Source organism: Gymnoscopelus braueri (genome assembly GCF_963280865.1).
Source record: "Gymnoscopelus braueri genome assembly, chromosome: 23".
Taxonomy (NCBI): domain Eukaryota; kingdom Metazoa; phylum Chordata; class Actinopteri; order Myctophiformes; family Myctophidae; genus Gymnoscopelus; species Gymnoscopelus braueri.
This window is the reverse complement of record NC_137625.1, coordinates 40,798,485-41,057,616: the sequence shown is the minus strand read 5'-3', so window position 1 is coordinate 41,057,616 and position 259,132 is coordinate 40,798,485. Positions and strand designations below refer to the sequence as shown.

Sequence of the window (259,132 nt, the reverse complement as noted above, 5' to 3'; positions counted from 1 at the left end):
GATGTGTTTTTCTGCAGGAAAACACCCCAGCATAAATATATAGTGGCTGATAGAGAGAAAACATGTTATATATATGTTTGTCAAGAATTTCCCAACAGCGAAAATAGCCGATCTACAAGCTCACAACGCGTCACGATGATCGTGACGCGTTGTGAGCTTGTAGATTGTTGTGAGCTTGTAGATTGGCAATTTTCGCTGTTAGTATTTAGGGGCTTCAGTGCATTGACAGTCCAGAGACTGTTACGGAGCCACAGGACTGATGTGGTCATCCACAGGCAACAGCAGCTCTCTCTCACTGAAAGCTGTGGTCATCAGCCTCTGTTTAGTGTGTTGATAAAACACAGAGGGAACAGTGTAGCACAATGACAAAACATTGAAGCAAAGAGATGGACAATGGAGGGGGAAAAGCACAGAATAAATGATAGAACCATTGGGATGGATATTCAATTCTATCTGTATCCATCCATCGCCCATTAGCACTGTAGCAGCCCATAGACATCCAGTCTTTCACAATCGTTGAGACGTAGAACCGAGGCGTATTGTCACGGCAATGTCAGCTGGCAATCCTTCCTATAATGACGGCTGAACAAAAACATAGTAGGAATTTCACACTCTACATTTCACTGCATCGCAGGCCGCGCAGCGGATACTAGCACAATATCCGACGGCGAAGGGAATAGATTCTATGGGGATCAAGAATAAAGAAGGCTTCATTTGTCACTTGCTTGTAACAAGTACAAGCAGCGAAATGTTGGTGGGACTTCTTCCGTAGAACTGTGCTAACATAATGATACACTACAACAGCAAGGTAACGGTAAGGGAAAAACTAAAAACAATTAGAAGTAAGCATAAAAATATTGGATGCAGTATTCTTGTCCTTGACACAAACACTAGCTTATCCCTTAGCAGAAGTGTCAAAAATGTGCAGGTACAATGTGCACAACATCTTATTATCCTATAACAGCAGTGACAAAAAGTGCACAAGCAAAGGCATAAAATATACTGTGTATGAAATGGGTCTTCAACAGGGGGTTCCGGGACCCCAATGGGATGCTCAGAGTTACAACAGGGGGTCCGCCAAATGTTTGTGTGATAGTAAAAAAAAAATCCCTTTTTTTTTTTTTACCACTTGAACCTTAACATCCCTATTCTTGGGGTGGGGGGGGGGGCACAATCGCCTAAAATAGCAGATAGCGCAAGCTTGTATATCGGCTATTTTCGGCAAAGAGGTTTGGTGTAGAGGGAAAAAAAGAGTAGACAAAGTACAGATCCAAAGGTTCAAAGTTCACTAATTGAGGGTTTAAGTGGTTAAATATCTGAAAATACACATGAATCCAACATATTGATTGAAAAGATAATGTAAACAAACAAACAAACCAAAAAACAATTATTCACACAACACCGATGAATAGTGCGGTCAAACAGGTCTATGAAGCTATTTAATGAAATATATGAAAAAGCTCTGCAACACTATTTTATACAAGATGTAGCGGGGGTACCCTGCTTCATCTCTCTCTCACCTAAGGGGTCCGTGGCCTGAAAAACACTGAAGACCCTGTGTGCAATTGTCTGACACATTGACAGCTGTCACACCAGATCCCCACCACTGTAATCCCCTTCTGTAAGCACGTCTGAACTGTATATCATTTTACATGATTCTAAGACCGGTCAGATGGACGTGAATTATTAATTGGTTATGATTAGTAATCGGGTGGGGGGGGTTAATGAAAATGTGTCTGTTTAATGAGCTGTCGAATGTCGATCGAGGGTGGATTATTTCAGTATCGGCCGCTGACAGAGGGAGCAGTGGTTTGTAAAGGGGTGAGAACCAGCGTTGCCAGATTTTGCTTGAGCAATAAGCAACCAGGTCTATGGAAACAAGTCCAAACAATGCGATTAATACATGAGCACTAAACTAAACCTATATTCATTGGCTATTTGAAAATAGCCGATCTACAGCTCACAACGCGTTGCATCGGGGTACAAAATGTTTTCAGATAGGGATGGCGCAGACGATTATTTATTAATTTGGGAGTCCTGCACATGAAAATGTTTGAGAACCACCTGCTTAAACAACATTAGACAGCAAACCCAAATAAGCAACTACACTTTAGAAACGAGCCCAAAAAAAACGCAACTACCAATATTTACAAGCGACTTTACAGAAGTCGCTTATAATAAGCAGACATGGCAACGCTGGTGAGAACTGTGTTTGGGGGGGCCGGTGGGGGGGGGGGGGGTTGCCTACCAAGCAACCAACCCATCTGCTGATAGAGAGGAATTCCATGTATGCAGGCTAGCCTCATTCCCAGCCTTTTCTCATCTCCGAGGAGAAAAGCCCGGTCACGACCTACTGTAATGCAGAGAGTGTCTACAGGGGCGGAGGGACTTCCGTCGTATGCATTTCCCTCCGAAACGATCTTTTTCCACCAATCACAACACTCGTTTCATTCACGGAGAATGTAAACATATTTGTTAAGCCTCTACATCATATCCTTGGGCGGTACTTCCGTTTAGACACTCGACCGGCTAGGTCCTTATTTTTAACTCTATGGCTAGGTCTTGCCCAGCGTGTATGCAGGCATACTTCACAGAACAGCGCCCCCCTGAGGATACTGCCCCCATTGGCAAAACTACGATTTTAATGATAATATAACATAAAAAACGTTTATGTGAAAAACTAAATCTTGCCAAAAATGGATTTTCATTGTGATACCGATAAATAGGAACTTAAAGTTTATGCTACGTTGGTTCCATGGATCCAATCCGGAACACAGATCGATTGATTGATCATTAAAAATAAACATGCTCTGAAAATGCCCGCGGCCCACTCATCTGATGGGTGGGCTAGGAACCACCACCATGGAAGAATGACCATTGTAGCATATCCAATGCAGTTGTGCACGCAGTCATTCTTCCAATACTTTCCGGCAAAGCCATTCTGATGAGAGCTTTAACTATTGATTATGTGTGTGTGTGATTATTCAAAAACATTTTTGTTTTAATTATCAAATCATCAGGAAGCATATTGTTTGATAAAATACCTTTTCTGTTCTATATAAAGAATCAATGCAAAACCAAAAGATGATTAAGATCGATTAGATTAATTAATCTGATTAGCAGTTGTACTTTATTAGCATTTAAAGACATTTACAAACAACATACAGTAAGATGCCTTTTATGTCCGTATGTTATAAGCTTTTCACACACCATATGCACTCCTGAAACACTCCTGAATCGATATATTAAAATTGATTAGTTCAATTAAGTGTTGCAACCCTAATTTTGATACTGGTACTGGCCATTCAACATTCTGTCTTTCACCAATTGACTTCTCTCTCTCTCTCTCTCTCTCTCTCTCTCTCTCTGTCTCTCTCATTTCTAGGGGAGAACTTTGAAGAGAGCCCCCTCAAGAGGACCTTTAAATCCAAAGTCCTTGCCCACTACCCAGAGACTGTCGAGTGGAACCCATTCGATCAGGATGCGGTCAACATGGTAGGTGTCCCACATGAATAGTGGAAATAGCAGATCTACAAGCTTAAAATTTCCACTATTTTTCAACATGCAAAGAATGCTAGCGATTATCTCAAATAATAATCGGCATTTTGACTGGCCGAAAGAGAGACGTTACTCTTTCCTCATTGCACTGAAATACGTGAGGAGGGCCGAACCAGAAGCACTGAACGGTGAACAAATCATTAGAACTAATCTTTTTTAGTGAACTGGAACGAAATTACTTTGAGTCGCGGAAATGAACGATAGTTCCCAATCCCATACGTATTCTGGGAAAAGATTGTCCCATCATGGGGTGAAATGGGAAGGGAAGCAGCTGGGGACAAGTGGAGGTTTTAAGTCCAAACAAAACCCCCAGGAGGGCAGGCCAACAGCCTCGGAGATCATTTACAGGGGAAAGGAAGGGGTTTGAGGGCACAGAGGCACACAGGCAAATGTGTGCTGTAAACACTCTCTCTCAGGCACACACACACGCGCGCTTGCATGCAAGCTCTTTTTCTCTCCCACACACAGAAACAGAGAGGGAGAGAGAGATTTTAGGAAACATCTACACACAATTTCAGCCGAGAGGCACCAGGATTAAGACACTTTGTTCCGTCCCATGTGGGACCCTGGCTAAGAGAGCGTTTTTCTATGCATTTTACCATAGCAGGGAGCTCAGCACGAAGGCCTGGTCAGACAATGTTCCTCTCTGCTTGGCATGTGTGTTTTTTTCAACTGAGTCAACTGAAAAACAGTAAATTGAGATGCATCCAAAGGCGGAAGGAGAAAAAAGAAGGCTCGTCTTCAGACAAGAACATGCTTGAAAATGTCATAAATCACAACAGTGTATTGATTGATTTATTTGATTTGCACAACAGAATACATTATGCATAATATACTAGTTCTCTCCTGGGGAAAGATAACGAATAGTTGTTGTGCCGGTGAGGTAAGAAACCCTAGGAGGGCTTATAAGAGAACCTCACCGTTTATAATGCATACAATTTGAATGTATTAATATTAAGAACAAAAAGACAAACAAAGAAATACAGTGTGTGTGTGTGTGTGTGTGTGTGTGTGTGTGTGTGTGTGCGCGCACACACTGAGGATTCGGAGACTGACACTATTCACTCTCGACAAGATGATAAAAGAAAAAATAATGGTCGTAGGTTAAGTTACCGTTCACGCTTGCATTCCAGTCCGGTTAGAGGAAGTGTGTGTCAGTGTTGTGCTGAAGGTGCTGACCTATCAGTACACTGATAGGTCAGTTTACTGACCTTGAATATCACTCTCTTAGTGATAGCGCTTTTCCTCTCGTGGTTTTTTGGATAGCTGTGGTTTAGTATTACCTTTGACAGTCTGTGTGCACGAGTGCATCCTTGTGCGTATTTCAATGCGTGCACAATGACGACATGTCTGCGAACATTTGTGTTTATGTTTTTGTTGGGCAGGCACATATCTGTTTAAGTATGCCTAAGTTATGTGTACTCTATGTGTATTGTTCCCTGTTCGTGTGTGTGTGTGTGGATAATGCACAAGTATGTGTATATTTGTGTCGATATCGTTACTGTCGGGCAGAAACCTCTTATCTCCATATTTTTCATATTTTGTTGTAAATGAATGTCCTACTCCATCAAACAAGAGTGCCGCACAAAAGTAAAAAATAGCCTAGTTGGGTGCTGGGTGTCCCTGGCTCGTGTGACGATCCAAGGTCAGCCCTTCATTTTTTCCATCTACTCTGGCGTCAGCAGCCGCTTAATAATTCAAGCCGCGCTTCTCGACTTACGTCGGCATGGAAACTGGCCATTGTTGCGGCGTGGTTGCCCGGTTTGAAATTGAACACCGGCTTGGTCGACAAGAAGCGAGGGAGGTGTCTGATGGGAGAGAGACATTGGAATACCATCTCTCTCTCTCTCTCTCTCTCTCTCTGGCACTATCAATGCAGTCTCTACTGATTTTTCCCACCCCCCCCATTTTCAGTCTCATCCTCCCATTACCTCATCCACCTCCCATCCAGCCTCCCCCTCATCTTCTTCCACATTCTTGCTTTGCGCACACACATACTACCACAGTGGTTCTCAAACTTTTTTTGGGCTGCAGTACCCCATTACACTGTCTGAGACTTCCACACCTTTCATTGCCACCTCCTCCTCCTCCTCTCCTCCTCCTCGTCCTCCTCCTGCTGGGAGTGGGAGAGAGATGACATTGTGGGGGAGGGTCGCTCGCGGGTGTTGGTGGGAGGAGAGAGCAGGCAGGAGCCTAAAACACAATCACACCTCTCCTTCCTTCCTTCCTTCCTTCCTGTATGCCCAGCCGGCAGCAAAGCGGCTGTAATGATCACCTTTCATGCTGCATCTCAATCCCTTCTCGTCTTGTGGAGCATCCATCCATCCACACAGCTCTGTGTTCCCTAGCTGCTCCCCTGTTGTTTTCTCTCTGTCTTTTATGTTGTTACTTCTTTACCTTTGAGCCTGACTCTGTGTCCCGGTAGTCATTTTGTGGGCTGTGCTAAAAGATTACAGAGGCTTCTGTTTCGATACAACAGGATTTTTTTTCTCATTTGTTCTCAAGCTTAGGGTCGGGACCCTCAGGGAGGTCCCCACAGGATTTTTTTTTGGGGGGGGGGCCCTAGATTACGGTGAGGTAACAATTTAAAGACTTTTAAGACCTTTTAAATAACCAAAAAGAAAGCAAGAAAGAAAAGTAATAGACCATTACTGCATCAAGTACCGTAATTTTCGCACTATAAGCCGCACCTGACTATAAGCCGCAGCAGCTAAATTGAATGTTTGGAACATATATAAGCCGCACTGGACTATAAGCCGCGGGTGTAAAATCCATAGATTTAGGAGGTCCCCTAGTGGCCGTTAGCTGTAAAAATCCATAGATAAGCCGCACCGTTATATAAGCCGCAGGGTCGAAAAATGGGGAAAAAGTCGCGGCTTATAGTCCGAAATTTACGGTAATCAACAAACTATACTATAACAACTGGTCAAACATTGGCCAAATTGTCAAATAATATAAGAACCTGGCAAACATTGTGAAAATAGCCGATCTACAAGCTTACAACGCCTCACAAAGCGAGGCATTGTGAACTAGATCTGCTATTTTCACAATATGTATCTGTGGAACAGAAAATGTAATGTCTCAACTCCTACATTGCAAGTGCTTATCAGGGTGGGGGGTCCAAAATTCAATGATAATTATTTTGGGGGCGGTCACCATGTTAACACAAACAGCTCATGTCTGAGCAACAAGGTTGTTTGCAACAAAAGACTAGAAATACCAAACACAACAGAAAAGGCCATTTGAAGAATAAAAAGGAAAAGAGTATTTTAATGCCATGTATTAATAAGTACTCTGGGATTAGTAACATTTTATTTTACTTCAAAGATCTCAGTGGGACTGAAATGTAAGTGTATTAATTTGTGCAAAACGTAACAAAAACAAAACAGCCTTTGCAGAATACTAAAGAAGAGCTGTTATAGTAAATATTTTAAGACATGGTCATTATTCAAAATCAACGGCTATCGTGATGGGTATCGTATCGTGGCCTCTGTATCGTGATACTTTCTATAGCATGAGGTTGTAGGCAATACCCAGCCCTAACAGGGCGGTGTCTGCGATGACAGAAAATGTGCAGTTATGGAAATATAGGTGGAGTGTGCACCTGCGCTGTGAGGCACATTGCTGTTTGCAGTCGTTTTATGTATGGAGAGACTGTGTGAGAGAGGAAGTCCTTCCTTCTGCGTTAATGCCAGCCTGACCCTGCTGGAGCAAAAGTGGGATAACGGCATGGAGATGAGCCAGCCGGCACAAACAGGATCATTCCACTGGATTATCCGGGATGCCGCCAACGCGTGCCGCCAACGCCCCCCCGCCCTCTATTTAGTCAGGCCACGGTTGTATTTGCAACCTCGCGTTCACCTCTAGCAATAGCGATAGCATAACCCATTAAAACAGAACGGATCTGTGTAACCACTTTAACCATTATTTTATACTTTGGCTATTCAAAAAGAGCCGTGCAAATATACAAGCCGTGCTATGAGCTTGTAGATCTGCTATTTTTGAAAAATCGTGAAAATGTGTGCAAATCTTTGAATTATATATATTTTTAAAGCGAACATTTGTAACTCAAATCTTTGCTTCTGGGAGGTCCCTGGGACAACATATTTTGAGATGGGGGTTCGCGGCCAAATACTTATGATTTTAATGGGTCCTTGATATGAAAAAGTTTGAGAACCACTGATTATAGCAACATACGTTTTTTGTCTATTTTTGAATAGCCAAAGTAAAAGTCGTAAAGTTAAAGTGGTCAAACTCTAAAATGACGGATGCTTTCCCGGTCTTAATGGGTTAATAGTAACTGAAGTAAACAATGTAACCCCCCCCCCCAGTTATGATAGCTCGCTTCATATTAGTGGATAAGATCTTCAACAGCGTTCCTGTACCGTAAACAACAAACTATATGCTGCCCTCTGTTCCTCCTGGCTTCCTTTTGTTTTGATATGTACAGGAAAAGAGTAAGAGACACTTCAATGGAACTAGATCACTCTGTACTGAGATTGTCAAGTAAACTGGATGTAATGGCCGCGCAGTCAGACACGCAGTCAGCCCCTTTTCTTATGAGCATCTTATGTGGCGTGTGTACCTATATTACTATACTTGTGAGGACCAAATGTCCCTACAAGTATAGTAGAATTTCAGAAATTGACATTGTGAGGACAATTTTCTTAGTCCCCGCAAAATTAGGATTAGAGCTATGGTCTGATTTATACAGCACTTGGTTGCGCGCTGGTATTGTGCACCAAAAGAATAGCTGATCTACATGCTCACAACGCGTCGCGAACTTGTAGATCTGCTATTTTTCGGCTATAATGTTGATGTCCTCACAAGTATAGTTGTGTTGTGTGTGTGTGTGTGTGTGTTGTAGTATAGTGTCCCATTGCTGCGCAGTACTGTTCAAAGGCACCAATTGTGAACGTCCCACAGCTTTGCAGGACGCTTGCCAGATTTCATCGGTGTTTTCTGTGGGATGAAGATTTCCTTTTTTTCTCACCACACTTTTCATTACTCTCTTTTGCTTGTAAACCTGTAATGGGATTTCTTTTTGTCGGGGGGGGGGGGGTACTTGTCATAAATGATAAGTGGAAATCGTGATTCGCTTTCCCCTCGCTTAATCCAATCAGAGCCCTGCAGCCCGCTGGGCAAGAGTGAGCGTGTGCATGTTTCCCGGAAAAGGAAACCTCATATGTCCAAAACTGTTACTATTCATGATTCAAATTCAAAAACAGCAAAAATAGCAGATGTACAAGCTCACAACGTGTCGCATCGCGACACGTTGTGGGCTTGTACATCAGCTATTTTTGCTACTTTTGTGTGACACTGTACTGTAGTATGACAAAGTAGGGTATTAAATTACCCCCAAAAATATGGAAATATAAGGTTTCTGCCTGACAGCAACGAATTATGTGTAAGTGTGTACATACATACAGTGCTATGCATGTGCCTGTGCAGGTGTAGTTGCATGTGGGATTACATGCACGGCGTGCATGTTAATATGTACTCCGAAAGACCACGCGTCCAGCTGTTAGTTTACGCGTGTTATCAGCCACAGTGCCATGCTTGTCTTCAGCCCAGAGCACCATATAAAACATAATGGCCATAATAAACCATATTTATTCCAGGCTGCAGTAACTGCAGTTTACATAAACTTATTATGGCTGTTTGGACACAGGAAGAGAAAAAGTCACATGCTTTGCAAAAATACACACGTGCCAGCCACACATACATAAACTGGCAACGGGCCAGTGGAGGGAAGTAACTTAATACATTTACTCAGGTACTGTACTTAAGTACAATTTCAAGGTTCTTTTAAGGTATTTTAAATGTTTTAAGGTAAAAAAAAATTATGTTGTACTTTTTTTCTACACTACAGTTATTTGAAAACTTTAGTTGCTAGTTACTTTGCAGATTCAGATTATTGTTACAAAACGCACATTAACCAATTAAGCCCTATTTCATACTTTGTCTATTCGAAAATAGTTGATCTACATCAGCTCTAACTCAGCTATTTTCAAAAGATTTTGTAACATTTTTAACACTGGAAAAAAACGGGTGAAATGAGACTGCGCATAAATGGGTATTGATTGCAATATCTTTGTACATTATTAGCACAAGTACCTTAGCTGAAACAACGGTAAACAAGGACTTCTCATGGTCAAAAGAGGAGCGCTCCTTTCCAAAAGTGTTTCCAGCTGGAATTGCCCAGAGCATTACTATAGAAATGCATAACAGACTAGCTCTGCCAACTCAAAAGGCGCTCTCTGTGGACACGGTCCCTAAAACGTCTCCTGTCTCTCCCTCTGGTCCAGCTGTGTATGCCCAAAGGCCTGTCTTTCCGGACCCAAGCGGACCAGCGGCAGCCCCAGTTCCACTCCTTCATCATCACCAGGGAGGACGGCTCGCGGACCTACGGCTTCGTGCACACCTTCTACGAGGAGGTGACAAGCCCCCAGATCTGCTCCGCCATGCAGACCCTCTACCAGATGCACAACGCAGAACACCCCTCCTCCTCCGTCAACCCTTCCTCCTCGTCCTCATCCTCCTCCAGGTTATTTTAGTTTTGCATTTTTCATTCGTTTTTTTTTATTTGATTTATTTATTTTATTAATGTTTTAACCACTTAAACCTAGATGTAGTAAACTGGACCTGAGTTGCGACGCATTGTGAGTTTGTAGATCTGCTTTTTTCTCTACAACAAAAAAAAGGAAATTCTTTTATACATTTTTTAATTTATGCAATTATTTTGGGAAAAAAATGTGAATTTAGTTTTAATTTATGAAAAATATTTTTTTTAAACCAAAAAGCAGATATTTATACCCATAAAAATGGATCCCGACCCACTGTTTGGGAAACACTGAACTACAATATAATGACCCCGGTCCTCCTCCTCTTCCTCCTCCAGCATGGACTCCTTGGCCAGCAGCTTGGACGAGGCCGAGACCCCTTCCTCCTCCTCCTCGTCCTCCTTGCCCCCCGCCCGGGCGGGCGGGCTCGGCGGCTACGACTCGTCGCGGGACACCCTGTACGTGTCCAAGGCCCTGTGTCTGATCACGCCCATGCCCTTCATGCACGCCTCCCGGCGCTTCCTTTCGCAGCTGCACCGGGCCGTGACGGGCGCCACCGCGCCGCCGCTGCCCCTGGAGAGCTACGTGCACAACATCCTGTACGAGGTGCCCCTGCCCCCGCCCGGACGCTCCCTCAAGTTCCACGGGGTGTGTAATGGCAAAATATGAAATGTACTCAAATGGGTTAATACTATGAATGTGTATACGGTAATCTTCCACATTATTAAGTCCTAAACGCGCAGGAATCAATTGAGTAATCCCTCCATTCGAATCCCCGAAGCTCAGTTTAGGGAGCACTTGACTTGCATTTCAGTGGAGCGTTCGGTAACCGGAACGCTCGCCCCAAAACACACTCGCCCCCATTTTGTATACCTGTGGCGACCGTTCCGAGGTCGCCGGATTTGACCTGGGCCGGGGCGAGCATGTTTTGGGGTCAGCGTTCTATTCTTGTTTTCTAGAGTTATATGCGCACCGCGAAGCGCACATTAAAATTTTCAATAATCGGACGATCATGTTAATTTAATCGTGGGAAGCCAAAATCGTGATCCAGATTAAAATTTGATTAATTGTGCAGCCCTACGCTTGTAGTATGATCAAGTAGGGCGTTAATAAAAAAAAATCACACCCTGTGTGAAGTGGGCGGTGTCTTCCTAGCTAACCACAATACTGAATGGAGTCAACCAATATATATGCTTTGATCTGAAAGAGCCACTTAGTGTCAGCATGTGTCTTGCTAGCTAATCACAATACTGAATGGAGTCGATCAATCATGTACAAAAACACACTTTATGATGGACAAAACCATAACTTAAAAAAAACCATAATTTGGTTTTTTTTAAGTTATGGTTGCTTATATAGGGCTATGCACATGTGTCATGTGACACTGGCCAATCACAGTCCTGAATAGATTGTGATTGGCCAATCACAGCGCAGGATAATTCTACAAATTTCCTGGGCCCAGATCACAGCGCAGGAAAATGTACATTTTTCCAAATCTCACTTATAGGGGCGGTTTCACCGCCCAAAAACGCATAAAGTTAGAATATGGAGATAGGAGGTTTCTGCCCGACAGCAACGATATACACTGTACAGTGTTACCTATAATCTTTCCCCAACAGGTGTATGAGCCCATCGTGTGCCAGCGGCCCGGCCCAGGGGAGCTTCCCCTGGCCGACTTCCCCCTGGGAGAGGCCTTCAGCCTGCTGGGAGTGGAGAACCTGGTGCAGCTGTTCACCTGCACCCTGCTGGAGATGCAGATCCTGCTCTACTCAGAGGGTAAGAATGACGCTGCGCTTTCTTTATGCAAGTAAACAACACACTCAGGCAAACTCCCCCGACTTTACTCAGCACGTTGCTCTACTTTGTGGGCTGACTTCACCTTTTGACCTACATTACATTTCTGCGTCCTACTCCTTTTCTCTGCAGCGCTCGGTCCCTCCTACATGTTCTAGTCGGTGTGACTTGGTCGTTTAACTTTCAGTTAAGTTCAAGTTTCGGCTCTTTGTTTTCAATTTCGGTTTAGTTTTGATTGCTAGTTTAGTTTTTAAAAGGTTTTCTTTCTTTTTTTTTAATATGGATTAGTCGGGGGCAAGATTCAACGATGTCAGAAAAATATCCAAAATATCAGATTTACAAGCTCTTCTCTAACTGAAATAACCTTGCTGTGAACGTGGGCTGATTATAAGGTGGACAGGTGGCACAGGAGTGGCAGAGCAGCAGGGAAATACGAAGGAGGAGGGGGGTAGTTTATACCAGTAGTTCTCAAGCTTTTTCATGTCATTGATATATATTTGGCTGTGGACCCCCATCTGAAAATGTTTTGTGCCAGGGACCCCCCAGAAGAGAAGATTTGTGTTCAATAATGCAAAATTATTCAACATTTTTAAAACACTTCTCAAAAATGTTCAAAAATTGCAGATGTTCAAGCTCGCAGTGCCGCACGAAGTGACACGCTGTGAGCTTGTATATCTGCTATTTTTAAATAGGTGTCAAATTTAGCTGGTGACCCCACTTTGAGAACCACTGGTTTATACTCCATCATCCATTCACACTTCAGCCATCCAAGCCCTGCCTTTCCGCACACACCCGCCCTTCATCATCACACGTCCTGGTGCGTAATCTGTGATGTTAAGATTTGCCGTGTCCTGTCCTGGTCTGGCCCCCGTCAGCAGCTGGCTCTGACGCCAAACGCCGTTGGGATTAGAGACAGTAATCAGTGATGACTGTGGGAGAGCACAGGTTGACTCTAGTGCACTGTACTGAATCCCTGCTGAGAGGGAGTGAGCTGCTTAGACAAGCCAGTGGGCCACAAGTGTGAGATTGGAATTTGTCAGCCAAGGGTCAGGCAGTATTTTTGGCCGAGCAGGATGTAGGCTAGAGCTTGATGCAAAACAATATTGAGCAATGCTCCTGATCTAGCTGAAATTGGGGAATACTGATTTTAACCTCATTTATTTGCAGAAATACATGTATTTGTCTGGGGTTATAGTGAAAATTATTAAACTAGAAACTAGAAAGGTGCACTCAGTGGAGCGCAAATCTCTGCCAGAATGCTTATCCTATAGACTGGAGGGACGATTGCACTGTGAAAAAATTAGCGTTGTTGACCAACATAAAATATTTGGGATTTGAGTCCCTTGGCCTGCTAAAAGAAACATGACAATCGGCATAGCAGCTTGCACACACGTGTGATGGCAATATCTCCGCCTTTTGGAGAAAATTAAAAGACTACGTATATAAGACTCTGCCATGTCATTTGGATAGTAGACCCCCCTCCAGAAAAAGACCTCCTTCCATCCAGACACCCTGCCCCCCCGCACAGCTCTCACCCCGCCATCCTTTGATGAAACATGGGCCTCTATGTTTTATTCATCATCCTCGTCGTTAGAAGCAATCGCTTTCTGAATTGGAATAATTAAAAACCACTCATTCGGGCGGAAAAACATCCTTGTCTTGTTTTAGCACTCGTCATTTTTCATAGAGGAAGCAACCATCAGCATTCAATCTTGTGTCCCCGACTGCGCGGCAGGCAGCCCCGTGTGAGAGGAGCCATCTTTGTAATGAGAACAGGGAGCTTTCGTTCGGCCTGCGCCGTCCTGGATGATGGACGGGTTCACTTTGGGTCGAACCGTCCATAGAAATTAATGAGACAAGACCCATCATATGTTATCTTAATCAACAACCAATTAAACCATGACAGATGGAGGCTTCCCCCTCCATCCACCAACCCGCCACACACGAACACACTGGTTTGTAGTAATGTACTTGTGAGGACATTAGAATTTTAGGACGGCATTGAAAACAGCCCAAAAATAAGCTCGCAACTTGATCAGCAATTTTTCGGTGTGTGACATCACAAGTATAAAATAGGGAAAACTCTAACCCTAACCCCTAAATCTAACCTCTAAATACAGTACCTCATCTTAACCCTAACCTGAATCTTTTTCTAATTGCAAACCTTTCTTTAAAAATCTTTTTTAACGATGAAACGAAATATTTCCTTGTTAGGACCAGGATAAAAATGGTCCTCACAACATCTATTTCTCAAATTCTACTGTACTTGTGGGGACATTTTGGTCCTCACAAGTATAGTAATACACACACTCACACTCGCACACGCACAGTCACACACACCATCAAATCACATCACACCCCCCAGCCGGTCCTACTCACTCACTCACTCTCATTGGCTGTGATAGTTAGGCGGAGAAAGTGACAAGCGCATGTCTTACCCAATCATATGGCTCAGTGGGGGGGTGATGGCGGTCCCTGAATTTAATTACAACACAACCAACCCACCGTTGATTTATATTCCAGGCAGGTTTCCCTGTGTGGCTGGATGCCTGTCAATACAACAGGGACCCATAGGGAACGATGCAATAGGGACCAAATATCCATGTAACATCACTAGCTATCAGTAGTGGGAAGGTTATGGTGAAATCTGTGCACTTTTTCTTGAACGTTAACCACACTATACTGGGCATGTAGGCCAGTGGTTCTCACCCTTGGGCCGGGAGGATATTGTAGTGGGCCCCCAAATAATTGGCAAAACACTAAGATTTGAATGATAATATAGCATTAATATTTAAAACAAATTATGTGAAAAAAAACTAGTGTAATGATATTTTTTCTTCAAAACCCTGAAAAGTGAGTTCATTGTGATACTGCTAAATAGTATACAAGTACCAATAGTTGTGGCTAATACAACTATTGGTAAACAAAACTTTAACAAGGCAGGTTTTTTCCCCTGTAGTCTGTTAAAAGTAACTATGCACTGTACCTGTTTATCAAACCTAGCACTGACGCTAAATGTTATGAAAACTATTAATTCCATTTCTAAAATCTATGTAGCGTTTTCAATGTGACAAGAAATGACAAGCTATAGTTCTACTGAAACAAACCCCTCTTTGCAGAAGTTATTGTAATATTTAAAGTCCTGCTTATTATTGTAGGCCTATATAAGCAGTGTCATGAAGCATCAGGGCATTCATTCATGTGTTGTGATGCATTGTGAGCTTGGAGATCCATTGTCAGCTGTTCTTATCAATGATGGACAAAACCTAACTCCACTTGAGCTGGATTTGTGTAAAGTGGTGATAATATAATGACACATGCAAGTATCTGACAATATATAAAGTCACAATACCAACTTTGATGAGGCAGTATTGCTTTTTTTTCATTTCCTGAAAAATGAACAGAGTTAGCTGGTTTCTGCCCAACAGCAGATATGTCAAATATAATATCCCCATCTGAAAAAGCACCCAATTTCAGTTCCTTTTCCTTTCTGAGACTGAGAGTGCTTTTCTCCGCTGTTTTTCGTTCCCCGGTGCACTGTAACACTTTCACACTGACTCATGGTCTCATGCTCTGCATTGCTTTGGCTCATGGAGGACGTGCACTCCCTGCATGCATCTTTTTTTTTCTTCTTTCAGTCAGCTGTTTCTCCTTGAGACACAGCTGGCTACAATGTGGCCTTTGTTTAGTTTTTTACAAATGATCACAGGGGATTTCATGACTTATCTAAAGCGCTTTGTAGTTTCCATATTTCGAAGCAGTGTATCTTGTGCACAGTGCTCTGCAAAGATACAGTAAACATCCCGTTAAGTAGGAGTGAAATGCTCCCATGTAGTAACTAAATAATTACAGCCCCATCAATAAGGGTATATTTGGTACCCGTCCGTCTGTTTGTGTGCGCACGGGTGTGCGTGTGAATACTGTATTTGTGTGTGTGTGTGTGTGTGGGGGGATTCACCTATTGCAGATATCACTTTTGGAGCTGCAATGGAAATAGAGACTCTCTGTGTGGGTTGTGCACCGATACGACTGGAACAGTATTCAGAAGCCTGCTTTCTCAGAGGGAAACTTTGCTGATTTTAAACGTAAATAAATCCCATTGTTTTGATTTGAGGAGACCACGTACATACAGTATAGTGTGGCCCAAACATGCTAACATGGACACAATATATCCACCTTCAAATATAATATCTCTCTTAATCTTTCATCATTCCATGCGGTGTGACCACTGTGAGAGAATTACAAGACAATTTAAAGCAGTGGATCTCAAAGTGGGGTCCTCGAGGAGGTTCCAAGGGGTCCCCAGCTAAATGAGTTATAGCTTTAGCATGATAATCAGTCACAACACAGGTTGTAGAATCTTTTTTTATTTATCTACAATGTAGATAAATAAAAAAAGCAAAAACTTGGAATATTTATGAAACATTTTAACAACATAAATGTTGTTTGTAGGTCCCTGGCTACTAAATCTTTTCAAATTGGGGTCTACGGTCAACTATATATAAATTTAGGGTCCAAAAAAGTTTGAGAACCACTGATAGAGATGCCAAAATACGAAGAGCCTAAAATTGTGTGAGCGAGCGAGTGAGTGAGAACCGGAGCAGGTGGGAGTTGCAGTAACATGAACAAAGTAACAGGAATGTCTTGGTGCGTGTGGGAGTCATCTCTGCCTATCTTTGATTCCCACACAGTCAACCTTGATCATGTTCAGACTTGAGAGATGTGGCGAACACCGTTTTTTATATTCTCACCACCGTAAACACACACAGCCACACACAGGTGACTGGATTATCCTGTTTCCATTTAACCACTTGAAACTCGACGCCCCCATTCTGGGGGGGGGGGGGGGGACATTCGCCAGAAATAGGCGATCTACAAGCACACAACGTGTCGCACCGCGACACGTTGTGAGCTTGTAGATCGCCTATTTCTGGTAAAGAGATTCGTGTGTTGAAGGAAACAAGAGCAGACCAAGTGCAGTTGCAACTCAGGTCCGTTGCATTAAGAGGGTTAAACCTTGGACAGAGAGTGGAGTGCTCATGGCCAAGTGGTTAAGGCGCGTACCACATAGGCTTTGATGCCCGTCAGCGTGTACCGGGTTCGATTCCCGATGCCAGTGGATCTTTCGCTGTTTTCCTGTCTCTCTCCGCTGTACTATCGAAATAAAGGCAGATAAAGCAAAGCTCAAAAGACCATGAGTGACTTAAGAAGCTCATCGGACACACCAGGCTACACAAGTTGCGTTTGTAAAGTGATATATTTTGCCCTTAGCTGAGTGTTGAGTCGCGGAGCCTTACTTCTAAAGTTTCATCCATTATTCACATTTGCAGTGAGGCTGTTCACAGTGTGTCATGATGGTTCTGCTTGAGAGAGAGAGAGTGTGTGTGTGTGTGTGTGTGTGTGTGTGTGTGTGTGTGAGGGCGTGTGTGCACAGTCTGCACACTACTCCACAGCTTTGCTATCGACTTTACTCAGCATTTTGTGTGCTCTATCTGGGTTAACTTGAGCTTTCGTCCTACATTTCTCCCTGCTGTGTTCTCTGATCCGCTTCTCTCTCTCCCGCCTGCTCTGTTCTCGCCTCTGCTCTCGGTTAGCAGCGCGTGTGTTCTCTGTGACCCGCTCGCTTTACATACGCCAATAGAGACAATCACCATGACATTAGATCAGTGGTTCTCAAACTGTGGGTATTGCAAGTGGCCCCCCAAATAATTGGTAAAACACTAAGATTTTATTGATAACATTAATGTAAAAAAAAAGTATGTAAAGGTAGTTTTATTTCTAATAATGCACTTATAAGACATTATAACACTTGTCTTTCTTTAACTGCCAGAGTATATACAACTAAATAAGGCCCAGACTGACAGCGATTTTTTGATTTTCTTACCTTTTCAAGTAGTCACAGAATATTTACCTCCAGTATGATCGATCCCCTGATGGTTGCTAATCACGGAGGGTTTCACTGTGCTTCTGCAATAAAAAGAAAATGTCATCGCGACCTCCCGTTCGCTTGTTATACGAAAAATGATTATAGCATGTTTCGGCAAAAATACATCACACACAAAAAAAAACACACAGGAGCCGAGATACAGGATTTTTAATTAATAAGTTAACTAGGAATGAATGGAGCAGTAAATCTTTGTATCACGTTATCTCCTGGTTCTGTGTGAAAAATAATAATATATATATATATAGTTTTTTTAAAATGTTTTAACTCGTCCAAACTCGTCGTTGGCAGTGTGAGCCCTGGCAGAATTCGACGAGTTAACTCGTCCATGGCAGTCAATGAGTTAAAAATGTTTATAATCATGTATGACAACTTATAACAGGGTTTATGATGTATTATAAGTGCTGGTCATAATGCATTATAAGCTCAGTGGACCTGGCCATTTAACCACTAAAGCTGGACTGGAGATTACAGGACTTTTACAATCTTTAAACGATTTGGAAATCTGGTTGCATCAAATGTTACAGGATCATCTTATGAGATTCTTTTTATCAGATTATCTTGTACATGCACACACAACAAGATTTTAAAAACAATGGGGCATCACACACTACAGGATTCTATTAAGATTATTGGGCTTGCCCGATCGCAGCACCTCGCGTCATTTCATCTCACGACGAGCAGCAGATGTAAACTGTATTATTTAACTCTATGATGTTACTGTAAACAACGAACGGAGCCGGTTAAACTTACAGTGGTGACAAACGGTTGTATTATGTCTGGGAAGTGTTCTTGCCACATATCAACAATGGCTTCTGATCTAAACTGGGGTAGGGAACGTCCCCCCCCCGGTTGTCGGGAGGGCTGTTCTCTGCTCCAAATACCCTTGATTATCTTTTAGCGTGCGTATAACTTTAACCACTTAAACCCCATATGGTTGAGTGTAGTCCCTCAGGGCTGTATGCTAGTGTATTTTCAGTTTTCTGTTTATGTGGGGAAAGCTTTTGCTGAAAATAGCCGATCAACAAGCTCACAACACATCGCGTTGTGAGCTTGTCGATCTGCTATTTCCCGGGTAAAGCTTTCCCCACAATACGGATGCTGGGGTTTAAGTGGTTAAACCACATTTAAAAACAACCAGAGGTGACCAAAGTGTTGTGCAGCATGTGAAAAGCAGCATGAAATATAACACACAACACAATAACAGAATTTAAAATAGCACAAAAAAACTGAAGATACAGTAAAGGCAAAAGGGAGAGGAGATGTGGTCAGATGGGTGCGCCGCGAATGCTTTTTTAGAGATTTTCAAGTTGACCCTGACTGATCCAGAACAGGTTGAGAACCACTGATTTACTGTGTTTTGTGGTTGTCTTTTTTTATCCTGGCTTTGTTCTTGATGCATGATGTCCTATCGTACCCACCCAGCACTCCTCTGTGTCTCATTTGTTTCCCTGAGAATCTCACCAGAGAAACAACAGGCACTTCATCAAACAGACGAACAGTCATTTAGTGATTAGTTCAAGAGGATGTCTACGAAATAAATGGCTGCTGTGGAAGCATGCAAAAAGACGTGGAGTGATTATCCACTTTCAACCAGCCGTCCCTATTTTGGGCATGTATTCCATGTAGCTATCGGCGAATATAACTGATCTACGAGCTCACAGCGTGTGGCGATGCAGCGCATTGTGAGCTTGGAGATCTGCCATTTTCGCTATTTGTCACACGACAATGTACTGTATTAGTTCACTTACTTTTAAGTGGTTGAGTGTGCTTGCTCTAAATGCATGCGCTCAGCCTCTTGCTGTCACAGCTGGCCTGTCCGCCCTTCATCATCCCTGACAGCCTCCATTAGGGTCCAAACGGCGGATGAAATAAATGATCCCCTCCCCTGTCTAACACATATTGGGATCATTAATTTCACTGCTATGAAGTATATGTTTAATGACTTGTTTGTACCTCGGCTTCAAAATCACAAACACCGCTAGTCACTAATGGATAATGGCATACAGACATTTTAATTTCTGTATTTGGAATTTTCAGTTCAAGACATAAATCATGTCAAAATCCAAATATATCCTATCCCATCCTACTACTTTAATTGAAATGACCTCAAAAATATGTCCGGGGTTGCTCAACACACGATCACTCCATTTGCCCCGAAACTTGCCACAGACTGTTGATCAGAGCTCTGGCTATAATATAGGCTTCTTTCCCCGCCTTCAATGTACTTACATATTGTACGGTTAATATAAAACTACATTTCCTACTACATCTTAACATTTTAGCCACAGCATCTTTCCTTCTTTCTGGTCGCAGTATCCTTTTATTCAATTAGTCGATTACCATGATCAGTCGTAACCATAAGGACTTTAGTCACCTCTAGTCAGAGTAAAAAAAACATGCAATGCAGGATCATGATCAGTTGTCTATATATTCGCTAGACACAAGCAGACTATCATACAGTTATGGGTGTAGGTGACAGCGTCTTTTCCTTTAATGGATAAGGACCCGACCCCACACACACACACACACACACACACACACACAGATGCTTAATGGACACACAGATTTGTGCGCTCTTTCCTCCTGCACGTGCAGAAGGCAGAGTGTTTGATTGCCATTCTTGCCTTAATTATTAAACTCTTATGTCTCATGATGAAGGCATACAGAGAAGATGTGTTAATGTTCTCTTAATCAACATCCGATAATTAGATTTACTACTTTTAGATTGTATTGAGTAAGCAACCTACCGCCGTATGAATGGAGTGTGAGTCAGCTACAGAGAGATACAATTTGTACGCACACAGACATTTATACACGTGCACGAGCATGCATTCACACACACACACACACACACACACACACACACACACACACACACACACACACACACACACACACACACACACACACACACACACACACACACACACACACACACAGGGTGAAGCTACTGAAACTATCCACGTTTCTATTGTGTAATATAAATCAGTTGGGGCAGTTGCAGTTAGTGCGATGAGGGCCTTGAAAAGCCTAATGCATTTTGAATGAATGTGCACCATAGCACTGTGTCTGCCTGAGCAGGCCGGGGAGATTGAACTCGAAGGTATGGATGTGGAGGACAAGAGAGGCAGAAGGGAATGGAAAGAGAGAGTGAGAGAGACTTGATCGTATAAATTGGTAACTGATTTTCTTTTCTTCTTCTGTCTTCCTGGAGGACACACTGGCTTGTTCTCTCATGCCATTATAATCATACAGTATGTCTGATGAAACTGCTGCTGAACTCAATACCAAAGCCACTGGCCTTAATCTGTTTTAGGGAAGAGGAGCGGCAGTACACACACACACACACACACACACACACACACACACACACACACACACACACACACACACACTCACACTCACACTCACACTCACACACACTCTCAATGCAATTCATCTGGCTTTCTCACCCCCCATGTTATTCTCATATTCAATGTGGATCAGTTGATTAGAGTCCTCCTCGCACACATATGTTCTAGAGTCCGACAGATGCCAGACGTTTTGAGTCCGATAGCGATTTTGGAGAGCCTTAGACCAACAATGACCAATTTTGACCAATATTTTGTCAAAAAACTTTCTAATCAATTTGAGAAAAAAAAACACAGATTTCAGTAGTTTCTATTTGAGAACATTTAACTGGAACGTATTTCATTTAAACACTTAAGCCCTATTCAAACATGTTAAAGAATTGCCGATATACAAGCTCACAATCCGTCGTTGTGAGCTTGTAGACGTGTTGTTTTTGACATTTTTGGAAAAACCTTTAAACATTTTCTCCAAGAATGGCATGCCCAAAATATAGGGATGGAAATGTTGAAAGTGGTAAAAAAAAAATCGTCTCATTGGCTACCGTCATAAAAGTTAAATACTGAGCGATATATCGACCAGACCGACATATCAGTCGGTCTCTAATCTGTTCTCCTTTCTGGTGTTGTTCTCAGACTACCAGCGGCTGATGACGGTAGCAGAGGGCGTCACCACGCTGCTGTTCCCCTTCCAGTGGCAGCACGTCTACGTTCCCATCCTGCCAGCCTCCCTGCTCCACTTCCTGGACGCCCCGGTTCCCTACCTGATGGGCCTGCAGTGCAAGGAGGGCACGGACCGCTCCAAGCTGGAGCTCCCTCAAGAGGTATGGAGTAAGACACGAGTACAGTTACACTACAGTACAGTTACACTTCAGTTACTTTCAAAGGACCCCCATTTGACACAATTCTTTATCTGGGACGCCGATCTACACTGTAAAATCATTGGTGTTAATTTAACTCTGAGAGCGTACAAATGGAGGCAAATTGACCTAGCTCACCAAATGGACCTGGCGATCATTCAACCGGGGACACCCTGGAAGCCCTTCAAGGGCCCCTGGGGGACCCCACGTTAGAGCCAGTGCACCCGCAGACAGCGAAGCTCCTATTCAGAAAGCCACCATACTCTATTTACATTCTATCTCTCACTCACTCACACACACACACACACACACACCCATTCTGACACTCTGTCACCCAGACTCGACTCAATCCGACCCAAACAATCATACATAGATAGATAGATACTGTAGACCTTTATCCCTCCTGTGGGGAAAATTCAGCTGTCAGAGGCAATCATGTCCTCCAACACTGTGTGTGTGTGTGTGTGTGTGTGTGTGTGTGTGTGTGTGTGTGCGTGCGTGGAAATTCCACTGCATGCTTCCCTTTCTACTCCCTCCTGTTGTGACTGAGTCTTAATCTAGTCTTCTTTGTTTTGTCCTATGTTTTTCTCTTCTCCCTAATTTCTTTCTTTCTTCGGACTGTGCACACTGTACAAATCCCGAATCAATGAACCCATAGTATTATTTTAATGAACACGGGTGAGATGAATCAATAACAAGGAACACACTTATCACTCTTGGTTTCATTCAATGTGTGCAAGCACTGGAGAGCACGTCTTAAAACCTGAAAGGAGCCTCAGTGTCTCCCACTACATTGGTTAGTTGCTACTATTATAGAACAAAGACATTGTTGTCTTTTATCGCAGATATGGCATATTTTTTACCCGTATTTTGGGCATGTCATATGTTAACATTTTCAAAATTGTTTGAAAATAGCTGATCTATAAGCTCGCAACGCGTCACATCGCATTGTGACCATGTAGATCAGCTATTTTCAAATCGGCTGTTTAAGCGCTTCATACTGTATAAGGCTTGTACCAGTCTTGACCTTGCTGCACAGTATCATCAACAGAACTATGCTCTTCCTCCATCCACACACAGATAAAGACAGAACACTACACAAAGGCTTCTATTATATTTGCAACATTTCACATGGGAAAAAACAGAGTATACAGTAGTCATTTTCAGAGAAAATGGCTTCAAGAATTTGCACGTGTGTGCCAAGGTTAGAATAGTTTTTCATTTTTCATTCGTTTTATTTTAATATTTTTTTCGTTTTGACTTCATGTTTATCAATCTCAGTTTGGTCTTGATTCGTTTTTGAAGCGGGTTTGCTAGTTTAGTTGATTTTTTATTTGATGAAACTGAGTTTAGTTTTTATAAATTTTAGTGTCGGTTTCTTTTTTTTGTAATTTGGAGGGGGGAGGGGGGGGGATTCAAAAAGCTCAGAATAATAGAAATAACAGATCTACAAGCTCTCAACGCGTTGTGAGCTTTTAGATCGGCCATTTTCGCTACTTTTTAAAGAAACCTTGTCTACTGACGAAGACCGAAACTAACTATTCAGTTCAGTTCAGTTCAGTTCAGTTTTATTTTCAGTTCCTTTGGACAAGTATACAAAATACAAAAAAAATAAAATATATATATATATATATATATATATATATATATATATATATATATATATATATATATATATATATATATATATATATATATATATATATATATATATATATATATATAATATAAAAATATATATGTACATACAGTTAATTCATTTGGTTAATATATTTACACTAGTATTCATAATAATCATAGTATCAATCATAACAGTTGTCCATGTCCCTGAAAAAGGGTTTGGGAGAAGCCTTAAGCTTGTCGAGCCCAACCCTTATAAACTATGATTTTAGTTAGTTTCAGTTAGTTTTGTAAACACACAATACAGTTTCAGTTAGTTAACGTTGTTTCGTAAAGCCTAATTAATATTTTCATTAAAAATATTTTATGTTTATATATATATTTTTTTTGTTTGTTATTTCATTAGTCGTAGTTTAACACTTAAACCCCAGCATCCATATTCTGGGGAAAACCTTTGCAGAAAATAGCCTATCGACTCTTTTCAGCGAAGATATTTAATGTAGAGCGACAACAGAAAATACACTAGTATAAAGCCCTGAGGGACTCCGGGCAACCATATAGGCAGGGTTTAAATGGTTTACTTTAATAACCCTAACATAGCAGAAGGCTGCCACAAGCTTCCAGCTTCGCTCGTATCCCCCGGGTTCTCTGGCGCCTGTTAATCCGGCTGCATCCTAATCTGTACCCATTCTAATTATACAAGCCGGGACTGGACATCGCGGCTCTCCCAGGAGCCCCTCCCGCTGCCTCTCCTCCGATTCAGCCCCCTGGCAGTGTTGCCAGAGACAAACAAGCGGTCAGTCCAAGAGAAGCAACTAGGCCATATCTACATCAGCTACTTGAAAATAGCCGGGGGAAAAAAAGAAAATGAAAAAAATGTGGAATGTTTTTGAAACATTTTAACAACACAAATCTTGTATGGGGGTCCCACTCCCTGGCACTAAACATTTTCAGATGAGGGTCCGCAGCCAAATACGTATTAATTTGGGGGTCCTTGACATGAAAATGTTTGAGAACCACTGGTTTAAACAACAGTAGGAAGCAAGCCCAAATAAGCAACAACACTTTATAGAAACAAGCCCAAAGAAAACGCGACCCGAAACTACCAATATTTACAAGCGACTTTACAGAAAAACAACCCCAAAGTCGCTTATAATAAGCAGACATGGCAACACTGGTCCCTCGCTCCATAGCTAATATTTCTGCGCATCTCTGTTCCTTTGAAGTGACCTTGAATTTGAGTCAATGGTGAAAGATTATCTGGGAGCAAATAAGGAGAGAGGAGACGAGAGGAGGAGGATCAGAGGAAGGAAGAGTTGCATTTAATTGAGTTAGTGCCAGACCGAGTATGTTTTGTGTTTGTTAGTGTCTGTCTTCCCTGCTCAGAACACAACAGATATGCATTAAACAATAACATGATAAAATGTTTGCAAAGCAAACATAGGCATATATGAGGATTTATCATCAATTTACAATTTAGCAGAAGCTCTTATCCAGAGCGACTTACAATAAGCAAGGTAATCACAGACATCAAATGCAGAGAGACAGTGTAGTGCCTCAGTAAACTAGGATCACGAGTAAACCAAGAACCTAGCATCAGTACAAACTATCGAAATTATAATCTGTACATTGAACCTATAGGATACCAGGTAAACAATGAACAGCATCTGTCTAAATAACCTGCTTACTACATTTTTAAAGACTTTTATCATCCCTTTCAGCAAACGTGTCTGGAAACAAATATGCTCACTTTTGCACTTATTATCCTGTGGAATGGCCCAGTCTCGCCCTGTGGGCAGCTTCATGCTCCAGTTTTTCCGCCGTCACCTAAATCCACGGATTGGCCTCCTGTACCGCTCCCCTGCACTGGCTAAACAAGCTGCATTTAGACCTGACCTGACCTACTCTCTGTCTCTCAGACATTAACACACACAAACCAAACCCAGGCCCTGAGAAACCCAAGCAGACAGCCTTGTCAAGCGCAACGGGTTCAGGTGTATTGAAGCCGGTGCTGACCGGGTGCATCCCAACCTTTTTCCCTTGTATCGGAGCACCACCTTCTTACATATGACAAAAGTTGAGCCCACCCACCCCCACGCACGCATGCACTTGTGTTTTTCAGACATGTTAACCTCTTCAGCCCTATATACTTCTCGAACGACGAATAGCGAAAATAGCAGGCCTACAAGCTACTGTAGATCTGCTATTTTTGATAGCGATAACATGTTTTCTGTATGAAAATTTGGACTGATATCACATTGAGTGGATGAAAGGAAAGCATGATTTTGTGAAGCATGTTTGAAATTCTGGACCACCTCCAAACAGACAAGGCCTCATGTCGTTGTCGTCCCCTCCCCCCCCATCCCAAAGGGGGTCCGGATCCCAGGTTGGGAAGCACTGTGTTAAATTATCTGCGTCCTTGGACTCAGATGGAAGGAGGGACCTTAGCAGAGCAGTCATGTTGATAGATTACTCTGGGGGCTTAGGGAAGAGAAGGCAGAAAGGCCCCTTTACAATTTTGAACCGTCATTATGGTGGCTGTGTGTGTGTGTGTGTGTGTACACGATCACGCCTGAGTGGTCCTCGACCCTGTGCTGCAAAAAAAATTAAAATATGAGTTAGAAAATCTCTGCGGCAAGCAAGTTGAGAGTTGAGTGCTTCAACCCTTTTTTGGAGTGCTCTGTTCACATAATAACCTCTCTGTTGAGGTGCGGTAAAGCTTGAGTGGAAGTAATGGGATCTTGTGACGGAAAAGGTGGCAGGGAAGTCCCTGCTGGTTCTCACGTATCCCAAGGACTACATGTAGACCAATGGTTCTCAAACATTTTCATGTCAAGGACCTCCAAATTTTATATGTACTCACAGAGCTTGTAGATCACGCACAACGTGTCGCGTTTGCGACGCGAACGCGAGGCGTTGTGAGCGATCTACAAGCTTCTTTTGGTCGTGATGATCTGGTTGCTTATTTCTCTTGCAAAATCTGGAAACACTGGTTTCAGGTTTATGCAAGGTTCTGAGTTCCCCTTCATAGTTGAAATTAATTGATTTCTTAGTATCAAAATGCCGGTATCATGAATGTCGTCTTTCTCCTCCTACCAGGCCAACCTGTGTTTCGTAGACATAGACAACCACTGCATCGAGCTTCCCGAAGACTTCCCACAGCTACCCAACAAGCCCGAGTTCATCCAGGAGATCAGCGAGGTGCTGCTGCGCTTCGGCCTTGCTCCCGACGCGGGGGCAGCTCCTCCGCGGACCACCACCACCACCGGCGGCCCAGGCAGCGCCCCTTGCACGCCAGGCAGGGTGCGCAAGGCCGCGGTGGCCCTGCGACAGCTGGAGGACGACGGCCGCAACGGCAACCTGGCTGGGGAGGAGCTGGCCGTGCTGGAGCTCCTGCAGGTAAGCCTGTCACAGTCATTACATGATCGCCTAATCGCAATTATTTGAGATAATCACTTTTTTATTCTTTTTGCATAATCGTCATGATTATATATAATATATATTATTTAGAAAAGTTTTCATACCCCTGGGGGTCCCCGGAACCCACTTTGAGAACCAATGTACTAAATAACTGTATACAGTTATTTCCACACGCACATGCATGGACACACACCATATCCGCTGTTTCTCTCTAATGCACCCGGAAGTGCATCTTGGCAAAAGTGAATCCATCCTATTTCAGTCAGACACTTTCGTCAAGATTAACCATTTATTGCATTCAGTTTGGCGGTGTGACTCTGCTCCTGTGATACTACAGACAATCTGCGCAAGCATGACACAGAATCCGAGATCAGCCCCCTTTAGCAGAGAATAAGATGCAGAGTAATTGCAGGAACATTGAACCCTTCCAAGGGCATAATTTTGGATACACAGATATAATAATCCATAGAAACATACCATATTAAGCCCTTCAAGGGCATAAGTTAAGATACACAGAGATACAGTAACATACAATCCACAGAATCATACATTTAACTGGCGCAGGAGGAGGCTGGGGAGGTGGAGGGTGTTTGATCATACTAGGCCTGACCTCGACTAAGTCGACTAGTCGACTGGTTAGTCGCGGGGGGTCCGAGTCGACTAAGTGTCTCTTAGTCGACTCTAGTCGAAAAAAAAAAAGAAGTTTTTTTTTTTTTTTTTTTTAAGGGCCAAAAATGTTTTAAATTGTTTTTTGGCCAAGTCTACACCTGCAACCACACGTAACTTCCACTTTATTCTTCTTATTCCTCGTCTTTGTATTGGTATTGTTTGTGTTGGAGCGCCTCAGTGCGGCTGCAGAGTTCATGTGCAACCTCTTCCAGAGAGAGATAGAGACACTAGAAACTCTGCTGGAGACAAAACAAACTGTGTAGACTTGGCCCTTTGAAATAAAATGTATTTTGGCCCAAAAAAAATATGTTTTTTTTAAAAATTGTTTTAATTTTTTTATTAGTCGACTGCCAGTCGACTATTGGCAATTAGTCGCCAATTAGAGTCGACTAAACAAATCCTTAGTCGGGGACAGGCCTAGATCACAGGCACAGGCACCACAATAGAAACGAGTCCCCAGGACTTTTTTGTGTTATCCTTTTAGCCTTAATGTCTGACTGTACCACATGCTGTTGACATTTCTGACTGACAAAGCTGCAGGAGCAGGGCTGTGACCAATGCTGAGCATCAAGTATGAACAGTGTGTTGTGTGTTGGCTTGTTAGCGAATGAGAATGAAGGGAGTTGAGTGAGGTGAGCGTGGAGACCCCGATTGCCGTGCACTATTGCCTGAACTCTCGCGATGGTAGATCGTAATTGTATGATGGAGGATATTGACACTTTCACCATAATTTGGATTCTCTATGATACGATTACTGTGGCCGTGTTTTAATTGAGATAAACGATAATAAACGGTAATTGTACCCATCCCTACCTGCAGGGCAACGCCACCCTGGAGAGACTGCAGGCGTTGGCCAAGCGCACCGGCGTGACGGTGGCACGCGTGGACGAGCTGCGGGCCGGGGTCAAAGGTCAGGGGAGCACCGAGGGCCAGGCGGGAGGAGTCCGCACGGCCGCCGAGGAGGAGGAGCTGAGGAGCGCCAAGCTCAACGTACAGCTGCGCGAGGTGTTCGCCAGCCGCTTCGCCACCATGTTCGCCGACTACGAGGCCTTCGTCATCCAGGGTTCGCCGGATCTGGAGTCCTGGCTCACCAACCGAGAGCAGATGCACAACTTTGACAAGGTCACTGATCCCCGGGAACATGTACATTTATATAACCCTGTATTCTCGCTACATTATATATTATAATCAAACGTTTTCTTGTGAAGCACCCAAAAATGTATACGTCTTAGACCCCCATTTTAAAGGATTTTATTTTCATAAGAGAAGATTTTTCAAGATCTTTCAATAGCTTAAAAAATAGCCGATCTGCAAGCTCACGACAGTCAAAATATAAAATAGGGCTTAAGTGTTTAAACTGTTCCTTATTTTGCTGGCGAGTGCGACCCCCTGGAACCCCCTCAAGGTCCCCTGGGGGTCCCTGGACGCCACTTTGAGAACCATTGTTATAACCAACCACTGAGATTTGTACCTGATTTGTACCATTGTTGTATGGAAGTCTGAAGACATTGCATTATGTGGCCCCCAATGCCGAAAAACCATTTAAATGTGAAATGCAATTTGTCTACGAAGCAAATAAGTGTGACCCGCTTTCAGAACAGGGGAGAGAGATTGTAAATGACATTGTTTGCAAACTGCACTGTGCTTTATTTCCCCTGTGAGTCAATGCACAATACCATTTACTGTACCATATGCAGCATTGTTTTTGCTCTGTTGTATCGTGGGTAGGTGAATATTTGTAATACAAATATTTGTGTCTCTGTTTTCCCATTACACAGCAGGGGGAGGTCTGCTCCGCTGGGTGCATGGTTATACAGTATCAATACATGTGTCATAAAGTTCGGGCAGGGCAATATGAACACAATCTAATCTGACCATATTTTTTATACCCTACAGTAAATGCTTCGATATTGATATTGTGACCATGATATAATATTGTGATGACAATATACAGTATACATATTACACATATTTTAATTTTTCCCAAAAACCCACAAGCTCACAAATGCGTGTTTTGAGCTTGTAGATTGGCAATTTTTGCAATGTTCTAAAATGTTTTTGAAAATTATAAAATAGGGCTCAAGTGATTAAAGGAATTGACACCACCTATGCATATCATAATATTACGATATCCAACATCCCAGATGATGTCCAGCCTCATATCATGACGTCGATATATCGATGTACTGCCCGGCCTTACGTCCAGTTCGTACCAATAACTCCAGACCCCCCCCCCCCCCACCACTATTCCAGGCCTCGTTCCTGTCGGACCAGCCGGAGCCCTACCTGCCCTTCCTCTCTCACTTCATCGAGACGCAGATGTTCGCCACCTTCGTCGACAACAAGATCATGTCCCAGTGGGAGGAGAAGGAGCCGCTGCTGCGCGTGTTCGACGGCCGCATCGACAAGGCGCGGCTCTACAACGTGCGCGCACCCAGCCTGCGCTCCACCAACTACCAGAGGTGCACCGTGCTCAAGGAAGCTGGTGAGTTCAGCGGAGAGGGTGCGGAGGTGGGGGGGGGCGGGGGGTTGGGATCCGGAACCGGATCAGGAACCGGAATCGGTTCCATCACATTTGGAACTGTTTCCGGAACTGGTTTTATCACACTGTCAGAGCTGGTGCATGTATGTGGACTTCCTTGCAATACCGGTGGTTCTCACATTTTTCATTTTCAAGCACCACCATAAAATGGAACTAAATGGACCGTTAAGGGTCCATTTGCACACTCTCAGTGTTAGACCTGAGAGTGTAGAGACCCTCAAGTAACCCAGAGGGTCCCTGGACCCCACTTTGAGAACCGCTACGGTAATATGTATGCAATACTGTATGTATTGAAAGTGTGCTTATCAAACATTTGAATGAAGGCCACACTTATATAGATTGTTTTAAATATAGGAGCTTTCAAAAGGGCCTACCTTTACCTTTTAAGCATTTAAATAGTTCTGAATCTGCATCTGATTCTGCACCCACAATCACAGTTACTGTATCACAGGTGTAAGGTAAACCTTCCTGGAAACTGGAAACTTGCAACGTCGGTATCGCCATCGATCCATTTGACCATGCAATTAATCGGTTATCCGATATCAGCTAAAATTGTGGGTGTCTAGACCACAGATTCATTTCAAGGACCTCCAGTTTGATGTGTATTAGATCCCTAATTGACGCCAAAAAAAAAAAAAAAACTCTCTCGGACACCAATTTACACTGTCAAATTAATCAAATTTAATACATTTAACACTCGAGTCGAGTTACAGATCTGTAAGGGTCCTTTTTGGTTCTTAACTGTCAACCATTTAGCTTGGGACCCCACCTCAAGGGCCCCTGGTTGAGAGCCAGTGGTCTAGTATTATGATTGACGGGGTGAATAGACGTCGCCTGAGGGTCTGACAGGCAGGGTGGGTGGGCTGAGTTTAATTGGCCACTCGGAATGCGGGCAGGATCCAGAGCCCGGCAACATAAATTGCATCTGTGTGTGTGTGTGTGTGTGTCCGTCTGTCTGTCTGTCTGTCTGTCTGTCATATACCGAACATCCATTAGCCAGAGGTTGGACGGCGCTCCACTCTGTGCCTTTTAGATATCGCCGCTGTCGGGTGGAAACCTTGTATGTCCAAAACGTTTACTTTTCAGGACATGGGAAAGAAGAACCTGTGTTCAAATTGATCCAATGTAGTTATTATTTAGTCACACGCTCATGTTGGTACGTTTCATTGGTTCTTTTTTTTTCAAAAAGTAGAAAAAATGGAGATATGAGGTTTCTGCCCGACAGCGTCGATGGTTGAACAACAGACGCAGACAACAAGCACCGCGTCGTTCATCTCCCTTTGTCTGTCTCCTGTTTTATCTCTCTGCCTCGTCTCCTCCTTCCTTTCCTAAACCCCCCTCCCCAGTCCTTCGCTGATCCCTGGGAAGCAGCTGAGCTCCGCTCTGTCTGCGGAAAATCCACAATTCCCATTTATCTTCATTTTAACCCGGCATGCACTTTATTGCCCTGTCCTCCTCCTCCTCCTCCTCTGTCTCTCACTCGCTCTCTTCCACACAACATCGGTTGTGTGCTTAGACACACACACACACACACACACACACACACACACACACACACACACACACACACACACACACACACACACACACACACACACTTCCTCTCATCACAGCGCTGCTCAAAGCAACCTTGCTTGTACTGATGTTAAGCAGTGGCTTAATCCATTATGACCGGGGAGGAACGCATCTCTGTCATTTTAGATTTCTTTGGCTATTCAAAAATAGCAGATATACAAGCTCATAGCGTGATATGAGCTTGTAGATCTGCTTTTTTTTTTTTTCGTGAAAATGTGTGCACATCTTTGAATATATATATTTTTTAAAGTGAACATTTGTCAAATATTTTGTTCCAGGGCCCCCCAGAAGCAAAGATTTGAGTTACAAATGTTCGCTTTAAAAAATATATATATTCAAAGATTTGCACACATTTTCACGATTTTTCAAAAATAGCAGATCTACAAGCTACAAGCTTGTATATCCGCTATTTTTGAATAACCAAAGAAATCTAAAGTGACCCAGATGCATTCCCGGATTTAGTGGGTTAACCACACAAATGCTGATGTCCCTTTTTTGGGGCAAATTTTTGAAAATGGCCCATCTACAAGCTGTGCCGAGTGTGTTGCCACTGGCAGCGCCGGGTGGGATATGGGGGTGGGGGTAAGTAAGGGGCTATTACGTGGTAGAAAAGGCAGCCTTTTGTCTGAGTAATTGGGTACCTGCAAGCACCATCACCCCTCAATGAGCTCACACTCTGCAATTAAGGTTTTACATGGCTTGGCCCGTTAAGACCAACCAGCACAGGGCGCAGGCGGTTCGACAGGACGGGGCAGCCTTTCACGCACGAGCGCACACACACGTGTTTGTTTTACTATACTTGTGAGGACGTTGACATTTATTTATTTTTCTAACTTTTTTTTATTGATAGCATAGGAGACTGACAGGAAATGGGGAGAGAGAGATGGGGAGTGACACGCGGCAAAGGTCGTCGGGATCGGGAATCGAACTTGCGACACGCTGTCAGGCTGCATTGGCAGCCTAGGTGCCCGGACCGCTACCCTAGCCGTCCGGTCCAGGACATTGACACTTTAGGATGCCGATTTTATAAATGTCAAAAAAAGAAGCCATTTTAAAAGCCTAAAGCCGAAACGCGTTGTGAGCTTGTAGATCTGCTATTTTCGGTGCACGACACCAGTGCACAATGGATGAATCTAGTATAACTCTAAACCCCAACCCCTAAATCCTAAACCTTAATGTCTAATCCTAAACCTAAATATCTAATCCCCAACCTGAATCTTTTCCTAATTGTAAACCTAACTCCCCATTTATTTATTTATTTATTTATTTATAGCATAAAACAACCATTTATCTTGAGGACTAGGAAAATTATCCTCACAATGTCTGTTGTCTCAAATTCTTCTATGCTTGTGGGGACATTTGGACCTCACAGATATAGTAATACAAATACACACACACTCACACTTGGGTTCCCTCCGTTGTAAATACACAAAGGGCAGACAAGTGAGCAGCCATTAGCTCCCCTTTATAATTCCATTTTGTGACGGGTCTGGTCATAGATTTTCTAATGGCCTCTGACCCTCTCTCAGTCAATCTGTGTGCTTTGCTTCTCCCTGCTGCACAATCAGCAGCAATTAACCACACTTAACGAAGTGGAGCCTTAAATGAGCACTAATTAAGGAAAAGAAAAAGACCTTAGCAAACAGAATGGAGGGAGATGGTGTCTGGGTACGCGCACACGCTTGTGTGTGCACGTGCGTGTGTGTGTGCGTCAAGGTAAAATAAAAGAGTTGAAGGACAAACCACCATGATACGGTCCAACAGGGAAGATAGATGGAGAGAAATGCGAGAAGAAAAGACATAAATACATACAGTAACTAACAGCAGTACCAACAAGCTGCTTTGGAACGGCCATAATCGCATGTTTCTGGTTTGAGCAGATGATGGTGAACAGCGACCGTGTCCTGCTCGCCTCATTAGGCTAGGACACATCCTTGGAGATGTGTTTGCTTGCTTCCCAGTCCTTATAATAATACTTGTCTTTTGATACTTGTATATTGTAGCTGTCGGGCAGAAACCTAGTATCTCAATTTTTTCAGAATCAGAATAATGTTTTATCAATTTTATGTCGTTTTTTTTTCTTCCGTCAATTCATGTTGTACTTTGTTAATATAATGATTACCGGTGCTATTTCTGAAACTTTTTTAAAGTGAAAGTGTTTAAGTGTGTCTGTGGGCATTAACACATTCCATGCCAGAGTTTAATCTCATAATGTACTCACCAGTGCCAGCGTTTTATTGTTGTTTTTTAGTTTTTTTCATGTCGCCACAGACCTCGCTAAATAAGTTAAAAGTGCGCGTTCATTTGGTTCTAAACACACAGCGGATCTGTGAGAAACGGCCAGCGAAAACAGTTTCCAAATGCGAGCCGCCATCTTGAAGATACAGCCGATCAACGCTAAACAGTGATCAGCGAGGAGAAAAACAACAACCGAGAAAATAGAGTTTTAAACAGGATCACAGACAGGAAGCGGATACGATCGAAAAAACCGGAACCCGAATAATTCTGTTTCCGACCGGAAACCGGAAACGGAAATGGATCAAAAAAAATCGGAAAGTGCACCTGGGGCAATTTCAATGGGAATCGGCGGTTCGCGTAGATCTACGCGACTGGCACGCTGCGGCTTTAAATAGGTTCGCGTAGATCTACGCGACTGGCATGCAATGTGTTAACAAGAGCTTGTGACTAAATAATAACTACACTGGAGGATCCATTGAAACTTACTTACTTAATCCTCTTCGTTCCCTGTGGGACATAAGGCTGCGACTATTCTGCTTCCATCTGGTCCTATCCTGTGCAGCATGTTGTGCCTCGCCCCATGTTAGGTTTGCCATCTTCAGTTCTGAGATCACAGTTCTTCGCCAGGTTGTTTTTGGCCACCGTTGTACTGCTTAGATTTGATCCATTGAAACGCAGGTTTTTTCTTTTTAATTTCCTTAAAAGTAACAGTTTTGCACCTGACATCGATGATACATGTAGTATATCTGCCCTGCATGCATGCATGCCATGTATGCTAACCCCCCCTGTTTGCATGTTGTGTCCTTGCAGCCCAGGCCATAGAACAGCGCCTGATGAAGATGGACCACACAGCCATCCACCCCCACCTGCTGGACATGAAGATAGGCCAGGGCAAATACGAGCAGGGCTTCTTCCCCAAGCTGCAGGCCCACGTGCTCAACGCCGGACCCACCAATAACAAGTTAGTCAACTATCCCATGCACTCGTCAATAGCAAGAGAGACTTTTACTCCAGAGAGTAAACATTTTCATGTCAAGGACCCCCAAATTGATATGTATGTGGCCGTGGATAGGTGAGGGAACAATAGCTACCACAGTGTGGCATTATTCTTCACACCGTTGCATTTTCTTTTACACTTTTATGGTTTTGCACTTCTACACATAAGATTGTGCAGTAGAAATGGACCAATAATGGTCCATTTCTACCCGTTTAGAGTTTAATGAACACTGAATCATATACATAGAATGCAGCGAGACAGCGCGGTGCCTCAAGAACCTAGGATCCCAGTTAAACAATGAACCTAGCATCTGTTTAATTTACATGCTATCTAAATTACATTACTTAATATTGTGGTCAAGAAAACGAATCTAAGTAACAAAAACATGAGAACAAATGATCAGGATATGTCTGCACGGTAGCTAAGGGAGAGTAAAGTGGAGCAGACTGAGGTGGAGTCTGAAGAGGTGAGTCTGAAGAGGTGAGTCTTAAGACTACGGCGGAAAATTGGGAGTGAGTCTGCAGTTCTGACTGCAATGGGGAATTAGTTCCACAGTTTGGGAGCCAGGAGGGAGAAGGGTGTGGGACGTGTGGAGCGTAGGGCATTCACCGAATAGTCGAATATTCGAATATTCGAATATCAAACCGACTATTCGACTATCAAACCACTATTCGATTATTCTATTTTTTTTTTTAAACAAAAAAAAACGTTTTTTTCTTTTCTTTTATTATTATTTTTTTTTTAGTGTCTTTTCTACAGCAGACATGCAGCTGTGAGCTCTGGTGTGACGTCAACTCGCATTCCTTGAGTCGAGTCATCAATGCCATTAAAAAAATAATAATAATAATAATGTTTAGTTTTTTTATTATTTTATTTTTTATAATCAAATCGAATATTCGAATACTTATAGGTCGAATAATTCGAATGCTAAAAATCACTATTCGTGAATGCCTTGGAGCGTTGTCCCGGGTGTTTTAGGGAAGGTTCACACAGCTTCCCTGTGTTAGTTGGGCTGAGTGAGCGGGAGGGGTTGGATGATTGGATCAGGCTTTGACGGTATTGGGCGTTCCATACTTTTGGTCAATGGGGGGTCCGAGACCCCTAGAGGGTCCTCAGAGTTACAACATTGTTTTACATTAACCACTTAACCGTAGCACCCCTATTCTGGGGGGAACATTTGCTGAAAATAGCCGATCTACAAGCTCACAACGACGCGCTGTGAGCTTGTAGATGGGCTATTTTCGCCTAAGTGGTTTGGTGTAGAAAAAAGAGCAGACCAAGTGCAGAGCCATAGGTCAGGTTTACAAAGTATTGAGAGTATAAGTGGTTAAAATTAATGTCTGAAAATACACATGAATCCAACATAGAAAATATATTGTGTAAACATACAAACAAAAAACGTTAATTTACACAATACTGATGATAGCGCTGTCAAACAAGTCTATGAAGGTACTTGTATCTATGAAGTTTAATCTGCAACACAATTTTATACATTATGTAGTGTGGGTCCCTGCTTCATCTCTCTCAGCTAAGGGGTCCTTGGCCTAAATTTTTTTTTGAAGGCCAACAAAACATCAGTGTCAGTTCTTCATAAAAGTGGTGTGTGTTAGCAGATGGTCCCATCGGACGGCCACAGCTCAGCGCAGGAAAGACCGCCACAGGCAGCAAACTGAGCATCTGACCTTGGACAACGACCTCAAAGAGGTACAGTAGACCACCTGCTCAACCAAGCCCGCTTTCCAACATAATATTCTTCTTCTCCGTGCTTTAGAAGCATGCCTTTACTGTATGTCTTTTTCTGTTTACCGTGTTCATCTTTTGTGCTCGTGTTTTCCGTTCAGTTTGTCATTCGCTGTAACCACATCCGTCTCTTGTCATGTGCATGCTGCTCTCTTTTCTCCCTCTTTCTTTCTCCCCCCCAATCTTCGTTTTGTTCCTCTCTTGTTTCTTTTCTTCTCGTGTCCTATCTGTGCTGGTCGGTTGGGTGGTTTTGGGCCGTGCCACTTCCTTGCAGCAGGCAGAGGGGTGTCTGGTTCTGCAGAACTCCATGGCATTTTGGGAGTGGGACAAAGCGTCCCCCCCGCCCCTCAAACCGCCCAAAAAATCGGCCTCAACGTCCTGCCTGGTACGTGGTGGAGTTTGATGGTTGTCACATGGATCCGTTCCCTCTCTCACAAAACCCCCGCTGCAGTTCCAAAAGTACCTCCAACAGTTCCTCCCACCACCCCCCTCCGTCCCACCCTCCTCTGTCCAAGACCCGCTCTAGTGTACACTGACCATCGTGCACCAGAGTTATTAACCACATAAACCTCATATGGGTGACCAGAGTCCCTCAGGGCTCTATACTAGTGTCTTTTCTGTTTCTGTTATTGTGGGGAAAGCTTTCCTTGAAAATATTTTCTGTGAAAGCCTTTCACACAATAAGGATGCTGGGGTTTAAGTGGTTAACCCGTTCAATCCGGGAACGAATCTCTGTCATTTTAGATGTCTTTGGCGATTAAAAAATAGCAGATATACAAGCTCATAGCGCGGCACCGAGTGCCTCGCTATGAGCTTGTAGATTTGCTATTTTTGAAAAATCTTGAAAATGTGGGCAAATCTTTGAATATATACCGTATATATATTTTTAAAGCAAATTTGTAACTCAAATCTTTGCTTCTGGGGGTCCCTAGAACGAAATATTTTGAGATGGAGGTCCGTGGCCAAATACATTTTTTTGGGTGGTCCTTGACATGAGAAAGTTTCAGAATCACTGATATTATCCCCAGAAGCAAATATCTGAGTTACAAAATGTTCGCTGATATACAGTATATTCAAAGATTTGCACACATTTTCATGATTTCAAAAAAATAGCAGATCTACAAGCTCATAGCGCGGCACCGAGCTTGTAGATCTGCTATTTTTGAATAGCCAAAGACACACAGATGCGTTCCCGGTCTTAATGGGTTAAGGGCTTTTTCACAAGGGAAGCGACTGACCCGTCTAGTAATTAATTTTCAGTGAGAGGCGAGCGGGCAGGTAAGGGAGGCGCAATCTGACAGGCGGAGCTCCCGTGAAATTGTCCCGTTCGCTTTTTGTTCAATTGAGTTTACTTTCAAGATGTTTTAAGATTTAAAAGTACAAGTATTATAATACGCAACACTTTGTGAATGCAATCCCCACTCTAAGTAAACATTAAGTTATATAAAAAGTTAGTTTTAGTTAACCACTTAATTTCATTCATTTGATTTCAACAATATCGAGTTAACTGCAATATCCTTTGCCGCACTCGCACTGCCCCGAAGTGATCCTGCCGCTTTCACCCCTCTCCTGCATCACACACACCTTCACCTGCTTTGTTCACAAGAGTCCCGTAACTGTCTGTGTTGTCTGTTGAGACCTTGCCACAGCATCATTGTCAAGTGCAAATAACACTGCCACTGAATGCACCGTTATGCTTCACCACTTAAACCCCGTACGTTGTTGAGCGGAGTCCCAGCTCAACATTCTACCGATGCTGGGGTTTAAAGGTAGGGTAAGGTGGGATAATATATTTTGCTGAAACCAGAAAAAAAAAAAGGTTAAAGATTGTTCAATAACGGAGGTCTCCCCGTCTCTCCAGGTCTTTAATTAACCGAAAATACATTTTCAGCTGGGTTGCCAATTTCATCCAACCAGGACGAGAGTAGCCATTTATCAAATTTTTATAGTGTTCCAGTTCAAAATGTTGTCTCACTCATTTACATATTTGTGTCATCACTTCCAATTTCACTTGTTCATCCTGTATCCTGTTCTCTCTCTTGATTGGATGAAATTAGCATCCCGACCCTGAAAATTAATTTCATAAAGAGCTGGGAAGACAGGGAGACCCCTGTTACTGAACAAACACTCTATAGCAATGAGTACTATACAGTGTATAGGGCTGTTTAACGCAACAAACAAATATCACTTACACTACCTTTAAGTGGTTAAAACGATGTTTTCCACTGTATTAACTTCACTGCGTGGAACTCAGCAGGGTAGACAATAAAAGTGGAATAGTGTAATGGTAGCTCATCGTGATTCGTGACCAAATTGAACGGGTGTATGTTTTACCTGTGAGTTTAGCACTGTGTAGCAGCAGGGTGTAGCCATTGGAGTGTGAAAGAAAGTCGTAAAATCCCTGAGTGTTAATTTAACTCTGTGGGTGTACAAATGAAGGTAAATGGACCCATCATGGTCTATTTATAAATTCAAACTGAGGATTTTACTGTGTGGGGAGACCCGCGGAGGCGACTTTATTTTTCTCATTTTCGCGCTGTCATTCAACATGCTTGTCTCCGGCGATCATGTGGGAATTGACCGACAGCGGAGCAAATATGAAATTATTTTTTTTGATTCCTGACACACACACACACACACACACACACACATACACACGAACAGACACCAGAATGAAGAGCAGAGCTAATAATGTTTTGCGTCTGCTCTCCATCAGAGGTTCATGCAGGAGGCGCGTAGCCTTGGAAAGAACCTGCGCCAGCCCAAGCTGTCCGACCTGTCCCCCGCGGTCATCGCACAGACCAACTGGAAGTTTGTGGAAGGCCTGCTGAAGGAATGTCGCATGAAGGTGAGAAACCTCACTACAGACCACAATCGATTGATTGATCGTTAAAATAAACATGCTCTTAGCGTGGCAGCCAATTTAAGCTGTGTGCCGTGTTAAGTGGTCAGATGGGTGGGCCACGAACACTTATAAGATTTTCAAGTGGGCCCTGATCCAGAAAAGGTGTAGAACCACTGTACTATATTATACTTTAAAATCCGGAGCCTCAATTTAACTCTTGAGAATGTCAAAATGGCCCCACACTCTCTGCACACAAACCATATTGAAGGGGGGTCCATGATGTCCTCAAAAGTATAGTAATACATGTGTGTGTGTGTGTGTGTGTGTGTCTGTGTGTGTACGCGCGCAGACCAAGCGTATGCTGGTAGAGAAGATGGGTAAGGAGGCCGTGGAGCTGGGCCATGGGGAGGCCAACATCACAGGTCTGGAGGAGAACACGCTCATCGCCTCTCTCTGTGACCTGCTGGAGAGGATTTGGAGCCACGGCCTGCAGGTCAAACAGGTCAGCTCACACACATGTGCACGTACGCACACACTCACACAATTAAAGAGGAGAGAAAGAGAACTCTCAGAAAAAGTATCTGTTTACTTATTTTTAATCAGAGAATGTTTTCAGTCATCCAGCCTTTATCAGTGTGTGTGTGTGTGTGTGTGTGTGTGTGTGTGTGTGTGCCCTTTTGACCACTTAAACCCTCTACCGGTATACTGAACTGGATATGAGTTGCCTTGGTGCTCTTGGTGCACTCTTTTTCCCTCTACACCAGATCTCCTGGTCAAAACTAGCCGATCCACAAGCTCACAATACGTTGTAGACCAGCAATGTTTTAGCAGATGTTCCCCCCAGAATATGGATGCTGGGGTTCAAATAATCACATGTTAATAGTGATGACATTTACACCTGAGAAGATGTTCTGAGGTACAGAACCTACTGTAAAGACGTCTAGATTGAGGTGATTAAAAACAAGTAAATGGGTCCTTTTTTCTGAATGTGACCCTCTTTCTTTCCTCTTTAATGTTAACTAGGACGACGCACCAGACAGTCAGAGTGCGGTGGAATACAAACAAATTGATTATCTACACACACACAAACACGCATCCTCGAAGCTAACGTACATGCATAGCTAGACGCTAAGAGGTCATTGCCTGATGAATGGTCTCCTGGTAGCTGAGTGCGTGGGCAGAGGCTGTTTCCCCTGCTGTGTGCACCAGTAAATACTCCCTGCATCTCTCTGTAATTGGCAGTGAGTGTATTGGAGGTGTTGTAACCTTTGACCTTTAATCCTGTAGGGGAAGTCTGCCCTGTGGTCCCACCTACTGCACTACCAGGTCAGAGAGGAGAAATTACAGCAGCAACAAGCAGAGTCTCCAGGTAACACACACACACGCACGCACGCACACACGCACGCACGCACATGCTCACACACACACACACACACATATGCATTCATGCACATGCTGTCACTCCCTCACTCACAGACAGACGAGCTCACAACCCGATGCGAGTGAGCTTGTAGATCTGCTATTTCCGTAATTGTTTAATACAAAATAAATACATGTAAAGAAATCAACAATTTTGGGTTAATGTGGTTAACAATTTGTTTTAATTAAATAGTTAAATTGATATAACATATAAATATATATATAAATAAACATACATATCAAACATATTAGAGAGATGTATGTAATTCAGTGTAATTCAATGTAAATTACACCACTGCTGAAAAACGTCCCAGCCCAACAGTAACTTAACTAATAATTGGGCCGCGCGACCCGGAAATTACCGTAATAATCCTAAAACGGGAGCTAAAAAAAGTTTTATAAACATTAAAAAAAAAAAAAAAAAAAAAAAAAACTTTTTTGGGTGGCCCACCGGCCGTCTGGTGGCCCGTAAATGGCGCGGCCGTTCTGGAATTTTCCCGAATTTCCCAGTGGCCAGCACGTCCCTGGATAAAACATATCCTCACCGGCCATAAAAATGAATGATTAGAGGGAGGGTATCAAAAGCAGAGGCATGGATCCTCCCATGAACACACAAGAACACTCAAGGCTTCTCATTTCCTCCATGCAGTATCAAGCGGCCCGGAGAGAAGGAAGTCAGAACCAACAATAGGAATGCCGTGTCTGCGCATATCTGTTATACAGGATATGAGGTAGGTCTGCTACCCGCTGTCGTATTATGCTGAATGGACCTTTCTCCCTCTCTCTCCATCTCACACGCACGTACGTGCGTGTACACAAATATCGGCTCTGTCTCATTTCGAAGCATGCAGCCTATCTCATTGGTACCTAGTTCCTTATTATCTGCTATTATTAGTCTATACCTCCTTTCCCCCCCTGTACACCAAATCTCGTTGTCGAAAATAGCCGGTCTGCAAGCTCACACCGCGATGCGTTGTGAGCTTGTAGATTGGCTCTTCTCGCCGAATTTTTCGCCTGTTTTTTGTCAAAATTAATGTTTGCTTATTTTTGCCCAGTAATAGGGATGCTAGTATAGGGTTCATGTTTTTAAATTGCCACCCTTTCTTGCAAATGAGACAGAGCCATCCTTTAGTCTGTCTCACATACATGTACTTTTTTCTTTCTTTAATTCTCTCTGTGTTTTGCACATGCACTCTTAACCATCTGTGTCTTTCAATATTGTCTTCCGTTTCTCCATCACACAAACTGTCTGGCTTACTAACCTCTCTCTCTCTCTGTGTCTCTCTCTCTCTCTCTCTCTCCCTCACACACACACAGACATATCCAGAACATGTCGGAGATTAAAACAGAGGTGGGGAGGGCCAGAGCGTGGATTCGTCTGTCACTGGAGAAGAAGCTGCTCTCTCAGCACCTCAAAGCGCTGCTGTCTCGACAAGCCTTAACCAAGTGAGTGCACACACACACACACACACACACACACACACACACACACACACACACAGACAGAGACACAGACACAGACACAGACACAGACACAGACACACACACACACACACACACACACACACACACAGACATAGTAACACAACAGACACTGCATATGCGTACACTCACACAAATACATACAACCCTGCACATTAAAATCCTCAGTGTTGATTTAACTCTCAGTGCGTAAACAAATCATAAACAAATGTGAACCTTAACATGCGCTGTGTCTGTGTGTGTGTGATCCTGCAGGAAGCTGTATAAGCGCTACGCCTTCCTGCGCTGTGAGGAGGAGAAGGAGCAGTTCCTCTTCCACCTCCTCTCCCTCAACGCCGTGGACTACTTCTGCTTCACCAGTGTCTTCACCACCATCAGTGAGTTTTCCGCACCACCCAACCCCACTTACTTACTCACTTGCTTTTAATGTTTAACTGCATTAACCCTGGCATCCCAATCTTCATGCCTACTCTCATCTATGGTAGTGGAAAAAAAACGAAAGAATGACAAATTCTAAAACTATGATAACCTTGGAGTGCTGTGCACCAACCTCTGATAACTGCAGCAGAAGCCACAGCTAAAGCTCTGAAGACGGCTCCATGCTGACGGGGAAAGGCCTCTTCCCGCTCTTGTTTCTGCGTCAGTTGGTTTAATCTCAGCTGTAGATGCATGTGGATATACAGTAATAGGGATCAATGGCTGCCTCAGCTATTAGTATGAATAAACCATGAAGATACATGTACAGTTTAATTAAAGATTTAAAGCATGATGCATTATTCATTGAGCCACCCTCCTCTTGAGCTTGCTTCTATATTATAATACATGAGTAGCATGTACAACACAGTGTACACACACACACACACACACACACACACACACACACACACACACACACACACACACACACACACACACATGCGTACAGTATCTGCACACATGCTGTACCATGTAAAATAATGTAGTCACTATTATGTTATGCTCTTCTTCCTTCTATCTTCAGCCACACATTGTCTAATTTTCTCTTATAGTACACTGAGAATCATCGTCTCCAGCTTGACGTACCAAGTTCAATTTGGTTACTGTGCGCAAACAGATTAATATGAAAAAGGTAGCACTTCAACTTCAAGTCTGAGTCGATTTATCCACGCTAAATCCCATAGACTCCCATCACGTCATAAGAACTGCGTTCCAATTTTTTTTATATAAAAACGTTTGTCCGGTGATTTTGTCAGGTAGGTGACTCTGGGTCGTTTATGATATTTAGTTATATTTGATAATGTCTGTATTTGGAGAAAATGTATTTATTTTATCTAAATGATTTCATGTACAACATTATTTTCTCGCTCAACAGTAAACAGACTAACATACTTTATAAGTGTATACAGGGTGTCTGCACATTTCTAAAGTGACAATTTCAGGACTTTTAAGACCTTTTTAATACAACTAAAATAGAAAAATAAAATACAAATAAGACCATTACTGCATCAAAAGTAATCAACAAACTATACAAATGCAAACATTTTGAAAATAGCCGATCTACATGCGCGCAATGCGCATATTTGATTTGATTATGAATACTGGATTTTGGGTTTAACACTCAGACACTGAGAAAGCCCACTGTCTAAGCACGTCCTCTTTTCTAACTTAATTTGTGTTCATATAATTGCATTTCTCTGGTACACTAACATTGTTGTGTTTGTCCCTGCAGTGATCCCATACCGCGCAGTCATCATTCCCATCAAGAAGCTGAGTAACACCATGACGACGTCCAACCCATGGGTGTGTGTGTCCGGCGAGCTGGGAGACTCTGGTGTCATGCAGATCCCCAAGAATGTCCTAGAGATGGCCTTTGACGTGAGTGTGACCTCTCAACCTTTGGCCTAAAGCCTGATTTATACTTATTTGCGCACCAACGTCACTGAAAATAGCCGATCTACAAGATCTGTAGATCGGCTATCTTTGCGCTCGCTGCTGGCGCACTACATAAGTATAAATCCGGGTTAACACATCCCATGGTCTCTAGCAGGCAGGAGCACTGCACCAACATTGACCCCTGGGGTGTTATTAAATGTTGGGTGCCAACAGGGGTGAGGTGTGTGGTTTGTGTGTGGGGAAAGAGTTTGTCAGGATCTTCACTTCGCTTCCTCATCTCTGTTCATCTCATCTCTCTGTTGTTTCATTCACTCCATCCATTGCTGTAAACAATTAACTACAGCGTGGCGCCGTCAGGAAACATCATAAGCATTGATTAAGGCAATTTGACATGTAGGAGTATCACTTATTTGTTTTTTATTTGTTTATTTGAGAGGGACAATATATATATTTTTATATATATATATAAACATATACTCATGAATAGTGCATTCAAATACAGCACAATACGGTGCGGTTAAGAAAGCAGTGTGAAATATACAAGGAGTTAGCAAGAATGCTAAAAACAGAACACAATTATCACTTATTCATAGCATTAATTCACATTTAAATACGTTTCACAATCACTCACTTTTGTTTTTGCATTTACAAGCCAGTAACTATTGAGTGAAACGTTACAGTGGGTCTGTGAAACACTAATGTAAGTCAAATGTGAGTTGGCTGCAGTTTAGTAAAGACACAGCTGCTATAAAGCTCTACCTCCCTCCTGAACTCACATTTCTTTCTGTACATCTTTCTAATGCATAATTTGTTCCCCGTCATACAACGGTGTCACGCTCCAAAAATAGCAGACCTACAAGCTCTGTAGATCTGCTATTTTCGTGCGTGTGACACTGTCTTAGGGCGAAGTATAAATTAGGCTGTTCTGGTGTTTTGTGTCCTGTCACTCGCACTACAGCGGCACTACACTCCACGTCTGGTGAATGAGCTCATCAAAACACTTGTTTGTGTGTGTGCCGCAATAATGGTGGCGGTGGGTGCCTCTCAATGTGACTAATGACCAGGCCTTCTCTACTTGTGGTCACACAATATGATTAGATACAGTATGTACCATTCTAGCATGCGTGTTGCTTTTAATGTCTCACCAAAATCCGGCACACGGCCGCAAAACCCACGTTTCATGTTGTCTACCCATCATGCACCATGTCCTAACAAGTGTCTCCATCTCCCTCAGTCTGCTTTCAGGCCTCACACGCACATCTCCGCCACATTTAAGGTTAGAGTCTCCCTCCATCTCTCTCTCTCTCTCTCTTTCCCTCTCTCCATATCTCAAACGGATCCCACCCCCATCTGTTCTAAATCGCTCTCTCTCTCTCTGGCCCTGGAACTGGGCTGGTTCTGGTCCGACACTGTCTAGTGTTCTTGTAGACATTGTTTTACATTATTATTAGTTTTTGCTGCAGGTTGTTCTAGTCAGGGGCTGGACAACCATGTCTCGAAGATCTACCTTGTGCCCGGAAATGTTGCCCACCCCGAAAGAGTTTTTTTAATTTGTAATTACATTTTTTACAGAATAGTTTTTTTGTTATTTATTCTGTGGTGTCATATTGTCATCATTCTTTGTCATCATTATTTGCTAGGTTTTTATTATTAAATTATTGACTTATTCTATGCTTATATTATTCATTTTAAAAAGACCTAAAAGCATCTGGCACTGGGTGATCTCGCCGGCCTTGGAAAACGGCTAAGTGATATTGTGCCCCAAAAGGTTGCCCACTACCCCTCTAATAGTTGATCTACTGTAGAACCCTGGAACAATCAGTTGGGCATTCTAGGTGTGTGTGTGTGTGTGTGTGTGTGTGTGTGTGTGTGTGTGTGTGTGTGTGTGTGTGTGTGTGTGTGTCATATGAGCCACCACATTTGGTTCCATCATATGCAACGCCATATCATGATATGCTGTGCAGTGATATTCATTGAGTCGATTATCATTTTTGCATTCAACGACACGTCAGTGTCGATGGTGGCATTTTTTGGGGTCATTGGGAATGCTATAGCAACTGTATTGTTTTGTTGTGTGTGTAGTGCCACATTATTAAGCACTAAAGTCCTCAGTGTTCATTTATCTTTATTTGTAACCCGCAAGGGTCCATTTGGTTACATTTGTACACTATCAGCTGATAGTTAAATTAACACTCAGGATTGTTAGGTGATGGACGTGTAGCTGATGGATTGAATTAGTGAAGAATCACCAGTATTTTCTGGGGGGTTAGGATCTCCTTGAGTCTCATTCTTATGTTGCGCCCTCCATCTGTGTGTTTGTGTAGTGTCAGAACCTGGGGAAGCTGACCACAGTCCAGCTGGGTCATGACAACTCGGGTCTCCTGGCTAAATGGCTCGTCGACTGTGTCATGGTGCGCAACGAGATCTCAGGACACACCTACAGGTGAGCGGATTCAGGTCTTTTTAAGCGGTGCTAGCCCCTTCTACAAGTAACTTTGTGTGTTTGTATTATCTATATTTGTACAGTATGTCTGCATCTCCATGTGAGCAAACACGTGCATGAACACATAAATGCAAGCCACTTATAAACGCACACACACACAGGAAGGCAAACACGCAAGCACGCACTCAAGACGCACACTACTGTAGCAGCAGCCTGCTGTTTTTTTAATTGGCAGTATTTCCAGCACCTGGGTGTGGTTTGCTTCAAGTGGGGCTGGTGAGAAGTCTATTGAAATGAATGGACAGGGATTTAACATTGTTCCTCTGGTTCTCAAAGTGGGGTCCAGCTGACTTCAGGGTTCCTTGAGGGGGTTCCAAATGTACCCTTACAGGTCTGTAACTCTGAGAGTGTACAAACATGTCCATTTGTACACTCAGAGTTATTTGGGTCCTTGAAATTAAAAGGTTTGAGAACCACTAGTACATGTAAAGCTCAATGAAATAAGCTCATCAAAGGCACCGCTTACTTCACACTGGGTGTGAGTTTTTTTTAACATTTGAATTCAACCTTATATATGTTGAAAGAGTAGAGCCCACTGACATCAATTCCCAGTGAGGGCAATACCACACAGATGGAACCCACACCATAAAGGCTTTCTTAATATTCTCTGCTGGAGCTTCCGTCTGCCACAGGGAGTTTTTACAACCTTAGGCTATGAAGACGTGTTAGACAGCATTTTTTATTAAATCTGAGATGACCAAGATTGCCTTCGGCCGTGGTGTGAGGAGACACTTATATGAAAAATGTTGAAAAGAAAATTTGGACAGAATAGCCTACGCTGCACTCTACGCACTACCACCAGTTTTTGTCAGTTTCCTTTTAATTTTTTTGGTCTGGAGACAGTGTTTCTGTATGCAGGGGCAGTGATTGCCTTTCCAACATAATGAGTGCAAGCTACTGAAATCCAACCACAATATAATCTAGGTAACATTGTACCATGCCAACATTACAGTACAAAATATGGACTATTGTGCAACAGAAAAATGTATACATGTAAAGACAGGAACAATAATAACATGTGTTCTGCACACTTCAAGGTGCTTCTCAGATATTTGGCTTGACTGATATCTTTTGTTAAGTTCAACAATTTTCTACTCGAGGTGCCCAGAGCGCTCCGCCCAGAAATGCTGGACGCCTAGAGCCCTGAAACACGATGTAAGACTTGGGGGGGGGGCACGGTGGCGCAGTCGGTAGTGCTGTCGCCTCACAGCTAGAAGTGGGATCGATTCCCGCCGGGGACGCTGTGGGCGCTGGGGGCGTGTCTTCTCCTCCGCGTCATCAGCGCCCGTACCCTAGGTGGGGTTGGCGAAAGGGCCTACTCTGTGTGGAGTTTGCATGTTCTCCCCGTGTCTCCTTGGGTAGGGGGGTAGTTAATACCCTCACAAAAACATGTAGTAATCCTGGTCGCTATACCGCCTCCCCCATGACAGCCGGGGCGCCTGATTGAGGGGAAGGGAACTGGTTGGAATAACGTGTTCCTTCCACGCGCTACGTCCTACCAGGGAAACTCCCCCCTGTCAGGTGACAAGAAGGTCAGTTGGCTCTCATGCATTGAAGGAAGCATGAGCTCGGCCCTGGCCTCCCTAGGCTGTGGGGGACTGGTGTAGGGCTGTAGTGCCCAGGATCACTTCGTAATCGATCAATCGTAATTGTTCATAATGTATTTATTCAACGTATCATTATATGCTGTTATACAAACTTGTATAGGGATCATCTCTACACTACGGCACCCTTTGAAACTCTACTTAATGGTGGTATGGTATTAACTTAAATCAACCCATTTGTTGATTCTGAGGAAGGCCAAAACGTCAATCAAATAAATCACTGCATACAGAATGGAGCCAGAGTGTGCGACTTTTTTCCTCCTTTTTAAAGACTGTTCCCAAAGGACAGCACCTCACCAAACCCTTGGTGTGCCTTACCGTTCCTAACCACCATTCACCTGTCCTCTTCAGGTTCCCGTGCGGGCGGTGGCTGGGTAAAGGGGTGGACGACGGCAGTCTGGAGCGAGTTCTGATTGGTGAGCTGGTGTTGCCCAGTACAGAGGAGGATTCTGGGAGGGGTTGCCGCACCCCGGAGCTCCAGCGTTCACCGTCCCAGACGCGACGCATCAGCATCACCTCGATGTCCAACCGCGGATACAGTCAGTGTTTTCTGCTATAAACAAAACAGTTCAGATTAAAGAAGCACTATTTAACCTTCCTCTTCTACCCCGGATTTGAACACGGTTTACTGCTGAAGTGCTGACATTTTTATATATAAATTGAATATTGACCATCAGGTCAAATTTGTGTCAGATCCACTGTCTAGGTGATACATGAGCTTTGACACGATCTAAATGTCTCAATAGAACAGCAGGGAGACAAAATACAAACACCCCAATTGTATAAGTTATATTGTATTAGCCTGAGGCTGATTCTACAAATGCCTTCTAAATCAGTAGTTCTCAAACTTCTTCGTAATTCAAAATTATTCAAAAATTCAAGCTCGCTTGTACATCTGCTATTTTTGGATAGCCAAGGCTAAAATTTAAAGTGACACAGATACTTTCCCGGTTTTAATGGGTTAACATACTCTGCCATACAGAGATTGGACAAATTTACATTTTATTAATTAAAAGTGAGTGAGTGTGGTTTTAAAATCTAAAACAGTAGTAATGCCATCTTATTAACAGTTTTATCTTTCTGTTTTATACTGAAATGGGTAGTCTCTCTCATTCTACCCATGTAGAAATGTAGTGCACTATAGAGAAATGAATGTAGAAAAACATGAAATTAATCTGTGGTTACGTGGTGGTTTGCCTGATTTCAGAGCCCACATCAGCCCAGATCCAGGAAGCCATCGGGGAGGCAGTGAACAACATCATCAAACACTTCCACAAACCTGAGAAAGAGGTGTGTGTGTGTGTGTGTGTGTGTGTGTGTGTGTGTGTGTGTGTGTGTGTGTGTGTGTGTGTGTGTGTGTGTGTGTGTGTGTGTGTGTGTGTGTGTGTGTGTGTGTGTGTGTGTGTGTGTGTGTGTGTGTGTGTGTGGTTTACATGTATATTGAAGCAAGTGGCTGAGTTAGAGTGCTGCAGGGTTATGAGAATAGTCTTCATGTCTTGTTAAACACATTTCTACAACCAGTGTTAGTAGCTGCAGGAGAAAAACAGTCTCTATGCTGCTGCTTACTTTGTCTGGTAGAATCATGAAGAGACAGGATATATGTATTGACCGCCCAGGCCAACCTCCATCCAGCATGGTTTTAATGCCTAACTGTCAGAGAGCTATAGGGAGAAAGGGAACGTTGAAAGAGACAGATGTGAAAGGAGAAGAGAGACAAAAAAACAGAGAGAGTGGGTGAGAGAGAGCTACGGAGCCCTGGAAGAGTCCATTAAGTCCACTGACACAATGGAGTTGATCCAGTCTCCAAATCTAATGCACTTTGCTCTGGAGGGGAGATGTCTCTTTGCTCATTGCCATGATGAACGCTTCACTCAGTGACTGACCTTCAGGAATGTTGTGTAACACTGATACAGAGAGCGTCCATTCTAAGCGGTGTACGGTTTTCATTAGCGCCAACTCAGCAGCCTTTAAAGGTTTCGTGTTTCAACCATCGTAACCCCCCTCCCCACCCCATCCCCTCCCCTTTCTCGTAACAGAGGGGCAGTCTGACCATCCTGCTGTGTGGAGAGAGCGGCCTGGTCGGAGCTCTGGAGCAGTTCTTCCACCATGGCTTCAAGTCCGCCCGGCTGTTCCAGAAGACCGTCTTTGTCTGGGACTTCGTGGGTGAGTGTGTGGAGCTACATTGCCCTCTGCTGGCCTAAATTGGAAACAGCTTATCGGTAGACTCGCAAAGTCAGTCTTTAACACCTTTACCGCCGGGCCCGTAGTTCTACGGGCCGTTAAATCCAACGGTTAAGCGCCGAGCCCGTAGTCCTACGGGCTGCGGTCTTTTCGCGCATGCGCGGTCCGGGTGCACTTTCGGAATTTTTTTGATCCACTTCCGTTTCCGGTTTGATGACAGGAAATAGAATTATTTGGGATCCGGTTTCGACGATCACGCCCGCTCCCATTCTACAGACGAAACTGAAACTCAATTCTCTTCCTGTAGTTTTTTCTCCTCGCATTTCACTGTTTAACGTAATCCGCTCTAACTACAGTCATGGAAGTCCGTTTGACATGCGGTCTTCACTGGGAGATACAGGGAGATCTCGCGGATGTAAACAGACCGTTCACGGCTCAATCTTAAGGATTTTAACAAGATCTATGGCGACATGAAAAAACAAAAAAACAACAAAAACACCTTGGCACTGGTGAGTACATTATGAGATTAACCTCTGGCGGTGGATGTGTTAAATGCTTTGCTCAACTAGAGACTGCAATCACCTAGATTTTCGTTGTTACACCTGTGTGGAAACTATTAGAGAGTTAAGAAATATATATAGAGAAAAAACTAAGTACGAAAAAAGACCTGCATTGCAGAACCGATCTAAACTCTTTATGGCAGCCCTTCATATTGTGGTGGTGACGGGAACCTACGTCAAAGCAGTAGGCATAGGTTTGGTAGCAGCTGTTCTCACCGCCATTCTAGCAAGGTTCCTCGCATTTAGAAGTAACCAAGTATTGGTAGGCGATCTTAGTATTAAGCCATTTATTTGGGGGCCCACTTGCTTATGTCAGCACCTCTCCTATGTTAGTAAAAAAAACTCAACTTGTGTCCTTCCCTCTCTCTACAGAGAAGGCCGTGGCCTACATGGAGACAGCAGACCAGATGGGAGACCTTCAGGAGACCTCGGAGCCCCTGGGTATGACCTGCCAATCACTCTGCCGCTATGTCAACGCCATTAACTCCACCCCCAGGAACATTGGCAAGGACGGAAAGTTCCAGCTGTTGGTTTGCATGGGCGCGAGGTAGGCTCTGCTTTGAATCAAGGGTCAATAACAGTAAAAAGACAGTAAACAATTTAGTTGAGATTTATATATATTTTTTAATCTAAGAAATGGGGAAAAAAGGAGATACATAAAAATTGATCAGCGACGCAAAGATGGGTCCTGACCCACTGTTTGGGAAACAGTGGCGTACAGTACAGTATGACTGATCTTTTTCTATCCACCTCTTTTTCTGCAGGGACCGTCTGCTGCCCCAGTGGCTCCCCTTACTGGTCGAGTGCCCCGTGATCCAGAGGATGTACGAAGAGTCCGCTCTGCTACGAGACCGGACCACCGTCAACGCCCTCATCAGCGTCCTGGAGACTCTCCACGACTTCACCGTCACACTGGAATCCTCGCTGGTCAAAGGCGTCGACCTCTAACCTCTGCTGGACTACCAGCCCAGGACTACATTTCCCCCACAATCCCCCCCCCCTCCCCCACCTACTCACCCATCAGCACACTGACTCCCAGGATTTTTGACACGTCACGAGGGAATGAAATGGCAAAGACAAGAGGGTGTTCTTTCTCTTAAACACGTTCAACCTGGTGTTCCTATTTTTTGGGGCAGATCGTTATAGATCGTTAAAGATTTTTTCACAAATGTCTTCAATACTTTTCAACATTCTCAAAAATAAAGAAGATGGGTCATGGGGCTGTAGTTTGGCTATTTTCGCTGTCTGTCGTACGACAAAGTACATTTATCAAGCACCTTGATGACCAAAGCACACAAGTTCTTCACACAAGAGGCTTGAGCTTTGGATTCATAATGAGTTTGGATGCAGTATTATCACCCTGCCTGTGGTTTTAAAAGACCCTTTTTAACTTTTACTAAGGACCTTTTATACAAAATAACAATGAAAGGAATGTCACTGGTTCTCAAAGTGGGGTTAGGGGGACCGCCAGAGTTCCTTGGGGCTGTTCTAAGTGGACCCTTACGGGTCTGTAACTCTGAGAGTGTACAAATGGAACCAAATGGCCCTGTAAGGGGCCATTTGGTTCCATTTGTACACTCTCAGAGTTTTGGGGGTCCTTGAAATTAAATACGTTTCAGAACCACTATGTGATGTGTGTGTATAGCCTAGCCTTCTTTAGGTACAGTACAGTAGGTTCTCTCAAGTAGAGACTCTTTCTCACCTGCGTTCTGTCTGCGACTGCTGGCTATAATGCCGGCGTCTCCCGGTTAGTGGTAGTATTAGCAAGCATGCTCGTGGACCTGTACTACTGGGCCATAGAAACCAGAATCTACCACAGAATAAGACTGTTTTGACACTGCTGACTCTCTGTAGTCGCCACACTGGAAGGACTAAAGATGTGGAGTGGACTACGCCGAACGCATAGTGATGGACAATGGTGATCAGGAGGCCCGCAGATAGATTCTGCAAGAAGCTGAGCCATGTACGGTGCGGTGTGGCGATGAACTAACGGCTCTGTTTTCCCCCGCCATGTTGGGCTGGCATTGGACCCCTCCCCCCCCCCCCCCCCCTCTGCATTACGATTGGCTTGCCGATGTTGATGGACCAGACACGGGGACAAGATGCGGCCTGGCGGCGGGAGCTTATCTGAAGCTGCATGGACCATTCCTACCAAAATGTCAGGTGTAGACCTGGCTGTTGAAAACTGTATGCGTGTATGTATGTGTGTGTGTGTGGGGGGGGCGGGGGGGTGACAAAAGTAATTTCACAGATGGGTGTATAGGTATGTGAGCATTTATGCTTCTACTTTTATTTTTATATGTTCCAACTTTTTAGTATTTGGAATGATCCACTGGTTTCTGAAGAAGGACAACAGCACAAAATAGTACATTACTGGAATGTGTGTGTGTGTGTGTGTGCGTGTTTACTTGAACCTGTGTATGCCTCATACATTCAGCACTGGTACAACTGCATGGCTGTTCAACAATAAGAGATTCTGGACCACTTTGCCAATGCTATCCTGGGTCTAATAGTAACTATCAATTTTTTTTTCTTTTCTTTCACTGATGGATTTAAACGAATAACTGTTAAAGCTGCAAAGTACATTGTCATTTTTCACCCTGGCAATAGTAACTAGAGAGTGATTCAGTCCCCCTCAAACTCTAATCCTTCTTTGTCAAAGTGAATTGATTCTTGGTGAAAAACAAAAGGTGTGTGTTTTGGCTTTGGTTTGAAATATAATCCTTTATTCTAGGAGTTTTTTTGCCACGTTTGCCATTTTCCAGTTAGTGAAGTAATTCCTAATGCAATCCCCTGTAAATATTTGGATTATTAGTGCATGTCGATGAAAGATGACCCGATTTTGACCGAAATGTATTTATTTTCACATTCTCCTCTGATGACGTTGAGGCGAAAGGTAAAAAAGGAGGAAAAAGGAGCAACCGGACTCATCTGTATTTCGTTGCTGTCGGGCAGAAACCTCTTATCTCCAGTTTTTTACTTTTTGTGTAGTAAAGTAGCAGATCCACAAGCTCGAAACGCAGTGCGAAGCGACGCATTTTGAGCTTGTAGATCTGCTACTTTTGCTATTTTTGAATTTGAATCCTAAAAAGTAACAGTTTTGGTTTTTGGACATACACCCGACAGAGACGATTTCCTTCTTTCCCTCTGTTTTAACCACTTGAACCCTAGCATCCATATTCTGCGGAGAACATTTTTGCCAAACATTAGCAGATCTACAAGCTCATATCAAGCCGTGTTGCGACGCGTTATAAGCTTGTAGATCGGCTATTTTCGGTAAAGAGATTTGATGTAGATTGGAGGAAAAAAAGCACACCAAGAACAGAGCAACTCAGATCCGTTTTACGTATAGAGGGTCTAAGTGGTTAATCTGCAGTATTGAAGAGGTTCTTTCCCCCCAGTATTTAGTCTGTAGAAGACAAACGGCCCACCAGGGATGGTTGTTAACAGCATGATTTTATGTATCTAATATTTTCATTTCTATCTGTGGTAGGCAGAGAGCCTTAAATGCGGTTGTTTGTGCTGGTATATCACTGGCATTCCGGGTTTACAAAAATAAACCTGTAGAATAAACAGGGAAACATGTCTTCTACCTGATGACCACTCTGTCTCCCCTTTACATCATCACATTGTACCACTTTGGTCCTGCTGCTATGCTCTTGAAGACTTAAGCATCATTTATACTTAAAGGACCACTTCTTCTTTTTTGTATAGCATAGAAACCGAAGACATTGCTCTTGTATTAATCAAAAAAAGGTTGAAATCTTGTTTGAAATGACCAAACCTGCCTACCGCTTATGTCACTGGTAGGCAGGTTTCTGAATCTGAACTGTCCACAGCCCTCCTCTGAGACATGGACAGAAATGGTGCCATTTTATAACATTAGTGTTCTAAAGCATTATGAGCATTAGTGAGGACCAATTATATGAAGATAGGTTGAAAAATGGGTGAAGTGGTCCTTTAATCGTACACGGTACAATCCTCAGTGTTGATTTAACTCTGAGAGTTTTCTGTGAGAGTTGTAGTATGAATTCGGCTTAATTTTTTTTAGAATTGTGTCTAGAATTCATCAATACTTGTCTGGGGTTAAAGTATGAAGGAGGCGAGCTGTGTAGGTTCTGCCAAACTGCTACCTGCATGCTTTCTTACTCCCCTTTTCTGCTGTATAGTCTCTTTAAATATAGCGCTACTGAAGTTCCACCATATCAAATGGGCGAGACCTCCATTAACAGCTTGCATCTAAATAGACGAGACCCGTCCTCATCACACTTCCAGCTCTTTAGGACATATTGTGGAAATCAAAGTGTCTCTGGGCCCCTTGTTTTACACTGTGCTCAACTGGTTCCTTGTTACATAGTTTTTTTGTGTGACAAATTTAAAACTGGCAGATCTGGAAGCAGAAGATCTGCCACAAAATCTGGGGAAAAGTAAGTGCTACAGAAGGCCTTTCCATATTAAGTCCTACCTATAAGACATAAGCTACCAAACAAATTGACATGTGTATGTAGACTTGTCTATTGTTCTGTTCTGATATTTATTATGCATATTTCATTAAAAACACCCAATACATAGAAATGTTTTTTTTTGTTGTGTGTTTTTAGTGTGTGTGTGTGTGTGTGCACGTGCGCTCGTGTGCATGCAGTCATGCATGTATGTCATATTAACACATTCTTTGTGATCCTGTGAACTTGACCCCTGTTAGACCCTGGGGGTCTAACACAAAATTGTGTACTTTTGAATACATGTGTTTTTTTAAAGCAAATACTCCAGTACTTGCTTGAGTACAAATTTGACTGACCAACTTTCTCTAGTTGAGTAATATTTGACCAGGAGTATCTATACTTTAAATTAAGTACTTTGTAGAGTGCTTTGTTCAAGCTACTGCTGAAGATGATCAGTAGCTTTGCTTTTTGACAGAATAGCAGCAACATTTTCAAGTTTTACAACTTTGGTCAAACAGCGCTACCGTGTGGTCGTTTGCGTGTCCTGCAAACTCTCCACGGCAACAAGACCCCCCCACTCCCCACCCCATTTCCCGCGTAATTTCCGTGCTTATATGGACATTGGGATGCGGTGACTTAGACATACGTCACACGTGTATGCAAATTCCTCTGATTGAAGGAAAAAAAACAGAAAATGGTGGAGTGGTGGGCCGCACTCCGCGCATGCGCATACGTTTCTACTACGGACAGTGTGGTGAACTAAAGTGGTGCTGGAGGCTTTACTTCAATGAGAGTCACTCAAAAAAAGACGTCTTTTTGACTGTATACAGGACGAAGGTTTTATTTTGAAAAAGCAAAGACAAAAAAAAAGGTAAGTTTCTATTTGGTGTTCAAAGAAAATGTGCGTGTCACTCACACACAAAGTGTGTTTCGGCGTGCGTAACGTTTTAACCGCTGACTGAAGTTGTTAGTCTGAGGAGGAAGATGTCTGGTCTGGTTTTCACTAATCGCAACAAATGTAAGCGATGCAACAACAACCTCAAAACAAACCCTCCAAGCGGTTCGACTTCGAGCGACAGTTTTAGGATGCGTTCGTAGCTCCAAAGTTTGATGACATGTCGTGTTCATTAGATGGGACCATAGGATGGGACCGTTGTTGTTGGTGGTGGAACCGTTTAGTTTCAGCGTGGCGATGTGGGGAGGATTGTTGTCGAAAGTCTGTCAGCCCTCATTCTTTACGTTTACGTCCGTTTTACTGTAAAACGGACGTAAAGAATGAGGGCTGAAAAAAAAAACTAGAACACAACACTTTTACACAACAAACTTAATGTTCGGATGTTTTTGTCAAACCTGGCGGTTTGCAAATACAGTGTTGCTTGCTCACTTCGCGTTTTGTTTGGGAGGTTTTTGGTGTATTAGTGTATGTGTGTGTGTGTGTGTTCAGCGTCCAAAACCCACTGAAACAATTATCTGAAAGAGGAGTTTGACAATGGTTTGGGGTTCCTAGTTCCTACCACCTTTTTAGATGTGATTTTTAACCTTGAAATAAATGATCCGTCGTCGCACCAGAACTCGGGAATAGTTAAGGAGTGGAGTGGAGACAGCGTGCTGACTGTTTACAATTCAACCCCCTGAGTGACGACGCACTCAGTCATTCTGAACACAAAGACTTCATGCAAACAATGGATGTGTGTTGTTAACTAATATCACTGTAGGGTGGATGGATGGGGCAGTGTTTACTGTCTGCAAGGTGTATGCGTTCTATTAGTGGAACAGCAAGCTCTTGTCCCGGTGTAGGCTGTTAATGGGAGGACCGATCGGTCTTTAACCGATGGCTGGTGCCTTGTCCAGCTAGATTGACAACAACAACCCATAAAATAACGTGTAGCTAATTTATAGTGTTTATGCGTTTTTAGGAACTTAATTGGAGTTGTGTTTGAACCCATACATATCTTTTGTCCAGCCTCGTTAAGGCCTACCGAATGATGATGAGCATCAGTCGTTTCACTTCTGATGTAACCAATACTAAAACGCTCGCCCCAAAACACAGTCGCCCCGGGGCAAATCCGGCGGTATTCACCTGGTATTCCTGAACGTAACCTCAGTAAATTATGCCTTAACGGTTTAACCTAACCTTATGCCTAAACATAACCTCAGTAAAACTATGCATAGCCTAACCCTAAACTTATTTCTAACGTTATCCTCACCTCAGTGAAACGAATACAAGAGTACAATGGGGGCGAGCGTGTTTTGGGGCGAGTCTTTCGGTCACCCATGTGCTTCAGTATGGCCATCGTTATGCAATAGTGTCGATTGTAGCTTCAACGCAGCATCATTTACCCCTTCAAAGTGAATTATTTGAGGCAATGGTGGTTACAAATGTCCACAATACAACGACAAGATCGAGATGTGTTCATATGTGTAGTTGTATACAGCAATAGGCTACAAATAGTTTTTCTTTCTCTTTTTTTGCATCAATGACATCAATTGTCTACTAAAACCAATATTTTTTTATTGCGTTGTTGATTTTTTTGATTAATACTTAAAAAATGTGACAGTAAAGGCTAACCGTCAGGCGGTGTTTGTGGCTGTATAATATCATATAATATCGAGCATCACTTCACTTGGATGCCGCATCTCTCTCGGCCATGGTGAGCACATGGCGCTCCGCCACTTGCATCAGCACCACGGTTGCATAAGAGTGTCGCACAGTGACAGCCGGGGCCGTGCTGTTCTGTTCCCGTCTGTCTGACAGTGGTGGAAAAAGTACTCAAATGTTTTACTTAAGTAAAAGTATCCATACTGTTTAATGTAGAAATACTCTTGTTACAAGTAAAAGTCCGGAATTCAAAAGTACAAAAGTATTGGTATCAAAATGTTCTTACTAGTAAGTACCAAAAGTAGAAAGTACTCATTAGGCAGAAGGTCCCATTTCATATTTTCAAATGTATAAAATGTATGAAAATCTTTTGAAAATAGCAGATCCGCATGCATTGTGAGGGCTGAAGTGGTTACTGCATTGTTTTGTAATAATAATCATAATCTACAAAGTAACTAGTAACTAAAGTTTTCAAATAATTGTAGACTGTGGCGTAAAAGTACAATATTTGCCTCTAAGATGTAACTTGAGTAAATGTACTTAGTTACTTTACACCACTGCTGTCTGATGATGGCTGCTAATTAACCTGTCTGGCTGGCCTCAGCCGCCAGGCAGGCAGCTAGTTGGGGGGGGGGGCGTATATATGATCGTATATATGATCATTTGCGTATACGACGCAAATGATCGAGTCACACACTCACCCAGCTCATAACGAAATTCCATGATCCATTTGTGCCACTTGAACAACAGAAGAAAACATTAGAAATGTGTAGGGTAGATGGATGCCTATGCTATGTCTGCAGATGTGATGTTTAATTTATTGCAATCTGCGTTTCGTTGGCGTCGGGTGGAAACCACCTTGTATGTCCAAAACCGTTGCTTTTTTATTATTTCTTTTTAATTAAAGTAGCGAAAATATGTGAGCTTGTAGATCTTCTATTTTCACTACTTTTGTGTGGAACACTTTTAAGTAGGGTATTAATAAAATAAATCATGAAAAGATGAATTATGCAGATATGAGGGTTTCTGCCCGACAGTGGTGTTTTGCTCTTGACTTTCTTATAGGAGATACCTGTGCATAATGACGTTTTAAGAACTGTATCTACTTTGCAATTTTACATTAAAGAAATGTTTATTTCCATGTCATGTTGCAGATGTTTGGCTTCCACAAGCCGAAGATGTACCGGAGCGTAGATGGCTGCTGTATCTGCAGGGCCAAGTCTTCCAGCTCCCGGTTTACTGATAGCACCCGCTATGAGAAGGACTTCAAAAGCTGCTTTGGGTGAGACATTGATTGGCCCCACACTCAAATAGCGAAAACTGGAATGAACAAAACATTTTAGTTAACAAACGATACAGTTTCAGTTTTTTTGTAAAGCCTCATTTGTATTTGTATCTGTATTTGTTAACACAACTAACTAAAACTATATTATTAACAAATTATAGAGAAAGTGTCCTTAGTTTTAGTCTTTGTCAATATCCAATATTTTTCATCAAAAATAGTGAAAATAGCAGAGTTGCAGATCTGCTAAAAACAAATTAAAACTATAATGACCTCGAGCTCCGTCATGCTCTCCAGCCTGAAATGGGAGCAGTAATGTTTTTTCCTCCTTTTTCTTAGGCTCAGTTTTTTAATTTAGGTTTCCCATTTGGCTGTTGGGGCAATGAAACAAACGTCAGTGTTGTCCAGTTCATCAGTCATCACTCTGACTCAGCTCTATATCATCTTTATTCACATATAACTCTTCACTTCATAGACTATAAAAAGTTGGTGTCAGTCTCCTCGTTATTCTACTTTACCCCTGCAACTGACTCAGCTTGGTTGCCAAGATTCATTGCTATGGTTACATGCGAAATGGTGAAATAAAAAAATACCCTGGGATGAAGCTATTATTAAACACACACACACGCACAAGTTAATCAGTCACACACAATGCTTGTCAGTGGTTTGGCACTAGGGCTTGCCAATTAACTGAAAATATATCAACACCTATATTTAGAATCAATAACCGACTTCATCTTGTTCATGTAGGTTAATCGAATTATTGAGAGGAATCTTTTTTTTCTCCTTTTATATATGAAGGAATCTACACGAAACAATTCTAATAGAATTCTAATAGATTTTTATAATCTACTAAATCGATTAGTCTGATTAACCACTTGACCCCGTATTATACTTTGTTGTACAACGGTGGTGTACAAAAATAGTGAAAATAGCCGCTCTACAAGCTCACAACTCGTCGTATCACGATGCATTCTGAGCTTGTAGATCGGCTATTTTTACTATTCTTATTCTTTTTTATAATGGTTCATTAATCATAATCGAGGCAAAAGTCATATTGCCCAGCCCTATCAGACGCCCTCCTCCAGAACAGAACCACAAGTACCCTTGCTGGTCTGTGAGTAGTTGACCTTTGCTGTCAAAGTGGAGTAGACTGGCTATTCTCCTGTTAGGAAAATGTTTGTGGAATTTTATGGCCATTTTTGTGTCAAACAAGATGGGGGCTCATAACTCACTTTTAAATGCTCCAATTGTTTTTAACGGCAAACAGTAGCAGATACAGCATTTCGACCCTTGCAGTCTTTTTCAAGTAATTTTTAATCATGTGCCAGATTAAGTCTACATCTTTTCAATTGATTGGAATTGTGCTCCTCCGTTGTTGCTGCAGGCTGGCTGAAGTGCGCTGTGGGGAGATCTGTAACGCCTGCGTGCTCCTGGTCAAGAGATGGAAAAAACTTCCGGCAGGATCCAAGAAGAACTGGAATCATGTAAGGAATACTTTCACTCCTTTCAAATATTCACGTACGTGTGTGTGTGCATGCGTGCGTGCGTGCGAACCACTGGTTTTGTAATTGTATAGCAGACTTCAAGTCCACATACCAGCTCTGACAGTATGATAAACCGGTGCCAGAAATGGTTCCAAATGTGATGGAACCGATTCCGGTTCCTCAATCTTGGATCCGGTTCTGGATCCCAAACCTAGTGTGTGTGAGGGAGGGGGGAGGGGTCGAATTGGGACATCACTGACCTTTTTTTCTGCATTGTTCTCCAAGGTGGTGGATGCAAAAGGCAGTTCAAGCCTGAAGACAAAGATCAAGAAGAAGAAGAAGAGTGGGGTGCAGAAGGGACTGACGAGGAGTAGTAAGGAAACTATTCACTTATTTTATTTGCGAGAAGGTTTGACTCGAGGCTGGAATTTGCTTCACCCACATGTGCCCTTAAAACCAATCATGTGAAGTCTAAAAAAAACATATTGTTGCTTTCGGGTGGAAACCTCATACTCAGTATGTCTAAAACTGTTACTTTTCAGGATTCAAATTTAGAAATGGCAGATCTACAAGCTCAAAAGCCAAAACTGCTATTTTTTATACTTTTGTGTGACACTGTAGTATGGTCAAGTAGGGCTTTCATTGACGAAAAAAACATAAAAAGTTAAAATATGGAGATAAGAGGTTTCTGCCCAACAGCAACGATATAATATTAATAATGCTTAGGGATACTGGCTGATATGTTATGGTCTGTGTAGGGTCTCGCTACACAGACCATACTCCACACTGCGTTAGTACTTTTAAAAAAGCCATTATCTGATGTTCTCTTGTTTGGATATCAAGAAACCAATGACTATCCTAGTGGGCAGGAGTTCCGTATGCGTCCATGTAGCTAGGAGCATGTTGGAAATGGGGGCAGGGATCTGTCAGAATCAGCTTTAATTGTCACATCACAGATTTCTTTTGTGTGAGCAGAAGGGAAAGAGCTTGTCGGGTTAAATAAAACAAATAAAGATATTTACATACAGTAAATATTACAGATAGTGCATGTGATAGCAGGTATGATGTTTAGAAAATTAGAATCATATGCAGGTGTGTACATGTTCTTTTAGAAACATTTGGGATCATAATCAGGTGTGTGCATGCCATGAGGCTGGGTTAAAAAAAAGTAGCACTAAATTTGGTTGTGAGGCAATCGGGGCACAATGCTAGTGTGTCCTATCCTCTAGGCTAGACCAGGTGCATCCTGATGGTCAGTTTTAATGGCAGTCTGTAATTCTATTGTGGACATGTCACTTCCACAGACTCGGACGCCCACAGCACCACCTCAAGTGCCTCCCCTGCACAGTCACTCACCTACAGCTACCAGTCAGATGAGGGGTCGGACAGCGAGCTCCCGCCCGGCATGGACCATTCCCCGGCCTTCTCCTTCCTGGACCTCACCTACTGGAAAAGGTAACGTCCTAGGCCTCGTACACACAGTTAAAACACTCGACGCATGCTTGCATGGCTTCATGGCTTCACCCCTCCTCCCCTGCGACAAGTCAGCTCATCAAAACCACGTGACTTCCATAGGGAATGAATCGAAACGGCTCCCCCCCCCTCCATTAAGCATGCGTCGAGTGTTTTAACTGTGTGTACGAGGCCTCAGACCAATGGTCAAGCGCCAAGCCTCAGGTCTAAATGGGTTACAAATTGTGGGTTTATTTTGTAGTACAACTTGCAAGTTAGTACCTCTCAGAAGCATCACAAGTCCAAAATCCAAGCTCATGTTCAATGCCATCTGTTTCCAAGCCATATTGTAGGAGGCTAATAGGGCATAGCAGTGGCGGCCATTTTCTGGTTCCACTTCAAAATAGTCAATGCATTTTTCCCATTTGACATTTCCAAAAATATTTATATCAATTCATTTAAGCCTAGAATCAAGCCATCCAGGGTCCTGGTGAATCATGACCATTAAACATTTTTTTCTGTGATTTATTTATTTTATATTTAATTATATGATATACTATATTTAATAAATACCCTTTGTTCTGCCGTTATCAAAAAATAATAATCACAGAATCAAACGTTTTATGGTCATGATTCACCAGGACCCTGGATGGCTTGATTCTAGGCTTAAAATAATTGATATAAATATTTTTGGAAATGTCAATGGGAAAAATGCATTGACTATTTTGAAGTGGAACCAGAAAATGGCCGGCCGCCACTGCTATGCCCTATAGGCTGCTTATAAATCTGCAATGAAATGATCAACGGATCATCCTCTGCGCTTGTCGTTCCGCTGTTTTTGATCCACAGCGCGTCCTTTAGTCTTTTGAGTTTAATGCTGTGGCTTTTCCAACAGTCAAAAACTAAAGCCACTGTTCTTGGTCAGCGGGTGTAGGCCATAGGCTATTACTTGTGTCTCTCTTTGTTTACAAATAATCGCAGAGCTTGCATCGATCAGTCATATTTATTTTTCAGTGTCACATAGGCATTTAAAACAAAGAGGCTGCAGTCAAAAGAAACGCTTTCCCGTCTCACCCAAGGTAGATTAAGGAAGAGCCGTGCTGGACGCCGGGCATGCACCATGACACTCATGGGTGGCAAACTCGCACCGGAAGTTCGATGAAATACCTTGCAGTGAATGAGAGCCGACTGGACAGCTTGTGAACAAACACTATTTCTGAACGATTGCGACCGTTGTTGGTTCAGGAATATAAAAGAAGACATATCACAGGTTGTTTTGTGACCACTGGTTTTTCGATGTGCAGAGTAGGTAGTTTATTGAGGCATCTAAACAGTAGCAGGCATCGTCAGACTGGCAATGGACAGTCTCTCAATACTTTGGCACGTTCATAAACTTACTTTCTGCTCTTGAAGTTGAGGCATAATTAGGAAACGGGAGCGAACGGAACCATATATTCAGCACCAGGCAGGTTCGGTTTAGCTCAGGGTATAGACAATTAGTATTTTTCCTGTCCTTTTTAATTGTGTAGGCTACATGAGAGAACATTAAACGTTACAGTGAGTGGCCTACTATTACATTAGCATTACAAGGGACATTCAAATATAAAGTTGACATGCAGCAGGGATATCATTAGAGGCAGCTGTGCATAATTGATCAATTAAGCAACACATTGAACACAAGCTTGGCCTCAATCACAGAACCCATCTAACCCCTGCTCATTTTGCTAGGATTGGATGGCTTAGGGTTGAGGACAGAGTACAGCAACTTGCTATGGGCCTGGTCTTCAAGATACACCACAACATTGGGATCCCCCTGTATTTGTCAAAATACTTCCAAAATGTTAATGAAGTCCATGATCATAACACCAGAGGCAGCTCCACTGATCATGTTCAACCCAGATTTGGCTCAACTAAGGGTATGAACTCGTTCTCATGCTATTCAGCAAAAATGTGGAATGCCCTACCAAAAGGAGTAAAGGAGTGTAAAACCCTACTCACTTTCAAAACTGCCCTAAAGATACACCTTTCAGGAGGCTGCAATTCGAAAATGGCCCCTGTCTAAGTCTTAACCTACCCCCCCCTACCCCCCCCCCCCTCCTTCTTCATTTTCCTCTTTTGTATATATTTATATATTTTTTTCTCTCGTCATACCAGTAACCTGAAAGCTGATTGTATGACATTCTGTATAGTAGTGTGTATATCTGCCTGCCTCTTATATTTCATCATGATTTGTGTGCATGGGGTTCTCATCTTAAACAAGCGTTATGCTTAATGAGGGTTTCCAGTTTAGTAGACCTTGTATTGTGAATTTGTACTTCCATGTACTGTTATGTACTGTCATGTACTATTCTCATGTCTTTCTAAATAAACTACATCAATCAATCAATCAATCAATCAAGCTCAGATGATTCCAGGAGGAGAGAGATGGGAGAGAGGTAGAGACAAAATTGGAGAGGGAGAAGGTACTGGAATGCTTTTTCTTTCGTGTGTTGACCCGCCCGCGATAATTGCGTCTGAAACCTTGACCCGTCCGCCCGACAACCCCGCAGGACCTGTGTGCAACGGGCCGGCCCGCACATCACTACTACCTAACTACCTACCTAACTATCTACCTGAACAGGCCCCAAATTCTGCCAACGTTTTCCAAACTTTGCATGGTGTTTGCCACATGCATACATACTGAGTGTCTGCTTTGCTGTTTTTCAGGCAGAAGGTGTGCTGTGGGATCATCTACAAGGGACGGTACGGAGAAGTGATCATTGACCCCCACCTGTACAAACCCTGCTGTCAGAGGAAGCAACAGCAAGGAGAGGAGGAGGAGGAGGAGGAGGAGATGGGGGAGCACCAGCAGGCCAATGGAGGGAATACGACAAGCCCTCCAATGCTGAGTTGCTCCCAGTCCCCCAAGGTGATACCAGAAGACATTCAGCAGCAGCAGGAGGAGAAAGCAGGCGATATGGAAGCAAAAGAAGAAAAGCCTAGCAGAGAGGAATGGTGTTGACTCTACTGAGTTTTGTATTGTCTTCCATGGGTGGACGGACATACTGACTAGACACTATAAAACATGGCACTTTAATGGAAAATGGACAGCTATTAATGTCACCCAGCCTCACCCCGGATTGCCCTCTCCTCAACACGCTGCTGGAACTCCTTTTCTCATCATGTTGGGGTACTACCCCCCCATCCCATCCCTTTGAAGAGATGAGTGTTTCTTTGTTTTGTTATTTATCTGTGTTATCATCCGGGCTACAGTGCTATCCTTGGCTTTGTTCTTGTCACCGTGTAATGAGATTCTATGCTTTTGAAGATACTTTTGTTCTGCTCTTTGTTTATTGTCTAAAATGCTGGATTGAAAAAAAAGCTGCATGGAAACCAGGAGACCTCTCATAATGACCCTTTACTGCTGGGATAGAGCCATAACCTCGAGCTGCATAATGAAAACAGCCTTCCATTTTTGTTCTACTCTTTCACCGTACTACGTCATTCTACTTATGTCTCTGATGCATGGTATGAGGTCATTTTTGTTTTGTTTTTGTTTGACAATCCATGGCTAGCGTACATTTTCGGAGTGGTGAGGTGGTTGTGTCTCACATAGCTACTGTGATTATTTTAAAGGCACAATGGCCACCAACTTAGTTAGATGTCAAGTTTCCACTTTGTCTCTTGTGCTCAAAAAAAATTATGAGACGAGATAAAACACAATAAATAAAAATCACAGTGCACATAGGAAGCACAATTAACGATTCAGGGAGATTGCTGACTTTGAGCACTGGTCTAGATGCAGCTGTTAACTCACATGGACCAATATATAAGCTAAAATGAATAAATCCTCAGAAGGTGGCGTCAACATTACGACGTGCATTTCCTATAGCAATGGGGATACCGTAGTGGAGGCACCTTGTATTGTTTATTCCTCCACTACTTAAAGGCTTTTAGTTGTGTTGGAAAAGGCTTGGTACTATTTATACTCAAATGATGTCATGAGAAGCCTTACCTTTCCCCCCCAACCAAAAAGCCTGCACAGGTTTGTCCTTTCATTGATTTTATAATGTGCTTTAGTTCTTCTGACTGAGGCCTTCGAAGGAATGTCAACTCCAGTTCTGTGCCTGTTTGCAGAACTCGCTCATAAAAACTAAACAGTGGAGGTACTTTGCATGGGAATTGCATGTTCTTTTGACAAAATGCTATTTTATGTCTATGGAAGTGATGTACCACCCGGAAATATATTTTTGTATATAAATAAAGGAGAAAAACTAAGTTAGTTGTTCAAAGAAGAACAAAGGTAATGGGTTTAAGTCACATGATGGATATACCATTTGTACCATGACATGACCTTATTGATTCTAGCAAATGTGCAAAATGTCAGGAGTGACCCCAGCCACCTGCCGGGTAGATGGTACTTAATTTGTATTTCTTCTTTTTTGAACGGTTTTGATGTGTTTCAGTTTATGCCTCTCTGTATTTCCAAGTTGTGTGCTAAAATATGTTTGTCATAACTGAATGAATATTCAATAGACAATAACCAGGAAAACTACAAAACAGCTCAGTGCAATTTTATTTTATTTATTTATTATTCCCCACCAGAAGGTGGCACTGCAGAGTTCTGTAAGAAATTGCCAGGCAGTAAGTGAAGTGTCTTGTCCAAAAAGGTAATTAATAATAGTTATTTATTATGATGCTGCCATTTATAACGATTTCTGAGCAGGGGTCCAACATAGATGTAGATTGTGTTAATCTTGGCTCCATTTGCTTTGGTAGTTTGCCCCTTTTTATTTATTGTAGATTTGCACTTTTATTTATCTCTCTACAAAAGAAGCATCTTAGTTGTCCAGTTTATGATGGTCCCTTGAGCTGTTTTTGTTTTGTCTTTTCCAGAGAGGTACACTATTGTTTATTTCTAGGAAAGAAGTTTGTATTTTTATACACACCTGTAATTTGTAATTGTTCAATAAATGTCATTTGTCATGTATCTTGTCTTTTACTGTTTGGAGGTAGGCCCAAGATTTAACATGATCTTCATTTCTGTTTGTAAGTCATGTTATAATATATTTTAAGTCCACACTAATATCGTACAGTGTGTAGGGGTCTTTAAGAGGCCTGTGTCTCTTGATCTTAATCAGACTAAATGGAGATTTAATTTGGCACGTCGCACTCCTTTTCATTGCACACATTCATATAAAGGATCTATTTAATCAAATTTAAGGATAATTTAAGCATGCTCTTTTGATTGAGTCAGGGAAATAAAATGTATATTAATGCACTGCACTTAGGAAATATAGCCTTGCCCTAATATCAGTTGTGGTTGTGGAAAGTAATCTACAAGCTCACAATGCATCAGATGTGCATTGTGTTGTGAGCTTGTAGATACTATTTTCAAAAGAAATCCTGCACATTTTTTAGAAAATGAAGTGTTTTTTTAACAACATAAATCTTGTATGGGGGGGCGGTCTGTAACACTTTTAAAAAATCCACATTCAATTGGGGGTCCTTAACATGAAAGAGTTTGAGAAGCACAAGCACTGTTAGTGGCTTACTGACCCAGATGATGTGCATGCGCACTGTGACAGGTGCCGGAACAAGATGACGTCAGGGCGGAGCCGGAGCGTCTTTGTGGTCTTCTTCACTTGTTCCCAAACTTTTACCACGAGACCTAAAAGAGAAATGTGTAATGTCTCCTCAGGACCCAAACTAGTGATTATAGCAGATCTACAAGCTCACAAAGCCTCGCGGTGCAACACCTTGTAAGCTTGTAGATCGGCTATTTTCACTACTTCTTAAACATTTGTTTTCTAATTTATGGCATTTCTTTGACTCGTTCTTTTTTATTTATTTATTTATGAAATTATTTTGAAAAATCATCGAATTTGTTTCTAATTAAAAAAACAAATAAAGTGTCTTTATTATCTATTTATACTCGTGGCCCATAAAGACGTGTCCGCGACCCACAAATGGGTCCCGACCCACTGTTTGGACAGTGCTTTAGACGGTATATAAAGGTATGAGTTGGCACCGGGCTGGCCTCGGTGGTAGTCTAAAAAACACCACCACTTAGGTCGGGTTGGAAGGAAGGAAAGAACGAAAGGGGTCAGTGGGTTGTTTAATGGATGTCGAGCACCTCCTGTGAGCAGCATTTTGCAGCAGAACCCCCTTTGAACGCACAGACACGAGGTTAGTCAGCTGTTTTCCTTGGTGGTGTGTGTGTGTGGCGTTTGTTATTATCACACACAATGCTGACGTGCATCATCATGACGAAGTAGCCTCGGATCAAGACAATCATAGATGTATTTAATCGAGTCAAATGACAAAATTGATAACAATATATCTATGATGGTCCTGATGCAAGGCTAATAACGAAGCATCCTGCAAATACAAAGTATTATGGAGTCGCACAACTGTTCTCCTCGCGCATGTGCTTTGCTTATCTTGTGATGTATGTGTTAGTTATTTTTAGTTTGCGTGCACCGAGTAGTGATGCTAGATTTCGTGGTCGCCTGCTTGGGAGGCAATAAAGCGTTTGATGACTATCATTGATGTATTTTTTTTATCGATTTTGACATTTTAATATACGAAAGTAAAAGTCAGACTCAATCAAATACATCTATGATAGTCTTGATCCAAGGCTACTTTGATTGGTTAGTCGTGGTAACTATGATGCAAATCGAATCGACACAATTAAGCCAACTATATTAGAATATGAAGTCAGATTTACGCACAACAAGACCAACCACGTAAATAAATGCGCACAGATACAGAATAATTTATTTTAGCGGCTGGTTTAACTTGTGTTGCCCCCCCCCCCCCGCACCAAATCGCATCTTGCGTTTTGTTTGATCGTGTTATTATGAACGCTTTCTGTCTGTGCCTGTTTTGGTTTGGTGATTCATTAGCCCTGAAACATGACTGTCATATATTATATGACAGTCATGGATTAACTTAAACCTGGTGTTTGCACCTTCACCCCTTTTGGCCTGTACATCTACATAAAAGTTCAGATTTCAAATATAAAGTGCTTACCCCATGGCCAAGGATGTTACACTTCTGTACGGGCCCTCAGAAGTACCGGTATCTTCTTAATAATTCAATAAAAAGCATTTTAATCCGATCGGTGGCCATTTTCTCCGTATTTCCTCCATGTGCTTTTAACTACGCGATCCTATCGGTTGGAACGTATATTGCACTCTGATACGATATAACTATGAGAAAATGGCCGCCGATCGGATTAAAATTATTTTTATTGAACAATACGGAAGATACGGGTACTTCTGAGGGCCAGAACATTATTACAACATCCGTGGCCATGGGGTAAGCACTTTATATTTGAAATCTGAACGTTTATGTAGATGTACGGGCCGTAAGTGGAGAAAGTGCAAACACCAGATTGAAGTGCAACCATGACCGTCGTGACAGACGACCGTCGTGTGATCCATGGCTCGCTGTTCAGTGGCTCGATAGAAATGCAGTGTCACGCGGTTGGCCACAACCCAAGTTGGGTGAGTCCACAGGCTCCACAGCAGCGCTATTGAAGCACTTGCTTGGTTCAGTAGCGATGGAACCAGCCGTGCCTTTCTCTGTTGCATGTGTCATGACAAAGAACGCGGTGGCTCACTTTGGTTTGTTGACATAAATGATGATGTGAAGTTGAACGCGTCCCTTCTTCCAGAAAGGGTCTCATCATCAACATGGTGCAGCTGTCTCCTTCCCCTGTCCTGGATGATGTCTCACCCCCATCTGAGCTCACCGAGGAGGGGAAAAAGCTGCAGAGTAGCCCGAAGATGGGCTCCCCCGGTGGGCTAAGTGCTCTCCAGCTCGCCCTGGATGATGCCTCGGCCAGCACCACCTACCAGGGCTATGATGGCTACATAGAGGACGGCCTCATCTGCCTCAAACACAAGGTCCGCAACTTGGAGAAAAAGAAGGTAGGGTTTTTCTCACAGAGTGCAATGATGGGTTTGAAAGCTGGATAGTGTCTTAAAACCTTGTTGTGGGGGGTTGTGAAAGTGACTGAGAAACATCTTGGATAGATTTGCAGAATGTAACATGTTTAACCATTGTGAGTTGCCGATTTCCTCCTGAAGATTTACAACCTCAAGCCTTTCAAAAAAATAAATCAAGCTTATGCAGGGAACGGGGAACATGAGTCTTTCTATGTACCGTTCTGCATGTGTGTGCCTGAGTCAGGGGTTTGCAGGAATGTGTTAATTTTGTGGTCGTGAGCTGAAAACGCCAGGACCACTGATACAGAGTGCACACAGATGTCATGCCTGACATCCTCCTCCTGGGTGATGGATTTTGTTTTCTGTCCACAGCTTAAACTGGAAGACTACACAAAGAGGCTGAACCAGGGCGAGGCTTTAAACAAGGATCAGATGGTAAGTAGCAGGGGTCATCAATATGTCCGTACATGGATATCCTTGTCTGTGGCAAATTTTAGATTTTGTATTTACATGACATTATAATGTTATTTTGATCATAAGACCAAAATACTGAATGTCAGTCTCCAGGTTTTCTTCAGAATACTGATTTACTATGGCACATTAGGGGTCCACCAGTACAGTGGTGCCCAAACCTTTTATTTTCAAGGACCCCCATAACTCTGAGAGTGTACAAACATTTGTACACTCAGCGTTACAGACCTGTAATGGTCCATTTGGACCACATTCAAGGAACCCAGAAACCCACTTTGAGGACCACAGCACTAGTAGTATACATTTAGGGCTAGCTCTGTTTCTGGTAATATTAGTATGTCCATGGCAAAAATAGAATGTTGACAAATGTCCACCAAAAGCTGGCATGGCGATGAACCCTGGTTAGTAAGCCTGTCACAATTATCACATAATCGCCTAAACACTATTATTTGAGATGATCACAATTATTTTGCGTAATCGTCATAATCATGTCCATGTTGAAAAACATTGTTACATTTCTAGATCTTTTTTTAAAAATAGCGGAAATGGCAGATCTGCAAGCTCCAACGTGTCTCAGTTGTGAGCTTGTAGATCGGCTGTTCCCACTGTATTTCCCACTATATTGTGAAAGTATAATGTTATTAAATATGTCAGTCATATCTTGTGGAAGTATAAAATCATTAAATATGTCAGTCATAAATATGTCCGTCATTTCTTTAAATTATGTTATTTGTCATATCTCTAAGACTTTAGAGGCAAACAAACATATACATTTTATTCATAATTATGTTGTTTAACCCATTTAGACCTGGAACCCCTATCTGTAACTACACCTTTCAATCCGGGAACCCCTTTTGGGGTTGTTGTTGCTATGTGCAGTATATAGAGACATTAATATTTTTTTTGTCATTTTTGAATAGATATTAGATTTTTTTTCTGAAAACTTAGGTCAGGATTTCGTTTTTAGAATCCGCCTCAGGTCTAAATGGGTTAATGACAAAAACAACAATTATTTGTGTGACAATTAATCGTCAAGTACAATTTCATGATCGTGCCCATATGGTAAGGATGGTGACATACTACTGTACGTACAGTATGGCTATACATGCATCATTGGTGACTTGGTGATTTGGCATCAGGTTTCACCTTCTCCATGTGGTTTCCCTGTCTGTGTTTTCTCCCCAGGGTGCTGTGGAGAAGTACGACGAGGTGATCCATAACCTGGCGTTTGCACAAGACCTGCACAAAACCTTGGCCGATTTGACCCAGAATGTAAGGGCCCATTTTGAGGATTTATTTATTTGCCTTTTTGGACACGAACCTACTTCACTACCCCTTGCTTAGATCGATCAGTGGCCCAATTCCAATCCGCTCCCTTCAGACTCACTGACTTTAAACACGTGTTCACGTGAAGTCTGCGAGGGCTTGAGGGCTGTCCCATTTGAAATGGGTAAGTCAGTTAGGGCTCTGGCAGAGCCCTTTATGCACCTTTTCTGTAAGTCAGCATCGATGCAGACTTTGGCTAAGGGAATTACCCACAGTTCATAGCGTTTCCAGGGGAACGAGGGGAATCCTCCAAACATCAATCATTTTAAGTAAGCAAATTAGTCCTGCATCGCGGTTATAATGTCAACAAACGGTAGTGCTTTATCACCGTTCTCAAAGGAGACGGAATGGAAGATTTATATTTAGTAAAAATAAGGTACAAAAGATAAGAAATTAGTAAAAATAAGGGACACAAGATAAGAAATGAAAAGTAAATACAGAATATGGAAATACAATTTATAATGAATATAATATTACAAACCCTAATCTAAACTCAAATTAAAACGAACAGAATAATGTAAATATTATAATAATAATCAACAATCGCAGCCTTTTTAAAGCAATGACTGTAAATAAGAGTTTTGAACGTGATGTAAAGTGTCATGAATGAAGAATTGATCTAAAGTGCTGTCCCATTCATTTCATACCATTTGGAGGCCTTGCAGCCTCTCACCCTCGAGCACTTACCAGCTGACGTCACTTAAGTCAGTGAGGGTGCAGGGCTTGAGGGCTTAGGGCGGACGTTGGAATTGGGCCAGTGATTCTCGACCTTTTCTGGATCAGGGCCCACTTGGAAAATCTCAAAAGCGTTGGCGCTCCACCCATCTGGCCACTTAACATGGCAGCCGTTAAGTGGCCAGATGGGTGGGCCGTGTGCATTTTCATAGCGTGTTTATTTTAATGATCAATCAATCGGTTGTGTTCCGGCTTGGATCAGTGGAACTAACACAGTATTCCTATTTATCGGTAAGGTTTCAAAGAAAAAAATACCATGTCATTTCTTTTTTTACGTATCATTTTTTTAATGTTATATTATCATTAAAATTGTTATTTGTGGGCCCGCCACAGGTTGAGAATCACTTGCTTAGATTGTTTTGCCCTGCCATCCATGTCCTCTCTGGTTGAGAAAGGGTGTGTGCATTGTGCAGCAATGCTGGCAGGCTGGATGAGTTGCGAGTTCCCCTCTGCACAGTGTCTTCGCCTTGGTTCCAACTTCCAAGTCATTTCACATTGTCGAGTGAAGGTCACAGAACAACGGCATTTATATTCCTCATTGTATTGACAGCCCACCACCGTTTGATCGATGCACCGCCTTGCTATGTAGCACACTGTTGCCTAGCTATCTCTTTGTTTAGAGTTCACAAAGCACTGTTGCATTGAAGACGGGAAGCACGACCGGAAATGTCGATGGGTACGCATTCATACCAAACAACATTGCACCTATCTTGCATCAAAATATCAGGAACCTGAATCTAACACTCTGAATGTATGATACGTTTGTTTTCTACTTCATGTGGCCAGTCTGAATATAACAGTGGTTCTCAAAGTGGGGCCCAGGAACCCTCAGGGTTCCTTGAAGGTTTCCTCTTAAAGGTTTGTAATTCTAAGAGTGTACACATTTTACACTTTCAGCGTTCTAGGGGTCTTGAAAGGAAGAAGTTTGAGAAGCATTGATCTGTGACATAGAACTCCATATTTGGGCAAGGTTTCAGCCTGATTTGACTCTATTTAAAAATGTAATATAAACAAGACCAGGAGACCTGGTTCTGCCAGACCCAAAATGAAGTCCTAGTATGTAACACACCTACAAACCACTTTATAACTGAAGTTCATGATGTCATGAATAGTTCGTGACGAAAGGGGACGTCACAAACTTTTTTTTGGCTGGGGCCGGAGGACAAATGACCCCTGCCCATGTATGACGAAAGGGGACGTCACAAACTTTTTTTTGGCTGGGGCCGGAGGACAAATGACCCCTGCCCATGTATGGACGAAACCGATACAAAGCCTCATGTAAGCCCGACCCCCTTGGGTCTGGCAACAAATATGGAGGAAAAAAAGGCATGGCCTAAAAAGGCATGGCCTACTAGCAGATTAGCCCTGATATTGGGCTCACGATATCGATACAATATTATTATTCATCAACATTGGCCATCATCTTCAGTTTGAAAGTACTTTATCATCATATTCTTGTCATCTGGACTTTACCAACGAAGTCTAGACTAGTTATTAACAACAGCTTGAAAAAAATATAAGCCAGAGAGGGTTGCTTGTACAAAATCTTTTTTTAGATAAGACAGTAGGCCTATTTGACAGTGCAGAAACATAATTGCCTTGATGCATATAACATTAACGAGCGTCAATTAGCATCAGCTGGAGTTCTCTTGAATATGATGGAATATGATTAAGGATTACTGTGATTATGGTAAACTCACAATTCATATCACACGCACCATACAATAAGAACTCCTGTAACTTTTACTGGCCCCCAAATAAAGAATAATGTTTGAAAAAAATATTCAAAATATCGTGATACGGTATGACGTCAAGTTAAATATTGCGATATATCGCGGGAAGATGTATCGTGACACCCCTAGTAAATATACCTTTATTGATCCCGTGGGGGAAATTCAGGGGCCAGAGGCAGCATAATAGTTGCGGTGCAGATACAGAGTGAAAGGTACTGTGAGATACAGTCATGGGAAGAATAAATATAACAAATTACAGAATGCCAAGGGCATGTGCTCAATGGTGTGCTGTAATCTTTGGCAAATTGATTATCCAGCCTTGTGTCTAAACCTCTAGGTGTAGTTTTCTTGGTATACCAGAGCAGATCTTTTTTTAAGTGGTCCATCAACCATCATCCCCTTTTTGCAGCTGCTGAGGGACCAGAAGAAGGCGGTGAAGAAGGAGCAAGTGGCTAAGATAGAGTTGGAGCAGAGGCGACTCGGTAGCGTGCTCCAGATCCAGCACCTCCTGCACTGCCTGCAGGAGGAGCACATCAGGAGGGACCTGCTGGCCGGACAGAACCAGGCCCCTCACATCCCTGCCCCGCAGCTGCACAGCCTCACCCAGCTCGCCGCCCTGCTGGGCGTCAAGAGAGATAACAACCTGAGGTACGGCTGGCCAATAGGCTCTGTGCATGACTGTTGTTCCCTTTTCCAGAAGGTGGCATTCCCGTTTTCTGTTGTTCCGGGTCAGTAGTATCTTATAGCTTTGTTTGATTGGCTCATGGTGCGGTCACACATATGTGTTTGGTGGTCGGAAGTTCGATCCACTCCCATTACATGGGGAAAAAACTGAAATACCGCCCCGATGTGTTGAGTTGACGGAGCTGAAGCGCGTTAAGTCTGACGCATCGGGTTCAACATTGATGAACTATGACCCGATAGCCGATCTACAGAGATCACAGCGCATGGTCACTTCTACAAATAGCACTAGTCAAAGAATTACACATCCGGGAAAAAACGGCACTTAGTTGGCACTGCCCACCATCTGCTCAAAGCCCCGGAAGATGACAAAGGAATGGGCGGAAGTGCCACATGGGCTTGCTATCTTTTGCGGCTACTTGCCGTCACTGTGTGACCGCACCATCAGCAGGAAATTTAAACCGCAAACGCATATGAAGGTAAACTGGAAATGTATCAAAACTGACATTTAGAATCTCTAACTGACTTAATCTTGCTCATGTAGGTTAATGATCAAGTAAGTTGATTAGTCTGATTAACCACTTATGCATTGTATTATACTTGGTTGAATGGTGCCGTGCGGAAATAGCCGATCGACAAGCTCACAACGCATCACGTTCATTAATCGTAATCCAAGTTTGAAATAATCGTGCGATTTATTTGAAGCCATATCGATCATCCCTAGCCTGAGTTCTTTGTTCCTTATGTGCCTTTGACTCTGTCACCTTCTTGTCTCTGTCTGCCTCTTGTCTTTCTCAAAGAGTCTAAATAGAGCAGTGTACAGGCTGCCATGATATTCCGCCATTCAGTTTTTATTCTGCAGGGTTTTAGCGACATCTGTTGTGTTTGCTAGTTTGCAGGAGCAGATGGAGCAGTCTGCACTGGCATACTTGGACCTCCTGGAGGGAAAAGACAAGCCGGTGGCTGGCTCCACATGTGAGGATGAATGTTTTCTGTAGACATTTAAATGGGTAGTTCACCTCAAATGACTTTTTTTCTATCAATTACTGATGAAGCCTTGAATCCATGGAGATTTTCTTTTCTTTTTTTGGCACATTCCTGATCCAATATTTGATTGAAGTAAATAGGAGGCCAAAGTAAAGCTATATAAACCCCCCAGGTTATAAGCAATCTGGGAACCCATTTGGTAATATTTTTTTCGTTTTTGCCCCTGGGGGCACCACCACCTTTTTTTGTAGAAACAGGAACTCTGTTTGCCCTCCCCTTTCTAAGGCCACTTCCTCCCGGGTGCTTCTGTGTTTACTCCTATTAACAACAACACTACATGTTTAGGGCAGTGGTGCTGACAGATTCAGCTGTTAGCAGAATCTGTCTTGAGAGATTAGGTTATAACTAGCGAATGTTTTAAATGTAGTTTTGCTCTTGTTAAGTCTGGTAGAGAGAAAAAAAGGTCATTGAGGGGGTGAACTACCTCTTTAAAGTTTGTGACTTGGCATGGTGTAGTTGACTTGCATTCGTGTTTGCAGTTAAACTCATGAAGCAAGAGCTCGATAGGCTGTTGGATTGCAAGTACTTCCGTTGTCTTCCTCCTCCACCAAGCAAGACCACAGAGGTGTTCCTGAGCTCACCCAGCCTCACTAGTAGGAATAAATACTCAACTTATACCCTTCATCTGATAAATACAGAAGAGCATTGTTGTGGTACTACCATTACCAGTGGAGTATATTAGTTTATAGGATTGCTTGCGTCAAACTGCATTTAGAAACCGATTAATATTTATCTTGTTTATGATCAGATGCCTGCTGTAGGTCCGTTTTTGGACAGTTTGATCTTTCCTTTAAAGCTACAATCTGTGACTTATTTTAATAATTGTATGCTAGAGTATTTTAATAAAATATAATAGACAAATCTGCAGTCTTATTATGAGCCTAGTGGTTGACAAGTAGTTCTTAAGCCCAGTATCTCCCCTGGCCAAGGCAGGCTGAGCGGTATTTGTTTGGGTTTGGTTTCCCATGCGGGAGACCGGGTTTGAGTACCGGGTGTTAGATTCGCAATTGCCTTTCTCCGTTGGGAGAGGACACAAAACTTAACGGATTGTAGCTTTAAGTAAGGTGGGGAAATGCTTGCAGTAAAATGTTTATATACTTTTTCTAATTTCAATGTTGTATATTGCATGTTCTTATAGTTTTCAATTTCTGTTGTCAGATATATCAAAACCAAAAGACATTTCTAAAAAGGAGGTAAGAACAAGCATCTGTTTACTGCTACATGTGTTGCTGTGTTGTGAGCAGGTCTTGTAGATTTCGCTGATATGCTCTATGGGTGATATGGCAGTTTCTTAACAGACTCTACCTGAGGGACACGGAAACGACTCCTCCTCAGAACTGGAAGGAGGAGTTTGAGGCCATCAAGGATCGGGAACCACCTGACTCCTGGGAATTGGAGTTTGCAGACGCGTCAGCCTCTCCTCAAGCCTATGGCCACAAGCCATGGAGAGGAGCGGCCACCTTCGTCCCCAAAATCCCTGTCACCATTAAGAAACACGATGGCAAACAGGTGAGTTGAGAAGCCGTAGCGGAATCAGTTTTATTCTCACATCACAGGTTTACAGAAGAAAAAAAAATGGGTGAAATTCGTTTTTGTGCAATGTTCTATAGTTTTTGTTATTTCCATAGGAAAAAAGATAAGAAGGGGGGGGGGGCAAGGGGGAACAGAGATCAATAGACCTTCATGCAGTACCACTTGTCAACCATTTGGCCGCCGACAGCCATCTCAAAATATTTTGTTCCAAGGACCCTCAGAAGCAAAGATTTGAGTCCAAAATGTTCACTTTAAATTATGTATCTATTCAAAGATTTGCAAAGATTTTTCAAAAATAGCAGATTTACAAGCTCACAGCGCGGCACGAAATGTCGTGCTATGAGCTTGTATATCTGCTTTTTTTGAATGGCAAAGTATAAAATGATGCTTTTTAGCTCAAATCTAAAATGACACAGATGCTTTCCCGGTTTTAATGTGTTAATGCGGCCAGAGTAGCTGGAATTGGGAGACAATAAGGCAGCGGTTGGCAACCGTTTGCGGCCCACCCATCTGACCTGTGGTCAATCACTGTTTTACGAATCAACGGAACTAATGCAGTACAATTGAAGTTCATATTTATCTATGAAACTCAAAACATCTTTCAAGGGTTGAAAGAAAAAATACCATAACAGTTTTGTTTTTTCATTGTTATTTTTTTTTATATTAATGTTATATTATCAATAACATCTTTTGCCATATATTTGGGGGCCCACTTGCAATATCCTCAGGGTCCACAGGTATGGGATTTCTGGAATAAGGATTAGTGCTGAGACTTATTATTGAGTCTGTATTGATAAAAAGAAAGTCAAGATGTCCACACTATTGCAAACTGATCTTTAAATATTCTTTGAAGTATTTTCTTTATTTGATGCTTAGTTTTGTGGGAGTGCCCCCCTGGTTAAGTATGTGGGCTTGGGTCCTGTAGTCCTAGTTTGCGTGGTTAGAATTCCCATAACTTATACAATCATTACTCAATTTTAATATGGATTTCCTAGATTTTTAGGTTGGAGTCCCCTGGTGTCGTGGGCTCATACCCATCTCGGTTAATGTCTAATTTGTTGTACAACCAACTTTGTGGGTCTTGACTCCACCTGGTGGTGTCTGTGTCAGTCCAAGATTATAATATTGTGGGTTCAAGTCTCATTGAAATGCATGAAATGTGAATGGAAAGTGCTATACAAATAAACTTGAGGCCCCCCTCAAACAAGATGCTGCATATCAAGGGGCTTATCCTCTAGTTAATTTCAAAATAAAGCTTGCTTTGCCTAATCTGTAATCTAAAAATGTAGTAATTTTTGTAACGGCAGCTGACTACTCTGACTGTTGCAAAGACTGTTGATGAAAGTGTGGGGGACAGCAAAGGGCACACGTCTTTGCAGTGGGATAAACGGGTGAGAATATCTGGATCACGAGGTCTTGACTGTTTAAATAATTGATATCCTCACTTTCCCACAGAGAAGCACGAAGAAGGCTAAAGGAGAACATAATGCCAAAACTGTGAGTAGAGAACATCATCATCCACACTACCTTCAACAGGTGATGTTTGAACTTGCTGGTCAATATAATTATCCTCTGATTCCATTTCTGGCAGACAATGCACATAGGCACCCCTGTGGAGGTGTTCAACTCCCCATCTGCCTTGCCGAAAGACCCCATCCAGAGGAAACGGCAACTTGAGGACCTCATGACAAAGATACGAACTGGCTCCTTCAGTTTTATGCAGGTACACCGTAAAAGCGAGTTCTATACCAGAATATAATGTAATTTTATTTGCTTGACGTTGCTAGATAAGACATTACATTACAGTCATTTAGCAGACACTTTTATCCAAAGCGACTTACAATAAGTGCATTCAACATAGGTAGGCAAGGGAACTACCGTACTAACAGTCAGGGGATATTAAAAAAATCTTGGAATAAATTCCTTACCAAAACAATTCTTCACCAATGTGTTTGTAAAGGTGTCTAGTAACACATCTCACAAAGACTGAAATGCAGTCCCCCTAGGAGAATTTTTGACAGCTCCTTAAAGTTGGGGTACCCACCATAACCTTGTTAAAAAAAAATCTAAAAAAAAAAAATCGAAATTTAATTCTGTTTTAAGTAGCATGTGAGGTGTCAAACTAGGGTGTTTTTATGATTCTGAATCCATTGCAAGCATTTGTTTTGCACCAAAACCACTCCTTGGGCTAAAAACGGCCCAATCTCAATGGACTTTTTACACAAAAAGTATACCTGGAAAAGGATGGCTATGGCCGTTTTTAGCCCAAGGAGTGGTTTTGGTGCAAAACAAATGCTTGCAATGGATTCAGAATCATAAAAACACCCTAGTTTGACCCCTCACATGCTACTTAAAACACAATTAAATTTTGATTTCTTTTTTTGATTTTTTAAAACCAAGGTTATGGTGGGTACCCCAACTTTAAGGAGCTGTCAAAAATTCTCCTAGGGGGACTGCATTTCAGTCTTTGTGAGATGTGTTACTAGACACCTTTACAAACACATTGGCGAAGATTTTTTTTGGTAAGGAATTTATTCCAAGATTGGAAAATATTCTGCTAATATCCCCTGACTATAAACACCAGAAGTATTAACACATTGACTGCCAGAGTTTATTCATAATGTACTCACCCCTGTGCCAGCAATTTGCGTGTTTTTTAATTTTTTTGTTTTGTAATTTTTCATTCAAATACATTCTCTGATTGTGTTGTCAAGCACCTACGATTGTTCCACCAGTAGAGAGCAGCACATCCAAACATTGATCACCTCGCTCACCCCCTCCCAAACAGGCCCACGTCATATCCGGTCATTCAAAGGATGTGACGTTTTCGACAATTCCCGGCCCGCTGATCGGCCTGAAAACGATGTGATACACTACGACGATGACTGTTAGTCACCCGGACCAAAGAAAATAGAAGTTGAGCTGTCCGTTTGTCTTTTTATACCGTGTGAAAAACCGTGTTTTTCCTTATTCTGGCCGAAAATCACCGGAGAAAAACAACGTGACCCGGAAATGCATTTTTTTTTTACATCCGGCTCCGGGTGAGTGTGACGTAAGTGGAAAACGAAAGTGTTGATGAGAAATAAACACAGCTGTGCGATCACAGATTAAACAATCAAAATAACGCATCAATGCGTTCTTTGGAATCCTGGCACTCAAGCGATGGATTTGAAAGAACGCATCGATGCGATCTTGGCACTGTATGTGTTAAGTGCATTCTCTTTTTTTTTTTTTTTTTTATCCCGTGATTTTTGTAACCCATTTTTTTCACCCGGTGCCAATTTCCTAAGTGATCCTGGGCGCTACACCAGCACTACACCAGCGCTACACCAGTCCCCCACAGCCTAGGGAGGCCAGGGCCGAGCTCATGCTTCCTTCAATGCATGAGAGCCAACTGACCACCTTGTCACCTGACAGGGGGGAGTTTCCCTGGTAGGACGTAGCGCGTGGAAGGAACACGTTATTCAAACCAGTTCCCTTCCCCTCCATCAGGCGCCCCGGCTGTCATGGGGGAGGCGGTATAGCGACCAGGATTACTACATGTTTTTGTGAGGGTATTAACTACCCTCGGAGACACGGGGAGAACATGCAAACTCCACACAGAGTAGGCCCTTTCGCCAACCCCACCTAGGGTATGGGCGCTGATGACGCGGAGGAGAAGACACGCCCACAGCGTCCCCGGCGGGAATCAAACCCAGGACCTTCTAGCTGTGAGGTGACAGCGCTACCGACTGCGCCACCGTGCCCCTTAGTGCATTCTCTTTTAAAACAAACTAAGAGTATACCTAGCGCTAAGGTAAAAGTGCAATAGTGCGTGCCAACGTGTCGTCACCACGGGGGGGGCGTGGCATTGTAGCTGCAGACATACTTGTGGGGGGCAATGTTAAGTCAACCTGTTTATACCCCACAACAATGTCCGCGCTACCAAAGGACACTTGTTGAAGCCTTTTTCAGGATTTCTTGGTACGCACTATATATCAGCTACATACTTTCTTAAACGGATAAGACAAATGGGAAATTCAAATGAGCAAGAGCTAAAACAAATGAGTGTATCGAATAAACAAGATCCAACAAGACAAGAGCTCGTACAACTAATTGACAACAGTAAGACTGGCACGGTTCTCATAGCCTGGCATGGCCAGACTGATAATCACTGCGTAGATATTAGTCTGGAATCTCTATGTGGAACATGCATTTCCCTGCCAGTTGACAGTTTTTTTTGCACTGGCAGATTCGTCTGGTTTCCAGGCTACGGTTTTCAGTCATTTTGGTATGTGATGTAGACTGTTGAACGTACAGTACTGTTTTATATCTCATTCAGGAGTCTCTTTTGGATGGCGATGGGTCTCCTACGAACGGCCATCCCAGACTGGGTCGACGGGCATCTGGATCCCCCTCTCCAAATGGTACCGCACTGCACACAAAATTGTATTTATTCAATTTGTATTGCACTGTCATTCTTGTACGGGGAATTATCTTTCATTATTTATTTATTCATTCATTTGCCATGGGTGAGGGGGGGTGATTACAGTACCAAGAGGCTGATAATTTATTTAAAAAATAATAATACTCAAGTAAAGTACAGATACTCAAAACATATACTTGAGTACAGTACTGAAGTAAGTTTACTTAGTTACTGTCCACCACTGCACATTACAAATTTAGTTTCTTTTGTAGAAGATTGCCAAAAAGAATAAGCTGATTATTTAGGCTCAGATGGTTTTGGGACCCCCGCCCTTTATTAATAAAACATTTGAAATGAAACATTGGCAGACACAAGTGTACTGTAGTTCTAATGAAACAAATGGAGGTCAATTGCTGGAAGCAGGCCTGGCTAGTAAAAATGTAGTGCAGTTGTTTAGCCTACATTTACAGACAATGATTTTATTTTATTTCACCTTATTTTACCAGGAATAGTCCCTTTGAGGTTCAAGTTCTCTTTGCAAGGGAGTCCTGGCCAAGACGGCAGCGCAAACCAGTTCACATAAAAATGACAAAACGGCAACATAAAACCCATTATTAAAAAAACGAATAGATTAGTAGCAGTGTTGCCAAGTCTGCTTATTATAAGCGACTTTGGTCTTGTTTTTCTGTAAAGTCGCTTGTAAATATTGGTGGTTGCAGGGTTCTTTCTTTTGGGTGGGGGGATAGTTTCTAAAGTATAGTTGATTGTTTGGACCCCCATCTCAAAATAATGTGTTCCAGGGACCCCTAGAAGCAAAGATTTGAGTTAGAAATGTTCGCTTTAAAAAACTATTTATTAAAAAATAGCAGATCTACAAACTCGCAGCGTGGCACGAATTGACGCACTGTGAGCTTGTATATCTGCTATTTTTGAATAGCTAAAGTCTAGAATAATGGTTAAAGTTTAACGGATTAATAATGTTTTTACCTATATGCTGATAAGAAGCCCAGTTTGTGACTCTGTAGCTGTACCATGATGAAGCTGCAAAGGCATAAAAAAGCAGTTTCACCAGAGACGTACGAGTTCGAGATCTCAAGTTAAAAGCACTAGTGGGCCTAGGGTAGCCTGGTAAACACCCCCTCCCTCCGGAAATCTCATGCATTGCATTGCATTTGGTTTCAGGAAGGAGGGTCTGGGATTGCTCACAGAGTAAAGCTGCCCGAACCGCTGCGCATACGAACCAATCAGCGGCTGCTAGGGGCGGGATCATCCAATCACCTGCCTAGTATCTTGAAAAAATGAAACTCCGTCTGTCATCGATTCTGCGCCCGAAGTCTCAGATGCAAGTACGCTGTGAAACAAAATGTGTGTCGCAAGCTTCTTCCATTTGACGGAGTGAGGTTAGGCCTAGGGGTCAATACCTAAGAAAGAAAAATATACCAATGCACCATTCAGCGATTTTGCAAGAAAGACCAACCAACCAAAACCTGAGTGGGATAAATCGTCGTGCCGCATGGTCAACGGACTCGGCTGTCGTAGTTTTCCGTAACAACTTGACATAAGTGCATTTAAGTGCTCTATCCAACCATAAATGCAAGATCATGAAGCCTCGCTAGTCCAATTTCTGCAACTAATAACACCTCCTGCTCGACCAGTGGACTTCAGTGTGGTAAGATAGGCCATGTCCAATGTTACTAACTGGACAGAATGGTGTAACATTGTCAATGGTCGATTCCTTAGGCTCTAATAGCGTGCCGAGTGGTGGGTGATTATGCACAAGTGGGTGGTTAACTACAGGCAATTTTATTTCTAACACGCTTCTGGCGTATGTTGTAGAGTAAAATATTGTTTTGCCGTTTTCCACCACTGAACAGCTCAGAGGGAATCTATGAGAAGTCCAGTTGATATCCTTCCCACATCGATGAGAAGTCCAGTCGATATCCTTCCCACATCGATGAGAAGTCCAGTCAATATCCTTCCCACATCGATAAGAAGTCCAGTCGATATCCTTCCCACATCGATGAGAAGTCCAGTCGATATCCTTCCCACATCGATGAGAAGTCCAGTCGATATCCTTCCCACATCAATGAGAAGTCCAGTCGATATCCTTCCCACATCGATGAGAAGTGCAGTCGATATCCTTCCCACATCGATGAGAAGTGCAGTCGATATCCTTCCCACATCGATGAGAAGTGCAGTCGATATCCTTCCCACATCGATGAGAAGTCCAGTCGATATCCTTCCCACACCGATGAGAAGTCCAGTTGATATCCTTCCCACAGCAATGCATGTAAGATCTGCTTCTCTTTTATACATGCATCCAGTTCATTTGGTTGGGAATTCAAGAGATGGACTCAACATTGTCATGATTATTATTATATATTTTTTCCCGTTTCCCTCCTGTTTAGTCCACACCGCGGGCCGCCTGTCTTGTGGATCAAAATGCCAGTCTGACCAATGGGGAGGCGTCCCCTGTGACATGTGACCTTGATCTTGACCTCACGACAGACGAACTACCTGATGTAATGACTACCACACTGTCATTAGGGCTGTCTCGAACATGACATTTTACTTGATGATTAATTGTCATTCAGATGCATACAATTCTGTTTTTGGCATTGACCATTGGAACATAACAAATATATATTTCTGTTTGGCTTGTAGATTTGCTATTTCCGCTGTCTGTGTGTCTCTGTCTGTCTATCACAACCTAATTTAAAAAAAGGTTTGGTGAAAATACATTCTTAAAGTGTGTGTGTGTGTGTGTGTGTGTGTGTGTGTGTGTGTGTGTGTGTGTGTGTGTGTGTGTGTGTGTGTGTGTGTGTGTGTGTGTGTGTGTGTGTGTGTGTGTGTGTGTAGATTATGCCAAATCATTGAGACTCAGCGATTATGTAATAATTGTTACAGGCCTGTTAAATGTATCAGATTGGATGTTAATGCATACATTTCATGTCCAGTAATGCATGGTCATTCTGTTTCATGTCCAGTAACATCTCTTATCTCTTTAGGAAGCGCTGCAGTTGCCTGATGCTGAGCCTGCGTTTTCCACGCCTCCTTTGTACCGCAGGGAGTCCACCATCTCTGTCAGCCTGGAGGAGAAGAGCCGACCTCGGGTAAGGGAGCATAGCAGAAACCTCTTATCTCCATATTTTTACTTTTTGTGGGTTTATTTTTCTCGTAAATCAACGCCCTACTTGATCATACAACAGCGTCACACAAAAGTATCAAAAAGCTCGAAATGTGGCGTGAAGCGATGCGTTTTAACACGTTTGATTTATAACGCACTTTAAATGTTTGCAAATAACAAAGTGTTACAGGGTTTAAAAACAATGGCATAAAAATATCAAAGGCAAAACTAAAAATATTCGGCGAACAACATAAGTTCGCCCCCTTCTTGGGGTAAAAAGTAGATTAAAACTAATTAAGCCATAGAGTAAAATACCTAAGGAAAACAGACAAAAGCTTTGTTAAAAGGGTACGTTTTGAGCTTGTAGATCTGCTATTTTTGAATTTGAAATCCTGAAAAGTAACAGTTTTGGACATAGGAGGTTTCCACCCGATAGACGATGGATAGATACCTTTTTATTGATCCCGCGGGGGAAAGTCAGGCGCCAGAGACAGCACAGCAGTTTAACTTAACGATACAGGGCGTTTAGAAGTACATTCATAGGAGGAATTAAAAGTACAGTAAGATGCAGTACATTCATAGGAGTAATCACAATAAAGGCACCATCAATTAATGAAAAGTAACGTATACACCCTATACAATCATCCTGCCTGAAGCACAATAAGATAGACGCCATCAATTATTAATAAAAGTATAAAAACCTAAACTGCCTAAAGGCCTTTGCAGATATCATTTTTTAAATAAACACATGGTTCTCAATGGACCTCATGCACACCGGCTCCGAATTCACCGTGCGGCGATGTTTTCTTTTCTCCAATCGAACCCAGTTCGATTCGTGCGTCTTTTCGCATGCGGTAAAAACTGATTGACTAATCGCACCCTGTCTGCAAAGGCCTTTATACAGTCATTCTGCCTGATGCAGAAGAAGAAAGACGGTAAGCACAGTAATGACATCGGCACAAACCACAGGTAACGTTACAGATGACAACGAGTGGATGTTGCAGTTGGTGGATTTGTAATTGGAGCCCCACTTGAAGATGGGAGCCCCTTAGAACAGGGGTCTTAAACGTTTTTCAGGGAGATGAAGCAGGGACTCCCCCACTACATATTGTGTTGCAGATTCAACTTTTTCATAGCTTTCATAGGTTTCTTAGACTTGTTTGACAGCACTGTCATCAGTTGCTAATGTCAACATGCTAATGTGTATTTTCAGCCATTTAACCACTTAAACTGTCAATACTTGGTAAACCTGACCTTTCACTCTGTGTACTTAGTCTGCTTTTCTTCCCTCTACACCAAACCTCTTTGCAGAAAATATAATTCTCCACAGAATTGGGATGCTAGGGTTCAAGTGTTAATGTGAAAAAATATATATCCTATCGCACAAAGATTTGGTGGCCCCCTTGTAGCAACTCTGAGGACCCCCTAGGGATCACAGACCCCCTGTTGAAGACTCCAGCTTTAGACGCCCTGTCCGTCTGGACATACACAAAATATATTATAATTCTTGGAACCTCTAGGAGCACTAAGATTGAGCCTGCTCCTGCAGACTATGCTGTCCAGAGCAAGACAAATGTGTTTGATGCATAGAAATGCAATTCTATGGTTGAAATGAAAGTGGCGACGTCAAGTGCAGCATAAGCCACCGGCTGTCCAAAAAGTGCAAACTGAGAGCTGTCTATGTGTATGTTTTCTTTAAAAACATAATTTATTTCCTGCTTTATTGCTATGACTCAGCTTGTCTGGTTCAGACACTGTGCAGCTGGTGAAAAAAAAACACTGTAGTCCAGTGTTTCCTAAACTCTGGGTCGGGACTTATTTGTTGGAAAAAAACTGCTATTTTTACTAGTTTGGGTGCCTGGGAGACATCAAATTCCTTGTCTCAAGCTAAAAAGTTTGGGAACCACTGGTGTTGTCTATAAAATGACTTTGCCTCTGCCTGCTATTAAAAAGATCTCTTCTGTATCCCCAGACCCCCGTATCTGAATCAGGGAAACAGTCCCCCTGTAACGGAGTGGTCCCTTGCAGCACCCCTCCTCAGAACCAGGGCTTCTCTACACCTCCCACAAGAAGAAGTCTGACCTCTACTCCCTTTCAAAACATTCACTCAGTAAGTGACACCAAAACCGGTTTCATAGAATAGTTGCAGATACCTGTGGTCTGGCATGACTACGTTTTCTAAAGCGTAGTTGAAATAATTATGTTAGAACTTTTAATTATGTTTTTTCAAATCAGTCTTTTTTCAACTAGACTTAAAAAATCAACCCACGCTTTCAAACGCAATAACCTAACTTTGACCAAAAAAAAGAAATCACTATTGGATTACCTTATCACAAGCAAGGTTTCATACCTTACTGAAAGCAAGTTCATACCTTACTGAAAGCAAGGTTTCATACCTTACTGAAAGCAAGGTTTCATACCTTACTGAAAGTAACCGAATCCAATCGTTTTCTTGAGAGTGGGCTTGCTTTGGAAAATGGCCAGGGTGCAACAGTTAATCTACAAACTCCCGTCACGACACATTGTGAGCTTTTAGATGAGCCATCTTCATGGTTTTTGCATAACATGATAAAATGCAAAGTCGGCAGTATTGTAAAGTTGTGAATGGTAATCGGTGGGCTAAAAAGTGCCAGACCACCGGTAGAAGCCACTACCTGCTTACTTATCCATCCACTCTTTTCCCTTCCGCTGTAGGTTTTCAAGGTCAATGCCCCTTTGCCCCCGAATGGAGATTTGAGCTACAAAGTGGACAGCGGTGTGTTCTCGGAGACCAGATACAGCACTGCCAGCACCCAAACGCCACCGGAGTTTGTGCTGCCGGAAGACCAACCAGAGACGGGTATGCTAAACACCCGACCAAGAACGACAACAACAGGCCCTACTAAGCTAAACCCAAGACAAACAATAGAAAAGCAAGACGCGCCATCTGCGCTTCACTTCCGTTATCTGTGTGACATAGGTGGCTGCCTCTTTAGGAGACCAGAAGTAGGTTGTCTATTAATTTCAATGAGAGAAGTGAATGTGAACACAGCTTCTGACCCTTCTTTTTAGCATCATGGTCACTGAACTAAATATTGGACACATTCTTCACAAGCCACACATCTTCCGAACATTCTGACACTAACATTTTCAGAGACAAATCAGGAGAAAATCAACTTGTTATCAACCTTTCTCTGTCCCTGCAACACACTCTTGCGAGATCTAGCATCAGTAATCATAGGACCTTCGCGAGATCTGATGTCAGACGGCAGCCACTTTATACTTCATCGCTCGACCATGTCGCGCGTCGAAAATAGCAGAAGGGGTGCTATTTTCGACGCGACGGAGCATAAATTGAGCTTTAGGAGACTCATTTTGTGCACCATTTCATATCTAGTGGCGAAGCTTGGGATGGCGCATCTTCCTACAGTAAGCATCTTTGGCTAACCTGTTGAGTCTTTCCTCAACACATTTTGTGCTGTGTCACCCCTTGGCAGTGTACCAGTCAGATTACACAGTGGGTAATGGTGTACAGCTCTTCCTGTCCCCTGGCCAATCAGGTGGCGGCGCGGGTCGAACTGGCCAGGCGTACTACACCAGAGGATCTGTGAGAGGTATGGCGCGTGGTGGTGGCAAGGGACTGGCTCACAACTTTCGCACTCCTGGTTGGTATCGAGGTATCCTCAGATTTCCACTGCTATTTCTGTTCACCTCTCTAATAGTCGCTTCCTTTTCCTTGGCTTCCTATTCCATTTCACTAAAGGGATTCGATCATTTCTGCAACACTGGTTCTCATGTCAGGTCCAGGGACCGCCACAGGGTCCAAATGGACCCACACAGGTCCAACTCTAACAAATGGAACCAAATGGACCCTTAAAGGTTCATTTGGTTCCATTTGTACACAAGAGTTAAACGAACACTGCAGATTTTAGAGTATTGGGGTTCCAGAGATTTAAAACTTTTTTTAACAAATAATCAAATGAGGGTTCTTGAAACTAAGAACGTTGAGAATCACTGGTCTACAGTAGTGGGTCCTCCAGGTTTTGACCAAAGCGTAAGTCAGGTTCAGACGAGTGTCTTTTTGAATGTGGATTTGAGTCTTACCAGAGTGTGGTTCTTCCTCTCTCCCCAGGAGGAGCCTTCATCCATCAGGCACATCTCAGGGACTCTGGCCCTCTCCTGTATGGAGCTAGGGTAAGTCATGTGGTACCTAGCCACTGTTGTCTCACTGCAGGAGGAAAACGGTCGGTGACAATTGAATTGGGGTGGTGGTGACGTTTCTGTGTGGTTGTTCTGCTCCCAGGACCCTGGATACCAGCATGGTTACAGGCGAGGTGGAGGCAGCGGAGGAGCACGACATAACTCCAGTGGTACGTAACACTATAAGAAAATAAAAAAACACCAGTACTAATATTTAAAATGGCAATCTGTGTCTGGTTGCAACAAATCGGGGTGTGAGCTGTGTCGATATGAAAACGAACTGGATTAATTGTCCAAAACCAAAACCCTATTTTCAGCTGTGAGGGAGCATCGCTTCCCTCTGCGCCCCTCCACTACACCCCTGGTGACTGTGTCCCGAACATATCGTCACTGTTGTGTGTAAAACTTGTACGTTCAAAACTATGACTTTCAGGAAATGGTGTACAAAAAAAACTACAAAACTGTGTTCCAATGTAGATATAATTTAGTCACAAGCTCTCGTTAAAGCTGTAATTTTCTTCAGTGAATAAAATGTTGTTTTGTCTTCTGTATGGTAGAATATGTTAATACAATACAATGTGTACAATTGGGGTGGTCTTTATGTCTCTATTGAGACATTTAGATTAGGTTGGACTCCACCTTTGACACAATCCTGGTTTCATTTCTATTTCTCTCCAGAGCAAGCAGGCCTCTATTAGCTCAGTGGTAAAAATTTCAGCATTTGCCCTGGAGCCCCAGTTTCAAATTCGTGGTAGAACAGGAAAGTTCCATAGTGCAGCTTTAAAACATCTTACTGGTTAAATATTTATAAAACCCACATACAGACTTTACTACTTTCAACCTTCGACACATTGTGAGTTTGCAGATTGGCTATTTTCACAAATAGCCAAAGTATAAAAAGGGCAATCATTTATGAAAAGAAAACATAAAAAGATGAAATATGGAGATGCAAGGTTTCTGCCCAACACCAATGATATGCGCATATACCTTACGTAACATCACATAATGGTTCTGTCTAATGCAAGCTTTGTTCAGGATGTATACTGTGCTGCAGACTGTTGCATATTTTTTTCATTATTGATGGTGCTTCTTTTTTGATTGATGTGCTTTATTTAGTAAGACATGAGAAACTATAAACTGGATAACTCATAAAGCACTAAGCTTGTTTAAAATGAGTTCCATATGTATCGACTATTTTCAACTGGCTGCAACTATGGAGCGGATTACCTAATGTTTTTAATTTTTTTCCCCCGATTGTACGAGACCTCTATGTGTGTAATGAGGGGATCACCTTGAGGACGGTGATCACTGAAAATATTTTGTGACTACTTGAAAAAGGTTAAAAAATGGTTAAAAATCCAGGCACCGACTGTACCCTGTTTTAAAAAAGCCCTGGCACTCAATGTGTTAACTGCTGTGCTGCCTTTGGTGACTGAATGCCCCTCGTGGGATCAATTAATGAGTCTTATCTCTGTCTCTGCTCCTCAGCTGGCTGGAGTGACTCGTCCCAGGTGAGCAGCCCAGACCGAGAGGGGATGTACACCGTGGTGGACTCTGGGCACGGGGACTCCTCCGTCTCCACCCTGGAGGTGTCCGTCACTCCGCACAGCCACCACCACGCCACCCTGATGCCCATGCAGCTCTACCCCGTCTCCCAGCCGATGAGAGTGGCCTTCACTGCCTCCCGCACCGCCAACTACGCCCCGGGCAACCTGGACCAGCCCATCGTGTTCGACCAGCTGCACAGCAACCTGGGCGAGATGTACGACCCTCACATGGGCCGCTTCACCTGCCCCGCCAACGGCACCTACGTCTTCCTCTTCCACATCCTCAAGCTGGCCATCAACGTGCCGCTCTACATCAACCTGATGCGCAATGAGGAGGTGATGGTGTCGGCCTACGCCAACGACGGCGCGCCCGACCACGAGACGGCCAGCAACCACGCCATCCTGCCGCTCTACCAGGGAGACCAGGTGTGGCTCCGGCTGCACCGCGGCGCCATCTACGGGAGCACCTGGAAGTACAGCACTTTCTCTGGTTTCATGCTCTACCAGGACTGAAGCCGGCGTCGGTTTCTGCCAGTGAATGGGACTATTGCTTTGCACTAAGCGGTGATTAAACTGTGATCTTTCTGTATCATGCGGTCAGGCTGCATGCCAGTGCCCTACTTCACCATCAAAACCCATTTCATTAACATAATATGGGACGTGTTAATGGCCAAAACTAGTGTATGGAAAATGTGTCAAGTTGTAATTGGAGCCGTTCTCTATATTTGAAACGGCGATTGTGAATTGATTATGATTAGTTGACCTCTACACAAAGTATTATTTTCCCCATGAATGTTGGTTCACAGTGTGGGTAGTCTGGAGACTCTTGTAACTCTGAATCATTGTGTTTGGAGCATAATGTTGTACAACTTGGCCCATGTCTCACACTCGCTGTAAATGCCTACTGTAGCATAACACTTTGCGTTTAAAGCTGCAGGTCACAAATCCAGACTTTGGGTGAAACCTCTGATGCAATGTTATGTTGTGCCTTTTTTTGTTTTGTTTTTCTGAATGGCTTTTTTGAAGACTGACTGGGTTTCTTGAATGGCTAACGAATGACTGGCTTATCTATGGGAAGAATCGTGTAAGCAACTTTACAATAAGCATTCAACTTGACAACGAACACTGTGTCAAACAAATGCATTCAGTGTTGCCTTTGTGTGAACCAAGAAGCACGGTAGGAAGAGAGGATGGGGTGCTGGGTGATGGGTAAGGTGTTTAACACTTGAATCGTTGCACTACCTTGACTACTGTGGAGGACATGGTCCCTTGATGTGCCTCAATAAAAGATAATGAGCAGTTAATCTTTGTTCTGTTTTTATTCTCCTAACAGTTCTACAATTTAATAATTTGGTTCTTGAAGAGGCTTTTATTCCATACTCTTGCCTCCCATGTACGCTATTTGACTGTACGCCTTGAGACGACACAGATTTAAATTGTAAATCTAAGGGAATATGATGATTATGAATGATTTATATCTTTACTTGGCCAATTATTTTTCTTATGTCTGATACATCATCCATCTGGTTGTTTTAAAAGCAACTACTCGACTCTAACTCAAGGTGGCAGCAAAATGCCACATGCCAGAGAGCAGTGCTGGAAAAAGTACTTGCATTGATTCACTAAAAGTATCAATACTGCAATGTCAAAGTCAGAATTCAATATTTACTTGAGTAAAAGTATTGGTATCAAAATGTACTTAAAGTGCCAAAAGTAGAAAGTACTCATTATGTAGAATTTCGCAAGTTTTCAAATGTCTAAAAAAATTTGTACAAATCTTTTGAAAATAGCAGATCTACAAGCTCACAATGCTTCACAATCGTGACGCATTGTGAGCTTGTAGATCGGCTATTTTCAAATGGCCGAAATATAAATAGGGCTGAAGTGGGTAATGTATGTTTTGTAATAATCAAAATCTATAAAGTAACTAGTAAATACAGTTTTCAAATAATTGTAGTGGAGTAAAAGTACAATATTTGCCTCTGAGATTTAGTGGCGTAAAAGTACTGGAAATAGTACAGTAAAGTAAAAATACCTAAAAATTGTACTTAAGTACAGTACTTGAGTAAATGTACTTAGTTACTTTACACCAGAGAGAGAGAGAGAGAGATAAACTATGAATGATGGACTGGACATGAAGAAGAGCGAGAGAAGCCGTAAAGGGAAGTCTGATCTGTTTACTTTAGCTTTACGTCCGTCGTCTGCTAGCCTCGGTCCCAGCCTCACTTATCTGCGAAAAGATGGCAGTGGATGGCAGAAGGGACTACAGGAGTATGGGGGCAGTACCTAAGGCCACAGAGGCTGGTGAGCATGTAAAAAAGGTTTCACTCTCTCACATTATGGATATGTGATGCCACTGTATGTCATTTGTTAGTTTTATTCATTTGTAGTAAATTACTGGCATGATGCGCACTACCACCTGTGAAAATTCGAACAAATCACACAGACAACAAATTACGCTAAGGCATGCAAGGCAACTTAAAGGGCAAGACCACTTTGGTAGAGGTTTGGGTTGTGTAGTTACCTCGCCATGATGTAACTCCAAAGGTGGTCAAGAAATACAAAATAATTGCTGCATTGATTAGAAATTGATAATTCAAAATATGCTCCCCATTGACTTACATTGTACAGTAAAACAGCTCTCAAAGTCACTCTTTTAGCACGTAAACGAATGTAAACAAAGTTGATTCAGACAATATAGAACATCACCAAACCCAGTACTGTTTTTTTTTAAAATAAAAATGTTAACTTACTGTTGATTTAGCTATTTTTATTAGAAAGAAAACCTGGACTGGATCGGCGGATCCGGATCCGGATCTTCAAATAGTAAAATCATCAGGAAGTTGACATTTTTATTAAAAAAATAAACAGTACTGGGTTTGGTGATGTTCTATATTGTCTGAATCAGCTTAGTTTGTGTTCGTTTATGGGCTAAAAGAGTGACTTTGAGAGCTGTTTCAGTGTACAATGTAAGTCAATGGGGAGCATATTTTTAATTATCAATTTCTAATTAATGGAGCAATTATTTTTCATTTCTTGTCCACCTTTGGAGTTACATCATGGCAAGGTAACTACACAACCCAAACCTCTACCAAAGTGGTCTTACCCTTTAAGCTTTGATATATCAAGTAAAAGGATGCATTTCTTCACGTGTAGAGTGGACGGGTAACGCATCTGCAGATGAAGGTCCGAGTGAGAGGCACAGTGGTCCCCTCCTGACAGACCATGTCAGTGGAACTTCTGCACAGATTGCTGAGGATCCTGCAGACCAGGAAGAGTGGGAGGATGAAGAAAATGATGAGGCTGAAGGTCTTTTTGTGTTTTCTTACGGTTTTGTGCGTAGGAATATTATTTGAATATAATAGAATGTTATTTCATTGACTTGTTTTCTAATGACCTTAGAGCTCTCCATGAAGACCCCTGCATTCATTCGAGCCATAAGGAAGGGTGTGGTCACTAAACCACAGTCCTCACCTGTGCTTAAAAACATTCAACCCAGGCAAGTTGAACTCACTGTTGCAGCAGACCATGCATGTCATTGTCATAATCACATGCGTTAAAGCTGCATTGTGTGAGCTTTTTGATAGTCACAAGGCTTGAAAGTATGTGGTGTATGAAGAACATACCCATGCTTTCCACTGCAAGACAACTTCTAACTGCACTCAAAATTACTTTTTTGGGTGTAGCTTTAATATGATAATGCAGCTTTATGTGTGCTATAAGTGATATGTTTATTATTTAAATGTACTTTGTTCCTCCAGTGTTGAAGACGCAGCTTCAGTTAAACCAAAGAAGCGTACTGGGAAGACAGCTGGACAAAAGAAAAAGGAGCCCCCCTCCATTTTCACCAAAAGTTACTGCATGGGCAACTTCAAACACTTTGCTAAGACCAAGGTTTCCCCGGATGTGTACCCCGTCCTTAAAGAAACGTAAGTAACTAGAAATTAATCAAGTCGGTCCTTAAAGTGTCAGAATACAAACTTGTGAAATGAATTAAACTTGTGAAATGAATTAATGTGACCAGCAGCATCATTTCTGCTAGAGTAGATTAACAGGAGACAATGGCCAATTGCCAGGTCATATGTCAGTGGCTTCAGATTGGTTCAAACGAGATTGGTTAAGTTCGAAGTGGTGAAAGAATTGTACTATATTTGGCAGCTAGTTGGCTCAGTGGCTCATTTTTCTTGCAGTTGTCAAGGTATGGTAACTATAAAAAGATGCATAGTCAGCCGTTTACAGCATACATTTTGTTTTGTCAACTTTTCAAGGGTAATATGAGTCTTACCATTATTTTCAGTTAGTGTTTGATGTATTCATTCTAATAGAACTGATAAATGGAGGTGGAAGCTTCCTGGATTAATGATATCTGCTCCTCCCAGCCCATGGCACAGTGTAGGAGGGTTCCAAACTGTAAATTGCAGGTGTTCAAATGTTCTGTTTTCCCTATTGGTTTAATAGAATGGAGAAGTTCTTTGACCGGATGGTGGAAGACGTGGAGACCTATGCCAATCATGCCGGGAGGAAAACAATTGAAGTGGAAGATTTTATCCTTCTGCTGAAAAGGTGTGCATGTTTTGAGTGTGTACCATATTAAGGGAAGTACCAACACGAGGCCTGAATATACTGCGATGTTTTCAATTAGATGAATCTCTACAGACTAATATGTGCCAGCCGTTCATGTGTTTTCTTCCCCTATTTAAATTATTTTGTCAATGTGTCTTGGCTCCTCCTTAAGACATGGGGCTACCCTTCCCAAGCTCATGCCAAGCAGATTTGTTGAACTACATTGGCCCCTCCCTCTTTAAAATATGTGACTGACTATATTGCGCGTCTTCACAATGTGCATATGATGTCTCACAAACAATATCAATATGAAATATTGTTTTGCCTAACTATTTTTAGTTAGGAAGTCTCTCCAGGCTGTAACGTATTTGATAACGAACATTGAAGGCTGTACACCGCAAATGTATTTGATCACCAACACTGAAAGGCCTGTTTCTGGGACTTTCAATTTTGAGATGAGAAAGTTAAGATATGCTGCACAGAACAGATATACCAAAATTGGAATCTTGATAGATAATGTGTCCATGTACATCGATGACCAGCCTAGTTACAAACTGGGCTAACATGGGCAAATCTTTACTCTCCCCCCTTCATGTTTTATGTATGTGTTTGCGTCTTTGCTCTCTCCAGGCAGGGGCATGTGACAGACAAGGTGCCAGTGGAAGTCCTCATAGAAAAGTATCTGGACATGAGTGCTCGGAAAAAACTGATCCCTTGTGCCTCAAGTGGGAATGTCGTCTTCCCCAAGAGTCTTCCCTAAGATGGGGGGGAAAACTGTTAGTAAACCGTTCTTTGACTGTTCTTATTGTTGTGGGGATTTTTTCCCTCTGGTTTTTAAAGCTTTAATAGTTAAAGCTCTATTTTCTGATGGTACTATTTGCCATAGCGGTGGTTCTCAAATTATTATTTTTAATTTATTTCTAGGACCCCCATAACTCAGGTTTGCAGACCTGTAAGGGTCCCTTTAGAACCACCTCAAGCAATCCTGAGGGTCCCATAGACCCCACTTTAAGAACCACTGCTATAGTGTTCAGTAACGGGTGTCTCCCCATCTTTCCAGCTCTTTAATAAATACAGAATACATTATCGGGAGAGGGAACCCAAGCTTGAATTTTATATTGTTCCAATTTTGTCCATTTAATTGTTTATCTTAGTATTCTGTATGCGTTCTCTGTCCTGATTGGATTAAATTAAAGTTAACCTATAAATGTATTTTCTGTTGAGCTGAATACTGTTTACTGAATACTCTATATCAATGATTACTATGCTTACTACTTTATACAACGTATATACAGTAGGCCTAAATCACTTGCGGCACCATAATGAAAACAAGAAATGTACCCGTCTTTGTTTCATAGACATGTTCAGCTCTGCGCTTTGTCAAGCAGACATTTGTATGTTTGTAGCCCATTGGAAATAAAGGCCTTTTACTTGTCAAACCTACCCCCAGTGCCTGGACCTGGATGTTTTAAATACCCTTTGGTCATTTTTTCCTTTCTCCTGAATATTACTCCCTTGCATGAGCATCGGTGGTTTGAAGGATACCGGTAGTGCTCCTTTTCATGAAGTTATTTTCTCTGCTAAATTCACGAGCCCAATCTGGGACCCATCGAAACTGTCTTGATAGCTTATTTGAAGCCTAACAGACAGATATTGGGTTTAATGTTATTAGGACTTTGAGTTTGAAAAGTATAGTTGATGTAGATGCTCAAGCATTTGACTGACTTGCTGTAACCCATTTAGACCTGAGGCCGACTTCTAAAAACTGCTTCTAAGTTTTCTGAAAATTCAAATTCTTACTCAAAATAAAACATTATGTTGCTATATGTATAGCAACAGCTAATGAGACACAGATGTGGCTCCCGGATTGAAAGGTATAACAACGTATAGGTCTAAATGGGTTACTTAGAGCACATTTAAAACTACAGCATGAGTGCTGTACACTCAGTAAACAAATAAAATGCTATGAGTAAAACAATGACGGGGGAAAAACGCATTGCCTATGGAAACCGCAATGCTCAGTCTGAATCATCGAAAGCCAAGGAGTACAAGTGAGTTTTCAAACATGATTTAAACACGGGCAAGGTTTGAGATGCTCTAGGATTGGAAGATCATTCCACAGTTCTGATGAAATATAAGTACTAAATATAACATGACCTGCATGGTCCCAAAACATCCACCAGATGGCATTAACTCTTGGTTTTAAACTTCTGACTGCATCTATGATGTAGCCTACTGCCCATACATCCTCTTACAGACATACTTTGGAGTGCAACAACGACTGCCCTTCTGTTTAGAGGGAAACGTGCCTGAGACTCTTTCGTGTGAGATATAATCAGAAAATGGATAAAGAACACTAGACGTAACTAGTAGTCTAGTGGGGTGGCCTTGAAGGTTTGAGTTCAAGCTAATCAAAAGAGGAGCTGTAGTCATAATACAGCACTGATTGAGAAATTATTTGAAAGCTTTAGACATAATGGTTTTAATGTATTTTTTTAAAGTGTTAAATTGGTCTATGAGTGTTTGTTCAGTTATGGGAGTCAACTTGTCTTTCCAGCTAAGGATAATTCCTTAACAGGACGTTCATGAAAGTCCTTGCGTTCTTGTTTCCAATGAGGGCCTGTGAGCAATTAGGGGTTAAGAGTCTTGCTCAGGGACAAATTTCATTTCATCGACACATATGCTGGCGTGGCCTGGAATCGTACCTGGGGCAACCAGGGCCTCTGGCTCCCTAGGCGGGCTCACTAACCACTCAGCTATGGCCGCCCTAAAGCTCTTTCGTAAACAGAAAAAAAAAATTCAGGCCACGATACCATTTTATCCAATCAGCTGAATCAGGAGAGGATCCAGGATAAACAAGTGAATTTGGAAGTGAGGACAAAGAAATGCAGACAAAATGATAAAAACGCACCACCTGAAAATGTATTTTCTGTTTATGTGAGATGTGGAGACTGGAGAGTACCCGTTACTGAACAAACACCATAGACCCCTTAACAGATGACGTCACACTGATAAGAACCAGTATGCGCGCGCAGGCCGGCACCAAATGAAACCCATTGTCAGGTCTCGCTAGGACGCGCCTCACAGCCAAGAGGTTGAATGAACTGAAACCAGCGAACCCCGAAACAATGTCGGGAATTGATTGCATGAAACAATCACCTGTGCGGTAGTCTCAATGTTGGTAAACAAATAATTGGTCTATAGAAATGATTATCAGAAAGACCTATCAGAATATGGTGCTTTAACCTTTTTAACAAAAACTTTGTTTTCACCAAATAACATCATCCTACCTTTAACAAAAATAAAAAACAAAACAAAGAAAAGTTCTGGTGGATTAAAATTGCTATCGTTTTGATCATCTGAAACCAAGAAATACTCCATTTAATTGTTCTATTTTATGCTGTTTAGTGAAAGATTACAGACAGACACAAACTAGATTTTTTTTTTTTTGCCTTTCTTGAACCAAAAGGCTCAGTCTGAATGTTGAACTCAGAAGCTCTGCTCTGCAAGGCAGACATCTTACCACTGTACCACAGTGGTCCATACTCTATTTATGTCTATTGGTTAAATATTAGAGTCAGGCACAGAAAAAAAAGCATCATCTTTTTTAACCAAGAGACTTCTCAGTTTGAGTTTTGAACGCACAATGTAAATATTATGCATTTAATTGTACAGATATAATTTTTTACTATCACAAAATTGTTTTATGGATTTAAAACTGCTTACTTAACATCATTAAATAAGCATCATAAACTTTTAATATAAAGTTTAAGCGTCAAAGGGGGTAACCGGTTACACCATTTGACATTTCAATGTAAAATCTAATTTTACAGGCTTTATCGTGGACACCTAAACACACACACACACTGTGTGTGTGTGTGTGTGTGTGTGTGTGTGTGTGTGTGTGTGTGTGTGTGTGTGTGTGTGTGTGTGTGTGTGTGTGTGTGTGTGTGTGTGTGTGTGTGTGTGTGTGTGTGTGCGTGCGTGCGTGCGTGCGTGTTTTATTTAATTTATTTTACATTTTACTCTCATGTCCAGGCCCCCACTTTGAAAACCAGTGTATCTAGGCACATGTGGTGTCTACAATAATTCCATATATAATCATTTCAGATGTTTTTACTGTTTCTCTTTTAACCCACAGTAGCCACGGCTGGTCACAATGTATCATATCAAATTAGCTACAAAACATTTAGTTTTTGCTATACATACTGTACACTTACAATGTTTGTCTCAACAATAGAAGAAGTCAACATGAAAGTGAAACACCCAGTGAAGTGTTATTATACATCCCACAGTCCATGAAACATATACAAATATTCACATGAAAAGGTACAAAAGATACATTTTCTTAAAATGTACATTACAGACATTTCTTCTAGATGCCTTCAGCATATCCTAGACTTTTCATTTCTCACGTTTCTCATAGATCTCACAAAATTACCATGATATGGAATCATGTTAAAGGTTAATCCACCATATGCGCTGTGTGTGATGCATCACTTGCCAAAAAAATGTTGCGAGAGAAGCCGTAAAGTGAAGTCTGGTCTGTTTACTTTAGCTTTACGTCCGTCGTCTGCCGGTTGCCGGTAAAACGGGGCGGGGCCTCGGAAAAACAGCAGACCTACAAGCCCATAGATATATATAAAGGCTAGATGACTCACCCGCGCTGCTGGCCAATGGAGTACGACGTTGCCACATGGCGGCCATCTTGAAACAGGCATTCATAACATTATGTCTATGGTGCATATACTTTAAAATAACCATAGCGTGCTCAATTTTCATCCGATTTTCAAACGGTTTGGTGTGTTGTAAACACCAAAGATGTAATAAAATTATAAAATTATAAAATTATAAAAAATAAAAAAAAACGTGATTACAATTATAAGTATGCAGTATAATAACTACATCTTTGGTGTTTACAACACACCAAACCGTTTGAAAATCGGATGAGAATTGAGCACGCTATGGTTATTTCAAAGTATATGCACCATAGACATAATGTTATGAATGACTGTTTCAAGATGGCCGCGGTTGAGCTACGCTTGCGCCGTCCCCTTGAGCCATCTAGCCTTTATATATATCTATGTACAAGCCCACAATACGTCGCAGAAATGTTGCGCTGCGGGCTTGTAGATCTGCTGTGATTCCACCATCGCGCGGCGAAGCATAAATCAGGCAGTACATGTACAGTGTTGCCATGTCCACTTATTATAAGCGACTTTGTACTTGTTTTTCTGTGAAGTTGCTTGTAAATATTGGTAGTTGCGGGTTGCTGTTTTTTGGGCTTGTTTCTAAAGTGTAGTTGCTTATTTGGGCTTGTTTCCTAAATGTTGTTTAAACCAGTGGTTCTCAAACATTTTCATGGCAAGCAGTCAGGACCCCCAAATTAATACGTATTTCTATTTGTAGACTCAACCTCCTGCAAATATTTTGTGCCAGAGACCCCCCATACAAGATTTTTTTTGGGATGTGAAAATATTCCCCAAAACTTTTTTTTCAAGATTTTTCTTTGAAAATAGCCGTTGTTTAGTGCTCATGTCATGTGGCCTATAATATTCGCTTCTTTTGGGCTTGTTTTCATAGATCTGGCTGCTCATTTCTCACGCAAGATCTGGCAACACTGTACATGTATGTGATTGTGTGTGTGAGAAAAGGAAGAGAACACAGGAGAAAGAAACCTGATCGTGGAAATCGAAAGCATCACAATGGATCCCAACAGGATTATACAGGCACTGAAGGGCACGATCGACCCCAACCTGAGGATAGCGGCTGAAACCGAACTCAATCAGGTGGGTTTCTGCAACAACAACAACAACAAAAAGTAGTTTGTTTTCTGGTTAGATTCTAGCATCCAATCCAACCCCCCATTTTCCCTCAGATGATGCCCCCGGAGGAGTGATCATGATACGGATGATGATGATAGGCCCTATATTTTTTTCTTTTAAGGATAGATAGATTACAAAGCTTCCATTTGTAGGGTTACTATACAGATCAGGCCCGTCGACGGCTCCAGATCGGTGCTAAAAAGATGCTGCTTTGCTAATCGCTGTAGTTTGGCAACATTTTCCATAACATACAAACACTGAGGATACCATTAGCTGATGCATAACATGCATCACATCTCTTCTTGGGATCCACACATAACATAATAAAAAAAAAACAAGACAGACATGCATTTGCAAAACATTAACATTAAATATTGACAAAGTCACTCAGTTTCCAGTGTGTATATATATTGTTGAGTATCAAGATTAAGACTATCATGTATTTTATCGAGTCTGACTTTTATTTTCGTTCTACGATATTATGCAAATGTCAAAATCAATTAAATATATCTATAATACAATAGTTCTTGATCCGAGGCTAGGACAACAACACCACCACCACACCATTGTGTTTGTTTGTTTGTGACAGCCAACAATTTGTTGCAACAATGCCTATTATAGTCCCTTGACTCCCTTCGCAGTGTTGTACAAATCAGTGGAGGAAAAAGTACTCCCTTTTTTTTTTACTTAAGTAAAAGTATCTTTACAGCAATGTAGAAATACTCTTGTTAGGGCACGGTCACACAGCACTTACATTAACTTTTTATTTATTATTTACTCATTATGCAGAATGTCCCATTTCACAAGTTTTCAAATGTATGAAATGTATTAAAATATTTTGAAAATAGCAGATCTACAAGATCACAATGTGAGCAAATGGCTGAAATGTACATAGAGCTGAAGTGATTATTGTATGTTTGTATGTTATCTCAAATCTAACTAGTGATTGATTGATTGATTGAATACTTTATTTAGGAAGACATGGTAACAGTACATGGAAGTTCAAATCACAATAAAAGGGCCCCTAAACTGGATCGCTCATAAAAGCACTTGGCTTATTTAAAATGAGATCCCCGTGCACTCAAATCATGACATTTAAGACATACAAATATACACTACTATGCAGAACGTCATACAATCAGCTTACATGTTGCTGGTATGAAAAACAAGAAATATGTACAATAGACAGTTTTAGGAGGAGGGGAGGAGGAGGGGGGATAGGTTAGGACTTTGACAGGGGCCAGTTTGGAATTGCAGCCTCCTGAAGGTGATTCTTTAGGGCAGTTTTGAAAGTGAGTAGGGTTTTACACTCCTTTACTCCTTTGGGTAGAGCATTCCACATTTTTGTTGTATAGCATGAGAAAGAGTTCATTCCCTTGTTTGTGCCAAATCTGGGTTGAACATGATCAGTGGAGCTGCCTCTGGTGTTATGATCGTGGACTTTTTACCATTTACGTTTTGGAAGTATTTAGTATAGTAAAGTAACTAGTAACTAAAGCTGTCAAATACTTGTTGTCGAGTATTTATAAAATTTGCCTCTGAGATGTAGTGGAGTAGAAGAAAAAGTACACCAAAAAAGTAAAAAAAAAAAAAAACATACCTCAAAATTGTACTTAAGTACAGTACTTGAGTAAATGTATGTACCGGTAGTTACTTTACACCTCTGGAAAAGGGATTTTAATCTAGTTTTCTTTTTTTCGGGCCTGCTTGCATGCAAATTGCTCCTCTGAAAGTTTTCAAGTTCGTGTTAATGTTAAATATGGGATTTTACCAGAGCATAATTTTCATGAAGGCTTTAAACATTTATAGTTAAATGAACAAAGCTGCATATTGGCGACAATGGCGAGCATACAATACAAAGTGATGCAGCCAAGAGGAATCTGTGTGATTAAAATGCAGTGCCACTCAGTTTATATAGGAATGCTGACTGACACTTACCATCGCTGACAGATTGGCATACATAGGCAGTGGTGTAAAGTAACTAAGTACATTTACTCAAGTACTGTACTTACAATTTTTACTTTACTGGAGTACTTTTACTTCTACTCCACTACATCTCAGAGGCAAATATTGCACTATAATTATTTGACAACTTAGTTACTTTGTAGATTTTGATTATTATTACAAAACATACATTAACCACAAGATTTTAATGCGTTGCATTTGAAAACAGGACATTCTGCATAATGAGTACTACTTTTGGTACATTAAGTACGTTTTGATAGCAATACTTTTGTACTTTTACTCAAGTAAATTTTGAATTCCGGACTTATATTTGTAACAGAGTAATTCTACATTGCAGTATTTATACTTTTACTTAAGTAAAAAATGTGAGTACTTTTTCCACCACTGCTGACAAATCACATTGCTGACAGATTGGCATACATACTGTAGGCCTACAGAGATCAGTTCATGCCTGTTGTCATGTTAATGTGTTCTCGACTTTCCATTTCACACAGTTTTTTTGTTCTTATCAAGTCAACCGCATTTCTTTCTTTCTTTGAAAAATGTAACATGTCAAGGAAATTTATATATATATATATATATATATATATATATATATATATATATATATATATATATTCTTTTTTTTAAAGGTTTTTTATTTATTCTGAAATGAAGACATGTAGGGAATATTACCCAATATTAGAGTTGCTCTGATAAAATAACTCGCTAAGAATTGAAGATGTACGTACAGATAGGCCTGTCACAATTATTGCATAATCGATCGCCTAATCACAATTATTTGAGATAATCGCAATTATTTTTTGCATGATCGTCATAATCATTTTTCCATGTTAAAAATGTTCATATATTTTCAAACATTAAAAAAAATAGTGGCAATAGCCGATCTACAAGCGCACAACTTGTGCTTGTCTTCTTCTTCTTTCGGCTTATTCCCATTGCGGTCGCCACAGCGGATCATTATTTTCCATCCCTCGGTCGGTAGCGCTGTCGCCTCACAGCTAGAAGGTCGAAACTGTGGGCGCTGGGGGCGTGTCTTCTCCTCCTCGTCATCAGTGCCCATACCCTAGATGGGGTTGGCGAAAGGGCCTACTCTGTGTGGAGTTACCCTCTCCTAGGGTACCATCTCAACCTTGCCTCTCTTGTTTTATCCCCAAACCTCCTAACCTGGGCTGATCCTCAAATCTCAAAACTTGCTCTTGTAGATCTGCCTATTTCCACTATTAATGTTTTTTTTTTTTAAAGTATAACGCAGGGGAAGGCAACCTTATTGTGAGAATGCCCGACTTGCGGTTGGAGTTAGTACAGAGGCCTTGATATGGTGTAACCAAAAAGGTGTATTTATTTTGATTGTTCATCGACAATACAAACAATACATGAACACAGGAAGCTCTCCACACAGGTGACATGGTGGTGTCCAGCTCTCATCCTACCACCAACTGAGTGTGTTTATGGCTGGCAGCCTTTTATACTCAGCTGGAGGCAATTAGTTTGGACTCAACCATGTCAAGTGGTAGATTACCGAATAATACACATACATAAATACAGATAAAATTAACTCTCATTAGGGGTGTGCCGATATATCGTCCCGCGATATATCGCGATACGTTTTTTTTTTACAATAATAATAATCAGGCATGCAAACAGCCCGAGGTGAAAACGGTGACAACATGTTTTTTTTCGGGTCAGGTGTCACACTATTGCCCTATTTGGATTCAAAACGGCTATTGTAGCTGAAAAGCTACAAGTTTGCATGTCTGAATAATGCAAAAACAGAATTATTTGTTTGCATTTGCTTTTTTTCTCCCCCATATATGTTTTCATAATAAAAAAGTGCGTATCGTATCGAAATCGTATCGAAGTTGTGAGCCCAATATCGTATCGTTTCGTGAAATTAGTGTATCGGCACACCCCTAACTCTCATAGCATCTATCAAAACTCCATGAACTACACCAATGATTCTCATACTACATTACACAAAAATGGCACAGGGGAGGGTACTCACTGTCACACTGGGATGAGTGTGAGAGAGAGGATATGTCATTTAAAATATATAAATACATTTTGTTGTCAATTCAGTTAAGTCCCCTCGCATCTGTATGCAAATGACCTCCTGCACATAATTCTACGTTCATTCAAACTCTGAACTCTGACTGATGCATAAGATAGGGAAGGAGTCTGGGAGATAGGTGGGTTATTGTCTAATGATCATTACAATGTCTTGATGTGAAAGAAAATATTTCAAAAGAAGACGAAAAAGGGAAAAAAACAAAACAAAAATAAAGGTAGTTGTGTATATGGAGTGAACAATCAAAATCTGCTGGAAATATTTTTATTAAACTTAATATTGATATGGCACACTGACTATCAAGAAAATAAAGACGTGGCACTTTTTGGCTGCACATGGCACAGCCAAAAAGGTTGCCGACCCCTGGTATAAAGTGATTAAATATGTATGCTATTTGTCATATCTGCCCTATGCAACTTTTGTATACTAAACTCTAAAAGCCAAACAGAAATATAATGTTTATTCATAATGTTCCAATGTTCAATGACAGAAACACAAATTAAATCGTTCATCGCAATTATTTGAGTCACAATTAATCGTTAGTAAAATGTCATAATCGTGACGGCCCTAACCACAGAATACTATGCGTGTGTTACGTTACAATAAGTGCTTCCCGTGTTGTTTCAGTCCTTCAAGATCATCAACTTTGCCCCCACGCTGCTGCAGATCATTGTGTCTGAACAGGTGGACTTCCCTGTTCGCCAGGCAGGTGAGAGACAGAGACACTGCACTGTGCTGCTGTTGAGCTGTGGCTTTTTGAATCGAAACTGCTGGTAGCAGCCTTGAGTGATGTTGTTGCTTTGATCTGAGCATTCCTCACTTGTGGTTGCTTGTAATGTCTGTGATCTAGAAGATCTCTTAGCCCAGTGGTTCTCAACCTTTTATTTTTTTCCCACAACACCCCTCCAAAACAAACAGATGGGTGGGCCACGTCCATTTCCAGAGCATGTTTTGATCAAGTATTATTTAGCAGTATTACAGTACAATGTAAACTCCCTTCAAGGTTTTAAAGAAAACATATAGAAGATTAAAACATCCGCACACTGGTTTAAAGGCAAATGATTTGCCTGATGTAGACCTATAAGGTAAAAACAAAACTTGTAGATCTGCCATTTTTCGGCTATTGTTTGTTTGGTTATTTTCAACTGTTTTTCAGCTATTTTAATGCTGTCCTAAAATATGTGTGTGTGCGTGTGTGTGCGTGCGCATGCATGTATGCGTTGGTTCACAGCTGCCATCTACCTGAAGAACATGGTGAGTCAGTACTGGCAGGACAGAGAGCCGTCTCCGGGTGAGGTGGTGTTCCCCTTCAACATCCATGAGAACGACCGGCAGCAGATCAGACAGCACATCGTGGAGGGCATCATCCAGTGTCCAGAGTCCATCAGGTAAAAGAAAACAGAGCTGGCGCATCATCCACTCGAGGGTATAGGTGCAGGACCAATGAAAATCACAGGCAATTAAAAAATAAACGTACAGTCACTGTGGCTTACAAGGGCTCCCAGTCAAAGCTTTATTTAGTTAACGTTTCGCCTAAAAAAAAGTGTTTTACTGCTGATAATTTTTTTTAAATGGCAGAATCCATAAGGTACTAAGTACCACAGACACGCAATGCATTTGTTCATGTTTTCTGATTGGTCAGGTGAGCATGTTTACATGAAAAGCACATGATAAACGTCTATGCAACCACTGAAAACAACTATTATAATAAAAATGTTGGCAAAAACCGGGACAATTTCTTAGTGAATGTTGAAAACCGGGACATATTAGTGTTTTAGAGATATTTGTCGGGACTCGGGACACCCAGATTGAAAGCGGGACAATCCCGGACAAACCGGGACGTCTGGTCACCCTAGGTTAAGTGCCTTGATCAGTGACTCCTCAACATATTGCCAGGGCCAGGAATCGAACCTGGGACATTCTGCTTCCCAAGGTAGGCTCTCTACCCATTCAGCTATGGCCGCCCCCAACTGTGTGTGGCTTTGTCCGATACTCTATTGTAATCCACGCAACTGTGTCTATCTTACTGTTGTAATGCATGTACTGTAACTGTGTCTGGCTGGTCCGATACTAGCATCTAACTAGGTCTCAGAGAAATAAATGACTGATCACAATGTCAGCAATCTGGGAACCCATCGTCAAATAAAAAGGAAAAACGGCACCCCCAGTGTTTTTCACTTTTGCATTTGACTCTGGGGGGAGTGATTAAATAGACCGACGCTGACTGGAAACCGGGGTTTTGGTCCGCCTTCAGCCCTCCACTTCTATGTTTTAATTCCCACTAACAATATTTCTCCATGGAACGCTAACACCATTTCTCCCAAAGAACATGGATCGTTTTGGTTATAAGCCCACTTGTTTCTATGATGAAAGAACAAGTTAAAATGTGACTTAACTTTCCGTGGTTTTGTCGGCTCCGAGGACGCTATTGTTAAATTAGTTTGGGTTTGTTTTCAGTGGGAAGCGAGCGCACAGATGTAAATCCCGCCCACTACATTTGATTGGGTAAAGCGCGGCCTGCTTCCTGATCTGAAGGCATGCCCACTTGTAGGTCAACGCTCACGCGTTCTGAACGGGGCTCCCGACAGATTCAGTTGCGCAGCTCTGAATCTGTTCTTGAGAGATTACACTGTCAGTAACACAGCGCTCTAAAATAACGGAACAAAAATCAAGTCGGTGCGTGAAATCTCGATCGCGAATTGGCCAATGATGAGGTCGATGACATTTTTTCGGGTGTTTCTCTTCCCAGGTCCCAGTTGACGATGTGTCTGCGTGCCATCATAAAGCACGACTTCCCCGGCCGCTGGACGGGCATCGTGGACAAGCTGGGCATGTACCTGCAGTCCCAGAACAGCAGCAGCTGGTATGGCAGTCTGCTGGCGCTCTACCAGCTGGTCAAGACCTACGAGTGAGTCCTCTGTTCAGGTTCCTCTGTTCCTCTCCATCGCATCTTATGCTACCTCCTAGGAAACCGTTTTCCTTCTCTTTCAGTTGTGTTTAGCGTTTTCACTTTCCTTTTCCTCGCAATTCAGTCATTCTGTGCCCTTGTACTGTAGTCCAGGGGTTCTCAAATTGGGGTCTGTGGACCCTCCAGGGGTCCTTGAGGGGGTTCCAGGGGGACTGCAGCAAGTTTAGTTAATAATAATATTAATCATAATAGCTCAGATTTATATAGCGCTTTTCTAAGTACCCAAAGTCGCTTTACATAAAAGAAAAGGAAGGAACCAACTTTATTAATAAAAATAATAAATAATAATAATAAAAAACTAAAATATAGGTGCTAGATTAAAATCGCTAAAATGTTGAGTTGGAGTGACATCTTAACTCGATCTCAGCTGGGAAATAATATATTAATATAGCATAAAAATAAGTTTAACCACTTTAACCCTAATATATACTTCGGCTTTTCGAAAACAGCCCGTCTACAAGTTTGTAGACTGGCTGTCCCTGACATGAAAATGTAACATTTTGTTTATCATACAAGCGGTGTGATCTGCTGTTCTCATTGTGTGTGTGTGTGTGTGTGTGTGTGTGTGTGTGTGTGTGTGTGTGTGTGTGTGTGTGTGTGTGTGTGTGTGTGTGTGTGTGTGTGTGTGTGTGTGTGTGTGTGTGTGTGTGTGTGTGTGTGTGTGTGTGTGTGTGTGTGTGTGTGTGTGTGTGTGTGTGTGTGTGTGTGTGCGTGCATCAGGTATAAGAAGGCAGATGAGAGGGAACCGCTGCTGGCAGCCATGCAGATCTTCCTGCCTCGCATTCAACAGCTCATCACCCAGCTCCTGGCAGACGCCACCATTTTCTCTGTCCTCATCCAGAAACAGATCCTCAAAATCTTCCACGCTCTCGTACAGGTGGGTTATGGGTATGACTGTGTAAGTGACGGATTTTGCAGTGATCGAGATCAAGTCAGTGATGATAAAAATATAGAAGAGCCAAGTGTAAAAAAAAAATTACATATAAAAAAAAAACTGTTACGATTTATTGGATTAACCTACATGAGCAAGATTGTCGGTTACTGGTTCTGGATATCGGTTTCGATATATTTTCGGTTAATCGCCCAACCCTAGCATTTTTTGTCTTTGACTTCCCTTCTACGGTCTCTTATGTCATTTATTGACCTTGTTTCAAGAGCTGTCACAAGCAGACCAAAATTATTGTTTCTAATAGCTGGACTGAGTTTCTGTGTCTTCGTGTGTGATTGTTAGGTCACGATTATGACATTTTACTTGACGATGAATTGTCTGTCAAATAATTGCGATTAACGATTTAATTGTGTTTCTGTCGTTGAACACCGGAACATTATGAATGAAAATGACATTTCTTTTTGGCTTTAAGACTTCGTAACCAAAAGTTGCACAGGGCAGATACGACAAATAACATACATATTTAATTACTTTAGACTTTCAAAAAAACATTAATAGTGGAAATAGCAGATCTACAAGCTCACAACGCGTTGCGATGCATTGTGAGCTTGTAGATCGGCTATTCCCACTATTTTTGAAAATATATGGACATTTTTAACATCGAAATGATTATGACGATTATGCCAAAAATGCGATGATGTAATAATTGTGACAGGCCTAGTGATTGTTTTGACGAATAGACGGTGACGTTGATAAGAGTTGTCGGTGTCATTTCCCCCGCAGTACTCCCTGCCTCTCCAGCTGATCAACAACACAGTCATGACCCAGTGGATGGAGATCCTCAGAGCCGTCATGGACAGGGACGTGCCTCCTGTAAGACACACAACACTCTGCACTGAGCAGCAAGCAGCCAATTCCTATAGCAATCCTATAGTTCTTCTGCTGAAATTGTTTACCATTTAAGCCCCCCCCCCCTTCCTAGAACCATACACAGTAACAGTTGCACAATTACGATCATGAAATACTTTGGAACCAGCGATTCCCAAATAATTGGCAAAACACTTTTTAACTGATTCACTGCCAATCACGTAGATCTACGCGAACCTATTTAAAGCCGCCACGTGCCAGTCACGTAGATCTACGTGAACTAATTTTTATTTTTATTTTTTTTCAATTTGACCCAAAGACCAAGGAGATATGATTTTTTGAAGATCTAGACTCCTATCCACTTCCTTGTTAACTTAAAACTTAAAAATTCGGTATCTCGGCTCCTGAGTACTTTTTTTTTTTCAATTAAAAATCTCTGGCACTGGCTAAAAAAATATTAAAATACCTCTGGCAGTTAATGGGTTAATGATAATATATGGCATTTTGATTTCAAACCCTGAAAATTTTGTTTTAATTCTAATACCGATAAATAGGAACTTAAAGCTATTCAAAAAGAGCAGATATATAAGCTATGAGCTTGTAGATACTATAGCTATTTATTTATTTTAAGCGAACATTTGTAAAATATTTAGTTCCAGGGCCCCCAGAAGCAAAGATTTGAGTTACAAATGTTGGTTTAAAAAATACATATTCAAAGATTTGCACACATTTTCTCAATTACTTTCTAAAATAGCAGATCTAACAAGCTCATAGTGCGTCACTCAGTGCCGCACTGTGAGCTTGTATATCTGCTATTTTTGAATAGCCAACGAAATCTTAAGTGACACAGATGCGTTCCCGGATTGAATGGGTTAATGTTTACGAATGACCCTCACTATGGATTTGATCATTGTTGTTTGTCATTGTGTGTTGCTAGGAGACATTGGAGGTGGATGAGGATGACCGTCCAGAGTTGGTGTGGTGGAAGTGTAAGAAGTGGGCCTTGCACATCATCACTAGACTGTTTGAGAGGTGAGACTCTTCGTTAGAAACCTCGGTCACACTTTCTATGAAGCCTGTGTCTATATATAATGCATTTATAATATATTATAATCTGCTAACACCGTATGATTAGAGTTATAAGCATGCACTCATAAACGCAATGCTTTCTAACAATAATCAACACAAAGCATGTTATAATGATTTCAGATTTATAAGTTCAAGTATCATAATCCTTAACACATTGACCGCCAGAGGTTAATCTCATAATGTACTCACCAGTGCCAACGTTTTATTGTTGTTTTTAGTTTTTTTCACGTCGCCATAGACCTCGTTAAAATCCTTAAGATTGATCTGTGCACTGTTTGTAAACATCGCGGACATCTCCCTGCGTCTACCAGTCCAAACCACGTGTCAAACGGGGTATCCATGTTGTAGTTAGAACGGTTTATGTTAAACAGTGATCAGCGAGGAGAAAAACTACAATCGAAGAAAATGGCGTCTCAGTGTGCGCTTTAGAATGGGAGCCGGCGTGATCGTCAAAACCGGATCCCAAATAATTCTGTTTCCGGTGGTGTTACAATGAAATGTGCCGTACTAGAAAATTGAAAAAAGTTTTTTTTTTCGAAAAAAAAGGAAAAAGCACCACAGCCCGTAGGCTACGGGATCGGCGCTTTACCGTTGGATTTAACGGCCCGTAGAACTACGGGCCCGGCGGTCAATGTGTTAAAGGGATTCTAGGCAAGTTCAGAGATCAAAAAAAGAAAAAACTGTTGTCAAACACCGTTTGAGAGCGTTTTAAAACCGAAAGTAAAAAGTAAAAACAGCGCAGCAGAAAACAATGGCGGCTCGTTCCATTTTTGTCGGCTGCACTCAGTTCCATTGGGTTTCATTTGAACAGTTCACACAGACACGGACGTGCACGGACGCGCACATGCGTGCGTTTAATTTACGTCCCGGATACCCGGATGTCAAAACATAAATAGTAGGGAAAATACGGATTTCAGTGTTTCAATGCAGGAAAACACCCCAGCATCATTATATAGTGGCTGATAGAGGGGAAAAAATGCAAAATATATATATAAATATTTTAAAAATGTAGGCTTATTGTTGCCTAGAATCCCTTTAATAATTGCTGGTCACTCACAGACTTTTTCTTTTGGCTAGGATCATAGTGTATTATAATTGTCATAGTTGTAATACATTATAATAATTGTATAATGCATTATAATCGCAGCATTAAAATGCTAGAATAATGGAAAATGGTGCATTTATATAGCGCCTTTATCCAAGGCGCTTTACAATGTGCATTACATTCACCCATTCACACACACATTCATACGCCGACGGTGGGGGAAACCATGCAAGACACCAACCTGCTCATCGGGAGCAATTAGGGGTTCAGTGTCTTGCTCAAGGACTCTTCGGCACTAACTCTGGGATCCTGGGATCGAACTGGGAACCTTCCGGTTCCCAAACGGCCGCTCTACCTTGTGGAATTGTGGACAAAATGTCATCCAACGATAAGAAAATATTAAAAGTTTTGGGTCTGAGAGTCTAAATCTCATCAGATGGTGGTCCGTGGCTCCAATGCCGAATAAATAATGGACCTTGATATGAAAAGGGTTGAAAACTACTGCCATAGATAGATGTTTACAATGCATTACAGACATGTGCTTCATAGAGTGTTACTGAAACACGATTTGGCGTGCAAAGGGATTGACATGATGACTGATTCCCATTTCTTCCGTTCCCTCTGCTTGTGTCCTCGTGGCGCGGGTCGTAGGTATGGAAGCCCAGGCAATGTGACAAAGGAGTACTTTGAGTTTGCCGACTTTTTCCTGAAGACGTACTCAGTGGGCATACAACAGGTATGTACATGCTTCTCCTTCAGACAAGGGGTCCCCAGCAAAATTAGTTCAGCATCACAATAATTTTAACTACTTAACCCATATGTTATACTTTGGCTATTCAAAAATAGCAGATCTACAAGCTCATTGCGCGGCGCGTCACTTCGTGCCGCACTATGAGCTTGTAGATCTGCTATTTTTTGGAAAATCGTGAACATTTAAATCTTTGAATATATATTTTTAAAGCAAATGTTTTTAACTCAAATCTTTGCTTCTGGAGGTCCCTGGCACAAAATATTTTTTAGATGCGGGTGGTCTGCAGCCAAATGCATATCGTTTAGGGGGGGTCCTTGACATGAAAAGGTTTGAGCACCACTGCCCTAGGGGTCCCGGACCCCCCTCTGTTAAGTTGTTGGTGTGTTTTGTCCAGGTGCTGCTGAAGGTGGTGGACCAGTACAGACAGAAGCAGTACGTCACGCCGCACGTCCTGCAGCAGTCGCTCAACTACCTCAACCAGGGCCTGTCTCACTCCATCACCTGGAAACAGCTGAAACCACACATGCAGGTGGGACCAGGGTTATTAGAGTTAAACTAAAACGAAATAACCAAAACTAGAAAAAGGTTATTGGAAATAAAACAAGGCTTTACCCCCCCTCCAAATAAAAGATAACTAACTAAAACTGTATTGTGTGTTTACAAAACTAACTGAAACTAACTAAAAATGAAGAAATGTCCTTAGTTTTAGTCTTTGTCAGTATCCAATGTTTTCCTTAATAAAAGACAGTGCAACTAGCCCATGTACAAGCTCAGCCTGTAGAGCTGCTATTTTTGTTATTCTTCTGATCGTTTTGAATATTTCCCTGGCCCTGACTATCCTATATTACAGTAAAAAAAAACAAAGGATTACTAATCATAACTAAAACAAAACAAACTTTTTTTTAACTAAGCTAGCAAACCTGCTTCAAAAACAAATCAAAACAAAACGGAAATAAAAATGTAATCTAATGAAAAATTCGAAACTATAATAACTCTGAAGTTCTGAAGGTTAAGAATGTATGTCCATTTGATTGAATCAAATGGAAGGTTCTCTGTTCTCTGTCTATGTTCTCTCTGCCTCAAAGAGCCAGAGACTGCATAACCTAACACCCTTGGATCACCAATGTTTTTTCCATTCTTATTAATCTATCGAGGATGAGACACATTGGAGTCCAGGACTTAATTTCCATTGTGGTCCTCATACATAACAAGTACATGTCCGAACACAAGAGTATTAAGTATTGTGTATGTGTTGTGTACGTATATATTAATGGATGTCTTGGTAGAGCTTTAAAGATTGAGAAAAGCTGAATTAAAAGTGTCTTCATGGCTGATGTTTGCTCAACAGACCATAAGTCAGGAGGTCATCTTCCCGCTCATGTGTTACAAAGACGAGGATGAGAAGCTCTGGCAGGAAGACCCCTATGAATATATCCGCATGAAATTCAGTGAGTGGAAACACACACACACACACACACACACACACACACACACACACACACACACACACACAGCAATATAGAGATGTATGCTGGAAATGTTTATTAATGCTTCGAGATTTTTGTATTTGTAGATACAGTGACACCTAGTGGCAAGTTTCTGTGGGTAACAGATCTCAGAAGATACCTGTTGTCTAGTGGGTCTCAAAGTGGGATCCAGGGACCCCTCAGGTTTCCTTGAGGGGGTTCCACATGGACCCTTACGGGTCTGTAACTCTGGGAGTGTACACATGGTTCATTATGGGTCTGTAACTCTGAGAGTGTTCAAATCGAACCAAATGGACCCTTACGGTTCTGTAACTCTGAGAGTGTACCCATTTGTACACTCTCAGAGTGTAGTAAAAGGTTTGAGAACCACTACAGTGTAGACCACGCAGTTTTGTCCAAACCACTGTGCCAGCCTGTATGTTGTTGTGTGTTGTAGACCTCTACGATGACCACGCTCTCCCCGCCACCGCTGCCCAGAGCCTGCTGTGCAAAGCTGCCCGCAAGAGGAAGGAGGTGAACATGGCTGATGTTACAGACATTTTAGGGCCCGGTTATCCTTTTAAAGGAGAACTTCTTCGTCCATTTTCAACATGATCTTCGTATAATTGGTCCTCACTAATGCTCATTATAATAAGATGACACCTCACCATTTCCAGACATTTCACCTACCTGTCTACCAAAGACGTCATCGATGGAGATTACAAGCTAATAGAAACTATAGACTTTTCCTTCCTGGAAAGTTAGCTTGTTGAAATAGAAGCCATTGTTTGTGCATTCATAAAAAAATAATATATATATTTTTTTAGATCTTGTTTAAATTGACCGGTTTCTGAAGGTTTCTCCCCTCCTCCCCTCCTCACAGACTGAATAGACAGAAAAATCGTATTTGAGGATAGGTTGAAAATGGATGATGTGGTCCTTTTCAAGCATCCATAAATAATAACAGAAAGCCTTTGTACGGTGAACTTTGACCTTTTGTCCTGCTGCTGTCATTTTTGTCAGGTTCTTCCCCAGATGATGGAGTTCTGCCACCAGATCCTGATGGACCCCTCTGCTGACCCCCGCAGGAAGGACGGGGCACTGCACTGCATCGGCGCTCTGGCTGAGCTCTTACTAAAGGCATGTACACCTTGCCTGTGTGTGTGTTTGTCTGTGTACACACGCACGCGTTGCTTGTGGAAGTGACCGTATGAGAGGCTACTTCGAGAAGGGAGAGTCCATTTGGGTTCGGCTTGTACTAGTGCTGGGCAATTAACTGAAAATATATCGACGCTAGAGATGAGCGGATGGGCTTTTTCGTCACCCTAATCTGCGTGAGACGGAAACTATCTTTGCTTTAGTCCACTGTGTTGTTGTTTTGAAGTGGAAGGACCCCTTGCCGGCAAAAGCATGTGTAGTCGGCGGCTAATTTGTGCCTGATGGAAATTGATGTAATATTAAAATACTACAAACGCACATGCGCCGATATTTCGTGCTTTTTAAAAGCTATAATAGGCCTATTAGACATCATTAATTTATTTCCCGCATTATTTCACCTGCGGTTTATCCAATATTAATTAATAATTATATTTGATTGACCCAAATCCACCCAAACTAGTTCTCCGCGGCAACCGTGCCTAAAATCGCAATCTGTGCATCTCTAACCAATATTTAGAGTGGGTAACTGACTTATTATTGAATGATCGAGAAGCACATTTTTTATTTTGTTTTATAATGTATTTTTTCTTATATATCAACGAATCGCCACAAACATTTCTAATAGATTTGATATAATCGACTAAATGTATTAGCCTGATTAACCATATAACCCTTGCTTGTACTGTAGCTACTTTCACTAGTTTAATTTATTTCTATTTTTGTAATTGTTCATCAATAGTAATCAAGGCAAAAGTTTGAAATAATTGTGATATTGCTTTACTTTACTTTATTTGTTTATTTACGGGACGGTGCACGTTAATGAACATCCAGTACATGTACAAGAATTCAATCAATTGAACATGATCTCATGTAAACATGCCGGATTTAGCTAGAAGCTCATTTCCATCCATTTGAAGTCGTAACGCCCTGCCCTAGCTATTACATCCTGTTTTAAGACTGAGTCCATGGCCTAATAAACGTAGAATGTTGGACCCAAGGTCCTTCCCTTGTCCTTGAGGTGATGGATATCGGTACGGGGTTAGTTGACTGTGCCATGTTGTGACTAGCTCTGTGACCGTGACTCTTCTGCTGTGTCTGTTCCGATCCACCACAGAAGCGGCTGTACAGGGAACAAATGGAGCTGATGTTACAGAACTACGTGTTCCCCTTGCTCAACTCTCCCCTGGGATACCTGCGAGCCCGGGTGAGTGAGCCCGTCCCTATTCCTCACAAACAACGCCGTCTTTCTTCCTCACCAGACTGTCTGCCCTCAATTATATGTTTTAAATTAGCAACATCCCAACCCCTCCGATACGGAGTGTGCTAGAATAGAATGCAGGAATGTGATCGTAGGTATACAGTTGTCAGTGGTGTAAAGTAGCCTAACTAAGTGCATTTACTCAAGTACTGTACTTAACTCTCTCACTGCCAGACTTATTTCTGGCCGTGTTTGCCCACTGCCAGCGATTTTTCAATTTTCTTACCTTTTTCAAGTAGTCACAGAATATTTATCTCCATTATGATTATTTTTTTTAATAAAAAAAAAAAACTTGTGATAACTCGTTCTTGGCAGCCAGGGCATTCAGAAAAATACTCGTGATAACTCGTTCTTGGCAGCCAGAGAGTTAAGTGCATTTTGAATACGGGACTTCTACTTGTAACAGAGTATTTCTATATTGCAGTATTTATACTTTTACTTAAGTAAAGAAATGGAGTATTTTTTCCACCATTGACAGTTGTACTTTATAACAAGGACATTCATGTTTGTGACCATTTTAATGCTTGTATGGGGAACATTTTAGTATAGAGTATAGGCATGTGATCAAATCTAAAGACCTTCAACATTGATTTCATGGTGTTGGATTTTATTGTAGTCAGGCTTCTTTATCATTTATTTAGTGTGTGTGTGTCTTTCTGTGGAGGATGAGGAGGAGGAGGATTCTACTGATACATTTCCGAAGGACCAAATACATTTAATTTTGGGGGTCCTTGACAGTTTGAACACCAAAAAGACATTTGTAGAATCGGCCTCAGGTCTTAATGGGTTACGGTTAAGTGCCTTGCTCAAGGACAATTGCTGGGCGGGAGGTGAACCGGTGACCTTCTGATTACCAGGTTGGACTCTAGTCTGTACCCGCTAAGCCACTGTTTCCCAAACAGTGGGTCGGGACCCATTTGTGTGTCGCAGACCGTTTTTTGTGGGTCCCGTGTAAATATAAATCAACATTTTACATCAATTAAATGCAATTCCAACATTTTCCAAAAGTATTTCATGAATAAAATCAGAAAATGTCTAATTTGTCTTTTGGGTCTCGAGCTAAAACGTTTGGGAACCAGTGCGCTAAGCTACGGCCGCCCCCAAACACTGGGGAAATTAAACTACGTCTTGTGTTTGGAAACAGTGCTGTAATTTTCTTCTGTTTTATGTGAGTTATGTAAGATTGGCCTGCCATCCTTTCAAAAGGGCAGCCATTTGTTCAAATGATCGATGTCCCGTTTTGGAATGACATTTCCTATTTTCTGAGGAGGTGGCTCGTGTCTGACAGTGATTCAATAGTATTAACAGAAGCAACGCATTTTGGAAAATGTTCTCTTTCTGTTTCTCTGCCGAGAAGGAGTCAGGGCTCAGCTTGATATCAGGCGGAATAGCTCCGATGCTCAGACAGCAAATACATATACTTTGAACTAAGGTTTTTAAAGCTAAAGTATCTATGGTTGACTACCTTAAACTCTGATCGTTTTCACACAGAAAACCTGGGACTCAACCCACGTTCACACAACACCTTTTAACCAGGGGTGAAAGTGGGCCGGCACGGTCCGGAACGCCGTTCCGGTAAAAGATTAGGTGCCGGAACGCCGTTCCGTTAAGAAAAATTCGAAGGTAGTTGTGAAAATCCCATATTAAATAACCTGCCACAGACCCATGGCCATGTTCAAGAAGAAAACATAATCTACTAACGTCAGATTAACATACACAATTATTAAATTTTCTAATAAAGTGCTTTTGAATTGTTCCACTGTGTGTTTGTGTCAGCTTAATCCGTGCTATTTTTACGGTGTTTATTTATTTTACGGAGCCGATAAGCGTCTCCTCTTCTCCAGCGAAACGAAACTGGGACTGGGATCAATTCACTTTGCAGCTTGGAGATCCGGTATAAAACAGATACGGAAACGGCCGTTGTCCGTGCCTATGTGTGTATGTGCAAATTACCGGATAAAGAAGGCGGGCTTTACGACGAATTAAATCCCACCAACGTTCAAAACATGTTTCTGGTTGGCTGACAGACTAGCATAGTTAGTTCTGATTGGTTCAACACGTCTTTTCTGGAGAAAAAAAGAAAAGAAAAGAAACGCGAGGGGAAATAAACACTGTTTTGATGAAGAATGCAATTTTAAAAATAAATGAAGCACAATGCAACGAAAACTAACTGAGATGTTTAAGAGAAAAGAAGACAGAGTTGAAGAAGCTGACAATGTGGTTAAAAACAAAGTTTGTAGAACAACAACGCCCAGGTACAGTGGTGGGAAAAGTACTCAATTACTTAAGTAAAAGTATCAATACTGCAATGTATGTATGTAAAGCACTCTGTTAACAGTTTGGAATTGAAAATGTACTTGAGTGAAAGTACAAAAGTATTGGTATCAAAATTTACTTAAAGTACCAAAAGTAAAACTACTAAAATGTTTGAAAATAGCAAATCTACAAGCTTGTGGAGCTTGTAGATCGGCTATTTTCAAATAGCCTAGGTATAAAATAGGGCTAAAGCTAAAGGGATTAATGTATGATTTATAATGTAATAATGTATATCTGCAAAGTAACTAAAGTTTTCAAATAATTGTAGTGGAGTAAAAGTACAATATTTGCCTCTGAGATGTAGTGGAGTAAAGTAAAAGTATAGACAATTGGAAATACTCCAGTAAAGTAAAAGTACATTACATTAGTATAAACCCATTTTGTTTGAATATTTTATTAGGCAGAAATTGTTTTTTGTGATAATAAATTGGTAAAATCAGGCAAAAATATGAATTAAATAACATAACCTAACCTCTAATCCTAACCCTAAAACCAAAATAAAGAAACCAAAAACTGGAAAAAAAAACGAACCCAATCCGCCCAAAACCGCGAAAAAAACGGGCCCAATCCGCCCAGAACCGCAAAAAAAAATTTCGAACGCACTCCCGAACACACTCCCGAACGCACTCCCCCGGCCGCACGGCGCAGCCGCGCGTCCTAACAGTTCCGGCAAGAACTCGCAGCCACTTTCACCCCTGCTTTTAACTGATTCACTGCCAATCACGTAGATCTACGCAAACCTATTTAAAGCCGCCACGTGCCAATCGCATAGATCTACGTGAACTGATTTTTTTTCCAATTTGACCCAAAGACCAAGGAGATATGATTGTTCAAAGATCTAGACTCCTATCCACTTCCTTGTTAACTTAAAACTTAAAAATTCTGTATCTCGGCTCCTGAGTACTTAATTTTTTTCAATGAAAAACTCTGGCACTGGCTAAAAAAATATGAAAATACCTCTGGCAGTTAATGGGTTAATGTATAACTTTTTCAAACGTTTTTTTTATGTCACATTTCAATGTGCGGAATCTTGATCAAAAACAGAGTAGAGTAACCTGTGTTCCCTTTTTTGATACCATAGCAGAGATGTGCCTGACCGGGAAATATATCTGTGGGTCAGATAAGCAGTCTTCCAACAGAAAACCAGGGGCCAATTCTGGGTCATTGTTTCGGTTTGAAACGTGTGCAAGGCAGGCATGAGGCAGCAGTGGTTTCAACAGGAGGTGCTGTTCTGATTCTCGTTTCTTCTGCCGTGTGCGTTCTTCTCAGTCGTGCTGGGTGCTCCACTGCTTCAGCCCGCTGCGGTTCCACGACGAGCTGGTGCTGAGGAACGCCGTGGAGCTAGTCAAACAGGACCTGATCAACGACAAGGAGATGCCCGTGAAGGTGGAGGCCGCCATCGCTTTGCAGACCCTGGTCAGCAACCAGGAGCAAGGTCTGCTCTAACATACATGGGTTAAAGTTCTCATGGGTTAAAGTTCTCAGTCGCCACTGCTGATTTCAGTCATTTGGATTCCATGAAAGCCAGCATGTCTTCTATGGAAGCATGTCGCGCACCGAAAATAGCCGATCTACAAGCTCACAACGCGTCGTGCTGCGACACGTTGTGAGCTTGTAGGAGGGGACGGTCAAAAGCCTTATATCATCCCCAGGTAGGGGGATTCTACTTTAGGCTAGTGGATAAGATGTTTGGCTTATACCATCCCTTCCCACACGGGAGCCCCGGTTTCGACTCCCGGGCATTAAACATACAGACAATGCCTATGAATTACCTACATGTCTATTGATTGTTTGAATGACACAAATGCAGGAAATAGTGTTTAGTTATGGTTTATGGAAGCCTCATCTGTCTCCATCACTATCTATCTTTAATAGTTTCTCTGTCTTTCTCGCTCTCTAGTCACTCTCTAATCACAAATTTTCCATGTTTGTGTGTGTGTGTGTGTATGTGCAGCCAAGGTGTACGTCAGGCCGTTCATTCGTCCGGTCATGCAGGAGCTGCTACACGTGGTCAAGGAGACGGAGAACGATGACCTGACCAACGTCATCCAGAAGATGATCTGTGAATACAACCAGGAAGTGGCTGCCATCGCCGTGGACATGACCCATAACCTGGTAGGACATGACCCCATAACCTGGTAGGGACGGGTCGGGTCTGTTGAGCTGTCACTATTGGTCCATCAGTCTGTCTGTTTGTATATCTGCCTCTTGATTTACTTATCTATCGCATTGGTTCTCAAAGTGGAACCCCCTCAAGGAACCCTGAGGTTCCCTGGACCTCACTTTGAGAACCACTGTCCTAGCATTTTCTAAATTACACACTGGTATCGGATCGGTACTCTGTATCGACCGATACGCAAGTTATTGGTTATGGGAATCGCTATTGGAAGGAAAAAAGTGGTATCGGTACATCCCTAATGTTGTTGTGATGTGTTTTTGTGGTGTTCACCAGGCGGAGATCTTCACCAAGGTGCTGCAGAGTGAGGAGTACGAGGAGAGTGAGGACAAGACGGTGATGGCCCTGGGCATCCTGAGCACCATCGACACCATCCTCACCGTCATGGAGGACCACAAGGAGGTAGGGCTATAGGCAGTCACTTTGTGCCAGGGACCCCCAGAAGAGAAGATTTATGTTTAAAACAAATCAAATTTATTTTTGATATTTGTATATTTCTTTCAAAAATAGCAGATATACAAGCTTGTAGATCTTCTGTTTTTGAATAGCCAACATATAAATGATAAAGTGGTTCAAATGATTGTGATGCTATGTTAACTACTTTTGCTGGGGACCCACTGGAACCTCCCCAAGGACCCCAGGGGGTCCCCGGACCCCACTTTGAGAACCAGTGCACTACTAGACCAGCTAATCAATTTAAACGTGTAGATTTAGCTTTTCACCGTTGTTTCACACTACTGTTGTGTGACAAAGTATAAAAGTGGCTAAATAGATTCATTGATACGTAAAAATACATTCTCGACTGTTCGATTAACCGTGAAAGTAATTATAGAATAGATAGCATAATGGATAAGAAAATGACTGATAGTCTCAGCCTTACAAGGAGGTCGCACGTGCACGCACACACACACACACACATACACACACACACACACACACACACACACACACACACACACACACACACACACACACACACACACACACACACACACACACACACACACACACACACACACACACACACACACACACTCTGATTCACAGAAACACTCCTACTATCAACATGTACTGTATAGAAAATGCAAGATCAGTCCAGCGCATTCAGCGCTGTCACAATATTGTGTGTGTGTGTGTGTATCCCTGTCTTTCACTCTCTCTTGATCATTAGCTTTATTACCCTTCTCTAACTCTCGCTCTCTCTCTCAGATCACTCAGCAGTTGGAGGGGATATGTCTGCAGGTGATCGGACTGGTCCTCCAGAAGCCCATCATAGGTATGGCAGGTGTGTGTGCACGCACGCTTCATTCATTCATTCATTCATTCATTCCCACACACACACCCATGTCGGTGTCCCTCCCACTGGTGGGAGAGGTACACACATTTAAAAAAGTAAAAGGCATGTTTTTGATATTTTACCTGATTAAAAGTACATGAGTAGGCTATTGGCATCAAAATATACTTCAGTACCAAAGTACTAAACCTTTTTGAAAATAGCCGATCTACAAGCTCACAACGCGTCACCATGTGATGTGTTGTGAGCTTGTAGATCGGCTATTTTCCAATAGTCAAATGAAATAAAATATGGCTTACATGTATTGTAATAATAATCTAAATCTGCAAAGAAACGTGTCACTAAAGCTGTCAAATAAATGTAGTACAATTGTATAGTATTTGATTTTTTAATGATTTTTATAATGATCAAGTAAAGTAAAAAATACCTAAAAATTGTACTTAAGTACAGTACTTGAGTACATGTATTTAGTTACTTTCCAGCACTGGTCCCTCCCTCCCCTTCCTCTGTTACATCCCATGTTACATCCCACCCCCCACCCATCGTTTGCCGTTGAAATTCACCACACAAACCAGATTCACTTTGCTTGTGTTCAGTCCAGATTACTCCAGTGGTTCTCAAAGTGGGGTCCGGGGATTCCAGGGCGTCCCCAGCTAAATTATTTAATATATACATTTTTATACACGTTTATACACTTTAAACCTGTATACCGGCTATATTGGCTGTTAGAGAATAGTTGATCTACCTGCTCACAACTGTTGTGTAGCCATTTTAAAAACGAATTCTTGAAAGAATGTGAAATATATTTAAAAAAGGTTTTTAACAACCCTGATTTTGCATGGCGTTCCCTGGCACAAAGTATTTTCAGATGGGTGTCTGCGGCAAAATACATATGAATTTGGGGGTCCTTGCTCCATGAGCGCCCGCTTTTTAGCTACAACCTGCCCACCTTGTAGAACGCAAACCGAGTGCCGTGTTCATATACTGTACTTCTTCCAGTGAAAACATATTTTACAATAATGAAAGTAAAAGTTCTCCTTGTACTTTCTGGAAGGCCCCAAATGACCAGAACGATTCGTACTAGTGTAATTACCCCTGCCAGTATGTGTGTGTGTGTGTGTGTGTGTGTGTGTGTGTGTGTGTGTACGTGCGTGCGCCTGCGAACGAGTGGTGCATGATGGGAGTGTGTGAATGTCAGGATTGTGCACATATGTGTGTGTAATCCCGGGTAATTGGGCCCCTGTGTCTGGTGGAGAATTGAATCCAGTCGGCTTCGCCGGTAATGAATGGCTGGACTGATAACCCCCTGCCTGCTCCTATGGAGAAGCTCTGTGCGGCACGAGACGGAGAGAACAGCAGGACAGAGGCTAAAATTAACCCATTAAGACCGGAGGCCGATTCCGTTTTCTGAAAAGCTTACGTTGTTACAGTACTGTATATCAGTGGTGCTCAAACTTTTTCATGTCAAGGACCCCCCAAAATGATATGTGTATTTGGCCGCGGACTCCCATCTCAAAATATTTTGTTCCACGGACCCCCAGAAGCCAATGTGTGCGTTAAAAATGTTCGCTTTAATATATATACTGTATATTCAAAGATTTGCATACATTTTCAAGATTTTTCAAAACTAGCTGATCTACAAGCTTATAGCGCGGCACAAAGTGACGCGCTATGAGCTTGTATATCTGCTATTTTTGAATAGCCTAACATAAAATAATGGTTAAAGTGGTTACACAGATGCTTTTCCGGTTTAAATGGGTTAACAAAGTGAAAGACGGAGAGGTCAGGCTAATTTCCCTCCCAGGGAAATCTAATCAAGACACGTACACGTAGACACGCACGCACGCACGCACACACAAAGAGCGTAAGAGCCCCTCTCAAACACCCCCTCATCAATTTAATTCACGCTGTGCAGTGCCATCACATTTGATCATCTTCAGTCCATGGCTCTCACTCGCAGCCTGATATCATCGCTGTCACGGTGGAAACTTGTATGTGCAAACCCGTTACTTTTCAGGAAATGGGAGGAGGGGGGGGAGAACCTGTGTTCCAATGGATTCTGTGTAGTTATTATTAAGTCACAAGCTCTTGTTAATACTTTTCATTGGTTCAATATTTATAAAACGCACACACACACACTTAAACACTTTCACATCAATTTTTGCTATGTATCTGTGACACTGTAGTATGAGGGGCATCGATTACAATTTACGGGAAAAAAACATGAAAAGTTGAAATATGGAGACACAAGGTTTCTGCCAGACAGCGACGATATTCTGCATGCATGTTCTACTGAGCTCCCATGAACTGGTTTAGCGTGCGTGTGTGTGCGCGCGCGTGTGTGTGTGTGTGTGTGTGTGTAAATAAGTTTGTAAACGTATGTTTTCTCATGCCAATAAAGCCCTTTGAATTGAATTGAATTGTGTGATGCTAGAGTAACATGCCCTTGGCTGACCCTCCCATGCAGAGTTCTATGAGGAGATCCTGTCCCTGGCGTTCGGCCTGACCTGCCAGACCATCTCCCCCCAGATGTGGCAGCTCCTGGGCGTCCTCTACGAGGTCTTCCAGCACGACTGCTTCGACTACTTCACGGGTATGACCTCACACACATTACCACCTGCTGATTTAACCACATTCAAGGTGGATGCATATATTACTCCACCAGAACAACCTTTACTTTGCTTCATTTGTTTATTTAGGGACCCATTTCTTTGGGTCGTGGGTATGGGAATGGACCCTTTATTTTTCGTTTCCTACATTTTTGATTATTTGTAGAAGCAATTCCCCCAAAATTCACAAATGTTCATGAATTAAAAGCAAATTCAAACATTTGTGAGCGGGTACAGTGCTTTAGGCAGCAACGGGGCATTTTTCATTTTATTACAGATTGTTGAAGTACAGAATATAAGCTTTCATATGATGTATCATTCATTGAAATTGGAACACATTTGAAGAAGATGTGATCATTTGAATCTTGTCATCTATAATAGTCCAAAGTGAGATAATCCCTTCTAAAGATTATCCACTTTCTAGCACCTCTCAGCTCCAGGTAATGGGCGTGAACAATGGGTAATTTATTCAACCTAGCCACTCCTCTAATCACTCCCCCATTTTCTGATTTTTACTGTGGAAAGTAACTAAGTACATTTACTCAAGTACTGTACTTAAGTACATTTTTTTAGGTATTTTATACATAGGCTATTTGAAAATAGCCACTCTACAAGCTCACAATGCGCATTGCAACGTGTTGTGAGCTTGTAGATCAGCTATTTTCAAACATTTGAGTACTTTTACTTTAGGTACCTTAAGTATATTTTGATGCCAATACTTTTGTACTTTTACTTAACATTTTGAGCACAGGCCTTTTACTTTTTATATTGTGGTATTGCTACCACCAAGTGCTTCTTCCACCACTAAATTTGACCCACTGGTAGTCGACTATAGTCGAGGTTTACCTACTAATGATAAAGACACGCACCAGCTATAGGTCCTGGATTCACTCCAACCTGGTGTTTGCACTCTCCATTTACAACCCGTAAAAACGTTTAGTGCTTACCTCATGACCACGGATGTTACCATTCACTTCGGGTGGGTCTAAGTACCCGTATCTTCCATATTGTTCAATAAAAAGCATTTTAATCCGATCGGCGGCCATTTTCTCATAGTTATAACGTATCAGGAGTGCAATACAGTGCCATGACGCTTGGCGGCGAGCTAACAATGCTAGCTCCTAGCCTCGTTACTCCACTGTTGTTTTGGCCACATCTTCAGTGAAATACTTCCATACGAACGTCGAGCGGCCTGTTGTTTAGCTGGGGCTGGCCTCACCTACTGTAGCTGCTGTGTTCGCTACAATGTTATATTGTTTATACAACTAGATTCTGTCCCGAAAAAGACTAACGCAATACTGGCCGCTTCCTAGCCCTGGTCCAGAGCGTTAGTGAGATTTTTTTTATTTACTCCACTGCGCCCTCTACAGATCTGGACAATTTTACCATTAACCAAATCTGTAGAGGGCACTGTGGAGTAAATAAAAATAATTTCCGTCTCGCGGACATATTTTATTTTCTGCCCAAAAAGTGTATTTTACAGAGTAGGTGGGGTGCTGAGAGGCTTCCCACCTCCGAGAATAGACTTTCAACAACACAAAACAGCCTTTGTTTCGGTGAGTAGCGAAATGGTTTTGTTTATTTTCACTACTCTTGAGGGAACTTGAGGCAACTCACTAACTCTCTGGACCAGGGCTAGCCGCTTCCCACCGTGGTGAAGTTAGTTTCAGCCTCAGGTTGAATATTCACCCAGTGGATATTACTCCAGTAAAGTAAAATACCTCAAAATTGTACTTAAGTACAGTAATTGAGTAAATGTACTTAGTAACTTTACACCACCACAGAGAGGAGCGAAACTGATGGGCGGGGATTAGGCTTGTAACCGGAGAACAATGGGCCAACGACCAACCAAAACCACTCATGCTAATGTTGTCCCTGCAAGTTAAAACCACTCTCCGCCCCCACAAGACCGACAGAAACACACAGAAACACTGCTGTGTTTGTAATGTAATTTAAACCACTTAATGATTCTAAAACGGATATCTGTTTGGATCGAAAACTTCCTCAACATTCGAACTGTGTTAATATGGAAAAAAAAAAAAATCAGCAAAAAAAAAAAAAAAAGTTATTTAGCTAGTTTCTACTGTTTTTCAACTCGCGAGTTGATGCCCGAAACACCAGGCCTGCTCACATTTTTCCAAGGAATTGCATAAATTAATAAAATGAATCAAAGAAATGACATGCATTGGGGGAAAAATACTTTAAGAACTAGTGAAAATAGCAGATCTACAAGCTCACAACGTGTCGCATCGCGATGCATTGTGAGCTTGTAGATCTGCTATTTTCACTAGTTTGGGTCCCAGAAAGACATAACATTTCTCTTTTGGGTCTTGAGCTAAAACGTTTGTGAACCATTGATTTAGACCAATCCTCAAACTGTTTTTGCTCAGGTCACCCCTGTAAATAACTTTTTCATCCACTGCACACCTGAATAACACTGTTACTTAATAGCACCGTACACAGCATATTACATCATATCACGGTACATAAATATGTAAACCTTTCCCCCTAAGATACAGTACGTCACGAGGAAGACTTGAGAGAAGATCAAGTTTCCATTAGGACAGATTGAAAATAACTTTATATGTGACATTTAACCACTTCGACACAAATAGGCGCATTGCAACGCCTTGTGAGCTTGAAAAGGTTCAAATTCAATAGGTTTTCTTTTTTAGCACAACAGAGTTACATTGTATAAACTGCAAGTGAACTATTAACATACAGAAAATGCAGAGCAACCTTTTTACATTATGTCTGGTAAACAACTTTTCTCCATATACATATATTACATGTGCGGTGCACACATGTTTTAAGTCTTTGGTTTGCAGTGGTCAACTACATGTGTACAATAGCATCAAACCCTGAGTGAACCATGTAACATGGCCAACAAGGCCATGCACATATGACATTCTTCAACATTGGTCCTTGGGGAAACCCAAATACTGCTGGTTTTCTCTATTTGTTGTATGACGAAGTAAGCTTAAGTGGTTAAACTTTTCTACACTGTCTGATGTGTCACGTTTGACCCACATATTGTACCATACATGCACTCAGTGATGTTTACTTTATTCATGTTATTTTATTCACTGTAGGCTAATGTAACACAAGCGTGTTGCATTAACCACAGTCACACTGTCCTCTAGTCTAAAGCAGTGGTTCCCAAACGTTTTCATGTCAAGGACCTCAAAAATGTATCTGTATTTGGCCACGGACACCTATCAGAAAATATTTTGTGGACCCCCTGGAACCCCCCCAAGGACCCCTGCCGGTCCCTGGACCCCACTTTGGGAACCACTGTCCTCGAAAGGTCTCTACAGAACAACAGGCTATTTTGTTCTGACATCTCCTCACAATGTCAGGAGATCAGATCAGGTAACATCTGGTCACGTCTCATGTTTAAACTCCACTACAGCTGACAGTCAGCTGATGGTGCTGTTTTGCGCCTGCGTGACAGGAAATAAATCCCCAGCCAATACATGAATGAACAACGTTATAACCTCATACTCCTCGCAACACGGCCATTGACTCTGTAACATTGACGGTGACTTTGACATTAAACTGTGAAGCTAAGAATTAACATGGTGGTCTGCTGTGAGCTTTCATGACAGACTGCTTTCCTGCTACCAGTCCGGGAAGTGCCAGTGTTTCACTTTGACAAGTGATCTCTCACACTCTTAGTCTGACTCACTCACTCACTCACTCACTCACTCACTCACTCATGCTCTCAATGCTCTGCCATCTCAACGAGTCCTGCCGTCAATAAACATACTGTACTTAGAGGGGCACGGTGGCACAGTCGGTAGTGCTGTCGCCTCACAGCTAGAAGGTCCTGGGTTCGATTCCCGCAGGGGGACGCTGTGGGCGCTGAGGGTGTGTTCTCTCCTCCGCATCATCAGTGCCCATACCCTAGGTGGGGTTGGCGAAAGGGCCTTTCTGTGTGGAGTTTGCATGTTCTCCCCGTGTCTCCTAGGGTAGGTACCCTCACAAAAACATGCAGTAATCCTGGTCACTATACTGCCTCCCCCTGGCCAGCCGGGGCGCCTGATGGAGGGGAAGGGAACTGGTTGGAATAACGTGTTCCTTCCACGCGCTACGTCCAACCAGGGAAACTCTCCCCTGTCAGGTGACAAGAAGGTCAGTTGGCTCTCATGCATTGAAGGAGGCATGAGCTCGGCCCTGGCCTCCCTAGGTTGGCAGAGGGAAGGTAGTGCCCAGGATTACATAGACAATTGGCACTGGGTGTAAAAAATAGGGTTACAAAATCGTGGGATAAAAATTTTAGAAAAAAAAAAAAAAAAAAAAAAAAACATACTGTACTTAATCGGGTGTGGGACACACACCACAAAATGCAACCTTAGTGTGTAGAGGCTTTTATTTTAGCAAACTTTATTCAAAAGACAATTCAGTATTTATACTTCCATAATGGAGGATCAAAATGTTGCGACGCTCTTTTGTTGCTTTATTAACATTAAAACATACTTTATTATGCATTTATTAGCTGTTAACGATGCACTTGTTAACAGTTGAACCACGATTTGCATTTGCCTGGTCTAAAGTTTGGACTGTGTTTTGGACTGTTTTCCTCCACAGATATGATGCCTCTGTTGCACAACTACGTTACTGTGGACACAGACATGCTCTTGTCCAACCCCAAGCATTTAGAGGTCATCTATACCATGTGCAAAAAGGTCAGTATTTCTGGAAATGTTTGAAATTTCTTTTCAAAATGTTTCCCATAGATCGATTATATGATTAAAATCTATTATTTTTCATAATCAATTAAATCAATTACTTCGATTAACTGTTACCATTTGAAGTGGAGTTGTTCTGGTACGTCTACAAAAAAAGTTAGTTTTTCCCTATTGATTATAGATTATTGTCTAACCGTTGCCTTGCTGTAGGTGCTGACCAGCGATGCAGGTGAAGATGCTGAGTGCCACGCTGCCAAGCTGCTGGAAGTGATCATCCTGCAGTGCAGAGGCCGGGGCATCGACCAGGTCAGAAGAACCCAATAGCCCACATCACATCAATAACCCACAACACAACCAATAACCTACAACACAACCAATAGCCACATCACACCAATATCCTACGGGCTGGGGCAGCACCTCTCAGCAGGGACCGTTGGGCCGGAGTAGTAGGACGAAGGCAATCCTCCCAGTGGGGGCTCCTCATAGGGCTTTCACCAACTAGTCGACTAGTCGACTAGTATAACCACTAGTCGACCTTGTTGGTACTAGTCGAATAGTTGAAAAAAAATAAAATAAAAAATCCTCCTGACTTTATTTTTTATCAAAAGGGGGTCAAAAGTATGCCCAATAAAAGCCTATTATTGGGCAATGGGGATCCTTGGAGACGCTGCTGTGGTGCTGTGCTGCTGTGCCAGAAGCGCTTCCCTTAAAACGCCATAAAAATAAGGGCAGGAGGATAATAATAATAGTAATATAGTAGTAGGATGGCATTAAAACAATGCCCCCCCTAAAAAAATAAAAATAAAACAAATTACGTAAATATCGACTAGTCGACTAGTCGACTACTACTTGGTCAAATGAGTCGACTAGTAAAAATCATTAGTTGTGAATGCCCTAGCTCCTCACTGGCAGTTGAGCCAGTAGGATACAACAGCTGTGACAACACACAAATGTGTGTGGGGAGGAATTAATTGGCATAACGAGATTAACGACTGAATTGGGGAGAACTGGGTAAAAAGCAAGAAATAAACACACAAATCTGAAAAATGGCCCAATAAATATCAGTGGCAGCCAATAGTTGTAACAAGGTTTTGTGTGTTAAAATATTTAAAGCATTCTACCCGAGCAGTGTGTCTTTTTTAAGTCCGCAGCTCATTCAAAATGCATGACTCGATGTTGTGATTAGATTAGTGAGGTGACACCTGTTACTTTATCTGTGCCTCTCAGATGTGCAGCCGCTTCCACCTCCTCTAGTGCAGTGGTTTTAAAAGTGTAGTCCAGGGACCCTCAGGGTTACTTGAGGGGGGGTTCTAAATGGACCCTACAGGTCTGTAACTCTGGGGGTCCTTGGAGAACCACTGTTTGTGTCAGTAGTTTACAAAGTTGGGGCATTGTGAGCTTGTAGATCAGCCATTTTCAAAAGATTTTGATACATTTGAAAAATTCTAATGGGACATTCTGCATAATGAGTACTTTTACTTTTGGTACTTTAAGTACATTTTGATGTCAATACTTTTGTACCTTTACTCAAGTACATTTTGAATTCCGGACTTCTACTTGTAACAGAGTATAATCTTCATTGCAGTATTGATACTTTTACTTGAGTAAAAATTGTGACTACTTCTTCCACCACTGTCCCCAGTGTATTCCGCTGTTTGTGGAGGCGGTGCTGGAGAGGCTGACGCGCAGGGTGAAGTCCAGCGAGCTGAGGACCATGTGCCTGCAGGTGGCCATCGCCGCCCTCTACTACAACCCCGCCCTATTGGTCCACACCCTGGACAACATGCACTTCCCGCACAACCCCCAGCCAATCACGGCGCACTTCATCAACCAGTGGATGAACGACACCGAGTTCTTCCTGGGGTGAGGGGGGTGAGGGGGGGAAGGGGGGGGCATAAACCATGGGGCCAAAAATGGTCCTCAAACAGTCTCCAAGAACCTCATTCCAGTGTGTCATTAGCCTCGTTCCCAGCCTTTACTCATCTGGGATGAGAAAAGCCTGGTCACGACCTAAAGCAGAGAGTGTCTACAGGGGTGGGACTTCCGTCGTACGTATTTCCCCCGGAAACTATATATTTTCGACCACAACACTCGTTTCATTCACGGAGAATGTAAACAGATTTGTAAAGCGTCAACGTCATTTCCTTGGGCGTTACTTCCGGCAAATCCCGGTACTTCTGTTTAGACACTCAACTAGGCTAGGTCTTGCCCAGCGTGGTGTGTCATTGACCCATTGTCAGTCTTCTGATTGGTCCCTGACTGACTGACCAACCAGCAGGCTCCTTCCGCCTTGTTCCGCCTGCTTCTGGTTTATGCTGAGTTTTCAAAAAATTAGAAAAATATCCAGTTTTTGTAGGAACAAAAACACGGTATGTCACGTTAGTCACTATAGGCTACTGCAGCTGAGATGTTCCTTTTTACTGAGGCCGAGTTGAAAATAAGAATTGAATACATTAAATATAAATACCAGGCAACTGAAAAACACGCTTTTTTCAATGGTAGCGGATGGAGAGAGAGGATTTTTGTCCAACCAAGCAACAGCAACCAATGGGTGCGACGAGGGATGGGACCACGGGGTCAATATTGTCACCATTTGATCACCAGATGATGCCACTTAACTTAGTTTTTGTGACGTATAAAGGTTTAGTTTTGTCTACCCATCATTTTGTAGCTGTCACTTTTTTGTTCTAGAGTTGGAGCTCTTGTAATTTTTTCTCTCTCTCTCTATTCTTTCTGTCTCTCCACCACATCTCCCCTTTGGCTCACCAGCCTCCATGACCGTAAGATGTGCATCATCGGGCTGAGCGTACTGATGGAGCTGCCTCGCCGGCCGGTGGCGCTGGATGGGGTGGCCGCACAGCTCGTGCCCTCCGTCCTGCTGCTCTTCCTGGGCCTCAAGCACCTGTACGCCTCCCGCCTCGTCAGCAAGCCGGATCTGCTGGCCCGCCCGGGGGCTCAGGACGAAGACCAGAACGGTGAGAAAACTGGAGGAGATTCAGTTTCCGTTTCATCTGTCACTTAGATGCACTGGTCAGGTGCATAATTTACATGTGAAAATCTTAAGCTCGGAAGGTCCACTGCAATAAAAACATAAAAACAACAGTGCCGGATATAAAGAAGACACAATCTAAAAGCAGTCAATAAAAACAGTAAAAACAGGGCACAATATCAACAGAAAGTGCCAAGTCTTATTGCACAGTCACTCTTTACTATTAAGAGTCTGATTGCACGGTCTGAGGCTGCAGGTAAGAGATCAGATAAGAAATGGGAGAGGAGCAGAGGTTACAGCGGGACGAACTGAGAGGCAGAGACCTAGAGACTGAGAGAAGAAAAAATTATACAGAGGGAAGATAATAAAAAATGGAGCGAATGCGGGCAGAAAGGGGGGGAAAGTATACGTCAGCATGAGTGACTGAGGTCCAGTTAGCTGCACCACATGTCCCTGCATGGCCTCTATAGCTCTGGCTGTCCAACGTAAAGACTTCTAAACTGTGTATAGGGCTATGGGATTTTTCCAGGGACATAATTAGTCTCTATTGTTTTTGTTTTGTTTCCTTTTTAAAGCTGTTGGCCAGAAACTATGGAAGTTTACCATGAGAAGGGAATGTACTTGGCTGCTAGCCCAAGTTCAGGTTCCCAATCGTTTAGTGTGTTGTGTTTTAAACATGCACACACTGAACTTTTAAACATAGGTAACATTAACTACAACACTGCATTGTCTGTTTACACAGCAGACAATCCAATCCTTGTGTGTAAACATTTAACAAACCAGTTAACCGTGTTAAAGCAAAAGGATTTGGGATCTACTAATGTCACTACATCAAGTTATTTCTCACATTTAGTCTGTTGGGCAGAAACCTTGTATCTCCATATTTAGTTTATTTTTATTTTATTATTTTCCTAAATGAATGCCCTACTTCATCATACTACTGTGCCACGCAAAAGTAGCAAAAATAGCCGATCTACAACCTCACAACGTGTCGCAATGTGACCCATTGTGAGCTTGTAGATCTGTTATTTGGGGAATTCAAAACAAAATACGTGAAAAGTGGTTTTAGTTTGTCTATGTAAATGTATTTATATATCGTCTATATTGGAAACCTCATATGTCCAAAACTGTTACTTTTCAGGATTTGAATGAAAAAATTGCAAAAGTAGCAGCTCTACAAGCTCAAAACGCATCACTTCGCGCCAAATTTAAAGCTTGTAGATCTGCTACTTTTGACACTTTTGTGTTTTTGTGACGCTGTAGTATGATGTAGTATGAAGTAAGTAGAACTACATTGGATCCATTTGAAACACATTTCCTTTTCTTGAAAAAGTAACAGTTTTGGACATACAAGGTTTCCAGCCAACAGTGACAAATTGTTTCAACTCCTCTTGTGCCACCAGAGGAGATTCCCAGCGACGAAGACGAGGTGAACGAGAATGAACGCGCCATGATGCAGCAGCAGTCCAGCATGGCGGTCCCGGGCCAGGGAGACGAGGAGGAGGAGGATGAGGAGGATGATTACTGGGATGAGGAGGGCTTTGAGGGCACGCCGCTGGAGGAGTACAGCACGCCGCTGGACTACGACAACGGAGAGGACGAGTATCAGTTCTTCACGGCCGCCCTGCTCAGTAAGGACTAGCGCACAGTGACACGCGCGCACACACACACACACATACATACACACACACACACACACACACACACACACACACACACACACACACACACACACACACACACACACACACACACACACACACACACACACACACACACACACACACACACACACACACACACAGAACAATTCTCACCCATTTGATGCCGGGAACGAGTGTCATTTTAGATGTTGCTGTATATATACATTGTATAGTTATTTATTTCTCAGCCTCTGTACTTAGCAGATAGACACATGAAATGAAAAACATTTGAGAGCTTAAACCTTTGGCCTTTACTGAAAATTACTTCCACTTCCCCTAATGTTCTTTAAAAAACATTAAAAATCAATAAACAAAGAAAATTAAAACAAATTATTAAGGTTAGGGCAAATGAACGTAGGTTTTTCAGAAAACTCGGGATTTAGAAGGCGTTTTTTTATTCTAAATGGGTTAAGCTCTGACAGTCGGTAAATGTATTGTCATTTGTACATGCAACTGCAAAAGACATGCGAGCACTCGTCACAAACATTCAAAGAGAATGAAAGTAAATCTAAAGATTACCAGCACTCACTTCAAGACCTTGTACTTTATTATATCTGGTACCAGAGAATTAAAAGTGCTCGTGTGTGTATGTACAGTGGTTCAGAACACAGATGCAGGCTGGTACCAGACTCTTTGTGTGTGTGTGTGTGTGTGTGTGTGTGTGTGTACAGGGGTTCAGAACACAGACAAAGGCTGGTACCAGACTCTGACAGCTCCTCTCAGTGATGACCAGAAAAAGCAGCTGCAGGAGATCTACAGCCTGTCACAGCAGAGGAGAAGCACCGCCGCCAAGGGACAATGGTGAGAAAACCAGGCAATGGGGCAATCGGAAGAGCGGAAAGAGAAAGCTTTGGCTCTGTGCATAACTGTAGTCCCAGTCGGGACAGCGGGTGTTCGAATCCCGATCCCGACGACCTCTGCTGCGTGTCATTCCCCGTCTCGTTCTCGTTGTTTCCTGTCAATCTCCCCTTTTACTGCAGAAAAGACCCAAAAACTTTTCTTTTTTTTAAACTGTAGTCCCAGTTTCCCTGAAGGTGCATGGCATACCCATTTCCTGTTCCGGCTCACTGTCCCATAGCTTCGTTTGAACAATTACTCACGACCTTCATGTGTTCGCAGAATGCTGAGGTGCCGACGGCGAGGACTGTAGACCCGATGGCGGAGAGGAGAAGAGTTGGCCTGACCTGATCTGAAGTGGATCCACTGCGGTTTCCAATCCAGATCAGACCAGATCACGGATCAGCGGAGACCTTGTGGATCCTCAGCAAGACCAGGTTCTAGGGTTCCATCGCAACTGGACTTGAGTTACAAAGTGGACTTCAGTCCAGTATGATGTTTTAGCCCCCAGGAACCTGAGACCCTGTACAGAACCACAGCCCCTATTGGACTATTTCTACAACCAGGACTCGACCGCTGGTGTGTGTGTGTGTGTGTGTGTGTGCGTGTGTGCGTGCGTGCGTGCGTGTGTTAGGGAGGATGAGTTAATATGTACGTGTGAGAAAGAGAGAGAGAGAGACACGGATGCATGTGTAGAGAAAAGTCTGCATTTTATATATAAATATATAATATCATCGACCAGCAAAGTTGATTTGTGTTCTCGTACGGTGAAGTCCTTTGGTCTCAGTTACTCGTTAACATGCGTCGGCGTGCGAGCACATGGATGTGTGCTCGCCCCCCGAGTGTTTAAAGAATGTGTGTCGAGTGACAGAACGCGCGGAGGTCACGCGCGTATTTCACACACGCCGTCTTCGTCTCTCTCTAATAGCTGAACGCTTAAATCATCTCAATGGGGGATCGGAGCATCAGAGTGTCTGTGAAGGGTGCCTTGTACACGGACCGAGGACGGGACGGATGAGCTGGAGTTTAACCACTTAAACCCCATATGGTTGACCGGAGTCCCTCAGGGCTCTATGTGTGTTGCTCTATGGGCTCTATCTAGTGTCTTTTCTGTTATTGTGAGGAAAAACATTCGCTAAAAATAGCCGATCGACAAGCTCACAGCGACGCGCTGTGAGCTTTTCCCTACAATATGGATGCTGGGGTTTAAGTGGTTAAACGGGTTGAAGCCACGCACATGAAATGTAAAAACATGAAATGATGATGGTGGTGGTGAGGGGGGGTGTTGATATGGGAGAAGAAGCGGTTAATTTACTTTTCTTTTTTTGTGTTTGGGTTTTGTTTTTGTAATGTTTTCAGAAACTAACTTAATAAAAACCATAAAAGTTCCTGTAACATCTTTCTGGGTTGTTTCGCTTCTTATTCCGATGCACACACACACCTTCCCCTCCTTCTCCCGTCTTACATTTCTCCTTCCCTTTCCTCCTCCCTTCCTCTCTTCTCAGGGAGCGCCGTAGCTCTGTCTAGACTGTAAAAAAAGAGTGAGAGAGTTATTCCAGAACACTGGTAATCCATCCATGGTCCCCATCGCCTTTCTCTCTCAGCTAGTCTGGTTGGACGAGTCGGCCTCTGTATGTAGGTCTTCTAGTATTATGGGATACGTCAGAGAAGACAGGTGTGGGCCCCTTTTTTATAGCCGCTGTCCCCGGTGTCACATTGTGTAAACTGTGCCAATAATTCATAATAGTCCACCAATGAGGTCTGGAAAACTCTGTGCCAATTGGGCTTTTTGCTAGATTAAAGGCACAATCTTTAAGGCGATGTTTTTAAAGGTTGTATTCACCTCAGCGTTTTTACTTAATCACTTGAGCCCTATTCAAAAGATATTCTAAAATAGCCCAATGTACAAGCTCATAACGCATCACATTGTGAGCTTGTAGACCTGCTATTTCTTACATTTCTTCTAATTTTGACATTTCTTCTAAACGTTTTAGAAAAAAGTTCTGCCTATAATGACAAGCCCAAAATAGGGGACGCCAGGGTTGAAAGTGGTTAATGGTTTTGTCAAAGAGGGGATTCATAATAAATAGCTAGACAAGGTGCGTTCAGGAAGGCTGTTGAGGCGGGATGGGGCGCGTAACGCCTGGGTTCACTTTAGTGCATTACGTCAGCCTCTCTTTAAATCCTGGGCACTCTGTCTTTTTCGTTTTCCGTTCAATCTCTCCCTCTCTCTCTTCTGAGTTTAGTATTCCCTGTGTGTTTCGTTGCAGGTTATGTGTGTTGTAGCGTACTCGGTTCTGTCTGTCTGTCTGTCTGTCTATCCACATCGGTAAGGAGCAGCCGAGTGCTGGAGAACTCGGCTCTCAACCCCAGCCAGACATACCCACAGGGTAAATTCAGTCTCCTTATATTAGCCGGTCTGACTCGCTAATAATGAAGCATGACAGGGAATATTCACTCCGCTCACTATTTGATATATTTTATACTTTTCTTATGACCATGTCTCGTGCTGATTGATTAGATTATTAGTTATTTTTGGCGAGTGACGGGGTCGTATGGCAAAGTATAAATTAGGCTCAACTTCCCCTCTGTGTATCTGAGCTTTGTAATCCTCTGTCGTGCATGTGAGCAACACTGTCTGCTGGAGCATTTTGGCAGACGTTTCTAGGCCAGGCGAGAATGCTGCGGCAGTACAGTAACAAACAGTGCAGTAACAAGCAGCACATTAACGAACAGCAGTACAGTAAGGAATAGCAGCAGTACAGTAAGGACTAGCAGCTCAGTAACGAACACTGTTGCCAGATTTTGCGAGAGAAATAAGCAACGAAGTCTATGAAAACAAGCCCAAAAGAAGTGACTATAGGCCACATGAGCACATGAAAATGTTTAAGAACCACTGGTTTAACAACATTAGGAAACGAGCCCAAATAAGCAACCACACTTTAGAAAAGAAACGCTACTTTACAGGAATTGATTGATTGATGTACTTTTATTTAGTAAGACATGAGAATCACAGTAGCCTACATGGAAGTACAAAATTCACAATACAAGGTCTACTAAACTGGAAGACTCAGTTAAGCACGCAGCTTGTTTAAGATGAGAACCCCATGCACACAAATCATGATGACATATAAGAAACAGACAGATATACACACTACTATACAGAATGTCATACAATCAGCTTTCAGGTTACTGGTATGAAGAGAGAAAAAATATATGTACAAAAGAGGAAAATGAAAGAGGGGGGGGTAGGGGGGGTAGGTTAAGACTTAGACAGGGGGCATTTTCGAATTGCAGCCTCCTGAAGGTGTATCTGTAGGGCAGTTTTGAAAGTGAGTAGGGTTTTACACTCCTTTACTCCTTTTGGTAGGGCATTCCACATTTTTGATGAATAGCATGAGAACGAGTTCATTCCCTTAGTTGAGCCAAATCTGGGTTGAACATGATTTGTGGAGCTGCCTCTGGTGTTATGATCATGGACTTCATTTTGACAAATACAGGGGGATCCCAATGTTGTGGTGTATCTTGAACACCAGGCCCATAGCAAGTTGCTGTACTCTGTCCTCAACCCTAAGCCATCCAATCCTAGCAAAATGAGCAGGGGTTAGATGGGTTTTGTGATTGAGGCCAAGAAGTAGCCTTACAAGTTTGTTTTGGGATGTTTGGAGCCTTGTTTTTAAGGCCTTGGAGGTGTTGTGATACCATGAAGTGCATGCATAATCATATGAAGTGCATGCATAATCATGTTGAGGCGGGATGGGGATCTGGAAAACGAGCCCAAAATCGCTTATAATAAGCGGACCTGGCAACACTGGTAACAAACAGCAGCAGTGCAGTAATGAGCAGCACTGCACCAGTTGGGGAGAGGAGAGAGGATCCAGAGATGGTGGTGAAAAGTTAAAAGACAGTTGGAGGGCAAAGAGGAGAAAGTAAAAATAAATAAAAAATAGTTAGGATGTGAGACACGTTCACTGGACGCACTTGGGGAGATTTGCGGCCTCATTCTCTGGCTCTCCAGACACAGCCACTTAACAGTAGGTGATATGTCTCGCAAAGTCGGATTAATGCGTGATGCCAGCTCTGTCACGTTTAGCTGGTCCGGGCTGGCTGTAACCTCTCTGCAAGGATGCATGTTAATGATGTTATCCAGCCTGGCTTGCGTTAAAGATATACTTATTTCTCTTATTGACATAATGTTTGCTGAGATGATGATTCTATGATCACAGATCAGATATCAAAGTGATCCCAGTCATGTTTTCTGAATCTGATCCATTCAGATATGGGTTAAAGGTTTTGAACCCTTGGGCCCTGGATATTGCTGGGGAAAGAATAATAATGCATAAAAACAGAGTAAAGAAATGCAACTGGTTGGCGAGGCAAGAAAAGAGAAGAAGTCCACAGAGGTAGAATTAGCCTAAAGTTAGTTTCAGAGCGAGACAGATAATTAGACCTATTTAATCCCATGGGGCCGGGGAAATTCCGTTTTCAGCTTCACCAAGCTGCTTCTGAAGTGAGCGCAGGGGAGGGAGCAGTTAGGGGTTAAGTGTCTTGCTCAGGGACCCCTCGACACATTTTCGGGGCCAGGAATCGAACCTGGAACATTCAGCTTCCCAGGTGGCCTCTCTACCCATTCAGCCCTTGAATGATGAGGATGGTGGAAGGCTCAGAGAGTTCCTCTGACGGATGACAAGCTTTTACAATGACAGTTTAAGCGATGTGCTGGTGTACTGTGACACCACCACGTGCCTATTCCCTCAAGCAGAAAGCTCTCTTCACTAAGCTGTGTGTGTGTGTGTGTGTGTGTGTGTGTGTGTGTGTGTGTGTGTGTGTGTGTGTGTGTGTGTGTGTGTGTGTGTGTGTGTGTGTGTGTGTGTGTGAGAGGCAGTGACCCACATACTGTACATGGATGGATGCATTTTTGTGGAAAGATTTTGTATTTTTTTTCTCCTCCTTTTGAACATGCAATTTTACTTCCTTTGAATATTATGTAAACATGACAAAAAGAAAATCTAATGGAAGTACCCGCCCACCTGGTATGGTACAGTACAAGGTCTATCTCTCCATTAGCACAGATAAGATAAAAAGGTGATCAAATTTCCCCTTTGATCATGTGTAGTGTTTACTTTTTAACAGTGTTGCTATGCACTTTCTTCTCCTCCAGTGACTGCGCCACACACACACACACACACACACACACACACACACACACACACACACACACACACACACACACACACACACACACACACACACACACACACACTTACTTAGGCCTATTTCCATCCAGAAGGGTTCACTCTCTCTCTCTCTCTCTCTCACACACACACACATACATACACACACATCCACATGACACGTTTGTATTACTCTACTAGATAAAAACCTTTTAGGACTGAATCGACAATAGCCAGAAAATAGCAGATCTACAAGCTTGCGACATGTGAGCTTTTCCGGTGCACAACACCAGCTCACAACTAAGTATGAATCAGGTATAACTCTAATCACTAAACCCAACCTCTAAATTGCTAATCCAAACCCTAACACCAACCTGAATCTATTCCTATTGTAAACCTATCTCAAACGTTTTTTGTTTTGTTTTTTACCATAAAACGACCACTTCTCTTGTGAGGACCAGGAAAATGGTCCTCACAATGTCTAATTCTCCAATTCTGCTATACTTGTTGGGACATCTGGCCCTCGCAACTATAGTGGCCTAAAAGTGCGCGTGTGCGCGCACACACACACACACACACACACACACACACACACACACACACACACACACACACACACACACACACACACACACACACACACACACACACACAGCTTCCCTGATGTGAAGCACTACTGACTACTCGGCCGAGTTTTTGCTGGACATTGATGCAGCTCTTCCTGTGTGTGTGTGTGTGTGTGTGTGTGTGTGTGTGTGTGTGTGTGTGTTGGCGCGCGCCTGTGTGACGCGTGCATGTGTCATACATTCATGCCTGTGTGTCTGGTAGAGCCCCTGAGTTCTAAACGCTGCCGTGATCCTGACGTTGAGGATGACCTCCTGCCTCACACCGGCAGCATTTATAATTTCCAAGACATAATGAACCTCTTAGCCGCAGCCTGCCTCGCCATGGCAGCTAATTACATTAGCGTTGTTAATTGTGCTGTCAGACTGCATGTTAAATGTCCCACCTGCTCCATCCCCCTGCCTCTCATGCCACCATGTCCCTTGTGTTACATCCTTGAGGCGGTCTCCTAAGTGTCCCTATGCTCTTCAGAGCTAATCACCCTTATCCACTAATGGCCAATTCGCTCTCAAGCACTACTTGCGAGATTCGAGCGTGCAGTGTGCACTCGGGTCAGCAGGCCACGTCCATGACGGGAATCGTTGCCTTGTTTGAACAGCAATCATCCGGCCCCGGCTGTAATAACGCAATCAAATGCTACTGTGGAGGACGCCAGGCCCGGCGCGCCTACTTCGAGAACATGAAACTGTTATTTGGACTCGCCGTGTACTCTGTTGATTAATATTGTGCACTGGAGGGGTTTCTTTGTTTAGAGGGTAATTAGCTGGCAGAATGTTCAGAGCTCTCGGCGAGAGTACGCCCTTTAAACAAACAGAAACGCAGCTTCTGGGAGAGAGTGGGGGCTCATATTTCAAATGACTTAACGGTGAACGGTCCATTGACTGAGCTGTTCCTATGGACACGGAGAGGAGAGAAAGAGGGATGGGGAGGGTGGGTCGGTGCAGGGAAACAGAGGAAGGGCAGGGGGAGAAACTGAATGAGAGAGAAGATGTTTAATTTTCCCCCCCACTCTCTCTCCCAGCAGGTCCCTGGTGAGAGTCACACCAGAGTGTTGAGTAGCTGATGTAGTGATTACAGTGGGTGTGATTACACGGAGACCTTGATTAAGGACAAGCGCTCTCCCCCTTCCCCCCCCCACCACCCCCCCAAGCTCCCTCCCCCCGAGAACAGGTGTTTCTATGTGCCGGTCGCACGGGTAGCGGATGGTAGCTGAGATGGCGACCTTGATCCGAGGCTCGAGAACAGGCCCAAAGCTGGCGTCATCGGGGTCATGATGATCATGGTGGTGTGATGATAATGAGGAGGGAAGGTAAAGGTTTGAAAAGAAAGGCCGTGGCCGCGGAGACGGCGACAAGGTTGCTGCTTCAAGCCTTCATTTAAATGTCATCGTTATGACCAAGACCAGAATATCTTCAGTGACGTAGTGAAGTAGAGATGTGGTATAGATAGAGACCACTGGTTCTCAACGTGGGGTTGTGGACCCCCAGGGGTCCTTGAGGACTTACGGGCTTGTGACTCTGCTAGTGTACGAACAGAACCAAATGGACCCTCAAGGGTCCAATTGGTTCCATTTGTACACTCTTGAGTGCATAAATGCACTGAAGATTTTTCAGATTGGGGTCCCAGAGATAAGAACTGTTATCAAACGGGGGTCTGTGGCCTAATGCATATCAAACTGGGGGTCCTTGAAATTAGCCTCTCTCTCTCTCATATTAGATTTTCCCTGGAGAAATGCTTTCCCCATTCACCCTCCAACTTCCCACATCTCTCCATTCTGCACACACACACACACACACACACACACACACACACACACACACACACACACACACACACACACACACACACACACACACACACACACACACACACACACACACACACACACACTCTATCCTTCCTGCTATAACTGGGGTCATAGGGGGTGTTTGTGTGGGTACAGGGTGAAGGCAGCATGTCCTGCTGGGATGTTAACATGCCTCCCAGTGATCCAGAGCACTGCCCTGCCGCCCCCCCCCCCCGCGCGAGGTGTCACTGTCAACCCACTACCCTGGCAATTAGAGGCCCTGCTAATGAGGTGTGTGTGTGTGTGTGTGTGTGTGTGTGTGTGTGTGTGTGTGTGTGTGTGTGTGTGTGTGTGTGTGTGTGTGTGTGTGTGTGTGTGTGTGTGTGTGTGTGTGTGTGTGTTTTCATGCGTGTGCAAGTTTGTTAATGAGTGTGTCTGTGTGTCTCGGCACTGTCTCTCTTTGTGTGTGCTTTCATGAATATGGATAGGCTGCAAAAAAAGAAAGAAAAATCATCACGGTTAGGGAGGCAAGGAAAAAACTGAACTTGGACATCGTTGCTGTCGGGTGCATGATGTGTGTGAGAGTGTGATTGTATTGTTCCACTTTTACTTTGGCAATGTTAACGCATGTTTTCTCATGCCAATAAAGCCCTTTGAATTGAAGTGTGTGTGTGTGTGTGTGTGTGTGTGTGTGTGTGTGTGTGTGTGTGTGTGTGTGTGTGTGTGTGTGTGTGTGTGTGTGTGTGTGTGTGTGTTGTACTCTAGAGGTCCATATGTCCCCACAAGTGACTATAGGCTTACAAATAGGAAAAGATGTGTTATTGTTGGAGTTATGCCTGATATATACTTAGTTGTGCGGCGATGTCACACACACTGGCTATTTTCAGCTATTTTCAATGCTGTCCTAAAATGTACAAACAAAAGGACACATGTTGATGTCCTCAGAAGTATAGTAAGTGGGTGTGTATGTGCGTGCGTGCGCACGCATGGTAGAGCAGAGCATAACAATGTCTTCTACAGGCACCAGTCTAGGCGGGCTGGCAGCCTGTCAAGCTTGTGCTGCTCAGGTGCCATTCATGTGCCGCCACAAGGAGTCACTGTCAACTTCTGTCCAGGTCCCTGTCTCCCCCCACGCGCACACACACACACACACACACACCCACACACACACACACACACACACACACACACACACACACACACACACACACACACACACACACACACACACACACACACACACACACACACACACACACACACACACACACACACACACACACACACACAACAAGGGAACAGAGGAATCTAATTTAACTTGGTGCTGAAGGGAATTTGGTTCCAGAGTGGTAAATGATAGACATGACTGGTTGGGGAGCGAGACCACCACCACGGGCTAGCTTCCACAAATGTCCTCAATCAGCTTGTTGAAATTGTTTAAACTTTTTTTTATTCTATTTTGTATTCCTCCAGACTATCTAGAAGTGCACCAGGGATTTTGTGCTTTCGTTGCCTCAAACTCAAACCACGAGGCTTATTGGACTGAGCATCAATGAGACAGAAAAGGTCAGTGGCAAGCCAGCTACAACAGGACATGAATGGCAATGAGTTTCCGTGTCCACAAGGGGGACACCAGATGTTCTCGCTATAATTGTCTGATACTGTCTACCCTAGGCAGTTGGACGTACAACCAGTCTTGCTCTCCCTGTGTTCTCCCCTGTTTTTAACCCTCTTTGCTCTGTATTGAAGTTGTGTGTGTGTGTGTGTGTGTGTGTGTGTGTGTGTGTGTGTGTGTGTGTGTGTGTGTGTGTGTGTGTGTGTGTGTGTGTGTGTGTGTGTGTTTGAAAATCTGTTAATTTTGACACTGTCAAACGATGAAGCATAAATTAGGCTTTTGTTTTGGGGTATTATTGAATAGTCCCTGGTTGGAACTCAATAGTGGGAATAAAAAAAGAAGCATTTTAATTAACAGTTGCTACAAATATAGCATGTTCTGATTGTCCAATTTCTCGATGAGAGTGGAGAGAGTCCACCAAGTAAAATAAAATAAAAGTTTAATGCATTAACTTCTCCATTACAAATTAAAAACCTGACATGCTTTTGGCAGTTGGAGGGTCCCTCTGTTCTTGTCGGCTATCACGTGACATGCATGCACACACACACAACAAACAAACACCATCTGTTCCTCACTCACCTGGAACTGATGGAGGCTCGGAATCAGCCAACCATGTACCCTCATATGAATTATTAAGCCCACCCTTTGAAGGTGTGTGTGTGTGTTCTGGATAGTAAAAGCTGAGCTCACCTCTTAACGCCTTGAGCGACATCTTGCACGTTCCAGTCGGTGACCTTGACCCCAACCTGTTGACATATAATGTTCCCTGTCCTTACTTATGCATCTGATAGACTTTTATATCCTTGAATATTATGTGCTCACACACAGCCTGTGTAATACACGTCTGTGCTGACCTATAGGCAGTGGTGTAAAGTAACTAAGTACATTTACTCAATGTTGAGGTACTTTCACTTTACTGGAGTATTTCCATTTTTCTCTACTTTTACTTCTACTCCACTACTTCTCACGGGCAAATATTTCCACCACTGCTTATGCATCTGATAGATTGGTGGTTGATTTTTATATCCTTAAATATGTGCACACAAGGCCTGTGTAATACAGGTCTGTGCTGCTGACCTATTAGGCCTATAAATAGTGTTACACTCATCCTGAGTGCTCACTTACTGTAACCACTTAAACCATATAGACTTAGTAAGCTGGACCTGTGTTGGACCAGTGTGCTTTCAAACTCTGTAGAGACCAGAGCTACTGAACTCATCTGGTGTAGTGTAAGTATAGGATTTTCTTATCTAGGTTGCTATTAGTTGTACTTGGAGTGCTAAAGTATATTAGTGCTTTAGTTTAAGCAGTAGGCTGTTGTTAGTTTGTATTAGTTGTATTTGTATTATAGTGTGTTTGAAGCAGTAGGCTTAAAGCTGTTGAGCAGTTAAGCAGGCTAGCCCAATCAATTGTATTAGTATTAGTTTGTATTTGTATTAACTCCCCACTGACGTCAGGACAGCAGAGTCACTGCCCATCTTTCGCCACAGGCTGAAAACCCACCTCTTCAGGAAACACTAGCCTGACCCTTTCACTTAGCCTTGCATACTTGTTGTCAATTATTTGTACGAGCTCTTGTTTTGGATCTTGTTTATTTTGATACACTTATAGTTTTTTTAGCTCTTGCTCATTTGATTTTGTCTCATCTGTTTAAGAAAGTAGGTAGCTGATATATTGCACTTTTACCTTAGCGCTAGGTATACTCTTTGCTTGTTTTAGAAGAGAATGCACTTAAGACTTCCGGTGATTAGTCGTTTTCTTGCCTACCTATGTTGAATGCACTTATTGTAAGTCGCTTTGGATAAAAGCGCCTGCTAAATGACTGTAATGTAATGTTCTGTACTTGGACCAGTTGTTTTCGTCTACACAAAATCTCTGTCAAAAATAGACGACCGTTGCAACATGTAGTGAGCTTGTAGATCGGCTATTTTTGGCTAACCCCAGAATATGGATGCTGGGGTTACAAATGGACCCGTAACGGTCCATTTGATTCCAAATGTATACTCTCTGAGTTACAGACACTTAAGGGTCCATTTGGTTCCTAATAACTATCAATGATGTAACCGTGGACCTCCTGGAACCCGCTCAAGGACCCCTGTGGGTCCCCGGACCCCTGAGAACCAGGTTTTTACAACGCGTCATCCGGGGAGACTGCCACAGAATATCATTGCTGTCAGGCAGAAACCTTGTATCTACACATTTTAATTTTAACATTAAAATGTTAAAACATTTTTTAAAGTTTCTTTCGTAAATGAATGCTCTACTTCGTCAGCAGCACACAAAAGTAGCAAATAATTGCAGATCTACAACTTGTAGATCAGCTATTTTGTATTGATCAGCAGTTTTGGACGCATAAGGTTTCCACCCGACACAGCGACGATATCCAAGTTCAGTTTCTTCATTGCCTGCCTGCCTCCCTAACCGTGATGATGATGATCATGACTTAAAGTGTGTCCGTGTCCCAGACAGTGCTTGTCACTCTATTATCGCGTGCATCCCGGACGCTTAGCAGAGCATCATTAGTTTATTATGGCCTTGTCTGCAGAGAAAGGTCACATCTCTGCCGTTGCAATCATCGGTTGAGCGCTATTGATTTCTCTGGTGTAGGTGGGTGCTGATGAATTTCTCTCTCTCTCTCTCTCTTGCACGGGGAGAGAGAGGGAGGCAGCCATCAGCAGTGGTGAAAGAAGTAGCCTAATAGACCTATACTTTATTTATTCATTTTTATTAGTAGTACTTTATAGTAGAAAAATTGTACTCTGTTAAAAGTCCTGTATTCAAGATGATATAGCCTACTTAAAGTGCCAAAAGTAGAAGGACTCATTATGCAAAATGTCCATTTCAGAATTATGTATCATGTTATTGGACTATAATTATTGTCCTATGATAAATAAGATGATAATGTAATAATCTGATTATGTATTAATAATATAAATCTGCAACATAACTTGTGACTAAATAGCTCAAATAATTGTAGTGGAGTAAAAAGTACAATATTTGCCTCTGAGATGTAGTGTTGTAGTAGTAACCTATAAAGTAGCATGTCTAGCGACTATTAATACTCAAGTAAAGAAAAAGTACCTCAAAAACTGTGTGAGTAAATGTACTTAAAGTTTCCACCACTGGTGCTGATGAATCTGGCAAGCCAAAGAGAGAGAAAGACCGTCTCCTGCGCATGCGTCAGAAGGCGGTTGCTTGCAGTGTTGCCATGTCGGCTTATTATAAGCGACTTTGGGCTTCCTTTTCTGTGAAGTTGCTTGTAAATAATGGTAGTTGCGGGTTGCGGTTTTTTGGGCTTGTTAATCTAAAGTGTACTTGCTTATTTTGGCTTGCTTCCAAATTTTGTAATTATTATTTTAACCAGTGGTTCTCAAATATTTTCATGAAAATGTTTTGTGCCAGGGAGCATTGATTAATTGATTGATTGAATACTTTATTTAGCAGTTTGCAAAAAAAAGTACAGGAAAGTACAGTTCAATACAACAAGGTCTGCTAAAAAGATTTTAAACCCAAGAAAGCCTATGGCTTGTTTCCATTTGTGTTATCAGAACGATTCAAACATTCCAAATATACCACATTGTATTGCAAGAGTTTTTGAAAATAGCAGATCTACTGTGAGCTTGTAGATTGGCGTTTTAAAAAAAAAGCCGATGCATAGGTTTAAAGGTTGCTCATGTGGCCTATATTTGCTTCTTTTGGGCTTGTTTTCCTGGACCTGGTTACTTATTTCTCTCACAAAACATGGCAACACTAGTTGCTCGCTTTGCTGTCCAGAATCAGCAGTACGTACACACATACACACACACACACACACACACACACACACGAACAGCCAGTCAGTCCCGCTGCTGCAGTTAGGTGGGCCGGGGCAGACAGTCAGTATTAATACCCCATAGGAAATGGACATGGGCTCCGACGCGCCGCCGTGCGTTCTTCTCCCCATAGTCCCCAACATCGTCGACCAGCAGCAGCAAGAAGCGATCAGGCCGGCGGCGACATGACAGCGCACCACCACCAACACCACCAGCAGCACGGAGCCGCCGGAGGAGGAGGACGCGACAAGACGACCGTCACCACCACCTCCAAGGGCCACCACCGCCAGCAGCTCCTGCGGCTGCAGGTCCAGCTGGACCCGATCCTGGTCGTCATGCGCCGCCTGCGCGCCGGCCGGTTCGCCGTGCTGGCCGCGCTGTGCGCGCTCTGCTACGGCAACTCGCTGCACGGCGAGCTGGTCCACGACGACGTGTGGGCGATCAGCAACAACCCGGACGTGCGCCCCGGCTCCAGCCTCCGAGCCGTCTTCCAGGACGACTTCTGGGGCAAGCGGATGGCGGACAACACGAGCCACAAGTCCTACCGGCCGCTGTGCATCCTCACCTTCAAGTAAGTTTCTCCTCCTCCTCCTCCTCCGTTCCTCCAGGTCCACATGTTGCCCTGCGCTGCGCTGCGTCCCGCTACAAAGAAACTGTTTTTTAAAGCCCAGATGTGGCCGAAAATAGCCGATCTACAAGCTCGCAGTGGTGTAAAGTAACTAAGTACATTTACTCAAGTACTGTACTAGCCCCTACGGAACCTCTCCCTCCGCTAAGTAGCTCCGAGATGAGGTCCCTCTTTAATTCCTGCCGGCTGCGGTACCCATTTTCGCACATTTTCCACTTTTACATGTTTCTTACCCCTTTCTGCACATCGTATCCAAAAAGCAAAGCAATTGCGCCACTCTCTCAGATGTTTTAAGTTCTAGCGGAACATAACAGCTTCCAACGTGTTGAAGAAAGTATTTAATTTGCATCGGATTTCATCCGGTTCCATGTTTTTAAGACATTGCGCAAGAGTTGCGCCCGTAGAGATAACATTACTGATTACCCTACTGGTCAAATGTTGAATTGCATCTTCTAATGCAAAATATTATGGAACCGGATGAAATCCGATGCAAATTAAATACTTTCTTCAACACGTTGGAAGCTGTTATGTTCCGCTAGAACTTAAAACATCTGAGAGAGTGGCGCAATTGCTTTGCTTTTTGGATACGATGTGCAGAAAGGGGTAAGAAACATGTAAAAGTGGAAAATGTGCGAAAATGGGTACCGCAGCCGGCAGGAATTAAAGAGGGACCTCATCTCGGAGCTACTTAGCGGAGGGAGAGGTTCCGTAGGGGCTAGTACTGTACTTAAGTACAATTGTGATGCATTTGTAGCCTACTTTACTGGAGTATTTCCAAATTTCAATGCTTTTATTTCTGCTCCACTACATCTCAGAGGCAAATATTCTACTTTTCACTAAACTGTAGTTGCTAGTTACTTTGTAGATTTTGATTATTATTACAAAACATGTATTAACCACTTCAGCCCTATTTAAACTTTGGCTATGTGAGCTTGTAGATCTGCTATTTTCAAAATATATTTTAAAATACATTTTAGACATGATGACTTGTGAAATGGGACATTCTGCATAATGAGTACTTTCTGCTTTTGGTACTTTAAGTACATTTTGATACCAAAACTTTTGTACTTTTACTCAAGTACATTTTTTATTCATGACTTTTGTAACAGAGGATTTGCAGTATAGATACTTTATTACTTAAGTAAAAAGTATATTTTCAATCACTGGTTGTTATTTTATCCCTAACATCTAACTCATAGCCCGCTGGGTGGAAGTTGAAGGGACCCATGAATGAGCGCCGAATTAAATCTGACGTCATGCCTTGATTTTCTTTTTCTGTTTATCGCTTTATATATTGATTTCTTTGGCAACGTTTCGTTGTGCATGCGCCTCGCCCTCTGCTCTGCGCCGTCCTGTCCTTATGTAATGTGTTGTTTGCTTTAGAAAGTCTGTGTGCAGCTGAATATTTCCATGCTAATTGCAAAAGCATGTCGCAGTGTTTCGGATAAAGTACCGTATGTGCGTAGGATACCCCAGACAGACAGACAGACAGACATTGGTCCAAAGTCAAACGTTAACCGTTTCCAACACTATTTTTAGTAGGCTACTTGTTGCGCAGCGTTGCTGGAACTTTCCTTTCATTTCACTGCAGTTTAGTTAACATGTATTATTGGCGTGGTCAGCGTTTTTAGGCGAGTGGGTCGTAGATAAACAGCCCAGAAAGTGCAGCAAGTAACGGGCTTGTAAACACGATCAGAGCGGGGCTCAATGGGAGTAGTTCGGTTCTCTGACTGAGGAGGGCGTGTCTCTCAGCTGAATGGCATTTAATGGTAAAATATGATGTGAATCGATAGGCTACGCAGTTAATGTTGCGAACTTGAGTGGAGTGTAAATGCATTTGTTTGTTTATTTTTATATAGCCTGCCCTACAGTCTTGTCTTTGACAACATGGATAAACATTTAATACATGTATGTTATTGCTATGTCTGTGAGACTGATAATAAGAGTTGTAAATCCATTGTTGATCTGTGATAGCATCATGAAGTCATAGTGTAGTGATGGTAGTTCATGGCTGCATTTTTTTCCCCTTTGCAATTAAATTCACAAATGATACTTTTTGCCTGTCTCATACTGCTGGGCTTATGGTGCTGCCTAAAACACACACACACACACACACACACACACACACACACACACACACACACACACACACACACACACACACACATAGCATGTCTTCTTGTTAGTGAGGTCTGTTCACTAAAGGCTTGATTCCTGTGTTTTGTACACACACACACACACACACACACACACACACACACACACACACACACACACACACACTGCATGGCTGTATGCACTGTGCTGTCAGACCCTGAGCAACCAACCACTTAACTGTGACAGCTCCTCCCAGTGCGTTGCACCAGTCAGAGAGAAAGACATTTCAAAGATGCTGGATTTTCCCCCCTTCTCTTTCCACAAATCTACATTTCTCACAGTGGAGAAAAGATAACAAAGACCTGCTCTGAATAGAGCCTTTCAAACAGATCCACTGCGTAGTAGATTAACGAACAGTGAGGTTGTCACTTGCTGTGTGTGTGTGTGTGAGACAGAGACAGAGATAGAAACAAACAGATGCTTTTCTGCATGATGATAAATCTAGCGAGGTGATGTTGTGCGATGATGGTCTAATACACTGGTTCTCAACCTGTGGGCCGGGGCCCAATGGTGGGCCGTAAGGATATTGCAAACTGGGGCCCCCAAATGATTGGCAAAACGCTAAGATTTTAATGATAATATAATATTAAATAAATAAAAGAAAGTGTGGTATAGTTAAAAGTGTGGTATTTTTTTCTTTGAAACCTTGAAAAATGAGTTTTCATTGTGATATCGATAAATAGTCACTTAAATTATGCTACATTGGTTCCGTCTACCCAAGCCGGGAACACAATCGATTGATTGATGGATGGTTAGAATAAGCATGGTCTGAAAATGCTCACGGCCCACCCTTCTGACCACTTTCGGCTGCCGTGTTAAGTGGTCAGATGGGTGGGCCTTGAATGCTTCTCGAGATGTTCAAGTGGGCCCTGGCCCCTGAATGATCCAGACAAGGTTGAGAACCGCTGGTATAGTAGTACACAGTAGTTAGTTGGCCTTCCAGTGTAGAAGCAGCTCGGCTGCATGCAAGCCTTCCCTCCGGAGGTACAGTTGTTGAACATCTATAGGTTTAATCATGTTTCTTCTGGGTACAGCCATACAACACCGTTCACCGGCGCTTTACAAAAACATCTGCTCTCAGTAAAGTGGCTCGAAGCAAACACACACACGCACACTGTTGTGTGTGTGTATTTGAGAAAGGGAGAGAGAGCAGTAATGGCCATTGACAGTGGAGGTGAGGAGGTGATTCAGGAATGACTCAGCGATCAGTCTTTACCATATTGTTCTCTAGAAGGTTTTTTGTTGTTGATATTTTTGGACACTAGCCCAGCAGAGCTATTTAGCTGTCAGCTCCATGCCAGTCCTCATTCAGCGCAAGTCTCTTGCATCAGCACAGGCTGCTAAATTAATCACCCAAGACTAGCAGTGAGCTCCAATTTAAATTGCTTCCCGCTGCAGTAGCTCAGGACGAATTAGACACAAGGCTTTCTTCCCCCCCCCCCATGAACACTAGGTTTACAGCGGAGCACGTCGCATGGTCACATTCACGCTTTCCACACCTGTGCCCTTGGGGTCGTTTAAAGGTGTATTGTATTTGTGTCACGCCTGGGCAGACATGAATGATATTCAGTCACGTGTGGGGCTGTCACCATCATGACATTTTACGTGATGATTAATTGTCATAAAATAACGATTTATTTGTGACTTGTCGCGTCCTCCTCCTCCTCCTCCGGCGGCTCTGTGCTTATTTGTGTTTTTGGCTTTGAACATGTAAATGTTATTTATATTTCTGTTTGGCTTCTAGGCTTCATTAACAAAAGCTGTGCAGGGCAGATATAGCAAATAACTTAAATATACAAAGAACTGACTGATACCAATAATCAAGATTTGTCAAAATAGGTCATATTTAATAATTTTATACTCAACATTTGTTTAATGCATTGTGAGCTTGTAGATCTGCTATTTCCACTATTGTTTTTTGTAATTTTAGAAAATATCTGAAAATTTTCAACATCAAAACTATTCTGACGATTATGCAAAACAATTGTGATTATCTCAAATAATTGCAATCAGGCGATTATGCAATAATTGTGACAGTCCTGAGCAGAACACATGGTGCGCGTGTGTGTGTGGTCACATTCACGGTGCCCTTTATTCCACACCTGTGCTCTTTTGGGTCGTTTTATTTGTGGTCACACATGGGCAGACAATGATATTCACACTCACGTGCACACACCTGTAGTGTGCCAGCGGGGACCTGGGGGCTCAGTATATATAGTCTGTTTATGTGTCAGTGATCACGGTGGGACCTTTGAGATATCTTCAAGGTGAAGAAGACACACACATAAAATAATAAAAACAAACACACACAGCGTTACATGAAGGCAAGCACTGATGAGCAGCACAGTGGACAGAACAACGACTGGCGGGAGAGAATTTACAATTCATGCAGCATTTCATCACCAGAAAACGTGCATGTCCAAAACGTTACTTTTCATGAAATTGTAAAAAAGAAACTGTGTTTCAAATGGATCCAGTGTAGTTATTTATTTAACAAGATCTTCTTGATACTTTTCATTGGTTAAATTTTTATAAAACCCAGACACTATTATTAACCACTGTCTTATTTTATCCTATGTCTCAGGAACTGAAAAAAGAAATCACTTTTATGTAACTGCACACAAGACGTAACAATAAAGAACCTTGAATTGTGCTCTTAACCACTTGAACCCCAGCGTCCATACTCTGGGGGGAACATTAGCCAAAAATAGCAGATCTACAAGCTCACAATGCGTCGCATTGCAATCATTGTGAGCTTGTAGACTGCCTATTTCTTTTTTCCTTCTGGGCTTTTTCTGCCTTTATTGATAGGAACAGTAGGCTGACAGGAAATGGGGAGAGAGATGGGGGAGTGTGGCATGAAGCAAAGGTTGTCGGGATCGGGAGTCGAACCCGAGACACGCTGTCAGGCTGGATTATCAGCCTAGGTGCCCAGGCGGTTACGCCAACCGTCCGGGCCTAGATTGCCTATTTGTGGCGAAGAGATTTGGTGTAGACGTAAAAAGTGGTCAAAGTACAGTTGTGAAACTCTAGTCCAGTTCTCTAAGACTAGAGGGGTTTAAGTGGTTTAGAAGCTAGGATACCAGGTAGACATCACACCTAGCATGTTGTTTAGACAGATGCTATCTAAATAGAATTCTTACGGACGACACAAGGAGGTGTGTGAGTAAAATAGGAGCGACTATAACGGCGGTAAAGAGACACACTGCAGCATGAAATGACTTTGAAGCACACAAGTAAACAAGGGAGTAAAAAGAGAACGTGAATAACAAGGGATGACAAGGAAGACGGTAAAAAAAAGATCACAGAATTCCGTTTTAATGCATCATAATGAGAAACAGGAGGTGGGATTCATGCTCTTTTTAAATTGCATCTTCTTTCGGATAATTCCCATCAGAGATTGCCACAGCGGATCATCTGTTTCCATCTGGGTCTGTTTTCTGCGTCTTCCTCAGTAACTCCTGTTACATGCTCTTTTTTATACATAAACAGTAAAATCCTCTGTTAATTTATCCATTTGTAACTCTTGAGTTAAATTAACACTGAGGATTGTACAGTGTACTGGAGGTAAGAAAAGGATAAAAGAACAAAGTGATGGATGTATGGACCCCAACAAGAAGAAATATCAACGCCTGAGTTTAAAAACAATTAAAAAAAAAGACCGTTGAACTAGAATGTATTTTATTTTAACACTTAAACCCTATTCCAAATTTGTAAAAAAAGAAGAAGAAGAAATTGCACATCTACAAGCTCACAGCACATCGCAACATGATGCGCTGTGAGCTTGTAGATCTGCTATTTTAAACATTTTGAAAACGTTGGACCATTTTCGCCAAAAATTACGTACCCAAAATGGGGACGGCAAGTTGAAAGTTGTTAGAAATCAGGACACATCGGCTGCATAATTGCCGATACCGATCACCGTCAAATAATTGCTGATGTATCGGCCAAAGCGATATATCAGTCAGGCTCTAATGATGACATTGTAGCCTGGTAGGCTCGGTGGCTGAATAATACATCTCCAGATTGTCTTAGCATTCACTGTACCTCAGTGGTTCTCAACCTTTTTTAGATCAGGGCCCACTTGAAAATCGCAAAAGCGTTCGCGGCCCACCCTTGTGACCTTGTGAAAATAATGTCTTCTGCAAATAACCACCATCAGATTTAAAATAGCATCGCCTTAATGCCCGAGGACTGATAATGATGCATGTTTTAAAAATATTACTGAAAGGTTCACACATTAACATGCCCATACAAAGCATAACATTTTAAAACCGCACAAAGTTAATCAAGAAAGGAGCAATTGTGTACTTGAATCTGTTAAGTGGTCAGATGGGTGGGCCACGTGCATTTTCAGAGCATGTTATGATCAATTGATTGTGTTCCGGCTTCGATCAATGGAACTAACGTAGTATACTATAAGTTCCCATTTAGCACTATCACAAAGAGAACTCGCCTTTCAAGGTTTTAAATAAGAAATGGCGTGACATTTTTATTTATTCATATTTTTAAATATTTTTGTAATGTTATATTATCATTAAAATTGTAGTGTTTTGCCAATTATTAGTTGTTCTGAACCTTGGTTCTGAACCTTGGTTCAGAACAAAAACCCTGAACAAAAACCCTGAACCTTGGTTCAGAACAACTGCTCTACACCCCCCCCATCATATTCCCTCGAGAGATTCTCCAAAAGGTGATGCTATTTTCAGTCCAGTGTAATGTAATGCACGGAGTCGAGACAACACCTTACGTTGCAGGGTTTTCGGGAGAAAAATTTACTCCATCGGCGGGCGGCACAGTCCTTTCTTGCTGATACAGCCGCCTCCGGAATAATTAGTGGTGGGCTATACCAGGATAGACCAATGTAGTGTGTACCGCTCCACTCCTGCTGCTGTGCGGTGTGTGAGAGAGAGAGAGAGAGAGAGAGAGAGAGGGGACAAGAGTGCTGTGTCATCTCACTTGTCAGTTCCCCTCCACCTCCTACCAGCGACACATCAGAGGACGCTGTGTCTCCAGGGACATGCGGCTGAGCAGTGACACAAAGCCCAGCTCCACTCGCCTGCACTGTCAAACAGTCTTATGTACCAGAGGAACGTCCCCCAGGTTGGGATGACTCACCCTAGCGATCTGTTTATATATTTAATGAGTCCATGCCATTTCAACATTCAGAAATGTGGCGGGAGGTGGACGCAGTGAGAACTGGACGGTCACACGTTCTGACTCCGCAGCAGCCACTTCTGTCAAGGGTTTTTGTTGACATGTCAAAAAGAGAATCCCCACTTGTTTTATAGGAATAAATCATATGACTGAGGATGTGGTCTAAAAGTGTTAAAAAATTATGTTTAAGCTCAACTTTAAATACCAGGGTGACTTATCGGCTGTAAGGGCAGATCTGTATTATAATCTTGAGGGTAAACTTGCTTTCTCTTCAAGCCTTCATATTATTTATCAGCTGAATTATGAGTGGAACTGAACAGGGTAGAACACAATGGACAAGGGACAGGAAAGGACAGAACATTCTTCTTGACGTAATGAATAAGATGGTGGCTTTCAGTTACATTATCACCAATTACCTTCAAAGACATGGAGTTCTAATTATTATCAGAGATATGCCATTCATAATGGGATAGTTCTGTTTTCTGTGATACCGCACATCCCCAGTGTTCTTGTCAAATAATGGAAAATGACTGTGGTCAGCCAGTAGATACTGGCTAGCATAAATCAATCCATTAATTAGTGTGGTTGCCCTAACAGGGCAACCAGACTATAGTAATCCTCACACTTTATTATTAATATAGATAAACAATAGTTTAGATCGTCTCTCCTCCCACAGTTTTTCTCAAATTCAAGTATTTTTTTCTCTAAAACCGTAAGAGCTAGAGTTACCAGATTTGGAGAGGAGGTTCATAATTTAGTCCGAAATTATTGAAAAAATAATCACACCAATCGGCCACATGGTGGCGCTATAACAGCCCCCTTTACGTTTTGGCCTATAACTCTTGAACCGTAGGTCGTAAAATCAAATTTCTTTTCCCCTGGATTCCTTGGGTCACGACGCATCTCCCCATATAGGCCACGCCCATTTGCGTCAGGATAGATTTTCCGCCATTTTGAATTTGATTCAAAACACACTTTTAGCTCCTTTTCCCACATATTTTGTCCAAATTTCACAAAAATCGGTACACATGATCTCTGGGCCCATGCGATGAACATATCCAAACGGCATTTTGATAGTCCTTACCGTTCGTCCGTAAATGGCTTCCAAAGTTAGTGGGAGGGGCCCGTTTTACAAAAAAGGCCACAAATCACGAACGAAACGTCCAGTCAATCCCAAATTTGAATCACATGTCAAGGGTGAAAAAGCATTTCCACTTTGATCCATAGGGGGCGCCACAAATGCACAAAATGTAACCGTTTGATGCAAAAACATTGTTATTTTTGGACCAATCCACTCCATCAGGTTACACATGAACTCTGATGACATGTGACAATGTAATTGGCTTGCACAATTAGTGGGAGGGCCCTACAAAAAATCTGAAAGCCTGTGACTTAATTTGGACAAATAAATAATTTGTATTTTATAATTCAATGAGTTTTATTATTTAATTGATATTTATTTTTAATTAAATGTTTTTTTGTTTTGTTTAGGAAACATTTGACATCCTGGGAGGAATCTACCTGCCTTTTGTGGTTTATTATAATAATAAGTATTTTAAATTATCATTATTATTATTATTATTATTATTATTATTATTATTATTATTATTAGTGTGGTTGCCCTAACAGGGCAACCAGACTATAGTAATCCTCCGGCTTTATTATTTTCCTAGATAAACAATACTTTGAGCCGCATCTCCTCCCACAGTTTTTGACCGTCTTGACCTGGAATCGTGTGCTTGTATTTTGCTAAGAGATTGGTTAAATAGTTTAATTGATATTGATTTATTAGTGCATTAAATGTCCCCATCCGCTTTAATGAAAAAGTGAAAAAACTAAAATTCAAGTATTTTTTTCTCAGAAACCGTAAGAGCTAGAGTTACCAGATTTGGAGGGGAGGTTCATAATTTAGTCCAAAATTATTGAAAAAATAATTACACTAATCGGCCACATGGTGGCGCTATAACAGCCCCCTTTACGTTTTGGCCTATAACTCTTCAACCGTAGGTCGTAAAATCAAAATTTTTCCCTAGATTCCTTGGGTCATGACGCAACTCCCCATATAGGCCACGCCCATTTGCGTCAGGATAGATTTTCCGCCATTTTGAATTTTCTTCAAAACACACTTTTAGCTCCTCCTCCCATATATTTTGTCCAAATTTCACAAAAATCGGTACACATCATCTCTGGACCCATGCGATAATCTGGACCGAAACAGAATTTTGATAGTCCATACCGTTCGTCCGTAAATGGCTTCCAAAGTTAGCGGGAGGGGGGGGCCCGTTTTACAAAAAAGCCCACAAATCACGAACAAAACGTCCAGTCAATCCCAAATTTGAATCACATGTCAAGTGTGGTTTACTCAACAAATCCCCAAAAGAATTTCCACTTTGATCCATAGGGGGCGCCACAAATGCTCAAAATGTAACCGTTTGATGCAAAAACCTTATTTTGGGGGGATCAATCCTCTCAAAATGAAACGCAAGTGATCTCAGGAGTTACGTGACAATGTAATTGGCACAGCCTCCGACGGTATTCCTCCCAGCGTATTCCTCAAGTCCCGGCGGCAGCGACCTGCGACTAGCGTCGGTGCAACCACACTCTGCAATTGCCCTGAATTGCGACGCGTCTAGTTCCCATTAGTATTGTTACAAAATGCTAAGAAGCTTCCAGTGGACATCTCTCAGTAATTAAAAAATGGTTTCTAGATACGATCACAGGAATCTTGGGATGTGCATTGTGCAGTATGATAAACATAATTATTAAAAAGAAGCTGATCCCTTTAATGTAAAAGCTGCAATGTGCTGTTTTTATCCAAAGCTGGTTCTGTTCAACTTGTGATTTTTGTTCTGGTCTGCAAAGCCTTTGATCTTCAAAGAGATGGATTTTTCAGAGCAGGGCATTTCATATTAATATACTGTAGTAGTTTGATAAAGGAAGGGGAGACTGATTTTTAGAGAGGCTATGTAATTGAATCTGCCATTATTGGCTGGTGGTGGGTTTTTACAATGAGATGAGAATGGTGGATTCAACACAATTAAGGCAAGGCAATTATAATCTAAAGGCAGTGAATGTGTAATAGAATCTGAATCGATGGCTCACTATGGCTTATTATGATGAGACAGGATTTAAATTCTCGCGTCGGTCTAAAGTGATTGTGGTAATGTAAATTGACTATGATATATTTAATTAAATTACATATCAGACCTCTATTCCTCACAAGGAATTACATATTGATAGAGCTTACGCAGGGTGTGATTTGAATCCAATGTTCAGTGTAGCAAGCAGGCTGTTTCATTTGAAATTCAGACACTGCAGTAAAGGTTAGTACAATTTCCATGTTCCGGAGAATGTAACGGCATTTTACAAGCCAAGTTGACAGTGGTGTTGTGAGGTAGGGATGCAACAGTTTTTTCCTTATTTTCCCTTCTCTTTCTTCTTGTCATTATAGGCAACAATAGAATAGCAAAAATATTGAAAATAGCTTATCAGAAGGCTCAGAAGTTACTTATACGAAGCTTTCGCGTTGATTTAAAACGCTTTTCCCAATTATTTGATTAATCAAAAAAGTCATCGATAGAATAATCGATAGTTCCAGCCCTATTGTGAAGTGACATTTTGGAAAAATAATGAACCTTTCCCTCTTGTAGCCTTGGTTTACGTGAAGTTATGATGGTAGGTTATTATCTACTGTCTCCCTGTCTGTCAGTACACTACTCTGTACTTCTATGTAATGGGAAATATGCGTATGAATCAGAATAATTTTCATTGTCACCTCACAAATTTACAGGTGTAATGAAGTGAAATGATTGTTTTCGTGCACACTCCATCATTTTGTACTATTCCGTGAGAAGAGAGACAATAGAGGTAGAGAGAGAGCAAAAGAGAAACGTGTGAGAGAAACAAAAAAATGATATATTCATAAATGTTGTATCTGATAGCAGGTATGTACAGTACATGTCAACTTTGGCATCATATGCAGGTGTGTGCATAACAAGCCACCACGAGGCAGGGCAAAAACAAATTCTTAAGATGCTGTTTAAGAGTCCAGTTCGAACTTCGTGCAACAGGAAAAGTAAAAAATCTAATTTTTCACATACTGTAGTTAAAACCACCTCGGGTATTATGGCACTTTTCCACTGCATGCTTTCCACTAGCAATGGCATAATGCAAATTCTATTCTCATTACTGAGTCCCTGAATTTCTCTCGCTCTCTCTCTCAATTTCAATTCAAACAGGCTTTATTGGCATGAGAAAACGTACGTTTACATTGCCAATGCAAAAGTGCAATAAAACAATCGAAACAAAATAATGTTTGTACAATTAAAAGGGAATAAAGAAATGTGTAAACAAAGCTGTCTTACCTTACAAAACCATAAGAGGAAAGGTTAGCTTGGGATAAACTTTTGAAACAAATGGCAGCAATAATTCAATGTTTTGCATTCACTTGGTATTAAACCTCACTATCTCTATCTCTCTATCTCTCTCTCTCTCTCAGGTTGAACATCCTTCTAGGTGGTATGACTCCATTGTACTTCCATGTGGTGAACGTGTGTCTGCACTCGGCCGTGACCTGCCTGTTCATGCACACGTGTGAGCGCTGCGTGTTCCACGACTCACGTCTCGCCTTCCTCACGGCGCTCCTGTTCTCCGTGCACCCCATCCACACCGAGGCTGTGAGTAGCACACTCACTGGATACCAACACATCTTATATTAAAATTGGCTTAAGGGAGGACTGGCAGGCCGGCGGGCGGGCCGGCGGACCATGCCGTCACTATGACTCAGCCATAACCATAGACACAGGCTCTGACAAGAATTTTGACCTAATGGTCAAGATTAAATGTATCCATTGAGTAAGCAGGCAGGCTCTATTAGCTCAATGGTAAAAAAAAAAACAGGACTTGCGCAGGAAACAGGGTTCAAATCAGGGGTAGAAGAGAAAAGTTACATAGTGCAGCTTTAAGTAAAACAAAAAATCTAAGTACTTCTTCCACTACTGTCTACAGCCTCACTGTGGTTCTCATACCAGCCTCTCTTGACGCTGTGAAAATTGTGCACCTCGCTTCGATTCCCAGAGGGCAACTACGCTTTTTCCCCGTTACCTGCCTTTTGTGGGAAAGGCTCTCAAAAGTTACAGGGCGAGTTGTGCGAGTTGAGAGACATTTTCTGTACTGCCGCAGAGAACATTGTTATTCCCTCCAACAGGTGAAGCGAGAATAAAGGAGCTCTCACGCTCACAGGCTCTGCAAAAGTGATCGGAAGAGGTTGGATTGGATAGGGAGGGAGAAGAAAGGGGAGATAGTGTGTGTGTGTGTGTGTGTGTGTGTGAGAGACTAATTCTGCAGCTTGGGAGCCAGGGGGAAGAAGAGTCTGGGATGCTCGGAGCGTTGGCCTGGGTGAGAGAGAGGGAGGAGAGGAAGAGAGGGAGGGAGAGTGAGATGTGTGTGTGTGTGTGTGTGTGTGTGTGTGTGCGTGCGTGTACTTAGACATTGTAAGGACCACTTTCCTGGTCCTCACAAAATAAATGGTTATAAATGGAACAAAAGTGGTTATACATCTTTTTTATTTAGACTTAGAGCGAGAGAGAAATGAGGTGTTCCCAATGGAAGGTGGAGAAACATAGGGTGACATACTGTATGGGTGTAGTGGAGGCCTGCAGAGTGTAGCCTTGCTTTCATGTTCATCTACTAGTTAGTCTGTCTGTCAGTCAGTCAATAAGTCAGTTATGCAGAGAGAAGCCTGGAGTCAGTTTGATGGGGAGGGAGATTGAACAGCTGGATTGTGGCACCTCTTTGACAGGCTTGTTCTCTGCACTGCACTCTCTCACAGACACACACACACGCACACACACACACACACACACACACACACACACACACACACACACACACACACACACACACACACACACACACACACACACACACACACACACACACACACACGCACCTCCCACATGCACAGAGATACACGAACACACAAAGGCGTGCATGCACAAGACTGCATAATGTCCACATGCACACACGTGTGCTGCACCCACAATCACACACATTGAGAGCCCGATGATCCCACCTAAATAGAAACAGGTTCAGTCATTAAGCCCATGCAGACGGAGCTGGTTTTACTTATCTCCATGTGGAATGAGATGGGGTTGAGGTGCACACAGGCACAGACTTGTGTACGCCACACAGACACACAGGCACAACACACGTTAACCACCTGAAGATTCTGCCCTCAAACTCTTATCTTCTATGCTTAGACACCTTGAAAATGGCATTGCTTTTCCTTGGCTCTGCGTCCAGTTCGCTCTGATTAACACTTTTAACCCACTAAAAAAGTGTTTTTTGTGCACCACTGTTCTCGCCAAACCTGGCCATTTCAATGAGAATGCGTGCATCTTCTTTTTTTGCTCAGAGCGAGAAAGAAATCTTCACATGTGTGAGTGGAGTGTCCGTGTGTGGCCAGCGAGAATGGCATGAATGGGTTAAGCCATCTAGTGAAACAAGGAACGATGGAAGTCTTCCACTCTGTTAAAATGATCCTCTTTGCTACCAGTATACCAAGCATAAGAGTCTGTTGGACAGAGTACGGCAGAGTGATCTAGAGAGATCTAAATAGCCACATTCAACTTGGCTTCCCAATTTATATTTTTTCCCCCAAAAACAATTGTAGAGCTACAATCTCAAAATGCATCACGATGTGACGTGTTGTGACATTGTAGATCTGCTTTTATTTTTATTTTTATTGATTCATCAATACAAAAAACGCTCTTCTCGATTATTTAATTCATCAAAAAAGTAATCGATAGAATAATCGATAGTTGTAGCCCTATTGTGAAGTGACATTTTGGAAGAAGAATGAACCTTTCCCTCTTGTAGCCTTGGTTTACGTGAAGATATGATGGTAGGTTGATATCTACTGTCTCCCTGTCTGTCAGTACACTACTCTGTACTTCTATGTAATGGGAAATATGCTTATGAATCAGAATAATTTAGCTTTTTTTTTTTAAAGATTTATTTTTGGGCTTTTAGGCCTTTATTAACAGGACAGAAGGCTGACAGGAAATGGGGACAGATATGGGGAGTGACATGCAGCAAAGGCCGTCGGGATCGGGACCCGAACCTGCGACACGCTGTCAGGCTACACTGAGCCTAGGTGCCTGTACCGCTACGCCAGCGGTCCAGGCCAGAAACCTCCAAAACAAAAACGAAATGTCCAAAACCGTTACTTTTCAGGAAATGAAAAAAATAATAACCTGTGATCCAATTAAGTTATTATTTAGACACAAGTTCTTATAATACTTTTCATTGGTTAAATATGTATAAAACCCACAGACACACTTTCACTGTCACTTAACAAATATAGCAGAAATAGCAGATCTACCAGCTATTTATTCCTACTTTTAGGTGACACTGTAGTATGACAGTATGGCATTAATTTCTGGAAGAAAAAAAAACACAAAAATTTGAAATATGGAGATACGAGGTTTCTGCCCGACAGTGGCGATGTACGGTTTCACTCTCCAAAAACCACCTGGGATACCCACTAACACTCGGCTCTGTTTTCTGAGCCCCATGCAGACCTCTGTCTCTTGACAGGGCCCAGTCACTGATCCGCTCCTCTCTCTCTGTCTCTCTCTCTCTGTCTCTGTCTCTCTCTGTGTCCTGTACAGGGTTGCCTGATTTTGCGAGAGCAATAAGCAACCAGGTCTATGAAAACAAGCCCAAAAGAAGCGACCATAGGCCACATGAGCACTTTAAACCTCTGTATAGATCGGCTATTTTCAAATAACCGATCTACAAGCTCACAACGCATCGCATGAGCTTGTAGATCTGCTATTTTGAAATAAAAATCGTGAAAAAAGTGAATTGTGGAATATTTTCAAATCCACACAAATCTTGTATGGGGGTCTCTGGCACAACATATTTTCAGATGGGGGGGGGGTCTGCGGACAAATGCATATTAATTTGGGGGTCCTTGACATGAAAATGTTTGAGAGCCACTGGTTTAAACAACATTAGGAAACAGCAAGCCCAAATAAGCAACTGCACTATAGAAACAAGCCCAAAAAACATCAACCCACATCTACCAATATTTACAAGCGACTTTACAGAAAAAACAAGCCCAAAGTCACTTTTCTCTGTCTCTGTCTCTGTCTCTGTCTCTGTCTCTGTCTCTGTCTCTGTCTCTCTCTCTCTGTCTCTCTCTCTCTGTCTCTGTGTTCCGTATGGAGTTGCTGTAGCACTGCCTTCTGTCTGTAATCAGTGAATGGAGGCTCCTGTTTCAGGCCTGAAAAGCCTCTATTCATCCCTTTCTCTCTCTACTCCTCTCTGTGGAGGCTTGACGACAGAGTGCTGGCCATGTGTGTGGATCGCACCAACCATATGTGTGCCCTTCTGGTTGCGCACAGCCACACACACATGGGCACAAACGTTTGTATTACTATACTTGTGAGGACATCAACATTTTAGGACGATAGTTTTATGCGTACCATTTTTTTAACCATAACTCTAAAGCCCAAAATAGCTGATATGCAAGCTCACAAATGTGTCACGCTGCAACGCGTTGTGAGCTTGTAGATTGTCTATTTTCGGTCTTTTCCTTGTAAGCCTAACTTCAAAAAAAGAAAAATTCTAACCATAAAACAAGCATTTCTCTTATGATGACCACCAGGAAAATTGTCCTCACGGGGTCTATTTCTCAAATTCTACTATACTTATAGTGTGTGTGTGTGTGTAGCAGCACACACACACACAGACACACACACACACACACAATGAAGTGTTCCCTGGGTGTTTGAGCTGTCATTGAAGGCTAGGACAAGCCAGCGCTGTGGGAATACTAAACAAGTCATCCAAGAATCTGCCTTAGGTGAAAGGCTGCTTGCAAAACTTGTGTGTGTGTGTGTGTGTGTGTGTGTGTGTGTGTGTGTGTGTGTGTGTGTGTGTGTGTGTGTGTGTGTGTGTGTGTGTGTGTGTGTGTGTGTGTGTGTGTGTGTGTGTGTGAAATGGACATTGTGTTCCTGGTTCTCACAAGATAAAAGATTTTTTTATTGTTACAATTGTTTAGTTTTTTTAGAGATGGGTTTACAATTAGGAAAAGACTCAGGTTGGGGTTAGGATTAGACATTTAAAGGTTAGGATTGGAGTTATGCGTGATTTCTTAGTTCTGTGCCCGTGTCATGCACCAAAAATAGCCGATTGTGAGCTTGTAGATCGGCTATTTTTGGCTCTCCGGTTAGGGTTAACAAGAGGGGGTTTTTCATCTTTCTCCCCTTGAGTTGAGGTTTAGAGAGAGGGGAGGCTGTGCAGCTGTGTGTTGGTATGAAATTCCTGCTCTATTATGTAATTGGCGTTTCATCGCCGTTGTCGGCAGAAAACTTGTATCTCCATATTTAAACGTTTTTTATTTTTCAATGCGATGCGACACGTGACCGTGTAGCTATTTGGATTTTTTAAAAACTTTTGAGTGTTTATGTGTTTTTTATGAATATTGAACCAATGAAAAGTATTAACATGAGCTTGTTACTAAGAACAAGAGCGTGTGACTAAATAATAACTACATCCATTGGAACACTGTTTCACTGTTTCCCCCAATCCTGAGAAGTAACATACAATTTGAGAGAGAGAGAGAGACCAGAATTTTTATTACTATAACAGCGACTGGGCTGGAGGTAGATTATTATGATCCGTTATGACCACAGAGCCTCTTATTATTGAACACCTCTTGTTGTGGAGCACAGTGGCCAATAATAATGCTCTCTGGTGCATATTAGTGAGAGGCAGCTCCATACCAGTGGTGGAAGAAGTACTCTGTTGTTTTTTCACTTAAAGCTGCACTATGTAACTTTACTGTTTTACCCTAGATTTGAACCCAGGTCTCCTGCGCAAGTGCTGACATCTTATTTTGTACCACTGAGCTGATAGAGCCTGCCTGCTTGCTCTGGGGAGAAATATTTGTTTTACCTTCAGGTAAAAAAAATTGTCAATCCAGAAACAAGATTGTGTCAAAGGTTGTGTCCAACCTAGACACAGAATCTAAATGTCTCTCAATAGAAGAGCAGGGACACCAACTCACAATGCGAGATTGTAGATTGGCAATTTTTTAATAGCCAAAATATAAAATAGCTAAAAACGCGCCAAGCCGCGTTTCGAGCTTGCGGATCTGCTACTTTTGATGCTTTTGTGTGACGCTGTAGTATGATCAAGTAGGGCGTTAATTTACGAAAAAAAACACAAACAGTTAGAGAGGTTTGGGTTTCTGCCCGACAGCAACAAAGTAACTGTAATGGAGTAAAAAGTACAGTAGTCACCTCTAGAAGAATAACATATTAAAAACAAAGTAAAACGGAAATGGAGACAAGTGAAGTAAAAGTACGTCAGAATTGTACTTAAGTACAGCACTTGAGTAAATGTACTTCGTGACTTTCCACCACCACTCGATACAACATGTGCACGTGCGCGCGTGCGTGTGTGGTAATTGTCTGTGGGCGAGCGATTATGATCATAGGCCTATTGGATGTCTTGGCCTCTCAGAGAAAAGCCAGACGCGCGCATACGCACGTGCACACACACACACGCACACACATAAATCAGAGCCAAATGTCCTGTTTGGCAGATCCAGGGGCAGAGGGTGTGTCTGCGAGAGCATTCTTATTGGAAGCAGCTGCTGCCCTGAAGGGGTGGGGCGCACAACCTTCTGGAAAACACACACACACACGCGTGCGTGCGTGCACACACACACACACTCTGTTTGATCTTTGTGCCAGATAAGAGGAATTACTTGCATTTTTATTTAAGTGGTTATGGTGTGTGCTTGTCTGTGAGTTTGCGGGTGCATTATAATGATGCTTCGTCACCCACTGGGCGATATGACTTTTGCCTCGATTTACAATGAATGAACAATTATTAAAAAGGAAAGAAATAGCAGATCTACAAGCTGTGCTGTGTGCGTCTGTTGTGAGCTTGTAGATCTGCTCTTTTCACGATTGTTATACACCGTGTACAACAAAGTATAACGCAGGGTGACCTTGTTTCTCAGTTATTCGGTTATAAGGGGCGACAGACAGTGGTACAGGAGGTAGAGCGGCCGCTTGGGAATTGGAAGGTTCCTGCGGTTTAATCCCGGGCTCCCACTGCGTTACTGTCAAAGTGTCCTTGAGCAAGACGCTGAACCCCCTAACTGCTCCTGATGAGCAGGTTGGTGCCTTGCATGTTTGCCTCCACCATCGGTGTGTGAATGTAATACACATTGTAAAGCGCTTTGGATAAAAGGCGCTATATAAACACCATTTACCATAAGTCAATTATTGGTTCTAAATATCTGTGTTGATATATTTTTGGTTAATTGCCCAACCCTAGACGGAGAGCAGGATGGAGTGATGTTGAAAATAGAGGTAGACAGACGGAGAGCCGGATGGAGTGATGTTGAAAAGAGAAGTAGACAGGCGGAGAGCAGGTGATGTTGAGGGAGAAGATGAAAGGAAGTGAGGGGAGGGGACGAGAGAGGATGAAAGACAGGGGAGAGTCTTCTCTCTTTCTCTTTCTCTCTCTGCATGAATACAATTTAGGTGTTTGAATCCTCCACCACTCGCTAATGAGCTCTTAAACACACAAACACACACACACACACACACACACACACACACACACACACACACACACACACACACACAATAAATATTATTCTAAGCATACAGGCAACAGTAAACCAGTTACTTTCTTTAAGCAGAGGAATAGTGTAGGAGAGCCTGATTTATACTTGGGCCGTCAATATTTTTGACGTGTGACACCGTCGTGTGACTGAGCATTACTTCATGGTTTGGCGTCAGATCCGATGTTGACTTCCCCTTCCGTCCTTTAACAGTGTATTCTATGATGGCTGAACCGTCCAGGTGTCACGATCAGCAGCGGCACACACCAGCACCGCGGGTCTAAATGTTGTACTCCCTTAACCACTTAAACCCTACTATTTATACTTTGTTGACTGGGGTCCCCTAGGGGTCTATGCTTGGCCCCCTTTCCTTTTTAACCTCTACACCAAATCTCTTCGCCGAATGTTCGCATATTGTGACATGCCCAGAATCGGGACGCCAGGGTTCACGTGGTGAAGGAAACCGTAAGCTGGTCTTTGCATCTCATCTGCTGCCCTCCTGCTGAGTGTGGGCCATGATGTAACCAGAGCCGTAGAAGAGAAAGTCGCGTCACACTTTGATCTCGCCGCAAAGCGGCCTCCTACATTGGAAACATTGGAACTTCCTCATTGAGATACTGTAGACGGAGCATTTCCGCATTCCATTCATACAATCGGAGTCGACGCTAGTGTCGTCACTCTCATAGTTATACCACGCTGGTTGTAACCAGCCATCTGAACACGTCTTAAGTGGCAGACCATCCTAATTGGCGGAGGATGTTGACTAATTAGACTGGGCAGCCAAACTTCAGAAGCACATCACATGTGTTGAGTGTGGAGGTGGAGCGCAACACCATTAGCTCCCAGTACTTACCGCACGACTTAAGCCTGATTTATACTTAGTTGCATGCTGGTGTTGCTTGCCGTAAATAGCAGATGTACAAGCTCACAACGCGTCACGAATGTGACGCGTTGTGAGCTTGTACATCTGCTATTTACTGAGCACAACACCGGCACGCAAGTGAGTATAACTGAGGCTTTTGTTACCAAAGCCGTCCTTATCTCTCTACTTATTTTTCTTTCATCCCCCCATGACCATCCCTCTTTCACTGTATCATGACCCCTCCATCAAACCCCTGTCTCCCTGCACCCTCTTCCTGTTCTCCCTGGCATGTTATCTCCCACCTTCTCTCTCCATCCGCTGCTGTATCTCTGGTCTCTCCCTCTGTTCCTTCCCTCCCATCTGTCATCCTCTTCTTCCTGCCTTCTTGCCACCCATCCTCATCCCTCCATCCATCCATCCATCCCTCCCTTCCCCATTTTATTTCCGCCTGTATTACATGTTTACTAACTCTCTGCCATGCTGGGGCTGCGGTCTGACTGACTGCCTCACCACAGAGGGAGAGATAGGCATGCACACGCGCGCACACACACACATCATGGCAAATTACTCTCACAGCCCTGTGGGACACGACAAACCTCAAAGGCTGGATAATGGACCTCAATTTAAGGGCAACAGGTCTCAATTATGAGGGATATACGAGTATTGTTTTTAAAGGAGCAGATCTACAAGCTCACAGCGTGTCACTTTGTGCCACGCTGTGGGGTTGTACATCTGCTATTTTTGATTTATTTTTTTTATCTTTAAAGTGTGAGAACTACTGATTGAGAATGTAGAATCGGTCTTAATGGGATAAAGAAGTGAGGGAAATTTGTTTTTGTATGAGCTCCATCGTTTTGCTGTTTTCAGGAAGAGAAAAAAAAGGGAGGACTGGCAGAGCAAGGAGAAAAAGAAATCAAACAGTAAAGAGAAACATGTCAGGGATAGGCAAAAATCTAAGATATACATAATGTATACAGTAGCATAGTCCAGCTGAACAGTACTGTGTACATGAGGTTAGACATAAGGTGCATACAGTGTGTGTGTGCATTGTGTGTGGAGGAAGCCAGCGTTGACCCTGCCATAATGTTGAAGACATTACAGTTTTATGTAACAGCAAAACGTAGCTGTGCACATTGTTGGAGCCTAGAAACCTGATGCATCCCATATGCCATTCTTTTCTGTGTATTCTCTAGATATGTCACCACAATAATCTCTCTCTCTCTCTCTGTGTGTATGTAGGTGTCTGGTATCGTGGGCAGGGCTGATGTGTTGGCCTGCCTGCTGTTCCTGCTGACATTCCTCTGCTATATAAGGTAAGAAGACTCCTCCTCCACGCACGCACGCACGCACACAGAACTCTTTTCTATGCCTGTGATAGTGAGATGGACATATATGGATGGGCCTTTGAGTCATGAGCGAGTTGTGTGTGTGTGTGTGTGTGTGTGTGTAATTTATTATTAGTAGTAGTTCAGTTAGATAACTCATATAGATTGAGACCAATAATTGCTTGAGAACATTTGATTTATGAAATGTAAATACAAGTGCGAATATTATCTTTGATCTTGGCGTTCAGGCTCTGCTTATACATTATTCCCTGCTCAGCACATTAGCAGACAACCATTTAAGACAAGGGAGATATACATCTATAACAAACCCCCCCCAGGGGAAAACGAAACCCTTAGGGGAAAGCAGAGCTTAATGGTGGTGCTGGGGTGGAGGTGGGCACAAACAAAGTACATACAACATCAGTGGCAGCACTGACAGCAAGAGGAAGTACAAAGAATCAGGTGAGCTTAATTAGACCGCCAATCAGCTGCTTGACACGTCACATACAGTACATCGCCCGCATAGAGCTGCACATGCGTGTAAACCTCTAGAGTGTATCTGCCTGAACTAGCTCGCAGGCTACGCAGCATAGTAGTAGTAGTATGTATATAGTGAACTAATTAACTAGATCATGTATATGTAATTAATTGAACTAGAAAAACGCACCCTGCGGGCGTTTGGCCCTATCCTGTACGTGAAGGCCCCCCCTTACTGGCCCAGGCCCCCACCAAACATAATTCCCCCCCATACCCTGTACCCCCCAACTCCCTCACCTCCATACCCCCCTCCATTCCCACAACTTTCCATACCCCCCAACTGCCAGCCCACACCCCATGGCCCCCCAAACCTTACCCTACCCCACCTCAATACCCTTATACCCCCCAAGTCCCTCAAGTCCGTACCCCCCACTCCCATAACCTCCACCCCCTTACCCCCCAACTCTCCTGCCTCCATAACCCCCTAATCCCATAACCCTGAACCGCCATCCCCATACACCCAAACCCCAACCCACCCCCAGACCCTCATACCCCCCCCAACTCCATACATGTTTGATAACCACTGTCATAACCCTCTCTCTCTCTCTCTTTCTCTCTCTCTCTCTCTCTCTCCACAGGAGTGTGGGTGTTTGTGACTCTGGGGACCGCTTGCCCCCCACGGTGTCTCCGTGGTGGCTGGTGGGCAGCCTGCTGCTGGGTACCTGTGCCATGCTGGTCAAAGAGACGGGCATCACCGCCTTCGGAGTGTGCGTTCTCTACGACGCCCTGGTGCTCTGCCGCAAGCCTCTCCTCTCGTGAGTTGAAAACGCTTATTTTTTTCCTTTAAACGTGCAGGAAGAACAAATGTTATTTGTGTTTATTTATACATGGATGTTTTTTTTATAGAGCGCATGAGACTGAGCATATCGTCGCTCTGTCGGGTGGAAACCTCATATGTCCAAAATTGTTATTTTTCAGGATTCAAATTCAAAAATGGCAAAAGTAGCAGATCGACAAGCTTGAAACGCATCGCACCGCGTTTTGAGCTTGTGGATCTGTTACTTTTGATGCTCTTGTGTGACGCTGTAGTGTGATCAAGTAGCGCGTACATTATGAAAAAACAAAAAAGTAAAAATATGGAGATAAGAGGTTTCTGCCCGACAGCAACAATATGCTGTATGAAGCATTGGACAATTGATTCTTTGTGGGGTGTGTGTGTGTGTGTGTTATCTTCATTGCCTCTGGCATAAAGGCAATTGCTTTATTTATGGCTTGTCATCTACATAGAATAGATGATCATGAATATTTTCACAGTCCGCTCCACTGTCCGATAAATGATAGCGATAGGCTACATTACCGCTCTGAAAAAGATGCTCCTGGTGTTATTCTGAAGCTTCATACATTTAAAACATAACACACACACACACACACACACACACACACACACACACACACACACACACACACACACACACACACACACACACACACACACACACACACACACACACACACACACACACACACACACACACACACACAAATACAAACTTAACTTGTACCAAATTTAATGCATGCTCTTGCTTAACCACACTTTCTCTTGACACATTTCCTGTTGTTTAGACTGTGTGTGCAAAACAAGTGGTTTGTTCACCGTTCACTCAAGCTATTTTGACGTGGGCTGTTTTTGCCACGTCCAGATGTTGTCCCCACCCATCCCCACTACCAGCAGGCAGCACTGGAGCTCTCTGATGGCTCTATTAGACCAGTGGTTCTCTTAGATTTTTGGGTCGCAGACCCATTTTAAAAAAAATCCTTTTTTTTCTTCTTCTTTATTTTTTTTGTTATTATTAAAATGTATTTATTCATCATTGTAATTTTACAAATAAAGAAATCAAAGAAATGCCATTAAAAAAAAAGCTAAACAAAAAAACTCGGGGCAACGTGACTGTGAGCTTGTCAAATGGCAGTAATATGCATGCCGCCAGCCAGCCGTAGCAGCGCCAGCTCCAGATGTTTCGGGGGTCATCGTTGCAGCGTAAAGCCGTGTTGGAATGTGGTGGAATTAGCCTGCTGCTGCAGGGCTGATAGCATGTTAACCCTGCTAGGCTGCAGGGAAGGGGGGTTTAGCTTGTAACACACATCTGCTCCTGTGTGTGTGTGTGTGTGTGTGTGTGTGTGTCTTTGTGTTTACATGTGTGTGTGCATCTGCCTGTGTACCAAACGTCCCCTCAAGTATAGTAGAATTTGAGAAATACACATTGTGAGGCCAATTTTCCTGGACCTCACGAGAGTTAGGAATTGGACATTAGGATTGGATTGGACATTTTGATAGGTTTAGGGGTTAGGGTTGAAGTTTTGCCCGATTTAAGCTTTGTTGCGCCTCTGTGTCGTGCACCGGAAATAGCTGATCTGCAAGCTCACAACGACGCGTTGTGAGCTTGTAGATCATCTGTTTTCGACTTAGCCCAAAAAAAAATCATTAATTAAATCACTGTCCTAATATATTGCTGTCCTCACAAGTATAGCAATACAAACGTGTGTGTGTTTGTTTGCTGTTATGGTCCTCCAGGCTGTGACCAGAGAGGCTGTTCTGTTGGCAGTGAGCTCAGCTGTGCTTTAAGTCTTGTTTATGTATGTTTGTCTCTCAGATTATCACCAGCCGCTTTGAGACTCTGCTCTGCCATATGCACGCACGCACGCACGCACGCACGCACGCACACACGCACACACACACACTAATGCACATACAGTACACAGACATACACACGGAGTAAGCAGCAAGCCTATGTAATGGGCTCTAGTGGTGGAGTAAAGCTGGTATGAACCTCACTGGGGGACGACCATATAGTTGAATGGGTACAGAGGGAACGCCTGGGAAACGGAAGGTCCCAGGTTTGATTCCCATTCCTGGCAATGTGTCACTGCGTCCATGAGCAAGACACTTTAATCCTAACTCCTCCCCCCCGGGTACTCGATATACTTGAGCAGCCATCAGCTGGGTGAAGCTGAAACTGATTTTCCCCTGCGGGATTAATACGGTCTACAATAGTATTATCACTAGTCCATACCTGGTATTTCCACCCACCGTCCATCCGGGCTATGGGACCGCATCCATGACAACAGATCCCATAACCTGCGAGAAAAGTGGAACAATTGGCTTCATCACTCTCTTCATTTGCCAAATATGGTCAATACCTGTGTGCAAGTTCAGATCGATTGGTCAACCCTCTTGAGGAGAAGAATGGATGCGGGCAGAATGACAGACAGACACAGGTTTCCTCTTTTTATAGTAAATAGATTAATATAATGTTTACACTGTATGTTTAACCACTCACTGTACAGCAGGATATTAGGACCTCTGTGGGACTCTCTCTCTCTCTCTCTCTCTCTCTCTCTCTCGTGATTCCATGTTGACTGCGTTGACTGTGTTGACTGCTTCCTGCCGGCTCCTAATTACAGTGCAGTCAGTCAGGTGTTGTTGCTGCAGTGTGTACACTTTGTTTTGGAACCTGCTTGGTAAAGTCAAGTTCAGGGTGGTCCACTTCCTGACAAACACACACACACACACACACACACACACACACACACACACACACACACACACACACACACACACACACACACACACACACAATATTGTTGCTGTCAGGCAGAAACCTTGTATCTCCATATTTCAACTTCCATATTTTTTTGGTTTTGTTTTTTTCCTAAATTAATTATTACTTTGTCATACTACCGTGTCACACACATTACACATTGGAACACAGGATATTTTTTCCTTTTCCTGAATAGTAACGGTTTTGGACATACAAACTGTACAAGTTTTCCACCCGACAGCGACGATACGCAAGTGTACGTGCACGCAGGTGACTGTACGCACACATGCACTGACACACACACATCTGTATTCGCTGCAGGGAGTACTTCTCAGTCAGTCAGAGGCGATGTGCAGTAGAGTCAGAGACGGAGACTTGGTGTGTGTGCGAGTGTGTGTCTGTCTTGATTTTGCTGAATGTGAATGCCTTTGCCCTCGTGACGGAGGAAGGAGCAGCTTGCCAAATGAAAGAGCCCACTGCTGTACATTCTCCCTCCCCTCTGTGCTTCTTTGATGCCACATCCAACACAGGAAATACACATCATCCCAGGGATTCAGCGCACATGATCCATTCACACACACACACACACACACACACACACACACACACACACACACACACACACACACACACACACACACACACACACACACACACACACACACACACACACACACACACACACACACACACCTACAGCACCACCTCGACCTCTCTTTCTGTCGCTCCCTACTTCCTCTTGTCCCTCCCTTAGTCCTTTCACTCTCGTTTCTCTCCTCTCCTCCAATCTCCTCTCCTCCAATCTCCTCTCCTCTCCTCTCCTCTCCTCTCCTCTCCTCTCCTCTCCTCTCCTGGTAGTATGCGACAAAAATTCAATTTCTGGTATCTTTTTCTTCTTGTGCGCGCGTGCGTGTGTGTGTGTGTGTGTGTGTGTGTGATGACATGCCCAAAATAGGGATGCCAGGATGAATGGGGATAACGATGTGTTCCAAAGAAAGTTACGTATAGGTTGGTTTTTTTTCTTCCTTACTTAATGACCTACTTCATGTCATACTACCATCACCATGTCAGGCAAAAGTTGCAAAAATAGACGATCTACAAGCTCACAATGCGTCACATTTGAAAATATTTAAGTGTAAAGGTGGTTACACACCGGCGAATATACGCAAAATTCGGACTCGTTCCGAATAATTAAAAGACGCTTTTTTCGCTCCGCGAAACTGGTGTGGAAGCTTGCATTGACTTTATAAGGTTTAAAAAAAAAACGTAATATTCGCATGAAAAATCGCCCCGGTGTGTAAGGACCTTAAGTGGTTAAGTATGTCTGTGGCTTTTACAAATATTGAACCAATGAAAAGTATTAACGAGAGACTAAATAATAACTACATTGGATCCATCGGAACACAGGTTATTTTTTCCTGAAAAGTAAATGTTTTGGACATACTGTAGAAGGTTTCCACCCAACCGTGACGATATGTTACATAGAGGTTAGGAATATGTCATGGAGATTAGGATTGTTACACTGCAGTGTCGGCCTCATAGATATTCAGAGACATGTTTTCTGTTCGACAGTATTAACAATCTCAGTCTTTCTCTGGCTTTATCTGTCTCTCACGATACAAAGAGAAGATAAAATTGCTGCTGATTAAATTTGACCCTTAATTAAACCTCAGCGGCTGCCTGTGGATCCAATGACAAGGCTAACTGGTAGAGAGAGAGAGAGAGAGCGAGAGAGAGAGAGATACAGAAATGAAAAGGCAGGAGAGAAAGCAGGGAATGTGTGTGTGTGTGTGCGTGTGTGTGTACTATAGCCTACTTGTGAGGGCCAAATGTCCCCTTAAGAATAGTAGAATTTGGGAAATAGACATTGTGAGGACCATGTTCCTGGTCCTCAAGAGAAATGGTTGTTTGGGAGTTAGACTTACAATTAGGAAAAGATTCAGATCGGGGTTAAGGTCCTTACACACCGGGGCGATTTTTTTCATGCAAATAATACGTTTTTTTTTTAAACCTTATAAAGTCAATGCAAGCTTCCACACCAGTTTCGCGGAGCGAAAAAAGCGTCTTTTAATTATTCGGAACGAGTCAGAATTTTGCGTATATTCGCATATTCGCCGGTGTGTAACCGCCTTTAGAGTTACAGTTATGCCTGATTTATGCATAGTTGCACGCTGGTCTCGTGCACCGAAAAATAGCTGATCTACAAGCTCGCGTTGTGAGCATGTAGATCTGCTATTTTTCGTCTTCAGGCTTGCGGTTAAAAACTGCCATAAATTGCCACAAACGTTCATAAAATAGCCGTCCTAAAACGTTGACACTCTCACAAGTATAGTAATACAAACGAGTGTGTGTGTGTGAGAGAGACTGTGTGCGTGCGCGTGCGTGCTGCTACAGTACGTTGTCCAGGCTGTAATGAGAGCCCATGGTTCATACAGCTGCTCTGTGCATTGAGACTTGTCAGTGATCAGAGATGTGGAACTGTGGTCGAACAAGAACCACCACCGCAGTGTGAAAACTCACCTCTTCACACTCCGCCTCACCCCCGAGTGTGGCTAGGCAGTCATCTTAGTGTTTGATTTAAAACGTAGTGCAATATCCTCATGGCCCACAGGTTGGGAATCGCTTGTGTGCCATTCCGTCGATTCTGCCTAGAGTTTTCTATTGTAAACTATGCCGCATCAGCTTGATTGTAATTGTGGTGTGGTGCAATAAACATAGTAGAAAATGCATCCTGTTTTGCATGGGGAGGCTGACATTTATTATGTTTGTTAAATTAGCAGGATTAAGCGCTCGGGTGGCGGAGTGGTAAAGTATCTGCCCACCACCATCCGGCTTTGTAAAGTGTCTATATACGAGCAGAATTGGCCCGTGTTCGGGGGAGGGAAGCCGGGAGTGGAGGGTGATATTTGTCACTGCATGTAGTCCTACGGGCTGGGTGAGGCACCTGTCAGCAGTGTTGATTTCGTCGACTACAACTATGACGATTTTTTTTGACGTCGACTACTTTTTTCACTGACGAAAACTAAATAAAAACTAAATGAAAACAAGCTACGATGACTAAAACTAAGACTAAATATATTGACAATTTCGTCAACAAATAAAAACTAGACTAAAATGTTAGTGAGGGACTAGTGGAGAAGAGATCCAGTAGAACTAAAAGACATGTCATTTTATGTTTGGTTGCGCTTGGGTGTTGCGCTCTGAAAATAGCAGATCTACAAGCTCACAACGCGTCGCGCTGCGACGCTTTGTGAGCTTGTAGATCAGCTATTTTCAGCATGCAACCAAGTGTAAAATCAGCCATTACAACGCCATCAAGGCACTGCCAAAATACATTTTAGTCGACTATAATCTTATGATATTTAGTCAAAACTAGACAAAAACAAAAACATTTCAGATGACTAAAACGAAATGGAATTTTATTCAAAAGACTATGACTAAAACTAAATCAAAATTTGCTGTCAAAATCAACACTGGTCAGCAGGGAGTGATGGGCAGGAGGAGCAGGATGGGAGGCTCTACGTCCTCCCGGTGGGGGCTCCTCACTGGCAGGTGAGCTTGTAGGCTACAACAGCCAGTGAAAACACACAGAAATGTGTGTGGGGAGGAATCAATTTGCATAATAACAAAATTGGGGAGAAAAGGATTGAAAAGAAAGAAAGTAGCTGCATTAAACTTGCATTATTCTCTCTTTCAATACACATATTGAAATGAGGCCTTATCGATGGCCCTTGAAGGACAGTGCTGACTCACCAATGTACCTGAAATTACTGCCAACCTTTTTCCAAAGCATACAGTACTGTGGATGGTTTGGTCTTTGAGGAAGCCTAAATCATTTTGGTACGTTATGAAAATCAACTTGCAGGGACTTGAAACTTGCATGTGATAGATAATCCAATTTAGGGCTCGGTAAGAGTTCGGTTTGCTTCTAGTCCGTGGTGCGATTCGCCAATTGTCTTCGCCAGGCCGAAGGCGTGGCAGAGACTATGTTTTGCACCCTGTCCGTCCGTCTGTGTGTCCGTCTGTCTGTGAACAGCTAATGTCCAGCGCCGTTGGCCCGATTGCAGCGAAACTGTGCACGCACACTCCCTGGGTGCCAGAGCAGAACCTATGCCCCAAAATGTTCAGATCGGCCTGTTATAGCGCCACCAGGAGGCCGATTTTTAGCTAAACTCATTTTTTGATATTACTCACACAAATCGGTACACAGTATCTCTATAGTCATGTGATAAAGATAGATCTGTCAGATTTTTCATATTCCATCCCGATTGGCTAACATTGGCTTCCAAAGTTTGCAGGATTGGTCCGTTTTGAACAAAATGCCCCAAATCATGAACGCAGCTTGCGATTTCTTTGAAATTTTGCACGCACATTCCCACTATATAGGCGGAGGAAGAAATGCCACCCTTTTCACATTGGCCTGTTATAGCGCCATCAGCAAGTCGAGTTTTGCAAAACACATTTTTGGAACCAAATGCCTCAATGAAAGGCCTACGAAGAAATTGCACCCTTTTCACATTGGCCTATTATAGTGCCACCAGGAGGCCACAATAACCTACCTGACCTGGCGAAGACCTGTGCTCCGAGGAGCACTTTTTCTAGTTGTGCATTGTGAACACACAAAGCCTTTTTCCATTTTTAGCCCTCTAGACTTGCTGTCGTCAGATCACATATTGTGGGACGCTCTAAATAACAACACGGAACTTTGGCAGCTGGTCGCTTATTGTGTTCAAATGTGATCTGAACAAACATACATTTGTCTTCCCTATCCCTGTGGGTTCATTTAACCAAATACCACATTAATGTGGAGAAAAGTACAGTAACCACCATCTTGTTTCAGGTGAAAACTACTCATAAATCAAAGTAGGTACAGGTCTGAACTCCACAGGAATTACATAGTGTGAACAGTGTGAAAGAACTAAGCCACATCAGAGCTGAAGTTGACCCAAAAGTGAATTGAGTCATCTTACACTTGAACTGACAATGTGAACACAAAGAGAACTGAGTCGTCTTACACTTGAACAACACAAAGAGAACTGAGTCGTCTTACACTTGAACAACACAAAGAGAACTGAGTCCTCTTTCACATGAACTGACAATGTGAACACAAAGAAAACTGCAGTCAATCACCCTTTTCCGTTGGTCCACTTGAGGAGTTTGGTTTCTGTAAAAGCATCTATACTATGTATCTGAGACAGAAATCACTTTCTTTTTATCAGGATTTTCATTCACACTTGAAGTTTCTCACAGAAAAATCACCAGCAAAGGAAATAAAGATGGTGTAATAAAGAGGTGAAGGGACCATTATTTGACCATATTTGTTTACTCTGCTCACTGCAGCATCTGTTTCATGATGTTTCCACCAGACAATTTTTTTTAATCCACATAGAGCCCCCTCATTTCCTCTCATGATATTGCTTCGACCATGTACCATCTCATGGGAATTAGCGAAACCGTGGGAGGTGAAGAAGAAAGATTTGCACAAAAACAGGGTTTCATCCCTTCGTGCTTCAACACCCCTCAGCTGCTTGTAGATCGGCTATTTTAATAATAAAAAAGGAACTGTTTTGGACATGCAAGGTTTCCACCCGACAGCAACGATATATTGAAACTAAGAGAGAATAAAGTTCAATGTTGCTACTTTCTTTTCAAGTAGTGAAAGCAAGTCTATAGAAGTGAATGTATGTGCGGCTCAGAATACACACAGTTGGCTCCTTGGGACTTGTTGATAATTTTTCAAGACATGCATTGTGGGATATTGTTCTGGGACTCTCATTAAACTACATGTCTCATCAGTCAGGACCCAAAAACCCTCTTATGCTGCGTTCACACTGGCAGCTGTAGAAGATACATCTCTTATCTGGCACCCGATTTGCTGTTGAAGAGTTGATCGACACGCTCACGCTCGGTGACGTCAAGGGCGTCTCCGACGAATCCTGATAAATCCTGGAGTAAAAAAAGAACACGGTTTGACTCCACCGTGGTGCATCCGGCTTTGTCAAGCGAGGGAAGCCAGGGGGGAGAGAAGCCCAGGGGGTGGGGGGTGTATTTGCCACTGCATGTACTCCTACGACTTGGACGGCACCTGTCAGCAGGGAGTGTTGGAAGAGAGGAGTGGGACGGATGCTTTATTTACTTGTAGATCTACTATTTTTGGCTAATGTTTCCCCAAGAATATGGATAATCTGGACGGTGCAAGTGGTTAACAAAAGGGCCATTTTAAGAGTTTTAAGCATATTTGGATTGTGGTGATACTTGCGTTAATCGCAATTATTTTGACCGCAATGTTCATATCGTCCCATCTCTACTTCTGGCAGCTTCTCTAATGGTTTTTAATGGTGGGAGAGTACTGGCTGTCCATCACTGAATAATTCATAAACCAGTTCAACCACACACCAAGGAACCCATTCAATGCCAATGGAGTCAAGTCAAAAAGTATGCCCTCCGCTAGGGCTGGGGTGGTATGGATTTTTAGTTCTCGCGGTAATAAATCCCTGTTTACCAACGGTATGGCGGTATCTCCCCAAAAAAGTTGTTTTGAATGAAAAAATTAAAATAATGATGATAATAATAAATAAATGATAATCGTGGTTATGAACTCGACACCGCGGTATGCATTACACAACCGCGGTTATTGCCAGCCCTACCATCCTCCCTATGCTAATCATATTGACCATATCTGTGTTAGGACAGACACTACTGTAAGTTTAGTGTGTGTGTGTGTGTGTGTGTGTGTGTGTGTGTGTGTGTGTGTGTGTGTGTGTGTGTGTGTGTGTGTGTGTGTGTGTGTGTGTGTGTGTGTGTGTGTGTGTGTGTGTGTGTGTGTGTGTGTGTGTGTGTGTGTGTGTGTGTGTGTGTGTGTGTGTGTGTGTGTGTGTGTGTGTCAGAGAGAAGGGGAGAGGGAGAGATAAATTAGAGCCCAGATGTGCTAATGAAGGCGTTTTCTTAGCAAAGGCCCAGGTCACAGTATTAATAACTAGCGTCAGAAATAGCCTACATGCCATTAGCAAGCTAATGTAGTCAGCATGGACCCTTGTCCTCTCTGTCTCTACACCTCCAAGACGTTTACACATATCTTCGCTGTCGAGTGAAAACCTTGTATGGAATAAATACTAAGACTTACTATATCTATAAAACCCACAGACAGACTTAATCACTTGCAAAAATAGCAGTCTACAAGTCTGTAGATCTACTTGTAGAGCTTGTAGATTTGCTCATTTTGCTACTTTACGCTAAGCTGACTCCGCCAGATGGAAGAAGCTTGCTTCACACACATATTTGTTTCACAACCTACTGGTTACTCAATACCGCCCCCATCTGGCGGAGTCAGGTTAACTTTACACTACTTAAAGGTTTCATGACGTTCAGTTTTACCACACATTAAAAGTCTTTGTCATGGTCCTTCAAACGTGTATAAAAAGTTTTAACAAAACATTCCACTCCATTGATCCATGGCAGGTGTTTTTCTCTCACATTTCTAAAGCCTTTTCAACTGCAATGAAAAAAGAAATCTTTGCCTGCGGGTGTCGCTAGTGAGGGATTTTGCCTGTCAATCATCGCCTCTGCTCCGCCCCCCCAAAGGAAAGGATAGGGGAGGGGAGGGGCGAGGAGGAGAGTGGGCGGGATTAATCGGCTGTGACCTCACTGCCGAAGGGCCAACCAAGCTCAGATTACTTTTCAGCCTAATTATTCAGAAAACCCCAGACCACAGAAAATCCACTGAATGTCATAAAACCCCCCAAAAAACATAAAAAAATTGAAAATGAATGTCATAGAACCTTTAACACACTAAACGTAAAATGTTGATATATGGAGATACGAGGTTTTGACGATATCCTGTACGCACATTTAATGCGAGTTGATGGTAATCCTTCATAATGAGGCTATTTGGACTGAAAATGCTGGTGTAGACGATGAAGAATGAAGTAGTACTGTACATTGAAGTAGAAATATTAGCGGGAGATGAGATTTAGACCAAACTCAACGCCTTCTTTCCTGACCAAGATACAGGAAAAAGAGGTTCCCTATATTCTAGTAATTCTCTAAACATCAGGGTTTATGTGGATCCTTAATCTAGAAATCTAGAAAGTCTTAAATTCATGCTTCAAAGGTCTTAAAAAAACAGTCAGGTATTTATTTTTCTTGTGTTGTATTTGTGCTTTTTTGTTATCGATTGGTCTTAACGACTAACGCTATACTGTACAGTTAGTTGAAATCCATCCAATCCAAAACAAGAATTGGGATGCTAGGGTTCAAGCGGTTAAATCAAACTTGCCTATTTCTGCATAAACACTGAACATGTTGGTGCTTCACAGCACAGGAAATGAAAAGGCTTCTTTCAGTGTGGACATTGACAAAATCACCATTACTCTCTCGCTGTCTCTCTGTCTCTCTCTGTGTGTGCGCTCAGGAGGTAGAGTGGTTGTTCAGTGATCGAGTTCCCAGCTCCTGTGTGTCCTTGAGCAAGACACTGAACCCCAATCTGCTCCCGGTGAGCAGGGAGTGGGGTTCTTGCATGGTTGCCTCTGCCGTCAGTGAGTGAATGTACCGCTTAGAACACATGGGCCCCTTTTCCACCGCGGTTGAACTGGTTCCCTTTATTTGTTCCCGCCTAATTTTGAACCAGTTCAGAGTGTTTCCACTGAATACTTGTTTTTTCTTGCCCTGAACTGGGAACCAAAGTGGGCGTGTCACTATCCTACAAGTTGGAAGATGCAGATGCGATAAACAATGGCAAAAGCAAGTGAAAAATCATCATTAAAAAAAGAAAAGTGAAACTGTAACTGCCTTTGACGTTAAATGGACACTTTGACCGGTTATATTAGACACATTGCTGGCCAGGCCTAGAATCAAACCTGGGGCAACTGGGGACTCCTGCCCCTAATTACAATGGTGCTTTAAATTGGTGGAAACGCAAGCCAGTTCGCAGCTGGTTCCGTCAAGGCTCCAAGGATCTAGAACAGTACCAGTTCTAGAGCCAAAGTTCTTTTGTTGGAAAATGGGCCATAGTGTGTAGGGATGCATGATATTGACATTTTGGCCGATATACGTTTCCCGGTTATTTGCATGTAATGGTCAAATCGGCCGATACCGATTATTGCAATACAACTTTCCAGTAGGTTTTACCTTTCACATGTTATTCAGTAACTGTGATTCTGTGTGCAGATTTAGACATTCTTTCTGTACAATATTTCACATTGTCTCCCTATTGAGACAGCAGCAACAAAAGAATAAGAAAAGTAAAGCAAAACTAAAAACAGACAGGAAAAAAATATATAAAAAATCTGAAGTAATCAAAGAGAAATATACAAACATGAAAGAACAGAAGAATGTACAATATGTATCCTCACACATACACTGTAACACAATATATATATATCCACACACATACCGCACATTCAGGCTATCAAATTACACATAATACAAATCTCTTTATAAAATTATAAATCGTATCATAACTCAATGCGTGCAAAAGGCGTCCACTTTTTGGTAAATTGCTCGCTTTGTAGCCTCACCAAATAAGTGATTCTTTCCATATCTCTAATCTCTTTGACTTTATTCAACCATTGTTCGGGGGTCGGAGGGAGCAGACCCAACCAGTTAATTGTGATGCATTTTTTGGCTGCCGTTAACAATATCTGTAGGAGGTAAATATTCTTCCTGCCTTCAAAACCTGTCGGCACAATTCCTAGAATAGCCGTCTTGAAATCTTGTGGTACTTGAGTATCAAATACTTTATTGATGTCGCTAAATACTGCATTCCAAAACTGCCGCACTTTGGGACATGCCCAAAAGATATGTGAGTGGTCCCCGACCTGCTCACCACATCTCCTCCAGCACTCGCTTGTAGGAGTAGTGCCTGCTCTGGCAGTCAGTAACGGGGTCTTAAAAAACCTACTCGTAATTTTCCACTGATACTCTCTCCAAGAATTAGAATTAGTTACTTTGTGTGCTTCAGTGCAGGCATCAACCCATTCTTCTTGTGTAATCTCTTGTTGTATTTCAGCCTCCCACTTTGCTTTTATATAAAGAGTGTCACTGGGAACCATTGACAATAGATTTTGATACAAGCTAGAAATAATTTTCCCACTTGAAGCTCCATTTTGGATGTCAATCAGAAAGGATTCTAAAACAGAGGGGCTTCTAATTTTGTCCCAGTCCTCTTGATTTTCTAAAAAGTGCCTTAGTTGGAGGTATCTAAAAAAGTCAGTTCTAGGCAGGTTAAACTCGTTTCTGAGTTGATCAAATGACTTTAGCTGGCTGGAGTAACATAACTGGTGAACAAACCTCAAACCTAGCTTCCTCCACCCCCCGAACCCAGCATCCAACCTTGATGGTACAAAACCTCTAATACATCCAATTGAAGACAGGCCAGATGTTGAGAGAGGCAGTCTAACTGTAGTATTTTTATTCAAACATTTTCCAACTGGTTGACCCTATGGAAAGCTTCTCCCCAAAAAATATATTGATTGAATCTGCAGACTTAACATGCAGGGATACATATGTTAACCCATTAAAACAGGGAAAGCATTTGTGTCATTTTAGATTTTAGTGTTGGCTATTCAAAATTAGCAGATCTAGAAGCTCACAGCGCATCACTTTGTGCTATTTTTGAACATTTTAGAAAAATCTTCAAAGTGTTGTTTTTTAACACAAACACAAATCTTTTGGGGGTCCCTGGCACAAAAAAAAATTCAGATGGGGGTCCACGGCCAAATACATATCATTTTGGGGGTCCTTGGCACGAAAACGTTCGAGAACTACTGATTTAGAAGGCCCCCATCAGGTCTTAATGGGTTTAAGTAAAATATTGGCTAAAACCAATTATTATTTTGATATCGGTTCAATACTGATATTGCACTTTTAAGGCCGATATTGCCAATACCAATATGATGACCGATTAATCGTGCATTCCTAATCCTACCGTTGCAGTGAATGGGTGAATGTACATATGAGTGGTTGGAAAGGGCACTTTATACTGTAATTTACCATTCCATTTAGTGTGTTCCGCTCTCTTTCTCCCTTCTTTACTCACTCTGTCTCAAAGCGAGTTACTACTCTGTTTCTCCCTTTTAAAAATGTAATGGTAATTAACGTTCACACCATTCCCCTTCGCTTTCACACTCACTCACAGTAGAACGGCTGCTGTCTGGCATACTAACTTACAACACCCCCACACACACATACACACATGCTGTGCAGAACAGTGCAACCTTTTCTGGATCAGGGCCCACTTGAAAATCGAAAGCGGAATTTGAATCGAAAGCGTTCACGTCCCACCCACTTGACCCCTTAAGTGGTCAGATGTGTGGGACGCATGCATTTGCAGAGTATGTTTATTTTAAAGATCAGTCAATTGATTGTGTTCTGGCTTGGATCAACATGGAACTACTTGGAACTAACATACTATTACTACTTTCGGCAACCTGGCCAGGATTACCTGCTATTTGTGCGTGCGTCTTTTTCAACCTACACTTTTGTATTAACACAACAATTTTTATATTGCATACGTCATTTAGTACACACGCCACAAAAATGTTTGTGTGTGTGTGCGAGCGCATGGCGTGCACAGACTATTTGTACTGTATGTGTGTGCGCAGGACTGCAGTTGTATCCTGTGCATGTCCTCGCATCAAATTCTTCCCTCCACCAGGGATTTGTAATAGAAAAACAAATGTTACAAAGGTTGGTCTGATAGGACCTCAGCGAAGATGGAGAACTTTAATATCAGTAAGATGCTCCCTCCATCTCTGAAAGAGCTTCTACACGCACACGCATGCATGCACGCTAGAGATGCGCGGATGGGTTTTTTTGTCACCCAAATCCGCGTTAACAAGTTCATTATCCATCCGCCATCCACCCGCGGTAATTATATCATCCTATTTATAGATCCGCACCAACCGCACCAAATAATTGTTATTTTCTTGACGTTAGTTTTCTTATAAACAATGTCACTCACCACTGTCGCGATGCAGTGACTGTATACAATCCACAACCATGGTAACTACAAGCGCACGTCTTCATTCAGTTCATTGAGTTACTTTCGCTTTCAACCACTTTGTTGCCATGTCGGCTTTTTATAAGCTTTTTATAAGCGACTTTTGTTTGGCACTTGTTGTGGGCTTGTTTTCATAGACCTGGCTGCTTATTTCTCTCGCAAGTTGTCGCAACCTGGCAACACTGGCCGGCTGCAAAGCAACATGTAGTGAGCGGCTATTTTGTGCCTGGTGTAAAATGACGTAATATTAAAATACTACAAACGCACACAGTGAAATGTAGTGCTTTTTAAAAGCTATTGTAGGTCTATAGATTGATATCATTAATTTAATTCCCGCATTATTTTACCCGCGGTTTATCCAATATTAATTAATCATTATATTTGATTGACCCAAATCCACCCAAACTGCGGTTAACTGCGGCAACCGCGGCTAAAACCGCGATCCGCGCATCTCTAATGCACGCACACGCACACACACCACACACACACACACACACACACACACACACACACACACACACACACACACACACACACACACACACACACACACACACACACACACACACACACACACACACAGTAACTCTATGCTGGTTTAATATTGTTAGAGATGTGAGTTGAGTTGATTGTCATAGCGCTACACAATAAAACCGGTAGTGTTCATTTAACTTTTAAATGTGTAAATAAGGGTCTATTTAGTTATTAATAGTCCATCTCCTGTGTATAACGTAATACATTTGACCTAATCTAGGTGTGTGTGTGTGTGTGTGTTAGGGCATTCACGAATAGTGATTTTTAGCATTGGAATTATTCGATCTTTTGGTCGATATTCGATTTTTTTTATTTTATTTTTTTTGTCAATGGCATTGACGACTCGACTCAAGGAATACGAGTTGACGTCACACCAGAGCTCACAGCTGCGTGTCTGCTGTAGAAAAGCCAGAAAAGCCACATTATTCTGTTAATGCCCTAGTGTGTGTGCGCGCACTGTGTCCAAATTGTAATGGAATAGCTCCATTCACTGCCCTATGGCTCAGGCCAAGCCAATAGATTGAGTTTAACAGAATATATCCGGGCTTCACATAGTGGAATAAAGTTAAAATGTCTGGAGCAGTTATCTGTACTGAAAATGTACAGTCCAACTTGGATTCTTTCTGTAGTAAATATCTACTGGTATTTACATGAGTGGGCTGGCCTCAGATGAATGCACATCGGTGCATATCGTTGCTGTCGGGTGGAAACCTTGTACGTCCAAGTGAATGTTTAACTCCTTGAACACCTTGGTAGGAAGTAGCATCCTCTGCCCCTCGCCCCCAGCCCTCCTTCCTCTGTAAATGATGCTGAAATGATGTTGATGCTACTAGTTTTCTACCAATATGAATTGTATTGTATGTATTATATGTATTGCTGATGAATTGAGTACAATGGACCACAATGGAAATGCTACTGACTCATTAGCCCATGTGGAGCCCCCACCAGGAGGACGTAGAGCCTCCGTCCTACTCCTCCAGCCCGTAGGAATATGTGCAGTGACAAATATCACCCTCGCCGCCTGGCTTCCCTCCCCTGAACACGGTGGATTAGAACCCCCATTTTAGTTTTTCCTCTTACTTATGCATGAAACTGTAGTATGAAGAAGTAGGGCATTTATTTACGAAAATATACAAACAAGGAGGTTCAGGACTGAGTCTGAACTCTTGTATGAAGTCGTTGCTGTCGGACTGAAACCTCATATCTCCATATTTCATTTAATTGTTTTTGTAAATGAATGGCCTACTTCATCATATACAAGTAGTGAAAATAGACTATCTACAAGCTCACATAGAGATTATAGATCGGCTATCGCTATTTTAAAATTTCGGATTTTTCAGATCTTTCTTGAAGGGATAGCCCATTGAGATGCAGCATCTCATTTTAGAGGGGGTCCCATTAAAAACATGAACAACAGACATAGATACATGCAATACAAGTATACAGATGCATTCCTACACAGATAGCTGTATAGAACATGTTTTTAATATACTAATAAAAAAGGAACGGTTTTCGCTCGACAGCAACGAAGTGAGGATGTTGGTGGGAGACTGGAGCTGCAAGACGATGGAGAACATTCAACAAAACACACAAACACAATGAGATGAACCCAGACGCGTTCACACCCACTTAGAGGACAAAGGACAACCTTCAGCCTCCTCTGGACACAGAGGCACACACACACACGCACACACACACACACACACACACACACACGCTGTTTTCTATCCTTCACGGAATGGATCTTCACACATCACACTGAATAGCATGACATCAACTCTGAGAGCGAGACCGAGAGATAGAGAATGGAGGTGAAAAGGACATCACACACACACATACGTTTGTATTGCTATATTTGTGAGGAAATCTAAATTTTAGGGTGGTCATTTTAGGCAAATGTTGGTGCACGACACCCATAACCCTAACCCCTTAATTTAAACCTAACCTCTAAATGCCTAATCATAAGCATAACCTCAACCAGCATTTCTAACCATAAAACAAACATTTTTCTGGTGAGGACCAGGAAAATGGTCCTTACAATGTCTATTTCTCAAATTGTACTTAACTTGTGAGCACATTTGGTCCTCATAATGTCTATTTCTTTAGGTCTACATCACAAGATCTATCTCACAAGTACACACACACACACACACACACACACACACACACACACACACACACACACACACAGACACAGACACAGACACAGACAGTGTGATGTTCCCCCTCTTCCTTCATGCGTTTCATGTATTTTCATTGCTAGCTGGTGGGCAGGAAGGCCTGTAGCAGAGCAGAGCTTCATAGAGGGAACTCTTTTCACAGCAGACTGTTATGTTCAAAGTCATCTATCAATACAGACGGGTTGGCTCCCCCAGTTTTCAAATGCTTCCACCTAACAGTCTGCTTTTACTTACTGTAAGTAAAAGTAGTAATACTACGATATAAAAATACTCTGTTACAAGTAGTAAAAGTCCTATATTAAAAATCTGACCTCATACAGTCGATGTGTTCCGATTTTGAACCACTTTCAACCTGGCGTCCCTATTTTTGGGCATGTTATTTTTGGTGAAAATTAGGGCTTTAGTCGGAGTTCAGTTTATATCTATCAAAAAGTTATGCATTTTCTTAGAAATTACATATTCTCAAATAGAAACGTCTATCAAGTCTTACATATTGAATTCAAGATTTGTATGTTTATATTTATTTATTATTTATATTAAAATGTGGTTCAAAGCGACGGTAATCGGTGTGGTCTTGGACACTCCAAAATCCGGATCGCCATGTGACCCAATAAATCTGGCATCGTTCGGGCTGTAATTCAAAGATTGTGGAGGAGATAGGCTGGCTTGAGAGGCTATGTTCAAAGCCAGCGTGGTGGGTGGGGGGGGGCTACATAAATAACTGTGGCACATGGCGAGGACAGAAGAGAGGAGCTGGAGAGGAAATGGCAGTCAGTGGGAGGAATGCAGAGAATGAGTGGCGTGACTGCAGCGCAGGGTGCCGTGCATCACCACCACCAGTAAAGACCTTATCACTGGGCTAAGTGGAACGGCTGTGGTATAGATCAGTGGTTCTCAAACTTTTTCATGCCAAGGACCACCCAAATTGATATGTATTTGGACACGGACCCCCAATCTGAAAAGGTTTTGTGCAGGGACTCAAAGAAGAGAAGATTTATACATTGTCCAATCATTATACAGTAGAATAACTATTTTTCAAAAATAGCAGATGTACAAGCTTGCATCTGTGAGCTTTGAGAACCAATGTTATAGATCAGTGATTCTCAACCTGGGCCACAACGGTATCACAAGTGAGCCCCCAAATAATTGCAATCAAATGATTGGCTTATGAATGCGACAAAAACAAAAAGATATCCATGAATTCAAGTCACCATGGGGTGATTAATCGATAGAAAAAAAAGTCAAACTATGCCTAAACCAAACCTTATTCCTCAGTAAAACTAATACAAGAACCGCTGGGGGTGACCGGGATCGAGCGTTCCGGTTGCCGTTATAGTCATGTATCTGTATCTATGTCTCAATGCTGTGTCTTAGGCTGTGTTCACACTGGCAAATCAGATTTTTTTGCCTATCCAAATTGAAATCAGATTGTTTTTTATCAAGTCTGAAAAGCCAAAGAAGAACCACATGGAAACTGATTTGTGTGAATCAGATTTGAACCACATTCCTTAGCCTTGTTCAGACTGCATAAAACCAACACGACTCCAATCTGGATAGGAAATCCGATTTGGGCTGGTTTTGTGGCTGCCAGTCTGAACAGGGCCTTATTGTTTCTTAAACCAGTGGTTTTCAAAGTGGATTCCTTGAGGGCGGTTCCAGAGGGTCCCCAGCCAAAGGATTGATAGTTATGAACCAAATGGACCCTTATGTGTCTGTAACTCTGAGAGCGTACAAATAGAACCTATTTGTACGCTCTCAGAGCTCTCAGAATAGTATCACATGGGGGTCCGTGGCTTAATGCATATCAAACTGGGTGTCCTTGAAATTAAAATGGCTGAGAATCACTGTTATAGTTGTAAAAGTCTTCTCTTATTAGTCAGGGGATATTAGCAGAAAAAAATCCAATCTTGGAATAAATTCCTTACCAAAAGAAATCTTCACCAATGTGTTTGTAAAAGTGTCTAGTAACACATCTCACAAAGACTGAAATGCAGTTTCCCTAGGGGAATTTTTGACAGCTGCTGAAAGTTGGGGTACCCACCATAATCTTATGCAGGGAAAAAAATCTAAATTTAATTCTGTTTTAAGTAGCATGTGAGGGGTCAAACTAGGGTGTTTTTATGATTCTGAATCCATTGCAAGCATTTGTTTTGCACCAAAACCACTCCTTGGGCTAAAAACAGCCCAATCTCAATGGGCTTTTTACACAAAAAGTATACCTGGAAAAGGATGGCGATGGCCCATTTTAGCCCAAGGAGTGGTTTTGGTGCAAAACAAATGCTTGCAATGGATTCAGAATCATAAAAACACCCTAGTTTGACCCCTCACATGCTACTTAAAACAGAATTAAAGTTTGATTTTTTTTTCCCGCATAAGGTTATTGTGGGTACCCCAACTTTCAGGAGCGGTCACAAATTCCCCTAGGGAAACTGCATTTCAGTCTTTGTGAGATGTGTTACTAGACACCTTTACAAACACATTGGTGAAGATTTTTTTTGGTAAGAAATTTATTCCAAGATTTTTTAAATATCCCCTGACTATATGGGGGTCCCTGGCGTATTTTTTCAAATGGAGGGTCCTTAACATGAAAACGTTTGAGAGTCACTGTCTTAAAACAGATATCTTCCTCTGCAGGTCTTATTTAGCTGATTCCTCCAACTTCACTTCAGATCAAATTGGCCAGACTCACTTTTCCCAGCTCCTTGTCGGGCTTCGACCTCCTCCCCCCCCCCCCCCCCAATCCGTCCTTTTGCTGTTGCCGCGGTTGCAGTTGTCATGGTGAATTAGCATCCTGTTGTGTGTGGATGCCATGCCGACATCTCTGCCATGATGATCCCTTTGGGAGATGTTGAGGCCCAGGTCTGAAGGAGAACCTGTGTGTGTGTGTGTGTGTGTGTGCGTGTGCGTGTGAGTGTGTGTGAGTGTGTGACGTCTCATTCTTCGCGTCTAGTGTGAAATTGGTCTTTTCAGTGATGTTTCCCAAGGACATGCTGTCTGTTTCAGCATCAGAATGCGGTTCTCTCGCTCTCTCTCTCCTCTTCTCTCCCTTTCTCCCTACCTAGTATTGTAGCCGTGAATTGTTTTAATATTCACTACGCACTACCAGTCTGTCTTTTATAGTTGTCTTAAAGGATGCAATCAATCACGTAATTCTGCTCGTGTGTTTGTGTGTGTGTGTGTGTGTGCCCTCTTAGCTTGTATTGTAAGAAAACAGTTGTTTAACCGCTTGAACCCCAGCATCCATAGTCTGGGGGGGAACATTAGACAAAAACAGCCGATCTACAAGCTCACAACCGGTCGCAACGGGAAAAAGTAGTCCAAGTAAGATCCTCCATGTTAAAGGAAGAGTAAGTGATATTTTTTGGTCAAAACAAAACGTATTTTTTTGTTAAAAGGTTAAAGCACTATTTTCTGATAGTAATCATCACATGAGTGTTTGTTCAGTAACAGGACTACCCCTGTCTCTCTAATTCTTTAAAGAATTGGAGAGACAGGGGTAGTCCTGTTACTGAACAAACACTCCTGTGATGATTACTTCTTAAAATGACACAGATGCGTTCCCTTCCCGGTCTTAATGGGTTAATAAACAGAAAATAAAATTTCATGTGGGTTGCACATTTTCAACCAATTTTCTATTTTATAGTGTTACCATTCCAATTTTGTCTGCTCATTTCTTTGTGTCATCACTACCAATTTCACTTGTTTATCCTGTATCCTGTATGAGTTCTCACAACTGATTGGATAAAATTGGTATCCTGACCTGAAAATGCATTTTCAGTTTAATAAAGAGCTGGAGAGACGGGGAGACTCCTGTTACTGAACAAACACACACAATGAGCACTATCAGGATATAGAGCTATAAATTAACATTTATTTTAGCAAAGGAATATCACTTAGCCTACCTTTAAGTGGTTAAAACAGTCTTGCTAGGAAGACCCTCTATGTTAATTATAGCACTGCAAGCTCTCTCTCTCTCTCTCTCTCTCTCTCTCTCTCTCTCTCTCTCTCTCTCTCTCTCTCTCTCTCTCTCTCTCTCTCTCTCTCTCTCTCGTAATGACATCACAGTAATACTTTCCACATGTCCAGGTTGAACAGAACAAGGATAAATTGTTCTTAACAATACCCCCGATAAAAGAAAAAAAAACTTTATTGCTGATACGGCTGACTTGAAACTACACTTTTGACCTTTCTTCTTTTTATGCTGTTCCATACTTTTTTTATTTCTCCTTAAATACTTTTTTTTAATGCTTCTGCATTCCTTTTTCTGCCTTATGTAAAGCACTTTGACTCGACTTTGCTTATGAAAATTGCTACGCCGATAAACCTGTCTTGCCTTGCCTGTTTGTCCCTGCAGGCAGTGTATAGCTTGCAGATGACCTGACCTGTAGATAGATGGATGGAGCATTCATATCTGTATCTTTCTTCTTCCAGTCTTGTGCTTGTGTGAAAGCTTTAGCTGGGTATTAGGTTGTGTTCTTGAAATGAAACGCACACTTCATATCGTTGCTGTCAGGCAGAAACCTTGTATCTCCATATTTCAACTTTTTGTGGTTAGGTCTGTGTTGGTTTTATACATATTTAACCAATGACAACTATTAACAAGAGCTTCTGACTAAATAAACTAACTACATTGCATCCATTGGAACCCTTTTTTATTATTTCTTTATAAAAAAAAGTGATAGTTTTGGACATACAAGGTTTCCACCCAAAAACCACCATATTATATGTTTGTCTTCCAGACACCTGTGTGGCTCCAGGCTGAGGGAGCTTCCCCACATCTGCAGTCCCTTCCTGAAGCGAGCCTGCTTTGTCTCCTGCTATGTGAGTATCATTTTGACATTTGCATAAAACAAGGGTTCCCAAACTTTTCAGGCCCCCCCAAAATAATCACATTTGCATAATAATAATAATTATTATCATTTTTACTATTTCTTTTCCCCAAAACGATACATATCGTCACGAAAACGTATCGCGATATATCGTGGGACGATATATCGGCACACCCCTATCGCCTATTATTTTAGAGGTATTAAAAAGGTCTTAAAAATCCTTAAATTGACACTTGACCCTGTATACACTTATACTGTATGTTGGTTTGTTTACTGTTGAGTGAGAAAACAATGTTGCACATTAAGCTAATCATCTGGGGACCCCCCAAAATAATTTGGGGACCCCCCTGTGTCCTAAACACAACAAACAAACATAACAATTTAAAAAGGGCAAAAAAAAATATGGGGCTAGCGGTATGGAGCCTTCTTGTGGCGGCCCTGTTCTCACTAATTTCACTGTACCACCCACTTCTCTACAATTGCTCATTCCTTTCTATTCTTCTTATTGTTATTTTCGACGCGCGTTCGCGCGTCTTACTTGTTATACAGTACATCTCCGTATCATGAGGTTTCCTCTGAACTCAATTATTCATAGTGTCTGTCCAAGTCTTCGTCTACTCCAGTAGTTCTCAAACTGTTTTGGCTTCAGTACCGCCATGGTATATTATCAGTATATTATACTGATTTCTGAAGCCTTTTAGCTGACTGCAGCATTTTGCTGAGAAAATATTGACATCAAAAGTCCAGTTCTGATGTCAATAATATATTCAAAATAAAACCATAACGGCAATTAAGTATTTATTTCTATTCAATAGCAGTTGTGCTAGTCAGGTTTTCAACTTAATTTGGTTCAAATGTAAAAATGTAAAAGATGAGCTGGTTCACTTCACGCAAAGTCTGTCAATATTTTGTCATTTAACGTAACAGTAAAATACATTTTCCCATTTTCTTTTGCACATTTGAAAAACACTGATCTTCTCAAATGACAACTTCTGAATAACACATTTTAAACATGAAGAAATGCACTGTACTGTGGAGGAGAGGATGTTGGTGAAATGCCATGAAAATATTTTCCTTTTCTCAATATCGATATGTTCATATAATTAATTAAAATGCAGCTGTATGGGACTCGTTTTTCTTCTCTCCAGCAGTTATGTGGAATGGGTTACCTGCAATTCTCATGTCTATTATAGCTCCATTGTTCACTTCCAAATCAGCCATAAAGAGATGGCTGAATAGCCATTGTAGTTGTCTTGTACATTGGAAATTGTATGAATGTATTGTATAAAATGTTTATTTTTATCTCTACTCAGAGAGAGAGAGAGAGAGAGAGAGAGAGAGAGGGAGAGAGATACAATGCACAAGTACAGTAAATAAGCAGTATTATGAGAAATGTTGATGCAAGAGGCTACAACTGATTTTTCACCAGAAAGATTCATCGGTCCCTCTCTCATCTTGTGTGTGCATGATGCGTGTGTTCTTAATTGGCAATCAGATTAAATCAGCAGCAGCTGTTAAGTGATGGCTTTGGCATTTCTCTTTGGGTTAAACCACAGAACAACGACTCCAGCAAATATCTTCTCTCTTTTCTCTTGTTATTCACTGTAAGCCATGCCAAGTATTTAATTGCTTAGATCGGGCCTCAAACACAGAAGCATAAGGGGTGTTGTAGTGAAGTTTATAATTAACCACTTAAACGCCAGCATTCGTATTCTGGGAAAACTTTCGCAGAAAATAGCAGATCGACGAGCTCTTCGCGAGCTTGTCGATCGGCTATTTTCAGCGAAGATATTTAATGTTGAGCGAAAACAGAAAAGTCGCCAGTATAGAGCCCTGAGGGACTCCGCTAGACACCGTATGGGATTTATGAGGTTAACTGAACACATACATTATTCTGAGTTTGTTGTGGCAATCTGTTAGCCTGGTAAACCCTCCCTCCGGAAATCTCATTTGTAATTTATTTCAGGAGTGAGTCTGGCATGATCGCCCATTCTGCAATTTTGGCTGTGGGCTGGAGTTGGGCGGGAGTAATACCGTTGACTGACAACCCCTTCAGCCAATCAGCACTGTCCCACTTCAGCCAGTGCATTTTTACCACTTCCAGACTGTGACGCAACGGGACTTTTGAGACGGCCATGCCCAAAATAGGTTGCCTTATTCGGATACATGCGTGTCACTGCCCGCCCCTGCCGGTTCTCTAAATTTTAATTTTTAAATAGGCTCTGTCATGATTAATTGACCACATATATGAAGTTAAACAACTAAATTATATCCAAACGATATCTTATAAGTAAATTCCGTGCCTCAAAATAGAAGTTTGAGAGTTTTTGAAGTTTTAAAACAGCGGAGAAAATAGCGCACAGAAAAGATGGCTGCCGTTCGTGTTTTGTCGGCTGCATTCAGGCTGCACTCGGTGCCATTCGGGCTCACTCGAACTCGCCACCTGATTGGCCAACTTTTGCTGTCAATCACAGAACGATGAGCGACGACGCTGATAGGCTCGGTTTTTTGGTAATGCGCTAGAAACGCCCATACAAGCCTTCAGGCCAGACTCCTTCCTGAAATCAAATGGAAATTAGATTTTCCGGAGGGAGGGTTTACCAGGCTAGCAATCTGTGGAATTTCACATGAAGCTTGTAATTGCTCAAGGCAGTTTTTCCACCACTGGAGGCCAGCATGCCCGGGAAAAGCTTTTTATATTGGCTTTAATTTAAAACATTTAAAGGTCACACTGACACATGTATTTATATCTTTTCACCTTTCATACCTGAGGTATTCACTAATAGGGCCACTTGTCCCATTTTCAACCTGTCTTACTCTTTCATATAATTGGTCCTCACTAATGCTGCTCATTATAAGATGGCACCATTTCAGTCTCTTTAAGGCCCGTACACACTGCAGGAGATTGGGTCCGAGATTGCTGTCGCCGACATTTTTTGGCGCTCGCCGACAAAACCTCCCGATCTGACGCAGATCGGCCTTTGATCTGCGAGATAATGCTCGCTCTGTGTGAAAGGTTCCGCGAGACGATGTGGCCGCGATTATCCGCTCTGCGACGGCTTTCCGACCGTTTTCAGATAACTACCATGTTAGATATTCAGCTCTGTCCCAGACAGGAGATCGGACAGTATCATACATTATGAAAGGGTCTGCGAGGAGATCCACGCTACAGCCAATGAGAGCACATTACAGCCACCGTGGCCAGGGGAGCGTCGCTGGATCTGACCACAACAAACAGTCCCGCAATATTACCGTCCAGTCCTGTATTAAGTTAACATTATAAAACAAAATGAGAGAGTGAGCGAGCCTGGTGGTGGGCTGTTTATTTTAGAGGAATTGTACAGAGAGAGAGAGAGAGAGAGAGACAGACAGACAGAGAGTGAGAGCAAGAGCGAGCTCTGTGTGTGTGTGTGTGTGTGTGAGAGTGTGCAGCATGTGCACGCTGTTATGAACAGCGTTGCCAGATGTTGCGAGAGAAATAAGCAACCAGGTCTATGAAAACAAGCCCAAGAAAAGGCCACTTGAGCACTTTAAACCTATTTACAAATACATTGGATATTTGAAAATAGCCGATCTACAAGCTCACAACGCGTCGCAGCTATTTTCAAATAAAAATCTTGAGAAAATTGTGGAATATTTTCCAAATCCACACAAATCTTGTATGGGGGTCAGTGATGGCACAACATATTTACAGAAGGGGGGTCTGCGGACAAATACATATTATGTGTTGTTTAAACCACTGGTTTAAACAACATTAGGAAACAAGGCCAAATAAGCAACTACACAAATAAGCCCAAAAAATGCACCCCGCAACAACCAATATTTACAAGCAACTCTACAGAAAAACAAGCCCAAAGTCGCTTATAATAAGCGGACATGGCAACGCTGTCACTGACGGCTTCTGCGCACTTGACTGCGAGAGAGGGAGAGAGAGAGAGGGAGAGAGAGAGAGAGAGAGAAAGAGCGAGAGAGGGGGAAGAGGGAGAGGGAGAGAGGCATATCACGGGATACGTCGATTAAAATGAATTGGAATAAACTCAAATGTATGTATTGGGTCTGACTCTGGAGATAGCATCCTAGTGAACTATCCTACAGTGTGTCAGCCCTTGTCGGGGATCAATCCTGTTGTGAAGACCACAACGATATTATGACAGCCGATTTCAAGAAATAAACTCCTGCAGTGTGTTATGCTTAACGATCAGATGACCCCCCGACCACGTTAAGGTCCTGCAATGTGTACCTGCCTTTAGTCTGTGTCTCAGAGGAGGGCTTTGGACTCTTCAGAAACCTGCCTGTCAATGACATCAATGGTAGGCAGGTTTTGTCATTTCAAACAAGATTTCAAGGTTGTTGTTTTTGTTTTTAATGAATGCAAGAACAATGGCTTCTATTTCAGCGCGTTACTTTCCAGGTAGAGAAAGGCTGTAGTTTCTATTAGCTTGGAATCCCCATCGATTATGTCATTGGTTGGACGGTTTCTGAACTGTAGAGAGTGGACAGAAATTATACCATTTTATAATGAGCATTAGTGAGGAGCAATTATATGAAGATACGGGTTGAACACGGGTGAAGTGTTCCTTTAACCACTTGAACCCCATAGCATCCCTATTCTGGGGGGAACATTCACCAAAAATAGCCAATCTATAAGCTCACGATGTATCGCAACGTGTGTTGCTATTTTAGGCAAAGAGATTTGGTGTAGTGGGAAAAAGAGCACACCAGGTATAGAAGCTCCTGTAATCTGAACTCATGTCCAGATTATTTGGAGTATATATGTTACAGTATGATTGGAGAACCAGTACGATTGAAGAAAGCGCGCTCGTTTTTACCACCCACCCAGCACTAGAGGGAGCCACAAGCCAGGCTTGTGCACAAACATATATGGCCACACACACACACACACACACAGTCACACACACACACACACACACACGCGCACACACACGCGCACGCGCACGCGCTCATGCTTTTTTTGGTTTATTGAAAGCAGGACTGTTTAGATACTTTTATTGTGTTCTGGCTTTTGTTTTACTTTCTCCCTGACACACACACACACACACACACACACACACACACACACACACACAGTGATCCATGAAAATAACTATTCTGTCCCTATCGGTTTACAAATCAAACGGCGCTGAGTCGACTAGTGGAGCGTCGGCCGGTCACCGCGGGCACTCGCGCCTGGAGGCGCGAGGGCGCGCTTCCTCGGCCTCAAGCTCCACTAAGTCGGCGCGCCGTGCGTGTGAACGCGTGTTCAGCGTTCCCCTCATAGATATTATGGTTCCCCTAGCGTAGCTTCCTGGTTGCTATGTGGGGGGGAACAACAAAAGACAGGTCTCCGTCGGCGCATCAAAGCCCCGCCTCTCCGCGCTCTCCTTCTCCTCCTCCTCGGAGAAGGAGAAGGAGAGAAGGAGAGGACGGGACGGTTTAAAACGCGAGGAGGAGGAGGAGGAGCAGGAGGCTCCTCTTCCTCGCGAGCCTCGCGTAATAACCCCCCGCCTCGCAGCGCCGTCCTCCTCCTCCTCCTCGCGAGCCTCGCTAATAAACCCTGTCTCGAAAAGCCCCGCCTCGCCCCGAAGGAGCCCCGTGCCTAAAAACGAGCGCTCTGTCTTCAATCGTACTGGTTCTCCAAACGTACTGTGACATATATATATATATAGCATCGCAATCAATTTAACTTTATCCATTTATACGTTGGCTATTCAAAAATAGCAGATGTACAAGCTCACAGCGCGTCACTTTGTGCCACGCTGCGAGCTTGTACATCTGCTATTTTTGAAATCTTTTGAAAAATATCTAAAATGTTTGGAAAAGCAGAGAGGGTTTAAGTATTTAATGTAAAGTAATGTAAGGGTGCTCTCTCTTCTAGGTGACCATCATCATGTCATTCAGGCTGTGGTTGATGGGCGGGTCCATGCCTCTCTTCTCTGAACAGGACAACCCTGCATCCTTCTCCCCGCATCTTCTCACAAGGTCAGCACACACACACACACACACACACACACACACACACACACACACACACGTTGATTTATTTAATCGACTAAATCCATTAGTCTGATTAACTACCCACAACGCATCACAACATGGCGCGTTGTGAGATTGTAGATCTGATTTTTTTTTTAAACCATACAGAGCCTGCATACTTATACCGATATCGTCAAATATTGGCCGATATAACTGCCAAACCGATATGTTGGTCTGGCTGTAAATCATAAGTTTGGTCAGTAGTGACAGACAGAAACCAAACTTACAGTGTGATTAAACTGTTGAGCATGTTCCCTGAAGCCCTACACCCTTGCTAAGGGTAACCTTTGAGAAAACATTCCTTTGTTTGAATCAATAATTGATTCTACACAATTAATGTAATTTTCTCCTTGCTGAAAGATTATTAGGGAATCCGGTGAGGCAGCTGCCTTTGAAGTGGATGCTTTTGGCACTTGGCATTGTTTCTAAGTTGTATTATATTGCAATCGCTGTGCAGGCCTGTCTAGAAATTCACCACACAGTGTCCATTTTTGGATCAACCCAGATCCCTGAGCCCTGTAGTACTGTATGTATTATTAACCACATTAACCTTGGTGTTCCTATTTTTATCAAACATTTTCAAACATAATACACATTTTCACAATTTTTCAAGATCTGTCACAACATTTTTAAAGTGTAGCCGAAGTATGAAATGGTGGTCAATACACCATGTGAAAAGCAGTGATTTGTGTAAAGGAGTTAATAGTGAATATTAGTGTAAAGGAGTTAATAGTGAATATTAGAACTTTTAGTTAGTAAGCATTAGGGTTTGATGGAAGCTACAGTACCTGTGACCATTGGCCCTGTGAATCCCCTCAACAGCTGCAGTGTGGGTTGACTGTCACTGTAAGAGAAGATAATCTGTCTTTAGCATCAGCAGTCTACACATCTCCCTCTCCATGGCCACCTGGGAAATTTAAACTGGATTATCATAACCCACAATCTGTCCTCCCTTCTCTTGTTCATTTTCTCCACTCCCCCTCTTGGCTAAAAAGCAAAGATCCCCTCTAACAGGGTGCCGAGCCTGTCAGCTTCCATAGCTAAAGACTTATATGTCTGTCTCTCCACGTCTCTCCGCGTATCAAGTGCTTTATCTTGCTCCATCTCCGCTATGCTAATGTGAACTCCTTATAAACAGTGTATCATTGAAAATCCATCCACCTTGTCCTGCTCCTGTTTTGTTATTCCTAACGTGCGTTGTGGTGCACAACCTCTTTATAATGCGTGTTAACCTTGAAGTGTGTATGCGTGTTAACCTTGAAGAGTGTGTGTGTGTGTGTGTGTGTGTGTGTGTGTGTGTGTGTGTGTGTGTGTGTGTGTGTGTGTGTGTGTGTGTGTGTGTGTGTGTGTGTGTGTGTGTGTGTGTGTGTGTGTGTGTGTGTGTGTGTGTGCGTGCGTGCGTGCGTGCGTGCGCGTGCGTGCGCGCGCTTCCCAATATGCCAAAGACTTCAGTGTCCAAAGGGTCCACTCATTAATCACACAATAACGCAGCAGTAATACCCACCAAATTATGAACTCGGGTGCCTGATTTATGCTTAGTTACAGTATGTGCTGGTGTCGTGCATTGAAAAGAGCCGCTCTTGAAGCTGCGCTGTGACGCATTGTGAGCTTTTCAGATCACATTTTTTGCTGCAAAACAAAGTATATCGCAGGCTTTAGGGTTGGGGTTAAAAATGGCAAAATGAATGGTAAAAATGGCATTTGTAAAATTGACGTCCTAACATTTTGATGTCCTCACAAGTATAGTAATAGGTGTGTGTGTGTGTGCTCTCTGTATTTATGCATTCTGTCTCCCATCTGTGGAGGTTCACCAGTGATTATCCATCATGTCAGCATTCCTCTGCCAAGTTCATTTATAATTCAACCTGGGTGGCATCCCCTCCATCATTTATCTGCTGTGTGTGTTTCTGTTTGTGTGATTAATCAATTTATGGAGCTGCTTGGTCAAGTAAGTGTGTGTGTGTGAGTGTGTGTGTACTGTACAGCTGCAGGGTGATAGATTATGTAAAGCATACGTGATCTTGCTCCAGGTTCATATCTCATTCTCATCGCCATGGCAGACCTCTTACTGTATCAAACACATGACACCCACACGTAAACACACCATCTGGCAACGTGTGTGTGTGTATGTGTTCTCCTGAATATACTGTGGGGAAAATAGTGAAATTTCTGCTCATTCAGCCGTTGCTATTACATTTTCCAAAGGTCAGGTGAATGTATGGTTTGGTATTTATGCCCGCGGGTCTCTGTGTGTGTGTGTCATAGAAGTCACTTCTTGTTTATGTCTGATAGAGAGAAGATGTCTTCGTTGTGTGTGTGTGTGTGTGTGTGTGTGTGTGTGTGTGTGTGTGTGTGTGTGTGTGTGCGCGTGCGTGCGTGCGTGCGTGCGTGCGTGCGTGCGTGCGTGCGTGCGTGCGTGCGTGCGGTGTTGATGCAACAGGCAGAAAGCTTGTCTTCCACTGTCAGCTGTGGTGTTTTTATACACAGTGAGAAATTCCAGACTTGTCTGTCTTATACATTATCTATTGGCTCCTCATCCCAGTGCATTGTGGGAAGGATGTAGTCGCGTACACTCATTCATTCCACTAGGCGGACTGCTGCTGGACACCTGTGCATATGGCTTCTCAACATCGCTCTAGGGACCGCCAGTGGTCCAAAAGGACCCTTACGGGTCTGTAACTCAGAGAGTGTACAAATAGAACCAAAACGACCAGCTGAGCGAGCAAGCGTGTGTGAGCACACGCATGTGTACAAGGGGCACTTGCTTCAGTGGCCAATATAACAACAAATGACAGTCTTCAGACTCACTCGCACGCTGTTATTATTCTATTAAAGTTTGCACAGAACACAGCCTTTATTCTATCACTGCCTACGTAACATTATGGCAAAACTAGGTTACAATATTTACATTGCAATTGATTTATAACTTCTAATTATAATAAACATTCATCTGGGCCACGGTGGCACAGTCGGTAGCCCGCTCGCCTCAAAGCTAGAAGGTCGAGGTGGGGCGGGGGGGAGTCCTCTCCTTCACGTCATCAGTGCCCATACCCTAGGTGGGATTGGTGAAAGGGCCTTTCTGTGTGGAGTTTGCATGTTCTCCCCGTGTCCCCTAGGGTAAATACCCTCACAAGAACATCCAGTAATCCTGGTCTCTATCCACAAGTTTCCTAGGGGGTGGTGAGCATCAGTTCCTGTCGATTTGATCCCTGATACCTGATCAAATCGACAGGAAGTGATGCCCACCACCCACTAGGAAACTTGTGGATACTGCCTCCCCCTGGTCAGCCGAGGCGCCTGATGGAGGGGAAAGGAACTGGTTGGAATAACGTGTTCCTTCGACGCGCTACGTCCAACTGGGGAAACTCCCCTCTGTCGGGTGATAAGAAGGCTTCTTAGCTCTCATGCATTGAAGGTGGCATGAGCTCGGCTCTGGGCTCTACCTAGGCTGGCAGAAGGAGTCTAGCGCCCATGATTACTTAGACAATTGGCACTGGGTGAAAAAAATGGGGTGGCAAAATCGTGGGATATAAAATAAACATTAATTAAAAGGTATATTCAAAATGTTGAGTCCTGATGGGGTATAATTAGTCTAATATTGCAGTTTGGCATAGTGATACCCCCCGGTTTGATATGCATTAGGCCACAGACACCCATTTGATACCATTGTTTTCATCTCTGGGACCCCCAGTCTACACTGTGAAATCCTCAGTGTTCATTTAACTCTTGACAATCGGGTCCATTCGGTTCCATTTGCACGCTGTCAGAGTTACAGGCCCGTAAACGGGTCCTTTTTGGACCCCTTATGGTCCCTAGACCTGACATTGAGAACCAGTGGCTTAGTGCATGCACACGTGGATGCGTGCTTCTGCATTTTATGTGTGTATATGACTACGTTGTCCATCAAAAGAGAGAAGGTGTGTGTGCGTGTGTCCGTGCATGCGTGCGTGCGTCCGTGTGTCCGTGCGTGCGTGCATGTGTGTGTGTGATGATGGTTTGTGGATCAGCTCTGTGAGGTAGTAGGGAATAGGGATTTGAATTTATGGCCCAATGGCCCAGACCAATCACATGATGGCAAGTAGTGAACATTTCTGCATGCTAAACTCCTTGTCACTGCCCCACAGGAGGTGTGTGTGTGTGTGTGTGTGTGTGTGTGTGTGTGTGTGTGTGTGTGTGTGTGTGTGTGTGTGTGTGTGTGTGTGTGTGTGTGTGTGTGTGTGTGTGTGTGTGTGTGTGTGTGTGTGTGTGTGTGTGTGTGTGTGTGTGTGTGTGAGAGAGACACTCTTGTATGATGAAGTAGGGCATTAATTAACATATATCGTCGACCCGATACTGCATATGCAAGGTGTCATTGTGTATGGTGTGAGTTAAATATGAGGTAGGTGTGAGGCGGCTGCTTCTACACCCAGGCAGGCAAACAGGCACGTTTTTGAAACTTGTGAATGTTTTTTTTATTTCTGCCCCTCATATTCATAAACCTGATGCTCTTTGGGGGAGCTGGCTATTCTGCAGTGGTCTTGTGGCTTTTTATGCCATTTTCCAAGTGGCAACATCTGAAACAGGCCATGGTTGGGATGGCTACCGTCTTTGACACGTCTGCGGGCCTTGCTGACACAACCAGTGTTGCCAAGTTCGCTTGTTAAAAGCGACTTTGGGCTTGTTTTTCTGTAAAGTCTCTTGTAAATATTGGTGGTTGCGGTTTTTTTGCTTCCTAACGTAAAATCTGTGATTTTCATGTCAAGGATCACCTAAATTAATATGTATTCGTGCACGGACCCCCCATCTGAAAATATTTAGTGTTTCAAAAAACACTTTTTAAATAGCAGATCTACAAGCTCACAATGCGTAGCTCTGTGGCGCACAGTGATCTTGTAGATCGGTGTTTTTCAAATAACCGATGTGATGATAGTACATAGTCGCTTCTTTTGGGCTTGCTGCCGTTACAAGACAGAACATGTCGCAGCACAATGCGTTGTCTACAAGTGAGCTTGTAGATCTGCTATTTTCTGCAAATGTTCCCCACAGAAGAGGGAATCGGGATGCTACGGTTCAAGTGGTTAATGTAAAAAAAGAATACCCCTGTAGTACCTCTAAGGACCCCCAAGGGGTCCCGGACCTCCTGTGGAACACCCATGCTCTAGGACAGCGGTTCTCAAACATTTTAGCTCAACAACCAAAAGACAAATTAGACTTTTGCCCGGGACCCAAACTAGTGAAAATAGCAGATCTACAAGCTCAACACATCGCTTCGCGACACGTTGCGACCTTGCAGATCTGCTATTTTCACTACTTAAACGTTGTATTTAAACATTGAATTGTTTTTAATTGATGAAAAGGTGTGATTCTTTTTATAATATTTTTTTTATCTTTTGAAATAATATGTATATTTTCTTAAATGTAGGAAACGGAACAAAAAGGAGGTATTCACTCGCGACCCATAAAAATTGGTCCGCGACCCAAACATGGGTCCCGACCCAGTGTTTGGGAACCCCTGCTCCAGGAAACTGGGCCCCGTGCCCAAACTTCTCCAGTCACCCGACGTTAAAGAGGCATTGTGTGCTCTGCCTCTCTCACCACACGGCTGGTGTTACAGCTATTAACAAACATTAAACAAATCGTTAATAATGCATTAACTAACAGTTTGTGAACGATCTATTAACTATTTATTAAGGGCTAGTTTTACATCATTAAATGATTATTAAACATTTAACAGGTCATTAATAACTCATTGCTACAGTTTGTGAATTATCTGTTAACTTTTTTATAAGGGTTAGTTAATCTAAAGAGTTACCCGTCTTGCTATCTTACCCATCATCTACTGTGTGTGTGTGTGTGTGTGTGTGTGTGTGTGTGTGTGTGTGTGTGTGTGTGTGTGTGTGTGTGTGTGTGTGTGTGTGTGTGTGTGTGTGTGTGTGTGTGTGTGTGTGTGTGTGTGTGTGTGTGTGTGTGTGTTACAGGTTTTGTGCTGCATTAGACATTACTTCGATGAAAATAAGTATTTTCAATGTATCTCTCAGCTTAAATGAGCATTTCACCCATTTTCAACCATATCTTTGTATAATTGCTTCACTAATGCTCATTATAAGATGGTACAGACAGTTCAGAAACCTGTCTACCAATGACATCATCAATGGGGATTCCAAGCTAATAGAACTATACAGCATTTCTCTACCTGGAAAGTTAGCTAAAATAGAATCCATTATTAATAAAACATTTAAATACAAGTTTAAAATCTTGTTTGGAATGACCAAACCTGCCTACCGTTGATGTCGCTGGTGGGCAGATCTCTGAACTGTCCACAGCTCTCCTACAGAGTGAGTAGACGGAATGGATGGATGGGTGATTTTATTTTGTCATTGAATACAAGTGTACAACAAAATGATCTAGAGATGATGAAGATAAGATTTGAGCAAGATTAAGTCGCTTATTTGGTTCTAAATATTGATTTTGATGTATTTTCGGTGAATTGCCCATGCAGCCCTACTCTCCAACTCACACACACCCCCACACACACACACACACACACACACACACACACACACACACACACACACACACACACACACACACACACACACACACACTTAGTTTCTGGTCTCCGCTGACCATTTTCATGCTCTTGTGTTTTTCTCACTCCATTCAGTTCATTCAAGCAGAATGTGTTCCTCTGCCTGACCCCGGTGGGTATCTAATAATAGCTGCAGATAGATACCACATGATGGGCTGATCAATACTAGAGAGAGAGAGAGAGAGAGAGAGAGAGAGAGAGAGAGAGAGAGAGAGAGAGAGAGAGCCTTCAGGGACTCTGTGCACAAACACAAGCACAGCTACCAAATATAAAACCCATAGGACTAAACGTGTGTGTGGAGGAGAGATTGAGAGTAGGGCTGGGAAATTCATCAAAAATATATTGAAATAAATATTTTTTTATAAAACTTATTTTAGATCATAAATTATATCAGCGAATTGACACGAAAAAATGCTAATAGATTTTTTATAATCAACTCATCGATTAGTCAAATTACCCACCCAGTGTATTCCCTCAGGGACATTTTTCCCAGAATACGGATGCCGGAGTTTAAGTGGTTAAGCCTATATTGATTTGAAGTTGTATTGCCCAGCACCTAGGTGAGAGACAGGAGAGAGGGGAAAGAGAGGGGGGTTATAATTAAATTCCCGTGCAGCAAAGCTTTCAGCAGTCAGTACATTGTGTGTAATGACATAAGCTCATGTTCCTGGGCCGTTAATATCATGTTAGCATTGCACTCAATCAATATACAACTGTTTTCAGGTGAACCTTCGACCTCTCCCCACCTGCCTGCCACCCTTTCCTCTCTTCAAGGTTAAATATAGTTAACTGTGTTCCTCTATTAACCCATTGAGCCCTGTTGTAACCTAGACGTTGTTATACCTTTCATGCCGGTAGCACTTTCAACCTCTGTAGCAAATAAACACATTTGAAAGCTTTGGCTATTACTGAAAATTACTTTCATTTCCTCTAATGTTTTTTTTTCATGAACATTAGAGCAAATGAAAGTCATTTTCAGTAAAAGCCAAAGGTTTAAGCTCTAAAATGTATTATTATTATTGTTTCATGTTTCCATCTGCTACAGAGGGATGGGAAATATACATTTTTGTGAATGTTGACAATTCTGTAGTTTTTCTGAAAACTGAAAACATTTTCTCCTTGATTTTAGTTAGTCTTAGTTAGTTTTGTAAACACACCATACAGTTGTTGTTTTTTTCTAGTTAACCAAAATGTTTTTCTCAATTCTAGTTATCCCATGTATTTTCGATATTCCGCTGGTTTTAGTTAACTATAATAACCCTGTTACTCCTCTCACCCTTGCAGGTTCCTGACGTACTGCTACCTGCCGTGGTTCAACGCCTGGCTGCTGCTGGCCCCCGTGGTGCTGTGCTACGACTGGCAGGTGGGCAGCATCCCTCTGGTGGAGTCGCTGGGGGACGTCCGCAACGCCGCCTCCATCCTGCTGGCGCTGCTAATGCTGGCCCTCTGCCTGCACTGTGTCTCCTCCCTGCAGGTAGGAGGCTGCCCTCAGCAATTCAGTTCAGTTCAATTCGGTTCGGTTTGGTTCGGATTGGATTCGATCCTGTTCAATTCCGTTTCTCTTCTCTTCTCTTCTCTTCTCTTCTCTTCAACTAGAAAAGGCTACAAACCTCTCGAGTTCGAACACCTACGTGCCACTGCCGATGTGACAGATTTGGCCATATATGGAGATCTGTGTGTCTGTCAGTCCTTGTCCCTTGGGCTATTTACATTCATGCACGTTAAGCTTCATTTAAAGAATGTCGCTTGGCCCCCAGACGCTTGTAGGTCTGTTCGTTTTGGCGAGCAACACCGTACGTACACACTGGTGTCTCCCTCTATTCTATTCTATTCTATTGGGCTTTATTCTCTTCCCCCTCTCTCTCTACCTCGCCACCTCTCTACCTCTCTCTCTCTCTCTCTCTCTCTCTCTCTCTCTACCTTTCTATCTCTCTATCTCTCTCTCTCTACCCCCCTCTCGAACCACCTGCTCTCTCTCTCTCTCCCCTTTCTCTCTCTCTTTCTCTCTCTCTCTCTCTCTCTCTCTCTACCTCTCTCCCTACCCCCCTCTCTCTCCCTCGAATGCATCGCGGGTGTCTTCGCGGGGGTCCGGGGACTATGCATTTATAGGCAGTTTTCTTTTGCTATTTTTGTCAGACAGGACAGTGAAGAGAGACGGTCAGTTGAACGACAGCAGAGCAGAAGAAATGCATGCAACACGGACAAACAGAAATCTAACTAGGGATGTTGTTATGTGATAGGGTTGTGTTGATCATATCATTTTGATTGCGGTCGATTGTCATAACAAAAGAACAGGGGTCTTTTTTCAGGCCAAGGATCCCTTAGCTGAGAGAGAGAAACCTGATAAGAGGCTTTCAAAGCTAGATCACCATACCTGGCTGAGTGTCTCGTCAGTGTTGACTGATGAGAGATAGCTAGCTTGGAAGTATTCCACAGGTCTTTCTATTAAGTGAATGCAGCTGATGGCTTCATAGATTTGTTTGACGGCACTATCATCAGTGTTGTGTATTATTATAATACAAATATTATGTAGATCGGCTAGATCCCCCAAAATGGGGATGCTGGGGTTAAGAGGTTAAACATCAAGTATAAAGTTATTTTCAATCTGTCCTAATGGAAACGGATATTCTCATGTTTTCCTCATGTGGTGACATACAGTACTGCATCTTAGGGGGAAATATTTAAATTTTTACATACCGTAATTTGACATATATATAAGGTACTATAAAGCAACAATGTAATTCAGGGGTGCCGTGGATGAAAATGTTATTTACATAGCTAAGCAAACATGCATAATTTACGCAGGCAACACACAGGACAGTAAACATCAGAAAAAAACACTTTTCACCTTCCGTTCATCATGACTTCATATACAGTTGCTTCTGGTGTTACATTTTGTGTTTAACATTAATTAACAGTCATGCTCGCTGCATTAGCTCTGACACACTGTCAGACTGTCAACACAAGTGCTGTGACAATGTGTTGTGTGTGTTATGTTGGGGCAGATGGCATAGTTGCCAGACTTTTAGAGAGAAATAAGCAACCAGGTCTTGGAAAACGAGCCCAAAAGAAGCGACTAGGCCACATGAGCACTTTAAACCTACATACATCGGCTATTTGAAAATATCGATCTACAAGAGCCGATCTACAAGCTCACAACGCGTCGCATTGTGAGCTTATAGATCTGCCATTTTAAAAAAGAATTGGAAATAAAATGTGAAATATTTGGAAGATTTTTGAAACATTCTAACAACACAAATCTGGTGTGGGGGCTCCCTGGCACAAAACACCATTAGGAAGCTAGCCTAAATAAGCAACTACACTTTAGAAACAAGCCCAAAAAAACGCAACCTGCAACTACCAATATTTACAAGCAACTTTACAGGAAAAGATGCCCAAAGTCGCTTATAATAAGAGGACCTGGGAACACTGACAGATGGTGCTCACGAATAAAAAAAACAATTATATTGTCACTATTGGGTGACTTAGTATGTCAAAATTCTGTTGCTTTTTACTATCTAACTATCTAACTTCTATCTAATCTAACTATTATAATTGAAATGGCCAAGCTAGGGGTCTGCCAGCACACGAGCGCTCCAGTTGGCTCCAAACTTGGCTTAAAATATTGCTCAGTAGTCTGTCTATTGTGTAACGAATACAGCTGTTTTAGTTGTTCAACACACCCCTGCACTGGGATGAGGTGTTTTGTTTGTTTGTTTGTTTGTTTGTTTGTCTGCAGCAACACACTGGATCAAACCATGAAAATGTCCAAGAGCCGAAAGCCAAGGATTTTACTTTACTTGTATAATGTGATGTACAGTAACAATCAAACAACACACACGCGCACTCTCTCACACACGCGCACACTCACACACACACACCTGAGGCGCACACTCACACACACACACCTGAGGCTGTTACCATGGAAACAGAAAAATGTGTTGGTTCGTGTGCACTCTTTTTCCTCCTACTTCTGCAATCCCAAAGTCTCTCTCTCTCTCTCTCTCTCTCTTTCTTTCTCTCTCTCTCTCTCTCTCTCGCCGCGGTCTCTCTCTCTCTCTGACATACTGTATGATACAAAATAATTATAATAGTAATAATAATACATGTTCAGAACAAATAATACAAACAAGATAAGGAAAAACATGAATAAAATGACATTAGTTAACCCCCCCTTTCTCTCTCTTTCTCCCACCCCTCTCTCTCTCACTCTCACTCTCTCTCTCTTTTTTATATATATATATATATATATATATATATATATATATGTGTTACAGGACGATTGAATAACCAGGACGATTGAAGAAGGAGCGCTTGTTTTCAGGCAATTCTGTAAAACCAACGCTAGAGGGCAATGCAAGCCAGACTAGAGGGAGGGAGGGTGTGTGGGAGGGAGGGTGTGTGCACATGCGGGGAGGGTGTGTGCACATGCGCACGTATGCACACACATGCGCGCGCGCATGCACGCGCCCGCGCACACACATGCGCGCGCGCATGCACGCGCCCGCGCACACACGCATTGTTTTAGTTTCTCCCTGAGAGACACACACACACACACACACACACACACACACACACACACACACACACACACACACACACAGTGATCCATGAAAAGAACTATTCTGTCCCTATCGGTTTACAACTCGGACGGTGCTGTGTCGGGGGGGAACAACAACAGACAGGTCCGCGTCGCATCAAAGCCCCGCCTCGCCCGAAGCCCCGTGCATAAAAACGAGCGCTCTGTCTTCAATCGTCCTGGTTATTCAATCATCCTGTAACACATATATATATATATATATATATATATATATATATATATATATATATATATATATATATATATATATATATATATATATATATATATATATATATATATATATATATATATATATATATATATAAAGCCCCCTCTCTCACTTTCTCTTATCTCCGGTAGATTTCAGATTATAAGCTTCCAGGTTCTTTATCTTGACACACCAGACTCTCTGAGATACAAAATAATTGCGCCTAAAAGAATATCACTGTTATGACAACTCATTATAAGTCACGCCGCACGCGTAAATATTTCAAAAGGTCATTCGTTATTCATTGACAGCTACTAAACGAGTCGAGTAATATCAGTCTGTATCTGTCCCTTGTAACTTCTATTCAATAAATAAATAACATTGGTGTGAATGAAGTCAGAAGATCAGACATTCAGCATTGTTGTTCTTCTAAATTTTTCATGTGTAGGCCTGTCTCAATTATTACATAATCGCCTAATCGCAATTATTTGAGACAATCACAAATAGTTTTTGCCTAATTGTCATAATTATATCCATGTTGAAACGTTTACATGTCTTCAAACATTGTAATTTATTTTGGAAATAGCAGATCAAATCGCGACGCGTTTTGAGCTTGTAGATCGGCTATTTCCACGATTAATATTTAAATTTTAAAGTATAAATTAAATATGTACAGTGTACGTTATGTGTCATATCTGCCCTGTGCGACTTTAGTTTACTAAGCCTGGCTAAAAGCCTAACAGAAATGTATTTCTATTCATAATGTTCCAATGTTCGACGACAAACACAATTCAATCGTTAATCGCAATTATTTGAGCAACAAGTAATCGTCAAGTAAAAATGTCATAATCGTGACAGTGGTTCAAGGGAGCCCACTCTGTGGTAGTGATGGGTTGTTCATGATCGATTCGTACAAAAGAACTGGTTCATTGCCATGAACAGGAACAAAGTCGTTCACTTCCTGAAACTGTTACGTTCACCCCCGTCCCGCGACGTAATAAGAACTCTCCCGCGATAGTATTTTTCACTAGACAATAGCGCTACTGAACGGTGAACGTGAACTAATCATTTGAACGGATCATTGCAGTGAACATGAACAAAATCGTTTTTTTCCCACCACTACTCTGTGGAACGCTGTGAATATGCCTCTGTCTGAAGAGAGACAGAGGCATACAGGATCTCTCTGTGGAAAGTGTTTTTTAACACTCGGCTTGTTGAAGCGCCGTTCTCTTTGTGTGTACTTTACTGTATAAGTGAGAATGACGATGAGCAATTCCACATAACTGGTATACTGTGTGTGTGTGTGTGTGCGTGCGAGCGAGTATGTGTGTGTGCGTATAATTGAAGCAGTGACGCACTAGTGGCAGGGTAGCACTATACAGTACAGTATGTCCTCCAGTGCGGTGTGGATGTTAAAAGATGATGAATACAAATAAGACAATAAACTCCATGATGCTCACAGTGGTAATGACATCATTTGGTTAATTGGCTTCCACATCTCTCTCTCTTTCTCTCTCATCCCTCTCCTCTTTCTCACCCCTTATGTCCTCTTTTTAGTCTCTCTCCCTCTCGTTTCCCTCTGTCCGTAAATCACTTTCCCTGTATTGTCCTATTGAGAATGAGTCAAGTATATATTTATCCTCTGGTCCCCCTCTCTCTCTCTCTCTGCGTCTCTCTATACTTTTCTTTTTTGAATGTGCAGTGTATGCTGAACTACCACACACACACACACACACACACACACACACACACACACACACACACACACACACACACACACACACACACACACACACACACACACACACACACACACAGTCACACACACCGTAGCAGAGGGTCTCAGAGCCTCTACCTGAAGTCCAAAGGCCTAATATCTCCCTACGATGCGCACACACAAACGCACACACAAACCTACGCATTGCACATATGCCATATTAAGCACATTGTTATATCTGTTGAATGGTTGTATATGCCATGTGACAGTGACCTACTCAGAATGCCTCCTGACCTCAGGATGTAATCGGTGGATCAGTCTGTCTCTTGACCTTCAGGAAGTGATTGAAGTGTTCCCATGCCTCACAGAGAAGCTGGAGGTCTTTCCTGTTTTAACAGCCGGTTCGCAGTGAGGTCACACTCTTAATGGAGTTCCATTTTGGTGTTAAGCACCTGGAGGAAAAGGCAGATTAAACCAGGAGCTGTCGCGACGTTGTCCTTGACCTCACACACACACACACACACCCATACACACACACACACACACACACACACACACACACACACACACACACACACACACACACACACACACACACACACACACACACACACAGTAATAAAGTGGAAAGCCCCACTGACCACAGTGTGCATGTGCATACATATGGTGGACGGTACAGGAAATGAGTATCAGAGTCTGTGACACTTTGTTTGAGGTCAGGGGTCAGGTTATGTTCTGTCTGTAATGCTGCAAGGTTATTATTGTTAACTTAAACTAATGAAATAACTGAAACTAGAATTGGAGAACCATTGTAATTAACTGAAATAAAACTAAAAACAAGGCTTTACGAAAAAAAGAATGAATTTGAAAACAAAAAGTCAAAACGACATAAAAACTATAAGTGTGTGCTCAGTTTTGTGCGGTGCCTTTGTGGTTCTGGCTTGGCTTGTCGATGAGGAAAATCATGCACAGTATCTGGCTGGCATCCCAGCTTTTCCTAAGCCTCTTGTTTTGGGGAGCGCTCGCTTTGGTTTGCTCAACCTCCTGCGTGTGTGTGCAAGGTCTTCCAACAAATGCATGACTTGATGCGACGCAAGGCGACACATTGTGAGCTTGTAGATTTGCTATTTCCTGTGCATGAAACCATGGTAAAGAGGCCCCATTCATAATGACTATGCTTCTCTTCCATTACAATGGACATTAACAGGATGTATTGGAAATATTCAATATGATGTTTGCTTAGTGCTTACTGATGACTCTCACTCTGTCTGTCTCACTCTCTCTCTGTGTGTCTCTCTCTCAGAAACAGGAGAACAGAGAGGTGTTGGTGGGCATTCTGTTCCTGGTGTTTCCCTTCATTCCTGCCAGCAACCTGTTCTTCAGGGTGGGATTTGTGGTGGCCGAGAGGGTCCTCTATATGCCCAGGTCAGTGTGTGTGTGTGTGTGTGTGTGTGTGTGTGAGAGCGTGAGCGTGTGATACAAATAAGTCGATAGCTCACACCCAACATTATTCTTCTTCACTCTGAAGTGAAGGTTCTCATTTGTTCTCATTGTAACTCTCTCTCTCTCTGTCGATTCTACCCTCTTAAGGCCTTTGCAGACAGGGTGCGATTAGTCGATCAGTTTTTACCGAATGCGAAAAGACGCACAAAGATGTTTTATTAACTGAAGCCAGTGGCATCTCGCTCTCGCTCTCAAATTCAAAGGAGCCTTATTGGTATGATAAAACATACCTTTACATTGCCAAAGCATCTGTCAAATAAAAACTGAGAGATTATGTACAGTTAAAAGGGAATAAAGAATTGTGTAAACGGAGCTCTCATTGCCACTTAGAAAAACTAGCTTACAAAACCATGAAAATGCTTTTGAAGCAAATAGCAGCACTTTTTTTAAAGGTTTAGCAGTTAAACATTTTAATAGCAACAGTTATTCAGATGTATTTGAATTAGCTCTCTCTCTCTCTCCCTCTCCCTCTCCCCTCACTTCAAAGTTCCTCCAGTCTTATTCCAGGGGCTTTTCCTTTAATCCCTGCCTATTTTCATTTCTTCATCCAAACATCTCTGCAAATATTTGCTTTTAATTTTGTTCCACAAAGTCCCGACCCACACTTCACCTTTTGTCTCTCTGCACGACTGTCTGAGACAGACTGTCGCTATGTCTGCCTTTCAGTCTGTCTGTCTGTCTGTCTGCATGCATCTCTGTCTCCCCTTCTCCTTGCTGGTAGGTCAAGCTGCTCTGATGTGTGTAAAACATTTTAGCGCACAGATTTTACAAATGCAATCTTTTAATTTTTTTGGCATTTTTAACTGAAGATTTTCACACCTCTCGCTGCAATACGGTGTGAGCTTATAGATCTGCAAGTGAGCTGATAGTCTGCGTGCAACTAAACATGAATCAGGCATAACCCCAACCCATAAACCTAACCTCTAAATGCCAAATAATGATCCTAACCTGAATCTTTTCCTAATTATAAGCCTACTGTAGCTTTAACCATGAAACAACCATTTCTGTTGTGAGGACCCCAGGAAAATGGTCCTCACAATGTCTATTCTTCAAATTCTACTATACTTGTGGGGATGTTTGACCCTCACAAGGATTATTATACAAACACACACACACACACACACACACACACACACACACACACACACACACACACACACACACACACACACACACACACACAGTGTACAGACAGGCCTCCCTTGCCGAACGCACACACCACCAATACAAACAGTGTGTAAGTTAACCACACCAAAGCAGGGGGCTTTGCGCGCGCGAGGATGGGGGTGCGCTGCGCGCGCGCACGCGACTTCGTGGGCCGGTACAAATATGTCCCCCCCAACTGGGAATAGCTTCCTACGGCTATGGCTCAGGGGTCAGATGGACATATAAATACAATTAATTAAAACAAACATGAAAATGAATGGCGACAGTTGAAAAGTAGAGACTATCGTCACTGTCTGGTAGAAACCTCACATGTCCAAAAAACGTCACTTTTCGGGAAATGTAAAAAAGAACCTGTGTTCCAGTGGATCCAATGTAGTTATTATTTTGTCGCAAGCTCTTGCTTAATACTTTTCATTCATTCAATGTTTATAAAACCCACAGACACACTTCTAACAATATTTGGAGGACAAAGTAGGGTATTCCCATAGCCCATTAAAACCGGGAAAGCATCTGTGTAACCACTTTAACCATTATGTTATGCTTTGGCTATTAAAAAATAGCAGACATACAAGCTCATAGCGCTTCACTTTGTGTCGTGCTATGAGCTTGTAGATCTGCTATTTTGGAAAAATCTTGAAACTTTGAATATATTTGCTATAATTTGCTTCTGGGGGTCCCTGAAACAAAATATTTTGAAATGGGGGTCTGCAGCCAAATACATATAATTGTTGGGGTCCTTGGCATGAACAAGTTTGAGCACCACTGATAGGCTATAGTACCATACAGTAAGTAAAAAAAAAATAGAATCGGCCTCAGGTCTTAATGGGTCAAAAAAATATGGAGTTACGAGGTTTCTGACCAACAGCGAAGATATACTGCTAGCAAACATGCGGGGACATCTCACGTGTGTGTGTGTGTGTGTGTGTGTGTGTGTGTGTGTGTGTGTGTGTGTGTGTGTGTGTGTGTGTGTGTGTGTGTGTGTGTGTGTGTGTGTGTGTGTGTGTGTGTGTGTGTGTGTGTGTGTGTGTGTGTGCCGATACACTAATTTCACCAAACGATACGATATTTGGCTCACAACTTCGATACGATACGCACTTTTTTTTATTATGAAAAATATATGGGGGAGAAAAAAGCAAATGCAAACCAATAATTCTGTTTTTGCATTATTCAGATATGCGAACTTGTTGCTTTTCAGCTACAATAGCCGTTTTGAATCCAAATAGGGCAATAGTGTGACACCTGACCCGAAAAAACAACAACATGTTGTCACCCTTTTCACCTCGGGGCTGTTTGCATGCCTGATTATTATTGTAAAAAAAAAAACATTAAACGATATTTTTTTTTCTTCAAAACGATACATATCGTCACGAAAACGTATCACGATATATCGTGGGACGATATATCGGCACACCCCTAGTGTGTGTGTGTGTGTGTGTGTGTGTGTGTGTGTGTGTGTGTGTGTGTGTGTGTGTGTACCATGTATTGTGCTGTATGTACTCTCTATTTTGTGGTCAGGTTATTGATTAAAGATAAGTTTCTCATTTCCTTTCAAACTACATTCCTCCTATCATTGTCTCGGCTGTCACTAGCTATTTGATACATTCCTAACTAATCGATAATATGGAAATAAATATTTTGCAACAAATTAAATTATCGATTAGTTATGTGGCATGTAGCCAAACGTTGTCATTGGCTGTTGGGCCTGAATAGCTCACAGTGGATTGGCTGTCACTCTGCTTGCAGTGAAGTTGAACCCATTCATATTTTGTCGCTGTCGGGCAGAAACTTTGTTTCTTCATTTAAACTTTTGTGTGTGTGTGTGTGTGTGTGTGTGTGTGTGTGTGTGTGTGTGTGTGTGTGTGTGTGTGTGTGTGTGTGTGTGTGTGTGTGTGTGTGTGTGTGTGTGTGTGTGTGTGTGTGTGTGTGTATGCCCTACTTTGTCATACTAGACTCTAATATGACAAAGTAACTAGTAGCTACTGTAGAGTGTCACACAAAAGTAGCAAAAATAGCCAATCTACAAGCTCACAACGATAATGATAAATATTGTACCGATGTAAAGTAATAACAAATAGCTTGTGACTAAATAATATAATAATATTCATTTCCCTGTTACTTTTCTGTGTATTCTGTGTCGTTTTGACTTGTAAGAGTGGGAGGATGCATGGGTGAGAGTCATACTGTATAGAGAGAGAGAGAGAGAATGCATGCGTGGGTGTTTGTAGAGTGAAGGATGATGACAGTGATTTTGTGTTGTCTTGTACAGCAGCTTCTCTCTGCTAAGCTCACTCCATTTACAGCAGATCAGCTCTTGTTTTCTGGAATGAAACTATTTCCAGTGCTGGGAGTTGGTTTTGGTTGTTCTGTTAAATGATTTGTGTGTGTTCCTCTTGTATATCATCTGCTCCCGCCCTCTTGGCCAATTCACTCGTGGAGTTTCTTTTACCTGGTTAAATAACGGATACAATCATCGCTGTCGAGCAGAAACCTTGTATATCTCCATATTTTATTATCCCCGCCAGGCCGGAACGGACGATGACGAGGGACTTGTTTTCGGTCCTGTGTCTGTCTGTCCATCAGTCTCTCTGTCCATCTCTGAGCAGCTAATCTTAGGCACCGCTTGTCCGATCTGACAAGTGGGCCAAGGAAGAACCTCCAGCCCATTTTTACCAGCTTGCTTGCTAAAGCAGCGGGTCTACAGTATGAACACCCTTTGGAATGTAGGCGTTTCCTTCCAAAATGTTGGCGTGCCCTTCATTTCATCTTTATACCCCTCCAGGGAAAAGGGCCGTTGCTATAAACAACGCTTAAAAAGACCAGGATGCCATCTGAAGGCCAGGATGCCATCTGGTTATGAAAGAAATGAACTATATATTTTAAAGTTGAAACATAGAAATTCATAGATTAATAAGAATGCAATTCGCTATGTCTCTGAAACAGTGTTCAAAGGAGTTGCATATGTTATTTAAAACAGCAGTTTATATTACAAACCTAGTAAGGGGTTTAGCTGCCGCAAGCTGGTATAAATTATGACCGTGTAATTTTTTTCTTGTTTTCAAATCGGCCTCATGGTGGCACTGTAACAGCCTGATGTTTGCAAAACAAGCTTTTACAGATTTTGTACAAAACACGCGCAAATCGGTACACATCATCTCCGTAGTCATGTGATCAAAACCTAAAATCTAGATTTTTCTGATTTCATTCCGATTGGCTACCATTGGCTTCCAAAGTTTGCGGGAGGGGCCAGTTTTGCACGCACATTCCCACTAAGCCAAGGAAGGACCGGTCACAACACAGCCCTGTGTAGGCAACCCTGCCTGGTGGGGATCTGCGCTACGAAGAGCGCACTTTTCTAGTCTTTTATGTTTTTTCATAGATTAATGCCCTGTTTTATACTTTCTTGTATGACAGTCTCATGCAAAAGTTAAGAAAATAGCAGATATATAAGCTCACAACGCGGTCCATCGTGAAGAACTTGTAGATTTGCTATTTTTGACAAATTTCGGTTAATATTTTTGAAGATTTTCGCATATAATGACATGCCCAAAAATTGGGACATAGGGACATAGTTAAGCCTGTCTGTGGGTTTTAAGAAAATGTAACCTTAACAAGAGCTTGCGTCTAAATAATAGCTGCATTGGATCCATTGGAACACGGGTCCTTTTTCTTCAGTTTCCTGAAAAGGAATGGTTTTGGACATGCAAGGTTTCCACCCGACAGCGACCACATGAGAGACTTTGTCTTTGTTCTGTGGAGTGCAGTTCTGAAGCAGCTCAGTGTATTTGTAATGAAGTTCTTGTGGTGCATCACCACTGCATGGCGTCGGGGAGAAACCTCGTATCTCCATATTTCATCATACAAGAGTGTCGCACAAACATTTTTATCCCCAAAACTAATAATTATAAGAAAAGGAACCGTTTTGGACAAGGTTTCCACCCGACAGCAACGATTTGTACTGAAGTTCTTGTGGCGCATCACCACTGCATGGCCTGCAGCCTACAGCCATGTTGGCTTCAGTGCTGCCACTTTTTAAAAAGCACACACACACACACACACACGCGCACACGCACACACATACACCCTTCGGCCCACACTTAACTATCCATGCTGTGTGTGTGTGTTTGTTTCTCTTTTGTGTGTGTGTCTAGCTCAGTTATGTGTGTGAGCTGAATGTGCTGTTTTTCAGGGAATTAGTGTGGTGTAATCTGGTTCCCTGGAGTGCTGATTCAATAGCTGTCGGGCTTCAGATGCATGAGGCTGTGCGAGCACACACACACACACACACACACACACACACACACACACACACACACACACACACACACACACACACACACACACACACACACACATACTGGTTTTACAAACTCATGGGAACATTTCATAGACTTGCATTCAAATCCATTCGTAACCATAACCCCCCACTCTAACCATATGACCATAAAATCGAATTGGGGACGCCAATTGTGTCCCTAATTTGACATGCTGACCCCAATCAACTGGTTTCATGTCCAACATTCCCCCCCCCCCCCCCTACACACACACACACACACACACACACACACACACACACACACACACACACACACACACACACACACACACACACACACACACACACACACACCACTAATAGGCTGTCACTCAGACATTGTGTACAGTGTGGAAGTCACCTTCTCCAGGCTGAGCAGAAAAGAACACAGATGCTCTTTAGCAGTACAACATTTTACCACTTTAACCCTATTTAAGCTTCGGCAATTAAAAAATAGGCGATCTACAAGCTCACAACGCATGGCGATGCGTCTGTCTGTCTCCTTCTCTGTCTCTCTGTCTCTCTCCCTCTTTTCCTTCCGCCCTCTCTTTTTTCTCTCCCTCTCTTCTCTTTCTCCGTCTTCTTCTACACACACACACACACACACACACACACACACACACACACATACATTTTTGTTTCTGCTCAGACATCAGCTCTCATATGGGTGTGAGTTTTGTGTGCATTTGACCATGGATATGTGTTGTTTGTGCGTTTGGTAAAGAGATACTTTAGCGAGGTTGCTGGTGTGTGTGTGCTTGCTTGTGCGTGCGTACGTGCATATTCAGGGTGGTGTATTGTACTATAAGAGCTATTCAGGAAGCCAGGCTGCTCCCACACGAATCCAGCCATTTCCTGCGGACCAGCAAGCTCAGGAGATTGAGGGCTGTAATTTCTAGAATCTGATAAGACCACTTCAACTTTGACCTTTCAGGTTTACTCACTGTGTGTGTGTGTGTGTGTGTGTGTGTGTGTGTGTGTGTGTGTGTGTGTGTGTGTGTGTGTGTGTGTGTGTGTGTGTGTGTGTGTGTGTGTGTGTGTGTGTGTGTGTGTGTGTGTGTGTGTGTGTGTGTGTGTGTGTGTGTGTTACTTAGGCCTGTCACAATTATTACATATTATTGTCTAATCGCAATTATTTTTGCATAATTGTTTCCATGTTGAGAAATGTTCATACATTTTCAAATACTTTTCAAAGCAGAAATAGCAGATCTACAAGCTTACAGCGTGTCACCTCGTGATGCATTGAAAGCTTGTAGATCAGCTATTTCCGCAATTTTTAAGTATAAAAGTATTTAATATGTCACTAATTTCTTTATATATTTAACCCATTTACACCTGAGGCCGATTCTAAAAACACCTTCTAAATTCTGTCCAAAGTTTTCTGAAAACAAAAAATGTTTATTCCAAAATTAAAACAAAATATATGTTGCTATATACTGTATATATCAACAACCACACACAGAGGTGTCCCCGGTTTGAAAGGTATAACAACATATAGATGTTCCAGGTCTAAATGGGTTAAGTTATTTGTCATATCTGCCCTGTGCAATTTTAGATTCCGAAGCCTAAAAGGCAAACATAAATAAAATTTGCATTCGTATGTTCCAATGTTCAATGCCCCCCCCCCCAAAAAACTGTTAAATTGTTAATCGCAATTATTTGTGTTTAACTGTATGCTGTCTTTTCCTTCCAGTATGGGTTACTGTATCCTGGTGGTCCACGGGCTGGGCCGGTTGTGTTCGGTGGTGGGCCGTTGGGGCACCACGGCCCTGAGCGTGTCCATGCTGCTGCTGCTGCTGCTGTTCTCCTGGAAGACGGTGCAGCAGAACCACATCTGGCTGTCCAGAGAGGCTCTGTTCAGGTACAGTGTGTACTGTACGTCTGCAGTGGCGGGCGGTAATGAAGTACATTCACTTGAATGTACGGCACTTAAAAACCCATTAAGACCTGAGGCCCATTCTACACGAATGCCTTCTTAACACATTCACTGCCAGACTTATTTCTGGCCGCGTGCACCGACTGCCAGCGTTTCTTTCAATTTTTTTAACCTTTTCAAGTAGTCACAGAATAATTATCTCCAGTATGATCGATCCCCTGATGGTTGCTAATCACGGAGGGTTTCACTGTGCTTCCGTGAAAAAAAGAAAATGTCATTGCGACCTCCCGTTCGCTTGTTATACGCTGTTGAAAATAGCATGTTGCGCCAAAAAATCATAGTAAAACACAGGAGCCGAGATGCAGAATATTTCCCGAATACTTTAACCAGGAAGTGTATATATATCTCTCTCTCTATCGCTCTATCTCTTTGGGTTTGAAGAAGAACGCAAACCCAAGTATTTGAGAACCGGAGGCCTTTATATGAGGAATGGGCTAAGATTACTTATTATTATTATGAATGCTGCCAGAGGCCGGTGTCTGGCTATATATCACGTTTGCAGCAGGCCATAGAAGTAAGTACTAAAGACACTGGTCATTAACAGTTTTAATCATTCTCAGCCTGCAGTAGTCATTAACTCTTTCAGTGCCAAGAGTATTTTCATAAAGTACTCCCCCAGTGCCAGCAATTTGCGTTTTTTTTTTTTTTTTAGTTTTGTAATTTTTCATTCAAATAAATGATTTGATTGGGTTTTTAAACCCATAATACAGTTCTACCAGTAGAGAGCAACAAATCGACACATTGATGACCTCGCTGGCTCACTCGCCCCCTCCCAAACAGGCTCACGTCACATCCGGTCATAACCGGATGTTTACATTTTTGACAATCGTTGATCGGGCTAAATTACGATGTGATACACGACTACGATGACTGATCGTCACCCAGACCAAAGAGAGTAGACGTGGACCTCTCCGTTTGTTTTTTATACCGTGTGAAAAACCGTGACTTTCCCTATTCTGGCCAAAAATGATCGCGGGAAAAAAATTAGAACCGGAAACGGAATCTGCGTCATGAAACCGGAACCCAATGAGTCTGAAGGAGTCAGGAAGCGAAAGTGATCATGAAAAATAAACAGTATAGCGCGACCACAGTCAAAAGTAAAAACTCTGGATTTCTCGTGCTGGCACGGAGGGTACTCGGGAAAAACTCGGGATATCTCGGGGCGTGGCACTGAGAGAGTTAAAAGCATTTTGTTTTCTGAATTTGGAGAAACCACTCCAAATAATGTTGGTTGTGTTGGGCTATTTACATTCTTCTTTTTTGATTTCTTTATTTAATACACTTGAGACTTTGTGAATTTTGCCAATAAACCACATTTGCAGTGGGGTTTGAATAATTTGGGGTTTGAATAATTTATATCGTATGTATATGAGACGGGGCTGTGTGATGTTTTATCGTTTCATTTATCTATCCATCCTTCCATCGGTTTGCCTCCATGAAAGTGATAAACTCTCTATTCTCTCTCTCTCTCTCTGTCTGTCCCTTGTGTCTTTCAGTCTGGTATCAATGTTGACTGTAGATAAATGGAAAGTGTTTTTATCTGTGGAGGACGGCAGGCTTTTAATTCTCAAGGTTGGCACACAGAGAGGGAGAGAGGGGGACAGAAAAGCGTAGTAAATCTTTGAATATGTTTTCACATAAAGCTTACTTCTTCTGACGCGGGTGTTAGTGTGTGTGTGTGGGGGGGGTTATGTTCATACTTTTGCACGCTATGTACTAGCTTTTGTGTATTTTGTCGCTGTCGGGCGGAAACCTTGTATGTCCAAAACCGGTCCTTTTTTATTATTAAATGAAAAACATCGCAACGCTTTGTTAGCTTGTAGATCTGCTATTTTCACTACTTTCGTACGACACTCTTGAATGTCGAACTAGGGCATTCATTTACGGAAAAACAGAAAAAGTTGAAATATGGATCCTAGTCGTTTTTTGCCCGACTAGGATAAATTTTTTTTTAAACGATTTGTTTAAAATGATGCAGACGTGTTTGACTTCATCTTTTCTGATCCTCTCCTCTCCTTTCCTCTCCTCTCAGGTCTGGTATTCAGACTCTGCCTCACAATGCCAAGGTTCACTACAACTATGCCAACTTCCTGAAAGACATCGGTCGACACCAGGAAGCAATTCACCACTACACTACAGCCCTCAGGTGACATTATCCACTCCTCTGTGTGTGTGTGTGTGTGTGTGTGTGTGGGCGCGCGCGCGTTTCTGAAATCCTTTGTCAACGTATCTATTTGCCTAATTCAACGTTGCTACTGTAAAATCCTGGGAATGCCCACATTGTTCTGGTGCCGTTAATTGCATTCATGCAGCAGCAGCATGCTGCACGAGCGCCATGCTTCCTGCATCCTTGACAACAATCCAGCCTGGTTTCCACAGTAACTGGAGTCAGACCATCTTCTGTCTAGAATACTGGAGCCTGTCGATGCTGTCGGACTTGTACTGTGTATGTCCAAAACCGTTAGTTGTCAGGAAATGGCTGTTTTTTTTTTTTACTGAAGTAAGATTATTAATACTGCAATGTAGAATTACTCTGTTACAAGTAAAAGACTGGAATTCAAAATTTGAGGAAAAGTACAAAAGTATTGGTATAAAAATGTACTTAAAGTACCAAAAGTAGAAGGTACTCATTATGCAGAATGTCCCATTTCTCAACTTTTCAAATGTATAGAAATCTTTTGAAAATATACCAGATCTACAAGCTCACCATGCGTCGTGAGCTTGAAGATCGTCTATTTTCAAATAGCTGAAATATATATAGAGCTTAAGCGGTTCATATACGGAATGTTTAGTAATCTAGATCTAAAAAGTAAGTAGTAACTGAAGTTTTGAAATAATTGTAGTGGAGTAAAAGTACAATATGTGCCTCTGAGATGTAGTGGAGTACAAGTAAAAGTATTGAAAATTGGAAATGCTCCACTAAAGTAAAAATACCTCAGAATTGGACTTAAGTACAGCACAGTAAATGTACTTAGTTACTTTACACCACTGGGAAATAGAAACAAGAACCTGTGTTCCAATGTCTCCCATTTGTAGTTATTATTTTGTCACACAAGCTGTAATTCATGTTTCATTGGTTAAATATTTATAAAACCCACAGACACACCATTTTCACTTTCAATAATTTTTTTCAAAAATAGCCGATCTTCAAGGTCCTAGCACGCGTTTAGAACGGTCAAATGGGTGGGCCGTGAACCCTTTCAGGATTCAGCTTGTGTCGCATTGTTCATGTCTGCTTGATTGAGCTACAGTATGTGAAACTCATTTACATATGAATAAGCTTTTATGTGCTCACATTCACGATTTAGACATTTAGCGGAAGCTCTTGTCCAGAGCGACTATAAGAAGCAATGTAAATGCATACATCAGATGTAGAGAGACGGTGTAGTGCACACTCTCAGCAATGAGAGTGTGCACTTGAGTGTTGACTCAGTCCTATTCATCTCTCTCTCTCTCTCTCACACACACACACACACACACACACACACACACACACACACACACACACACACACACACACACACACACACACACACACACACACACACACACACACACACACACCCCTTAGCGCTGCTCATCCCCTTCCTTCTCTGCTGTATTTCCATTGGTTCAGATGTAATCACATCTCTGCTGTATTTCCATTGGTTCAGGTTCAGGGTAATGTTTATTATGTTGACGCAGTTCTTTATGAATATTTTCATCATTATCTGTTTTTCTTTCCATTCAGACCATTTATTGTCACAGGTTTACTGGTGTAAAGAAGTGTGTGACATTTGTTTTTGTGCGAGCTCCATCGTTTTTGTTGTTTTCAGGAATGGAAAAAGAAAATAAGGGGGGAGGGGGAACAGGGAGAGCAAAGATAAAAATGTAGCAAACAGTAAATAGAAACATGTCAAAATCAAAGATATCTACATATATACACAGTTAGACAAAAGGTGCATAAGGTTATAAACACAAAGGTGGTAGCACTTCTTGTAGGTCCACAAAGCAGCAGCTATGTACATGAGATTAGACATTAAGATGTGAAAGATGAATGTGAATTCCATCTGCTATATACTTTTTGGCTATTGTTTATTATTTTCATAAAAATCTTAAAACATGTCTAATGTGCATTTTTGTTACACTAGTTACAAACCTGACTAGTTCCATCTATTAATTATTATTAATTATGTCCATGAAGTACGTTGCAGTACGTACATGCGTACATGCGTTGCACAGTACACACAGCACACACACACACTACAGATCTGCTGTCTCCTGCATCAGTCTGACCAGTTTGAACTTTAGTTGCATGGCGATGTTATTAAACCAAGTTGTTAGTGTTGTATCTGAATCTGATAAGGCTCTCTAAGAGTTATAAGTAAAGTCGTGGAAATAGGGTAGAATATTATGGAAACGTTTTTGAAAATTGATCGGTAGAAATGCGTGGGAATCCTGTCCTTCTTGTCAATCATCGTGTCTGGGTTTCTTTCCCTCCACCCTCCTCTCAGCTTTCCCTGGAGTAGTTGAGGACAGCTGAGGTGTGCTGTCAGGGCATTGAAGCGTACCCACGCACGCACGCTCACACGCATGTACAGTTAGTGTGTGGGCGCTCCACTGCACTCCTTGACTTTCTGTTAACCACTTTCTGTTAACCGTATTCGGGGCACAGACAGTTTCAAAAAGAGAAATAGCGGCTCTGCTTTTTTCGCTATTCATCATACGAGTGTATATAGGGATTTTTAAGTGGGTTAATTGGCCTGTTGGCTGCCCAGTTGAGACCAGAGACGTTGGAAGGACTTTCATCAGGTTCCAAACCCAGCTCACATCAAGCCAGCATCCACAAGACCAGTGGTTTCCAAACGTTTTTAGTTTGAGACCCAAAAGACACATTTGGTGTCCCCCCAGGACCCAAACAAAGATACATGATGAATTAACCACTATGGTGTAGAGCCCTATTATTGAAAATTTTTAAATGGCACATCTACAAGCTCATGTTGTGAGCTTGTAGATGTGCTATTTTCACTATTACTTAAATGTTTTTCAAATCTATTCATCTTTTTTATTTGTTTTCTGAAATTCTTCTGTTTGGATTCTTTTTTAGTTTTTTACATTTCTGAAAAGATTTAATGTTTTATTATTTTTTGAAAATATTTTAAAGAATGGCACCCAATCACCCCCTGGCACTGGGATTGTCTGTCTCTCTCTGTTATAATTGTCGCTGTCGGGTAAAACCTTGTACAGTATCTCCATATATTCAACTTTTGGTGTATTTTCAGAAAAAATATATCTTTCAAAAAAATCTTTCACAACGCAGTACTCAATTTTGGGGTATTTTTATTTTACTGGATTATTTCCCATTTTCAGTACTTTTACTTCTACTCCACTACATCTCAGAGGCAAATATTATACTTTTACCCCACTAACATTATTTAAAAACTTTAGTTACTAGTTATTTTGTAGATTTTGATTATTATTACAAAACATGCATTAACCACTTCAGCCCTATATACATTTCGGCCATCTGAAAATAGCTGTGATCTGCTATTTTCAAAAGATTTGTATACATTTGAAAACTTTTCAAATGGGACTTTCTGCAGACAGAGTACTTTCTACTTTTGGTACTTAAAGTACATTTTGATACCATTTTTGATTGTAAAATGTTTTTGTACCTTTTCCACCACTGGAAAGTGGTTAAGTCTGTCTGTGAGATTATAAATATTGAACCAATGAAAAGTATTAACAAGAGCTTGTGACTAAATGATAACAATTACTACATTTGGACATACAATTACAAGGTTTCTGCCTGACAGTGACTGTATATACAGTAGGCTACTATACTATTTTATTGTAATGTTTAAGAGCAGCAGCAAACGTCACGAGAGAAGCTGCTGGCTGTATTTATCACACTCTGAGATGATTGACCTCTGTCATTTTCTTACAAGATATAAACTCCTATCTATCACAAGACACTTGGGCCAACATGAAAGATGTTTCTATCTGCTACTTTAAGATCATCTTAGGGTCCTCTATGGATCATAGTATGGCAGGGAGACCTGAAATGATGTTATTGGATGTCGTTTCAGGTGGAAACCTTGTGTTTTTTAACAAAGCTTTTAGGTATTTTAATTCGTTTTTTATCAACCTTTCCCCCAAGAAAGGGTCTTCTTGTTTCTGAATGCCTTTTTTGTTGTTTTTGCCCTGCTTTTGATATTTTTGTGCCCTTTGTTTTTAAACCCTGTAGCACTTGCAAAAATGTAAAGTGCGTTATAAATAAAATGTGGTATTATGTTCAAAACCATTCATAATTAAATATTTACAGAAATGTCGCATTGTGACATGTTGTGGGCTTGTAGATCTGCTATTTTCACAATTTTCTGTGCAACACTCTTGTAGGATGAGGTAGGGCATTAATTTACGAAAAAGGTTTCTGCCCGACAGCAACGATATTTGACAATGTTCGTGAAACTGTATAATGAAGACCATGATGCACCAGTTGGCATCTCTTCATTATGACGTGGAACCTCATCACAATAGTAATAATTTACCCCTCCTCTCCCTTTCTGTCCTCTTTATGCTGCCTTCTTCTTTTCCCTTTCCCCCGCTCCTCTCTTTTGGCTACAGGCTATATCCTCGCCATGCCAGCGCCATGAACAACCTGGGCACCCTGACACGCCACCCAGAGGAGGCTGAGCGCTACTACAGGAGAGCCCTGGACATCAACCCTCAGCACAACAGAGCCCTCTTCAACCTGGGGAACCTGCTCAAGTAAGATGTGTGTGTGTGTGTGTGTGTGTGTGTGTGTGTGTGTGTGTGTGTGTGTGTGTGTGTGTGTGTGTGTGTGTACAATATGAATACTTACTATGAATCCACAGCCATGATTTAGACTGATAATAATGTGTTCCAGATCCCAGAACAAGGAGTTGGAAGCCGAGGCTCTGCTGAAGGACTCCATTCGGTTTGGACCACATTTCGCTGACGCCTACTCCAGCCTAGCATCACTCTACGCTGAACAGGTCAAACACACTGATCAATATGTCACTGTTCCTGGTTCCTTTTGACCATTGATACTACTATACAGTACCTACAAGTAGGTTTAGTTGAGGCTATTATACTGTAATGTTATGCTGAAATTGAATGTCAAAGTAGTAAAAATGCCATAAATATAAGGTGGTATTGTGGAAGTTAGTGAGAATGAGACGAACAGACGGAGTATGGAGTCTCTGATCTTTACTTCCAAACAATTGCATCAAGACACACAGGTAAATCACTTCCCTATATGACCTCCTAATCTCCTCCCATTACCACCCCACCAATCCATTCTGAGGTGAGATACCTCCATCTAGTGTCCACCTATTATCACTCTTTGGTGTCCACCACACAGGCCCCCCCGAACACTCAGAGTTGACATTCAGTGCAACAATTCAGTGCAACAAATAAACCCCCCAAAACAGTACACCCCAGTGTCTTTAGTCTTTTTTAGGAGGTCTGACCATGCGGCCATAGCGACTGTATTTCACAGCCACAGGGGAAAGGGAAGGGGTAGAGATAGGGGCAGGGGGACGTCCACGCCGCCGCCGAAACCTCGCCGGTGGACAAACAGGGGTAACCACGGACGAAGGGCATGGGACAGGGGCAGCCTTGGGCGGCCGGCTGCGGCGTGGGGGCTAAGCCAGCTCCACCGGCTCATCCGGGACCACATAAGCAGGCTTAAGGCGATCAATTGAAATCTGCTCTTTCTTCCCCCCCATGTCCACCACAAAGTTCTTGGGGCCCGCCTCTAGGACGCGGAAGGGCCCGTCATAGGGAGCCTGCAGTGGAGAACGGTGGGCATCGTGACGGATGAACACGTAGCCGGCAGCCATCAGGTCCTTCGGAATGTAGGACTGGGGAAGGCAGTGGTGTGTGGGGACTGGGGCAAAAGCTCTCGCTGCGTCCTGGAAAGCAGACCGGTGAGCCGTTATGGGCCAGGGGCCCGAGGAGCCAGGGAGGAACTCCCCAGGACCCCTCAGCGGTTGACCGAAAACCAGCTCAGCTGAAGAGGACTGCAGGTCTTCTTTAGGGGCAGAACGCAGACCCAACAGCACCCACGGCAGACGGTCGATCCAGTTGCCGTCTGTGAGTGTGGCCCGGAGTGCAGCCTTCATGGAGCGATGGAAACGCTCACACATCCCGTTGGCCTTCGGGTTGTAGGCTGTGGTACGATGGAGTTGCACCCCCAGTCTCTCAGCCACAGCATTCCACAGCTCAGAAGTGAACTGGGCTCCCCTGTCCGACGTGAGATCCGATGGCGTGCCGAACCGGGTCACCCAGCCGGAGATGAACGCCCTGGCCACTTCTGCAGCCGTTGTAGAGGACAGAGGAACCACCTCTGGCCACCTGGTGGTCCTGTCCACCATAGTGAGGAGGTGAGTGAAACCCTGGGACGGGGGAAGTGGCCGCACCAGGTCCACGTGGACATGGTCAAACCGCCTCTCTGGAATGCGAAACGGCTCCAGTGGGGACCTTAATGTGACGCTGTACCTTTGCACACTGGCACGCCACACAAGAGGCAGCCCACCTTTTGACGTCCTTCCTAAGGCCCGGCCAGACGAACTTGGCCCCCACCAGCTTAACTGACGCCCTTACCCCGGGGTGTGAAAGGGCATGAATGGCGTCAAATACCCGGTGGCGCCAGTCGGTCGGAACCATGGGCCGGGGCTGGCCAGTGGAAACATCACAGAGTAGCGTGGCGCCGCTGTCGTGAAACGCCACATCGTCCAGTCGCAGCCCAGTCACAGCCGTCCTGAACGCCTGAAGGTCTGAGTCGGTGAGCTGGTCAGTGGCCATAGCGGCATAGTCAATGCCCAGGTGCTCAGGACTGATGTGCGCCCGGGAGAGGCAGTCGGCCACCTGGTTGTCTTTTCCGGCAACATGTTGAATGTCTGTTGTGAACTCAGATATGGCGGAAAGTTGGCGCTGCTGCCGACCCGACCATGGTTCTGTGGTTTTGGCCATGGCAAAGGTCAGGGGTTTGTGGTCCACAAATGCGGTGAACTCTCGGCCCTCCAGCAGGAACCTGAAGTGCCGTACAGCGAGGAAAAGGGCCAGCAGCTCCCTGTCAAACGTGCTGTATTTTCTCTCATTGTCCTTAAGTTTTTTACTGAAAAAGGCGAGGGGCTGCCAGGCGCCAGCCACCCACTGTTCACACACTGCCCCCACTGCGTAATCGGATGCGTCGGTGGTAAGGGCTATCGGAGCAGCAGGGGACGGGTGTGCCAGCATGGCAGCTTTGGCGAGAGCAGCCTTAGCGTCCTCGAATGCCTGGACCCGCTCCGGGGACCAGTCCACGTCCTCGTTGTCCTTCTTCCCCTTTAACGCCTCATACAAGGGGGTGTGCTATAAACCTATTATAGAAATTAATCATGCCTAGGTATTCTTGCAGGGGCTTGACCGTGAGGGGGCGGGGGAAAACGGCGATGGCTTCCACCTTGGTGGGTAGAGGAACAGCCCCCTGGGGAGAGACGTGGTGGCCCAGGAAATCAATGGCGGGCAGGCCAAAGTGACATTTAGCCGGGTTCACAATCAGTCCATGCTCGTTGAGCCGCTCGAATAGCTGCTGGAGATGAATCCGATGCTCCTCGTCAGATGCACTGGCTACGAGGATGTCATCCAAGTAGACAAACAAAAATGACATACCTCGCAGCACAGAGTCCATTAGCCGCTGGAATGTCTGCGCTGCTCCTTTAAGACCGAATGGCATCCTCAGGAATTCAAACAGTCCAAACGGGGTGATGACAGCCGTTTTGGGCACACGTCCAATGGATGGACCGGAACCTGGTGGTAACCACGCACCAAATCTATCTTAGAAAAGATGGTGGCCCCCGCCAGGTGGACAGAAAAATCCTGGATATGTGGAACTGGGTACCGGTCATGTGTGGTAATGTTATTGAGGCGACGGAAATCACCACACGGACGCCACTTCCCATCCGCCTTGGGGACCATGTGCAGAGGAGAGGCCCAAGGACTGCCAGATCGGCGCATAATGCCGAGTCGCTCCATCGTGGCGAACTCCTCCCTGGCTATGGTCAGCTTGGCAGCATCCAGGCGGCGCGCTCGTGCGTAAACAGGCGGCCCCACAGTCGTGATGTAATGTTCCACTCCGTGCTTGGCAACGGAGGCAGAGAACCTTGCGAGGAGGCGCTGGTACACATCCCCCGTGGCGAGCATATTGGCGAGGGCAGGAGGCCCCGGCCCCCCCAGTGTGCCACTGAGAGGCCTGGCTGGTTTGTACCGCCAGCCCGTCGTCCTGGTACTCTGTATAGGGTCAAGATGATCTTCGAGCATCGCTGAGTACCCTGGGTTGTCTGATGAGCTAATCCTGATTGGGTCTATGTTGGTTACTCTGGAAGGGTTAAGACTGAGTCTAATGCCGATGATGAGAGAGTCTGGCTTCAGCCATGACATCCAGCGTGTTTTATCCTTCTGTGGGTAACCCCTGACATCACTGTGGTGATGTCAGATAGTGTCAGACATCTCCTCATATGGAGCTGCCTGGAGTTTCTGGGAAGGGTTCACTGATGTCAGACCCCGTATCTAAGCCGCGTCTTGGGTTTCTATGACGACCTCGTAGGTCGATCGTCTCCATTTATGGGGATTTCCATATATAGGCCAGTGCTGGCAAGTATGCCCTGAACGTTCGCAACATTACCGAAACAGCATGGTGGAGTGCAGCGCTTTGCCTTGGTGCCAAAACGGCGATGATAATAACATAGTCCACTATCATCCCTCTGTGTCTGATCCCTGCGATCAGACACTCGATCAGACACCGCAGCCACCACGTATTGGCGGGAGGCCAGTAGTATTCTGTCCGCCTCCTCTGCTAATCCCCGGTAGTCCTTGGTGCGCACTAGAGGCGAGCTGGCCAGAGCCGTGCGCACTGGAGTCGGGAGTTGCCGCAGGAAAAGTTGGACAAAAATAAACGTAGCGTCACCTTCACCGAGCAGTGCCAGCATGTTCTCCATCAGGTCTGTGGCTTTACCGTCCCCCAATCCATTGAGGGACAATAGACGCTCCGCGCGCTCCGCGTCGGACAGCTGAAACAGCCGCAACAGCTGCTCCTTGAGTGCGTTGTACTTTCCGTCTGCTGGCGGGTCTCTGAGGAATCCCATCACACGACGCGTGGTGGAGGAATCCAACGCTACGACTACGTGGTAGTATTTGGTTGCATCCACCGTGATCCCGCGGAGGTGAAACTGCGCCTCAATATGTTGGAACCACGAAGCCGGATCATGTTGCCAAAACTCTGGTAACTTTACCGTAGCCGCAAACACCGCTGGGGCAACGACAGCCGCAGCAGCGGGCTCTGCGTTATCGACCATTATAATGTTCAATCAAACTTCAGGGTCACCACTGTGGAAGTTAGTGAGAATGAGACGAACAGACGGAGTATGGAGTCTCTGATCTTTACTTCCAAACAATTGCATCAAGACACACAGGTAAATCACTTCCCTATATGACCTCCTAATCTCCTCCCATTACCACCCCACCAATCCATTCTGAGGTGAGATACCTCCATCTAGTGTCCACCTATTATCACTCTTTGGTGTCCACCACAGTATAGTGAAAATTAACAATGTAATTTAGGGGTGCTGTGATGCCCTGAGCCTCGCAAAAAAAGGCAACTGGCCTACAACTGTCACACATTGTGTCCTCTGCTATCTGGATCCGTATTTAAACAACAATTAATGCTACGTACATCTGTAATGTTGCTATTTCAATCACAGCCCCTGACTTGTAAGCGATTATTAATGTGGGCATTCTGTAAGCTTAGCCTACTTTAGTCTTATCATTTTACACCTCCTCATACCTGTACTGTCTATCCTTGTTGTCCTGTAGAAGCGGTTTCCTGAGGCCAACCAAGTGTATCTGCAAGGCATTGAGAAGTGTCCCGACAGCTCCGACCTGCACAACAACTACGGGGTGTTTCTGGTGGATACCGGTGAGTTCAACTCACTGGATCTGTGTGTCCTCATTAACCCATTAACCTGAGGCCGATTCTACAAAATGTCTTCTAAACCCTAAGTTTTCTGAAAAACGTATGTATGAAGTGGCGTGCCGTGAGTTTGTATATCTGCTATTTTTGAATAGCCAAAGTGTAAAATAATGCTTTTTAGCTCAAATCTAAAATGATACGGATGCTTTCCCGGTTTTAATGGGTTAAAGAAGTTTGAGAACCACTGGATTAGAATGAGATACTAGGTTTAATTAACAACAGAGTATTTGACTGAAAACAAGTTCTGGAAACACAAAATGACTTCTATAGCCTCAATCAACCTTTATCATTAAATATTTCCTCATTTGATCCTCTTCATCTTTCCTTTCCTCGTCCTCTTCATCTTCCTCTCCATGATCTCCTAGGTGAGGGGGAGCTAGCAGCAGCCCATTACCAGCACGCTGTACGTCTCAAACCGGCCCACTATGTCGCCATGGTGAACTTAGGCCGACTCCTCCGTTCCTCCAATGACAACAAAGGGGCGGAGACATGGTACAAGAGGTGAGAGTGGACAAATAATCAGATAAACTGAATCAGAATCACTTTATTGAAAAGCGAAAGGCACTTAAAAGGAACGTGTCTTGGCTTGAGCTACAGTGATAATGTAAAATAACCGTAAGCGGTGGATTTGGTTCCTTACAGACTCTGTTCCTGTGTGACTGTGGTATTAACACACTTGCATCATGTTAAACATATTTTGTTTGCCTGACATGTTATATGAAGCTCAACACATTTTCTGTTTATTAATTAACAATAATCATTCTTCATCACACACCATCTTAATTTGCGCCATTTGTCCTGTTCCCCCCCAGGGCACTGCAGGTGACGAGGAAGGTTGACATCCTGACACCACTAGGGGCGCTCTACTACAACACAGGCCGCTATGAGGAGGCTCTGCAGGTGTACAGGGAGGCTGCTGGACTTAAGCCTGACAGCACTGATATCTGGTTGGCCCTGGTGAGAGCAAAGCATGCACACCATGATCACATGCACCTTTTGCACTTTTATGCATGCAGTTTAAGACCACACCCTTTTATTCTGAGTCTGGTTTGGCATAAAGTGGTGTGGTCTGGTGTTAAAGGGGCGTGGTCTAGGGTGGTGGTTCTCAAAGTGAGGTCCGGGGAACCCCAGGGGTCCTTGAAGGGGTTCCATTGGGTCCCCAATCACAATCTGTTTAACCACTTTAACCCTAAATTATACTTAGGCTAAAAATAGCAGATCTACTGTGTGCTTGTAGATATTTGGGGGGGAGGTGTTTTTTTTCCTAAAAAGAAAAAAATACAAATCTTATCATATGGGGGTCCCTGGCACAAGATATTTTGAGATGGGGGTCTGCGGCCAAATACATTTTTGGGGTACTTGCCATGAAAATGTTTGAGAACCACTGGTCAAGGGAGAAAGGGTGTGGAATGCGAGTGTGATCCCCAACAATAAGCTATGCCCTGCCCCTTTCCCCAAACCCCATCCCTTTAATCTAGACCACCCCCAGGATGAAGGTACATTATTGAGGGGAAAAGGGTTGTGTTCTAGTGTTAATCGGAATGGTCTAGTGTCATTTTCCCTGGTGATCTATGATGAAGGGGCATGGTCTACTGTAAAGGGATCACACCTTTCTTTTAAGCTCTCAGGAACTACAATAATACCTTTGTACAGACACACACCATAATCTGGGTGCCAGGAAATCTAGGTTTATGAGATGAGAAAACCAAAAGATAATAGAGTCAGAACCAGTGTTTCCCACTTAGGTAACATAGTAACTTCAAACTCTGACAACAATGTTGGAATGGAATAGTGAAATGGAATGCTATATGAAGGTATTATATCGTAGCTGTCAGGCAGAAAACTCTTATCTCCATTTTTCATAAATTAATGTCCTACTTGATACAGTGTCCACATAAGTAGCAAAAATAGCTGATCTTCAATTTTTTGCAATTTTTTTATTGGAATCCTGAAAAGTAACAGTTTTGGACATATGAGGTTTCCACCCGACAGCGACAATATTGAGTATTTAGCTTATACTTTACATCTTAGTTTGAATTGGTGATGTTGAATTGGTGATACTCAAGTCGATCCACCTGCCACAAGTAAATTCTCAACTTGTGGGAAACACTACTTGTGTCAGATACAGACCCACCCACCTCTACACACTGATCCATTCAAGGGTGCCAGGAGGGTGCTCTGCCCGTGCTGACACACACATCCAGACTCACCAACCCAGCGTCTGGCTGGCATCTAGCACTAATCCAAAGTCTCTCCTCTCTCTCTCTGTCTCTCTCTCTATCTCTCTCTCTCTCTCACTGCTCAGGCCCAGGTTTTAGCCATGGCAGGACGAACTAAAGAGGCTGAGAAGATGACAATGGGAATCATATCTAAACAGGGCAGCTGTATCGAATGTTACCGACTCCTGTCTGCAATTTACAGCAAGCGTGGCAACTACACAGAGGTATCCATTTGTGTGTGTGTGTGTGTGTGTGTGTGTGTGTGTGTGTGTGTGTGTGTGTGTGTGTGTGTGCGTGCGTATATTTCTCTGTTGTTGTGGTGTAGTAACAGTTCTGCCAATGTTATGTTGTTAATTATGTGTATGTCTTTTAATGATTTTGGGAGTTGAATGCAGAAGCTCTTCTAACTCAATGAAACTCAACAACAGAAAACACAGTTCAGCACTAGCTGATTTCTAAATTGGAGGAATTTATTAAGAAAACGTATTAAATATTGCTAAAATGTCTGAAGATAAAACATGAGAAAACGTCTTTTGAAAATGTGGTGGGTAGGACATCTACAGGGGAAAAAGAGGGTTTCATGAATAGGTCAAGTTGGGAAACTGAAAAAAAAAAATGAATTACATTTTGACATGCCATGCATGAGTGCACAACGCTGGTATAATTTGGTCTCTAAAGCTCAAGACTGTCTAAAAGAAAGATCCAAATGCATCACATTTTTCAGCAGAGATTATTGCACTGGAATCGGTTCTGGAGGGCGGTGATGACTAAGAGAAGTAATAATAATAATAATGAGAAGTTTTGGGTTATGGGGATCAAAGAGAAATATTTAGATCTCTCTTCTTTCACAGTGTTCAGCTATTCTAAAAGCACCTTCATGGCAGTGTGATTAGAAAAAAATGTTGAATGCTTACCATTTACGTCCGGCCTGTCTACATGCACTTCTTATGGTCAGGACACGGCCATTTAACCGTGGTAGTGATTTTGTTGACAAGGGAGAGGATTTCATCAAAACTATTGCATCGTTGTTTGAATTTAGGCTTCTTCCTCCAACATTATTTTGTCTCTTTATTACCACCATCATTACTTCTCTTCTTCCTCCCGCCGTCTCTCTCTCTGTCTCTCTGTCTCAGGCATCTCATAACAGAGGAGCTAAAAAGAATGGAGGTTATTTGCGCCTAATGGCTAAAAATAGTGTCTCCACTCTGAAGCTAGCCAGAGGTTTGCTGGAATGACTGCAGGAAGTTAGTTTTCTCTGGGGGAACAAGAACCCACACACTGCACATGGAGTTCCAGACTCTGCTAAATATACCGTCTCAGTCTTCCTCCTCTTAACCACTTAAGTCCTATTTTATACTTAGTCCTACTGTACAACGGTGTCATACGGCGCAAAAAGCTGAACTATTGTACAAGCTCGCAACGAGCCGACGCTGACGCATTGTGAGCTTGTAGATCGGCTATTTCCGCTATATTTATTTTAAACGTGCCCATAATAGGGTCGAAAAAGGTTAATTGGCTTAAAACAGGAGAATTGTCTCTGTATATGCTCTGTCTGTCTGTCTGTCTGTCTGTCTCTCTCTCTCTCTCTCTCTGTGTCAGTGTGACCCTGCTCTACCTCAGGAAGTAAGGAATCAGTTATGACCATCAAACCATCGTTATGTCTGTCTCTCTCTGTATCCTTCCTGCCTATTTTCCATCCCACCATAACCCAGAAGCTTTGTTTTAAAACTAGCAGATAGTAATACAGAGTAAGGGTACTTTATAGAAGTAGCTGTCAATTTCTTGGTTGGTGGCAGTCTGTGTGTGTGCACTATGTCAATGTATTTTTAACGGCAGATATACTGTGCTGTGTGTGTGCCCTACACAAATTTCCTTTGGGACAAAGTCGCTCCCATCTTAATCACACAGAGAACTCAGAACTGCTTTGTAATGATGACGTTGGGTCGGTCTCTCTTTCTCTCTCTCTCTCTCTCAGGCTCTAGATGCTCTGGACCAGGCCTTGCAGCAGAACCCCAGTGATCTATCTGTGAGAGCAGAGCTACACTTCTCCAAAGGCAACCAGCTCAGGGAGATGAACCAGCTCGACAGAGCATTCGAGGTACAGTGCTACCCCCTCCGCACTCACTCTCTCTGTCACTCTCTCTGTGTCTCTCTCTCTCTCTCTCTCTCTCTCTCTCTCTCTCTCTCTCTCTCTCTCTCTCTCTCTCTCTCTCTCTCTCTCTCTCTCTCTCTCTCTCTCTCTCTCTCTGTATCTCTCTATCTGGCTCTGTCTCTGTCTAAGGAGTCATCCTTAGACAGGGCTCTATACTACTGTATTTTCTGTTTTCACGTTACATTAAATGTCCTTGCTGAAAATAGCAGATTTTCCAAAGAATGGCTCACTGTACATCATGATGTTTGAGGCAGCAGCCATTCTTTCTGTTCTGGCACATTAAAGCAAAAGATAAGTCCCTAAAATATAGAGATATCGCCATTGAAATAACACCGTCCCACTGCTATCTATCCCAGCTGCATAACGTCATTTCCCTCAACTAACAGTCTCACAGAACACCATGTGCAGCTGGAGATAACCTCCTCCCCTCACTCTCACAAGTGTCTGTCCAGCGAGTCATCAAAGACTGGGGTTGTAGAACAGGTCTTTGTGGACGTTTCCGTCCCTGATAAAGTGTGAGTGCTGACTCTCTCACATGTTGCTGTACATCCTCTTAAGACCTTTTGCAAACTTTATCCCAATTGTGCTAATGTTACTGGATTAGAAAGTCGCTTTATTTTGTCACAATCGAGTGTCTTACACCGAATTCACACCAGCAGCAGTATTCTACTTCTGTGTTCTGAGAAAGCGGTGAGGTTCCATGCATGGTTTATGTAGAGGAGCGACTGCCCCCTTTACCGCTACGACAGGAGATGGAGCCAGCAAAAAGCAGTGTGGCAAAGTTGAGAAAAGTCATGAAAGTGACATGAGTGTGGCTGAATTTCGTTGTTAAGCTCTTGACCCACAAGCGGTGGCGGTTAAATGAGTGAAACTGACCTCAGTATAATCTTTTTCCAACAGAGTTACAAGCTGGCCGTCCAACTAAAACCTGACCAGTCTCAGGCCTGGATGAACATGGGAGGGATTCAGCACATGAGGGTAATTTTAAAACGTTTCCAAATCGTGCGTGTTTAACTATGGGAAAGTTGGGTGAAATAATTGGTTGTGTGTTTGTGTGACAGGGAGACTACGCAGCAGCCAGGATGTACTACCAGAGAGCCCTGCTCCTCAGCCCCGGCTCCAAGCTCCTGAAGGAGAACCTGTCCAAGCTGGACCGCCTGGAGAGGAGACTGACAGGGGGAGCTTAGAGCCCCCCTCAGCCGTGCACACGCCGATTGTACCACCTTGCTCACGGATCAGGCCAACAGGGGGCCTCGTGACAGCTAAATGTACCTAGGCAAGCTGGTTAAAAAATATGGACCTGGAACCTTAAAACAACCTGCCTGGTTGAAAACATGGGAGAGAAGATGAATATGACAGAGGGCTGCAGGGTATATAAGTGAGGCAGGAGAGGCTGGTTGAGCCACACAGTGGACCAAATCTATCCTGGGTCAAATAAACAGAGATGGTTGCGTGAACTGTAAGTGCAGGGTTGAAGACCCAGTGAACAGGATGCATCTAAAGTTTAAACGACCCTGTGCCACAGGTTTGAGACCCCTGGAAAAGGACTGGGGAGCGGCATATGTCCACCTTGCCTGAATCAGCTTTAATTAAAACCTACATCTTGCTTTAGACATTTGTACTGTTTGATTTGGATTAATTTTAAATTCAAGTTGTGAATTCCTTCCCTACTATGGTGGCACTTAATCTCAGATTGCCACTTAATTCCCTTCTCTGGCGATGGGAATGTGAAAGCTACAGTATAGGGCATAGTGGTGGCGGCCATTTTGTGGTGCCACAGATAGAAAACCCAATATTTAATTATATTATATACTTTTTAAATATTTTTTTGACACAGAATCAAATGTTTTATGGTCATGATTCACCAGGAGCCTGGATGGCTTGGTTCAAGGCTTAAAATAATTGATATACTGTAAATATTTTCAGAAATCTCTATGGGAAAAATGAATAGGTTATCTATCTGTGACACCACAAAAAGGGCGCCACTGCTATGTCCTGTAGGCTTTATTTTCATGTAAAGAAAAAATATTTGAGGACCAATACTAAATGGGCCAATTTGTCTTTTAACCTGAATCATGTCGTTCTATTGTGAGGAGGACATGAATATTTGACATAACTTTCCAATGTGTTTTGACATAACTTTCCAATGTGTTTTGGCTCGGTCGGTCTATGTAAAACACATCTGCCCTCCACCGGATTATACATTTTAAGGTTAGAAACAATCCCTTTAAATGCAATACAATGGAGTTACACCATGACCAAACTGTATAATCAGGATCACCTTGTTCAAGTCAGTTTGAAGATACACCATGAGGACAACAAGGTCTAGAAACACTGCATTCTGAATGGATAAGCTAATCTGTCACGTTCATTTAACCACTGGTCTGAAGGCAGCCTGCTGTACGTAGCCTTTTGCAAGTGTAATAAGCTAGTGTGTATGCTCATATATGGAGCATACAGAATATTGTGGCCTAGCGCGTACCATGGCCTCTAATGAAGATTTACATGATGCATTGTTTGTATTTTTCTTTGCTTATCGATATGGATTGTGAATGACATTTGTTGTGGAATGTAAAAAAATGGGATGAAGATGAAGTGACTAGTGCAGTGATTGACTTGCACCATGAAAATAAATATCTATGTTTTTATTAAAAATGGTGAGTCAAGTTATTGTTCATATTTCCCTTTTATGCTGCCCATAATGCATTATCTGCCGGTGGATGTGCCTGAGTAATGTTCCCTTGAAATTCAGCTAGTCCTATTAAACTAGTGGAACATAATAATGTAAACTGTGCTATTCAGTGACTCCCAGATAGTAGTTACTTTCCTAATCTTTTTTCCCCCTCTCCCCTTTTCCTTGACACTGCTGACCCCTACTGGCTGGTCTTAGTGAGCATGTATAGATGAGCACTTGTCTCCTCCAGGTTCCTACATAAGTATGGAAATTGATTTTAGTCATTTCCAGGTCTGGATAAGTATGGAAATAAGAAAAAAAGAATAGAAAAATAATGATGTTTCCAGACTCTTGACATCAATTCTAAAAACTCGACCAAATCCACACATCTGCCACCAAATTAGCTAAAAGAATGCGGCAATATCTCTGAATTGCATATATACACCTGGTGTAATCACTGACAGGTTAGATCTGTTGATCTATTTTTATTTTTTTTACTTTCTTTGTTTTTATCTGTATGAAATATGGACCCCCTGTGTGTCTGGAATAAAGTTGAATTGAATTGTCAGTGCCAGCAGTACTAGAGGTCCTGGTAGGATAGAAAGCCAGCAGTACTAGAGGTCCTGGTAGGATATAAAGTCAGCAGTACATGAGGTCCTGGTAGGACATAAAACCAGCAGTACATGAGGTCCTGGTAGGACATAAAACCAGTTGTACTAGAGGTACTGTGTCAAAGAAACATTGCCAGGATAGATAAACTAGCTGTCTTGGGAATTTAACTCGTGAGATTTCTGTTCTGGGCTGTCACCATATAATCATTATCTAACCATCAGCCCACAGTGGCCTTGTAAGTCATTTGTATTAATATGTTGTATTTTATAATGCAGTACCATTCATACATACCATAATGTCGCTATCGGTCAGAAATCAGCTATCTCCATTATTCAACTTTTTTTTCTTTTCCATATATCAGTGCTATTGAACACCCTTTATGTCTGTGTGTGGGTTTTACAAATATTGAACCATTGAAAGGTATTAAAAACTGCTTAAAGACTAAACCTCCTAAGTCCATTGTATCCTCTGCCGTCAAACCACCTATCTGCTGTTTTTTCCATCATTGATTAGAATGACAAAGTCCCGACAGCACAGATATACAGTACTCCTGTCAGGACTGTGACAAACATATTTCCCTGTGTGGTTATGAATATGTAGGGGAAGAAAACTGATTATTTGTATTGATAATTTACAATTTGTATATAAACGCAATGAGATTATTCTAATGATGCTTAATCTCTAAATATATTATTTTGTGAATACCAGCCTGGTACATTTTTGTATTTAACTGAATAAATTGTACAGTTTGATTGCAAATCATATTTATAGCCTTATACAGTTTCCATACTGTTAGCTGATACATAAAGATGTTCCCTTAATTGTGTCTTGTGTCTCTTTGTGATTACAGTTGGTTGATGACCCATAATTATTGTATTTTAGTCATGTTTAATTCTTGGTTATTACTCCATCAATCGTTCTGTTTTTGTTGCTTAATCATTTTAAATAACGGTCACCTTATTTTAACTGAAGTGTTTGTTGTTCCCTGCAGATTATTGTGTTGACATCCGTCACATCTTAAATAAACAGCTTTTAAAAAGACGTTTTGAGTATGTGTTTGGGTGTGTTTGATTGAATGTTTAACCCTCTTTTTGGACAGACTGACTAAAAAGACTAAAAGCTGCTGTTTGGACGCCATCTAGTGTCCATCAGCAGACATCTGTCTGAGGATATGGGTGTAAAATGTATTTCAGATTTTAAATAATTTTTACACTAGGTTTACAGAATAGTCTTCAAAGATTTCTCTGGCCCCAAATCGGGTAACCAGAAGAACTTTGGCCTTTGTACTTTGAAGAAGGGTTGTGTCGAAACAAACAGGTTACTTGTTAGGCTATGTACGTTTGTCAATACATTTTTGAGAATGTGTGTTGGCAATAAATGAAATGATACTCAACTAAGTATCCTTTATTTGGTGGATATCATGGATGTATTACATGATGACACTGAAGAAGACAAACCTCAATCAGCAATACTATGTAATATCCCATGTAATTGTCAGTCTTACTGTATTTAATAAGATCCTGCCTTTCAAATGATTAATAAATGACCTCTAGTTAGTAGGGAATGCGGCGTTCGTTTGCCTGGTATGTATGCTTTTTTTCTCCACTGATATTAATTCAGACATAAAGACCTTTTATAAAGGGTAGCATCCATTTTTCGGTTAAAACTAAAACTTTTTTGTTAAAACGTTAAAGCTCTATATTCTGATAGTAAACATTGCATGTTTGTTCAGTAACAGCTGGGGTCACCGGGAATGAGCCATCTGAAATCGGGAGAGAGTAGGCTACCCATTTATCAGCTTTCATTTTATAATGTTTCAGTTTTCCTCATCACTTCCAATTTCACTTATTATATCTTTATGTATGAGTTCTCTCTCCAAAAAATTGTTATCCAACCTAAAAAAATCATTTTCTGTTTTTCTAAAGATCACTATCAGAATCTAGAGCTAATTAACCAAAACAATTTAAACAAAAAATAAATAAATACTTTCCCTACTTTTAATTTAGCAATCAAAGAAAAATCCTTTAGAACAGGGGTCTTCAACAGGGGCGGGGGTATCAGAGTTATTACAGAGGGTCCGCCAAATCTTTGTGTGATATGATTGATAAATGTTTTTACATTAACCACTTGAGCCTTGGAGCATCCCTTCTGAGGAGAACTTTAGCCCAAAATAGCAGATCTACAAGCTCACAACGCCTCGCCCTGTGAGGTGTTGTGAGCTTGTAGATCGGCTATTTTCCCTCTAGTTTGGTGTAGACTAGAGGGAAAAAAAGAGCAGAGAAAGGACAAGTATTGGGGGGTTTAGTGGGTAACTGTCTGAAAATACATATTGACATGAATCCAACACATTGCTACACATTGATAGTGCTGCTGTCAAACAAGTCTATGAAGCTATCTATGAAATCTATGAAAAAGTTGAATCTGCAACACAGTGATATACAATATGTAGGGGGGGGGGTGTCTCTGCTTCATCTTCATCTCAGCTAAGGGGTCCCCCTTGGCCTGAAAAACGCTGAAGACCCCTAGCTTTAGAACAGTGGTTCTCAACCAGTGGTCCTTGGTGGGGGGGGGGGGGTATCAGGGGGTCCACAGCTAAATTAGGTAACATAGCGTCACAATCATTTTCACCACTTAGCTTTGGCTATTCAAAAACAGCAGATATACAAGCTCATAGCGCGGCACCGAGTGCCGCGCTATGAGCTTGTAGATCTGCTATTTTTGAAAAATCTTGAAAATGTGTGCATATATCTTTGAATATATATATATATATATTTTTAAAGCGTACATTTTTAACTCAAATTTGCTTCTGGGGTCCCTGGCACAAAACATTTTCAGATGGGGGTACGCGGCCAAATGTATATCAATTTAGGGGTCCTTGGCATGAAAAAGGTTGAAATTATGCCACTGCAGACACGCCCATTTGTGTGGACACGCCCACACAAATGGGTTTGGACTGGAGAATGGCCATTTAAATTAAGGGCGGGACTAAAGTAACTCCTGATGCCTGCTCCAGCTCCACCATAACATGTCCTCCTGTGTCTGTGACTCACGACACATACACAGTTCATTCTAGTAGACATAGAAGGAATCGGCCATTAACAACCCTCTCACACAATGTTTGACCGAATGAGGAGGCACAGTTTCTGTCTAAGTCCCGCTGATAGCCGTCAGACTGATTGTCAGGAGTTCAGGAGGGTCGCGGTCAGAAGAAGGGCGTCTGCAGGTGTTGTGCGTGTGCACCACGCTGCTGTAACAGGTGAGTGGACCGCGTACCGCTGCCCGTGCACCGTGCACGCCTCAAGGCGATAGATTAAGCCAGTGGTTCTCAAACTTTTTCATGTCAAGGACCCCCAAATTGACACTTATTAGCCCGCGGACCCCCATTTCAAAAGATATGCCAGGGACCCCCATAAGAGAAGATTTTTTACGGCTCTAGCAGTGATTCTCAACCATTTTAATTTCAAGGACCCCCAGTTTGACATGCATTAGGGCTACAGACCCCCATTTAATGATATTTCTATCACTTGGACCGCAATTTATATTGTAAAATCTATGTCAATTTAACTCTGAGAGTGTACAAATGGAACCAAATGGACCAGACCCATAAGGGTCCATTGGTGCCTAATCTATCATTTAACTGGGGACCCCCTGGAACTCCCTCAAGGACCCCTGGGGGTCCCTGGACCCTACTTTGAGAACCAATGGATTAAGCTACCAATGGATGAACCACTGTTTATTTACAATATAGGATGCAGTGGTGTAAAGTAATTAAGTACATTTACTCAAGTACTGTACTTAAGTACAGCTCTGAGGTATTTGTACTTTACTTCAGTATTTCCGATTTCCAATACTTTTACTTCTACTCCACTACATCTCAGAGGCAAATATTGTACTTTTACTCCACTACAATTATTTGAAAACTTACTAGTTACTTTGTAGATTTTGATATTATTACAAAACATGCATTAACCACTTTTTCCCTATACTTTGCTATTTTCAAAAGATTTGTATACGTTATGAACACTTGTGAAAATGTGAAACGGGACATTCTGCATATAATGAGTACTTACTTTTGGTACTTGAGTACATTTTGATGCCAATACTTTTGTACTTTTACTCATGTACATTTAGAATACTTGGACTTTTACTTGTAACAGAGTATTTCTGCATTGCAGTATTGATACTTTTACTTAAGTAAAACATTTGAGCACTTTTTCCACCACTGATAGGATGTTATAAATCACTGCCTGTGCCACTTTGGGCCAAATAGCTATCCCTACTTCTTGTCCCTATATCTGGGACAAGTAGGCTATAGCCTTGGTTCTCAAAGTGGGGTCCGGGGACCCCCAGGGGTCCTTGAGGGAGTTCCAGGGGGTCCCCAGCTAAATGATAGATTAGGAACCAAATGGACCCTTATGGGTCTGTAACTCTGAGAGTGTACAAATGGAACCAAATGGACCCTGCCGGGTCCATTTGGTTCCATTTGTACACTCTCAGAGTTTAATTAACATAGATTTTACAATATAAATTGGGGTCCAAGAGAAATATCATTAAATGGGGGTCCATAGCCTAATGCATGTCAAACTGGGGGTCCTTGAAATTAAAATGGTTCAGAATCACTGCTAGAGCCGTAAAAAATCTTCTCTTATGGGGGTCCGTGGCATATCTTCTGAAATGGGGGTCCACAGGCTAATAAGTGTCAATTTGGGGGTCCTTGACATGAAAAAGTTTGAGAACCACTGTACTAGGCTACTACTAAATTAACCTACTTACGGTAATGTCTATAATACGTTTGAGTAGCCTAATAGCCTTCTCATTCGATGCTCATTCTATAATCTAGAGATACACGGGCGGAAGCGGAAGGCCTACAAATTCACGCCCACTTTTGACACATTGACAGAGGCATTGTAAAATACCGTAATTTCACTGGTTAACTACTGAGGCTGTAGCGATTGTTTTTGTGTTCTAATAAACTGTCCCATTTGTTTAATGTATCCTTTTTAATGTCCCATCTGTCATCTCGATATACTACCCACAATATACTATATTAATATACTCCATCAGTGTGTCAAAAGTTCTAGCTTCTGAAATCGTTTAAGTGGTCGCATGGTATATACGTCACGGACGCATCCCTTGAGGTTTTCAATACCCAGAAAACCGGCGAAAGTGGCCGTTTTCAATATATTTTGGTCATTATCTCTGGAACTGAAGGTCCAATCTGCTCGGTTCAAAGCTAGTTGTATGTGTGACTTTGAGGACATTAAGCACGCAATGACATTTTCGGGTTGTTTGGGGTTTCTAGGGGAGGCGAGATCTTAGTTGGGCAGGCGACCGCCTGTCCTGCCTCTACAGTCGGTACGCCACTGGTCGGCGCTCGGCGCTCGTAAAGACAGCGATGTCACTGAAATGCGACAACTTGTCTGTCTGCCGTTTACCCTCTGCTGTGTTAACATTATGGGTAACTCGTTAAAGTGGAAAATTAAATGTGAAACACATCAACTATTAAGAAAACAAGAAGATATGTTGACAAAGACACTCCATGCATTTGGAAACATATTTTTATTTAAATCAATATCGTCTCCAGTTAATGTAGGAATATTTTAAAAGTAGGCTAATTCTCATATCCTCTCAAAGGGAATGCATTGGCAGCTGCAGTTCATCGTTCTAACGGACCTCGAGTAGCGCGCTGTGTCAAAAGTGGGCGTGAATTTGTAGGCCTTCCGCTTCCGGCCGTGTGTCTCTATGTACTACAGCACTGTTTCCCAAACGGTAGGTCGTGGCCCATTTGTGGGTCGCGGATTCATTTTCGTGGGTTGCGAGTCAGTGAATATCGCTTTTTTGTTTCCTAAATGTTGTCTTTATTATTTAAAAGATTTCCACAAAAATTCACACGTTTTCATGAGTTGAAAACAAATTCAAACATTTTTCAAAAATGAATAAAATAAAAATAATCAAAGAAATTCCCTAAGGTAGGGAAAGAAGTAGTGAAAATGGCAGATCTACAAGCTCGAGCTTGCAGAGCCGCTATTTTCACTAGTTTGGGTCCCGGGCAAACATTTGATTTCTCTTTTGGGTCCTGAGTTTGGGACCACTGACTGTGCTACATACAGTATATTGTAGCCATGTGGAGCCCTCTGCTGGACATTTGTAATTACAACAGGACCTTTCCAACAGCAGTCTCGTGCTGCAGCACTCAGTTTAGTTGGATTATTAAAGTGAAATCTCCTTCTTCTGACCCAGCATGGACTTTGCCATCAGACCAGGGTTTGTAGCCCTCATGGACAAAAGACTCTACTGTTCCCCACTGAAGCATTCATTCACTAGTAATCATTAAAGCAGGCCTGCTGTTATGTTCTCAGGAAGTATTAAGTCTAAGATTCAACACAATGTTCCCGCATTTAAAATAAGCAACATGTAACTCCCTTACACAGTGCAAGTCCTACCTATAAAAAAATGCAATTGTACAATATTTTTCAAAGTGATATATGACTGTTATGAATAGTCAATATCAGATTGACATTGCATCCCTCTCCCCAATGTAATTTACTATTCAATCTACCAACCCAAGGAAACTATTTTTGCATAAAGATCAAGGCCACCCACTGGACTAATGCCACTGACCCTTTTATGCTCCCATTTCATTTTCTATGTATTTTTGCAGCTGTGAATTACAGTACGTCTTTGCTTTTGATAATTTTCTTAGCGACTATTCCATTGATTACTTTTTCGATTAACAGAATAGTAGAGAAGCACAGTTAAAAAAACAAACATAAGCTCACAAGCTCGAGCTCTGAGCTTGTACTGTAGATAGGCTATTTTCATTTATTTTTAAGATCTCTTGAATTTTATTGAAACGTTTCACCAATAATGACAAGCCCAAAATGGTGATAGATTATTAATAGTTTTTTTTTATTAAATTATCAATATATTTCTTTGTATTATCAATTAAATCTATTAGTTTGATTAACTGTTGAACCCCTACTGTGAATGATAACTTCTGATCAGAGTCTTAGAGCATCTCAACCCAACAGACAGGCTGAGCAGTCCTCTTGATTGATTAAAATGGGATATAGTCCTGCTCTCAGATGGAAAGCATTGTCTTGATTATAGCCTACTTAAACTATTGTCTAGCCAAAATAAGCCAAAGTAAGCCGCTAATCAGGGCAGTGTTTGACACTTTGCTTTGGCAAGGGAAACTAATGTTTTCTCGCGCCAATAAAGCTCCATTGAATTGAACTCCTTTCTTTTTTTCTTTTTGGACCAATGCAAGAGAGCAATCTAATTAGTTTTTATTTTTTTATTTATGTATTTTCTTTTAGAGTGAGAGGGAGATGGAGAGAGTAATAGTAATGAAATGTTACTTTGTAGCTACTGTAAGGAACTACTGTAACTGTAAGGAAGTACTGCTCCATGTAACCATGTAATTATACTGGGTGTAATTACTGGGTGTAACCACATAAACCATAACTTCCCTAATCTGGGGACGAATATTTGGTGAAAATAGCCGAACTACAAGTACACCGCAATGTGTAGTGAGCTTGTTGATCTGCTATATTTGCCGAAGATATTTGATTTGATGTAGAGGGAAGGAAGGAGCAGACCAAGTATAGAACCCTGGGGGACCCCGGCCAACTATAGGGTTTATGTGGTTAATAAATACAGAAGTGAAAATAAGGAATCAGGCTTGCAAAACTGCACATGACCAACAAAACCTTTTTTTTGCCCAAGCTGATCATTCTGCTTAGTTCATTGTGGTACGTGATGTACGAAGTTGAACTTTGCTTTAGTTTGCACAGAAAGAATCAGGCATTCCTAGAATAATAAGCTTGACGACAACAACATGAGGTAAGCGAAGCACAGTTGGCTGTATGATATGAATGTAACGCTAGACTCCACGCAGACCATTTTTACTCTTTCTGAGTTGAACTAACAATCAGGATTTTGTTTAGGGAACGAGAGGACTTGCGTACTGAACAGTGGTGGAAGAAGTACTCACATATTTTACTTAAGTAAAAGTAGCAATACCACAATATAAAAATACTCTGTTACAAGTAAAAGGCCTGTGTTCAAAATGTTACTTGAGTTAAAGTACAAAAGTATTAGCATCAAAATATACTTAAAATATCAAAAGTAAAAGTACTAACATGTTTGAAAAAATCAGATATACAAGCGCACAACGTGTCGCAACGCATTGTGAGCTTGTAGATCTGCTATTTTCAATAGCCTATGTATAAAATGGGGCTAAAGTGGTTAATGTATGTTTCATAATAATAATAATTTATATCTGAAAAGTAGCTAGTAACTAAAGTTGTCAAATAATTGTAGTGGAGTAAAAGTACTAAATTTGCCTCTGAAATGCAGTGGAGTAGAAGTAAAAGTACTGAAAACTGGAAATACTTGAGTAAACTAAAAATACGTCAAAATTGTACTTAAGTACAGTACTTGAGTAAATGTACGTAGTTACTTTACACCACTGGTACTGAATACATTAGACTTTGCAAAGAGAGATTTCCAAGAACATTGGAACAATGTGTCGTGCATTTTTTGCTACATCATGTGATTAAATAAATGGTTTTGTGCAAGTTCACCATTCAGAAGAGGAACAAGGCCGTTAAACCACATCTGTTCACTAATTAAGCAGTTTAAACCCGGTGTCCATATTTCGGGCATTTCATTATGGCAAGTTATAATGGGTTTATCTAGTGAAGGGGGCCTGTCTGATTTTAAATGAATATCAAATATCTCAATATTGAATCAAGCAACATAACCCATTAAAACCGGGAAAGCATCCGTCATTTTAGATTTTAGCGTTGTCTATTCAAAAATAGCAGATCTACAAGCCCACAGCATGTCACTGTGTGCCGCACTGCGAGCTTGTACATCTGCTATTTTTGAACATTTTTGAAAAATCTTGAAAGCGTTTGAAAAATGTGGTTTAGTAGGCTTTTGTAGAATCGGCCTCAGGTCTTAAAGGGATAGTTCACCCAAAAAATGTATTTTTTTATTGATTAGTTACCCCATGGACACTTGAATTCATGGATATTTTTTTTGTTTTTGGACCGGTAGGCAGCGGTTCCGGTAGGAGTCAAGTGTCCATGGGGTGACTAATCGATAGAAAAAAGCCATTTTGAGGGTGAACTATCTCGGTTAAACTGTCTGGGGTGCACACAAAAACCAGAGTAGATGTTAACATGACCCAGAAAGTGTTTTTGAGTTCTCATTAGATGTTAATGTGTGCTTGTTTCCAGGCAGTGGTGAGCAATGATGTGTCTGACTCACATACAGTAGCTGTGGGAGACCATGTGACAACTTCACGTCACCTAGGAGGATCATTTGGTGTGTGTGGGTGGGTGGGGCGCACGAGACTTTTCACATATTGTGATTTAATAATCCCAGATTTCCCAGAATCCCAGAATCCTTCCATATTTGTCCAAAAATGATGGCATCAATATGACATCAGAGACCCACATGGAAGCAGTGGTGGATAAAGTACTCAAATGTTTTACTTAAGTAAAAGTATCAATACTGCAATGTAGAAGTACTCTGTTATAAGTAAAAGTCCGGAATTAAAAATGTACTTGAGTAAAAGTAAAAAGGTATTGGTATCAAAATTGTGAAAAGTAAAAGTACGCGTTGTGAGCTTGTAGATCTGCTATTCTCAAATAGCCTAGGTATAAAATAGGGTGGTTAATGTATGTTTTATAATGTAATAATTTATATCTGCAAAGCAACTAGTAACTAAAGTTTTCAAATAATTGTAGTGGAGTAAAAGTATAATATTGAAAATTGGAAATACTCCAGTAAAGTAAAAATACCTCAAAAGTACTTAAGTACAGTACTTGAGTAAATGTTCTTAGTTACTTTACACCACTGCATGGAAGCCATGCCGTTATTGGACCCAGTCTTGTATGTTTTCTTGTTTATTTTTTCCCCCTAACTGAATATGTATTTGCATCATCAATTAGCATGCTACATCATGACTAAAACGGTGTGCTAAACGCCTCAGGTATATGGGAAGGAGCACTGCTGTTGATAATTCTACCATACTGTCTCCTACAGGGACTCTTAACCCAGCCCACCTGCAGAGACCCGGGAAGTCGGGACCAGAGGACACCAATGGATGGGAAATACTTCAACTACCCACTCAGAGTCCTAAAAGAGACATAAGTGAAATAAATGCAGTCTCAGTCCACATTAGCTCAGCATTCAACGGTCTAGGACCTCCTAGCCCTGTTGAAGTAAAGCCAGCCAGGAGTGGCCCCGTCAATGAGGCACCTGGAACCCATATCAGCCCTGCAAGAAGTAACCGAGGAACACACAGTCTGGTAATCCCTACAATTGTGGCACCCCTCAGTCTACCCAATAGGGGCATTGAGAGCTGCTGTAGTAAGCCTGCCAAGTTGTCCCCAAGAAGCCACAGCCTCCTCATGACACGGCTCCAGACACCCAGCCCCTTCCAGAGGAGGACAAGAAGCTTCAGCCCGGCCAAGAATTCCAAATCCTGGATTGGACAAAACAGAGGCCCTAACACCAGGTTCAAGCATTTCTTTAGTTTTTGTGATTTGTCTTGTAAGACGAATCATAGACTCAACGCAACAGCACACTAGAATTAGTCTGTTATTGTATTTGTTAAATTTAACTGTAACCATGATGTGTGAATGGCTACTTTTATGACCAAAAAAACTGTACATTTTGTTCCCCCAGTCAATCCATTGAGAGAAGGGGACGTTCCCCATTGAAACCACTACTGTCTGCCAACTGCAGTATGTCTACCGCCAGGATCAAAGGGCCATCTAATTGCAGACTCAGCCCTACCACAAACGGAACAGTGGCCCACCTTGACCCCAGCGGCACCACAGGGCTCTCTCTGGAACATACCAACGGCGTGACCCTGGGGAGCGAGGAAGGGAAAGAGGGGGTCGGAGGGAGAACCGGCGTATTGGACTCCTTGTCAATGTCACCCCTCTGCTGGAATGGGACGGCCGTGGAGAACAGGACGACTCTGGAGGGGTCTAGAGATGAACAGACCGGGGAGGTTCAGAGGAAGAAAGAGGAAAAGAAGGAGGAGAGCAGAGAGCAGCAGCTGTGGAGGACGGCCAATGAGCTCCTGCAGACAGAGAAGGCCTATGTGGATCGGCTTCACTTGCTGGACCAGGTTGGTAATGCTGTATTTGGCCTTTCATCATGGATTAAACTTAAACTCAGGACCCCACAACTGGTTTCAGTCATTTTTATAAGATTAAAGAGAATTAGAACGGATCAAACTAGCAATAGAATACATGTTCTACTTCATTCCTACTGACCGCCAGAGGCAGTGTTTTCAACACCTGGATATCATCGCGCGCTCGCACATAGGTCGAATATTAATACCAACAAAGTCACTCGTGACCTGTGTGCACGCACGCCACCTATATAGGTGCGGGGCACACAGCGTTCATCCTCTTTCATCTTTTCGCCTCCGGAGCGTAGGTCGACCAACTACAAGCTGCGCGTGAAGTTTCGCAACCAACACGGTTGGGGCTACGGATTACGGTCCGTCCTCCAGAGACTGCGTAGCCTGCTACCATGGAATTACGTTACCCCGTTCATAGGGGCTGTCGGAAAGGAACAAGGAAGGGGAGAAAAAAAAGCATGCGACGGTGAATGGAGTTAGCGGCTGCTTGCTAGCATTGGAGCTAACGACAATAACACCGTGAGCTTTCCCCGCTCCACCGTTGTTGTTGAACCTGGCACGGATAACTATGGAGCCATAGCTGTACATTGGCGACGGTGAGTGCATGTATTGTGCTGTTTACAGACAAATAAAGTAAACGAGGGGAAAGTATTCAGCGTTGAGAATGTATCCCATTCTGCCGCTTTGAGAAGACCGCGACAAAACCTGATTGCCTGATTAATGTCTCGTAGGAGGTGCTCTCTCGCCTCGATGACACGACGGCGGTGGAGCCAGATTGACTGGTTAATGTGTCTCATAGAAGGTGTTCTTTCGCCTCGAGGAGACGACCAAAGCGTTAATGAGCGCAGTGGCAGAGAACTGGGCTCCATTAAAGTACAAATACCTCGAAATTGTACTTAAGTACAGTACTGAGTACATGTACTTAGTTACTTTACACCACTGTATGAGCGCTCTTCTGTGAATGTTTTTGCTGAAAGTGGTTCTCACTATTCCATCTACCAGACATATGGCGCTTGTTAGCTTGATTGCTATCCAATGGCTCAGTCAGTACACTGTCTACCTGCAAGTCTGTAGGTCCCTGGTTCAAACCCCAATTTAACCAGTCCAAATATAATTTAGCTGCAGCTAATAAAGGACATCCAGAGTGTGCTTCACTCTGTCGTTATTGGACGATATACTGTGTACCTATTACTACATGTACTTGGTGCTATGTTCAGAGAATAACACACTACCAAACTGATGTGTGCTACAGGTCCCAGCTCCTGAGCGCCAGAACACATGTCAAGTGGTGAAACGCTGCTCAGTGGTACTGACTTAAGCAGCATATATGCCAATACTGCCACTGTGTGTGCTTAACCTCACAGTTTGAGTGTGTATCATAGCTTGAGTGTGACTCGCTGCTGCTATTCAGGTTATACTGCGTTCAAGTGTGTCTTGCTTTGCCATCACTTGGTTATCATACTGTAGGTACTTGACACATGACTTGACACTGTGGCTTGAGTGGTTCTCGCCCCTTGCTACGACGAAGTTACATATTAGTAACATTGTACTCAGGGTACTGATAATCAATAAGCTTTGTTTATTGGCAATGGATCCCCATTAGCTGCGGCAAAAGGGAAACCAGCAGCTATTTTTCCTGGGGTCCAAGACAACGGAATACATTAACAAGTACATATGTACTTGACGCTGTAGCTTGAACGATGCTCGCTCTTCTGCTATGGCTACGTTATCAATAGCACTAAGTGTATCTCACTCTGCTGCTGTTACCCACTAATACTGTGTGTACCTGGTACTCACTACTGCTATTCAACATATGCAGTATACTGTGAATACTTGGTATCATAGCTTGAGTGTATGTCGCTCTGCTGCTATCCAGATAATACTATGTGCTTGGTAGTGCAATATTCTTAAATAATTCTGTATGACGATCGAAGTGTGTTCGCTTTGCCACTTCTTGACTATCATACTGGGTCCTTGACACTGTAGCCTGAATGATTCTCGCTTTCGCTATGGCTACGTCATCAGTAGTATTGAGTGTCTCACTCTGTTGCGGTTACCCATGGATTATTGCAACAATTGCTGGTCCCAGAAGAGAAGGTCCATTACTTGTGTGTCATAGTCATGTCCTGACTATGGTGCCTGACACAGGCTATGGCTGTGAATGTTTGGCTAATTGCAGCGGCATACTGCTGGCAGAAAGGTCGACTGGGTTGGCCTGGTTGGGGCGGATTTGCCTCCCACAGGGATGCTAGCATTGAGCCCTCGGGATGCTTTCTCAGCTAGAGGAATTGTCAGGATGACGAACTCTTGGCCACTGAATTGGAAGCAGTACATGGAAGTACAAATTCACAATACAAGGTCTACTAAATTGGGAAACTCATTAAGCACTGAGCTTGTTTAAGATGAGATCCCCATGCACACAAATCATGATGAGGCTGGACAGGGAAAAAAGAAACAAGAAATAATGACTGACAGTCATGTTATACCAGCTGCATGCTGTATTTTGCATTTGTAAAGCGCCACTGCGGCGTGCCCCCCAATGGAATATACTCCTAGCATTAGGAGTGTGTCTCGCTCCGCTGCTGCTGGTCGCTCCACTACCGCTTGTCACTGGACGAAAGAAGGGAAAAGGGATCAGCGATTTAGCGTTGAGAGTGCATCTCGCTCTGCCGCTTTTGAGGGACCACGCCACTGTGGCGTGCGCCCACTGGAATATACCGCTAGCATTGGGAGTGTGTCTCGCTCCGCTGCTGCTGGTAGCTCCACTACTGCTTGTCAATGGACGAAAGAAGGGAAAAGGATTAGCGTTGAGAGTGCATCTTGCTCTGCCGCTTTGAGAAACCATGGCGGGCGGCCCACCGCCATATAGCGTAAGCATTAGGAGTGTGTCTCGCTCCGCTACTGCTTGTCGCTGGACGAAAGGAGTGGAAAGTATTAGCGTTGAGAGTGTGTCTCGCTCTGCCGCTGTTGGAGGGACCACGCCACTGCGGCGTGCGCCCACTGGAATATACCGCTGGCATTGGGAGTGTCTCGCTCCGCTGCTGCTGGTCGCTGGCCAGAGGAAAGAAAAAGGAAAGGAACCACGTGCGGCCCACCGTAACGTAGCGTAGGCATTGTGAGTGGGTCCCACTCCACTACTGCTTGTCGCTGGACGAAAGCGTTGAGAGTACATAGCCCAGCTGGCCATATAACGGCTTGGCCTAGATGGATGCGTCCAACAACTATCGTCGTTGTACACCCTCGGTGCCGTACATCATGAGATTTGGCATGTGGGCCAGTTCCAGAACCTCTTACCAAGGACTTGTCAGCCATGGGGAGTACAGCCCAATATGGCTAGACCTAAGGCTAGTGGTTGATGCCAACATTGCTTACTTTACTTACATTACCTTACTGTAAGTCGATCCGGATTAAGAGCGCCTGCTAAACGCCTAAACTGTAAACTGTGAGCATTGCTTCTCTGGTGGTGTCACTAGATGAAGCTGTCGAGCTGGATGACCGTTGCTCATGGCCACAGTGTTAGTCTCTGATCTGCTAACTAGAGCCATGCCACAGCGGCTGGAATGTGACGTATTGGACATTCCCTTGACTACCTCGCCCTGGCCCTCCGGCATGCGAGTGTTGATGCGCAGACACAGCGCCTATCCAGCGCCTATCCAGCGTCTATCCAGCGCCTATCCAGCGCCTATCCAGCACCTATCCAGCACCTATACAGCGCCTATCACCCTAGGCGTTTGCTTGCATGATTAGAGAATTGGCACTGTCTACTTTGGTAATGAGCCAGAGCCTCTGGGTGTCCCGGGTTCGACGCCAGGCCAGAAGTGGGTCGATGTGTGTCCCTGTCTGAGCCCCTAGTTGCCCCATGAGCGCCGGAGAATGGCTGTTCACTGCTCCTAGTAGTTCTAGGATGGGTAAATAAATACAGCGGACAAATTTCACGCATGTACAAATGTGCATATATATTTGTGGCTTGGGCCTCGAACCCCAAGACTGCAACAGAATGGTGAGGGTCTCCAGCCAGTGTCGCTAATGCACTGGACCTGCGTGCAGTGCACCTGGCCCTCAGGATGTTATGCCGTGTTCAATAACACAATATGTCAACAGTCTGCCTTCTGGGGCGCTTGACCCAGTCAGTCTCTGCAGGAGGCTTGGAAGCTCCTTTCGTGGACCTTTCCTCATCTTGCAAATTTCATAGCAATGCGCTTCTTGGGTGTACAGTCCAGGCTGCGGACTTGTTTCCCACTGGAAGCCTCTTGGATCCGATAGCAGTTCGGATCACGTGCATAGGTATGGCAGAGCGGTAGTACCGTTAGCCTTGAGGGCATAACGCGTTGTTGACTGTAGGTCTCCCTTCCGGGACGGACCAGTCCGTTAGGGCAAGATGCTTTGGCCTACTGCAGCTTCTCAATGAAGTGCCTTGGCCTCTCCACAGAGACAAGATCTCCTGTCACAGTTAGGGGGGAGGTGCATGTGGCATCCTCACTCCTAACCTTCGGCTGCGTCATTGACCACTGAAATTCAAAACTATTAACTACCGAAAATTACTGGATTTTTGTGCATCGTACACCAGGGCGTTGCACGCCAGCGAGTGTAGACTGTGCTCTAGTCGGGACAAGGGCCACTGCATAGGTTGGAGCGTTGCTCTGTGCTTATGCTGCCCTAGATATCTGCGGATGATGTTAGATAGAGGGTTCAGCCTCTCTACCATTGAGATGCTCTCCGCGTGTGGCCCCCACAGGTTGCATGGGTGCCTTCATGATGCTTGCCTGTGGTATTGGAAGCTTTGTCCCCAGTCGGTACATCGGGCTGCTCTCAGATGACTATCTGCTAGTACTCTTTGTCCTCACTGCTTCATCTGCAAAAGTGAGTAGATGGGCTTCATGCCCTGGCCATTGCCAGAGACTGTTAAAGTGGGACTCCGATGGGTCTGGGTTTACCATATGGCCGACCCCTCCTTACGTCCTCAGAGGCTTTCTGCATTTCACGTCAGCTAGCCTATTGATTTGTTAGTTTGCTCCTCAACCAGAGGTGGAGCAACTGCATTCTAGTACCTGCCTATTGTGTCCCGTCCGGGCTCTGTGGCAGGACATAGCTGTGATGGCTGGAGTTTGGTTGTATTTGTCTGTGAGGAAGGGCACAGCTGTGCCTTGGCTTAATGGAGACTTTCATTGCTGCGTTCAGGCAAATGTACGTCTTCAGGGGGCCTCTAGGTTCCCCCAAGGCCTTTCTTGACCGCGGGTGTTGCCAGAGCCTCTCCCTCAGTGATACAGGCTTGGAGCAGGCCAGGAGATGCAGCCGAATGGGCTTCATCTTTCATGGGCTTTTGCCCGCTCCTATATATAGTCAACCTGGCCGTCTCGCATCCTGTGGCGACGGCTGTGGTGTTGTCTGTTTATTCTATCTGCAAACCGACTTCGGTAAGCGCAGATTCCTCGTGACTATGTTGGTATTAGTCATCCAGGTGTTGAAAACACTGCCTCTGGCGGTCAGTAGGAATGAAGTAGAACGAGAGTTATGCATATAACTAAGGTTCTACGAATTCCGGATGACCACCAGAGTTGACTGTCACTCGGAATCTCGTTCTCGACGAAAAGATTTCATGAGGATGAACGCTGTGTGCCCCGCACCTATATAGGTGGCGTGCGTGCACACAGGTCACGAGTGACTTTGTTGGTATTAATATTCGACCTATGCGCGAGCGCGCGATGATATCCAGGTGTTGAAAACACTGCCTCTGGCGGTCATCCGGAATTCGTAGAACCTTAGTTATATGCATAACTCTCGTTCTATTGCTCAAATTGTAAAAATCGATGTTCAGAAGCATCTTCCATAAAACCCTATTTGGTCTCGGGTATTTCATAAAAGCAAAGGTTAAAGCCTCATTCTGCAATTTCTTCAACTGGTTGGCTGTATGTACAGCAAGAACATAGGTTTAGAACGATAATGCCTAAACATCATGATTCTACATAATTATTCAGCTTATTATTCTGCTAATTGTTAAAAAAGGAAA

At 42.6% G+C, this 259,132-nt stretch overlaps 6 protein-coding genes and 1 long non-coding RNA gene across 18 annotated transcripts in view; all 7 read left to right on the top strand.

The window, feature by feature from the left end:
* The window catches only part of dennd5b (DENN/MADD domain containing 5B), an 86,954-nt gene extending 34,113 nt beyond the window's left edge, over nucleotides 1–52,841 (top strand). For 2 of the 7 annotated variants that reach the window (XM_080420857.1, XM_080420854.1), the window contains 23 exons: nucleotides 3,386–3,495; nucleotides 9,867–10,105; nucleotides 10,460–10,769; nucleotides 11,741–11,897; nucleotides 21,846–22,033; nucleotides 26,789–27,088; nucleotides 28,598–28,900; nucleotides 30,032–30,263; nucleotides 34,944–35,094; nucleotides 36,744–36,834; nucleotides 39,587–39,718; nucleotides 40,065–40,217; nucleotides 41,003–41,084; nucleotides 41,784–41,865; nucleotides 42,452–42,580; nucleotides 42,872–42,993; nucleotides 44,325–44,470; nucleotides 46,813–46,931; nucleotides 48,947–49,134; nucleotides 49,803–49,885; nucleotides 50,632–50,758; nucleotides 51,709–51,883; nucleotides 52,101–52,840. In XM_080420857.1, the coding sequence (XP_080276983.1) occupies nucleotides 3,386–3,495; nucleotides 9,867–10,105; nucleotides 10,460–10,769; nucleotides 11,741–11,897; nucleotides 21,846–22,033; nucleotides 26,789–27,088; nucleotides 28,598–28,900; nucleotides 30,032–30,263; nucleotides 34,944–35,094; nucleotides 36,744–36,834; nucleotides 39,587–39,718; nucleotides 40,065–40,217; nucleotides 41,003–41,084; nucleotides 41,784–41,865; nucleotides 42,452–42,580; nucleotides 42,872–42,993; nucleotides 44,325–44,470; nucleotides 46,813–46,931; nucleotides 48,947–49,134; nucleotides 49,803–49,885; nucleotides 50,632–50,758; nucleotides 51,709–51,883; nucleotides 52,101–52,284 (3,803 nt within the window). In that variant the 3' untranslated portion in view covers nucleotides 52,285–52,840. Of the gene's footprint in view, nucleotides 1–3,385; nucleotides 3,496–9,866; nucleotides 10,106–10,459; nucleotides 10,770–11,740; nucleotides 11,898–21,845; nucleotides 22,034–26,788; nucleotides 27,089–28,597; nucleotides 28,901–30,031; nucleotides 30,264–34,943; nucleotides 35,095–36,740; nucleotides 36,835–39,586; nucleotides 39,719–40,064; nucleotides 40,218–41,002; nucleotides 41,085–41,783; nucleotides 41,866–42,451; nucleotides 42,581–42,871; nucleotides 42,994–44,324; nucleotides 44,471–45,722; nucleotides 45,765–46,812; nucleotides 46,932–48,946; nucleotides 49,135–49,802; nucleotides 49,886–50,631; nucleotides 50,759–51,708; nucleotides 51,884–52,100 lie in introns of all 7 variants that reach the window. The other 5 variants (XM_080420856.1, XM_080420853.1, XM_080420855.1 and 2 more) reach the window with 4 other exon arrangements.
* Nucleotides 52,842–59,531: 6,690 nt separating this feature from the next.
* Nucleotides 59,532–67,565, top strand: LOC308079870 (SIN3-HDAC complex-associated factor-like; the record flags this gene model as incomplete). Its single annotated transcript, XM_080421490.1, has 5 exons — nucleotides 59,532–59,659; nucleotides 61,047–61,146; nucleotides 61,432–61,519; nucleotides 62,451–62,601; nucleotides 65,305–67,565. The coding sequence occupies 5 exons, from the start codon at nucleotides 59,532–59,534 to the stop codon at nucleotides 65,597–65,599; spliced, it is 762 nt and encodes a 253-aa protein (XP_080277616.1). The 3' UTR covers nucleotides 65,600–67,565.
* Nucleotides 67,566–68,646: 1,081 nt separating this feature from the next.
* Nucleotides 68,647–92,571, top strand: caprin2 (caprin family member 2). The gene is made up of 21 exons (XM_080421207.1): nucleotides 68,647–68,766; nucleotides 70,259–70,514; nucleotides 70,905–70,967; nucleotides 72,189–72,275; nucleotides 75,207–75,445; nucleotides 76,371–76,453; nucleotides 77,005–77,118; nucleotides 77,684–77,718; nucleotides 77,813–78,034; nucleotides 79,514–79,555; nucleotides 79,650–79,781; nucleotides 82,380–82,464; nucleotides 84,338–84,753; nucleotides 84,872–84,985; nucleotides 85,472–85,576; nucleotides 87,563–87,700; nucleotides 88,285–88,429; nucleotides 89,067–89,246; nucleotides 89,702–89,763; nucleotides 89,873–89,939; nucleotides 91,258–92,571. The coding sequence occupies exons 2-21, from the start codon at nucleotides 70,278–70,280 to the stop codon at nucleotides 91,827–91,829; spliced, it is 3,138 nt and encodes a 1,045-aa protein (XP_080277333.1). The 5' UTR covers nucleotides 68,647–68,766; nucleotides 70,259–70,277; the 3' UTR covers nucleotides 91,830–92,571.
* Nucleotides 92,572–93,568: 997 nt separating this feature from the next.
* Nucleotides 93,569–94,815, top strand: LOC308079285. Its single transcript, XR_013932584.1, has 3 exons — nucleotides 93,569–93,620; nucleotides 94,473–94,625; nucleotides 94,719–94,815. It is a non-coding gene; the product is annotated as an uncharacterized lncRNA (long non-coding RNA).
* A 264-nt stretch (nucleotides 94,816–95,079) lies between these two features.
* Nucleotides 95,080–97,304, top strand: LOC308079745 (centromere protein T-like). Its single transcript, XM_080421334.1, has 3 exons — nucleotides 95,080–95,245; nucleotides 95,775–95,879; nucleotides 96,510–97,304. The coding sequence occupies exons 1-3, from the start codon at nucleotides 95,178–95,180 to the stop codon at nucleotides 96,637–96,639; spliced, it is 303 nt and encodes a 100-aa protein (XP_080277460.1). The 5' UTR covers nucleotides 95,080–95,177; the 3' UTR covers nucleotides 96,640–97,304.
* A 4,229-nt stretch (nucleotides 97,305–101,533) lies between these two features.
* ipo8 (importin 8) lies at nucleotides 101,534–137,229 on the top strand (the record flags this gene model as incomplete). Of its 5 annotated transcripts, none has more annotated exons than XM_080421672.1 (25): nucleotides 101,534–101,668; nucleotides 106,365–106,446; nucleotides 106,969–107,125; nucleotides 108,487–108,645; nucleotides 109,426–109,582; nucleotides 110,378–110,467; nucleotides 111,399–111,493; nucleotides 113,247–113,331; nucleotides 113,741–113,875; nucleotides 114,695–114,794; nucleotides 115,270–115,346; nucleotides 115,836–115,952; nucleotides 117,085–117,174; nucleotides 120,814–120,979; nucleotides 121,499–121,659; nucleotides 121,997–122,122; nucleotides 122,930–122,996; nucleotides 125,482–125,607; nucleotides 130,214–130,311; nucleotides 130,525–130,620; nucleotides 131,957–132,177; nucleotides 133,084–133,289; nucleotides 134,707–134,934; nucleotides 135,678–135,807; nucleotides 136,126–137,229. In XM_080421672.1, coding segments are annotated over exons 1-25 (3,054 nt in total). In that variant the 5' UTR covers nucleotides 101,534–101,584. The 5 variants fall into 5 exon arrangements, with proteins under 5 accessions (XP_080277798.1, XP_080277795.1, XP_080277797.1 ...); XM_080421669.1 differs by having other exon boundaries at nucleotides 135,603–135,807; XM_080421671.1 differs by having other exon boundaries at nucleotides 122,930–123,005.
* An 11,622-nt stretch (nucleotides 137,230–148,851) lies between these two features.
* tmtc1 (transmembrane O-mannosyltransferase targeting cadherins 1) lies at nucleotides 148,852–241,282 on the top strand. Of its 2 annotated transcripts, none has more exons than XM_080421362.1 (19): nucleotides 148,852–149,425; nucleotides 161,295–161,472; nucleotides 170,551–170,624; nucleotides 171,752–171,928; nucleotides 194,164–194,245; nucleotides 200,129–200,232; nucleotides 208,139–208,328; nucleotides 214,671–214,786; nucleotides 222,037–222,204; nucleotides 224,312–224,425; nucleotides 228,886–229,029; nucleotides 229,169–229,277; nucleotides 234,139–234,241; nucleotides 234,661–234,796; nucleotides 235,108–235,252; nucleotides 236,601–236,738; nucleotides 238,490–238,612; nucleotides 239,567–239,644; nucleotides 239,728–241,282. In XM_080421362.1, the coding sequence occupies exons 1-19, from the start codon at nucleotides 149,040–149,042 to the stop codon at nucleotides 239,851–239,853; spliced, it is 2,691 nt and encodes an 896-aa protein (XP_080277488.1). In that variant the 5' UTR covers nucleotides 148,852–149,039; the 3' UTR covers nucleotides 239,854–241,282. The 2 variants fall into 2 exon arrangements, with proteins under 2 accessions (XP_080277488.1, XP_080277487.1); XM_080421361.1 differs by having other exon boundaries at nucleotides 214,665–214,786.
* The last annotated feature ends 17,850 nt before the right edge of the window (nucleotides 241,283–259,132 follow it).

What these genes read in the sequence shown, in the direction of transcription:
- LOC308079745 (XM_080421334.1), top strand. Translation starts at nt 95,178, where the DNA reads ATGGGCAACTTCAAACACTTTGCTAAGACCAAGGTTTCCCCGGATGTG. An exon ending in TACCCCGTCCTTAAAGAAAC is followed by an intron (nt 95,246 to 95,774) that starts GTAAGTAACTAG and finishes TTGGTTTAATAG; the next exon opens with AATGGAGAAGTTCTTTGACC. An exon ending in TTTATCCTTCTGCTGAAAAG is followed by an intron (nt 95,880 to 96,509) that starts GTGTGCATGTTT and finishes TGCTCTCTCCAG; the next exon opens with GCAGGGGCATGTGACAGACA.
- tmtc1 (XM_080421361.1), top strand. Translation starts at nt 149,040, where the DNA reads ATGACAGCGCACCACCACCAACACCACCAGCAGCACGGAGCCGCCGGA. An exon ending in ACCCCATCCACACCGAGGCT is followed by an intron (nt 161,473 to 170,550) that starts GTGAGTAGCACA and finishes GTGTGTATGTAG; the next exon opens with GTGTCTGGTATCGTGGGCAG. An exon ending in CACTACACTACAGCCCTCAG is followed by an intron (nt 224,426 to 228,885) that starts GTGACATTATCC and finishes TTTTGGCTACAG; the next exon opens with GCTATATCCTCGCCATGCCA.
- caprin2 (XM_080421207.1), top strand. Translation starts at nt 70,278, where the DNA reads ATGGTGCAGCTGTCTCCTTCCCCTGTCCTGGATGATGTCTCACCCCCA. An exon ending in GAGAACATAATGCCAAAACT is followed by an intron (nt 79,556 to 79,649) that starts GTGAGTAGAGAA and finishes CATTTCTGGCAG; the next exon opens with ACAATGCACATAGGCACCCC. An exon ending in GCTCCTTCAGTTTTATGCAG is followed by an intron (nt 79,782 to 82,379) that starts GTACACCGTAAA and finishes TATCTCATTCAG; the next exon opens with GAGTCTCTTTTGGATGGCGA.